The sequence below is a fragment of the Choloepus didactylus genome, chromosome 4, assembly GCF_015220235.1.
Source record: "Choloepus didactylus isolate mChoDid1 chromosome 4, mChoDid1.pri, whole genome shotgun sequence".
In the NCBI taxonomy this organism is placed as follows: Eukaryota; Metazoa; Chordata; class Mammalia; order Pilosa; family Megalonychidae; genus Choloepus; species Choloepus didactylus.
Genome location: NC_051310.1, coordinates 181,808,143 through 182,096,500, shown reverse-complemented (window position 1 = coordinate 182,096,500; position 288,358 = coordinate 181,808,143). Strand labels below are relative to the sequence as shown.

The 288,358-nt window shown below is 36.6% G+C and overlaps 4 protein-coding genes, 1 non-coding gene and 2 pseudogenes across 10 annotated transcripts; 3 read left to right on the top strand and 4 right to left on the bottom strand.

Annotated features, from left to right (window-relative positions):
• Positions 1-49,732: 49,732 nt before the first annotated feature.
• Positions 49,733-51,049, bottom strand: LOC119530800 (annotated as a pseudogene).
• An 18,227-nt stretch (positions 51,050-69,276) lies between these two features.
• On the top strand, positions 69,277-70,894 carry LOC119530799 (annotated as a pseudogene).
• Positions 70,895-94,585: 23,691 nt separating this feature from the next.
• MIS18BP1 (MIS18 binding protein 1) lies at positions 94,586-151,527 on the top strand. 2 transcript variants are annotated; one of them, XM_037834930.1, is made up of 17 exons: positions 94,586-95,029; positions 99,857-100,486; positions 103,960-104,115; positions 108,386-108,870; positions 113,754-113,827; positions 115,420-115,550; positions 118,593-118,680; positions 119,593-119,750; positions 122,154-122,305; positions 122,668-122,767; positions 124,632-125,487; positions 142,278-142,450; positions 143,265-143,425; positions 145,476-145,624; positions 147,945-148,032; positions 150,397-150,451; positions 150,608-151,527. In XM_037834930.1, the coding sequence occupies exons 2-17, from the start codon at positions 99,949-99,951 to the stop codon at positions 150,709-150,711; spliced, it is 3,468 nt and encodes a 1,155-aa protein (XP_037690858.1). In that variant the 5' UTR covers positions 94,586-95,029; positions 99,857-99,948; the 3' UTR covers positions 150,712-151,527. The 2 variants fall into 2 exon arrangements, with proteins under 2 accessions (XP_037690858.1, XP_037690859.1); XM_037834931.1 differs by lacking the exon at positions 94,586-95,029 and adding an exon at positions 95,853-95,965.
• A 210-nt stretch (positions 151,528-151,737) lies between these two features.
• FANCM (FA complementation group M) lies at positions 151,738-239,529 on the bottom strand. The gene is made up of 23 exons (XM_037834929.1): positions 238,786-239,529; positions 237,941-238,113; positions 234,902-234,979; positions 231,164-231,322; positions 219,636-219,767; positions 217,674-217,806; positions 217,205-217,330; positions 216,783-216,869; positions 214,181-214,365; positions 199,726-199,932; positions 197,486-197,699; positions 191,926-192,083; positions 190,717-190,872; positions 186,668-188,600; positions 169,437-169,522; positions 169,254-169,322; positions 166,802-166,927; positions 165,906-166,062; positions 163,589-163,695; positions 162,275-162,823; positions 156,251-156,626; positions 154,425-154,716; positions 151,738-153,794 (listed from the first exon to the last, which is right to left on the bottom strand). The coding sequence occupies exons 1-23, from the start codon at positions 239,300-239,302 to the stop codon at positions 153,656-153,658; spliced, it is 6,159 nt and encodes a 2,052-aa protein (XP_037690857.1). The 5' UTR covers positions 239,303-239,529; the 3' UTR covers positions 151,738-153,655.
• Positions 239,530-240,812: 1,283 nt separating this feature from the next.
• Positions 240,813-257,115, top strand: FKBP3 (FKBP prolyl isomerase 3). 2 transcript variants are annotated; one of them, XM_037834926.1, is made up of 7 exons: positions 240,813-240,966; positions 243,421-243,522; positions 244,286-244,393; positions 252,144-252,279; positions 252,794-252,861; positions 255,396-255,493; positions 256,767-257,115. In XM_037834926.1, exons 1-7 carry the CDS (start codon positions 240,859-240,861, stop codon positions 256,819-256,821), a joined length of 675 nt encoding a protein of 224 aa, XP_037690854.1. In that variant the 5' UTR covers positions 240,813-240,858; the 3' UTR covers positions 256,822-257,115. The 2 variants fall into 2 exon arrangements, with proteins under 2 accessions (XP_037690854.1, XP_037690856.1); XM_037834928.1 differs by lacking the exon at positions 240,813-240,966 and adding an exon at positions 240,986-242,541.
• Positions 257,116-257,445: 330 nt separating this feature from the next.
• On the bottom strand, positions 257,446-284,884 carry PRPF39 (pre-mRNA processing factor 39). Of its 4 annotated transcripts, none has more exons than XM_037834922.1 (14): positions 284,749-284,884; positions 274,021-274,371; positions 273,448-273,573; positions 272,681-272,799; positions 269,197-269,364; positions 264,920-265,085; positions 264,346-264,453; positions 263,404-263,568; positions 262,963-263,089; positions 262,372-262,640; positions 261,390-261,574; positions 258,821-258,895; positions 258,423-258,543; positions 257,446-258,165 (listed from the first exon to the last, which is right to left on the bottom strand). In XM_037834922.1, exons 2-14 carry the CDS (start codon positions 274,336-274,338, stop codon positions 258,109-258,111), a joined length of 2,004 nt encoding a protein of 667 aa, XP_037690850.1. In that variant the 5' UTR covers positions 274,339-274,371; positions 284,749-284,884; the 3' UTR covers positions 257,446-258,108. The 4 variants fall into 4 exon arrangements, with proteins under 4 accessions (XP_037690850.1, XP_037690853.1, XP_037690851.1 ...); XM_037834925.1 differs by lacking the exons at positions 274,021-274,371; positions 284,749-284,884 and adding exons at positions 272,928-273,090; positions 273,194-273,262 and having other exon boundaries at positions 273,448-273,575; XM_037834923.1 differs by lacking the exon at positions 284,749-284,884 and having other exon boundaries at positions 272,928-273,573; positions 274,021-274,044.
• LOC119533738 lies at positions 262,220-262,305 on the bottom strand. The gene has a single exon (XR_005216847.1). It is a non-coding gene; the product is annotated as a small nucleolar RNA SNORD127 (small nucleolar RNA).
• Positions 284,885-288,358: the final 3,474 nt, after the last annotated feature.

Genomic DNA, 288,358 nt, shown 5'->3' with positions numbered 1-288,358 from the left:
ATAACATCTTCAAAGGTCTTGTTTACAGTTGGGTTCATACCCATAGGACCAAGGTTGGTCTTTTATGGGGGATATGATTCAATCCCCAAAACGAATGTTGCACTTAAGACGACTATCTAGAGAGGTCTGCAGTACTATTCCTTTGCAACACAAATAATTCACTATAGAAGCTCTACAAAAAAGAGTTTAGAAACAAGCAATTTGAGATTAAAAACTTAATCTCAAAATTATCAACAGTTGATATCTAATTTTATTTTTAATAGTAATAATGATTGTTCATCATCACCAAATGTTTCCATTGTTCTGGGGGTGGGAGAAAACTAAAGTATAAAATTTCACAGATAGTTTGTCCATGAGAAGGGAATTTTGGAAAGAATTTTTTTCACAAGCATGTAATTTTCCCAGTTTCCCATCAAGTGACCCAGGGAACCCAGTGAAAACTCCCTTTCAGTTGTGAGGCAAGGCTCTAAAAAGGCCTAGTATGAGGCTAAATGAGAATAATATTTACCAAAAGTAGCTAAGAGAAACATGGCTGGGAAACATAATAACTACAGTTGAATGAAGCCAAGGTTAACATCAGGTAAATGGAACCAAATAATTGGATCTAAAACTATAAACTGACAACAGAAACGGGAAAACAAACAGAAAGGCAGATAGCTAATAGTTTAGGAAATAAGACAGACTCAAATTCAAGATGGGTCCAGGCAAAGAGATCTAAACTAAGACTTCCTTTCAAAGCGACCTTAGCTAAAATTGCTTCAAACATCCTTGATAGTCAAGTCAAGAGAAGTATTCAAAGCTTATCTCATTTGACTTCTCAGCAGCAATTGGCCCTGTGGGCTAAACAATAATTATTAAAATGATCTCTTCCTTTGGCTTCCATGTCATCTCCCAGTCCTGGTTTTTCTGTTCTCTGGTCTCATATGTTCATTCAATCTCCTTGGAACACACACACAGTATGGGCATAGGGGTTGTTTATGGCCACCTTCCTTTTTTATAGGATGAGCATCCATTCTTCCTGGTCATTGTCCATGCTGAACCAGTTGTTAAATATGTTCAATCTTTTCAGTATCACTACCCACTTATTTTTTGTTCTCAGGATTCTGCCTAGAACTCTTTCTTTATTTTTCAAACTGTATCTGGACAATATAATCCTTTACCATTGTTTTAAAAGTTATGTTTTGGTTCCTAAATCTAAATCTTCACCCAAATTTCTTTCCCCCACACTAGATATATTTCCTACTGATCACTCAGCTTCACTTGGAAGTCGTGCTATATAGTCTGTCTAGAACATATTCTTGCTAACTCTTCTTCATCCTTCACAGCTCAGCTTTAGTGCCACTTTCTCTAGGTTGTCTTCTCTGATACCAGCCTTCCAAGTCTAGGTCTAGTACTTTCCTCCACTTAATCTAGTGAGGCATTTATTACACTTTACTAATTACCTATAATTTGTTTCTATAACCTACTAAGTTATAAACTCCATCAGGATAGAGGCCATTTTTGTGTGTGTCCATCATGCATATAATATTAACCAATAAATATTTATTAAATAAAGTAATGAATGATTATCAAAATGAAAATGGTTTGGCCTTCCACACAAGCCGGAGCACTGACTAGGCTTCTGAATTTTCAAAATAGAAAGTTAATTGCATCACATCTTCTTATCTGTTTACATGCTATGTGGACCTGTCCTCAATCATTAATAGAAAGCACTAGCATTCTATGCCCTTGTCAAAAACTACAACCTCAAATTATCTGCTCTCCTATTTCTTTCAGAAACTTAGTCAAGAGAATTTCAGACAAATTGCCCTAGGAACAATCTTCCTTTTACTCCAAGTGTTCTGAACTATCCATTAGGTCTCAAAGGAAGACAGTTTCACATTACTATTAAAAAAAAAAAAAAAAAAAAAAAAAGATGAATCAAGCTGGACCACCAAAACTCTATATATTTAGACCATACTAGGTTAGCTCCTCAAGGAATCACTGCATTGCAAAATTCCGGGGGCACTACACATAGTATTCTGCATGAAAGATACACTCTGTAGCACTCCCCCTGCCCAACACACATGCACACTTTATAGTCTATCTGAATAACATCCTTTAGGTATGTAAAATGATGGTCCTGGGATCACCTCCATTGAGTTGCTCTTTGACTTAAACTTCTAACTTTTATAAAAAGCTAGAAACAGACATAAGAAATTTGTTTCAACATTTTCAGTAAAAATATTGTTAATGATATTGTCTGCTTCAATAACCAGAGCCCTCTAGATGATGTTCCAGTAGGAGACGTATTTTAGAATTCAGGATTAGCACAAATCTAATACTAAGTTTTTTTGGTTTTGTTTTTGTTTTTGTTTTTTTCTGCTTGTTTTTCAATGCAATTTTATTGAGATATATTTATATACCATACAATCATCCAAAGTGTACAATCAATTGTTCACAGTATCATCACATAGTTGTGCATTCATCATCACAATGAATGTTTTGAAGACTTTCATTACTCCAAAAAATAAAACTAATAAAAATTAAAATAAAAGTAAAAAAGAACACCCAAAACATCTCATATTCATTGCTCCCCTCTATTATTCATTTACTTTTTTTTCTTTTTTTTTTCATTTTTATTGAGATTGTTCAGATACCATACTCTTATCCAAAGATCCAAAGTGTACAATCACTTGCCCCTGAGTACCCTCATACAGTTGTGCATCCATCACCACACTTAATTTTTGTTCAATTTAGCAACTTTTCATTACTCCAGACAAGAAATAAAGTGAAAGATGAAGAAAGAAAAAACGAAAAGGAAACTCTAATCCTCCCCATCCCTAACCAACCCCCCTCAATTGTTGACTCGTAGTGTTGGTATAGTACATTTGTTACTGTTCATGAAAAAATGTTGAAATACTACTAACTGTAGTATATAGTTTGCAATAGGTATATATTTCTTCCCTATATGCCCCTCTATCATTAACTTCTAATTGTATTGCATACATTTGTTCTGGTTCGTGGAAGTGATTTCTAGTATTTGTACAGCTGATCATGGACATTGCCCACCATAGGATTCAGTTTTAAACATTCCCATCTTTTGACCTCCAACTTTCCTTCTGGTGACATATATGACTCTGATCCCCTTTCCACCTCATTCACACACCATTCAGTGCTGTTAGTTATTCTCACATCTTGCTACCGACACCCTTGTTCATTTCCAAACATTTAAGTTCATCCTAATTGAACATTCTGCTCATACTAAGCAACCACTCCCCATTTTTAAGCCTCGTCCTATATCTTGGTACCTTATATTTCATGTCTATGAGTTTACATATTATAATTAGTTCCTATCAGTGAGACCCTGCAATAATTGTCCTTATGTGTCTGGCTTATTTCGCTCAGTATATTGCCCTCAAGGTTTTGTCATCAACCCATTTTTTTTTTTTAATATGGTTTTGTTCACTCACCATACATTCCATCCCAAGTAAATAATCGATGGTTCTCTGCATGGTCATACATTTATGTGTTCACCACCTTCACTGCTATCTATACAAGGGCATCTACATTTCTTCCACAAGGCAGGAGGGAGAGTCAAAGAAGGTAGAGAGGCAAAAGAAAGAGGAAAAAAAAATGACAGCTAGGAAGCAGCAAAAGGAAAAATAACCTTAAATCAAAGTAGAATAAAGAATCAGACAATACCACCAATGTCAAGTGTCTAACATGCCTCCCCTATACCCCCCCATCTGCATTTACCTTGGTATATCACCTTTGTTACATTAAAGGAAGCATAATACAATGATTCTATTAGTTACAGTCTCTAGTTTATGCTGATTGCATCCCTCCCCCAATGCCTCCCCATTTTTAACACCTTGCAAGGTTGACATTTGCTTGTTCTCCCTCGTAAAAGAACATATTTGTACATTTTATCACAATTGTTGAATACTCTAGATTTCACCAAGTTACACAGTCCCAGTCTTTATCTTTCCTCCTTTTTTGTGGTGTCTCACATGCTCCCCACCTTCCTCTCTCACCATATTCATAGTTATCTTTGTTCAGTTTACTTACATTGTTGTGCTACCATCTCCCAAAATTGTTTTCCAAACCACACACTCCTGTCTTCTATCACCCTGTAGTGCTCCCTTTAGTATTTCCTGTAGGGCGGGTGTCTTGTTCACAAAGTCTCTCATTGTCTGTTTGTCAGAAAATATTTTGAGCTCTCCCTCATATTTGAAGGACAGCTTTGCTGGATATAGGACTCTTGGTTGGCAGTTTTTCTCTTTCAGTATCTTAAATATATCACACCACTTCCTTCTTGCCTCCATGGTTTCTGCTGAGAGATCCGCACATAGTCTTATTAAGCTTCCTTTGTATATAATGGATCGCTTTTCTCTTGCTGCTTTCAGGATTCTCTCTTTGTCTTTGACATTTGATAATCTGATTATTAAGTATCTTGGTGTAGGCCTATTCAGATCTCTTCTGTTTGGAGTACTCTGTGCTTCTTGGATCTGTAATTTTATGTCTTTCATAAGAGATGGGAAATTTTCATTAATTATTTCCTCTATTATTGCTTCTGCCCCCTTTCCCTTCTCTTCTCCTTCTGGGACACCAATGACATGTACATTATTGTACTTTGTTTCATCCTTGAGTTCCCGGAGACGTTGCTCATATTTTTTAATTCTTTTCTCCATCTGCTCCTTTGCATGTAGGCTTTCAGGTGTTTTGTTCTCCAGTTCCTGAGTGTTTTCTTCTGCCTCTTGAGATCTGCTGTTGCATGTTTCCATTGTGTCTTTCAACTCTTGTGTTGTGCCTTTCATTTCCATAGATTCTACTAGTTGTTTTTTTGAACTTTTGATTTCTGCCATATATATGCCCAGTGATTCCTTTACAGCCTCTATCTCTTTTGCAATATCTTCTCTAAACTTTTTGAATTGATTTAGTATTAGTTGTTTAAATTCCTGTATCTCAGTTGAAGTGTACGTTTGTTCCTTTGACTGGGCCATAACTTTGTTTTTCCTAGTGTAGGTTGTAATTTTCTGTTGTCTAGGCATGGTTTCCTTGGTTATCCAAATCAGGTTTTCCCAGACCAGAACAGGCTTAGGTCCCAGAGGGAAGAAATATTCAGTATCTGGTTTCCCTGCGGGTGTGTCTTAGAAAATTGCCCCAACCCGTGATGCCTCAGGTCACCATGCTTCTCTGCCCAGCAGGTGATACCTGTTAGCCTATAATTCTTGACTGGTGTGAGGAGGTGTGGCCGTGTTCCCCCAGGCTCTGGGGTCTGGTTCTGAATGGAAAGGGCCCCACCCCTTTCCTCCTAGAGAAGACAGACCCCCCAGAAGACAGACCATTAGCATTTCAATGGTCTCTCTCTCTCTGCTTGTGCTGTCTCCACCCTTCCCCGAGTCGAAGCCCTGAAAACTGAAAATGATTGGGGCTCTCTCCACTGAGCCAAAAAAGAAACAGATAGTCCCCTTCAGACCCAGTCCAAGGCGACCCTCCAGCTCTCCAAGGTCAGTCGTCACCCAAAGCCTCTGTCTGTTTTTTGGGGGATTCGTACCTGTAGTGAGCAGTTCACACTCGCTACTTAAAATCCCAGTTGGAGCTCAGCTGAGCTATATTTGCTTGCTGGGAGAAAGCTTCTCTCTGGCACCACGAGGCTTTGCAGCTCGGGCTATGGGGGAGGGAGTCTCGTGACTTGGATCACAGGTTTTACTTACAGATTTTATGCTGTGTTCTCGGGCATTCCTCCCAATTCAGGTTGGTGTATGATGAGTGGATGGTCTCGTTTGTCCCTCCACAGTTATTCTGGATTATTTACTAGTTGTTTCTGGTTTTTTGTAGTTGTTCCAGGGGAACTACTTAGCTTCCACTCCTCTCTATGCCACCATCTTGTCCCTCCTCCAATACTAAGTTTTTTGAAGAAAAGTAGTAAAATAAACAAACTACTATCAGGTCAAGAAGGAAGTTCTGAAGGCCCAACATCCCACCCTGTCCCTTCTCACTATGCCCCAAAGGAGGAAAAATCATGCTGTGGAGTCATCAAATTCCAAAATAATATTTAGGCTATAGTACTTGGTATCTTTTTGGAATGTCTGTCTTCCATGATGCTGGAGACTTAAGATATGGCCCAAGTATTTGACCTGCTTGGGGAGAGGTATACTTCCCAGCTAGATCTCATTGCTTCCTTCCCCCTTAGAAAGCCAAGTGGGCCTGTGGGGAAAGGAGAACTTTGCTCTGCTTATTCTAGGGAAGAGAAGTCCTCCAGAACTAACCAAACTCACCAGCACTAGGGTTCCCCACTGGGTTTGGAGTCAAAGCTGAAACAAGAAAACAAATTATATTTCTTTTAATGGTATTGTCTCTGTGGTTGTTAATTTTATGTGTCAATTTGGCTAGGCTATGGTGCCCAGTTGTATGGTCAAGCACTAATCTAAGTGTTGCTCTGAAGACATTTTGTTGATGTGATTAACATCTACAATCAGCTGACTTTAAAAATATTACCCTCAAGAAAGGAGACAGAGAAATTAGGTGAAAAATTGGAGAGTGAGCTCTCAGATTAACTAGGGGAAGAGAGATTTTTCAGAAATAAGGGAGTGTGATACTGGATCAACAGTGTCAGATGCTACTCATAAGTAAAGTAAAAATAAAAAGAACTGAAAAATGTCCATTGGACTCAGCAACAAGGGCATCAAGACCTTGACAGTAGTTTAGTGGAGTGAAAGAATGCTATATGGTAACAGATTGAGAAATGAATACAAATAAAGAAACAGCAACAGGGAGTATAGATGACATTTTCAAGTGGTTTAAATGTGAAGAGCAGAAAAATGTTAGGAGAAGTAGTAGTTAATAAAACCAGGGAAGTTTTATTGATTTTCTTATTTGTTTGTTTGTTTAGTATTTTGCTTGCCTATTTAAGATAGGAAGGAATTGAATATGTGTCAATGCTGATGGGAAGATGCAGTAGCCAGCCACCAAGATGGCTCCCAATGAACCCTACCTCCTGGTTTGCATGCCCTTGTGTAGTCCCCTCCCACACTTAATAGGGCTGCTGGGTGTAAACAGTAGCATTGGTTGGAAATGATGGTGCATAACTTCTGAGATGAGGTCATAAAATGTCATAAAATACTTTGTGATTTCTGTCTTGCTATCTTGGATCACTTGCTCTGAGGGACGCCAGCTATCATGTTGTGAAGACACATAAGCACCTCTCTGGAGAAGTCCATGTTCCATGTGGCAAGCAACTGAGGCTTCCTGCCTACAGCTCTGTGAGGCCACCTTACAAGCAGACCCTCTGACCCCAATCAGCTTTCATGACTGATGCCTCAGCTGACATCTTGACAGCAGCATCATGAGTGACTCTAAGCCACAATCACCCAGCCTATTCAGCTCCAGGATTTCTGACCCACAGAAACTGTGTGAGATAATAAATGTTCATTGTTTTAAGCTGGTAAATTGTTATGTAGCAATAGATAATAAATATAGAAAGTATAGTATATAAAAGGAGAGTTTAAAATACAAAAGAAAGAAGAGAGCATTGATATGCAAGGTATCTGAGGAGGTGGAAGAAGAAAGCCTTGCCTAAGTGAAATGATGAGCTTCAGATAGGAGAAAGGACACCTCTTTGATTCCATGGGAGGAAAATGAAAGGGTGGCTGTAGGTTGGGTCAAGTCATAGGTCAGTGGCAGGCAATGAGGAAGCATCTGTGTGATGTTCAAAGTTTTCTCTGATAAGAAAGCAGAATTATTTGTTAAGAGTGAAGAAAGGGGTGGAGAGGTTTAAACTTTGAAGAGGATAAAGAAATTTTAAGCAGCTGCTGTGGAGAGTAGGAAGGACATGACTTGGGAAATGAAGATTTCTCAATAGCATTGAGAGCCACTTGATGTTAGAGACCATGAATTTTTTATATGACCAATCTGTGAATTTTGTCCATAATAGAGGTGAGCTACAGGATTACCTGTTGGCAAGGCTCACAAAACAGCTTTGGACTATACTCAAATTAAGACAAGTTGCCTGTACTGTGGTCTAATCACAGCTTGACAATTAAAAATGGCAGGAATGATAAAAGAAAAGCACAGTGCTTTACATGAGAAAAAGATGGGAAACTGTGTGGCTAAGGAAATGCATACTAATCCCCCAGCCATTGCATATATAGCAATGGATCTTGTAACCAGCTTTTTTAAAAGAACTGTCAATCCAATAGTGTTGGAAATTGTGTGAAATAGTCCCTAGGTATTACTAATGGTTTATTATTTCATTCTTTTGCATCTAAATACCTTTTTCTTCTGTCTCTCCCATGTCTTTAAAAGGCAATTATTAATAGAGCCTAGTGGAACTCTCTCAAACATCTTAAGCATGGATGCAGGCTTATCTCTCTTCATACTTGTATTTAATAAACCTCATTCTTCAGAACTGGCCCATCAAATATGTTTTATTCATTGAACATAACATGTCCATAAACTTAATCTAGCAAATAACTGGGAAAATAATTGCTATGCTCTAACCCATAAAGTAAACTTTTCTCTCTAAAATAAATACTCATCACTGGAATTTTCAAAGGTAAAGCAGTATTTTACAAACTACCTTCAATATAACTTCTTCTAGTTCACCTCTTTTGATAATTTTTTTTCTGGATTCTTGTTTCCTTCATAATAATTTTTTAAGTTCAAATTTATGATCATTGTAGAAAAAATGGAAATAAATGTAAATAAAAGGAAAATACTAAAAATCAGTACCAAATGTTAAGTGCACACAGATACACACACACAAAAAAGTAATTTATTCAGACCAATTTTTAGGCAGGTTTGTCAGAAATCAAATCCAGCAAGAAAAAGATGATGTGTTTTGGAAATGCCAATTAATTGCTTTTTCCCTTTGGAAACCTTGGTACAATAGCTGGTGTGCTGTGAATGTGCACAATCCCTCTGGCTCATGCCGGCAGGGCATCACTGGTGTCTGGAAGTCAGGATGAATGACATAAGGGAGCAGGGGATGCTTGCCCATCTAAGGACCACAAAGATACTATTTTTTAAAATTCCTAGATAAACAAGGCTTAGAAAGATTTATACAATCCCACTCTTCATTAGCTGAACAATAGGCAATGATACCCTAAATATGAATGCTGTTCCCTTGTATTAACTATATTCAGAAACAGATAAAATATTTCATACAAATAAAAGTTTTTAGGCCCAAGATCTGAAATGCAATATTTTTCAGCCATGCCTATTTTTAAAGAGGCATATTTCTGAAAATACCTTGGGTTTTATTTCAGTAAACAATAACACACAATAATGCAAACAGATACACTGCCAAGTCATTATTCCCATCCTTATTAAGGCAAATAGTCAGCACCAGACTGACCTGAAGCACTATAAATAATGAGGGTGCTAAACTGAATCCAATGAATAATTCATGAAACTTAATTCTTTGAGCTTCTCTGGCTGTTCTCTCACAGCCAGTTGAAACAATGCAGAATGATTACAAAGATGTATCATCTACATTTCTAGGGTATATGCCTTATCTATTAAACTAACTCATTTATTTAAAAAATAATAACCATCTCAAGGTTACTTTGCATTCCAAACGTTTTCTTTTGTAGAATAGTGTTATGCAAATGTACCTAACCACAGTTTCAAAATGAGATAATATCCAGTGAAAGTCTGCTTCACTCTCAAGTCATGATTTAGGGGTGAACTAGAGCTCCAAGGATAAGATGGCATGTCCTGTGGCACTGTGTAGCATTCCTGGTACACTGCCTCACCAACATGAAGGAATCTAGTATTATAAAAAATGATCCTAAGGAGTTCAATGAGCTGAGACACTTGTTCTATTTCTGGATCTGCAACACTGACTTGATCTGACCTCAGCCAAGTAGCTAAACTTGTCTATATTTTTGCCTCTTACTCTATGACATGAATGTGTGGACTGGAATAACTATGAGGTTCTTTCTAATCTTCATGTTCTGTGATCTACATCACCCACAAATTGATCTCCTAGCTTCCAGCCACCTTCTACTATTGTAAGAACCACAGTCACAGAGATATTGTCTATTTTGCTCTCCAGTGTATCCTTAGTACCTGGCACAGTGCTTGACCCATAGGAGTACTGCAAAAAAAAATCTTTATTGAATAAATGAATGAACCTAGTACAATTGAAAAACACAGTATCAATCCCATGTGTTTCTTCCTTTGCATGATTTTTTCATAGAAGAAAAATTTGGAACAGTTAAAGCCCCAAAATACTGACAGCAGCTCAGAAGAGAATTCTCATAAGAGAGTTATTACATTCAGTAGCAAATATCATAGTAGACAGTTCCCACAAAATTATCAGTGCACCGTATCTTCCAAAGTATATTATGGAGCTTGAATTTGCATGTGCTTTTATATTACTCAGTGTAGCTAGGCATTTTAATTTCTTCATTGCCAAAGCATATACCATGCAATATGTCACCTTAAACAACAGCAATTCATTGGCTCATGGTTTTGAGGATAAGTCCAAACCAAGGCATCATCAAGGTGATGCTTTCTTCCCAAAGACCGGCATTCTGGGACTGGACACCAGCGATCCTTGGTTCACGGCCCTCTGCCACATAGCAATGAATATACATGGCAGCCTTTCCCTTCAGGGTTTCATTGACCTTCAGCTTCTTGCTTCCCTTGGCTTTCTCTCTCTCTCTCTCTGAATTTCATTCTGCTTATAAAGGTTTCCAGTAACAGGATTAAGACCCATCCTGATTGAGCTGGGCCACACCTTAACTAAAGTAATCTCATCAGAAGTCCTACTTACAAAGGATTCACACCCACAGGAATGGATTAAGTTTAAGAACATGCTGTTCTGGGATACATAGCTCCAAACCACCACACTAGATTTAGGACTAATATGCTGAATTATCAACTGGCTATCCTTTTTGATAGTAGTCCTATTGTAAAGCAACAAATTCTCTTCCTCTCCCAACACACACATATGAACACATATGCACACTTAAACCTATAGCTCTCCTCAAAACACTGATACAAAGAGTACACCCACTAAGAAGAGGTTCAAAGTAGCAAACAATGAAAGATTCTAGAAGAGAATATTCTATAGCTCCTACTGACCTCATGCTTACCACAGTCCATTTTGTATTCTATCCCCACTGTTTGATTCATTCTCTGTTCTGTGGAATTAGAGAATTGTGTCCAAGAATTGAGGGCTGACGCTTTGTTCCCTCCTTCAGGAATCCCTCCTGGCTTAGGCCAGCAATGATAGAGAAAAGCATTTCAAGCTTTGGATTTCAATATATCAGAAAATTATTCAAGCAGATTATTATAACCACTCCAACATATAAAAGTAAGACATTTTAAATCAAATAAATGCATCCATAAGAGATGCTTTATCCTATGTTGTGCTTTGTGCAAAAATGAAACATGAAAGATTATAATGCAAACACATAAGGTATAGCAGATATTCCCAGAACCATTTAATAAATTCATTGTGGTGGACCTTATAATAGAAGTCCCAATATTTATTCCACCACTGTCTCATTGAGTAGTAGAAATATAGTCTTCAGAAATTTATCTAAGCTTAAAATCACTTATTATTGGCTCAGGAATGAACATATAGAATATTTATAATCAATAAGATGTGAGAAGAATGCTAGAAGCTTCTGGAAATGTTCTTTTCTTCTAAGAACAGCAAAAATCTGGTATCTCTCTATAGCTGGATATGAACAAGAGCACATGTAGTCCAGATCACAGAGACAATTGCACACCACTAGCCCACTCTGAGCACATATTATACTGTGCAAATACTTCTATTTAATTTTTCAAGTTTTTCACTTGATTGTTGACATGCAATTTCTTTGAAAAACTTAAATATGAAAGGCATCCTAGGAATAAAACTTTAGGTGTCAGTCTAATACTGTGGAAAGAGCTTTATGGAAGTAAGAAATTGCAGCTCTCTTAAAATCACAAAGGGAGCCAGACTTAGCTAGAAGCCCAACACTATAGCTGTCATAATGGAAAAACAGAAAGAATCTCTATGATGACATTAATGAGTCACTAAATCATTCAAACCTGTAGCCTACTCTACTATTGGACTTTCTGTCATTTAAGATAATAAATGTCCTTATTGTTTAAGTCTAGTTGAGTCAGGTCTCCCGTTACTTCCAGCCCAAATGATCCTATATGATTTAGTCTGTCTATTTGTGGAGGCTATCTGCTACATAATTTTAAATATTCATATAATTAAGGTGATTTAAGATAATCAAAAAACAGAATTTAAAAGATAATAGCAGGAGGCTGGTTTGGGAAAGCTTCCCCTCTCCTTCTGCTGGAGTAAATAAACCCTATCTTCCTTCTCAGCCTGGTTTGGTGTGACTTCTATTGACTGCACCAAGTGACAAACCCAGATTTTGGAAGTGCCCCTTCTACAGTTTTGGTGCCCAATGTGTGGCACAACATCAGAACAACATCCTGCTCAGTGGATTCCAGGACCCCCAAGGTAAGACATTCATGAGTCTCAGCTCTACAGCTGACAGAGACACTTCTCTCTGAGAACTAGACAAGAGAGTTTTTTGCCCCGGGCATCCAGGACCCCAACTGTGGCTGGCTGCAGAGGAAAACAGGTTTATTAAGTGAGTGTGGATGTCTTGTGTGCTTGTATAAGCATTTGGTCTTGTTTCTCTGGTTCTTGGTCTTGTCTTCCTTTGTTCATGGGCCCTGTCTGTTTCTTCTTCAGTGACACATAAACTCCTACCAGAGCTGTAAACAGGAAGCCGCACTTGGTTTGGGCACTCAGTGACCATGAATTTATGCCAAAGCTCTTTTCTGGAGGGTGCAGCACCAGGGATGTAGGAATAGCTATTGAGACTTGGTTTGGAAGGAAGCAGGCCCTGGCATTCCAGGGAGGTCACTGAATTTGGTGTCTAGGTTTATTTGAGTGCTCAGTGGCACATAAATTTATGTCAAAGCTGTTTTCGGAGGGTGCAGACCCAGGCATAGGGGAATAGCCATTGAGACTTGGTTGCCTAGGACTTGGCTCTGATTCTTAGTCTTGTGTTCTTTTTGTGTGTGGACCCTATTTGGTTTCTTTTTCAGCGACACATAAACTCCATGGTAAGACTGCAGCCAAATATGATTCCAACACATTTAAACAGTGTCCACTTGGATGAAGAGAAAAGAGAACATTTTTGCCACCAATTAAAAGATTTTAAAATAAGGACTAATGACACCAGGAACTCAAGATTACAGATTTGTCCAGAATTTAAGGGTTATAAATTCAATGGTAGAAAATATATGTCTCACAATACCTAACCCTCACACTCTCATCAATATTTCTGACATATATACTTAGTTCAACTTTAAAGGATACCATTTATTGCATCCCAGTAAATAAAGACTTACAAAAACTCCTTGCATTTGAATGAGAAGAACATGTGTACATACGGAATTTTATTTCATTTGTTCATTTTCTTACAAAATAAATTCGGGTGCAAAATAACATTACATTCTATTGATCCCTCACTTGGCCACTTGTGGCCATCCTCTAATTCTTACTGAGGCCAAATTACTTTGCATAAATGTTTCATGCTTTTCTTTGTCATGGGCTCATGCCTGAATTGTTTCCAATGCTTAAGAATGTGATTTAAAGGTTTGCCCTTCTTAATTTCCTTACATTTCTCACTCGTGTTGTTACCCAAATTCCTTTCAGTGCTTAAGAATGCAATTTAAAGATTTATCCTTCTTAATTTTCTTAGATTTCTCACTTATGCTGTTTCCCATTTTTTAAAATACTTTTTAGGTAACTTGAGACCAAACAGGACAGAACAAAACACAAAACAAAAACTTAACCAAACCACAAACAAAAACAAGACCAAGAATTAAAGCCAAGTCCTAAGTGACCAAGTCTCAATGGCTATTCCTCTTTGCCTGGGGCTGTACCGTCCAAAAACAGCTTTGGCATAGATTTATCTGCCACTGAGTGCCCAAATAACCAAAACCTAGGCACCCAAAATCAGTGGCCTCCCTTAATGCCAGGGGCTGCTTCCTTCCAAACCAAGTCTCAGTGGCTATTTGCCACCAAGCACCCAAACCAAGTGTGGTCTCCTGCTTACAGCTTCAGCAGGAGTTTTCTCTGAGAATCAAGCCTCTCTCTCTCTCTCTCACCTGGCAAAATGAATTTACAAGTTCTAGGCCTAAAAACTGAATTGAAAGGTCCAGGCAAGATACAACTTCCTAATGAAGCAGAGCCATGAAATATCCTTGAGCTGAGCCAGAGGTGTATAAGAAGTCACAGTAAGATTGCAGTCGAACATGATTCCAACATGTTTAAACAATGTCCACTTAGGCAAAGAGAAGATAGAGCATTTTTGCCACCAATTAAAAGATTTTAGAATAAGGACTAATGACACCAGGAACTCAAGATTACAGATTTGTCCAGAATTTAAGAGTTATAAATCCAATAGTAGAAAATATATGTCCCACAGTACCTAATCCATATACTCTCCTCATCAATATTGCTGATGCATATACTTAGATTAACTTTAAAGGATGCCATTTATTGCATCCCAGTAAATAAAGACTAACAGAAACTCTTTGCATTCAAATCAGAAGAACTTAACATAGGAATAAAAGAGGAGTATAATTGGATTGTGTTAAAAAATGTAAGTCTTGTCCAGAAATCTTCAGGGAGTAAAGCTCCACAAGTGACTTTGTGCAGGCTAGACCCTTTGGCAATTGGCCATGCCAAAGGACAAAAAGGAACTCAGGATTCTTTGGTAAAGCAGGCTGTTGTCAACTGCCAATACCAAATTTTGGATTAATAGCCAAACTTTTGTATCTGGCCATAAAGAGAAATAAAAAAAATTTTAAAATAAAGAAACATTTAAAATGGACATCAGAATGTACAATTGCCTTTCAAATTTAAAAGGTAAATTGATATCAGCTCCAGCCTTGGGCCCCCTGATGCCATCAAAGAATTTGACCTATCTGTCCCTGAAAAGGAGAGCATGACTTTCAAGTACTTATATAAACTGTTTGATACTGTTCTCCAAGAAAAGCCCGCTTACCTGACCACAGTGGCAACCACTTGTGAACTCTTATGAGAAACAAAAAGTTTAAAATAAACTTAAAGCTCCCCACTTGTCCTTACTGTATTGGAGCAAAATAGGGACAATGGCTCACAATGGAGAAGCTAAGTCACTATCAGGCAGTGCCACTGAATAATCTTGAGTGTCATCCTACAGAAAGCAAGATATTCAGTAGCAAATCCTGCCTCTTCCACCTGCCTGGGAACATCAGCACAAAGGGTGGGATTAATGGCCCTCATAAGAGCCCTCCAGGCCTGCACAGACTATCATATGCTGTCTGTGCTAATTTGCACGCTCACAAAACAATTTGAAAAGAGCATGGTCAAATAACTGCAGCCAAAAAAGACATAAAGCATATAGATCTAATTTTTAAATCGCTAGATGTAGTAATGCATCCCAAGAAATTAGCCATCCAGAGCAAAAGATATCTCTCCATGGACAATAAAAGGCCAAGATGATGAAGAAAACTAACAAACAGATTTACAATCAAGCCCAAAGTCCTTGGAACCTCCAACTATTTGCTGGTGTTTATGGACACTTTAGTAGACAGTTAAAAACTTTTTCCTTCTTAAACTAAAAAGCACAACTTGTAAAACAGTTACTTCAAAAAAAATTCCTAAATTTGGACTTCTGTTTCCTGTTCAAAGCAATAGACCCATGTTCATAGCAAAAATTATTAAAGGTGTTTCAAGACTCTTTAACATTGACTGGTGCCTACTTTCTGCTTACAAGCCACAGTCTACAGGAAAAACAGAATGCAGAAATTGGACTTTAAAAGACAGCCTCACCAAAATCTGCTTGAGAACTCATTTAAAATAAAGTTCTACCTGTTGCCCTCCTGAGGATAAGAATAGCACCCCAAAGCTGGTTAAGTTTGAGCCTTTTAAAATGACATTTAGAAGGCCATTTCTAAAGGTTAAATAGGCAGGTAATATGCATCTCAGTACAGAATTAACTACAATTCAATATGTAAAATTCTCTAGTGCTACTTTAGCTAAAATTAATAATTATGCCCCTAATCACCTTAAATTCCCCACAGGTGTACCCCTTACACCATTACCAGCCTAGAGATCAAGTCTGGATCTGCACCTGAAAGGACCAGAATCCCCAGGTTCAGCTAAATCCTAAATGGGTTATGCCTTATTTAGTGTTACTTGTTACTCATTCTTAAGTTGCAGAGAATGAAGCCCTATAATTCACTACATAAGAGTCAAGCTGCAACTGTTCCAGGATGAAAACACACCTCGTGTTAGATGAGAAGCTGTGGTGACAGTAAATCCTCCTAATAATCCAAATCATCAGTGTACTTGTGAACCTCTAGATAGCCTAAAATATTAAAAAGTCTTGCTAGTTAGGGAGAGAGGCATGATGGCAGCATAGAGAGATGTGGAGTTTAGTTAGTTCCCTGGAGCAAATAATAAACAGCCAGGAACAACTAGTAAATAATCTAGAACAGCTGCCGGGGGACATCCGTGACTGTCCACACATTGTACATCAACCTGGATTGGGTGGAATGACTGAGGTCACAGCATAAAATCTGTAAGAAAAAACTGCAGAACTACGCTGGAAGCCCCCTCCCCCCATGGAAGGCTGAACTGTCAAACCTCACTGTAGGAGAAAGCAGCATTCCTGGAGCCAGCAAATATAGCTCAGCCCAGCTCCAACTGGGGTTTTCATTGACAAATGTGGACTGCTGAATACAAGCTACAAACACAGACAAACCTCTAACAAGCAACAAAGTACCCTGAAGTCACTCCCAGTGGAGAGGAGGCAGGGCCAATGGAGAGAAAAAAATTAATTAAAAAAAGAAAAGAGATACAGAGACTTTTAGAGACAGAGCTTAGAGAGCCAGAAGGCACCTGTGCCCCAGGAAAGGAAGCCCAGGAGACCAGTGGCTGTCTCTGACTGATGGGTGTAGCTGGGGGGCCATGGACTGGCTCTGAAAGGGGGCTTTATCTCCCTTTTACCCTCTCAACATGAGTGGCTCAGTGGAGAGAGCCTCAGCAATTTTTGGTTCATGGTGTTCTGACCCAGACATCGGTGGAGTTGTCAGAGTCAGAGAGACAAAGGAACTATTCAAAACAGAAAATAACTCTCTAGGGAGTGTATCTTCCCTAAGAGGAAGGAGCTGGAGCTCAGATATAGGGCTGGCCCTCCCTTCAGAATTCAGACCCCAGGGCCTGGGGGAAAACAATCAATCCAGAAACAACTTAACCTGAAAATTAAAGGAACCAGGCCTCTTTACAACAGTGGGGAGTGACAGGCTGGCAGGCACCACCTCCTGGGCAGGTGAGGAAAAGCATAATGGCTAGAGGCCTCATAGGAAAGTCTGTCAATCTTCAAAGACACACCCTCAGGGAAACCTGATACTAAATATTTCCCCATTCTGAGACCTGATCCTGTTTTGGTCTGGGAAAATGTGATTGCGGCAATCAAGAAAACCTGATGCCTAGAAAAGGGAAAACCACAATTCACACTAGAAAAAATGAAGATATGGCCCAGTCAAAGGAACAAACTTACACTTCAACTGAGATACAAGAATTGAAACAAATAATGCTAAATCAATTCAACAAGTTTAGGGAAGATATGGCAAAAGAGATGAGGGATTTAAAGAAAACATTGGGCGAAAATGAGGTAGAAATCGAAACTTTGAAAAAACAACTGCCAGAATCTATGAGAATGAAAGGCACAACACAAGAGATGAGAAACACAATAGAGACATACAACAGCAGATTTTGAGAGGCAGAAGAAAACATTCAGGAACTGGAGAACAAGACACCTGACATCCTACACACAAAACAACAGATAAGGAAAAGAATGGAAAAATATAAGCAATGTCTCAGGGAATTCAATGACAACATGAAATACATGAATGTACATGTCATAGGTGTCCCAGAAGGAGAAGAGAAGGGAAAAGGGGCAGAGGCAATAATAAAGGTAGTAATCAATGAAAATTTCCCATCTCTTATGAAAGACATAATATTACAGATCCAAGACACGCAGCATATCCCAAACAGAATAGATCTGAAAAGACCTATGCCAAGACACTTAATAATCAGGTTATCAAACATCAAAGACAAAGAGAGAATCCTGAAAGCAGCAAGAGAAAAGTGATCCAACACATACAAAGAAAGCTTGATAAAACTACTTGCAGCTTTCTCAGTAGAAACCATGGAGGCAAGAAGGAAGTGGAGTGATATATTTAAGATACTGAAAGAGAAATACTGCCAGCCAAGAATCCTGTATCAGGCAAAACTGCCCTTCAACTATAAGGGAGAGTTTAAAATATTCTCTGACAAACCGACAATGACAGAGTTTGTGAACAAGATACTAGTGCTACAGGAAATACTAAAGGGAACACCACAGACAAATAGGAATAGACAAGAGTGAGAGGTTTGGAACACAATTTTGGGTGGTGGTAGCATAGCAATGTAAGTACACTGAACAAAGATGACTGTGAGTATGATTGAAAGAGGAAGGTTAAGGGCATGTGGGACACCAGAAGGAGAGAAGAAAAATAAGGACTGGGACTGTATAACTCAGTGAAACCTAGAGTACTCAACAAGTGTGATAAAATATACAAATATGTTTTTACAAGGGGGAGAACAAATGAATATCAACCTTGCAAGGTGTTAAAAATGGGGTGGAAAAAAACAGGAAGAAAAAAAATGGGGTGGTATTGGGGAAAAAACACAATCAATGCAAACTAGAGACTATAGTTAACAGAAACATTGCTTTATGCTCCCTTTAATGTAACAAAGGCAATATACCAAAATTAAATGCATATAAGAGGGGGATATAAGGGAGGGGTATGGGACTCGGCATTGGTAATGTTATCTGACTCTTTTATTCTACTTTATTTTAATTCTGTCTTTCCTTTTGTTGCTTTTTAGCTGTCCTTTTTTTCTTTCTTTTTCTTTTTCTTTTGTTTCTCTACCTTCTTTGACTCTTCCTCCTTCTTTGTGGAAGAAATGAAAATGTCCTTATATAGATAGTGGTGAATGGTAGTGAATGCATACATATGTGATTATACAGGGAATCACTGATTTCTTACTTAGGAGGGAATATATGGTGTGTGAACAAAACTGTCAAAAAAAAAAAAAACAGGTTGATGAAGAAACCTTGAGAGCACTATATTGAATGAATGAAGTCAGACACAGAGGGACAAATATTGTAATGTCTCATTGATATGAACTAATTAAAATAGACGTGAAATATAGGTTACCAGGATATAGAATAAGGCTAAAGAATGGGGAGCCATCACTTATTATGAGCAGAAATTTTAACTAGGTTGAACTTAAGTGTTTGGAAATGGACAGAGGTGAAGGTAGCACATTATTGTGAGAATAACTAACAGTGCTGAATGGTGTGTGAATGTGGTGGGAAGGGGAAGCTTACAGTCACGTATGTCACCAGTAGGAAAGTTGGAGGTTAAAACATGGGAATGTATAAAACAGTGAACCTCGTGATGGACAATGTCCATGAAAACTGTACAAATACTAGAAATCTCTTTCATGAACTAGAATAAATGTATGACACTATAACTAGAAGTTAATAATAGAGGGGTATATATGGAAAAAATACACATATTACAAACTATGTACTACAGTTAGTAATATTTTAACATTCTTTCATCAACAGTAATAAATGTACTATACCAATACTACGAGTCAGTAATGGAGAGGGGGTGGTTAGGGGTATGGGAGGATTTGAGTTTTCTTTTTTGTTTTTATTTCTTTTCTGGAGTAATTAAAAAGTTCTAAAAATTAATTGTGATAAATTCACAGATGTCTGATGGTACTGTGGGCAACTAATTGTGCACTTTGGATGATTGTATGGTATGTGAACAATCTCAATAAAATTGAATTTGAAAAAACAGCTTTGGATAGGGGGGCTATCCACTCTGGTTATAAAATTGCATCAGTTCCCTGTCTTGTTTCATAACCTTCAGAGTCTTTCCGCTATCTTTAAGATGAACTCCAGCCCTATCCTTGCTTTCCTTTCCTTCTGGCTCAGAAGTCTGCAGTCATACCAGTTGCTTTTCCATTTGTGTCATGAAAAATAAGAATCAGTAAGATTCAAACTCCAACTCCAAGCAATTTGAAGGGGGCCTGGAGATGGTCTCTGGATGCAGATTTCACACTAGTCCTTCAACTTCAGTTGGTTCCTGGAATTTCCAAATGGAAGAAGCAGTGACTTTTTCCACTAGTGTGAGAAAAAACTGATTCTGCCCCCACATCAAATTCAATAAACTTGTGAAAGAGAAGTGCCTGAAGACAAGAAGCAGAGAAAACATGGGCTTTGAACTCACATGAACTGGGTTCTATATGGCAACTTCATTACTTCCCAGTTTGGGATCTTAGGCTGGTAGATTACCGGATTTTTCCACACTTCTGTTTTAAAATGGGGATGGTAATAAAACCTGTTGCCTATGAAAAAAAATCTTTCCAAGTCAAATTAGTTATGATGTTCTTTGTTATCTATTTTTCCTATAACCTTGATATACCTTTTAACAACTTCCCAAAGTAATCTCTCCTTACAAAGGTTCTATTCAAAGTCTACCAGTCTTAAACTGCTGGATTTGTATCCAGCTGCCTATTTCTAGTGTCTCTAGCTAGTCATGGTGGATATCCCCTTTTTACGAGACCAGACAAAATGGTTCTCAAGACATTAATAATTAAGATTAAAGAAAAATACAGTGAATTAGACACCAAAAATATCAGCGAGATGATCTTGTCACTGGCTAATCAATTTAACCCAGCCAGAACATTGTCTTGCTTCCTCTGTCAATATTACTAGTGAATGGTGCTATGTTATTCCTATCAGTTAAGTTTAAAAAGGGAAAAACTTTACTGAAAGAATAAAAATTGAACATGTTCAATTATAGAATAGAATAGTTCAGCTTACCCAGGATATAAGACACGGAGCCAGAGGCTCCTCTTTGGTAGGAACACAAAACCATTCTTGCTGCACCTCCCTTACTTGATAGGCAAAATGGGACAGTTACCCTCTGGAGACTGTAAACAAACCGTCACTTTATTAGCTAATAATTGGTACAAAACTAACAGGAATCTGAGACCTAAAGTATATTAAGTCACCCCTAATGGAACCCAACAAATCTAATAATCATGTAGCTGCAACAGTTGTCCCATCAATGCAAGTTAAAAATGTAATTGCCAGTGTTATATGCAGTAAATAATAGCTATCATAGTATAATCCTAGTAAATGCAAAAAAATAGCTTTAATGCACAAAGTAGTACTACAGAATAGAGTGGCTCTGGATAGTCTTGCTGCCTCACAAGAGGGGAGCATGTGCCATGGTCAAAACAGAATGCTGTACCTATATTCCCGATGAATCTGATACCAACTCTTTTAGAACACCTAAATGATCAAGTTCTAGCTGCGAGTACACCGGTCAATAATTCTAATTTTTCTGATCTATTCAGTTGGTTACCTTCAGGAATAGGGTCATGGTTACAGACTCTTCTTCAAACCGTGCTTATAGTCTTCCTGATCATTTTATCTACTCTTGCCCTAGTTAAATGCCTCTTGTCTCTATGTGCTTGAATAATAACTCAAATATGTACAAAACCCTTTCTTCATCCAGAACTTTGAATAGGAAGTGAGATCTGGTGGGTTTGTACAGATTAGTGTGAAATAGCAATACATCCCAAAGTAATTTGGGCAGAGAATAAAAATATATTTGCAGCCCCCCCCCCCCCCCCCGAGGAGCTGGGGGAAAAATGCAGAAATGTTGGACATCCCCACCTGGGTTATTGCTGATATTCTCACGAACATTGAGGACTGACAATTTGGTATGCTGGGCCCTCGATCTTGGGGCTTGCCTTATGAGGCTTGTTACTGCAGAGGAGAGGCTAAGCCTACTTATAATTGTGCCTAAGAGTCTCCCTCAGAGAACCTCTTTGTTACTCAGATGTGAACTCTCTCTCTAGCTAATTCAACTTGGGAGGTGAACTCACTGTCCTCCTCCCTACGTGGAACCTGACTCCCAGGTGTGTAAATCTCCTTGGCAACACAGGATATGACTCCTGGGGATTAGCCTGGACCCTGCATCATGGGATTGAGAAAATCTTGACCAAAATGGGGAAGTGAAATGAATCAAAATAAAGTTTCAGTGGCTGAGAGATTTCAAATGGAATCAAGAGGTCACTCTGGAGGGCATTCTTATGCACTATATAGATAACCCTTTTTAGTTTTTAGTGTATTGGAACAGCTAGAAGGAAATACCTGAAACTGTCAAACTTCAACCCAGTAGCCTTGATTCTTGAAGACGATTGTATAACTATGTAGCTTACACAATGTGATGGTGTGATTGTGAAAACCTGGTGGCTCACACTCCCTTTATCCAGTGTATGGATGGATGAGTAGAAAAATGGGGACAAAAACTAAATGAAAAATAGGGTGGGATGGGGGATGGAATGATTTGGGTGTTCTTTTTTACTTTTATTTTTTATTCTTATTTTTATTCATTTTGGTGTAAGGAAAATGTTCAAAAATTGACTGGGGTGAAGTCTCTATAGTTTTAACACTAGTACCAGAATTTCATTAATTAGAACCAAGAGAAAAATAAAGGCTAGCCTGAGAATCTCAAATCTTACAAAACAGAAAAAGAACAGAGCCAAATGAGATTATTAATAAGTGAAAATTAGGGCATATAATGTTTTGTATCCTCCACTGACAACTCAGTAACATTATAGTTAGAATAATAATAACTGGTCTCACAAAGAAGGCTCCATTATATGGGGAATTAGAATAATTTGCATGGATATTTTAAGTTTCAGAAGTTTGACTTTCCCCCAAATTCAAAGTTAATACACTAATTCTAAACATTTTCTTCATTAAAAAGTTGGTAAAAAATATATAATGTTCTTAAGTGAAATATAAATGCAGTTTTTAATTCCTTAAAGGAAATCTGCATTGTTTAAAAGGAATTTGAGAATTAGTATGCAATTCTTAGGATCAAGGCCCCTCTTAAAAGTATAAAATACTCAATTAACTATGCTGTAGAATTTTTAATTATGACATTGAAATGCTAAACAGAGCATTAACATCTATTATTCTTAATGAATTAAATATTTTCTAGGACTGCACACACTGTCAGTTCTATAATAGCACTTTAGAACACAATTTAAGGTTTTGGTTTCATTTCTAAACCAATGTTAAAAGGTAGTGTTTAATTCTGACTAAGCTACCTTTCATGTGATAAACCAATGAAGCATCATTTTCCAAACCAAGGAAAGATTATATTTGCTTAATAAATAAATAAAGTATATTAGAAAGTGTTTTCTAATATATTTAAACAACTTCTTACATAATTTCAAAATCAATAAGATTTTCCAAATTCCCAATGCTGTGCATTAAAGTATTAGTATCACAACGTACTTTCTGGCTTATTTCTTTCATTCACAAAAAAACCAACATGCCTTCCACCCCCACTTACAGGGAATGAGCCAGCTGTGGCACAAAGTGGAGGCAGCCTGGACAGTTGACATACCACCAAAGACTTAAACGAAAAGAGATAATACCAGATAGTGGTCAAGAGCCAGGATTGTGAAGTTAGACAGACCTGAGTCTAAATACAGCCACCACCAATTTACTAATTCTGTGACTTTGACTTATTACACTTAACCCCTTTAAGCCTCAGTTTCATCATCTGTAGAATGGGAATAACGATGGTGCCTATTTTACAGGCTGCTAGGAGAATTATGAGATAACACAGGTGTAACGTCGAGCTTAGAGCCTGGTCTACTGGGTTTACTCAGCAGATGTTATTATTTTTATTACATTAAAACTCTGATCAATCATCTGGACATTTCTAAGTTAATAGTAACTCAAGGATGATAAAATGGTTTGAACTTGTCTACAATTCAAAATAAATTGGTGGAAGCTACCTGGGGAAGAAGGAAAACAAGGCTGAGTGTGAGCTCAAGGGAAAAAAAAAGAGTTATCAATTAATGCTCCTACTATGGGAACCAAATGGGGTAGTAGCTATGTTTGCCATCCCAGGTATAGCTACATATTTGTTGTCATATAAGTAGTATATCCTATATGATTTTTTTTTTCTTTTTTTTTTTGCTTTTTTCTAAGTTCAGCCTTAGTGTGAATAGGAAAATTCACCCACAGGAGTGAAAGGGCAACTGTGAGCAAATCTACAGAAAACTACTAAATGGTCCAGGATACCCCAATTCAAACTGCCACTGCAATACTGCCAAGATTAAATGGACTAAAGATCATCACAATAAATGCTTACATTTTATAATATACACATTACATATAGACCTTAGGTCAAATAGCTTTGAAAAACAGGGTATAGAATCCTTTTTGAAATGTGTCAGAAGTGGAGATCACTTGTATTAAGGTAGTTTTTGAACAGTGGTGATGTTTCTTTCAAGAGACTCATTTAAAAGAGATAGCCACAAGCTCCACATCCTACCCACCCTGCTGCCGAGTTCCATAATTTAAAACTAGATCTGATTTTGGAAAAGTAAACAATATAGAAAAGAATATAATTTTTAAAACAATTCTACAAAGAAGGCTCATCTATTAAATTCATATTACATGAAGTCCATTAGATTTACAAAACACATTTTTTCAGCAGTTGAAATTGCATCCTAGTCAATATTTATCTTCTGCTACAGAAAATGTATCAAAATATGGATTTTGTTATCAATAAAGCAGCATAATTATAACATCTAATAAGACATGAAATATTAAGCCATGTTCCCCAAAATATCTACATAACCAAACACTCATAAAATTTGTTTAATTTATAAAATGTAAGTGATTCCTAATTCTACTGCCACATTCAGCATGGAGGGGGGTGGTTATTGCATAAAAACCCATAGTCTGGATAATATGCATTTTCTTTTTAATTCTATTTAGCTTGTAACACCTCTTTCTTGGTAGATGAGCAAAAATATTTCCACTGTTACCTACAAGTTTATATTTTCTTCATAAATGGCCCTGTGTTGTACCTATTATAGAGTAAATTGTCTAAGGAAGTTGTATTGTATGCAATGTCTTACATAAGACTATTATTTTGAAGGAAAGAAAACCCTATATATTAGTATTAGAATATGTTGCATCTAAGAATCATAGAATCTTAAGGATGGAAGACCACTTAAGAGTAGTGATTGCCAAGAACTTTACCACCAGAGATCCCTTTAATTTTATCTAACAGAACTCGTGTTTTGGATGGAAGGTTTCCTATATCCAAAAAACTGCATTTAGAAAAATAATGATAAATTTGCCCCTTCAATAAATATATCAAGACATAAATTCCCACAATTCTATGGGTTTTTTGAAATATTGGAAATAGCTCATACACTGCATGAGCACGCTGTGCTAATGGATGGTGTGATTTCTCAGCCAGGAGTCTGGGTTAAACAGCAGCTCCACCACTTACTAGTTGTGTGATTTGTGCATGTTTCCTCAACAGTTTAATGGGAATAATGAGAGTAACTACCTCATAAAAGTATATACCAATACATATAGAGCCCTTAGAACAATGCCTGGCAAATAGTAACTCCTCATTAAGTGTTCATTATTATATTAAAATCTTTGTTGTCCCTGAGGAAGAAACCTTCTTTGAAACTCATCTAGTCTCAGTGGTTATCCAGTTCAAGCATCCTTTTCTATAACAAACTCGGATGGCCATCCATCCCCTTCTAAAACATGACCAGCCAATATAGACTGTATCAGTTATCTGTTGCTACAATAATATTGCATAGCAAACAACCTCAATATACAGAGATTTAAAACCATAAGCATTTATTTAGCACATAATAAATAAACAGGTCAGCAATTTAGTATGGCCTTGCCTAGACAGTTCTAGTCTTAGTTATATTCAACTCACATGTCTGAGGATCAGCTGGCCCTCAAATGATTTAGGAAGGCCTCAACTGGGGTGATGAGGGTAACTTACTCTGCCCGATATGTTCTCATGCTGGCAATCATGTAAGAGAAAACAAGTCCCAGTTAACTAGATTTACAAAAAATATGTGCAATCCTCTGCTTGTGTCACATCTGCTAACAACCCATTGGCCAACCAAGTCACATGGGTAAGGTGTTCCAGTTTGCTAATGCTGCCAGAATGCAAAATACCAGAAATGGTTTGGCTTTTATAAAGGGGGTTTATTTGGTTACAAAGTTACAGTCTTAAGACCATAAAGTGTCCATCAACAAAGGGTACCTTCACTGGAGAAAGGCCACTGGCATCCGGAAAACCTCTGTTAGCTGGGAAGGCACGTGGCCAGCATCTGCCTGCTCCCAAGTTGGGTTTCAAAATGGCATTCTCCAAAATGTTGCTCTTAGGGTATTTTGTCCTCTCACAGGTGCAGCTCCTCTTCAAAATGTCACTTTCAGTTGTTCTTAGGTCCCTCTGTTTGTGAGTTCTTTTTATAGGACTCCAGTGAACTAATCAAGACCGACCCTGACTGTGTGGGGCCACATTTCCATGGAAACATTCAATTAAGAGGTCACTCCCTAATCAAAAGTGTCACTCACAGTTGGGTGGGTTACATCTCCATGGAAACACTCAATCAGAAGTTTCCAACCTAATCAACACAAATACATCTGCCCCCACAAGATTGCATTAAAGAATATGGCTTTTTCTGGGGGGCATAATATATACAAACCAGCACATAAAGGGCAAGGCAGATCAACCTGCCCACAGTGGGAAGCACTGCAAAGTTACATGGCACAGGACTTGGATACAGGGAGTGACAAAGGGTTGGGTCACCATTGCCATCAACCACAAGGAGTTTACTAGAACAAAAGGCATTCTTTTCCAAGTAGAAAAATATACTTGGGGCTGAGTCAAACTTCCCTTCCTTTAACTTCCCTGATTTGTTCTAGTTAATTCTCTAGAACTACAACTGTGTAAGTCTAATCATTCTTCTACATGACATTAAGTGCCATTAAAATATTTGATTAGGTTCCTCATAAATCATATCCTTTGCAAGCTAAAAAAACATTCAGTTCCTTCAATTGTATTTCATATAACTTGAGAAATGATCTTGCTTATACCATCAATATTCCTCTTAAAACATGGTACTTCATATATGTCAGATGTAGTCTGACATTATCTCAATTATTCTGAGTACTACACCTCTATTATTGCATTTAAAAAATAGCTTAGGCTTTTTTGCTGGCATATCACACAGTAAACTTACACTGAGTTTGCAGTCAAATAAAACCTCCAGGTGTTTTGCATGAGCTATTGATAGGGTAAGCTCTTCCTGCTATAAATTTCTCATACAATGACCCAGTAATAGACTTTCCTGAGCACCTACTTTAGTTCACAATAAATCAATATGGCATAATCCTGGATTTCTTGTTGCCAATTTGAGTTGGCCTGTTTATGAACTCACACTGATCAGTCTAGCCCATATCTTGGTCCCAAATCAATTGCCTCAATGACACATTTCAGCCCTGTAAGGCCAGACTTATTGGGACATCCTGATTTAAGCCTAAAAAGAGAATGGATTTGGGTTTACTGTGTTTCCATCAGAGGTTGTTTATGGAATCTTAGAAACTTGAGTTGCAAGGGCAATTTGAGATCATCTGGTCTACCTCCTATGCTGATGGTATTCAGTACCTCTGACAGCTGAATCAGGTCGGTATCACAAAAGTCAAATGCGAGTTTCCTAGATTGTAAGCTCTTATGGTACTCACATCTATTCCTGAGTTTTAACTGTTATTTCTAAATTCTGAGATGCTGAGTTCTTTGTGTATAACATGGTAATTCCCTGGAACTTTGGGTATCTGTATCACACCTGAGTTAGAGTCCTGCAGCTATGAAAGTCTACATTACTCCACACAGCACCTGCTAAAGAAGCTGAAAAAGAGATCAGACTTCAATTAGTGATATGAATGAAATGGACTTGGTTAGGACTAAGGTAAATCAGAACACAGGGAAATGGATGAAGTTTAAAACTTCCTCTTCTGTGTGAGGCCAAAGGAAGAAATGTTTATTTGGTACAAAATTTATATTTTCTGTAGTACACTATCTAATTTAACCTGTAGAGTCAGTTTATTTAAACAGCATAATTACATGGAACCTAGAAAAGAGAATGAGGTCTTGTTATTCTTTATAGGTTAGTGTAATACCCCAATACATCCCAGAATATTTTGGGGCTGAAAATAAAAAAGTATTTGCAAATCCTCTTGAGGGACTGGGGGGAAATGTGGAAATATTAAACTTCCCCACCTCCGGAATTCCTGATATTCCCACAAGCATTAGGGACTCCCAATTTAATAAATCAAGCCCTTGATCTTGGGGCTCGCCCTTATGAACCTTATTCCTGCAAAGGAGAAGCTAAGCCTACTTATAATTATGCCTAAGAGTCACGCCAGAGAACATTTTTTGTTGCTCAGGTGTGGCCTCTCTCTCAGTCAATTCTACAAATAAACTCACTACCCTCCCCGCTACGTGGAACATGACTCCCAGGGGTGTAAATCTCCCTGGCAAAGTGGGACATGACTCCCAAGGATGAGCCTGGCCTAGTCATCATGGGATTGAGAATGCCTTCTTAACCAAACGGGGGAAAAAGAAATGAAATAAAATAAAATTTCAGTGGCTAAGAGATTTCAAATAGAGTCGAGAGGTCATGCTGGAGATTATTCTTAAGCATTATATAGATAGTACTTTTTAGTTACTAGTGTATTAGAATAACTAGAAGGAAGTACCTGAAACTGTTGAACTGTAATCCAGTAGACTTGATTCTTGATGATGATTGTGTAACTATATAGTTTTTATCATGTTACCATGTGATTGTGAAAACCTTGTGACTGACACTCCCTTTATCCAGTTTACGGGCAGATGAGTAACAAAATAAAGACAAAAAACAAATAAATAATGGGGGAGTGTTAATGGGTATGAGATATTTTGAGTGTTCTTTTTTATTTTTATTTTTTTCTTGGAGTAATGAAAATGTTCTAAAATTGATTGTGGCGATGAATGTACAACTATATGATGAATCTGAGGGCCATTGAGTGTATACTTTGGATGGGTTGTTTGGAGTGTGAATATATCTCAGTAAAATTGCATTAAAACAGAAAAGCCAAATGCCCTCTTTGTGGGAATCCCCTTCATGATTACAAGGATATCAGGAAGAGTTCCGGGAAAAAAAAGAGGATGGGGGTCCTTGCCTAGTCCTTCATATGTGCAAAGCCTTTTTCAATTTAAAACAGCTTTCTTCTATTACTAGTTATACCACCTTTAGTCTACACACTCATTGATTTCCAAAATTGCTTTAATAGGGAACAAAGTCTTTCAATTAACAATTAGAAATGTTTTAAAATACTAACACCCCTGTGAGAGGAACCACACTGATTTATCTTAACATTAGGCTCTAAATTATCCATAGATTGTTCTAACCCAGCTCCTGGAGGGCTTTGGTTGGTGCAGTCCTAAGACCAAAGAACATGCCTGGGTTTATCAGGACTTATGAACAGGAGAAGATTCTTCCTGGTGGTGGTCAGCAGAGGAAAATGGAGTTAGTGCTCTGCAAGGGTGGGGGTATGAAAGGACAGCTTATAGGGTTTAGTACAAAGGCATTCCATACAGTGTGAGAACAGTTTGAGCAGGGTCTTGTGACACAGGGGTTTAGAGATTTGTTATCAACAGGGATTAGGGGAGGGGAGTTTCAATACTTTGTTTACAATACCATCTGTACATACTTTCTTCCCTGAGGAGTTCTGATGACCTTCAACTTCTGTCCAGGTCACACAGACTGCTACTTGGTGTGGGGCTTCATTCCCCGTTAGGGAGGGGGAGACTGGGCCCTCAGTCCCCACACAGATTCTTTCTCAGAACATATTCTTACAGAGTTGTATGGGGTTACCGGGACACTTGGGAAAGGAGAAATTAAGTTCCAAATAAACTTTACATTCTTCAAAGTCATGGCTGGGTGGGAAAGTAGTAACAGATCCAAAGAGTAAACATATTTATGTTGAGGAGCCTTGAATGCCCATTGAATAAAACAGTATAAGAGAAACAACCAAAAGAAAAAACCATAAGCAACAATCATATGGTAACATGGTAAACAACCAACTAATTGCCATTGGAATCAGAATTGCCAGCCTAAGCACTTTCCTTTGTTCATGATAATGGAAGAAAAAATAAAGTACACTCCAGAGCAAAGAACCAAATCTCTGGAGATTTAAATAATATTTTTAAAAATAAGTGTGCAACCACTAACTGCGGACAAACAGAAAGAAAATATTCAAACAAATTCAAACTTTATGTTATCTCAAATGAAATTTCTTACGTCCAGGCTGTGAAAATTCTCCCACAGAAAGGACTTATGGTAGAAGACCTCTGCTTGTTTCAGGTTTGCTTTGCTTATTCAGTTGGGTGAAGAATGAGAATGAGAAGGACTTTCAGAAATGTATAAAACTTAAAGTATGTAGAAAATCCCAAGAATGGAAAAATCATTTGCGCTTTTTTTTATTTAAACTATTAAGCTTTATTCTCATCCCTCCTCACATTTCCAAATCTTATTTAAAACACACACACACACACACACACACACCTTCCCAGAAAGAGGAGGAAAAAAATTTTTCTTTTTCTACTAGATTTTGCAATTCAATTGAGCCACTTTTCCTTTTCAAAGGATAATCTAGCTGGATATATACCAACAAAATTATGGTTCAAACAAACTTACTGCATACATTGCATGCCTCAAAGAACTTGTGCTGTTTTTCCAGACAAACTCTGTTTCAGTTCTCCAATTGACATTGGACTCCCTACCATCTACTACCAAGACATTTACTATATGCATTATGAATTATTTGTCTAAATATTTGCTTCCTCTACCAGAGTATGAGCTCCAGTGGGCAGTAATTACATCTTATTTATCATTACATCTCCAATGCCTGGCACAAGACCTCATATATGATAGGCGCATTATTGAATGAGTGAGTGAATGGAAGACATTTTATAGCAAGGTGCATCGTGCCCCTCCTTTTCACCATGCATGCTGATCCTTGGCAAAAATTGCATAGGAAAAATATGACTTGGTGTTCTCTCTTGAGATTGTTTCTCCTCCTGGCACTATTCCTCCCTGACTCCAAGGATACTTTATGTCACACTGTTGACTGTGCCTTGATCTCCTTTAAGATGTCCATTAACTACAACAAGAAAATAATAAACAGAATCCTTTCCACAAGATCCCTGCATGAAATTTTGAACTTAGTGATGGTGGGACTCCCTCCTGAAGAAACACATCCATTTTTAAAATAGCTCTTTAACCAACACCTCTAATATTCGTTCATTGCTTCTAAGTCTGCCTCTGAGGCTTCCCAGAATAAATATAATTCTTTTACAAGATAGTCTTTCAGCCATTTAAAGATAGAATCAAGTCCATCCAAGTTTCTCAACTCCATGTTATAAAGTTTCCATTCTCTTAACTATGCTACATATGATGTAGCTTCCACTCACCCTTCTCTGGATAGACTCCAGTTGGTCAAAGTCATTTTCATTTCATTTCTGTGATGCCCAGAACTAAAAACAATCTACTAGATGTATTCTACAGCAAAGAGAGGGTATCATTTTCTTTTTATAGGACCCATGATTTCATTAGCTAGTTGTTGTTTTTCTGTTTGTTTGTTTGTTTTGCACCTAAGTGCAGCACTTCACATTTATTGTTAGGAAATTTAATTTTCTTAGATTTGACCATCCATCTCCCATTCCAGCTAATCAGGATCACTTAGATTTTAATTCTGTCATCTGACATATTAGTTATGTCTCCCAGCTTCATCATTTGCCAGTTTAATGACTATGTCATTTTAATAAAATAATTTTTAAATATTGAATCCAACATTTCAAAAGATACATTCCTGAAGATATGCATTAGGTACTATTTGAGTACAGCCTTCAAAACAGCTAAAAATCCACTTTACAAATTTTTGAAGTACTTTGCCTTAAAAGTATGTTTGTATTTTAGTGTGAGACTCTGAAAAGACCAAAAATCTGAAAGGCCAATGGAAATTAATTTCTAAAGAAGAAAATTTAGAGTTGTGTGAGAAAGTTTTTAGCCAGGAGAATTCTTCTTATAATGTAGTCATATGTCTGCTCATAAGCCTATACTAGTTAATAACATCCTTACCTAGATTTTTAATTTCTTCTTTCCACATGGTGGTTGAATTGTGCTGAGAATTTATTAAAATTGTTGTGAAGAGACATGATTTGCTAGACTTCTTTTTTAACATAAACTCTAATACACATTATTTTTCATGCTAATATCTGTGGCGAAGAGCTCCACATACAGGGTCCCTCAGGGTTTCAGGTAATGATGAGGGCTGTAACAATAAAAATTAAAATGATTTCCCCATGTAAAATCTGGAAGAAATCAGAGCTTACAGATTTTAGGTTTGATCATTTGCATGCACAAGTTACTTTGATTATCTTCTAAATTCATTTTGAATTCAGCAATTTTATTTCCATTTTTACAATTCTCTTGTCACTAAATCTTCCCTGGAATCTGCAGCCCTGATTCAGTAAAAATGAGCTGAACCACAAGCTATACTTGTTTTATTTTTAGTGCATAGCACAATCTTGAGGGAGTTGCAGATGTTGAGAATAAAAAAAAAAAAAAAAAAAATCCTTTGAGGCCAAAATAACACTCCTTTGCACCATAAAGTATCTCCAGTTGCCTGAATCCTAATATACGTCAACCGAGAAGGGGCAGCTGTGAAAGTATGTACGACTCTCTGCACTTCTCTGATGCCTTTTTCAGTAAGACAAAAGACACAAAATGGCCAAGGAAGAACAGTACATTCATTAGCCAGGTTAGAAGTCTACCACACAAAGTCATTTCTATTTCCCACAGGCTGTGTGTGAGATGCATGGGGAAAAAAGGAAACCAGCAGTGACTCCTTTCTGGACAAAAAAAAAAAAAAAACCCTTTAACCAGAGATGAGAAAATTGTGCTAAAATTTTGCTAAATTACACTCATGTTAAAATATGGGTTCCAAACACAACTCTAAAACTATTTTTAAAGTGGTAATTACTCAAGTGACAAAATGTTTGCCAATTATTAATTCTACTTTTCTTGTTTTCTATTTGCTTTAGAAAGATTTATATTTAACCCAGATTGCTCTGAGAATTGAATGTAAGTTAAATGCAAGCAAAGCATTATTTGACTTAATAATAATACAGAGTACCACCAGATAAGGAGATAAAAACACATGATTAAAATGGGTTTTTTCTTCCAATTGAATTTTAAGTCTATGGAATCATATAACATCAGGCTTTATTTGGACAACACAATGAGTATTTATTGTTGGTACCACTGAGGCAACTATAACACAGTAAAAATACTAGTGTTTCTTTGCCTTGGGAAGGTAAATGACCTTATGTGGACCTTATTAGTGATCGGGGCTGACCCCAGCAAAGACAGCCCTAGCACCTGAGAGAAACATCATCTCAGGGAATGGTAAGATAAAAAAAAAAAAAAATGACTTACTCTGTAGAATTAGCGTTTTCAACCATCCATGTCTACCATTCCTTTAAAACAAACACAATACCCATAAAGGAATTGTCTCTTTTTCATTTAAATGGCATACTATATCAGTAGCATTTCCTGAGCTCTCTGATGGATTCATGGCCCATCTAAAAGATCTAGTCAAACAGAAAATTTTAAATTTTGTAAATATTTATTACATAATTATAGTAATAGGAAATTTGGGTATTTTTTTTTCACCTATATCATAGTACCTTGCTACTCAAAGTGTGATTTGAAGACCAGTAACATTGGCCCCACCTAGAAGTTTGTTGAAATGCAGAATCTCAGTCCCCTCCCCAGACCTCCTTGGTCAGAATCTGTGTTTTAACCAGACCCCCTGGTGATTCAAATGCACATTAAAGTTTGAGAATTACTGCCAATATAGCTTTTAAAAGATTCTTCTAGCTCTCATCTTCCATAGCCAGAACATTTTACCCCATTTAAATAACTAAAACACATTAATAATGGATGTATTATAGAACCCTGCATCCCTTTTAAATTAGCTGGACTAAAAAATTTGTATGACCTTGTCAAATAATGAAAAATAAGTGATTGTGGTAACAAGGATGAGGGTTACATGAAAATTGTAGTTGATCAGAGAAAACAAATCTGATGGATATGATATTACTGGTAGTAACACATCCTTTCAGTATGCTTCCTGCTTTTGAAGCTGCAAAAGATGCTACTAAATCAGAAAAAAATTAAGCAGTATTCAGAAATCAAAGAAACACATTCAAGACAAAGGCAAGAAGAAAATTGCAATGTCAAGAGCAAAGGTTCATTTGAGATAGGCAATATAATAGAATTGTGCAGAAGAACATATGGACATGACAGTGTTGTAGTCATGAGGCAGGCCCTTCCCTTTTATCTTTCTGTCCTATACTGCCTGCATGTGGTAGAGAGAGCCCTGTGCCCCATCTCTAGGGCAAAACCGCTCTTAAACAACCTCAAACAATTAACTGTTTCAGGATTTTATACAGACATGGTTTTTTTTTTAATAAATTCAAACTTACAGGAATAGTTGCAAAAACAATACAAAACCCATACACAGAACTCCAACATACCCCAATCCCCCTCCCCCGATACCCCAATCCACCAACTTCAACATCCTGTCACACCACCATTTCTTTCTTTCCCTCCCTCCCTCCCTCCCTCCCTAATATCCATCATCTATTGCTCTATCTTCTGAACATATGAGAGCAAGCTGCACACATCCTTGAACAAACAATATAACTCACATATACATTTCCCATGAACAAGAACATTCTTTTATGAAATCACATTAAGCACAGCTAAGAAGTTCAAGAAATTCAACATTGATACAAAGCTTACATTCTATATTTCCTGTGTTTTCTTATGTCCCATCTGTGTCCCTTTGAGCTTCCTCTCCTTCATCCTCAGATCCCATCCAGGATCATCCTTGCCATTTAATTGTCATTATCTATTTAGACTGGCTTTTTTTTTTTTTCAATTGTGGAAACATATTTACAGCCTAAATCTTCCCATTCTAACCCCTCCCTAGCATTCCATAGTGGGATTAATCACATTCAGAACATTGCAATGCCATCACCTTCCCACCATCTGTTACTAGAAATTTCCCTTCACCCGAAACGGAAACCCTACACTCATTTCTTTTTTTTTTATTCATTTTATTGAGATATATTCACATACCACGCAGTCATACAAAACAAATCGTACATTTGATTGTTCACAGTACCACTACGTAGTTGTACATTCATTACCAAAATCAATCCCCGACACCCTCATTACCACACGCACAAAAATAACCAGAATAATAATTAAAATGAAAAGGAGCAACTAAAGTAAAAAAGAACACTGGACGCCCTTGTCTGTTTGTTTCTTTGTTTGTTTCCTTCCCCCACCTTTCCACTCATCCATCCACAAACTAGACAAACGGGAGTGTGATCCCTATGGCCCCCCCAATCCCACTGTCCCCCCTCATAAGCCACATTTTTATACAATTGTCTTCAAGATTCTGGGTTGTAGTTTGATAGTTTCAGGTATCCACCACCAGCTACCCCAATTCATTAGAACTTAAAAAGGGTTGTCTATATTGTGCGTAAGAGTGCCCACCAGAGTGACCTCTCGGCTCCTTTTGGAATCTCTCTGCCACTGAAGCTTATTTCATTTCCTTTCACATCCCTCTTTTGGTCAAAAGATGTTCTCCATCCCAGGATGCTGGGTCTAGATTCCTCCCCGGGAGTCATATTCTACGTTGCCAGGGAGATTCACTCCCCTGGGTGTCTGATCCCACGTAGGGGGGAGGGCAGTGATTTCACCTTTCAAGTTGGCTTAGCTAGAGAGAGAGGGCCACATCTGAGCAACAAAGAGGCATTCGGGACGAGGCACTTAGGCACAACCATAGGGAGGCCTAGCCTCTCCTTTGCAGCAACAGTCTTCCCAAGGGCAAATTCCGTGGTAGAGGGCTTAATCCATCAAACCAGCAATCCCCTATGTCTGTGGGCATGTTAGCAACCATCGAGGTAGGGCAGGCCAATACCCCTGCATTCTCCACCAGCTCCTCAAGGGGGTTCTGCATATTTTTTTCCTTGCTATTTTTTTTTTTAAACTTTTTTTTTTCTAAATCAACTGTATGAAACATAAAAAAAATTTTTAAAAACATACAATAAAAGAACATTTCAAAGAAACCATAACAAGGGAGTAAGAAAAAGACAACTAACCTAAGATAACTACTTTACTTCCAGTGCTTTCTTACTCTACCCCAAGAAAGTAACCTAATATAGCAACATTTCTGTGAACTTGGTCCTACTATACCCATCAGAAATTAACAGACCATAGTCATTCCTGGGCATTCCCAGAACATTAAATTTACCCATGATAGCTTATCTGTTCTTCTTGGATTATAGTTCCCCCTTCCTTAATTGCTCTCTATCGCTAGTTCCCCTACATTCTACATTATAAACCATTTGTTTTACATTTTTCAAAGTTCACATTAGTGGTAGCATATAATATTTGTCTTTTTGTGCCTGGCTTATTTCGCTCAGCATTATAGCTTCAAGGTTCATCCATGTTGTCATATGTTTCACAACATTGTTCCTTCTTACTGCAGTGTAGTATTCCATCGTGTGCATATACCACATTTTATTTATCCACTCATCTGTTGAAGGACATTTGGGTTGTTTCCATCTCTTGGCAATTGTGAATAATGCTGCTATGAACATTGGCATACAGATATCTGTTCGTGTCACTGCTCTCCAATCTCCCGGGTATATACTGAGAAGTGCAATCGCTGGATCGAAGGGTATCTCTATATTTAGTTTTCTAAGGAACTGCCAGACTGACTTCCAGAGTGGCTGAACCATTATACAGTCCCACCAACAATGAATAAGAGTTCCAATTTCTCCACATCCCCTCCAGCATTTGTAGTTTCCTGTTTATTTAATGGCAGCCATTCTAATTGGTGTTAGATGGTATCCCATTGTGGTCTTAATTTGCATCTCTCTAATAGCTAGTGAAGCTGAACATTTTTTCATGTGTTTCTTGGCCATTTGTATTTCCTCTTCAGAGAACTGTCTTTTCATATCTTTTGCCCATTTTATAATTGGCCTCTCTGTACTATCGTCATTGAGTTGCAGGTTTTCTTTATATATACAAGATATCAGTCTTTTGTCAGATACATGGTTTCCAAAAATTTTTTCCTATTGAGTTGGCTGCCTCTTTACCTTTTTGAGAAATTCCTTTGAGGTACAGAAACTTCTAAGCTTGAGGAGTTCCCATTTATCTATTTTTTCTTTTGTTGCTTGTGCTTTGGGTGTAAAGTCTAGGAAGTGGCCACCTAATACAAGGTCTTGAAGATGTTTTCCTACATTATCTTCTAGAAGTTTTATGGTGCTTTCTTTCATATTGAGATCTTTGGTCCATTTTCAGTTAATTTTTGTGTAGGGTGTGTGGTAGGGGTTCTCTTTCCTTCTTTTGGATATGGATATCCAACTCTCCCAGCCCCATTTGTTGAAAAGAACTTTATGACCCAGTTCAGTGACATTGGGGGCCTTATCAAAGATCAGTCAGCCATAGATCTGGAGGTCTATCTCCGAATTCTCAATTCGATTCCATTGATCTATATGTCTATCTTTGTGCCAGTACCATGCTGTTTTGACAACTGTGGCTTTATAATAAGCTTCAAAGTCAGGAAGTGTAAGCCCTCCCACTTGGTTTTTCTTTTTTAGAGTGTCTTTAGCAATTCGAGGCATCTTCCCATTCCAAATAAATTTGATAACAAGCTTTTCCAAGTCTGCAAAGTAGGTTGATGGGATTTTGATTGGGATTGCATTGAATCTGTAGATGAGTTTGGGTAGAATTGACATCTTAATGACATTTAGCCTTCCTATCCATGAACATAGAATATTTTTCCATCTTTTAAGGTCCCCTTCTATTTCTTTTAATAGAATTATGTAGTTTTCTTTGTATAGGTTTTTTACAGCTTTGGTTAAGTTTATTCCTAGGTACTTGATTTTTTTAGTTGCTATTGAAAATAGTATCTTTTTCTTGAGTGTCTCTTCAGTTTGTTCATTTCTAGCATATAGAAACATTACTGACTTGTGTGCATTAATCTTGTATCCTGCTACTTTGCTAAATTTGTTTATTAGCTCTAGTAGCTGTATCATCGATTTCTCGGGGTTTTCCAGATATAAGATCATATCATCTGCAAACAGTGACAGTTTTACTTCTTCCTTTCCAATTTGGATGCCTTTTATTTCTTTGTCTTGACAGATTGCCCTGGCTAGCACTTCTAGCACAATGTTGAATAACAGTGGTGATAGCGGGCATCCTTATCTTGTTCCTGATCTTAGGGGGAAGGCTTTCAATCTCTCACCATTGAGTACTATGCTGGCTGTGGGTTTTTCACATATGCTCTTTATCATATCGAGGAAGTTTCCTTCAATTCCTACCTTTTGAAGTGTTTTTATCAAAAAGGGATGTTGGATTTTGTCAAATGCTTTTTCAGCATGTATTGAGATGATCATTTGATTTTTCCCTTTTGATTTGTTAATGTGTTGTAATACATTGATTTTCTTCTGTTGAATCATCCTTGCATGCCTGGCATGAACCCCACTTGGTCATAGTGTATGATTTTGTTAATGTGTCTTTGGATTCGATTTGCAAGTATTTTGTTGAGGATTTTTGCTTCTATATTCATTAGGGAGATTGGCCGGTAGTTTTCCTTTTTTGTAGCATCTTTGCCTGGTTTTGGTATTAGATTGATGTTAGCTTCATAAAATGAGTTAGGTAGTGTTCCATTTTCTTCAATGTTTTGAAAGAGTTTGAGTAAGATTGGTGTCAGTTCTTTCTGGAAAGTTTGGTAGAATTCTCCTGTGAAGCCATCTGGCCCTGGGCATTTATTTGTGGGAAGCTTTTTGATGACGGATTGGATCTCTTTGATTGTGATTGGTTGCTTGAGGTCTTCTGTTTCTTCTCTGGTCAGTCTAGGTTGTTCATATGTTTCCAGGAAATTGTCCATTTCCTCTACATTATCCAGTTTGTTGCCATACAGTTGTTCATAGTACCCTCTTATAATTTTTTTAATTTCCTCGGGATCTGCAGTAATGTCACCTTTCTCATTCATTATTTTGTTTATATGGGTCTTTTCTCTTTCTGATTTTGTCAGTCTAGCTAGGGGCTTGTCAATCTTGTTGATCTTCTCAAAGAACCAACTTTTGGTGTTATTTATCCTCTCTATTTTTTTTTCTGTTCTCTATGTCATTTATTTCTGCTTTAATCCTTGTTATTTCTTTTCTTCTACTTGGTTTACGATTGGTTTGCTGTTCATTTTCTAGCTTTTTCAGTTGATCCATTAGTTCTTTGATTTTGGCTCTTTCTTCCTTTTTAATATGTGCGTTTAGTGCTATAAATTTCCCCCTCAGTACCACTTTTGCTGCTTCCCATAGGTTTTGGTATGTTGTGTTCTCATTTTCATTTGTCTCTATATATTTAGCAATTTCTCTTGCTATTTCTTCTTTAACCCACTGATTGTTTAGGAGTGTGTTGTTTAACCTCCAGGTATTTGTGAATTTTCTAAGTCTCTGATGGTTATTGACTTCTAATTGTATTCCATTGTGGTCAGAGAATGTGCTTTGAATAATTTCAATCTTTTCAAATTTATTGAGCCTTGTTTTATGTCCCAGCATATGATCTATTCTGGAGAAAGTCCCGTAAACACTAGAGAAGTATGTGGATCCTGGTGATTTGGGATGTAATGTTCTATATATGTCTGTTAAATCCAATTCATTTATCAGATTGTTTAGGCTTTCAATTTCCTTATTGGTCTTCTGTCTGGTTGATCTATCTATAGGAGAGAGTGATGTGTTGAAGTCTCCCACAATTATTGTGGAAACATCAATTGCTTCCTTTAGTTTTGCCAGTGTTTCTCTCATGTATTTTGTGGCACCTTGATTGGGTGCATAAACATTTATGATAGCTATTTCTTCATGTTGAATTGCCCCTTTTATTAGTATGTAGTGGCCTTCTTTGTCTCTCAAAACATCCCTGCATTTAAAGTCTATTTTATCTGAGAGTAATATTGCTACACCTGCTTTCTTTTGGCTGTAGCTGGCATGAAATATTTTTTTCCATCCTTTCACTTTCAATTCCTTTGTGTCCCTGTGTCTAAGATGAGTCTCTTGTATGCAGCATATTGATGGTTCATTTTTTTTTATCCATTCTGCAAATCTATACCTTTTAATTGGTGAGTTTAATCCATTTACATTCAATGTTATAACCGTGAAGGCATTTCTTCAATCAGCCATCTTATCCTTTGGTTTATGTTTGTTGTATATATTTTTCCCTCTCTCTATTAATATCCTTTAAGGTACCCATACCAAATCTCTTTAGTACTGAACCTTTCTCCATGTCTCTCTTGCCTTTCCTTTTTTCTCTGTCTGTAGGGCTCCCTTTAGTATCTCCAGTAGGGCAGGTCTCTTGTTAGCAAATTCTCTCAGCATTTCTTTGTCTGTGAAAAATTTAAGCTCTCCCTCAAATTTGAAGGAGAGCTTTGCTGGATAAAGTATTCTTGGCTGGAAATTTTTCTCACTCAGAATTTTAAATATGTCATGCCACTGCCTTCTCACCTCCATTATGGCTGCTGAGTAATCACTACTTAGTCTTATGCTGTTTCCTTTGTATGTGGTGAATTGCTTTTCTCTTGCTGCTTTCAGAACTTGCTCCTTCTTTTCCGTATTTGACAGTGTGATCAGAATATGTCTCAGAGTGGATTTATTTGGATTTATTCTATTTGGAGTTCACTGGGCATTTATGATTTGTGTATTTATGGTGTTTAGAAGATTTGGGAAGTTTTCCCCAACAATTTCTTTGAATACTCTTCCTAGAACTTTACCCTTTTCTTCTCCTTCTGGAACACCAATGAGTCTTATATTTGGACGTTTTATATTATCTATCAAATCCCTGATGTCCATTTCGATTTTTTTTATTTTTTCCCCATTCTTTCTTTTGTGCTTTCATTTTCCATTCTGTCATCTTCCAGGTCACTGATTCGTTGTTCAACTTCCTCTAGTCTTGTACTATGAGTATCCAGAATCTTTTTAATTTGGTCAACAGTTTCTTTAATTTCCGTAAGATCATCTATTTTTTTATTTAGTTTTGCAATGTCTTCTTTATGCTCTTCTAGGGTCTTCTTGATGTCCTTTATATCCAGTTCCATGCTCTTCTTGATGTCCTTTATATCCCATGCCATGGTCTCATCGTTCACCTTTAGTTCTTTAATTAGTTGCTCTAAGTACTGTATTTCTTCTGATCTTTTGATTTGGGTGCTTGGGCTTGGGTTATCCATATCTTCTGGTTTTTTCATATGCTTTAAAATTTTCTGTTGTTTTTGGCCTCTTGGCATTTGCTTAACTTGATAGGGTTCTTTTAGGATTTGTAGACCAATTGAAATCCTTATCTCTAATTTGTCAGGTCTACAGCTTCGTGGAGTACACTTTCTGTGACTTACCAGCAGGTGGCGTCCGCGAGCCACCTGTTCCCCTCAAGCCAGTTCTCCCCCACTTTGCCTCTGTGGTGAGTGGGGGAGTAAGTCTTGTGGGGTCCAGTTGGTGTACCAAGCTTGCGTGTGTAGTTGGTGTTGCCCGCCCTGTATAAGGGGCGTGTGTCTGGGCAGTCAGGGAGGGGGCTGGCTCTAACAACCAAATCTCCCTGGTGTTCCTGGAGTTTTAAAGCTGCTGCAATAGTCTAAACCTTCAGTTCAGTCCTGCCACAGTTTGTCTCTGCCACTGACCCACAAGTCCTTGGTATTGATGTGTGGCCCCTGAGACTTGTGAATGGGACCCTCTTCCAGACCTTGCACCCCCTGGTCCTCTGTTGAGGGATGACTGTGCTATGTCACAGGTGAGTGCCATCCCCCAGGGTGGTTCTGGGCTGCCAGTCTGTGTAGGGAGGCTCCCAGTCTGCTGAAATTACGTCTGAATGGGGCTTCTTAATTCCCACTGCTCCACCTTCCCAACTCTGGGACAACCAGTTGAGGGTGCAGGGAAGGCTAATGTCCACGCCCAATTTTGTGGCGTACGCGTGCTATTTGAAGCACTTCTGTCACACTGGGTTGTCTGGGGCAGCTCTGGGCTATGGGGCTGGTGACGGGCAGGAGTGTTTCCTGTCCACCAGGATGATGGCTGTGAGAGGATGCCCCCCTTTTCTTGGGAAGTTGTGGTGTTTAGTGAATTTTCTCAGCCACTGGATTATTGCCTTTTGTCTCAGAGCTCTCAGTTCTGCTCTTGTCTTGACCTGCCCAAATTGCAAGTCTTTGAGGCTTTCTGTATTGGGCTTCTTAGAGTAATTGTTTTAGAAAATGAAAAAAAAAAAAGAGAAAAAAAAAAGAAAAAAAAAGGACCTTCCCGGCAGATCTAATGCATTACTGAAATGCTAAGAGACAAAGCAATTGGGGCTATTAAGGAAAGATCCAGGGGGCAGAGAGATCAGTTTTTCTTTGGGTTTTGCAAGTGAGCCTGCAGGGCCTGAGCTCTGCCCTTCCCCTTTCTATGTTCACCAGAACTCCAAAAAGCATCCGCTTTTATTTTTGAGTTTGTCTTGCTGTTTTTTTGCTGTGCCTGTCTCCTCTCTGCTGGGCTGGCTGCTTTCAGATTCTCCGGTGTCTAGTCTCAGTCTATCTATGATTGGAGTTTGGATCAGTAGAATGAGTTTCTGATAAGAGCTGCCACTGCAGTTCTTCCTTCTCCTTCCCGGCACTGACAGCCCCTCCTCCCACGGGACTGAGCCTGGCAGGGAGGGGCGCGGGTCCCCTGGCCGCAAAAACTTACAGATTTCGCTGATCTCAGCAGTTCCACGTTTTCATGAGTGTTGTATGAAGTATGCCCAAAGTCAGATTGCTCTGTGGTGTCCAGTCCACGCAGTTCCTGGCTTTCTACCTACTTCCCTGGAGGAGTAACTAAAACATACACCTCACCAATCCCCCATCTTTCCCCGCCTCCAGTGATTATCTACACTCATTTCTTAACTCCCCATGGCGCTTTCCCCCACTTCTCATAACCCATACTCTACTTTTCATCTCTATGGTTATATTCTCTGATACTTTCTTTGTGTTTTCTGTGGGGCTTAAATTTAACAGCTTAAATCTGTAACAATCTTGTTTTTCTTTGATACCAACTTAACTTCAATATAACACATAAACTACATTCCTATACTCTGTCATTCCCCCACTTTTATGTAGTTCTTGTCAAAAATTACTTATTTTACATTGAGTTCGCAACCACTATTTATCATTACACTTGATGTATTTTGGATCCTGTAGGAAGTAAACAGTGGAGCTACAAATCAAAAATACAGTAGCATTGGTATTTATATTTATCCTGTGATCTTTACTGGAAATCTTTATTTCCTCATGAGGTTTCAGTCAATTGTTTAGTGTCCCTTCCTTTCAGCCTGCTTAATTCTCTATAACATTTCTTATAGGACTGATCTACTGGTGATGAAGTCCCTCAGCTTTTGATTATCCAGGAATGTTTTCACACCCCCCTCATTTTTACCCTCCAGATATTTGTGAATTTTCTAAGTCTCTGATGGTTATTGAATTTTATTTGTATTCCACTGTGGTCAGAGAATGTGCTTTGAATAAATTCAATTTTTAAAAAAAAAAATTATTGAGGCTTGTTTTATGTCCCAGCATATGGTCTATTCTGGAGAAAGATCCATGATCACTAGAGAAGAATGTGTGTCCTGGTGATTTGGGATGTAAGGTTCTATATATGTCTGTTAAATTTCTCTATATCTCTCTCTCTTTTCTTTGTTTCTCTGTCAGTAGGGCTCCCCTGAGTATCTGAAGTAGGGCAGGTCTTTTATTAGCAAAATCTCTCAGCATTTGTTTGTCTGTGAAAAATTTAAGCTCTCCCTCAAATTCGAAGGAGAGTTTTGCTGGATAAAGTATTCTTGGTTGGAAATTTTTCTCTCTCAGAATTTTTAATATGTCATGCCACTGCCTTCTCGCCTCCATGGTGGCTGCTGAGTAGTCACTACTTAGTCTTATGTTGTTTCCTTTGTATGTGGTGAATTGCTTTTCTCTTGCTGCTTTCAGAACTTGCTCCTTCTCTTCAGTATTTGACAGTCTGATCAGAATATGTCTTGGAGTGGGTTTATTTGGATTTATTCTATTTGGAGTTCACTGGGCATTTATGCTTTGTGTATTTATATTGTGTAGAAGGTTTGGGAAGTTTTCCCCAAAAATTTCTTTGAATACTCTTTCTAGACCTTTACCCTTCTCTTCCCCTTCTGGGACACCAATGAGTCTTAAATTTGGACGTTTTATTTTATCTATCATATCCCTGAGATCCATTTTGATTTTTTTTATTTTTTCCCCATTCTTTCTTTTGTTCTTTCATTTTCTGCTCTGTGGTCCTCAAGGACACTGGGCCATTGTTCAGCTTCCTCTAGTCTTGTACTATGAGTATCCAGAATCTTTTAAATTTGGTCAATGGTTTCTTTTATTTCCATAAGATCATCTATTTTTTTTTATTTACTCTTGTAAGCTCTTCTTTATACTCTTCTAGGGTATTCTTCAAGTCCTTTGTATCCTGTGCCATGCTCTCATTGTTTGTCTTTAGTTCTTTGATTAATTGCTCCAAGTACTGTGTCTCCTCTGATCTTTTGATTTGGGTGTTTGGGTTTGGGTTCTCCATATCATCTGGTTTTATCATATGCTTTAAAATTTTCTGTTGTTTTTGGCCTCTTGGCATTTGCTTTACTTGATAGGGTTCTTTTAGGATATGAAAAATATTGATCTCTAATTTGTCAGATCTACAGCTTGGTGGCATACACTTTCCCTAACTAACCAGCAGATGGCATCCTTGAGTCACCTATTGCCCTCAAGTCAGTTCTCCTCAACTTTGTCTTTGTGGTGTGTAGGGATCTGATTCTTGTGGGGTTCAATTGGTGCACCAAGTTTGGGTGTGGTGTTGGTGCTGTCTGCCCTGAATGTGGGGCGTGTGTCTGAGTAGTTAGAGAGGCAGGGCAGCTTTAATATTCAAACCTCCCAGGTGTTCCCGGAGACTTAAGGCTGCTGTAAGAGTCTAAACCTTCATTTCAGTCTTGCCACAGGTGTCTCTGCTGCTGACCCACAAGTCTTTGGTATTGGCATAGGGTCCCTGGGATTTCCAAGCAGGTCCCCCTTCCCAGCTGTGCTCTTCCAGGACTTCTGTTGAGGGAAGGCTGTGCCACATCACAAGTGCATGCTGGCCCTCCAGGGAAACCCTGGGCCACCGGGCTGTGCAGGGGGTTTCCCAGCCTGCTGTAAAGATGGCTGAATGGGACATGTTAATTTCCCCCTTTCTGCACAGCTCAACCTTCCCAGCTCCAGGACAATTAGCTGTGGGTGCACTAAAGGCCACTGGCCACATCTGATATTGTGGCATGTGCCTGTGTTGTGGGAAACATGCCCCATCACACTGGGACCCTTGGCGTGGCTCTGGGCTGTGGCTCCGGCCCCAGGCAGGAGCATCCCCAGCCCATTGGGAAGATGTCTGCAAGGGGTGTGGTTTCTTTCTCCTTTTGGCTCCCCTCTGCCCTCCTGGTTCCAAGACAATTAGCAGTGGGTGCAGGAATGGCGATCTTCCATGCCAGATACTGAGGCGTTCACAAGGCCCGCTCCTGCCACACTCCACTGCCTGGTTCTCGCTGCTGCATCCACAGCCGCTCCCAGGTTTTTTGTTTTTTTTTTTTTAAAGAGCTAGTCTGTCTCCAAACACCAACCCATGGTTTCCCCACACCACAGCACAGCTGCCAGACTTTCAGCTGGCTCACTCACTTGTTTCAGAACACAGACTCCCAGTTTCACCAAATGCACAGTCCCTGTGGATTTAGCAGAACTTGTCCGGGTGGTGCATCGCTGGAACTGTACAAACGTTTTTAATCCCTCTATACTATTGCCATAGTGATTTTTCTGAAATACAAAAAGCAGTTGTTTCCCAGATCAGAATCTTTCAGTGCCTGTAGAATTAAGTCCAAAACCCCTTAGCAAGTACACAGATCCCTTCCTGAGCTGCTTATGACTTCCAGGTTCATATCTGCCACTTCCCCATACTCCACTACACAGCCATGCCAAACTGCCAACACGAACTGCTAAACCTTTGTACTTTCTGTTCCCCCTTCCTAGAATGGTTATTTCGGTCACTTTCCTCTTAACTTCTGAACATTCATCCTCTAAATCTCAAGTTTCAGTTGCCCTATGTAGAATTACTCTTTCCCCTGTTCTACCAATGTAGTCACACTTAAAACATTGTACTCTAATTTATTGACACCTCTATCTCTTCCACCAGGCTGAGTTTCTAGAGAACAGAAATCAGGCTTTATTCATCTTTGTAACCCCAGCACCTAGTAAGTACACTACTAGACACTTAATGCTACTCACTCTAAACATGTGTCCATTCCTGGGTTTGTTATTTTTTATTAACTTCTTGATTAGCTGGACTTCATTTGATGGGTGCTGCTGTTGTTTTTACTTTGTTTTGCTTTTTAAGAAGAAATTCTTAAATGTTGAATTACTAAATTCTTTATATTTGAATGGTTACTTGGGTGGATATAATATCTTGAGCCATTCTTCCTTTGCCTAAGAATGTAGTAACCATCTCTCTATTTTTTCTGGCATTAAATGTTTCTGTAAAAGTTCTGATGCCTGCATGAATTTTTCCCTTTTGTGAGTAACTTTCTTTTTCTGGTTAATGTCTAAAGAATCCTTTTTTAAATCCTTGAGGTTCAATAACAACCATGGTATATGTCAATATTCATAGTTCAGTATCAATTTTTCCTGTTAGATGGTATGTCCTTTGATATGCAAATTGAGATCTTCTTTATATTTATATTTATAAAGGAAATTTTCCCGTAATATATCTCTGAATACTTTTTCTCATCCTGTTATCTACTTCAGAGATAGCAATTGTCTTTGCCAAACAGCCGTATCTATCATCCTCTTCCTAATTACTTTCATCTCCTTCTTCCTTTGCATTCTCTGTGATCTTTCTTCTATTACATTAATTTGAGTTTTAACTATGTCTATTCTGTTCCCTATTCTTTTGATATATTTATCAGGTTTTAAATGTTTTACATTTCAGCTAGTTTCCTTGCCTTTTGATTTCTGTTGTTTTATATTCTTGTCTTTAGACTCTCATTTTATTGAATTTGTATTCATATAAAATTCTTCTATAGCAAGAAGCATTCACAGGGAAACAGTTTCTGTTACAAAAATTATGATTTTTTACAGATGGTCTTCTCTCGGTCTTTCACATGTATGTTTCTCTCGCTATATCTCTATGTCTCTCTTTCTTGGTAGTACATTTGCATGGTTTTATGCCATTTCTTTTCATCTTGTGAATGCTTAAGATAAGCAACATTGTCCAGACATTATTTGTTCCAATCTAGTGTGTTTCACAATCATTTTTATTTCTTTATACCCAGTCTTTCATAAAGATCATACCAGAAGATTTAACTTTGCTAATGTTTACAGCAGAGAAGAAAATAGAAACAAATTACTTTAAAATACTACTATGTGCCAAACAATGTGCTAAACACTTTAATTTACTATAATTTATGGGAGGCCCTAATATGTAATTAGGCAATTGGGCTCTGGATCAAACTGTCTGGGTTTAAATATTGTGTTATCTTGGGCTAATAAATTATTTAATCTCTCTAAGCCTCAGTTTCCCAGTCTCTAAAATGAGACTGATAATAATACCTAATATATTAGTTAGGGTTCTCTAGGGAAACAGAATCAACAGGAGATACCTGTAAATATGAGATTTTATAAAAGTGTCTCACACAACTGTGGGGATGCACAAGTCCAAATTCCCTAGGGCAGGCAGCTAGGCTGGCATCTCCAATGAAGGCTTCAATGAACTCCCTGGCAGGGGTTGACTGGCTGAAGAAGAAATGAAAGTTCTCTCTCTTCTCCTTTAAAAGTCTTCAACTGATTGGATTAAATTCAGCTGATTGAACTCTCATTGCAGAAGACACCCCCTTCATTGATGGAATCAGAAACACAGATGCAATCAATTGACTGATGAGTTAATGAACCAGTCTTTTGGTTTATTAACCAGCCGCAAACCATTAGTAATGGTTAGGCCAGTGTTTGCTTGATCAGACAGCTGGGTACCATCACCGGGCCAAGTTGACACATGAACCTGACCATCACACCTAATCTCATTCATGGGGGGAGTAAATGAAACAAAGCATGAAAAATACATATGAGGCATTTAGTGTTTGTCATATGAATGAACAAATATATACTCTCCAACTAAAATTTTTAAACAGCACAATATGTTTTCAGATTCAGTTTGAATTACTTGATTCTAATTTGGGCAGAATTTGTGAATAAGTACTTTTATCATTTCATAATACAAATGCAGCTCTCCTGTGCAAAGATGTAAGTTTGAAATAGCAACAATTTTTTTTAACTTGATGCTCCTGAGAAATTGAAAGAGGATGTTTGCCATCTAGTGGAAACCTGTTAAATTTCAGTGTCTCTTCAGTGTTCTGGGAAATTCTTAAATTCAATAAATTGTTCATTTTATACCTTTTGTGAGAACCACACATACCTTTTTTGTGTTCATATAGGGGAGAAATGCTTTGTGGAAGAGCAGAAATCACCATCATCATCACCATCATCAACCTCAAATTATCCCCCAATCATATCAGTGTCTGCTTTATAAAGGAACATATATGGCACAGTATTTTCAAGTCAGACTTGAAAGAAAATCTAAGAAAATAATTAACAATAGAATAAGACACATAATACATGCTTAAGGAGATGTCAGAATTTTTTCCACAATGCCCGTGTTCAAATCCCAAGAATATAAGTAGGATCACACTCCCAGGTAGCTATCTGATTTTAAGGCCTAGTTTTTTATTTCTTGCAGCCTTCTCTCTGCATTTACCTTTTAGTAGATAAAACTATGATCAAAAAGTTCCAGCCTATTTTTTCTTTCCAGAAACATTTCATTTGTCAAAAAAATCCTAAACAATTCCCTTTTTCCTTAACAGATTGTCATATTTAGTAAGCATTTCTTGATTTGAATTTTGTTTGTTTGTTTGTTTTGCCACTTTAAAAAAAAAAAAAAAAAAAGTCTAGCCGAAGCTTTATTATTGAATGTGGTGGGGGAAAACGAACACATCACAACATGTGGTCCTTTGCATAGATGCGCTGTTTTGATGAAGGGCAGAAGAATATAAAGTTTAAAAGCTTAGGCGATGGAGCTGACAAACTAGGATTGAACCCCAGCTCTGCCACTGAGTAAATTATGTAGAAAGTTTTTGCATCCATTAGATCAAGATCCATTAGATCCACCTCACTGAGCAGATGGGATGCACAGTGAGATACCAGGTACAGCACTTAGCATATGCCTTTAACTTATGTGATCTAAGCAAGCATTTTATATGATATGACACCCCATAAATGGTAGCAGATCAAAAATGTCAACACATATTTAATGAACTTTTTTGCCTAATGACTTTAGATAGCACCTTTTACTGTAAAATAAAGAGATCTGGGGGGAAAAAAGCATTCCATCTTGAAACCATTTTTTTTGTGTGTGAAATGGTTGTTAACAAGTCTATATAACGTTTGGATTCTGATTAAAAGAAGCATTTTCATTTGAAAGCCTTTGGTGCTCAGTTGTATATCACATAGTGGGGAGTAGCACTAAATTTGGCATAGGATTTAATAACCTTATTTACAGCTTCTAAGAAATCCTTCTCAGTAGCAATTTTTCTCCACAATCTAATCACAAACACACCAGCTTCTGTGCAGATGCTTCTAATTTCAGCATCAATGCTTTTTGGACGCAGTCGTGCTAACAATTCAAATCTCTCTTTCAACACTCATTGAACGAGCATGAATCTGAAAGACGTGAGTCCAACCCACTAGATCAGGCAAGCTAAATTCAATCTTTCTGTCCAATCTCCCTGGCCTCATCCGTGCTGGATCCAAAGTATTGGGTCTGTTCATGGCCATCAGCACTTTAATATTGCCTTGAGGATCAAAACCATCCAGCTGATTGATCAGCTCCAACATCGTTCTCTGCACTTTGTTGTCACCTCCAGCACTGTCATCAAAACGAGCCCCTCCAATATCATCAATATCATTGAAGAATATAAGGCAGGCTTTTTTGGCCCTGGCCATTTCAAAGAGTTCATGAACCATTTGCGCTCCCTCACTGATGTATTCCTGCACAAATTCAGATCCAATAACACAAATGAAGCAAGCGTCAGTCCTGTTAGCAATTGCCTGAGCACAGAGTGTCTTGCCTGTGCCTGGTGGACCAAAGAGCAGCACTTCCTTGGGAGGCTCAATGTCAAGGTTAACAAACCTCACTGGATGAAGTAATGGTGTTTCAACTACTTCTCACAGTTTCTTAATCTGTTCCTTACAGCCACCATCACTGTATGTGACATTAGGATTTTCCTCCACCTGCATCATGGTAACTGTTGGATCAATCTTAGGAGGCAGTAGAATGTGAATTTGATATTCATTTCTGTCCACACCAACTCTCATTCCTTTTTCAATGTCAGTAGGTGCCACCTGATCACTGAGATCCACCACAAACTTGGCAAACTGCTTTGCATTGATAATGTACTTTGGGTCCTCCAAATCAGCATTGATTATCTTTGTACGTCTTGCAACCTGTAAAGGTTGTTCACTCTGGAGCATTTGCTTATCTGCAGCTAAATCCCAGGGGGCTGGTGGGGCCAGACCAATGTCAGATTTTTTAATACCAGTAAGCTCATTAATTTTCTTGACAAGCTGTTGAATGTCATCTTCAACCTGTTTTATCTGCCTACAGTAAGTGCTCTGACCATAAGTTTTCAGCAAGGCAACATCCCCCTCATCTAGAGCTTGTTATCATTCTCATCCTCTGGTTTTCGCTGATTGGCACCAAGGTAATACGGCATTTTAGGAGATCCAAGTACTTCTCAATGATTACACAGCACCTTCTTGGTTTGAGTTTAATGTTATTCTTTTAATCACCAAAGAGATAAAACCTGAAGTAGCCAAGTCTAAAGAAACTATCCCCTACCCCAAGAAACATATTACAGGATCGTGAACTGCGTGGACAATATACAATTCTTGGGTCAAAAAGATAGCAAACCTACATGCTGAATTAGCTTCCTTCTCTCTAAAAACGAGGAAACTTGACAAAGTTATGGGTGATAATTCCTAAAAGAGGCAAGTAAGTGGATGCCATAAAATTATTTGAAAGGTTAGTGGTTTAAAATATGAGACAGGAGCTATGGTTAGGAGGGGGCAAAAATGCCAGTAAGAATAGAGAGAAATGCATTTGTGCAAGAATGTGGCAGACAGTGATTCCCAGGACCTACCTTTATTTTACAGCCACACATACTCAAGGACAGCTACTGCCCACCTCCTCCAGAAAGCCATTGAAGGGCTAACCCTTGGTTTTAATATTCATCCTGGAAGAAAGCACATATTACTGACTTTTGGCTTGCACACAAGTTTAGTTCAGAATCCAGGTTTCCTTTATGATAGCATTTCCTGTCTGCCCATTTATCCCTGCATTTTTCTAGATATTGAGAGAGTGTTTAGTATGCCCAAGATACACTCTTCATTCAAATCAAAGTTACTCTTCTGCAACTTAGCTTACAGATGCTTCTAATGAAGGTGGGTTGCCAGCATCTATTAACAATAATACTAAAACAAACATATACTATGTATGAGGAAATACTCTAAGGCTGTTCATATACATTAACTCATATGAACCTCACAGAAGCCCATGTAATGGTTACTATTTTTAACACCCTTGTTTTATAGATGATAAAACTGATGCCTGGAGAGGTTAAAAAACTTGTCCAAGGTCATATAGCAAGTATAGGTCAGAGACAGGATTTGAATCCAGGAGTGCAATGCAAAGGCCACACTTTTAACCTTTGCATGGTGCAGCCTTAGGAATGCAAGTGAGAGAATGAGCTTTGTTCCATTAGTATATATTAAAACACCCAAATAATCACACTACAATTCAACAGGCATATGCTTATTGTCTATCTCACTCCCAAAAATGTAAGCTCCATGCCTTCTTTGTTCATTGTAGTATCCCTAGAAGAATGCCTGGCACATGGTAGGCAGTCATAAATATTTGTTGGGTGAATGAATGAATTAATAAATTAACCAGAAAAAGTATTTTGTTTATGAATATTCTGAGTCCTGAAGGGAAAACACTCAAGTAGAACAATATTTCTAGCCATTTGTGATCCTCACACCATTTTCAGAATGCAATTTTCTACTAACTTTCTACTCTCCCTGATCTGAACAAAACTGACAACACCCAAAACTCACTTAACTATTCCATACTCCCCTTAGATTTCACTGTGCTAAAGATTAAACAGAAGCTAGTTCAGGAGATCATGGATTCGTGAGAGAAGGCACTAACTCAGTACACTGACAGTTTTAAGCATCTCATAATCATTAAACAATTAGATGTCACCTTTTTTAATTTTAATAAAGAGGAATAGTTCCCCAAAAAAGAATATAAATTGCTCAAATAAATTCCTGTATGTCACAGTTTTCCAGAAGCAGGTTCTGAGACAGAATTTGATGTTTATTTGGGATCAATATCAGTAAAAGGCAGTGTTCTAGTTTGCTAATGCTGCCAGAATGAAAAACACCAGAGATGGACTGGCTTTTCTAAAAGGGGGTTTATTTGGTTACACAGTTACAGTCTTAAGGCCATAAAGTGTCCAAGGTTGCACTTGGGGTATTTGTCCTCTCTCAGCTTCTCCGGAGCAAGAGTCTGCTTCCAACAACCGTAAACACATCGGCAATCGGGTACCTTCACTGGAGGATGGGCAATGGTGTATGGAAAACGTCTGTTAGCTGGAAAGGCACGTGGCTGGCATCTGCTCCAAAGTTCTGGTTTCAAAATGGCTATCTCCCAGGATGTTCCTCTCTAGGCTGCAGTTCCTCAAAAATGTCTGCAGCTCCTATGCTTTTCTCAAAGTGTCCCTCTTGGCTGTAGCTCCTCTTCAAAATGTCAGTCTCAGCTGCACTGAGTTCCTTCTGTTTGTCAGCCCATCCATATGGCTCCACTGATCAAGGCCCACCCTGAATAGGTGGGGCCATAACTCCATGGAAATTATCTCATCAGAGTCATGACCCACAGTTGGGTAGGGCGCATCTCCCTGGAAACACTCAACGAATTACAATCTAATCAACACCAATAGGTCTGCCCACAAAATATTACATCAAAGATAATGGCATTTGGGGGTCATAATACATTCAAACCAACAAAGGCACAGGAATAAATCAAGCTGCATTGCAAGCCCAGCAAACCCTCAGTCAATCAGGCAGGAAGTGATAAGTGGGAGCACATCTCCTTCTACCTTTTGGTTTCCAGTTCCATATGTTCTTCCTATTAGGGATACAGAGTCATCTAAGGTTTTGATTTAATACATATATTGCATCCTGGAGGATGATACCCCATCCAAATAGAGTATTACTCTGAGTTGGCACTTCAACAATGCCTTCAGCAGGTTGCTCCAACATTCTATCAGGGTGGCAGAATGTGGGTAGTTTGGAATATGATAAGACCAGTGGATCCCATATCTCCTCTGATATAAAGTGGGTCCCCTGGTCTGACACAACATTACACAAGATCCAAGGCCAGCAGATCAAACATTCCATAAGCCCTCAGGTAGTGGAACTGCCTGAGGTCCCATGGAAAAGAAAGACAAATCCATACTTGGAATATGTATCTATTCCTAATAGAAATAATCACCACCCCTTGTAGGGGTCCAACATAATCAACTTGCCACCAAGTTACCAGTTGGTCTCCTCTGGGAATAGTGCCATATTGGAGGTTCAACTAAGTCTTTATTGCTGGTGGGTTGGACATTTGGCAGCATTAGTAGTGAGATCAACCTTGATAAATGGGATCCCATGATTTGTGGATCATGGGTAGCCTCCATTTCTGCCATTGTGGCTACTTCTTTCATGTATCCTATTGCCAGCAATGGAATGACCAATGACAGAGGCTGGATGATCAGTTCCCTGGATCATTTGTCTACTTAGTTGTTTAGTGCCTCTTCCATGCTAGACACACTTTGGTGGGCATTGATACTTGATACAAAGATCTTCATATTTTATGCTGACTTCCATATATCTGTTCACATTCCTCTACTCTAAAATGCCTCATCTTCTATCTTCTAATCTTTTCTTTTTCAAGAACCTGACCACATATTGTCAAACCTCAGGCCACTTCTCTTTCTCTACAAAGTAAATGACCTGTTGTACCACCCAAAGCTCTGTCCATTGGAAGAATTTTCTCTTGTTACTGTCTTAAAACCACCCTTCAGTGAGGTTATTTTTTATTTGCACCTACATACTGAACTGACCCATGCATAATCTAAGATTGCATGAATTTTTTTCCTTATCCTTCAGGTGGTCATACAGAATCCTCCATAGAACCATATACATGTGCTGAAGAAAGGGCACTAATATAACTGTATTAGGTTCCATGGGGATCTGTGGTACCTTCTCATGAAGCTTGCTTGTGCCATTTGGTCCTGTCTATACTTGCTCTCAGATGTACAACTTCTATCTTACAGTGTATTATTACTGGAACTGCCTGACCTTACTATTTGGGAAGTCTGACTGGACCTAGCTCATGATGGGCTTTTCTATCTACATAGTAACTTAATGTTCCATGGGAGGTATCCTGTCTCCACCAGGGCCAAGGAGCACGTCAAAAGGCATGTAATTCTCCATTGAAAATGGTGTGACCCTTCTCTAGAGCCCAAGGGCCTTATATTATGATTTGTCCACTGGGGCTTGCCACAAACTCCACACAGCATCTTTTCTCACCACTGACACCTTTAGCATCATAAATTCTGCCAAATTGTATGACCTAAGTTATAGGGCTGCTTGCACCATAGCTTGGACCTGCTGCTGAGCTCTTACCTAAAGTATGTCCTAATCACAGTTAGTGGGCCAGAGTAGTATCCCTAGGTGTAGAATTATGCTGCCTCCAGAACTCATAGGCCCACTAGATCTTGTGCTTCCTTTTTAATGTAGGAGGTGCAAGGCATAATAATTTGCATTTCACTTTGGAGCTATCCAAGAACACCCCTGACCAAAGTTCCTCTAAAATGTTTATAGATGTGGCATGCATCTGAGCCTTCATAGGGTTTATCACCCATGCTCTACAGCATGTGTCTTAGCAAGGCCTTCAGTGTACCAGCCACCTCTTGAAAATCAATATAATGACATCAATGTAATTGACCAAAGCAATATTAGGCAGAATGTCAAGATAGTCCAGATCTTTTCAGACTATATCATGACAGAAGGCAGTCGAGTTAATAAAGCCCTAGGATAAACCTATAAATGAATATTATTTCCCATACCATATGAATATGAACTATTTCCTATTCTCTTTTCTTTTTCCCCCACTTTAACCACTTTCAAGTGTACAATTCAGTGGTATTAATTACATTCACAATATTGTGCCACCATCACCAACACCATCACCATCAAACTTTTTGCATGAGTTCAAACAGAAACTTTGCATCCATTAAACAATAATTCCTCATTCCCCTCACCCCCCAGTCCCTGGTAACCTGTCTCTATGAATTTACATATTCTAGGTATTTTATACAAACAAGATCATATATTTTTCTTTTTGTGCTTGGCTTATTTCACTCAAATGATGTCTTCAGGTGTCACCCATGTTGTAGCATGTATAAGTACTTCATTCCTTTTTGTGGCTGAATAATATTCTGTTGAGTGTTTATAACACATTTTGTGGTATTCATGCATTGATAGACACTTGGGTTGCTTCCATCTTTTGGTTATTGTGAATAATGCTGCAATAAACTTGGGTGTTCAGATATCTGTTTGAGTCCGTACTTTCAATTGTTTTGGGCATATATCAAGAAATGGGATTGCCAGGTCATATGATGTTCTATGTTCAACTCTCTGAATAACTATACCGAACTGATTTCCACAGTGGCTGCAATATTGTACAATCCCACCAATAATGTATAAGCATTCCAATCTCTCTGCATCCTCACCAACACTTGTTATTTCTGTGTCTTTAATAATAATCATCCTAGTGGGTTTGAAGTAGTATCTCATTGTGATTTTGGTTTGCCTTTTCCTGATGACCAAAGATGTAGAATATCCTTACATGTGCTTTAGACATTTATATATTTTGGGGGAAAATGTCAAGTCCTCTGCCCATTTTTTTTAGTGGAGTTGTCTTTTTGATATTGAGTTATAGCAGTTATTTGTATAGTCTGGATATTAAATCCTTACCAGATATAAAATTAGCAATTATTTTCTCCCAGTTTGTATTTTGTCTTTTCAGTTCCTTGATAAATGTCCTTTGACATACAAAAGTTTATAATTTTGATCAAGTCCATTTTATCTTTTTTTTCTTTTGTTGCTATGATTTTGGAATCATATCTAAGAAGAAATCACTGCCAAATACAAGGTTATGGAGGATTCCTCTATGTTTTCTTTCTTTTTTTTTAAGATATTGAAATATTTCATTTATTAGTGAAAGAGATAATGAGAGTCAAATTCAGACTAAAGCAGACTCTAGATCTGGAAAAGTAAAAGGGGCTTTCCCTCTTGTTCCACAGGAATAATTTTTTAAATGTGGCTCAACTTTATCTTTCATTCTTTTCATCAGATAAGCCCAAAGCATTTTAAAAATATTTTTGAATCAACACTCCATTGTATTTCTGGAAATATTTTTGGCAGTACAACAAAATAACACGTAGTAATTCATAGCACAAAGCAAACTGAGCTTCAGAACTGAAACTCAAAACTTGCCTGTCTAGATGAGCATGAAGAAACCAGTCATTGAGCAGGGAGTTTGCTTTTATTATACTGTACTTGACAAAGAGGTTGGTAATATCAGTGACAGAAAAAGGTAGAAACAAGTAAGGGTGAGAAGACAAGTTCTACACATAGAGATGCTCATGGGAGGATGGTTTTGGAAATGAGTGTCAGCAGATACAGCTCTCCAAGAAGACAGGTAACTCCTATGAGGAAAACTTATTTTCTAGATCCTTCTGTGGCCAATCTATCAGCTTCTTCATTGCCTCTGATGCTGGAATGACCAGGAACATACTTCCATTGAATATCCATTCCTTGGGAAGCTGGTTCAGTCTTCTCAAAATCTGCTCTGTTCACAACATCCCTTCTGGAGCCTGCTTTCTATCCATTTTCTTTCCATTATCAATCCATTCTGTCATGCCTTTGATGACAAACTTGCTATCAGTTTCAATAATGAGTTTATCCAGGTTTTGGCTCCTTGCTTGTTCAATTGCTGTGTGGGCTGCCTGCAGTTCAGCTCTCTGGCTTGTCGGCCATCCAGAAACCCTCTCACTTACATTTAGAGGATTGCCAGGTCCCCAGTAGGCTCCAAATCCTGCTCATGCACCATCTCTTCCATTATTTTTGCAGTTGCCATCTACATAAACAGTTGGAGTGTTGTCTTGGCCCTGGCCAGAAGTCTGTCCCCATCATCCCCAGGAGCTCATGTCATCCTTTTCCAATAGGATCGCTCAGCGTGGTCCCTGGTATCAGCTATGGGGTGTCTCCAGTCTCCAGCTCTCCCTGCCCAAGTGCAGCCTCTCTATGTTTTCTTTTAAGAGTTTTATGAGTTAGCTCTTACTTTTAGATCCTTGATCCATTTGGAGTTAATTTTTGTATCTGGTGTGAGATAGCAGTCTAACTTCATTCTTTTACATGTGGATATCCAATTATTCTAGCACCATTAATTGAAGAGACCATTCTTTCCCCCAGTGAATGTACTTGGCACTCTTATTCTCTTTTCTGATTAGCATATAAAATAATTCATTTTCCAAATTAATGGCCACATACCATGTATCTTAGGCCAAATTAATTTGCTCTAGCAAAGATACCCCCATTGGGTGCAGTTGATTGCAATCAAGACTTACACTATGATTTGTTCACTGGGGCTTGCCATAAACTCCACACAGCATCTTTTCTCATCATTGACATCTTTTTTTTTATCTTCATTTTATTGAGATATATTCACATACCATGCAGTCATACAAAACAAATCATACATTCGATTGTTCACAGTACCATTACATAGTTGTACATTCATCACCCAAATCAATCCCTGACACCTTCATTAGCACACACACAAAAATAATAAGAATAATAATTAAAGTGAAAAAGAGCAATTGAAGTAAAAAAGAACACTGGGTACCTTTGTCTGTTTGTTTGTTTGTTTCCTTCCCCTATTTTTCTACTCATCCATCCATAAACTAGACAAAGTGGAGTGTGGTCCTTATGGTTTTCCCAATCCCATTGTCACCCCTCATAAGCTACATTTTTATACAATTGTCTTCGAGATTCATGGGTTCTGGGTTGTAGTTTGATAGTTTCAGGTATCCACCACCAGCTACCCCAATTCTTTAGAACCTAAAAAGGGTTGTCTAAATTGTGCGTAAGAGTGCCCACCAGAGTGACCTCTCGGCTCCTTTTGGAATCTCTCTGCTACTGAAGCTTATTTCATTTCCTTTCACATCCCCCTTTTGGTCAAGAAGATGTTCTCCATCCCACAATGCCAGGTCTACATTCCTCCCCGGGAGTCATATTCCACGTTGCCAAGGAGATTCACTCCCCTGGGTGTCTGATCCCACGTAGGGGGGAGGGCAGTGATTTTACCTTTCAAGTTGGCTTAGCTAGAGAGAGAGGGCCACATCTGAGCAACAAAGAGGCATTCGGGAGGAGGCTCTTATGCACAATTATAGGGAGGCCTAGCCTCTCCTTTGCAGCAGCCATCATCATTGACATCTTTAATGTCATAAAACATCATAAGCTTGTGGTGGTCTATAGTCATTCTCCAAGATGCATCTGGATTCTGGAGGGACCAGGTAAATTAAATGGAAATATGATAGGTCCCACCACCCCAGCACTCTTTAGACCAGTAATCAGAAAACTTTTTCTGTAAAAGGCAAAATAGCAAATTTTTTTTAACTTTGTGGTCCATACAGTTTCTGTGGCAACTACTCAACTCTGCCACTGTAGCACAAAAGCAAGTATCAGGCCAGGTACTTAGTAATAGTCATCCAATCTTGTTATCTTTATATACCCACTCTTTCTCCCATTGGTCTCAAATGTTGAATATATTCCACCCACTAGTTCATTCTCTACCACTAGTATACCTTCCCAATTCACTAAAGTGAAAGCTTAACAATCACCTTTGCTAGGAGCAGTCTCTGCTCCATCTATCATTAGTGATGGAGTCCTCATTGTCTGCGAAGTGGTGATTGATCCAGCTCTAAAATCCCATCTTAACAACTGGTTTTTTTCATTTGTTTGTTTTTGTCTACTTCCATTACTAGCTGTCAACAGTTTGGGTTCTCTGGAAGCCAATAGGGCGACAGAGTTTGAGGTGCAAAATGTTTATTAGACATCAAACTTGTGAAAGGATAAGAGAGAAAGCAGAACTGGGCAGAGAAAGAAACTGAACTGTGATGTACATTTGACAAAGCCTCAGCCAACGTGGCAGGGAGTCTTGGAGCAAGTATTGCCCACCAAAGTTTCCTGAGTTGGAACCAAATGGCTGGACTTTTATACCTCTGCTTCACTCAGTTACCAGTTACAGGCTGCCCAGAAAGGGTGTGAACGTAGGTGAAATTGTTCCCTGCAGCTACAGTAGACACTGAAAAGTTTTTACAAGTGTGGTAGGCAGAATAATGGTCCATAAAGATAGCCACATTCTAATACCTGGAACCTGTGAACGTTACCTTATATGATAGAAGGTACTTTGCAGATGTGATTAAGTTAAGGATTTTGAGATGGGGAGATTATCCTGGATTGCCTGGGTGGGCCTGAAACAATCATGATGATCCTTGGAAGAGGGATACAGGATAGTCAGAAGAGAAGGCAATGTAATGATGAAAGAGATTGAAGTGATGTACTTTGAAGATGGAGGGAAGGACCATAAACTAAGGAATACAGGTGGCCACTAGAAGCTGAAAAACACAAGGAAACAGATTCTCCCCTTAAAGCCTCCAGAAGGAACTAGACTTTCCTAAACCTTGACCTTAGCCCAGTGAAACTGATTTGGTCTTCTGACCATAAGTACTGTAAAAGAATAAATTTGTATTTTTGTAAACCATTAAGCTTGTGGCAATTTGTTACAGCAGCCTCAGGAAACTAACACAACCAGAAATCTGGTTGGTGTTTATCCCTGTCCACCACACTGTGACAAAACCAAGAAGTCTCAATCTCTGTGTCTTATCAGACTTATATAACTTCCATTACAATACTTGCACCCCAGAAACCACTTAATTTAAACAAGAAATGGAGGCAATTAGGAAATATCATTACATGAGACTAAATATATTCTGTAAATCATGATGAGTCACAGTAATAGTCTTCCCTTTATGTACAGGAGGCACTAGTGATCACCTAGAGATAAAAGACAATGTTGGTCTTGAGCAGTAGTAACCAGACTTAAATGTCATGAACTCCAAGTACAACCAGCTTAGAGATGAGATTCTAAGATACTATAGAGAGATGAGAAACTGGTTGATATTCAAAAATATCATCTATTGATGAGATAATCTAAAGGTCCATGGATAATCTAAAGGTTTCATGGAACACCAAACCAGGAAATAGCTGTCAAAAACATCTATAAACACAAGTGTCAAGTACTTGATGAGCCTGCAATAGGACAAGTTCATCAACGGAGTTCCTCAAGACCCCTATTATACCATGGCCTATGTATTTAGGATATTGTGTTCCAAAAGGTAAACTTCAACCAAGAACCATAAATACTGGAGGTTGGTAACCAAGTTTAATGAGATCTCTGTAGGTTGAGATTAATTAGTATCAAAGTCAGTAAGTGTGAGACAGAACTAGAACTTGAGAAGAGCCAAAACTCCAGCCTCCAAGGTAACAAATGCTCATGCACTGGGCATTTATTTCTCCTAGATGCTCCTTTAGTAAGACCATGGTTTACTGTGCTGATTCTCAACTTTATCATCCTCAAGGGAATTAGAAAAATAACTTTGGCTCCCAGGAAGTCATCCTGACATAATAGACATGAGTAACTGCAAGAACACCAGGCTGTGACAAGTGTTTTAAGCTTTTTATTGTTCATCAACCAATTCATGCCTGTGGGAAAAAAATTCTCACTAGTCCCTCTCTCCTTATACTGTTTCATCAGAGGCAAAGGACTTATCTCTCACTGCATATTTTCTCCTAAGACAGAGGCAGAAATAGGAGAAAAAAATACTATTGGTTTAATAAATCAGTGCATTCATCTCTGGATTATGTTGTTAAGAATGAAGTCACCTTTATATTTGTAATACATTTTGAAACTAAATATAGTCACTATTTGAACCTCGAATTTAGTATGGACTTGGCTTCTATTTTCCAAGGGAAGGACAACTTCTGCAGAAGAAAATCCCAGAAGCCCAGCTGAAATAAATTTTATGTTTTTTCTATTCTCAACCCCCAAAGTTAGGTAACTATAAACAAACCTAAAGAAATACCCTTGTGATGGTTGAGTTCATGTGTCAACTTGGCTGGGTTATGGTGTCCAGTTTTTTTGATAAAGCAAACACTGGCCTGTTGTTACTGTGAGAATATTTCACGGATTTAAATCATTAGTCAGTTGATTGCCTCTATGGCTGATTACATCTACAATCAACAAAGGAAATTGCCAATGAGAAGAGTTTTATCCAATCAGTTGAAGGCCATAGAGGGAGAATTGATGATTTCAGGAGTAAGAAAGAAGAATTTCTATCTCTACTGCAGCCGGCCAGCTTCTCCTGAGAAATTCATCAAAACTTTCATCAGAGTTCCATACGTGCAGCCTGCCCTATAGAATTCAAACTTCCTAATCCCCATAGTCACATGAGCCAATTCCAATAATGTCCTATCAGTTTTGTTTCTCTGAAGAATGCTGAATAATAGAACCCCTATAAGAATCTCCTTTAAGATCACTCAGGTACAAAACAGCTTTTAAAAACCAGCAAAAAACAAGGTGTATTTAAATTTAAAACTACACAACAGTACTGAAACAGCTAAGTGGGACTGTGCACAATTGTTTGGGCACACACAGTATGACCTTAATTAATATTCTCAACCTCATCTAGTAAACAAAGATAAACCATTCCAAAAAGATGACATTTCTCTTATTTTTAAAGACTTTTCCAGAGGAAAAGACATGTATATTTCACATCATCTTACAGAAGCCTTCTTTTAAAATGAGAATGTCCACTTCTTCTGATAGTTGGGATGGGTTTGCTAACCTGCCTTATCCCATTCTCAGAATATGGGTTACAGCAGGAAAGAGAAGGCACATGCAGCTATGGTTTGAAGATGATTTAAAAAGAGACTATCTACAGATATGTGAATAGGGTTAAGAAAACCAACAAGGGACACTGAGCACTCCAAGACTAGTACCACCCTAAGCTTGAAGGAACAAGGCAAAAGAATGGTATACCTGGAGCTTATTAGGAGTTGAAGTGATGGAGGGGATGGAGGAATGGAAGACTGTAGTCACAGAGCTGAAAACACAAACGGATCACAGCACCAAGGCAGGAAGGGGGAGAAGAAATAAAGGATCTTTCCTCATACCCTCCAACCCTCAGTCCTCGTCTCCCATTGCTTGGGCTTACTGGAACCCAGAAGGCAAGGAAGCCTGAGTAATGTACTTTATTGGGATCCCACTCCAGCAGCAAAGAGTAGAGCAGAGAAGAGTGGAAAAGAAATCTGGGGAAAGGGAGTGAAAACAGAATATCAGAGAATAAACAGAGAATAACTACCTAGCATTCAAGTACCTAACCCAAATGTGACTAATAGTAGCAAGTGTAAAACAACCTGTCTTCTTCTCCTAAGAGCCTCCTTGCAGGTGTCATCTCTAATGCTCAATGGTGTTGACTAGAAAATTGATGCACATGTTTCAACACTGAGTCAATACCTCTCACCACAGCAAGTTAGGCATCTAGGAGAGCATTCTGATATATTATTTTTGTCAACTACCAGAATTGCCCGATCTACTGTTTCATTCAAGAGACAAGCCACAAACAACTTTTGTCTGAATTTCCCCATTACTTTGAATACTAGGTTATAGCCAGCTACTTCATTGCAAGTGATAAAATGTTATGATAAAATACTTCTAACAGCTTTTGCAAAGGCCAATTAAAATTTTAGAAAGGTAACTAAATCCAACACATGTGACAGTTTAACCAGAGATAAATACATATGGTGCTACAAGAATTATAGTATAAATTAAAAATGTAGTTAGTTTTTTAAAATCACTTTGACCAAATATAAATGTCTTATGTCATTTGAAACAAAAAAAACAAAGGAAAAGAAAAAGAGCTATTTCATAGGAAAATGAGTCAACCATAATTTAAGACACACACATTATATAAAATAACATATACAAAAGATGGCATAACATTCATTGCTATTTAAACTATGTCACATATTTGAATAATTTTACTCTTTATATCATAATTGCTGACACTGTGCATTCTGTAATACTATTATTGACACATTAACAATTCAATCATTAATTTTCCACATAAAAAGTATCTAATGCGCTTAGGTCCTATGACAGGGGCATCATTGGAGTTTGAATCCTGTCTCCTATAAAGACATGTTCAAGTCTCAATCTGAATTCCTGTGGTGTGAACCCAATTGTAAATAGTATCTTTGAATATGGTAAGGTGATTCAAGGTGTGGACTCATCTGTGAATAATATTTTCAAAGATCCTACTTAGGTGTAGCCAAACTGAATCTAGATGGGTCTTAATCCACCCAGAGGAGGTTTTCTAAAGAGAGTAAATTTTTTGGCAGGAAAGCCAAAAGACATAGAACCCAGAAGTCTGGGAAAGCCATAGGAGACCAAGAACATGGCCATGTGATGGGGGCAGAGGTGGAAGACAAGGAACCCCAAGGTTTGGAGTAAGTCAACACCAGAACACTACAGACTGTGAGAGAAAACATGGCCCTGCCAACACCACAACTTTGTACTTCAGGCGTCTAAAACCATTAGCAAATAAATTCTTGTTGTACGCCAGCCTATTGTGTGGTGCAGATCATGGCACTCCTGGAAAACTGAGACAGGCATTATACTATTAGTTACTCTCAGAATTTCTGTATAAGAGCCCTATTCCCAGAAAGTAGAGCATTGTAGTTAAGAGAGTGGACCTGGAGCTAGATGCCTAGTTCTGCTACTGGCTAGTTGTGTGTCCTTAGGCAAGTATGCTGACCTTCTCTGTGCCTCTGTTTCCCCAAATATAAAATGGGTAAATAATTTTCATAAGGAAAATTGTGAGGAGTAAATGAGTCAAGTCATGTAAAATGCTTTCAGCTGTGTCTGGAATAAATACACACTACATATCAACTATTATTATAATTATTCTCTCCCTGATGCCTATAACTACTCCTTAGAAGCAAGCTAACTGATTATGAGGGGATAGGATCCTTATATCCTCATTCTTTTATTCCTCTCAATATAATCATCAGTTTCAAAGGGCACAAATATGAATACACAAATACTCATGGTATCAGGAATTGCATTTGGGCTATTAAGTAAAAAAAGAATCAGAGGTAAGCATACAAGGGTTTATTTTCTCATGTAAGGATATAGACCTGGTATGGTGGTTCCACAAACACATAAGGGATCTTGTATCCTTCTATCTTCTCCACCAACATCAATAAGTGGCTTTCATCCTCATCACCCCATGGACCAGGATGACTGTTGAACTATAGCCATCATATTCACATTCCAGACTGTAAAAAGACAAAAGAGTCCTCTCCCAACCAAACTTAATTCCATTAAGAGCCTTCCCAGAAGTCCTGTATTTCCATTGAACTTAGTCCATCGATCACACATACCTGCAAAAAGGGTTGGAAAATGTAAAATTTTAGCTGAGTGTATAGTGGCTATGAAAAATGTTGGAGTTCTATTTCTTTGCTTCATGAATTAAGACTGTGAAATCCAGTTTCTCTAATTAGAGAGGCACATAGAGAGCAAGGATTAGTTCTCAGAAGAATATTGATGATGACTTTATAGATAATGAAGAGTTTACTATACCAGTGCTAAATAATCTATTTGCTTATTTGGTGTTGTATTAGTCAGGGCTCTCCAGAGAAACAGAACAAATGGATTTATAATAAGGAATTGGCTCACACAACCCTGGTGGCTGGCAAGTCTGAACTTAATAAGGTGGACTGCAAACTAGAAACTCTGATAAAAGTGATTCTGAAATCTGCCAAGTCCATATTCCCCAGGAAAAGCTAGTGGACTGAAGTTGAAGCATAAATTCTACTCTATGATCACTGAAATCTTCAGTTCTCACTTTTAATACCTCCAACTGATTGGACAAGAAGACTCCCTACATTGCTGAGGACAATCTCCTTTGTTGATTAGAGATGCAATCAGCTGTAGATGCAATCAGTTGCTTATAGATGCAAATCCCGTCTTGAAATACCCTAGCATCAATAAACAGGCCAGTGATTGACCAAAATATTGGACACCATAACTTAGCCTAGTTGACATATGAAATTAACCATCACAGTCCACCCCTTGTTATCTTAAAACCCATACATACCTTACACCAAAATTAGTCTTAAATAAAGACAATAACACAGTCATACTTTTGCCTAATATGATACAACTGTCCTGCATAAAACAGAAAATGCACTAACCCTTTCCCCAGAAGAGGATGCAAGTACTTGGGTGATATGCACTCTTATCCTTGATATCCTATAACTTATATACTATCATGTCAAGTTAATACAACTTATGTTATATAAAGAGATAAGAGAGGGAAGAAAACAAAGATATGTGTTTTATACACACACACACACACACACTCACACACATACACAATTTTCGTTTCCTAGGCTGCTTAAAGCAGATACCATGAAATGGGTTAGCTTTAAACAATGGGAATTCACTAGCTTACAGTTTGAGGCTATGAGAGTGTCCAAATCAAGGCATCATCAAGGCAATGCTTTCTTCCCAAAGACTGGCTGCTGGTGATACTTGGCTCCTCTGCCATTGGCAGCATCTTCTGGTCTCTGCTTTCTCTTCCAAGTTCTGTTGATTTCAGTTTCTTACTCCTATGGCTTCCTCTCTCTCTCTCTCTCTCTCTCTCTCTCTCTCTCTCTCTCTCTCTCCCTCTCCCTCTCCCTCTCCCTCTCCCTCTCCCTCTCCCTCTCCCTCTCCCTCTCCCTCTCCCTCTCCCTCTCCCCCCCCTCTCTCTCCCCCTCTCTCTCTGTATTTATCCTGTTTATAATGTACTCCAGTAAGAGGATTAAGTCCTGACCTGGGCTATGCCATAACTGAAGTAACCTCATCAAAAGGTCCTGCTTACAATAGGTTCATACCCACAGGAATGGATTAGCTTTAAGAACATGATTTTCTGGGGTACATAGAGTTCCCAATCACACACATGCACACAGAAAAACATACTCATAACAAAATTAGGAAGAAATACTCATAACAATTACAGTCCTTATTTCTGCAACTGGTCATGAGGTCACAGCTGGTATTTATAACTACCTTCTTCCATTGTCCATTCCATATTTTCTTTACCCTTATCAAGCACCTCAGCTGGTCACAGTTTTTTGCTTGGTGGGGTAACTCAAACCTTCATTCCTGAAGAGTTTGGTCCATTAGCAGTTCTGCTTGGATTAAGTCATTGTAGTTTTCCATTGACTTTAATCACAGGGCATAGTAGAACTAAGAGATGCCTAAGGGATCTCCTGTGTTCCAAATATACTTTTCCTTACCTGCACTGTGTAATAGCAGTCCATTTTCCTTTTGGTAATCAGGATCAATTACTCCAGCCAATACAGTAACTCCCTTATTTACCTATTGATTCAGAGGCATGAGAAGGCCCAAGTGGCCAGGTAGCAGTCTCAACTTCCAGTCCAGTGGAATCACTGTTGTGTCTCCTGGTGGAATCACTCCTTCCTTTAGAACTAAGACATCTAGGCCAGCAAAGTATAAGGTCATGGGGATGAGAAGCAACATTTTTCTTATGGATCAACATCTTTCTAAGTGGCATTTTCTAATGCCACTCCCATTTCTACCCTTGATTCCTGGACCCATGAATCATGGCTATGGGAGAAAGAGCATCATAGATTGGACAACTATTTAGCGCATATATAGCCTACTAGAGAACATTGCCCCCACCTGCATGGTATTGCCACCCAGTTGACACCATAGTGGAGTCTTCAAGGGCCATTCCACTGTTCTATCAATCCAGTTACTACAGGATGATAGGGAACATGGTAAGACCAGTGAATTCCATGAGCATAGGCCCACTGCTGCATTTCATTTGCTGTGAAATGATTTCATTAATCAGAAGCAGTGCTGTTTGGAATACCATGATGATGGATAAGGCATTCTCTAAGTCCACAGATGATAGCTTTGGCAGAAGCACTATGCAGGGAAGGCAAATGCATATCCAGAGTAAGTGTCTATTCAAGCAAAATCAAAACACTGCCTAGGTAAAAGTAACAACAACAACAGTAACAGCAATGTAAATATATATGTGTCAGGCTCTATACTAAAATTTTTTCATTATACTAGTTGAGAATATGTCTGACTGCCCCAGATGATAGCTTTGGCAGAAGCACTATATGCAAGGGAAGCAAATTCATATCCAGAGCAAGTGTCTATTCAAGCAAGAACATGTTGCTGAGCCTATGCATAACCTCCATCCCTACCACCATGGCCACTTTGTTTATGAACCCATTGGACAATGAAAAGAGTGTATGTGGAAAGGTCTCACCTCTGCCCCCATCACAAGGCCATGTTCTTGGTCTCCTATGGCTTTCCCAGACTTCTGGGTTCTATGTCTTTTGGCTTCCCTGCCAAAAAATTTACTCTCTTTAGAAAACCTCCTCTGGGTGGATTAAGACCCATCTAGATTCAGTTTGGCTACACCTAAATAGGATCCTTGAAAATATTATTCACAGATGAGTCCACACCTTGGATCACCTTACCATATTCAAAGATACTATTTACAATTGGGTTCACACCACAGGAATTCAGATTGAGACTTGAACATGTCTTTATAGGAGACAGGATTCAAACTCCAATGATGCCCCTGTCATAGGACCTAAGCGCATTAGATACTTTTTATGTGGAAAATTAATGATTGAATTGTTAATGTGTCAATAATAGTATTACAGAATGCACAGTGTCAGCAATTATGATATAAAGATCCTAATCTGTGTTCTCACTTTAACAGCAGATACCCTGCAAGGTTTGTGTGGTAGAATGAGTTATGTATCCCAGAAAAAAAGACATGTACTTAATCTTAACCCACGTATCTATAAGTACAAATCCATTGTAAATAGAACCAGTTATTTTTAGTTAAGGTGTGGCAAACTGAATCAGGACAGGTCTTAATCCTATTACTGGAGGCCTTATGGAGAGATAGTCAAGGGTAGGAACCAAAAGCCAGAAGTCAATTAAACCCAGCAGAGAAAGGAGAGGGCATTACCATGTTACAGGAAATCCAACCAACCAAGGATTGTCCACCAGCAAGAATGCTACCAATCCTGGGTGGAAGCAAGCCTTCTAGCCTCTGAAACTGTGAGACAACAAATTCCTGCTTTTAACCCAACCCATTGTGTGGTATTTGTCATAACAGCCTGGAAACTAAGATACTTGGTAATTTAATTCATGTTGTAATTCATCTACTTGTATTATGAGACTCTGCCTTTGTTTTTCACAAATCTCAATTCCACAGCCACAAAATTAAGAGTTTCTTTTAGGGCATACGTAGAGACTTTTGTGTCTTTCTTGCAGCACTTAAGCTGGGAATTTGAGCCCCGAGCTCACCCTTTTCTTTAGCAACTTTATCTAGCTTGTTTGGGAACAACCAACCAACCTCATTATACTTTTTACCTTGACAAAATATATACTGAGGTACCTGCCCTTTTTAAGTATTTGAGCAGAGTACCCATTGGTGATATTTTGTGTATCTCTATTGGCAAATCATACCCTGACCTACCAGTACTCTCTCAAACATTGGAAATAGAGTCATTAGTGCCTTTAAAGTCTCATGAAACTGTCGTTTAGCACAGGAGGCTATCTTCCTGCACAGGAGGCTGAAGCTGCTTGGGAACCACTGTCCACCTCTATATGAATTTCTGCTGGGTTTTTTTTTTATTATTTTTTTTATTTTTGGCAAAAATGGCAACCAACAATGTTGCTCTGAAGAGGCTGGAACAGAAGGGTGCAAAAGCAGCTCAAATTACTGAATATCTTAAGGAGCAAGCTGCTCTTCTTAAGAAGAAAGCAACTTTGCAGGCAACTCTAGAGAAAAGAAAATTTGTGTTGAAAATGCCAAACTAAGGAAAGAAATTGAAGAAATGAAACAAGAGCTAATTCAGTCAGAAATCTGAAATGGAGTGAACCACCCCCATTCCCACCGGATACTCCACTGCAAGCTAATTCTACACTTTCTGGAATATGATACAGTCTACATCAATACAATAAAATCTTTTGGTGCCAATGAACAGATATAAGGAGGTAAAGGAGGAGAAGAGAAAAATGTGAAAGAGAAAATTGAAAAGAGAGAAGAGAAGAAGGAGAAAGCAGCAATTAATAGCAGCAAGTGCTGTTCCTAAGCCAATAGATGTTTCCCGTCTGGATCTTAGAATTGGTTGTATCATCACTTCCAGAAAACACCCTGTGCTGGTTTGGATATATTATGTCCCAAAAAAACCCATGTTTTAATCCAATCTTGTGGGACATTTGGATTAGGTTGTTTCCATGGAGATGTGACTCACCCAACTGTAGGTGATACTTTTGATTAGATTGTTTCCATGGAAATGTTACCCTGTCCATTCAGTGTGGGTCTTAATTAAGTCACTGGAGTCCTATAAGAGCTCACAGACAGAAGGAGCTCAGTACTACCGCTGAGAGAGACTTCTGGGAGTTGATGCTTTGAGATGCTAGCCCAGAGTTTGCTCCAGAGAAGCTAAAAGAGGACAAAATGCCCCAAAGCATCTGGGAGAGGCATTTAGGAGATGGCTGTTGAAAGCAGACTTTTGCTGAAGCTTTGGAGATAGATGCTAGCCCAGAGTTTCTCCAGGGAAGATAAGAGAGACAAGTCCACAGACATCTTGGAGAAAAACATTTTGAAAACAGAACCCCAGAGCAGATGCCAGCCAGCTAATAAAGGTTTTCTAGATGTCATCAGCCATTCTTAAGTAAAGGTGTCTTCTTGTTGATGCCTTAATTTGGACATTTTTATAGCCTTAGAACTGTAAATTTGTAACCTAACAAATTCCCTTTAGAAAAGCCAACCCATTTCTGGTATTTTGCATAATGGAAGCATTAGCAAATTGGAACATACCCCAAATCAGATTCATTGCTTGTAGAAATCAACGTTGGCAAAACAGCCCCAAGAATAGTTGTTAGTGGCTTGGTGAATCATGTTCCTCTTAAACAGATGCAAAATCAGAAGGTGATTTACTCAGCGACCTCAAACCTGCAAAGATGAAGGAAGTACTACCTCAAGCAATAGTGATGTGTGCTAGTTCACCAGAGAGAGTCAAAATCTTGGTTCCTCCTAATGGGTCTCTTCCTGGAGACAGAATTACTTTTGATGCTTTCCCTGGAGCTCCTGACAAGGTGCTAAATCCTAAGAATACATGGGAGCAGATACAGCCTGATCTTTACACTGATGATGAGTGTGTGGCTACATACATAGGAGCTCCCTTTGAGGTGATAGGGAAGGAAGTGTGCAGGGCTTACTATGGCCAACAGTGGAATTAAATAAAATAAAATGCTTTGGGTATTGGAATTCATTGTAGAAAACTTTAATAATAATAAAAATGAATATATTTGTCACGTAAAAAAAAATCTACTCTGATTAGAGAATGAATTATAAAAACCTCAGAATCATTTTTTAAAAAATCATCCTTTAAATTCTGTTTCTCAAGAACTACTCTTGGTACCAAAATCGGTATTAGTCAGGCCTAGTTCTCCAGAGAAAGAGAAATGACAGGATGTACATATATATATATACATATTTAGAGAAAGAAAGAGATTTTTTATAATAAGAAATTACCTCACATGACCATGGAGTCTGGCAAGTCCAAACTCTGTAGGGCAGGCTGCAAGCTGGAAACTCTGATAAAGATGATTCTAAAGTCTTATAAGTCTGTATTTGCCAGGGAAATCTGGCAGAGAGAATCTGAGGAAGAAATTCTTCTTTATGATCTCTGAGATCCTCAGTTCTGGCTTTTAAGACCTCTGACTGATTGGATGAGGAGACGCCTCACATTGCTGAGGGCAATCTCCTTTGTTGATTGTACATGAAACCAACTGATTAAATATGCAAATCTATCTATGAAATACCTTCATAGTAACAATAATTCCAGTGATTTCTTGTCCAAAAATCTGAACACCATAGCCTAACCAAGCTGACACATAAAATTAACCATCACAGGTGTTTAGACATGTAACAAAGATGAAAAATGAGAGTAGAATACAAAGTTAAAAACAAGTACATTTTAATTTTAATTTCATGTATATTTTAGGCAAAGGAGATTTTTATGGTTTGAATTATCCAGATAACTGAGATAAATTCTCTTTTTTATGGTGCATTAATAAAATAAATCTAAAAAACAGATCTGCATGTTTGAAAACCATAGACTCACAGAGTTGAAAAGGGTCTTGAGGTTATTTGGTTCACACATCCTTTTGGTATTTTAACCCCTACAACAATATCATCTCCATGTGATTACCTGGCTTCTAGTTGAAGCTATGTGAGAAATTAGTACTTCTTGAGGGAGTGCATTCCATTCTTATAAAATTCTGACTTTGAAAATTCTATCTTATGTTTAGCTAACATCTCTCTATAGCTTCCATCTGCTAGTTGTAGTTCTAACCCATGGGGCCATACATAGCCTTGGGGTTATACAAATACTTTTCTACAAGATAGCCAGTAAATATTTAAAAAGAGATATCATGTCTCTCAGAATCTTCTATAGACTTCAATAATAAGTTTTTACCCTTTATCTTTTCATTTCAGAACTGGAATAACTGTTTTGTTCAATAAAAATGTATATATGCTCACAGTTAAAAAATTCAAAAAATATAGATGCATATAAAATATTTTAAAAAGCCCTCCTTCCTAATCTCACCTTCTTGAAATAACCACAGTTAACATTTTGACTGTGTACAATAGACATAACTGAATGCCTGAGCAGTTCACGATTATTACCTCAGTGGCCATGTCTATGCTACTCCCTCTTGTGGAAGCAATCCATTCCTCTGACAACAGACTGGCCAATCATAGAATCTCACCCTCTTGACAACAATGATTGGTCAAACATGTAGGAATAGGACATAAAGCTAATCAGAATCCTACCCTGAGATTTAAACTGGGAAACCTACCCTAAGATTCCCACTCTGGAAACCATAGGAATATACAACACAAACAGTGAATCAGATACTATAGTCAATAGTATAATCATAATAATATTTTTTCATAATTGTAATAAATGTAGTCCACTAATGCAAAGTGTAATTAAAGGGAAAACTATGTGTGTGAGGGGGTGTATTGGGAACTCTTTATTTGGGGCCTGGTTTTTCTATAAACCAACTTCTCTAATTAAAAAAAAAAAAATCAGGCAAAACTAATCTATGGTAACAGAAGTGAGACTAGCAGTTGACTTCAGGGTTTAGTATTGATTTAGGAGGGAGGAAAAGGGGTCATCTGGAAAGTAGAAAATCATTTTTACATATTGATCTGGGTGGTATTACCCTGTACCACTTAAGATTTAAGAACTTCACTGTATATAAAGTTTTACCTCACTTAAAAATGAAAAGAAAAACAAAGAAAATATATTTAAAAGAAGGGCAATGAAAAAGAACTCAGAGAAAATGACTCCAGTGAAATAGTTACTAAAAGAAACAGCAGAATTTTAAAAACAAAAGCAAAATCTGACATATCCTAACTAAGATTGGAGAGGCTATTCCTTTGATGAAAATATGAGCAGGAGTAATCTAAGGACAAGAAATAGATTGTCAAGATTTACAATATTATTGACCAAACAGAAAAACTTCTTTGTTGTTAAGAGTAGAAAGGGTAATGCCAAAAACATCAGATCAGTGTCTTTAAAGATCAACTTAAGTACTTTCTCTAGATCTCAGAGCAACAATCACAAAATTAGAAATATAATTATAAGATAAAGAACATGAGGAAAGAAGTTTAGATCCAGGAAAGCTAATGTTTATCTAGCAGTTGCTCCAAAAGAAAAAAAAAAAAGACTGGCATAGGGAGCAACATCAAAGGAATAAGAGGTGGAGATTTTTTTATCCTGAGCTGAAGAATGTAAAGAAATATAAACTTAGATATGTACTTGTCTAATTTCTAAATTCCATGGAAATAGAGAAAAGTCTGTAGACAGCAAAAGAGGAAAAAAACATAAACACCTATAATTATTTGAAAATCATCTATAGGCAGAAAATTCATGTTGATAGTGAACAATTAGAATTCATAAGGTCGATTCTCCAGTCCAAGATCTCCTTATCCCATTTACAACACAGGCCAATCACAGGATCCAGTTCATTAAATTATATTATTTGACTAGACCAAGGTGGTGGACTAGGGAGATTATTTAACATGCAATTTTTTTTTAATTGATAAATGTTAATTATTTTTATTATCATTTTTATCATCATTATTTGTAGTAGTTCCTTATACAAGGGGATTCTGACATCTGTTATTATCATCTAGGGCTAATATTCTATGATTATATAGCTCGTCTCATATACATGGAGATTAAAACATTTGCAGTACCAACAAACAGAAAAAAGAGGAGAAAAAATAATTTTAGTTAACATTTTTTGACTAATTCCCATGCATCAGGTATATATTCTAAGCAATTCTCTTGCATTATCTCCTCTAAGATTCCCAACAACCCTGGTCATAAAATCAGGTTTTAAACAGAACTGATCTTTCCATCATAAATCACACCGAACCACTCTAATGTGATTAACATGCAATTTTAAAGTCAAGGTGGCCCAACATAATGTGGAATTTTCAAAGGAAGATAGAAGCATTAGTTACCATTCTACCATATTTGTCGACAGAAGTATAGCTTGGCTGTCAAATACTGTAGTGGAATATCATGTAAATGGTTGAAAGGCAGAACAAGGCTGGCTGAGACTAACAAGTGGCAGACAGGATAAAGCCTGCTGTATGGAACTCAAATTGTAACATCTATAATAACTATAGAGGAAACAGCTAAGAACTACTCCAAAGGAGTTGTCTAATCACAAGCCTGTAGCTGAGTTGAACTTCATTGGGTAGCCAGAATTTATTGTAAGAGTTTCTTACTGCTGCCCTCTCACCAGTAAGACTGTTGTGGCTGAGATTTATAGTCCCAGGTCAAGAATAGAAAAGTCAATTTATATGTAAATAGAAGCCAAAAATACCATATCAAGGAGTCAGCCAGAAGTAATACTGGTGAAAGACAGACGATAGTAGATGTGATACATTCTAGACATGATTGCATAAGAAAGATTCATCCTTTAAGAATCCATAAGGACATTTCAAGAAACCATAAATCTCCTCAAAATTATTTAAAAAAAAAATTTGCTTGAAACTCTATATGCATTTTTCAGGGCAGAAGATCCATTTTCATTAAATTAGCCAAGAGCCATCACATAGGAAAAGTTAAAAACCACAGAAGCTTCCAGTTACACATGCTTTACTGAACATTCATATTAATCCCTCTTTACTCCATTCTTGCTGTCATAAGGTGCTCATTCAGGCCACAAGGATAAAAAACACAAAAGGAGATGACAGCTCACAACATATGCCAACAAAATTATGGAAGCCAAAAAAACATATGGATCAGTGGAAACCAACCTGGTAAAGGAGAGGTATCAGAGACCAAAACCTGCAGGGGTGAGGAAGCCAAGGAGAAGTAGGCTGATTTGCATTGGAAATCCCCAAAAGTCTCAGGAATTAGAGGTTTAGGGCACTTCTGAGGGCAAAAGTGTAGCGCTGGGAGGCGGGGCAAGATGGCAGACTGGTGAGCTGTATGTTTTAGTTACTCCTCCAGGAAAGTAGGTAAAAAGCCAGGAACTGCGTGGACTGGACACCACAGAGCAATCTGTCTTTGGGCATACTTCATACAACACTCATGAAAATGTCGAACTGCTGAGATCAGCGAAATCTGTAAGTTTTTGCGGCCAGGGGACCCACGCCCCTCCCTGCCAGGCTCAGTCCCGTGGGAGGAGGGGCTGCCAGCTCCGGGAAGGAGAAGGGAGAACTGCAGTGGTAGCCCTTCTCGGAAACTCATTCTATTGATCCATACTCCAACCATAGATAGACTGAGACCAGAAACCAGAGAATCTGAGAGCTGCCAGCCCAGCAGAGAGGAGACAGGCATAGAAAAAAAAAAATAACACGAAAAACTCCAAAATAAAAGCAGAGGATTTTTGGAGTTCTGGTGAACAAAGAAAGGGGAAGGGCGGAGCTCAGGCCTTGAGGCGCATATGCAAATCCCGAAGCAAAGCTGATCTCTCTGCCCTGTGGACCTTTCCTTAATGGCCCTGGTTGCTTTGTCTATTAGCATTTCAATAACCCATTAGATCTCTGAGGAGGGCCCTTTTTTTTTTTTTTTTTTTTTTTTTTAATCCTTTTTTCTTTTTCTAAAACAATTACTCTAAGAAGCTCAAAACAGAAAGCTTCAAAGAATTGCAATTTGGGCACGTCAAGTCAAGAGCAGAACTAAGGGAGCTCTGAGACAAAAGGCAATAATCCAGTGGCTGAGAAAATTCACTAAACACCACAACTTCCCAAGAAAAGGGGGGTGTCCGCTCACAGCCACCATCCTGGTGGACAGGAAACACTCCTGCCCATCGCCAGCCCCAGAGCCCAGAGCTGCCCCAGACAACCCAGTGTGACGGAAGTGCTTCAAATAACAGGCACACACCACAAAACTGGGCGTGGACATTAGCCTTCCCTGCAACCTCAGCTGATTGTCCCAGAGTTGGGAAGGTGGAGCAGTGTGAATTAACAAAGCCCCATTCAGCCATCATTTGAGCAGACTGGGAGCCTCCCTACACAGCCCAGCAGCCCAGAACTGCCCTGGGGGGACGGCACTCACCTGTGACATAGCACAGTCATCCCTCAACAGAGGACCCGGGGTGCACAGCCTGGAAGAGGGGCCCACTTGCAAGTCTCAGGAGCCATACGCCAATACCAAAGACTTGTGGGTCAGTGGCAGAGACAAACTGTGGCAGGACTGAACTGAAGGATTAGACTATTGCAGCAGCTTTAAAACTCTAGGATCATCAGGGAGATTTGATTGTTAGGGCCACCCCCGCTCCCCGACTGCCCAGAAACACGCCCCACATACAGGGCAGGCAACACCAACTACACACGCAAGCTTGGTACACCAATTGGGCCCCACAAGACTCACTCCCCCACTCACCAAAAAGGCTAAGCAGGGGAGAACTGGCTTGTGGAGAACAGGTGGCTCGTGGACGCCACCTGCTGCTTAGTTAGAGAAAGTGTACTCCACGAAGCTGTAGATCTGATAAATTAGACATAAGGACTTCAATAGGTCTACAAACCCTAAAAGAACCCTATCAAGTTCAGCAAATGCCACGAGGCCAAAAACAACAGAAAATTATAAAGCATATGAAAAAACCAGACGATATGGATAACCCAAGCCCAAGCACCCAAATCAAAAGACCAGAAGAGACACAGCACCTAGAGCAGCTACTCAAAGAACTAAAGATGAACAATGAGACCATAGTACGGGATATGAAGGAAATCAAGAAGACTCTAGAAGAGCATAAAGAAGACATTGCAAGACTAAATAAAAAAAAATGGATGATCTTATGGAAATTAAAGAAACTGTTGACCAAATTAAAAAGATTCTGGACACTCATAGTACAAGACTAGAGGAAGTTGAACAACGAATCAGTGACCTGGAAGATGACAGAATGGAAAATGAAAGCATAAAAGAAAGAATGGGGAAAAAAATTGAAAAAATCAAAATGGACCTCAGGGATATGATAGATAATATGAAACGTCCAAATATAAGACTCATTGGTGTCCCAGAAGGGGAAGAAAAGGGTAAAGGTCTAGGAAGAGTATTCAAAGAAATTGTTGGGGAAAACTTCCCAAATCTTCTAAACAACATAAATACACAAATCATAAATGCTCAGCGAACTCCAAATAGAATAAATCCAAATAAACCCACTCCGAGACATATACTGATCACACTGTCAAACACAGAAGAGAAGGAGCAAGTTCTGAAAGCAGCAAGAGAAAAGCAATTCACCACATACAAAGGAAACAGCATAAGACTAAGTAGTGACTACTCAGCAGCCACCATGGAGGCGAGAAGGCAGTGGCACGATATATTTAAAATTCTGAGTGAGAAAAATTTCCAGCCAAGAATACTTTATCCAGCAAAGCTCTCCTTCAAATTTGAGGGAGAGCTTAAATTTTTCACAGACAAACAAATGCTGAGAGAATTTGCTAACAAGAGACCTGCCCTACTGGAGATACTAAAGGGAGCCCTACAGACAGAGAAACAAAGACAGGACAGAGAGACTTGGAGAAAGGTTCAGTACTAAAGAGATTCGGTATGGGTACAATAAAGGATATTAATAGAGAGAGGGAAAAATATGGCAAACATAAACCAAAGGATAAGATGGCCGATTCAAGAAATGCCTTCACGGTTTTAACGTTGAATGTAAATGGACTAAACTCCCCAATTAAAAGATATAGATTCGCAGAATGGATCAGAAAAAATGAACCATCAATATGTTGCATACAAGAGACTCATCTTAGACACAGGGACACAAAGAAACTGAAAGTGAAAGGATGGAAAAAAATATTTCATGCAAGCTACAGCCAAAAGAAAGCAGGTGTAGCAATATTAATCTCAGATAAAATAGACTTCAAATGCAGGGATGTTTTGAGAGACAAAGAAGGCCACTACATACTAATAAAAGGGGCAATTCAGCAAGAAGAAATAACAATCGTAAATGTCTATGCACCCAGTCAAGGTGCCACAAAATACATGAGAGAAACACTGGCAAAACTAAAGGAAGCAATTGATGTTTCCACAATAATTGTGGGAGACTTCAACACATCACTCTCTCCTATAGATAGATCAACCAGACAGAAGACCAATAAGGAAACTGAAAACCTAAACAAGCTGATAAATGAATTAGATTTAACAGACATATACAGGACATTACATCCCAAATCACCAGGATACACATACTTTTCTAGTGCTCATGGAACTTTCTCCAGAATAGATCATATGCTGGGACATAAAACAAGCCTCAATAAATTTAAAAAGATTGAAATTATTCAAAGCACATTCTCTGACCACAATGGAATACAATTAGAAGTCAATAACCATCAGAGACTTAGAAAATTCACAAATACCTGGAGGTTAAACAACACACTCCTAAACAATCAGTGGGTTAAAGAAGAAATAGCAAGAGAAATTGCTAAATATATAGAGACGAATGAAAATGAGAACACAACATACCAAAACCTATGGGATGCAGCAAAAGCAGTGCTAAGGGGGAAATTTATAGCACTAAACGCATATATTAAAAAGGAAGAAAGAGCCAAAATCAAAGAACTAATGGATCAACTGAAGAAGCTAGAAAATGAACAGCAAACCAATCCTAAACCAAGTACAAGAAAAGAAATAACAAGGATTAAAGCAGAAATAAATGACATAGAGAACAAAAAAACAATAGACAGGATAAATATCACCAAAAGTTGGTTCTTTGAGAAGATCAACAAGATTGACAAGCCCCTAGCTAGACTGACAAAATCAAAAAGAGAGAAGACCCATATAAACAAAATAATGAATGAAAAAGGTGACATAACTGCAGATCCTGAAGAAATTAAAAAAATTATAAGAGGATATTATGAACAACTGTATGGCAACAAACTGGATAATGTAGAAGAAATGGACAATTTCCTGGAAACATATGAACAACCTACACTGACCAGAGAAGAAATAGAAGACCTCAACCAACCCATCACAAGCAAAGAGATCCAATCAGTCATCAAAAATCTTCCCACAAATAAATGCCCAGGGCCAGATGGCTTCACAGGGGAATTCTACCAAGCTTTCCAGAAAGAACTGACACCAATATTACTCAAACTCTTTCAAAACATTGAAAAAAATGGAATACTACCTAACTCATTTTATGAAGCTAACATCAATCTAATACCAAAACCAGGCAAAGATGCTACAAAAAAGGAAAACTACCGGCCAATCTCCCTAATGAATATAGATGCAAAAATCCTCAACAAAATACTTGCAAATCGAATCCAAAGACACATTAAAAAAATCATACACCATGACCAAGTGGGGTTCATTCCAGACACACAAGCATGGTTCAACATAAGAAAAACAATCAATGTATTACAACACATTAAAAACTCGAAAGAGAAAAATCAATTGATCATCTCAATAGATGCTGAAAAAGCATTTGACAAAATCCAACATCCCTTTTTGATAAAAACACTTCAAAAGGTAGGAATTGAAGGAAACTTCCTCAACATGATAAAGAGCATATATGAAAAACCCACAGCCAGCATAGTACTCAATGGTGAGAGACTGAAAGCCTTCCCTCTAAGATCAGGAACAAGACAAGGATGCCCGCTGTCACCACTGTTATTCAACATTGTGCTGGAAGTGCTAGCCAGGGCAATCCGGCAAGACAAAGAAATAAAAGGCATCCAAATTGGAAAAGAAAAAGTAAAACTGTCATTGTTTGCAGATGATATGATCTTATATCTAGAAAACCCTGAGAAATCAACGATACACCTACTAGAGCTAATAAACAAATTTAGCAAAGTAGCGGGATACAAGATTAATGCACATAAGTCAGTAATGTTTCTATATGCTAGAAATGAACAAACTAAAGAGACACTCAAGAAAAAGATACCATTTTCAATAGCAACTAAAAAAATCAAGTACCTAGGAATAAACTTAACCAAAGATGTAAAAGACCTATACAAAGAAAACTACATAACTCTACTAAAAGAAATAGAAGGGGACCTTAAAAGATGGAAAAATATTCCATGTTCATGGATAGGAAGGCTAAATGTCATTAAGATGTCAATTCTACCCAAACTCATCTACAGATTCAATGCAATCCCAATCAAAATTCCAACAACCTACTTTGCAGACTTGGAAAAGCTAGTTATCAAATTTATTTGGAAAGGGAAGATGCCTCGAATTGCTAAGGACATTCTAAAAAAGAAAAACGAAGTGGGAGGACTTACACTCCCTGACTCTGAAGCTTATTATAAAGCCACAGTTGCCAAAACAGCATGGTACTGGCACAAAGATAGACATATAGATCAATGGAATCGAATTGAGAATTCAGAGATAGACCCTCAGATCTATGGCCGACTGATCTTTGATAAGGCCCCCAAAGTCACTGAACTGAGCCATAATGGTCTTTTCAACAAATGGGGCTGGGAAAGTTGGATATCCATATCCAAAAGAATGAAAGAGGACCCCTACCTCACCCCCTACACAAAAATTAACTCAAAATGGACCAAAGATCTTAATATAAAAGAAAGTACCATAAAACTCCTAGAAGATAATGTAGGAAAACATCTTCAAGACCTTGTATTAGGCGGCCACTTCCTAGACTTTACACCCAAAGCACAAGCAACAAAAGAGAAAATTGATAAATGGGAACTCCTCAAGCTTAGAAGTTTCTGCACCTCAAAGGAATTTCTCAAAAAGGTAAAGAGGCAGCCAATTCAATGGGAAAAAATTTTTGGAAACCATGTATCTGACAAAAGACTGATATCTTGCATATACAAAGAAATCCTACAACTCAATGACAATAGTACAGACAGCCCAATTATAAAATGGGCAAAAGATATGAAAAGACAGTTCTCTGAAGAGGAAATACAAATGGCCAAGAAACACATGAAAAAATGTTCAGCTTCACTAGCTATTAGAGAGATGCAAATTAAGACCACAATGAGATACCATCTAACACCGGTTAGAATGGCTGCCATTAAACAAACAGGAAACTACAAATGCTGGAGGGGATGTGGAGAAATTGGAACGCTTATTCATTGTTGGTGGGACTGTATAATGGTTCAGCCACTCTGGAAGTCAGTCTGGCAGTTCCTTAGAAAACTAGATATAGAGCTACCATTCGATCCAGCGATTGCACTTCTCGGTATATACCCAGAAGATTGGAAAGCAGTGACACGAACAGATATCTGCACGCCAATGTTCATAGCAGCATTATTCACAATTGCCAAGAGATGGAAACAACCCAAATGTCCTTCAACAGATGAGTGGATAAATAAAATGTGGTATATACACACGATGGAATACTACGCGGCAGCAAGAAGGAACGATCTGGTGAAACATATGACAACATGGATGAACCTTGAAGACATAATGCTGAGCGAAATAAGCCAGGCACAAAAAGAGAAATATTATATGCTACCACTAATGTGAACTTTGAAAAATGTAAAACAAGTGGTTTATAATGTAGAATGTAGGGGAACTAGCAGTAGAGAGCAATTAAGGAAGGGGGAACAATAATCCAAGAAGAACAGATAAGCTATTTAACGTTCTGGGGATGCCCAGAAATGACTATGGTCTGTTAATTTCTGATGGATATAGTAGGAACAAGTTCACAGAAATGTTGCTATATTATGTAACTTTCTTGGGGTAAAGTAGGAACATGTTGGAAGTTAAGCAGTTATCTTAGGTTAGTTGTCTTTTCCTTACTCCCTTGTTATGGTCTCTTTGAAATGTTCTTTTATTGTATGTTTGTTTTCTTTTTAACTTTTTTTTTCATACAGTTGATTTAAAAAAGAAGGGAAAGTTAAAAAAAAAAAAAAAAAAATAAAAACAAGGAAAAAAAAAAAAAAGATGTAGTGCCCCCTTGAGGAGCCTGTGGAGAATGCAGGGGTATTTGCCTACCCCACCTCCATGGTTGCTAACATGACCACAGACATAGGGGACTGGTGGTTTGATGGGTTGAGCCCTCTACCATAAGTTTTACCCTTGGGAAGATGGTTGCTGCAAAGGAGAGGCTAGCCCTCCCTATATTTGTGCCTAAGAGTCTCCTCCTGAATGCCTCTTTGTTACTCAGATGTGGCCCTCTCTCTCTGGCTAAGCCAACTTGAAAGGTGAAATCACTGCCCTCCCCTCTACGTGGGATCAGACACCCAGGGGAGTGAATCTCCCTGGCAACGTGGAATATGACTCCCGGGGAGGAATGTAGACCCGGCATCGTGGGACGGAGAACATCTTCTTGACCAAAAGGGGGATGTGAAAGGAAATGAAATAAGCTTCAGTGGCAGAGAGATTCCAAAAGGAGCCGAGAGATCACTCTGGTGGGCACTCTTACGCACACTTTAGACAACCCTTTTTAGGTTCTAAAGAATTGGGGTAGCTGGTGGTGGATACCTGAAACTATCAAACTACAACCCAGAACCCATGAATCTCGAAGACAGTTGTATAAAAATGTAGCTTATGTGGGGTGACAATGGGATTGGGAAAGCCATAAGGACCAAACTCCACTTTGTCTAGTTTATGGATGGATGTGTAGAAAAGTAGGGGAAGGAAACAAACAGACAAAGGTACCCAGTGTTCTTTTTCACTTCAATTGCTCTTTTTCACTCTAATTATTATTCTTGTTATTTTTGTGTGTGTGCTAATGAAGGTGTCAGGGATTGATTTAGGTGATGAATGTACAACTATGTAATGGTACTGTAAACAATCGAAAGTACAATTTGTTTTGTATGACTGCGTGGTATGTGAATATATCTCAATAAAATGATGATTTAAAAAAAAAAAAAAGTGTAGCGCTGAGCTGAAACAAGAGATAGGGTTGAAAGTTTGTAAAAACTAAAAAAAAAAATTTTCCTAGCCCTTCTCCCTGAGCCCAGGACTGCAGAACACCTGTCACAGCTGAGGGATGAAAAATAGTGATTAATTGAAAGTATTCATACTGACAGGTGACACCCTTAATACTCTTCCTCTGCTCAGCTCACAGAACACCAGCAGACAGGTTTATACTCTGTGCTGACTGTTCTCTGCCTCTCCAGATCCATTCTCCACCTTTCTCTGCCTTGCTCTGTCTTCTTGGGAGGATGACTTCTGTGAACAATATCATCCAGACTCCCTTTGCCTCTGGCTTCCACTTTGGATCAACCAATGGAAGGCACCAGAAGAAGATCAGAGAATGAAAGGAGAGAAAGTTGGGGGTATTTATTCTGTTTCCTCTCTGCTTCCTGACATTTGTGCCAGTGGCTGTATTTCTCTACCTTCAGACATAGCAACTGTTAGGTATACTCTCACACATAATTACAGGTCTCTTTAGGCCTAGGGAAGGTAAGGGCTTCCAGCTATTTTTAGTCTTGGCTATTTCATCATCCCTTGGTGGTTCCTGATTATAAACAGCCCTCTCATTAAATTCTTTTCAATTACCCCTTTAGTGATCCCTCTGTTTCATACAGATACAGACAGGTACATACCCCTCTGGAAGTTTTGAAGGATAACTCTATTGGACCTGAACAAGCCCAAGAGAAAGCCCTACAGGTAATTGTTCCTAAACAAAAGGGAGCTGCAGGAACAATTGCCCAGAGGCATGAAATAGCTAATTGTGCTCCAGGAACTATAAGTATTAGGAAGTATACACATGTGACGTGAGATGTGACTGGAGAAGAGTGCCAGAAGCAGAGGAATGTCCATAACAGGTTACCTTGTAAAGCACATCACAGAGCTTGAATGTTACCCTGTAGGCTCTGCAGAGACAGCAAAGAATTTTCAGTTTCAGAGCAATCATTCTGGAGGTAATATAAAGAAAAACCTTGAAATAAGCAAGGATGAAAGATAGGAGCCTGATAGAGACAAACAATGGCAGTCTTCCTGGTAAAGGAAACTGCAGTCTTCTTTGTGAAAGAAACAACTGTAAATATGAGATTTTATAAAAGTGTCTCACGCAACCATGGGGGATGCATGAGTCCAAATTCCATAGAGCAGGCAGCAAGCTGGCAACTCTGATGAAGGACTTCGATGAACTCCCCAGGTGAGGCTCCTCACTGAAGAAGAAATGAAGGTTCTCTCTTTTCTCCCTTAAAAGTCTCCAACTGATTGGACTAAATCCAGCTGACTGGATTCTCTCATTGTGGAAGACATGCCCTTCATTGACGTAATCAAATCACAGATGCAGTCAATTGACTCATAATTTAATAAACGAGCCACAAATGTCCTTGCACTAATGGTTAGGCCAGTGCATACTTTGACCAGACACCTGAGCACCATCACCTGGCCAAGTTTACACATGAACCATCACAGTCCACCCCTTATCAACTTGGCAGCTGAACACATCACCTTAAACCACACTTAATCTCTAAATAGAACACAATAACAGACATATTTTGCCTAACAATACTCAGCTGTCCTGCATACAACCAGAAACACTAAATCTCTCCAGAATAGGGTACAATTCCTTGGGTAACATTGACTCTTAACTTGATTTCCTATTACTATGAAACGAACATATGACAAAGTGATAAGATAGAGAGGAAAACAAAGCTATTTGCTTTACAGATAAATACAAACATACTCATAACAAAACAAGGAGGAAATATTCATGCCATCATAGTCCTCATTTCTGTAACTGGTCACATGGTCACAGTTTATATTTATCACTACCTTCTTCCACTATCCATTCCATCTTCCCTTTACCCTCAGCAAGCACTTCAGCTGTTCATGGTTCTTTGCCTGGTGGGGTGACCTAAACCTTCATTCAGAAGTTTCTGGGCCATTGATAGTCCTGCCTGGATTGGGTTGTTGCAGTTTTCCATTGGCTTTAATCATAGGGCATGGTAGTACTAAGAGATGCCCTAGGGGATCTCCTATATTCCAGGACAACTCTTCTTTGCCTCCTTTGTGTGGTTGCAGTCTTATTTCTCCTTGATAGGATCAATCACCTCAGCCAATACAGTAATCCTCGCCTGTTCCTTGCCTGTTGATTCAGAGGGATGAGAAGCCCAAAGTGGCCAGGTGGCAGTCTTAACTTCCAGTTCAATGGAATTATTGTTGTGTGTCATGGTGGGAGCACTCCTCCTGTTGGAACTAAGACTTGTAGACCAGCAGAGCTTAAGGTTTCAGGGACAGGAAGCAAAAATTTTCCTAGTGGATCACTAGGATTGATAGTGAGTGCTGCCACTCCAATTCCCACTCCTTGATTCCTGAACCTGTGAATCCTGGCTATCAGAGAAACAGCACCATACAGTGGATGCTGATTCAGAATATACACAGACTCTGGCAGAACACTGCTGCAGTCCTGCAAGGTACTGCCACCTAGTTGGCTCTGTAATTGAGTCTTCAAAAGGCCATTCCACCCTTCTATCAACCCAGACCAGAGAATTCCATGAGCATGTGCCCATTCTTTCAATTCATTTACTGTGAAGTGGGTTCCTTGATCAGAAGCAATACTGTGTGGAATACCATGACAGTTGATAAGGCATTCTGTAAGTCCATGGATGGTAGTTTTAGCAGAAGCATTGTGTGCAGGGAAGGCAAACCCATATCTGGAGTATGTATCTATTCCAGTTAGAAAAAATCAAGGCCCCTTTCATGATGGAAGTGGTCCAATGTAATCAACCTGCCACCAGAAGCAGGCTGATCACCTCAGAGAATGGTGCCATATCGAGGATTGGGTGTGGGTCTCTGCCGCTGGCAGATTGGGCATTCAGCAGTGGCTGTGGACAGGTCAGCCTTGGTGAATGGAAGTCCATGTTGCTGAGGCCATGCATAATCTCCATCCTTACCACCATGACCACTTTGTTCATGAGCCCATTGGACAATGACAGGAGTGGCTGGGGAAAGAAGCTGGCTGGTATCCACTGGACAGGTCACCTTATCCACTTGATTATTAAACTCTTACTCTGCTGAAGTCATTCTCTGGTCAGCATTCACATGGAATACAAACATCTTCATGTTTTTTATCCATCCAGAAAGGTATATCCACACCTCTCTTCCCCAGACTTCATTGTCACCAATTTTCCAATCATGTTCCTTCTGAGTCCCTGACCATCCAGCCAAACCATTAGCAACAGTCCATGAATCAGGATACAAATGCACCTCTGGCCATCTCTCCTTCCAAGCAAAATGAACAAACAGGTGCTCTGCTTGAAGTTCCACTCACTGTGAGGACTTCACCTCATCACTGTCCTTCAGGGACATCCCAGAAAGGGGCTGCAGTGCTGCAGCAGTCCACTTTTGGTTGGTATGTACATATCATGCAGAAGTAAAACCAGGCCAAAATTTTCTCTTCCTCAGTCAACTGTAAGGAACTCCCCAACAGATCATAGCTGTGGGCTGGGAAAGAGAAGGTAATATGGCAGGAGTGGGGGCCATGGGTATTTGGACCACTTCCTCACGTAACTTACTTGTGCCTTCAGGACCTGCTTGAGTCCTATCGTGTATATACCTTGTTCCAGTTTGCTAATGCTGTATTTGCAAAACACCAGAAATGGATTGGCTTTTATAAAGGGAGTTTATTTGGTTACACATTTACAGTCTTAAGGCCATTAAATGTCCAAGATAAGGCATCAACAATCGGGTACCTTCACTAGAGGATGGCCAATGGTGTCCAGAAAACCTGTTAGCTCGGAAGGCACGTGGCTGGCATCAGCTTGCTCCCAGGTTGTGTTTCAAAATGATATTCTCCAAAATGTTGCTCTTGAGGTGTTTTGTCCTCTCTTAGCTGCAGCTCCTCTTCAAAATGTCACTCTCAGTTGCTCTGAGGTCCCTCTGTTTGTGAGTTCTTTTTATAGGACTCCAGTGAACTAATCAAGACCCACCCTGAATGGGAGGGTCACATTTCCATGGAAACATTCAATCAAGAGATCACTCCCTAATCAGAGGTGTCACTCACAGTTGGCTGGGTCACATCTCCATGGAAACACTCAATCAGAAGGTTCCAACCCAATCAACACAAATACATCTGCCCCCACAAGATTGCATTAGAGAATATGGCTTTTTCTGGGGGACATAATATACAAACCATCACATATTTCATTTTATGACGGAGTGCTGCTGTGCATGCCCAACTTTATGGCTTGGTGGGTCAGACAACACCCAGCTCATGATAGGTAACTCAAGTCACATGGTAACTTGGTGGCCCATGGTTAAGTATTCTGTCTCTACTAAGGCCCAATAGCAGGCCAAAGGCTGTTTCTCCAAGGGAAAGTAGTTATCTGCAGAGGATGGTAAACCTTTACTCCAAAATCCTAAGGGCCTGCATTGTGATTCTCCTATAAGAGCCTGCCAAAGGCTCCAAACAGCATTTCTATTTGCCACGGACACTTCCAGCCCCATTGGATCAGCTAGATCATATGGCCCAAGTGGCAGAGCAGCTTGTACAACAGCCTGGACCTGTTGCAGAGCCTCCTCTTGTTCCAGCCCCCACTCAAAACTAGAAGCTTTTCTGGTCACTCGGTAAATGGGTCAGAGTAGCACACACAAATGAAGAATATGTTGTCTCCAAAATCCAAAGAGGCCAAGTATGCATCATGCCTCTTCTTTGGTCATAGGAGGGGCCAGATACAACAGCTTATCCTTCACATTAGAAGGAATATGTTGACATGCTCCACACCACTGGAGACCTAGAAATTCTACTGAGGTGGAAGTCCCCTGTATTTTTGTTGGATTTATCTCCCATCCTCTTACATGCAAATGCCTTACCAATAAATCTAGAGTAATTGCTACTTCTTGCTCACTAGGTCCAATCAACATATCATCATTATAATGGACCAGGGTGATGTCTTGTGGGATGGAGAAATGATCAAGGTCCCTGCAGACAATATTATGACATAGGGCTGGGAAGTTGATATACTTCTGAGGTAGGACAGTGAGAGTATACTGCTGGTCTTGCCAGCTGAATGCAAACTGTTTCTGTGGTCTGTACTAAAAGCTACTGAGAACAAAGCATTTACCAGATCAACAAGCTGCATACCAGGCACCAGGGTAAGTGTTGATTTGCTCAAGCAATTATACCACATCTGGAATAGCAGCTGCAATTGGAGTCACCACCTGGTTAAGCTTATGATAACCACTGTCGTCCTCAAAGACCCATCTGTTTTCTGCACAGGCCAAATAGGAGAGTTGAATGGGGATGTGGTGGGAATCAACACCCCTGCATCCTTCAAGTCCTTAAGAGTGGCATTAGTCTCTGCAATCCCTCCAGGAATCTGTTATTGCTTCTGGTTTACTATTTTGCTAGGTAGGGGCAGTTCTAGTGGCTTCCACTTGGCCTTTCCTACCATAATAGCCCTCACTCCATGAATCAGGGAACCAATATGGGGATTCTTCCAGTTGCTGAGTATGTCTATTCCAATTATGCATTCTGGAACCAGGGAAATAATCACAGAGTGGGTCCACAGACCAACTGGACCCACTGTGAGACAAACCTGAGCTAACTCCATCGATCTCTTGACCTCCATAAGCCCCTACTCTGACTGGTGGACAAGAGTGATGTTTTGGGTCTCCTGGAATTAATGTCACTTCTGGGCCTGTGTAATAATCCCCAAAATATCTGATCATTTCCTTTTCCCCAATGCACAGTTACTCTGATAAAAGGCCATAGGCCCCTTGGGGAAGGCTGGGAGGAACATTAATAGCATAAATTTGTGGCAGTGTAACAGGGTCATTCCTCAAGGGTACCTGGCCTTCCCCTCATTCAAGGGGCTCTGGGTCTGTAAACTGTCTCAATTCTGGAAATTGATTATGGGGCCATGACCCCATAATCAACTTAGATTTTTGTAATTCAAGTTAGATTTTTGTTCACTTGACCTAGAATTCTTCCGCTTATACAAATCAAACAAGAATTCAGTAGACTGCCCATCTATTTTACTGCTAGGTACTCTGTGATCTACTAACCAAAACAATAAGTCTCTGTGAGTCAGATTATTTTGACTGCTGCTTTGATCCTGCTGTCTATTATGGTAGCCATGCCCACCTTGTCTTTGGCTGCCACATGGCTTCTGCCAACTTGGGATCCGATTATCCCCATTGTGTTTAAGGATTCCAGCTGCATGACAGCAGTTCCCATAGTAATATTTGATCTACAGAAACTATAGAGCTCTTCAAGAATGATGAGCTAGTCTGACAAATTTATTCCTCACATTCCTCGTAAAAGTTGCATCCTCTGGACATTCCTGGGGTGTGTGAGCAGGTATTCCATGATAAACCCACTCTAACATTTCAATCTCTCTATGCCTTTGGATCCCCTCCTCTACATTACACCAGGGCAGTTCTGGCACTTCGAGCTTAGGTAATGTCAGCCACCTTTTGATCCATGTTGCAACCAACCATTCAAACTGTTAATGCCCTAACCCCTCAAGCTACAGCAATGAATGCAGAATCTCTGCTTAGTGGGCCTGTATTAATAAATTCAGCCTGATCCCACTTTATATTTCTTCTACCATTATCCTACACCCTTAATATCCAGTCCCACACATATTCCCCTGATTTCTATCTATATAAATTGGAAAACTCATGCAGTCTTTTTGGAGTATAGCCTGCTTCCTCATGGGTCACACTTTGTACCTCACCCTTTAGGGCCTATTGGGACTTATATCCCGTTATAGGTCTTGAAGAAAAGAGTGGTGGTGCAGGTGGGTCATGAAAAGAATTAGAAGTATCCTTCAAGCCAATTACCTCAGGACATTCCATTGTAGTTCCATCTGGTGAAACAGAATTAATCTCTCCAGACAGAGGAATGAGGGTTCCTTCCTCATGGGAGGTGATTACAGGTTTAGCAGGCAATGTAGGGTTAATCTCTTTAGGTGGAGGTTGGATGGCAGCCTCTTTAGGGCAGACTGGAGGTCGGGAAGCTGTTTCCCCAAGGCAGGCTAAAGGTTGGGTCGCTGTCTCCTCAGGGCAGACCATTATAGATATATCTAGCAAAAACTCAGCAAAATTCCAGGATCCAATGTCCCCACTGCCATTGCTATCAACCCAGATGTCACCACCCCAATTTTCAGGATCCCATTCTTTTCCAATCAATGCCTTTAACAGCAGACACCCTGAGATGTTGAGGTTTTAGCTTACATTGTAAATCTGCTATTCATACAATGAGACTCTGGGTCTGGTTTTCAGGGATCTCAAGTCTGTGGCCATAGAAAATAAGATTTTCTTTCGGGGCACAAGTAGAAAACTTTACATCTGTTACACAGTGTTTAAGTTTCAAATGTGAAGACTTCAGCTTGTCCCTTTTTCTTGTAACTTTATCCAGTGTATCTAAGAACAACCAGCCAACATAATTATACCTCTTAACTCCACAAAACTCTATCAAGGTGTCAAAAACATTGTCACCCAGAGCCTTGCCTCATACAAGATTATGATTATGAGAATCAAATGGTGGTACTTTGCATATCTCCATTGCCAACTCACACCATGGACTGTCAGTGCCATGTTGATGATTGGAAATGGAGTCATTAGTGCCTTTGAATCTAATCAGAGTAGAAAACCAACTGTAAAAGCCCATTTTAAGATTCTGTTCGTCAAGAACCACTCATGGTACCAAGCTGTATTAGTCAGGATTGTCTAGGGAAACAGAACCAACAGGAGATATCTGTAAATATGAGATTTTATAAAAGTGTCTCATGCAACTGTGGGGATGCATAAGTCCAAATTCCACAGGGCAGTGTGCACGAGTCCATATTCCATAGGGTAGGCAGCAAGCTGACAACTCCAATGAAGGTCTTCAATGAACTCCCAGGAGAGGCTGGCTGACTGAAGAAGGTTCTGCCTCCTCTCCCTTAAAAGTCTTCAACTGATTGGATTAAATCCAGCTGATTGTATTCTCTCATTGCAGAAGATATGGCTTTCATTGATGTAATCAGTCACAGCTGCAGTCAACTGATGATTTAATAAATCAGCCTTCTGGTTTATTAATCTGCCACAAATGTTCTTGCAGTAATGGTTAGGCCAGTGCTTGCTTGACCAGACACTTGTGCACCATCACCTGGCCAAGTTTACGCATGAACCCAACCATCACAAAGGCCATAACTCAGACACTGGTGGAGGAATGGAGAAAATGCACAGGAAATTGGCAGCTATTGGGTTTGGAGAGCACAAAAGGAGAATGAAAGAAGGAGATGACCCTTAAAGCCTCTGACTTAGCAGTTGGATAAAAAGCCTTTCACTGAGATGGAAGGAGAAGTAAGTTTGAGAATGGGAATGGGGGGGGGGGTGCAGAATGATGGAGAATCCTATTCTGAACATATAGTTTTTTAAGTGACTAAAGGACATCAGGGTGAAACTGTCCCTGAGACACAGGGAAAGAGCTTCCCTTGAACCCACTGAACCTGGTGTGTGAAGAACATTGAACTGCAAGTTTTCTTCTTTTGTCATTGGAGTAAACCTTGTCCAAATCCAGAGGGAAAAAAAGGCAGCACTAAGATGGACAGCAGGTAACAGGCAAGACCAGAATAAAAGGCCACCTGTGCCAGCAACCCACTTACCCACAAGATGGCATCAGAGAGTCAAGTATGGGGGAGCCCTAGACAGAATTTCCTTCAGTGCTGCAAAGGCATCACCTACAGTGTTATGGGTTTTGTTTATTAACAAAGGAAGGGCTTCTCACTCAAGCATAGGACTGAAAACAGATTATTGGAACATTCTAAAACAAAGAATACAAGCTCCATTGGTCTAGGACTGGGAAGATGGTGTGTGATGATCAGAAAACCAAAGGGACAAGAGTCATGCAGGTTTCTGTTCAAATTGGACATCAGGGGCTGAAGGATAGGGGTGAGCTTTCAATATGAACCACAAGATATGAAAGGTGATCCAGAAGTTAGGTCAATTCACATAATAGTCAGAAAGAAGGACAAAGATACTAATATGTCAATGTATTGCCAGGCAGAACTCTAGAAGTCACTACAGTTGATTCTTGAAGACACCCAGGTACCCCCAGGCCAAATACAAGATTAGATCTGGGCATCCTGCCCTCTTGGCCCTTAATAAATACCACTGCAAACACTGCAGTGCAGTTTCTCATGTTAGAACTAGATGAGTTAGCAAGAAAAAAATTAAATCAATATTAGCATTTTGTTCCTCCATTCCTAATGTTATATTTCCTAGAAATGAAATCATCTCAGCATGGAAAGGAGTTGAAAATACTGTTGAGTGGGAGGAGATTGGAGGCAGCAGGACTAGAGTAAGATTTAGAGTATTTCCCATAAGATTGGGATGGGACTGGGGTCTTGGGGCATTGGTATTGGGGCTGGGGTATTGAGTGGCAGGGATTTGCAGGCAGCAAAATTGGGCCAAGATGTTTTTATCAGTACTTAAAGAGAGAGAGAGATTTCACATACCACAGTTAAAAACAGAGATTGGAAAAAGCAAACCATTTGCTATTTACATCCTACTAACTTGAAATTCTTTACTTCTTTGTTGTGGGGGCTTTCCTGTGCATTGTAGAATGTTTAGCAACATCCCTGGCCTCCCCCACTAGATACCAGTTGTGACGATCATAAATGTTTCCAAGCATTGTCAAATGTCCTTTGTAGGGCATACTCGCTTCTGTTTGAGAACAGCCAAACTGAAGAAAGAGCATCTTTTTCTAATTCATCCAGAAGTGCCATACAACCAAGTAGAAACTCTTCTAGAATTCATGGTGGTTCTTGGAATACTTCAGATCAAGCAGTTCCAGATCCCTTGGCAGCTAATTCCACACAGTGTGAGACTTTCAGTCCCTTCCTTTTACATCTGTCCTCTGGACCCTAGACGGATCTGCATGTGTTCCCATAAGTCATAGACCTAGGAAAGGACAAAGTATCCTGGGTGACTGACAGTGGAAATAGGACACATTCTTCCTTCCAAACAGACAGAAAGTTAGAGGACGGCCTACTCAGGGCTGTATGTTGGCCTCCCAATGAACAGAATATTGTCTCTTGGTCTTTATTCCTTCTCAATACACTGTTATTCACAAATTGTTTATCCTAATATTACTTGGAAAATCATTAGCCATCCTTACATTAAGTCCTGTTACTATTTATCCTGGAAAACATTACATCTAGTTATTTCTCACATAAAAAGTGGCTAACTCAAAAACTTTACATTGAAAAAAGTAAATTTTAAACTTAATTTTAAATTAATGTAATGACTTAATTTTAAATTAATTCAATTTTAATTAAGAAAAAAAGTTTGTAATTTTGAATGTTTGTCCTTAAATTTCATCTGAATGTGTTAAACATGGCTACTTCCAATAGCAAGCATAGAAACTTTTCATACCTTAAATTCAGATGCTCTGGAGAAGGAATACCTATCTCTTCAAATACCCTATTTCACAAGGGCTATTTCCTGTGTGCCGCACCGTATTTTAAATCAGGCCTGCTGTACAAATTCGGTGCAAATCCATGTCCAGCCGTTTCCTCATTATGCTGAACATGCAGAAACTTTATCCTTGCAGATTTGCTTCCACCGTCCACCACAGGTTTCTTTCCCTTACTTGCGCTCATTTGCATGTTTCAGTTTTGCATTTTGGATTCTGAATGTTCGGTGTGCACAGAAATTAGTGGATACAGGATTTAGAAGACGGAATTGCAAAATGTCACTCAAAAATTAATCCATTACGACCTTTTCTGTCGATTAGGTTAACAATTCTAACGGGAAATATGATATATGATGACTCGGTAAATTGAGTAATATTCTTAGATGAGGCATAATTTAAAGAGGCTCTAGTGTGCCAAAGACTGATTTAGGAGAATTCTTGGAGTGAAAAGCAGGATTGGGGCTGGATAAGTTTAAGGGCTGAAATTACCACTTGCTACTGCCCTGGCTTCTGGTTCTTCATTCCCATGACTGAAACAAGGTGCCCTATACAGCGCTTCCAGCCAGCTACAGAGTCTTGCTGGGGCACTTAGGAGGATTCAAACTATCCTCCACGAAGTACACTGGGTGCAGCCTAAGGCGGGACTCAACCTAAGAGCTACTGTTGCAAACTGCATTGCAACCCAGAGTGCCGAAATCAACTCTTTTAGAATCCGAGATGAATGATCAATTTCAAAACTATCGCCATTCCTGCGAGAATAGCTCAAACTAAACATCCCATTGCGAGTTTAACTTCACATTTAGTCCATTATACCCTAAAGAACAAAACGTTCTTCCTCGGCCTCAAATATCTGGAGGGCAGCAACAACAAACACTTCTTCAAAGGAATTCAGCAAGTTGTTTCCTCAGAGGTGGAAGGAACCTAAGCCAAAAATTCATAACCGAACACACGTGTTAAATACGAAAGCGCTGAGGAGTCCCTCCCCAAATACTTTGAAACAAAGAGGATGGTATCTTATAAGGGCCAAACTTAATAATTGCCGTTATGCGGAAGAGCGCCGGCGACGGACGTCGGACTTCCTGCCGCAGAGCATGACGGGATGCGCGGCTGTCTCGCGGGCCTGTCTGTCTCGCGCGGCGAGCTTGGCGCTCTTGGCGCACTTGGCGCACTTCTGGAAATTAAAGAAACGCCAGCGACAACTGGAGTGGCACGCTCTCGACCCTTGACCGCTTGAGGTCGTCCACTTTTTGTAGAAATAGCATTAATCACGCGGCTTGGGGACAGTCCGGGATTTTGTGGAGCCAATAAGACACTGTGGGTGACGCAATTCCTGAGCGCGCCAATCCCTGGCTGGTTGGAGGGCGGGCTCTTCGAATTTGAATTCATAAACTGTTGTCGGTGTCAGGGAGCCCCACGGGTAGTGATCGTAGCGTGGGATCGGGCCGCGGAGGTCTAAGGCCAATGCAGGCCTGAGGCGTGAGCCCTGAGGCACCCGGCCCCCCTCCGCGAGGGAGTGAAGCCGAGACTCCCGACATCCTGCCCTGCTAGGTCCTTTCCCAAGGTACGGTCTTCCAGCCCGCTCTTCTCGTCTCCTGTCCTGGGTTCCTACCCGCCCTGCGGTTTGCAGTCGCTCAGTTCTCTTGGCCCACGCGGGTATTGGTAGACACTGGCTTTGACATTAATTTCACATTTATTCGGTATGTATTTGTTGTAAGTCTACTGCAGTTGTCAGATTGTTGCCCTTAGGTTCATTTCGGTAGTGCGATCTAGGACACTAAAATCCCCGGGGTGGGGTGAGGGGTGGGGGTGAGGACAATTTTATCTAGAATGATTACCAAGGAGGAAATTTTCTTGCGTCGCTGCCAGACTTCGCATTGGGACCCAGTAACTACGGGGCTATAGAAACAATGATCCATCCAACATACGTGTTTTTCTGGTTTAATTATTTGTTAGTTTGTAAACGTTTTCAGATGTTAATAGAATTATTTAGAAAGTGGAAGTCTCCTTACTCTTACTCTTCAACGATAAGCAGTCTTAAGAATTTGGTGTACTAGTTGCTAGATTTTTTTTTCCTGTGCTTATGCTCATGTGTGTTTTTTATTTTCACAGAAATGGGATTGAAAGACCTGTGCTTTTTAATTTATGTTATTTATTTGATATTTCTTGGATACTTGCAATTTAGTGTATATATTTCAGGGTTCTCCAGAGTTGTATTAGCCCGCGTTTTCCGAAACGACAGAATATGTATAAATATATGTAAATATATAAATATTATGAGATTTATTATAGGAATTGGCTCACCATTTGGAGAGGGTTGGCAAGTCCATATTTCATAGGGCAGGCTGCAAGTTGGGAACTCTAATGAAAGTTTCAATGAATTCCCCAGGAAAAGCTGGCTGGTTAAAGTAGAGATGGAAATTCTTTGTTACTACTGAAATCATCAGTTCTCCCTTGAAAGTCTTCAGCTGATTAGATGAGCCTTCTCGCATTGCTGAAGGTAATCTCCTTTGTTGATTGAAAGTGTAATCAGTCAGAGATGCAGTCAACTAATGATTTAAATGTACAGAATACTCTTACAGTTAAAATCAAACCAATACTTGTTTAGCCAAACTATAACTAAGTGTGACCTTGGACGGATCATTTAACCACCCTAAGCCTTAGTTTCCTCATATTCAAAACAGGGAATAATAACAGTATGTTATTTAGAGTCACTATATGATTGCATAGTATCTGTCATGTGAATGTTCAATACGTAATGGCTGTTACCACATATTTGTATTCCCATGTGGCTGTTTCTGTAGGAAGAAATCCCAAGTGAAATTTCTGCATCAAAGATATGCAAATCTATATTTTAAAATTAATCTTTACCAATCTGATAAGCAAAAGAAATCAGATTTTAATTTCTGATGATTTTGCATCTCTTCATTTATTAGTAAAATTGGGTACCATTTGATTCATTTATTGACCTTTTGTATTTCTTTTAATTCCTGATCATTTTCTTTGGACAGTTTTCTTCTTGCTCATCATCTCTTTTTAAAAAAATGATTCATTAGCTCTCTTTGAATGTTAGGTATGTTAGCCTTTTGTCATATTTGTGCTGCCCTTTTTTTTTTCCTTCAATTGTATCATTTACCTTTTAAATTATAATTTCCCCAACATTATCTCCCAGTTTTGGTTAGTATGCACTGGGATTTTTTACTTACTGCAGTATAATTATTATTATCACAACCACTATCACTGCTACAATTACAGTAAATTCCTAGGAGAACATTTCATGTATTTTGGGGAGGAGAAATAAATTACGTTCAATATCATATCCACGATAACAAAATTTAGCCTTAGTGCTAGACTATGAAAGCCCATAGCCAACTTTTTCATACATGGTTTTCCCATTCCTGAGTCTTTTATTTTGAATAAATAGTTACTTTTTCCTGATACATCAGCATTTGTCAGTTTTCAGAATAAGTCCTAGGGATCAGATTTACCAAACAGCCTAAACAGTCTAATGAAAGCACAGACATACCATTTTAGAATTCACTCTCCAGTCCAAGAAAAACTTATTGTACACCTCCATCTATTAGGTCAAGTATGCTTTGCCCTCAGGCCATACTCTATTTCCTCAACTTGAGGGTCATCAGTTATCTGTATACTGAATCTTCACCATCTGACCGTTAATCAGAGTTGAGCACTAATAATTTGTTTTCTTTATTCTGCTCTTCTATTAACTAAAAAGAAATTGGAGCCTAAGGACTTAATTTGGGGGGTGGGGGCTATACCTGGTGAGTTTTTTGTTTTTCTTCTCTATTCTACAAAGCCTCTATGGTCAGGAAGTATCCTAGGTGAGTTTTTTCTCTACACATTACTGTTTTCAGTCAACAACACTGAAATCATTGGCAAATACAGTTCTTTTGGCTTCTGTTGAGTTGCTATTTGTCATATACTGGGAGAGAATTTCTCCTTAGAACTTTTTATGTCTTTTGGGGAGGGAAGTGGCATTTGAGGATTTTCAGAATCTTGGTTACTAACCTCTATCCTGCTTACTTGAATTGGGGTGGAGGGTGGTAGTGGGAAACATGAAAGGGAGGAGCTTTGTGTGAGTGCTTGGAGCCTTTCATTGTGACCATGATTATCTGCTTTTAGATGAAAACAGTTCTGTATGTCTAGTAAAGATTGGGCCTGTTTTCAGTGCTGCTAGCATATTTGCAGTTTTTACTTCTCATTAGAATCTCAGAAATGGGATTGTGTAAACCTGCGCATACTTTGCCATTTTTCCTAGTAATTGTCCACTTGAAGAAAAAAAAAGGCATATTTATTTTTTGAAAGACAGTACAACTTTATTGTTATAGTTTAAACTGAAAGAATACAGAGTATTGTACTCCCAGCACAATTCCTAGTATCTAGCAGCACACTGCTTAACACATGAATATATGCACTAGTACATATCTGCTGAATCGACGTCCTTCTATGGAAAAATTGCAGTGGTGTTTTGTGTCACAGGGCCAGACTCCCAAGATAACCTTCTTTGTCAGTTCTTATTGGGAAATTTTTTTCCTTTATTTTTTTTCTCTTACTTTATAGCATAAATTACTGGATAAAATAAGTTCATGTATAAATTTTTAACTTTGATGTTTTTATCACAAGTTACTATAGATATAGATACTTGATATCCTTTGGTCTGACTGCATTGGTATTTTCTGTTACAGACTTTTTATGCTTATGTAATGCCAAAATTTTATTGGAAAAATTATAAGTTCAGTGATAAGAGATGCTATAGATCCAAATCAGTAAGTTCCAAGCTTGTACTAAAATTATTTATTTTACCAGGTATTACTGAATACAACTGTATTCTCATCTAGAATCTTAATTTCTAGACTTAGGGAATAAAATTTAGACAAGTTAAAACAAGTCTAAGACCATGTGTGATCAACTACTTGACTTCCTCTAAAAATTCCAAATAGCATTAAAAATTTTTATTTTAAATTAAGATGATTGTAATTTGCCTTTTTTTTACAGCTTTTTGTATTTATTTTTTAACTTTGACTACAGAAATAAATTTTTCACTTTATAAACCTTTTGCAACTTTTGTATTCATTCCAGCTTTATCCTACATTCTTAAACAATTATTTAGAGCAAAGCTACTTTCTCTTTCCCTCTAATTAGAACAACATTCTTTATACTTTTTATACAACATGCTGTTACCATTAAAATCAAACTTGCTAGAATAATGCCAAACATTTAAAACACTTTAGTTAATCCATTCTGAAACAGTAATAAACAATCTTTTGGCAGGGATTAATGGAATGTATAGGTGTTACATTGTTCCGTAACAGGATGCCGAGAATTGTTAGGAATAGGAATTTGTTTTTTGTGTTGCTTGTCCTGCAAAGGCAGAGGAGGCAGAGGTGGCCAATTTTCCTCCTTTTTAATTACATCTTTTTTTCAGACTCCTCAGGGAGAGCCCTGGGCTGAACGAGAACGATTGAAGGGGACATAGGGCAGTACAAACTAGCCCCCAGGTTATTAAGGTTGAGACCAATATTTTGCTTTCTAATTTATGTTTCTTCTTAAGGATATAGTTGACTAGTTTTCAACATTTTAAATTTAAAGTGCCTTTTTGAATAGAAGATAGCTGGAGGTTTTTGTTCCCGGTACAGGTGGGGATGCAGGAGGAGGTGGCGGAGGAAGCTCCTTAAATTGAGGTGGGGGAGTGGAGGGTGATGGAGAGTGTGGCTTAAGGGGGAGAGAATCTTTACCCTCTGGGTCTGCCAGATTATCATTATTTTTCTCCTCCTCATCCTCAGTTTATATATATATATATATATATATATATATATTTTATGTAATTTGCTTTTGATTTCAGGGATTTGCAACAAAAACCTCATAATTAAAATATTCTGGAACATCAGAAAGTCAGAACTGACAATTATTTAAGTAATTGAATGGATAGATCATTGTTACTGCTGCCTTAAAATTTATATGCCTAGGAAAAATTATATCTGTAAAACTTAATTTTTTATGATAGATAATGTCAAATGCAGATATCATTTAATGCTTTAATGCACATATTTAGGACTTGAGGTTCATGTAAATTTAAAAAAACAGATATATTCAAAATTCAGATTTTAGAGCTATTATACAGATGATTTGGTAAAAGCAGCTTTTTTATAGAGAAGTAAATTTAAAGACCAAACTGCTCATCTATTGAAACATAATAAAAATGAGACTTTAACAAACAGCAAAATCTTAGTCTGATTTGTGAGCTATAAATTATCCAGTTTTGTTATAAGCCAATTAAGACTTGTAATTAGTATAATGTTGTTATGGAAAGGAAATGTAAACTTTTTCTGCATCATGGCATGATAAAGGTTGATTTCACATTGAACTACAGGTTCCTCCGCATCCCTGCTGAAGTTCTACCCTGAAAATTGTGCCTAAGTGATTTTTCTGTTAGAGGAACTTTGTTGCTACAGTTTTATCAAGATGATTACAACACCCTTGAAACATCCAGGAGCTCACTTGACTTCAGAGACATCTTTGCAAAGAAGAAATATGCCCATGCATGCAATCTTTTTTGACAGCATTCCTTCAGGCACACTTACTCCTGTAAAAGATTTGGCAAAATATCAGAACTCCTTTTTAAAATTACATGACCATAAAAGGAATCAGTTCCTAGAAATGACAGCTTTTAAGAATAAAAATATATTTCAATCTACCATGCTAGCAGAGGCCACCACATCTAACAGTTCTCTTGATATTAGTGTTATTAAGCCGAGCAAGGATGGGTTCAAAGAAAAAGCAACCTATGAATCGCCAGTAAAAATATTTCAAAGAATGAAAGAAAAAGTACTGCGTGACAAACAAGAACAAGCAGCAAGAAACAGTAGTTTGTTGGAACCACCGAAAAGTGAAAGTAATAAAATCTTAACTCCTAATGGAGCTGAGAAAAGACTATTGCAACATACCTACCTCTGTGAAGAAAAGGAAAACAAATCATTCCAATCAGATAATTCACTAAGAGGTTAGTTTTATTATGTGTTGGCTAAATAGCTATAATATCTTAAGTGTTTAATGTCAGCCACTGTTTTAAGTGGTTGGGATACAGCAGTGAACAAAATGGAAAAAAATCTGGAGAGAGAGATAATTAACATATTAAGTAAGTAATTTTTATGGTACAGTAGAAAAGAGTTACAAAAAGGAAAAAAGGCAGAAGAAGTGATAGGTAGACTTAGAGGGAGTTGTAATTTTCAGTGAGATGGTCAGGGTGAACATCAAAGAGAAAGTAGCTTTTGAGCAAAAAAAATTGAAGGAGGTGGTATATGCAGAGAGAATTGGGATGATCCAGACAGAGAACTGCTGATACAGATGGCCTGAGATAGAAGCAAATCTGACAAGTTTAAAGATAAATTATAAGGTTAGTGTGTACGTTATGGAGTGAGTGGACAGAGCTGGAAGGAGGAGATAAGTAAGAGTGAGTCAGATAATGTAGGGACTTATGGGTGAACATGAAGGTTTTTGCTTTTACTGTGAGCGAAGTGGTCATTGGAGGGTTTTGAGCAGACGAATGACAAGATCTGACTTACGTTTTTAGAGTATCGCTGACTGTTGGTTTGAAATGGGAGAGTTATTACTGAGAGTTGATGTTGGCTTCATCCAGATGTTAGCAGTGAGGATAATAACAAGTGGTTGGGTTCTGTATGTATCTTGAAAGTAGGACCCATAGGATCTGCTCACAGATTGGGTATGGAAAGTAAGAGAAAGAGATATAAAGAATGACTCCTAGATAGTTTTTTTGTTTCTCTTTTTGCCTGAGCAACTGGAAGGATGGAGTGATTTATTGAAATGGGGAAGACTGAGGGAGGAGTGGGTAGAGAATGTTTCAGTTACGTTTTTTGTCATGTTAATTTCTATCTATGTATTAAAAATTTCAAGTGTAGATGTCAAGGAGGCTGTTGGAAAACAAGTCGTTGGAATTTAGGGAAGAGGTCCAGGCAAAAGAAATGTATTGGGGAATCATTAGCACATAGATGGCCTTTCAGGTTAGGAGATTAGATGAGATCATCAAGGAATATGTGTGCACTCCAACATTTAGAAATTAGAATAGAGAGTAGAAACTAGAGAAGGTGACTGAAAACCTGGTAAGGAAGAAGGAAAGCCAGGAGAGTGATACTTTGGAAGCCGAGAGAAGAAAGGGTTTTAAGGAGAAGGGAGTCATCAGTTGTGTCTACTGCTGCTAATAGGTCAAGTAAGATGAAGGCAGAGATATGACTGTTGGATTTAGCATTGTTGTGGGGCTTTGGTGACTTAGATGAGGGCAGTTTTGATGGAGTGGTAGGAGCAAAAACTTGATTTAATAGAACTTAACACAAAGTGAGAAAAGAAATTGGCAATGGTGAACACAAACAATTCTTTTCATTAGTTTTGTCATAAAGGGGAGAAATTTTTAATGATTGGTGAAGTAACAGCAAGTGGGTGATTATAGTGATTTAAATTTAAGCTGGTTAGACAGGGAAAAGAGGACATAAAGGAGGTGAAGGAGTGTGAAGAGAAGTGTAGATCTTGTTGGGATAGTCAGTGTCAAATTCATTGGAATTAACTGGAAAGATAGGAAGTGGTCAGAAATTGGGATAATGGAATTGAGATTTTGATGAGTTGTGGTAATTGATAATGGCAAGATGTTTTACATACATTATCTCATTTTGTTCTCTCAGCAAACACAAAGAGTAGAAGCTTATTTCATAGTCTAGTAAGTAGGCTTGTAAGAACATAAGTCTGCTCCATGTCTCACAGGTAATAAGGGACATACTGAGAATTGAATACAGGTATCTGCACGCCAATGCTGTTAACCATTTCACAGTAGATTATGAATATATGGTTACATTTCAAGGGCAATGACCCACTCGGATACAGAAGAAAGAGTTTTCTAAGGGAGTTTGGTGGTAGGGGTACACAAAATAATCTATTTCTCATGGTCTGGGAGAAAAAGGAAAAGCAAATGAAATAATGCATATTAAAGCACATTTTATATGTAAGGTGGTAGTATTCAGCGAGGAAGAAATATCTGACTGCTTTGAGAATCTGATGATAACTATTAACCCTTTCCCCCCAAAAACTGATATAAATACAAATACAAATTTTGTATGTAATTCAGAGACCTTTTAAAGAGCCTCTGCATGGACCTTGGACTCCTGAATAAATAACCTGGCACATATGACATTATATTTGATTGAATTACCTCCTTTACTGCATTGCCCATCGGTTTTCAGTAGATTGAGCTAAAGAAGAAAGAGAAACATCACTTTTTTGTTTGATTCATGTTTTTATAATAAAATCTATATTAAAATTTCTTAGGCCAAAGTGGCATACTTATTAAAGCCTAATCACTACCACATTTTTTCATTTATAGCATTTGAAATTAAACATTTACGAGAATTCTGTTCTTCCTTGCACAGGTTTTAAGTCTACTATCTTACCCTATTTTGTGGAAAAAACCCATTTCTCTATTCAAGAAAAATAAAATTTTAAAGATCTCAGATATAAAACAGAAAAAAATAAAACCATTAGTCCCTATTTGTCTAGTTCATAAACCTGCCTACCGTGTTGTGCCTTTGAAGACCTGCTGAAGAGGTGTAAATTATGGTTTAGTAAACTATTGAATTTTTTTTTTAAATCTTCATTTTATTGAGATATATTCACATACCACGCAGTCATACAAAACAAATCGTACTTTCGATTGTTCACACTACCATTACATAGTTGTACATTCATCACCTAAATCAATCCCTGACACCTTCATTAGCACACACACAAAAATAACAAGAATAATAATTAGAGTGAAAAAGAGCAATTGAAGTAAAAAAGAACACTGGGTACCTTTGTCTGTTTGTTTCCTTCCCCTATTTTTCTACTCATCCATCCATAAACTAGACAAAGTGGAGTGTGGTCCTTATGGCTTTCCCAGTCCCATTGTCACCCCTCATAAGCTACATTTTTATACAACTGTCTTCGAGATTCATGGGTTCTGTGAATTTTAACATTTGATTTTTAAAGTATGTAACAACTCTTCACCTGTTCTTTCATAGTTTAGATATTTACAGCAACCAGAAGCAGAATCAGAAAAAGACTGGGTGGCTCTTCATATATAATCATAACTAAAGCCATTCATTTTACAAATTAAAAAACAGGCCCAGAGAAGTAATTTTGTTTGTTCTGGGTTGAATGCCCAGTTTGTGGCAGGACCAGATTCTAGATCTCTAAGCTACAAAGTCTAGTCACTTTTGTCTAGAGCTGGCAAGTTGTAACATGGAGAACTTTTAAAAAAATTATTCCACAGATTAATGTAGGTAGGTATACATAATGGGGTGAAGGCATGAGATGATAGTAAAGGGGAAAAGTTATGTGTTTCATGTTGCAAAAATACACTATGCTGGTCTGATCAATACTGAATTGTATTTGTTTCAAGATATTTGAAAGGCTTTTTTTTTTCCTTTTTAGTGACTAACAGAATTCAGCTTCCTGTCTCTTTAAAAAAATTCTTAACTTCAGTCCAAGAAGTTCCTCTAGAATCATCAAATAATATTTCCCTTCCAATGAAACAAAAGATTGGATGTCAGCAAGAAAAGAAATCACCCCTCTATAATTTAACCTATGGTAAAGTGCTTTTTGTTTTGTTTTTTAATTTGCAACTTAAATGTATTATTAGGTATTCTAGATAATTATTTTCCCTGTTTGGGCAATATGCATTGACTGTGGGTAAATTTATGCTTGAATCTTAAAAGCTAAGGGCATTCAGAGAAACTCTGGACAGGTGGGTGGAACACCTTTTTTAATTGGGTTTTATTGGTATGTATTCACATACCCTACAATCATCCACAGTGTACAATCAGTTGTTCACAGTACATCATATAGTTGTGCATTATCACTAAAATCAATTTTTGAACATTTTTATTACTCAAAATAAATAAATAAAAATATAAGTAAAGAAGAATACCCAAAATATGCCATCCTCTCTTCCCCCCATTATTCATTTAATTTTTGTTCCTGTTTTTCTACCGATCTGTCCATACACTAAATAAAGGGAGTGTGAGCCACAAGGTTTTCATAATCACACAGTCACACCATGTAAACTACGTAGTTATACAATCATCTTCAAAAATCAAGGCTACTGGTTGCATTTGGGTGGAACACTCTTATCCTGAAATTTTTTTTTATTTTTTTAATTCAATTTTATTGAGATTGTTCACATGCTGTACAATCATCCAAAGTGCACAATCAATTGCAGTTGCCCACGGTACCATCATACAGCTGTGCATCCATTACCACAGTTAACTTTTTTTTTTTCAATTTTTAGGACATTTTCATTACTCCAGAAAAGAAAGAAAAACAAAAAAAGAAAACTCAAATCCTCTGATATCCCTAATCACCCCCCCTCCATTATTGACTCATGGTATTGATACATACTGTTGATGAAAGAATGTTAAAATACTACTAACTATAGTACATAGTTTGCAATAGGTATATTTTTTCCCTATATACCCCTCTGTTATTAACTTCTAGTTATAGTGTCATACATTTGTTCTAGTTCATGAAAGAGATTTCTAATATTGGTACAGTTAATCACGGACATTGTCCACCACAAGATTCACTGTTTTATACATTCCCATATTTTAGCCTCCAACTTTCCTTCTGACGACATATGTGACTCGAAGCTTCCCCTTTCCACCACATTCACGCACCATTCAGCACTGTTAGTTATTCTCAAAATAATGTGGTACCGTCACCTCTGTCCATTTCCAAACACTTAAGTTCAACCTAGTTAAATATTCTGCTCATAATAAGCAACAACTCCCCATTATTAAGCCTTGTTCTGTATCCTGGTAACTTATATTTCATGTCTATGAGTTTACATATTATAATTAGTTCCTATCAGTGAGACCATACAATATTTGTCTTTATGTTTCTGACTTATTTCACGCAATTTAGTGCCCTCAGGGTTTCTTCATCAACCTGTTTTTTTTCTTAAAGATGGTTTTGTTCACCCCCCGTACATTCCGTCCTAAGTAAATGATCAGTGTTTCCCTATATGATCACATATTTATGCATTCACCACCATTACCACTATCTATATAAGGTCATCTCCATTTCTTCCACCAAAAAGAAGGAAGAGTCAAAGAAGGTAGAGAAACAAAAGAAAAAGAAAAAAAAAAAATGACAGCTAAAAATTGACAAAAAGAAAGAGAATTAAACCAAAGTAGAATAAAAGAGTCAGACAACATCACCAATGCCAAGAGTCCCATACCCCTTCTTTATGTCCCTCTGTTATGGGCATTTAGCTTTGGTATATTGCCTTTGTTACATCAATGGAAGCTTAATACAATGTTTCTGTTAACTATAGTCTCTAGTTTGCATTGATTGTATTTTTTTTCCCCAGTACCACCCCATTTTTAACACCTTGCAAGGTTGACATTCATTTGTTCTCCCTCATGTAAAAACATATTGGTACATTTTATCACAATTGTTGAGCACTCTAGTTTTCACTGAGTTATACACTCCCAGTCTTTATCTTTCCTCTTTCCTTCTGGTGTCCCACATGCTCCTAGGCTTCCTCTTTCAACCATAGTCAAGTTATCTTTGTTCAGTGTACTTACATTGTTGTGCTGCTACCATCAACCAAAATTGTGTTCCAAACCTCTCACTCTTGTCTATTCCTATCTGTCTGTAGTGCTCCCTTTAGTATTTCCTGTAGTGCTAGTATCTTGTTCACAAACTCTGTCATTGTCTGTTGTCAGAGAATATTTTAAACTCTCCCTCATATTTGAAGGACAGTTTTGCTGGATATAGGATTCTTGGCTGGCGGTTTTTCTCTTTCAGTATCTTAAATATATCATCCCACTTCCTTCTTGCCTCCATGGTTTCTACTGAGAAATATGCACATAGTCTTATCAAGCTTCCTTTGTATGTGATGGATTGCTTTTCTCTTGCTGCTTTCAGAATTCTCTCTTTGTCTTTGATGTTTGATAATCTGACTATTAAGTGTCTTGGCGTAAGTCTATTCAGATCTATTGTGTTTGGGGTACGCTGCACCTACTGGATCTGTCATTTTATGTCTTTCATAAGAGATGGGAAATTTTCATTGATTATTTCCTCTATTACTGCTTTTGCGCCTTTTCTATTCTCTTCTCCTGGGACACCCATGACACGTACATTCATGTGCTTCATGTTGTCATTCAGTTCCCTGAGACGTTGCTCATATTTTTCCATTCTTTTCCCTAACTGTTCTTTTGTGTATAGGATTTCCGGTGTCTTGTTCTCCAGTTACTGAATGTTTTCTTCTGGCTCTTGAGATCTGCTGTTGTATGTCTCCACTGTGTCTTTCGTCTCTTGTGTTGTGCCTTTCATAACCATAGATTCTGCCAGTTGTTTTTTCAAACTTTTGATTTCTACCTTATGTTCACTCAGTGTTTTCTTTATATCCTTCATCTCTTTTGCTATATCTTCCCTGAACTCGTTGACTTGGTTTTTTAATTGATTTAGCATATTTCTTTGAAAATCTTTAATTGGTTGTTTCATTAAAGTGAAACAATATCTCAACTGTATCTTAAGTGTAAGTTTGTTCCTTTGACTGGGCCATATCTTCATTTTTCCTAGTGTAATTGGTAGTTTTCTGTTACCTAGGCATCTGGTTTCCTTGGTTACCCCAATCAGATTTTCCCAGCCCAGAACAGGCTCAGGTCTCAGAATGGGGCTATATTCAGTTTCAGGTTTCTCTGAGGATGTATCTTAGAAGATTGACAGACTTTCCTATGAGGCCTCTAGCCGTTGTGCTTTTCCTAACCTGCCCAGCAGATAGCCTGTCAGCCTGTCGCTCCCGACTGGTATAAACAGATGTGGCCCCTTTACTTCTCAGTTTAAGTTGTTTCTGTTTTGACTGTTTTCCCCCAGGTTCTGGGTTCTGAGTTCTGAAGGGAAAGCAGGCACTAGAGCTGGGCCCCACCTCCTTCCTCTTAGGGAAGATAGACCCCCTAAGGAGTTATATTCTGCATTTGAATCGCTCATTTGTCTCTCTGACTCTGTTATCTCCACCCTTGTCTGGGTCAGAGTGCTGTGAACTGAAAATGGCCGAGGCTCTCTTTACTGAGCCACTCAGGTTGAAAGAGAGAAAAATGGGAAAAAAGCCCCCTTTCCGAGCCAGTCCATGACTCTCCAGTTTTGCCTATCAGTCAAGAGATAACACACTTGGTCTTCTGGGCTCCCTTTCCCAGGGCACAGGTGTTTTCTGGCTCTTTAAGGTCAGTTGTCTCTAAAAGCCTCTATGTTTTTCCTTCTTTTTTTTAATTAAAGGAACTTTTTTTTTTTTTTTTTTTCTGTTAGCCCCACTTCTCCACAGGGAGCAACCTCAGGGTACTTCACTGGAATTGATCTCAGGGTACTTTGCTGCTTGTTAGGGGTTTGTCTATGTTTGTAGCTTGTATTCTGCAGTCCACATTTGTTAATTAAAACCCCAGTTGGAGCTGGGCTGAGCTATATTTGCTTGTTCTCGGACTGCTGCTTTGTCCTACAGTAAGATCTTGCAGCTCAGCCTGTCATGGGGGGAGGGGGCTCCCAGCACACTTCTGCAGTTTTTACTTACAGGTTTTATGCTGCAATCTCAGCCATTCCACCCAATGTAGATTGGTGTACCGTGTGTGGACAGTCGCAGTTGTCCCCCAGCAGTTGTTCCACATTATTTACTAGTTGTTCCTAGTTGTTTATAGTTGCTCCAGGGGACTAAGAAAATCTACCCCTCTCTGTGCCACCATCTTGACCTGCCTCATGATGATTTATTTTTAATTTACATACTTTTAAATTGACTATTTTATTTCTCTCTTTTAATGTTACATAACCTTTCCTTTTTTTTTTTTTTTTTTTGTATTTCTTACAGAGTGTCCAACTCTGAATCAAGAACATGAAAATGTTTCATCTGTAGAAGTCTCTAATAAGACATTAGTTAGTGTTCAGTTGGCTAAACAAATTCTTCACTCAAAGACAGATACAATTGCAACCACTAAATCCAATAAGGAAACATTTGTTTTAGAAGGTGTTGATTCTGTCTATGAAAAATCTCAAAATACTACTGTTAAGGCTGTAAGTATTAACTGTGTTCCTGCTAATGTTAGCAGTAAATTAATGGTTTCTGATAGTGAGGTGACACCAGACAGGACTTTAAAACAGAACATTAAGGAAGAAAATGAAAAAACAATACCCAGAGAGACTAGTCTTCCAGGATCCATGAATAATACATGTAAAATTGTGCTCGCTACTCCAAGACTTCATTTAACAATACCTCGGCGATCCAAAAGAAATGTTTCAAAGCTTTCTCCTCCGGTTATCCCTCAAACTATTACAAATGGAGTAAAAAAGTACAAGGTAGGAAAACCTTTTTTTAATGCAGATATTTATTTCTATTTTTTAACCCCATTCTTCAAGCTTGAACTCTTATACTCTCTCAGTAATAATAGCTTTATTTTAATTTTTTATTACTATTTAATGTATATGCAATGTAGGCTATTGTGAAGAGCATTGGGCGTAAAGTAAGAAAACCTGGATGTTAATTCTTACTTTGATTTTACTAGTTGTTTAGTCTTCAGCAACTCACTTACTCCCTTTGGGGATGAACACTAAGTTCCTTCGTGCTCTTAATTTTTTTTTTCCTGATTCTTGGGATACTATTAACAGAGCAGTTAGGAGAGAAAGAAATTATAGCATCTGAAGATTTGAGAATTTTCTCAATGCAGTTTGTGCCCACCCAGCTTTTTGGTTAATTTCTGAGAGAGAGATGTTCATAAAACAAAATATTGAACAACCTTAATGCAGTTCCCTCCATAGTCTCAGCATAGTTTCAGACTGCAGATAGTGACCTTTGGATGGATTATGAAATGAGTTTAGTGGGTCATGATTACCATTTAAAAAAAATAAAATAGAATATAGTGGAAAATACCAGAACAGAATGCAGTGATTAGGATAAGTATTGTTTGTGAAAATTTTATTTCAGTTATGTGAGTATAGATCCTTTGTTCTATTGACTTTGGAAGAGGATTTGCATAGAACTCCTCTGTTCCAGGTTAAGCTTTCCCTTCCCATCCTTACTGCCCCCTGACACTGCTTAAGTCACCATAAAAACAAAGGACAGTATAAATAAAATTGATCATTTGCTTCTTCCCTCTAAGACAGTGGACTTCAAACTGGGGTATTGCTTTCCTTCATGAGTACTTAGATGTTCCAGGGAATACAGTTGGTACATAGAGTTTTAAGGGAATTTCTGGATCCTCAATTTCAATATATACACTTTCCTAAAAACATACCTGCCATTAAGGCCTTTCCTCTCATAATCTGCTCCTCTATTTTACAAAAGAAAGGCATACCTTTCACCCATTCAAAATTATTCTGGTGCATTGCTCTGAAGTATTGCTTGTTTCTGTAAATAAAGTTTTATTGGAACACAGCCACCTGGGTATTTACTTATATACTATCTGTGGCTGTTTACACGCCATAACAGTTCTGATAATAGGTGTGACAGAGACTTATGGCCCTCAAAGCCTAAAATATTTACTGTCTGACCCTTTCCAAAAAAATAGTTTGCTGACTACCCTATTGTATAAAAACCTGAGAGGCATCAAACTTGGGGGAAATTTGAAATACTGCTTTATTGAAAAAATGAATTACTCAGTGACTTGTTTGAAAGGAGATTGTTTCCAATTCTTTGCTTTTGGAAAAATTGAAGGAGGATCTAATAATTCATGGTAGTAGATCTCTGATATTCTTGGTATATAACTTGGAAGGAGTTCAAATAATTGAGTAACTCTGCAATAATAAAAAAAAAAAAATTCCAGTCCCATCTGCTTATTGTGTTTTCAATGTTTAAATCTATAACATGAAACAAAATTAATGTTGAAACTATCCATATTTGTTAATAAGTAAAATTTATTCACAAATGCATGCACTAATTGAAAAAATGCCATTCATTTCATTAAGAAATGCATTTCCAATAAAGTTTTTACTTTTTATGTTTAAAAACATTATCAACATTTATAAATGTTCATAACATTTATCAACATTTATAAGTAAAATATTAATATTTGATAAGTTACATATTAATATATATCTCCCCCTACTAAAAATAAAATATTATATTATGTTAATATAATATTTCCCCCAACTCCTATTTCTGGTTTCGTCTTTGATGACATTAGCATCCATATAGATGATCCAAATAATACCCTTGATTTTTTATCTTTTTTTGACTTATCCCCTACCTTGACCCTTTACCCTATTCATACCCCATACCTTGTCATTGTCAGTATGTTCACCAAATTCTTAGTACCACCCCTTGTCTTTCCAGGTCATTCCCTCTAGTACTCTTCCCTTACCCCTCGCCAATAATACCCTGACTTCACTAACACAACCTCCAATCTGCTATCCCTCTCATGTCCTCAATTCCTTCTTTACCCCATAGATTCCATGGTCCAACATTTATAACCATTCCTTGACTAAATTCTTAACTCTATTTTATTTCCCTCTGTCTTTCCCTGGAAAAATGCTAATTGGGTAAATTTAATTCTTCATCCTAGACACCTGCACCTGAGAAGCTGGAGATGGCTAGAGCAAAACACAACCATGCAGATGGATCACATGTTAAATATGACAAACCTCAAGTGGGCTCTCAGTATTGCCCATCAGTCCTGCTAGATTTCACCTGTCAATTCACTCTCTGACTTCCCTAAAAGAGTACTGCACAATTTTCTGTCTTAATACCTCCAAATTTGCTCCCTCTTCCTCATTCTTAATTCACCAAGAACTTCACATTCCCAAGACTAAATCTACCAACCTACCTGCTGCTGTAGCCACATACTCTGCTTTCTCTTCCATTAAAATGGATGAATAATTTGTACTTCTTTTCACTCCTTACCACTTAAGGACTCTTCCTTTACACTTATCTCACTTTTTTCCTCCTTTCTAAATCATTTCCATTAGCATATAAACATGTTGAATTATGGCTTATGTAAATATATATAACATAGATTATATTATACCAAAGAAACACCTTCCCTTTACCCCATACCTCCCTGCAGCTACCATCCCATCTTTTTCTTTTCCTTTACAGCAAAACATCTTGAAAAGAGGTATATATTGTATATATGGTCTTTGATTTCTTCTCCTCTCAATCTCTCTTGAACATGTTTCACTTTGGACCTTCATATCTGCTACTCCCTGAAAACTGTTCTTTTCAAGTTCACCAGTGACTTTCATATCACCAAATCCAGTTGATTGATTCTTACTCCTTTCTGTTCTCAGTCTCAGGATGGTTTAACAGAGTGAATTATTCCTTCCTTCTCAAAATATTTGTATTTCCTCTTGGATTCCAGGAAATCTCTCTTTTGTAAGAGAAATTGGCCATCCCTTTTCTGTCCCCTTTGCTGCCTCCTCTTCCTCTCCCCAGCCTATAAATGTTGGGATTCCTTAGGAACTAGTCTTAGAAATATTTCTCTACCAACACTCACTTTCCTAGACTATATCATCCAGTACCATAGCTTTAAATTCCATGTCTAGGTTGATAGCTCCTAAATATCTCTAGCCCAGAAAATTCTAAACATCACACCCACATATGCAGTTGTTTATCATGGTTTATATGACTACATAATTCAATCCCTGGAGATCTTCAGCCTCACATCTTATCACTCCCACTTTCTTATACTCAGGGCCTTTGCACTTGTTCCCTCTGCCAGAAAGAATCTACTCCCAGATACCCGCATACCTCATACCTCATTTCATTTTAGTTCTCTCTTCACAGATCCTCCCTAACTATCCTGTATTTAAAAGCAGCCCCAGTTGTTGAGTGCCATATGTTTATTTATTATAGTAATTATAACTGCTGGCATTTTATTATATATTTGTCTGTTTGGATGCCAGCCCCTGCTTGCTGCTCCTCCCTAGGAGGAGACTAGACCACAGCTTAGAAAGTTCCCTCTAGGAGACAGCAGTTTTGTTTTGTTTCTTGTTGGGTCCCCACTACCTACAACAGTACCTAGCACATAGTAGAGCCCAACAAATGTTTGCTGAATGAATAATAAATGGATATTTTGATATGTTACATAAGCATTATGAAACAGTCTTTAAGCCGGAATACCCAGCTTTGTAGTCCTTCTGTGCCACTAATTTGCTGTATGTGACATAGGCAAATTATTTAACTAGACTCCTAGTGTTATGAGGATAACATTAGTCAGTGTATCTAAGATGCTTGAAACATTCTTTTAGGGTTTTCTTTTATTTTTATCATCTCCATCTGACTGATTCTTTGATTTATCTCAGGTAGTCCCAAATGTGGGAGTGGAAAAACAAGTGTTAATTTGTGTTATTTATTACCCCCTCCCCAAAAGCGACCTATAATTTTTTAAATGAACATAATTAAGAAGTTAAATAACAGAGTGCCCTCCCATGTTAGCATCTTTTTCTGACCGAGCAAAACTACTGCTGGAGAACCTGTCTTTATACATTTATAATTTTATGTATAAAGTACTACTTGGTTTAGTTGTTCTATGAATTTTGGCTTTATTTCTTATGAGAAATAGTTCAGTGATAAATTGTTGTGAAATAGAATCATTTCTTTACACAGATATTTTTAAAGTTTTTTCCATTGTAAGGGAATTTTATGTGTATAAAATAAAGAATTCAATGGGCTATTCAGATGTTTTCTTTGAAATTGAATTTTGTTAAAGGTAGATTACATCTGATTAATTACTATTAATTAAATTTTTAGTAATTTAAGTTAATAAAATTTGAAATGAAACTGCAAATCAACTTTTGATACTAAAGTAGAAATAAATGCTCTGATTTTTTTAAGGACAAGAGGGATTGGTAAAATGTATACACCATAGTCAACTTTTTTTTTTCCTCTCCAAGATATTGGGTCTTTTGGGGGACTTTGTATTTTAATGGATACTTTGGATTTTTCCCCCCTCGGAGGTTGAGATATTTGTTACAAGGGTATGTGAAGTATAATAGCTTCTGATTGTAGAACAAACTATGCTGTATATCCTCAGTTCAGTCTCTCCCTTCATCTTTTCTGTTTCATTATATACATGAGTTTTACTTTATTGCTATTTAAAATAAAATGTGATTCTAATATAATGGGCACATAGGAATCATTTGGGTTACTTACAGAAAACATGAGTTATTCTTTAAGGTAAATGAATTTGTAATGCTTATTCTCCAAGAAGTACAGGAAATATGTCCTTTGTTTTATACTTGAATAGGTAGTCCAACTACAAGAATGGATGATTAAAGTCATCAATGATAACACTGCTATATGTGTAGAAGGAAAATTGATGTAAGTATAACATTTCAATATTCTTTCATAAAACTTAAAACAACTGTGTGTTAAGTTAAAAGAAGAGGTATGGAAAATAACAAATAGCATCTTCCTATAAAACAAATATTTTCTAAAGAGATAAACTGAAGGCAAACAAAATGGCTTTGCACGTCCTGGCCATGTTGATTGTTACCAGCTTTCTTGCTTTTGCCTGTTTAAGTTATTTTTTAAATAGTGACTGCTCAAATTTATATAATGCATTACTCTTTTCAGATGTGCTAGTAAGTGAACTAGTAGTATCTGCTTAATTATATATGATCAATTAATATTTACTACATGCATTTCAGTCTAGATTCTCACATCTAAATAGGGCAACTAGATACAAATTAATGATTCAGAAAAGGAATCAAAATTATTTAAAACTTAGCCGTAGAGCTACGTATTAAATAATCATTGGCACTATCTGGTTCTCCCTGAAGTGAGAGCATCATTAGGTAAGTGGGTTTTACCTAATTCTTCTACTCCTACTCTATTAGCACCGTTTCCTATTTTTCAAAACCAGTGTTTTAGTGGTAAAAAAAAAAAAATTGTAATAAAAGGTTGTAATAGAATCTATAGGATATCACTGTTCAAGATACTTACTTGACAGTTTATAAATAGAATATATAAAATCTATGACACCCACTCTATTTCTGTCTGCCTTGTGCCCATTTCCTTAATGTTCAAGAGGCAGTGTAGGTTGCCATGATTTGAATCCCATTCCTGCCACTTATTAGCTTTATGATGTGGGCAAGTCACTTATTTTCTTTCAGCCTTAGTGGCCTCATTTATAAAATGGTGATAATAATATTACCAGCCTCTGGAGTTGTTTTGAAGGTTAAATAAGTCAATATGTAAGACTTGAGAACACTGCTTTTAGATTGCTGTTTAAATGTTTGTTAAGTAAAATAAAGCAATAATAACAGAAAAAGAGAAGTAATATTAAAGTATAATGTATGAGTTTAGTGTCTGAACTTTTAATGTATGAGTTTAATTCCATTTATTTTTAAAATTTCATTTAAAGAAATATGAAGAACAGATTTATGGGTCAGTGATTTGATACTGCAGTTTTTTCTTCCCCCCACCCAGAACTTCTTTTTAATGCTTTCTAAAATGGAAGATAAAACATTTGGCTGTATGGTGAGGGTAAAAAACACAAGATGAGATGGCTCTTAACTACATAATTCTGTGAAAACTGACACAAAATAGCTGCTGAAAAGAGGAACAGGAAAATAATTCTTTGGAAGCCATAGCATCAGTTAATCTGGACTTGCATTTCAGCATCAGATATTTAGAGGAAGCCCTTGCTTCCTTGCTGATGATGTATTTTATAATAGGGGCCTGGTTTGGCTACAGTACATTTTCTTGGTACATATTCCAAGGATCATATTAGTCAGACATTTCAGTTCTACTGCGATATTTGGCCCTCAGATGTTTTGTAATTATTTTAATTACGTTAGTTTAGCTAGAGTATAAATTTCTGATTTTATATTATAAACTTATATATTTATATGTGACAGATACAAAATGTGAATATTTTGGCCTTATCTAAGCTATTTTTTTCCTCCTAGAGATATTACTAACATATATTGGCACAGTAATGTAATTGTAGAACGCATGAAGCACAACAGACTTAGGACCTTATCGGGCAACATCTATGTATTAAAAGGAATGATAGATCGTGTTTCCATGAAAGAAGCAGGTAACAACTGTCATTATTAATTGATAATTTATAATCCAGAATTTCATTAAGTGAAGCAATTAATGTTAACAGTAGTGTACATGCATTTTTTGATTAGATGTTTTAAAATTATGAATCAATCAAAAATTAAAACTGACCACATTGTGTATAAAACTAGTATATAAGAATTGATCAGATTTCTGTGATTCAATCACTGTTATTGACGGTTTAGATAACTTGTGTGATTTAAAAAAATTCAAGTGAAATAGTCCTTATTTATGAGGAATTGCTTCATAAGAATATATCTTAATTTCTTAGTTTGTCTCTTTGTTGAGCCTGACTGGCACAACTACAGTCCTGGTATAATGTTAATTTTCTGCCTATGCCTTGTACACAACAGAATATGGCTGAAGAAAAATAGACCCCAGTAAGTCTACTTTAAATTTATGGTCATCAACAAAAGTAAAAGCCCTTTAGTGGTCCGTCAGTTCTGCTTGGCAGGCCTACCACATTTCCCTAATCCATTCACTCTTCCAGAGATGAGATCTCTTTCATCTTTTTACAAATCTCTAAAACCTACTCCTTTACTCTCTCTTCATGTAGAGTGGAGAGTAGAGAGCACCTGAGCATTAGAAGCAATTAGAAGAGAATTCCCTTCCACCACTTCTACTCATTTGTTTGCATCTGTGCCTGCTTTTATTGTAAATGAACTATCCGTGCTGCCATTGATGCCAACCTCCCCATTTGTAGACTAGCTCCCATTTTTACTCTTTTACTGAAGGGCATCACCCCAGCAATTCTTCCTTCTCCCTTCTGTTTCAAAAAACTCTCTTTTTAACTACACGTGTCCTTCCACCTTCTTCTGTACTTATTTACAGAAAAACGTCTTAGATTTGTTTATACTTTCTTCATCTAATTTCTCTTGTATTCTCTCCCATTTCCTCTTGCACTCTTCTTAATCATGCTTTAACCCCTAATTCTTCACTGAAACAGACATTATCAAAGTCACTAATGACCTCCATGTTGCTAAATCCACTGCATACTTGACACAGTTAAATATGCCTAACTCCTTGAAACACTTTCTTTTCTTGGCTTCTGGAATACCATATTCCTGATTAGCCTGCTACCTCCTTGTCTGTTCCTTCATTGTTTCCTTCATTTCTTTCTTCTTTGCCTTTAAATAACGAGGTAGCCTGGGACTCTTTCCATACTCAGTGCTGTGCTAATTTCTTTTTAGGCTTTAAATATTTGTATGATGACAACTGCCAAATTAGTCAAGACCTCTCCCCTGAACATCAGACTCATTTTTTTTTTTAATCTTCATTTTACTGAGATATATTCACATACCACGCAGTCATACATAACAAATCATACATTCGATTGTTCACAGTACCATTACATAGTTGTACATTCATCACCTAAATCAATCCCTGACACCTTCATTAGCACACACACAAAAATAACAAGAATAATAATTAGAGTGAAAAAGAGCAATTGAAGTAAAAAAGAACACTGGGTACCTTTGTCTGTTTGTTTGTTTCCTTCCCCTATTTTTCTACTCATCCATCCATAAACTAGACAAAGTGGAGTGTGGTCCTTATGGCTTTCCCAATCCCATTGTCACCCCTCATAAGCTACATTTTTATACAATTGTCTTCGAGATTCATGGGTTCTGGGTTGTAGTTTGATAGTTTCAGGTATCCACCACCAGCTACCCCAATTCTTTAGAACCTAGAAAGGGTTGTCTAAATTGTACGTAAGAGTGCCCACCAGAGTGACCTCTTGGCTCCTTTTGGAATCTCTCTGCCACTGAAGCTTATTTCATTGCCTTTCACATCCCCCTTTTGGTCAAGAAGATGTTCTCCGTCCCACGATGCCGGGTCTACATTCCTCCCCGGGAGTCATATTCCACGTTGCCAGGGAGATTCACTCCTCTGGGTGTCTGATCCCACGTAGGGGGGAGGGCAGTGACAGACTCATTTTTTAAATGCCTTTTTGACATCTCTACCATGATGTTCATAGGGATTTCAAATTTGATCTCTGAAACCTGATCTTCTCCCTTAAATCTTCTGAGCTCACAGTCGTCCCCTTCTTTCCATGTTTCCAAGTGGCTCAGCCAATATCCTTTGAGTCATCCTTGAATCCTCAATTTCTCTCACACCCACATCTCGTCTACCAGTACATGTTGTTGACATAATCTGCAAAATATATCCAGAATCTATAACTGCTGTACCACTCTGATCCAAACCTTCATCATCTTTTGTCTTTATCATTGGAGTAGCCTCTTAACTGGTTTCTCCTTGTACTTCCACAGAATTTTCTCAAAAAGGAGGCCACTACAGTCCTGTTAAAATGTAAGTCAGATCCTGTGGCTCCTCTACTCAGAATCTTTCCTTGGCTTCCCCCCTTGCTTAAAGGAAAAAGCAAAGTTCATATAATGACTCCAGACCATATGTAATTCCCCACTGCCTCCATTGCCTATTTGAGTAGCATCCCACTGCTAGCCCCTTTTGCTCTACTTATATTAATCCTGTTCCACAAACAGTCCAGGCACACTCTTGCCTCATAGCCTTTCATTTGCTGTTGCCCCTGATTTCAGTATTCCAATCCCAGATTGCCATGTGACTCAATCCCTCATATCCTTTATGGCTTTGCCCAAATGGTTCTATTTCAGTGAGCACTTCCTGACTTTATTTATGTATTTATTTATTATTTTCATTTATTTATAATTTCTACCCTCCCTACTACCCTAGCGTGAGCATACTGATATCCCCTACACCCCTTCCCTGCATAACTTTTCTCCATAGCAGTGATGTCCTTCTAACAGACAAGATACTGGTTTACTTTCTGTTTCACACTATAAGGCAAATTCCAGTAGGGTAGGAATTTTTGTCTTGTCTTATTAACTGACTGATATTGCTGAATCCTCAGTATCTATGAGAGTGCCTAGCACATAGTAAGTGATAAGTACATATTTCTTGAAAGATTTAATGAATTAATTATCTCTCTTTAAAATTATAGGCTTTTAGATCTTTTTTTGTTTGTTTGTTCATTGTTAAATAGGATATCCATATTATCTCATAAGGAAGTTTATGTTTGGATTTCCAGAAAATTGGAAAGAGCACATTGATAATTTTCTAGAACAATTAAGGTAAAGTATCTTTTAACTTTTTTAAAAATCAACCTTATTAAGGTATAATTTACAGTCAATGAAATTCACCTATTTTTAGGTTTACAATTTGATAAGTTTTAGAATTATACTCATGTAATCAATGTAAAGTTTTGATTTTTGTTTCAGAAATGCTAATTTTTAAGCTCTCTTTGACCTGAAAAGATTTTCAGAAGGCAGTAGTAACACTTGATTCGAATTTATCATATGGAATAAATCTAAAAGGAAAATAAAACCTGTGACATATTTCAGGGGTCATCACTCACCCTTCAAAAGGCATGTAGCTTTTAAACTAGTCTGAAGTTCTTGGGACATTTTTTTTCTTTCATTTGTTCCCTCAGTAATTATTCAGTGTCAGCTACTTGGCAGACATTGTAGTTGGCACTGGGGAAATGACTTATAACATGGGTTGACAAATATTTTCTGTAAATGTCCAGATAGTAAATATTTGGGGTCATACTGCCTCTGTCACTACTAGTCCTATGCCTTTGTAGTGTGAAAGCAGCCATAAACAATATGTAAACAAATGGGTGTGGCTGTGTTCCAATAAACTTCATTTACAAAAACATGCAGTTGGCGTAATATATCCTGTTGTTTGCTGACCCCTGAATTATATCAGTTTAAATAGGAATTATAAGTGCATAGAGTATGAAGCACTTAAGAGGGTATATTTGGTTCTTTGGCTTAAGATGATGTACTTGCATCATTTGGCAGAGAGGGAAAAGAGGAACATAGCCATGAAGGATTAAATAACTTAACATTAGAGGTAATCTTTGCTGAAAAAGAAAAAGCTTTATCTTAGGGGGGTTTATGTGTTTATCAGTGGTTTTAGTGTTTTGGTTTTAGTTTTTTTGAGAATGAACATTAGAGAAAAAATACTATAATTGTTTTTAGGGCTGATGAAAAGAAAAGAGGAAAGGCCAGACAAAAACAGAAAACTAGAAGATTTGTCCCTGACATAAGCAAATCAGTGAAAAATGATGCAGAAGAAAACTGGACAGATGTCCTTCAGAGAGCAAGCACTACTTACGATCTTGATCATTATAACTTGGGTATGTTTCCCATTTTTGTCTGTTGGTGTAGTAGTAAATTCTTACATGAGCCTTACATTGTTACTTGTTTATAATGTATACAGTTTTATATTCTTTGACTTATAATTGGCCTTAAATTCCTGCTTTTTCACTACTAAAAAAGGAGAAAATGCAATGCAGTATGCTCATGTTCAGCATTCAGCTTGCTTCATAAATATCTCTTTTTGATTAGTCAGAATTCCAAAGAACACTGATAAACCTGTCAATGAAAGGATATTCTCATAGTTTCCTAGATTCAAGGTATTTAGGCTGCTAACCTAGCCCAAATCAACTATATTAAAGACATTTTGCATTTTTATACTAAATTTCATTCTTGCTAATAGACAAAACCAGTTTCCTTTTATGGAAGACCTATAACAAATGGCGTATTGCTTTTGCATGACCATTGCTATAAAGGTAGCTGGCAGAACTGTTTTCTATGCCAACTGGTAGCAGCTGTCACACTATAATCTGCCTCACATCCTATTCCCACCACACACACACAAAAAGTACAAACAGTAAATTACAGCTGTTTCTGGATAATAAGAACAAGTAGAAGTTACTGGGATCTGTTGTATACATTTCTCCTGATTTTATCTTGACCTTGTAACTAGGAGCTCTACAGAACTTCAAGAATTCAGGATTGCATCTGCCAAAACATGGTACCATGCTGAAAGTAAATGTACCTGTATCTCACTATAACACCCCTTTCCAACATTCCCCGACCCTGTAAACTTTGCTTATCCTTTCCAGTTCTGAGATAGGAATAATTAAATATGTAGATGATTGCCTGCCCAGAGCTAGTAAAAATTCACTCAGTACCATTGCTTCAGTTTCTTTTCATCCCTTCCTCATTTTATCAAAAGTCATCCTATTTCCCGTAAATTAATCGTATTGGTTGTTGTCATTGCTGGACCATCTTGAGTATTCTGGAGTTCTGGAACTACAGCACTTGCTGTGAGCTTTTTTAGTAATAAATAAAAAAATCCCTAAAAATATATCTCACTTTGAATCATTTTTTAATCTTCTTTAGTCTTAGATCTTAATGGTCTCTTTTTTTCCCTCTCTTAGAACAGCACTGTTAAAGAATTTGAGCTAAATTGTGAACATTATTGATCAAGTATTTGAGGAAACAGATAACAAACAGTGCAAAATACAAATTTAAGTGGCCAAAGTTTGGTATACTATTTTACATGCCATCTGTGTCCATAGGAAAATCATTCAGATATCTTTAAAGCACCTTCTATTGACCTATGTTAGAATTTAGGAACTTAAAGATGAATAAGAAATAATGCCTCCTCTAGGGAAACTCAGTTTACTGCAGATATTACTGTATTCTGTTATGGTTCTATCATTTTTCTGGTTTGATTTATTAGATCTTTGTTTTGTGAAACTTAAGACACTGAGTATTTCCATATGTTATTTTGAGTAGTGATGGTTGGTGCTTTTATTATTGTTATCATTGTCATTATACTTTCCATGAGAAAACAACTAAAATAAAACAAAGCCACATCTAACATTAAACTACTTAAAGTTATACAGAGGCAACTTAAGATGATGTGATTGTGTGTGTGTATTCTAATGATTTATATAACGTGATTTTTGCATATTTAGTGTTATCTGTATATCATAGCATTATCCTAAAGTACTTTATTTATCTTTTTGTCATTACATTTAGCAGAGTATATTATAAATGATTTATTATAATATCAGCCTCTTCAACTATACTGTAATATTCTCAGGAGCAGGGACCATACATTACGCATCTTCAAGTTCTAAAAGAATAGCAAAAATGTTTTTATAGTTATTATGAGTCCTTTTTTAAACTTAAATGGAGTTTCAGTTTAATAACCATTTGTTAAGCGTATACAGTATTATATACTATATAATTTTGTTCATAATTTTAATTAGCATGGATTTACTTATACACTGAGATACACAAATTAATTGAAACATAAGAATTCCATATACATGAAGAAATATCAGGGAAATAAAGTTTCTAAGTTTCTATTTAGATGGTATACAGTTAGGATGAACAGAAATTTGGAATTTGTGTTTAAAAAGTGGGTTAACCTTACTACTCTGTCTTTGGATCTGACAAAGAAGATCCAAGTCAGATAGTTATGAATAATATGGCTGTGTAGTTTTTCCTTGGTTTTTCGTTTTTTGTTTTTTTTTTTTTGGAAGAAAATAAAAGTGATTTAACAAAATATGGCTCTGTGTGGAGTGATTCTGCCCAAATAAAATTTTTATCATATTCAATTTATAACAAATATTAGTGACATTGAATTAGACAGATTTCTTTCAAAGACTGTTCTTTAATGCAGAAAAGTAGCTTACTTTTTATTTTATCACTTATTGAAGTCTCCATCTTTGTACTCATAGAACTGAAGAATGGTAAGTGTAGTAAGTTGCCAGGAGCTACAGGATTAAATGTGTGCCATAATAATCACCAAAATAAACCACTGTTAAGGCTCCCAGATGACCAGAAAAACAATTCTATTCAAAATGGAGGAGGACCTGCCTTATCTAACCGGGTAAGTCTTAACTGTACATTGTTTGCAATATTTAGAGGGGTGGTGTGGTACTACTGATTCTGGACCAAAGTGCAGCAACACAACAATTAGCTCTTAGAGTAGGGCTCAAGTTAAATTAGATGTATATAAAAGCACTTGAAAAACTACAAAATGTGAGATCAATAAAGGAAATAGGAGTGATGGATACCTGGGTGGTACTTCCAAAGCTCAAACTGGCAAATCAGTTTCTGAGTGCCTTCACTAATGGAATTTTAGAATCATAAGTACCTAGATATATGTATACTTGATGTATATGTGAAAATGCTTGAGGTCATGTTTTGATAGTTATTAAAACAAAAACAAGATATCTTTTTGTTTTGAAGGAGTTAATTGGAGAAAACAAATGTAAAAAGTTGTCTTCGAAAAAACTTGGGAATTGTGAAAGAAGAACAAATAAAAGGAAAATTAAAAGTCAGACACAAGGTAATATTTCTTAAATAGTTTTGTAATGATAAATAGATATTATTTAAAATATTTAAAATACCAGATTTACTTAATAGGTTTGCCTACCTTTAACCTAGTTCCTAAATAATTTTGTTTAAATCACAAATTATATCTTTTCAAACATTTTTATAGGAATGTTTAAAAGATTCTGAATCCTTTTGTGAAATTAATACCATAATTTGATTTTGTATAAAGGTGGATTTTCATGGAGTGAATTAATTGAAATCCTGCATACCAGAATTTAAAGAGCTTTTCTCTAAACATCAGCAGGTTTTCATGTTGAGTTAGATTTATCAGTTTAATGGCATTTTTAAAATTTTATTTCTTATAAGTAAAAAGTGATTAATGTCCTAAGAAGTAGAGAGAAAAGCAACATTATTTATTTACACTACCAACTTCATAATGACTTGGGTTAAAGGATCCAGAATAGGCTGAATCTTCACTGAAATTATTTAGTAAAATGAATAAAACATTCTGAATAGAAAAGCTTTGTTCAAAATAGAAGGTTCACATTTTCAAATTCCAAGTTGAATATTTGAATCAGATTTATATAAGTAATTAAAAGAAAACACTTTTCTCATAATCTGAAGCTATTTGATGTCAGCAAAAAAGTCTTGTATAAACATTCTAGGTTATTGTTGACTGGCACTACTCCATGAATTTTAATTTAGGCGCTTCTTTACTCTCTAGCGTTTGGTGTTGTCCATCAGTCTCTCATTTTGTCATTCATATTCTTAAATGACACATAATATGTGTAAGTTGTTGCCATATTTCAGTATGATGATTGGTGTGATGATTTAAAATTTATATATATATTTATAATTACAATTGGGTATTTAAAATTAGTTTCTCTTAGTTTGGCTTCTGATGCCCTAAGTTAAAATTGGAGAGTTTTGCTCAGTTTAATTTGGTTTCTTTAGTTGCACAGTATAATAAAGTTTCCTAAGTTATTCTATTTTGTTCTTTTCCCATGATATTTCACAGAGATTCAGCAAAGGTGTTTCTGTGGCTTCCGTGGTGAATGAGGGTGGAGCCATGCAAATGGGTTCCATCTTCTCCTAACTCCCTCCCTAACTACAACAGCTTCTTTTTTAAAAGTCTACTTAATATATTACATATCTAGTAAGGTTTTAGCGACCCTAGTGATTTTCTTATGTCTCCAATATAGTTGACCCCCCAAAGAGTTGGTTTAACAAATATTTAATGTTTACTGTATATGTATACTAACTCTAACACAACAATACAAAAATGAAGGCAATGTTTTTGCCATTAATGACTTTTTCCATCTAGAAATATGAGAAGTGTGCAAGTATAATGCAGGGTGTGTCAAATGTGGGGTTCTTTAAAAGTATTTTGTAAACTTAAGGAAGGAGAGCTTATATTCAATTAAGGGGATCAGGACAAAGTTAGGTACAATAGAGAATAGACTGAGCAGGTAGTAATTTGATTTGGAAATTAGTGAAGGAAATTTTCCAGGTAGAGTGAATGACACTAATAAAAATTGAGTATCAGGAAAATCTGAGAAGCAGCAAGTGGTTCAGATTTGAATTATATCGAGAGACTGGAACTATATCAAATGCCAGGCTGAGGAGCTTATATGTATACCAGTTGATAGTGTGAAGTCATTGACAGGTTTGTATAAAAATAGTAAATGTTTATAATTGAAGGGGCAGTGATCTGAGTTGACTTAATACTTCGGGATTATTAATGTTAATATGACAGTAGTATGTATAATGAAGTTTGTGAAAAATAGTATATTTTATTTTTGAAAGTTTTTTCTGTACTAAAATTTGTTTAGCTAATTTGAGATTTCGGTCTTTGGTTTTATTTTATGAAATTAAAGAAACAACTGAAGAACTGAATGTATCCATTGATATACTGACTTCAAGGGAACAGTTTTTCTCAGATGAAGAAAGAAAATGCCTGGCTATCAGTCAGAAGGAAGCTTATATTTTAGTAACACCACTAAAATCTAAAAAAGTGATAGAGCAAAAATGCATGAAATATAATCTCTCCTCTGGTACCATTAAAGCAGTAACAGATTTTGCAGTGTCAGAGCATCAAAAAGAAAGAGAATTGGACTTAAATGAAACCACAAGTCCCATCAGTAAGCCCACAGCAACTTTAGAAAATGCATTTGAGTATAGTGTCAGCAGGGAGGATTGCAGTGAACGTGATTTACTCACTGTCAACCGGAAAATAATAATACCTACTCCTAAAAAGGAACAGAGTGCTTCTTCTAGCTTTAAGAAAAATACAAGACTGTTACCAGAATTTAACAAAACCAGAATTCGAATGGATAGGTCATTATATAAGCATCAGTCCTCATCAGATTTGTCTAGTGAAGAGAGCGAAACAGAAAAGAAAATTAGAAGGAAAGATGGGGTTGTTAGGAAAACCAGAGCAAGAAATACCAAGGAAACATTGATTCATCTGAGGAAAAACACAAAAAACAGCACAAAGAATATCGCTGTGATTTCTGATTCTGAAACTGAAGAAAGTGAAAATGAATTTCATATCAAACAAAAGAAATCTAGATCTTCTGCTAAAGAAACTGTTCAGAAATCTAGTATTAGGAATGAGTTTCCAAATATTGAGACAGTGGGATCTGAGAAGATGAACAGGAATCCTTCAGAATATTTACCTGGATTAATTCAGGATGAGGATTGGAATGAGAAGGAATTACAGAAACTTCATTGGTAAGTAGTTATATTTAACTCTAAAATATGTATAGAGTGGCCACAAAACACTTGAAGACATAATCAGGGATTGCTTTAATTACTTCTAACCATTAACATGGAAGATGTCATCCAAAAGAATATGGGGAAAAATTACAATTTGTACAGAGATTGGAGGGAGCATATAGACAATTTCTTAATTAGGTACTTTGTACCCATCTCTAAAGCTTACATATGAGGAAATTCCCATTTACTATTTCAAGACTGCCAAATGCTACTCTCTCTTTTAGCTTCATAATTTTAAGAAATATTTCAAAACTAAATTATTTAAAATTTTAAAGGTGAATTGAAATTTACAGTTTATTTAATATAATCATCCCCCCACTTCTAATTTATAGGAAATAGTTTCAGACATTAAGTGATTTAGTTAAGGTTTCAATTAGTACAGAAATCGAAGTCAATCTCAATTAAGAACCCATTCTTTCACTCATTCAGCATTTATAGATTGAGTGCCCTCTATGCCAGTGAGTTTGCAGTGTGCAGGGATACAGCAATAAGCAAAATACACAAGGTTCTTTCCCTCAGGAGCTTATAGTCTAGAAGGGAAGACAGATAACATAAAAGTAAATCAATAAATAAAAATAACTACAGTTGTGATACATTCAATGAAGGAAGCAAAAATGAGATTGAGATGGAGAACTATAGGTAGCATGGTCAGAAAAGCTCTCTTAGTTGATGTGTCAGCCATATGAAGAATTGGAGAACATTCCAGGAACAGGGAACAACTTAAACACCTATGACTAGAAAAAGTTTGATGTGTGAAGAACTAAAATAAGGTCCTACTGTTATTAAAAGCATAATGAGTTGTAGGGGACTGGTTTGCTATGAGAACAGAGAGACTGTGAACATGCAATGTCCAACCTAGATCATGATTAGTTTAATGTTTTGTTTTGTTTTGTTTTGTTTATGCATTAAGACATTTAAGGGTGACGTGATATATTTTTAGAAGATTTCCTTGGGGAGATGGACAAGATACTAATTGGAGATTTGTTGCAGTAATCCATTGTATTTTTCACTAGTATGGAGGCTGTAAAGACAGAGAAAGTGGGTTAAATCTAGCCATATTTGGACCATATCAAATCCTTAAGCAAATGCTATCAACTGTATGGCATTTGACCTAAATAACTGGGTGGATAGTGGTGTGAAAAATATTGGAGGAGGGAATAGGCTGGGGTTGGGAATCAACTTTCTTCTTAGATGTGCTATATTTGGATTGTCTTTTAAGAGGCAGATAGAAAGACAGGTCTTTTGCTCAGGAGAGATGTGGGTTAAGATATAATAACGTGGGTAAGCATCAAAATGGCATTTAAATATGATGGATTTAAAAGATAACACTTTAGGAGAGTGTGTAAGAAAAATAAGGGCATGAGACTGACCTCTGAGTAAAGTATGTAAAGGGAAAGGAGTGGATTTACTTTTCTTTATCTAATTTTTCAACATGAAATTAATTTATTTGAGATCTTCCTTTTTTAATTCAGGCTTTTGCAGCTATAAATTTTCCTGTGAAAATGTTTGCTGTATCCCAAAAATTTTGGTATGTTATGCTTTTGATTTCATTATTCTCTGAGAATCTTCTTTTTTCCTCTCTGATTTCTCCTTTGATCCATTGGTTGTTTAAGAATGTTATTTAATTTCCACATACTTCCCAGTTTTCCTTCTGTTACTGATTTCTAATAATTTCATTATGATCAGAGAAGATACTTTGTATGATTTCAGACTTTTTTAATTTATTGAGACTTGTTTTGTGACCTAACATATTGTGTATCTTTTAGAATAACCCATGTTCACTGGAGAAGAATAAATATTTTGCTGTTGTTAGGTGGAGTGTCTGTATAGATCTGTTTTGTCTAGTTGGTTGATAGTATTAAGTCCTCTGTTTCCCTATTGATTTTCTGTCTAGATGTAATATCCATTATTGCAAGTAGTGTATTGAAGTCTCTAACTATAATTATAGAATTGTCTACTTCTCCCTTCAATTCTGTCAGTGTTTGCTTCATGTATTTTGGAGCTCTGTTATTAGGTGCATAAACATGTATAATATTGTTGTATCTTCTTGATGTATTGACCCTTTTATCAACACATAGTGTTGTTCTTTGTCTTTTGTAACAGTTTTTGACTTTAAATCTATTTTGTCTTATATTAGTGTAGCTACTCCAGCTTTCTTTTGGTTACTATTTGGATAGAATATTTTTCTATCCTTTCACTTTAAACCTCTTTGTCTTTTGGTCTAAGGTGAGTCTCTTCTAAAAAGTATATAGTTGGATCATACTTTTGTTATCCATTCTGCCAATCTCTGCCTTTGGTTAGAGAATTTAATCCATTTACATTTAAAGTAATTACTGATAAGACTGGACTTTTGTCAGGCATTTTGCTTTGTGTGCCCAACAGCAGTGAATTATTATTTTTATGCAATTAATTGTATTTTAGATCATTTAATAAATAAAAACTACAGTTATATATCAAGAATACAACATTACTGACTTTTATATTTACCTATGCAGTTACCTTTATGATGAATCTTCATCTCTTCAGATGCCTTCAAGTTATTGTCTAGTGTCCTTCTCTTTCATCCTGAAGAACTTCCTTTGCATTTCTTGTGGGACCTGTCTAGTGGTAACAAACCTCCCTCAGGTTTTGTTTGTCTGGGAGTATCTTGAGTTCTGTTTTTGAAGGTTCTAGAATTTTGAAGGATATAGGTTTTTTGACATTTTTTTTCCCCAGCATTTTAAACATGTCATCCCACTGCTTTCTGACCTTCATGGTATATGAGAAATTATTCATCTTACTGAGAATCCCTTGTATGTGACAAGTGCTTTTCTCTTGATGCTTATAGAATTGTCTCTTTATCTGTGGCCATTAACAGTTTGACTATAAAGTGTCTTGGTGTGAATCTCTTTGAGTTTATCCTATTCGGAATTGAGCTTCATCAACCTGTATATTCATCCCTTTCATCAAATTTGGGATGTTTTCAGCTATGATTTTTTATAATATTCTTTCTACCCCCTTTCTCTTTTTCTTCTCTTTGTGGGATTCCCATAATGTTATGTTGGTGCACTTCATGGTATCCCATGGCTTTCTTATGCTTTGGTCACTTTTTTTTTTTAATTCTTTTTCTTTCTGCTAAGTCTGAATAATTTCAGTTGTCCTGTCTTAAGTTTTCTGATTCTTCTTCCTGTTCAAATCTGCTTTTGAATTCCTGTTTTGAATTTTTAATTTCACTTGTTATATTCTTCTTCTATAGAATTTGTTTCCTTTTTTAAATTTCTAATTCCTTATTTTGTTCATGTGTTATTTTCTTGATTTCCTTTCTTTCTTTCTCCATGTTTTCCTATAGCTCACTGAACTTATTTAGGAAGGTTGACTTAAAGTCTCTGATTAGTAATTCCAGTGCTGAGATTCCTCAGGGATAGTTTCTGTCACTTAATTTTATTTCTTTGAATGTACCATCTTATCCTGTTTTTCTTTTCCTTTATTTTTTTTTTTTTGATATGCCTTGTGACCTTTTTTGTTGAAGTTTAAACATTTAATTATTTTGATGTGCTAACTTTGAAAGTCAGATTTTTCCCCCTCCCCAGGATTTACTGGATTTTTTGTTTTTTATTTATTGAAGACTATAGTATAGATTGGCTCTGTGTTGAGGCTCTCCTTCAGTGCTTAGTCCAGTTTATGTTGAGCTCATTGATCAGTCCACAGCAAACATATAGGTTCTTCTCTGGTCTTTCTGAGCACATGTCTGTCATGGGCATGTGCAGTAGCTTTCAAAAATTCCCTGGTGTAAGTGAATTCTCTTGGGGGTACTACTTTCTGCTCTAAAAGATTAAAACCTCTCTTCCCAACCCTCAGGCAGTGAATTTTATGTCTCAATCACAATGTTTCTTCCCCAACAGCTGTGGTTTGTTCTCTTCCAGGGCACTTTTCTGCACCACTTCTCTGCCCTGTGTAATTTCTGGGTTAGGCGAAACAAATTATCGCCTTGGATCCATCTTTCAGTGAGCTGGTTTGGGCAGACATACAAACACACTAATGGGATCCACACTAGGAGTGTGGACACCAGTACACATTGGGGGGTGGGGTGAGGGGCAGTGGAAGTGAAAACATCCAACAGTTTCCTACTGTTTTTAGGTTTTCTTTTTCTAGCTCCATGTTTGATAGGCTGCTTTTTACCTTTGAGAGCCTTCTGGAGTTCTTGAAAAGTTGGTTCTCACCCCTTCAGCTTGTTTTTTCATTGTTTCATCTTACTACCATCTTGGACATCATCTGTGACCTCTTTTTTTCTTGACACTACTCTTTTCAGACCTTTGATGTCTTTATACTGAACTGTGGAAGTAGCCTCATATTTATACTTTTGTTCTTGTCTGTGTAATGTTTGTGTACATCTCCAGATTAGTCTTAATGTATAATTTGTGGTTCTCACAGGTCAAAAGCCTTTGTTATGTTCCTAGTAATCTTCAAATTAGATAAAGATTTTGCTGCCTTACATTGAGCATATACCATATTATCACCTTAATTATCCTTTCCAGTTGTATTTCCCATCATTTCCTTCTAGGAAAGGGTCTCAGCTTAACTAAATATTAAAATCATCTAAGGGTAATTGAAAATACCTGTATTTCAGAAGTTTCAGTTACCAGTAAGATGGAGTAAGCACACTTCATTCTGTTTTTCCCGCTAAATGTATGGAACAGCTATTTGATGTCTCAGGAAAGTAAACAGTAGCAGGTGGATTGAGGTAGGTTAGAATTTTTAGTACTACCAAACTGACAGTGAATTTCCAGTTTTTCCTCTGCTCTCCTTGCAAGCTAGATTCAAGGCTGCCTGAAATATGGAAGTGGGCATCGATGCACAACAATAATTCCAAGAGTAGCCTTCTACTTCTGGCTTCAGGAGCTGTAAGGGAGACTCCTAAAGTAAGAAAGACTAGAGAAAATGCCCCAATTTTTTCTTCTCTCTTTTCTTATACCCACCCCAGTTTTTAGGCAATCCTGTAGGAGTGATAATTGCAATAGCAGTGGGGGCCTATAGGTTCTTAAAACTCTGAAAGCAGGGACCCCATTGCTTTTTTTCCTTTTATGTCCTCTTCTGCTTTACTTTGGACAAAGATGCAGTTGTATTAAGTGTGCAGTAAAGCAGGATAACTAAAGCCCCAGCTTTCAGGCCAGAAGCCCAAAAAAGAAAACCTACACTGTGGTACCAAAAAGTACCAAAGAGATTGCAAAAAAGAAAGAGCTAGGGAAAGCAACTTCATAGATTTGGTTATGAACTCCTGGGCTTTCTCCCTAGCTGCCTATGTATGAATCTGGTCCTAAACCTAGGACTTTGAGAATTCCCAGGCTGGCTACTTGGTGGGCCACATGCAGGACAGATCCTAGTATCATCAAAAGCCTTTGAAAATGGAACTGACATTGAAATTATAACCACAGAAAGCTAATTGGAACTTTTAGTTCAGTCTTTGATCAAGTTGATTCCTGCTAGCCAGAAACAAAAGCATTCTCCATAGGATTTAAATAAGAGCCATGATCTCATAATATCAAGATGTTTAGAAAATAATTAGAGTTACTCAGCCTACAAAGAAGCAGGAAAATTTCAACTCACTTGGATATAAGCAATCAATAGATGCCAGTCCTGAGATGACACAGATGTTAGAGTTATCTGACAAGACTTTAAAGCAGATATTATAAAAAGTGCTCCAAGAAGTAAAAGCAGACTTCTGGGATGATGGCAGAGTGGGTGAGTTGGAATGGGCTTCTCCTCCATCAAAGTGGCTAGAAAGGGGCCAGAGGAAACCAGAACTACAGTTCCGAGGTGTGACCAGCCATAGAGGGTTCCCCATAGAACGTGGAGGGGACACTGACAAAAACTGAGGGGAAATGGCGGCTGGAGGGATGCAGTGAGTGAATTCGCCATCTGGACCGCCTCCCCCAAACCCCAGGCCAGCAACAGCAAAACCACCGCCAGGCAAGGGAGTGAGCAGCAGCTTTTCATTCCCATCCACCTACCTTGACAGATTGCTGGGGAGTGATCCTCAACAGCCAGACAGTGAGGAGCTCCTGTGAGGGAACCCAGTGGGTGGCGATTGCTCTTCCCCCACGGAAGTCTGGTGGGTGCAACAGTGAGAGGAGGGAAGGAAGAGTCGCCATTGCAGCAATAAGGAGCCCCTCCCACATCTCAGAGAATCACGGGCAGAAGGCAGGCAGAGACTGGCAGGCAAGGCCCACGTCCCACATGCGGACTGCCCTTGATCAGGCTCCCTGCCCACCTGCTTGGGGCCTTATGCCCAGGACTGGGATTCCCCAAGCACAAGGAGACCCAATGCACTGATTGGTTTCCTATCTGGTTTGGTCTCTGCCCACCACACAGGAGAAGTTTAGGGAAGACCTACTTGAGAGTTCCACTTGCTGGTAGGTTACGGAAACTGTACTCTAGCAAGCTATGCCTCAAGAGCACCACCTGCTGGTAGGATTGGGAAACTGCACTCCAACAAGCCAAATTATACATAAATGCTCAATTAGTTCTACACTTCCCAAAATAACTATATCAAGAGAAGCAAATGTCCCGAAGCCAGCAGAAAATTACAAAGCACTTAAAGATATAGCTATGGACAAGTCAAATGCACAAATTAAAAAGATGCAGGAGACACAAAATTTGAAGCAATTAATCAAAATGGTACGCACAAATATCAATTTTATGGCTCAGGATATAAAGAACGTGAAGACCCTAGAAGAGCATAAATAAGAATTTGCAAGAGTAAATAGAAAAATAGTGAATCTTATGGAAATAAAAAAATACTGTTGATTAAATTAAAAATATTCTTAATACACAACACCAGATTTCAAGAAGTAGAGGAACTAATTAGTGACCTTGATGATGGGGTGACGGAAAGAAGCACAAAAGAATGAATGTTGAAAAAAATTTAAAAATTTGAAATGGATCTCAGGGAAATGATGGGCAACATGAAGATCACAAATATAAGAATCATTGGTGTTCCAGAAGGGGAAGAGAAGAGTAAAGGGCTGGGAAGAGTATTAAAAAGAATTGTTGGGGAAAATTTCCCAGCCCTTCTAAACGACACAAATGTGCAAATTAAAGATGCCCAACTAACTCTGCATACAATAAATTCAAATAAGCCCCCTGTGAGACATATACTGATTAGATTGTCAAACACTGAAGAGAAGGAAAAACTTCTGAAAGCAGCAAGATAGAAGCGATTAACCACATACAAGAGAAACAACATAAGACTAAGTAGTGACTACTCAGCAGGCATGTTGGAGGCAAGAAGACAGTGGTATGACATATTTCATATTCTGAAAGAGAAAAATTGCATAGATCTAACATTTAAAAACCAAAGAATAAGATGTCTGGTTCAAAAACTCTCTTCACAGTAATAACTTTGAGTGTGAATGGATTAAACTCCCCAATTAAAAGATACAGACTGGTAGAATGGATTAAAAAATATGACCCAAGAGACTCATCTTAGACCCTGAGACACAAAGAGACTGAAAGTGAAAGGATGGAAAAAAATACTCCACACAAACTACAATCAAAAGAAAGCTGGGGTAGCCATACTAATATCAAATAAAATAGACTTTAAATGCAAAGATGTCATAAGAGATAAAGAAGGACACTATATATTCATAAAAGGGATAATTCACCAAGAAGAAATAACAATTTTAAATATTTATGCACCCAATCAAGGAGCTTCAAAATACATGAGACAAACATTGGCTAAACTAAAGGGAGCAATAGAAATGTCTACAATAATAGAGGGAGACTTCAATACACCAATCTCTTCTATAGGTAGAACAACTAGACAAGAAGACCAATAAGGAAATTGAGAACCGAAACAATATGATAGATGAATTAGACAACATTCTCCTAAACAATCAGTTGATTGAAGAAGAAATTGCAAGATAAACTGGTAAATATCTAGAGATAAATGAAAATGAGAACCCAACATATCAAAACCTGTGGGATGCAGCAAAGGCAGTGCTGAGAGGGAAATTTATAGCTTTAAATGCATATATCAAAAAGCAAGTAAGAGCTAAAACTAAAGACCTAACTGAACAACTGAAGAAGCTAGAGAATGATCAGCAAACTAACCCTAAAGCAACTACGGAAAAAGAAATAACAAAGATTAAAACAGAAATAAATGAGCTAGAGAACCAAAAAGAAAAAGAAAAAAAAAGAAAACCAATAGAATAAATAAAACCAAAAGTTGGTTCTTTGAGAATATCAACAAGATTGACGGACACTTAGCTAGACTGACAAAGTCAAAAAGAGAGAAGATTGAAATAAACAGAATCAAAAACGAGAAGGGGATAATTTCTGCAGATTCTGAAGAAATTAAAAAAAAAATCATAAGAGGATACTGTGAATAACTCTATGCAACAAGCTAGATAATTTAGAGGAAGTGGATCATTTTCTAGAAACACATGAACAACCTAGACTGATCCAAGAAGAAATAGAAGACCTCCACAAACTAATCAGAAGCAAAGAGATCCAATCAGTCATCAAAAATACACCTACAAATAAAAGTCTAGGGCCGGATGGCTTCACCTAGGGAATTTTACCAAATGTTCCAAAAAGAATTGACACCATTCCTGCTGAAACTTTTTCAAAAAATTGAAGAAAAAGGAGCAGTACCTAACTAATTTTATGAAGCTAATATCATTCTGATACCCAAACCAGGTAAAGACACTACAAAAAAGGAAAACTATAGGTCAATCTCCCTAATGAATATAGATGGAAAAATCCTAAACAAAATACTTGAAATCGAATCCAAAGGCACATTAAAAAGATTAATACATCACGGCAAAGTGGGGTTCATTTCTGGAATGCAAGGGTGGTTCAACATAAGAAAATCAATTAATGTAATTCAACACATTCACAAATCAAAATGGAAAAATCCATCGATCATCTCAATAGATGCCAAAAGAGCATTTGACAAAATTCAACATCCCTTTTTGATAAAAATACTTCAAAAGTTAGGAATTGAGAGAACCTTCCTTAGTATGATAAAGGAATCTTTCTCAGTATGATAAAGGGCATATATGAAAAACACACAGCCAACATAGTACTCAATGGTGAGATGCTGAAAGCCTACCCCCTAAGATCTGAAATGAGACAAGGATGCCCACTGTCACCTCTATCATTCAACATTGCACTAGAAATTCTAGCCAGAGCAATTTGCCAAGGCAGAGATATAAAAGATATCCAAATTGGAAAGGAGGAAGTAAAACTCAGTATCTGCAGTTGATATGAGCATATATTTGAAAAAAATTGAGAATTCAACCACAAAGCTACTCAAGCTGATAAACAAATTCAGCAGAGTGGCAGGATGTAAGATTAATGCACATAAGTCCGTAATGTTCCTATACACTAGTAATGACCTAACTGAAGAGGCAATTAAAAAAAAAAAAAAATTGCATTCACAATAGCAACTAAAAAAATCAAGTACCTAGGAATAAACTTAACTAAGAATGTAAAAGACCTCTACATAGAAAATTACCAAATTTTACTAAAAGAAATTAAAAAAAGACCTAAATAGGTGGGAAAATATTCCATGCTCATGTGTAGGAAGACTAAGTATTTTTAAGATGCCAGTCTACCCAAACTGATCTACAGATTCAACACAATCCCAATCCAGTTTCCAACAACTACTTTGCAGACTTGGAAAAGCTAGTTATCAAATTTATTTGGAAGGGAAAGGGGCCTTGAATTGCCTAAAAAAGAAGAACAAAGTGGGAGGACTTACATTTCCAGACTTTGAAGCCTACTGTAAAGCTACAGTGGTCAAAACAGCATGGTATTGGCATAAAGATAGACATATTGATCAATGGAATCAAATTGGGAGTTCAGAAATAGACCCCCAGATATACAGTTGACTGGTTTTTGATAAGGCCCCCAAATCCACTGAACTGAGACAGAACAGTTTTTTCAACAAATGGGGCTGGAAGAACTGGATAGCCATAACAGAAAGAACAAAAGAGGACCCCTACCTCACACTCTATACAAAAATTAACTCAGAGTGGATCAAAGACCTCAATATAAGAGACAGTACCATAAAACTCCTGGAAGATACTATAGAGGAACATCTTCAAGATTTAGTATTAGGACACTTCTTAGACCTTACACGCAAAGCACAAGCAACAAAAGAAAAAATAGATAAATAGGAAATCCTCAAAATCAAAAGCTTCTGTACCTCAAAGGAATATGCCAAAAAGGTGAAGAGGCAGCCAGCGCAATGGGAGAAAATATTTGGAAATCATGTATCTGATAAGAGACGGATATCTTGCATACATAAACATATTCTACAACTCAGCAACAGTAGAACAAACAGACCAATTATAAAATGGGCAAAAGATATGAAAAGACATTTCTATGAAGAGGAAATACAAATGGCTAAATAACACGTGAAAAAATGTTCATCTTCACTAGCTTTTAGGGAGATGCAAATCAAGACCACAATGAGACATCATCTCACACCAATAGGAATGGCTGCCATCAAACAAAAAGTAAACTACAAATACTGGAGAGGATGTTGAGAAATTGGAACTCTTATTCATTGCTGGTGGGATTGTATAATGGCACAGCCACTCTGGAAGACAGTTTGGCAGTTTCTCAGAAAACTAGATATTTAATTACCCTGTGATCTGGAAATTTTACTTCTTGGCATATACCCAGAAGATTTGAAAGCAGTGACATGAACAGACATTTGTACACCAATGTTCATAGCAGCATTGTTCACAATTGCCAAGAGATGGAAAGAATCCTGTTGAAGTGTCCAACAGATGAGTATATAAACAAAATGTGGTATATACATACAATGGAATACTATGCAGCAGTAAGAAGCAACAAGGTCCTGAAACATGGCAACATGGATGAACTTTGAAGATATAATTCTGAGTGAAACAACTCAGACACAAAAGGAGAGATATTGTATGTTACCATTCATATGAACTATCTAAACAATGTAAAATCAACATCTTATAAGAAAATTGGGGACCTAGTGATACACAGTACTAATGAAGGAGAATGATAATATAATATGTTCAGATATGTTAATGATGGTGAATTCAGAGGGTGATAATGGATAGGGGTGACAACTGTTAATGGGATTGTAAGTTATCAGAGCTGTATTGAAGGTGAATAGGAATGAAAGGGGTTAAGGTGTGTTTCCCACAGAACAGTACCACAAATATAGATAGGTGCTTGCATGATATACTTCTAAGGTATGACACTAGCACAGAGAAGTAGCACAGAGAGTTGACAACAGAAGGATATATGGGAAAACTCGACATATTGCATACTAGGAACTATAATTAATAGGAATACCATACTAGTATTACTCAAATACTAAGGATAAATAAGTAACGGCTGATGAGATATGAGATGTTTTGTGTCATGAGAATTGTTTAAAATGGAGAATTAAGAGGATTATACAATGAAGTGATGTTAATGTGAGATATGGATGAATTATCGTGGATATACCGTATGCTATGTGAATTTAGGAACCTCCTACTTTATAAGTCAAGCCATCAATATTGAGGCTTGCTTGGGTGAAACTTATGGCTGTAGGGAGGAGGCTAAGCTCACCTGTAATTATGCCTAGGAGTCACTCCAGAAAATTTCTTTTGTTGCTCAAATGTGAACTTTCTGTCTCTAAGCCTAACTCTGTAGATAAGTTCATCACCCCCCCCCCACCCGACATGGGACAGGACCCCCAAGATGAATGAGCCTTCCTGGCGATGGTGGGACATGGATTCCAGGAATGATCTTGACCCTGGCATAGAGAGATTGGGAATGCTTTTTGACCAAAAAGGGGAGGAAAGGGGCAGCAAAATAAGGTTTTACTGGCTAATAGAGTTCAAATAGATTTGAGAGGTTGTCCTGGAGGTTACTCCTATGCAAACCTCACCTAGATATGCAGGATGACCACAGAATGATAAGCCCAGGTCAACAGTAGTCCCAAAAACCTTAAAGAATACCTGGATCCCTATCTGGGACTCTATAAAACTTTCACTCACTGACTTTATTTGCCTGAGGCTTAAGTCCTGCTTCTATGCTGGCTAAGTCCCAGAATCCAGAGCCAATAGCCTCTTCAAGAACATCAACTATATGTGTCCCCTTTTCCCACAATGTCGACACCCCTTTTCAACATGAACACGTTAGGGTGGTCACTACCTAGACATCCCTGAAGATCAGAAAAGTGATTAAACTGGAGGAAGGGGTAGCAATAGACACGATGGAATTTGGCAAAGGATTATGAATACTGAATATTTATATAATTTTCCTTTTCTTAGTTGCTAGGGCATTAGAATAGTTAGAAGGAAAGAATTGAAATGGTGAAACAGTAACCCATAGCATCCTTTGAAAGTTGTTCTGTAGCTACTTGTTAAATTTTAATTTGAAAGCTCTACCTTTTTGTATATATGTTATATTTCACAGTAAGGAAATAACTGAAACTATGGTACTATTAACTCATAATAATTTTGGAAATTTCCTGTATATCTGCTTGTTAAATTGTACTTTGAAAGATACTACCTTTTTGTACATATGTTATATTTCATAATAAGGAAATGACTGAAACTGTGGATTTGTAACCTATGATATTCTTTGAAATTTGCTCTCTGACTACTTGTTAAATTGCACTTCGAAACATATCACTTTTATTATATATATATGTTATATTCTACAATTTAAAAAATATTAAAAAAAAAAGAAGTAAATGGAAACACTCTTGAAAGGAGTGGAAATTTAGAAAGTCTCAGCAAGAAGATCTAGAGAAGAACCAAAAGGAAAACTTGGAACTGAAAAATACAGTAACAAAAATTAAAAACTTATCATATAGGATCAATAGCAGAATGGAAATGACTGAGGAAAGAGGCATTCATTATCCAGAATGAAGGAAGAGCAATAGAATTGGTAAACATCTGGATAAATATAATAGACTGTTTTTCTTTTGAGTTCTTTTAAATATTTAATGGTTGAAAATGAATATTATACAGCAGTTTTAAATATATTTAATACATAAGACAACTAAAATGGAAAGGAGGGTAGATTAAATAGATTTGTATGATGGTAAGATTTTTACCTTTCACTCAAAGCAGTAATGTATTGCTTGTAAGTAGACTATTGTAGTTGTATATGTATATTGTAACCCCTCAAGCAACCACTAAAAAACTATACAAAGAGTTATATTCAAGCATATAAATCATAAATTAAAATACTAAAACTCTTTGATCACAAGGAGGTCAAAAAATGGAAGAACATCTTTTAAATTTTATTTTAAAATTACTTTATCAAATAAAGAAATATTTCCAAACAAAACAAAGCAGAGCAATGGGAAAAACAAATATCCTGAAATAACTTCATTCCTGCCAGTATACGCCTACCATACCAAAAGGAAATTAATAAACCATAGTCACACCTGAGCATTCCCATATCATTAAAGTAACACTCAAAATATCTTGGTGATATTGGAAGAACATAAAAGAGGTAAAAGACAGAAAACAATAAAACAGTTGACCTGAACCCAAACATAATTACATTAAATGTAAATGGCCTAAATGTACCAATTAAAAAATAGACACTGTCAGAATGAATGAAAAAACATGACGCAACTATGCTGTGTGGAAGAAACTTTTCCTCAAATATAATGAAATAGGTAGGTTAAAAGTAAAAGAATGGAAAAATGCCATGCAAGCATACATAAGAAGAAAGCTGGAGCAACTATATTAATATCAAAGATTTCAGTGCAAAGAAAATTATCAAAGATAAAGAAAGACATTACAAAATAATAAAAGGGTCAGTCACCAGGAAGACGTAACAATCCTAAATGTTTGTGTACCTAACAACAAAGCTTTAAAATATGTGAATGAAAAACTGACAGAACTGACAGGAAAAAAAAGACAAATCCACAATTATAGTTGTAAACTTAAGTGCTCCTCTCTCAGTAATTGATAATGCTAGTAAACAGAAAATTGAGCAATGCAATCAACCAACTGCATCTAATTAACCTTTATAGAACAGTCCACTCAACAATAGAAAACGAAAGTACATTCTTCCCAAGGATACTTGAAATTTTCGCCAAAACAGACCAAAGACCAGGTCTTAAAACTGATCTTAAATTTAAAAGAACTGAAATATATTAAGGGTGTTCTCTGACCATAATTGAATTATATAAATCAGTAACAGAAAACAGTAAAATCTCTATAAACATTTGGAAGTCAAACAACACTTATAAATAATCCATGGGTGAAAGAGGAAGTCTCAGTGGAAATTAGAAAGTTTCTTGAACTGAAATGAAAATATATCTAAATTTGTGGGATGAGGCCAGGAGTTCATAAACAACTTTACAGGTTATGCAAATCTATATGTCTATTAAAATTCATAGAACTGTATACTCCACAAGTCAATTTTATTGTTTGTTAATTTTTTTAAAATGTAAAACAAAACCTGGATGCCATACTATTAAAATATTCAGATCTGGCAGACCTGGGTTTGGGCTAGCTTTTCTAGTATTTCCAAAGCTCCTAACTGCAGCCATTCCTATTAAATATACAGTATATTGTGAATATGAACTGTCTGCCATTCCCTAACCATATGTCATGCTTTCCTCATCATCATTTCATTGTGTTATTGCCTCTTATTTACTTGTTGTATTCCTACCCATCCTTCAAGTTTTATTTCACATGTCATTTCCTTGAAACCTTTCCTTGTCTTTAACTATTTCTATTACCCACTCAATCAGATGTCTTACCTCTTTCTTATGAACAACATAAAGCAATCCCGATCAGACTGCACAGTAAAATAATCACCTGGGGAGCTTTGAAAATGCAAACTGCTGTGACCACACCCCTACTGGATTGTAATCTTCAGAGATAAGAGTCTGAATCTGTTTGCTTATTTTGCTTACTTACATTTTTGCTTTAAGCTCAAGTGATTCTAACTTGTAGCCCACCACTTTGTACCTGTCATCAGACTTAGAGCCTAGTGGAGTAGAGAGATTTTTATCAAATACAGTCACTGAGAAGTTTAGGAGAATTGGTATATGTATATTATCAGGGCAATCTGATTTAGCTTAGACAAATACTTGAACTAAGATCTGAAGGATAAGTAAAAATTTAAGCCAAAAGTTCAAGAAAAGGGCATTTTAGATAGAATAGTATTTATAAAAGTAAAAAGAAAGAAAGCATATTCAGAAATACTGAAAAAAGGCCAAAATGGCTACAGAAAGTTAGGGAAGAACAGTACAAAATGAGACTACAGAGGCAAAGAACAATGTAGGTCATGATAAGGATTTTGGGTTTTATGCTAAAAATAATGAAATGAGTTTAAGTAGGACTGGGGTGACATGATTAAATTTGCCTTTTAAAATTATCTGAGAAAACCTAACAGAGATGTGTTAATTGCAGACTAATTTCTTATTACATGCTTTATTTAAGTATTTTTATTATGACAAAGTCCTTTCTGGTGGTCCTAGTCTTGAAAATTAGCTATGCATACAACTAATTAATTATGCAAAAGCATTTTTTTAAACAAGTGTTTAATTGCCCATAAGTATTTTTTCTCCTTTTATGCATGCATCAGTGGTATGCTGCAGTCAGCTTGTATAGGTAGGTTTCACAATATGTGATTGTAAAATTTTCAGGAATTTCACAAAGCTGTTAATAAACAGAGGCCACGAGTACGCAAAGCTCATCACTTCCTAATTATTTTACTACATTTTACTATTTCTTCACAGTTTCTAATCTATTATATCTGCACAATGGGAATACTATATAATCATTTGCTATCACGTATTTCTTTCAAACTGCATTTGGCGATGTCAGACTGATAGCTTGAAATCAGCCACAATGAGAATATTTACACTATGGAAATTAGAAAAAACTACAAATGTGGACTTTTTAATTCCAGATCTGGTTGTTAAACACTTACCAGCATACACTGCATTTAGCCCATGTATACCAACTGGATTTCAACTTGAAATAACACAGTACCATTTTTAGGTTAATAGAATGAGTTAAATAGATGTTTTCTGGCTGAACCATCAGCCTAAGGGCAATATATAATATCTGTTTTTATTGGTGGGTAGGGGGAAGGATAGGGATAGTAATGTGTGTTCTATGCTTTAAATAATCATTTGTAAGTGAACTTTTAGAACATAGCTCAACTTGTTAAATTGAGGACCATCTTACCTTTTTTTTTTGAGCACCATTTTATCTTGATTTGTAGTCTTTTTTTCTATTTTAATTTTTATTTCTCTCAATTAGGAAAATATTTTCCCTAAAATGCTGAGTTCTTTAAATCAGAGTAGAATGAAAGCAAGCATAACACTTTTGAACAAAGAGTTTATAATCTGGAGTATATAGGAACCAAGCTTATTTTCCAGTCTATTCAGCATGAATAAGTTTTGAGCAACAATATAGAAAAATTAGTTATGTTAGAGTTCCCCAAAAGACTAAATCATTAGTTGTAGTTAAGAAAAAATATTGAAAGACTGGGGATGATTTTTTCAGGTTAAATAGAATACAGCAAAATAGAAGACAACTATTAGAAATGTAAAACCACATCTTCCTATTTTAAGTACTAAAGTGAGTGGAGGGAATAGTATCTTCCCTCAAAAGGTTATCTAGAGGGATTTTGGTAAAATTTCTTCAGCTCAGCCAATCTCATTAATTCAGTGGTATGCATTTAAAAGGTTTTTTAAATTGATTTGAATTTCTTGTTCTTTAACTGCTTTTGGTCTTCCACAGTGCCTTTGCATCTCTTCCAAAGCACAAACCTGGTTTCTGGTCAGATGTAGCTATGGCTATAGGTTCTCGATCTGCTGAGGAATGCCAGAGGAAATATATGGAAGATCCTCGAGGAAAAGGATCCCAGAAACATGTCACTAAGAAAAGGCCAGTCAAACCCAAAGGCCAAAATGGTAACCCTTGAAGTAAATAGTTTTTGGTTTTTTTTTCTTAGTTCTCAGTATAGATTTCTAATCACTGATGATGTATTTTATATTTCTCTGTGAGTCCTATCATAGGTAAACATTTTAAGGCTAGAAAGAATTTTTAAGCTGGAAAGAACGTTAAAGATCATCCCTTTCATTTTTTTGTCTTACGGAAGTAGCCACTTCAATTAATAGTAACCTCAGCAGACTTGTACTTCATGTTTGTTCTAGGAAATTTGCAGTTGGATCCAGAAATTTCAATATCTGGTTTATTGTTCCAAGGGTCTAATTTCAGGCCTCTTGGTTAGAACCCCCTAGTAATTCATAATAGAACCCAGAATAAATTTAATTTTCATAGACCCAGGAAAATGGGGTCATGACCCTAAGGTTGTTAGTAAAAGTTAGTATAAAAGTTATATGTCATAGAAACCCTATACTAAACTTTAGGAGTACTCAATATCCATGCCATAATTTAGTAAGGTGTATATTTTAGCACAAACAATAAATTAGGCATTCAGCAAGGGATGGGGTGGGGTAGCCTTTCTCACAGAATAAAGACCTTTTTAACCTCCTTACCTCCTCACCCTGCCTAGTCTTAGGTAGTTTCTTCTTGAGGATATTGCTTTCTACTTATATTGCACACCAATCCCAGTGTATAAAGAATCGTTTGCTACATAGAATTGTGAGACAGCAGAGGCTGAGTTTACTTAATATGAGTTTAGGTTTTGCAAAAGCTGTTAACTTCATAGAGCAGTTAGTATAAATGACCAAATCCTTATGAAAATGTTTTGCTGACTCCTAGGCAAAACAGGTGATGCTGATAAGAAGCAAACTACTAAGATAACCGCAAAAGTGGGAACTCTTAAAAGGAAGCAACAGATGAGGGATTTTCTGGAACAGTTGCCAAAGGATGACCATGATGATTTTTTCAGTACAACACCCTTGCAGAATCGAAGAGTACTGGTAAGGGTCTTAAATGCATAAAATAATTTTTTTCTTGATATTGATTTTTACAATTTCCATTTTTATATGTGGTTACTGTTCACCACTAATATTTAGGTGAAGGATTGATAGCTGCTACAGACATGACCACAGTATAGGATGCAGTCTGCCAGTACATGTCATTTCTCATCAGTTTCCAATGTCTGCCCTTCAGTGGGGTTCAAATGTAATGTTTATAAAACCAAATAATTTAACTCAGAAGTAGGTCAAATAATATATAGACTTAAAATCTAAATATAAAATGAGGCAAATTTTTAAAAAGTAAGGTGATAAGAAAAGATTATTTCCTACTATATAGTGAATTGGGGGGAGGGAGGTATTAAAGTGAGATTAACACAAGATTTTGACATTTGAATTTATAAAAGTTAATTTTTATAGAATGAAAAGCATAACTAAACTTCAGTGATTTAAGGCAAAATATTTGCAACAAATAAAACAAAGCCAATAATATCTATAGTAACATTCAAATGTTGGAATAATAAATATCAAGATCATAGGGAAAAAAATGGACAAAAATTCAAAAAACACAACAAACTTTGGGGAAGTGGTAATTTTAGCTAATAATCAAAGGACAGCAAAGTAAATTATATGTATATCATCTAAATTATAGAATCTTTTTTTTAATAAGTTAAAATATCCACTGCTAATAAAAGCCATAGGGAACATCAATGGATATATAAATTAGATCTTATCCTTTGGAAAGCATTATTGGAATATATTACTAGAGCCATAAAGATTAATTTCACTCTTGCAAGTTTATCCTTAGAAATTCAAGGTAGCTTAAAATATTCCCAAAGGTACTAATTGCAGGCTTGTCTTTACAGAAGATAAACTGGAACAATCTATATATCCAATAAGGATGTTTTTCATAAACAGAATGAAATATAGTGAAAATACTAAGTATACTTTTGAGATTTTCTAGAGTTTAAATATAAATGTTAAGAATATTAAGATTGAGTTAATATAAAAGTGTGTGGATATAGACTACTGGACTGTTAAGTGAAAATTGAAAGAGCTAGTGAGCTAGACTTAATGTAATTTTTTCATTTTTTTAAGCTAGACTTAGAGCAGTTTTTTTAATCTGATGGTTTCTTAATGTTCTTGAGTCATCTTCAATTTAAAAAGGCTACACAATGTTTTTAGAGCTTAGTAACATTATCTGAATGCTCTTTTTGCCTGTACTGGTTATAGAGGGAGATATTTTAAGAGTGCCATCAGAGGCCCTTACAGTGTTCTCATCACAAACACCAGACTCCTTTAGGAGTTGTACACTATCCCACCATATTTTAGGCTCCTTATATGTTTCGGCCTAAATACAATAGTAACAGCATTAAAAAGAAAGATAAAGCAGAAATGAAAAGCAGTGAATCAGATCATTTTCCGTGACAAAAACCCACTTTCTCTAATGTTTTAATATAAAGGTTAGTAAAATCCTAATTAAGGATTGAATTGTTATTTATTGGAAATGTAGACCCAAAACAAAGTTTAAAACTGCTTGAGTTCATACTAAGTATCAAGAATAATAGTAAATGAATTGTAGTTCTGTTTTATTCCATCTACACCAAAGGTTGGGAAACTTTGGGCTATATGTGGGGCTGAATCCAGCTTTCCACCTGTTTTTATACATAAAAGTTCATTGGAACATAGCCAAGTCCACTTGTTTGCATATTGTTTATGGCTGCTTTCACTCTACAAAGGCATTGTTGAATAGTTGGAACAGAGACTGTATGACCCAAAAATATTTGGCGCAAATATTTACAGCTGGCTCTTTACAAGAAATGTTTGCTGACCTCTGGTCTTCATAATCTTTAGAAGTAGGTGTCAATATCTCCTTTTTACAGAGGAGAAACTGGGGTTTTTAGAGGCTCAGTCTCTGTTCACACCTTTCTAATCTTTTTGATAATTTCAGGAGGAAATTTATAAGGAGGAATGCAACTTAGCTCCTCGAAACACATTTTGTTATTATAAGAAATTCCATGATGGCTGCTGGTAATAAATATTTGCTTTCTAGTTGCCAAGTTTCCAGGACAGTCAAGAAGAAGATGATATTCTGCCAAATATGGACAGAAATCCAACAACTCCATCATCTGTTATCTTTCCATTGGCAAAAACTCCTCAGTGTCAGCATGTCAGTCCCGGCATGCTAGCCTCTATAAATAGGTAAATATTTAAGCATGTGATACTAATCTTCATCAGCATTTGGGGGAACATTTAAATATTTCATGAGTAGATGTCAGTAATGGAAAGAGTCATCATTATAAAAATATCAAGAAAGAATAGTTTCTAGAAGTCAAAAATGGAAAGTTTCATGTAGTAGAAGTGTAGTCAATATAGTATTGGGATATAGCTTACACACATCAGGATAAATGCCAAATTGATCATGTTTTACATGTTAAAAGTTAAATTATAAAAAAAAAATACTTAAACCTTGGAGATCTATTTTATAATCTCAGATTGGTGAAGGTTTTTCTGTTACACTATACATCATTTTTTTTATTTGATTATATATCTCTGAAAGGATACATAAAAAACTGACAATTTTGGTGATCTCTAGGGAGAGGAGCTAAGATAGCTGGAGATAAATGGGAGGGACTTTTGAATCTTGAACCATGTGCATATAGGAACTATTTGAAATATAAATTTAAAATATTAAGAAAAAAGTAGGGATGACCAGCATTCAAATGTTGCAGAGAAAAGATGAAAAGTGATGAGAATGAGGACTAAAAATAGGTGTTTCATATAGCAGTTAAGATCAATGCTGATCATAGCAAGAGAAATTTCCACATTGTGAGAGGCAGAAGTCAGATGTTAATGATTGAGAAGTATTTAGTACTCAGAAGAGGTTTGGTGAAATTTTAATTTGCAGTTATTGGGCAAAAATGTAATTCCTAGCAATCCACAATTTTTTTTGTAATTAAAGCTGGTGAGAGCATATTGAGAGTATAATTTGGTGCAAAGGTTTTAGTTAAGCCCTTTTGCCAAATTTCATCAAAAGCCTTAAAATACTCATCCCTTTGACCCTTGAATCTTATTAGTCAGTTCTAAGGAAATAGATGGGCAAGTATGTTTATATATTTTTATGAGCAAAGATGTTCATCACAAAACATCACATAATACTGAAAATTTGGAAATGACCCAAATGTCCAACAGTAAAGAAATAATTATGAAGTTAAGGTTTGTCCATATAATGGAATAATTGAAACAATTAAAAATTATGTAACTTCAAGAATTCTTAATGGCATGAAATAGTTTTCAGTGGATAATAATTTTAAGACCTAAGAAATATAACTATATACAGCATGAATTCTACATAACATGTATTCGTAAGAGAAAGGATGGACCACCAGCCATTATCTCTAGGTTTCAGAATTACAGTTGATGTGGGGGTTTCTTTCTCTGGGGGTGATGGGGGTGGTTATCAGTTTATATTACTTTTACAATTAAGGAAATGTAGTTGGTCGTTTGTTTTGCCTTATAGAGCACATGATGAACTTGTTTATATCATGAATCTGAGCCACAATCAAATTTGAGAGACCATTCTTTATATTCCTAAAACTTTCCTTATCTTAATAAATTAGTTTCCTAGCCTCTTTTACTATCTCTTGACTTCAACTCTAGTAGTTGGCTTACTTTTTATAATGAAAGTTTTTTGTTTTTTTTACCTTCAGAAGTATCACTTTGTACAGGACAATAAAGACTCATGAGGTGCTGATCCTGAACAACTGGCTAGGCTTATTCACTTGCTAAGCAGCAAACCATCCTTTCATTGTTAATGATTCAAATTAATATCTTAATAAAATTACACAGTTACAGATTTCTACATTGCTCCCAAATAGTCATAAAGGATAATTTGTCAAATAAAATTTTGGAACCATGGGGAGAGGATGGGAATTGGTACTGAGCTTGGATTTGCTGTCATAAAAAGGACTAGGGTTTGTAAGGACTAGGTGGTTGACATTCAATTTTGCTCCATAAATTATGAGTCAAGCTTATTTGTTAAGAATGAAGGGGAAGAGATAACGTAAGAGAGATGGAAAAAAGCCTTCATGGTTGGTATGGAGAATACATGAAGGATGTAAATGTATGAACAAAAGGCTGAACTCAATTAAAGACCCAACACAGTTGGCAGCTATAAATTAATTGAGGGTTTTCATCACCAGGAATATCCTTAGGGTAGGAAACTAGATCCAATCAGGAAAAATAAGTGAACAGAAGGAAGTGAAAGGTGTAGCAAAAGGGGGTCCTTGGACAAATGGTCTCAGTGAGAGTTTTGGAAAAATGGCAGCAAGGTGGAGATTGGAGAGAGCACAGATGGGAAAATGAACAATAAATCATTGGCTACAGTTTCCTAGAATATTTTTATTCAGTGTTTCATATAAAATATTTGATTAAAGCATTTTGTCCTCTCTGTGGGCACACTGTTGTCTTTTTAAACGTAGGAAAGAAAATGTTGACTTAAAATTATCTTGTATCCACACAGGGATGAATGTGATAAATATGTTTTTCGTATGCAAAAAAATCATAAAAGTAATGGCGGTACTGTCTGGGGCAACGTCAAGAAAAAAACAGTAGGTATTTTTATTCTTAATTCATTTGTTCAACACTTATCTATCTAAAATAAATAATAAACTGTGGGAGTTATAAGTTACATAACAGTCCCTGTCCTCAAGGTGCTTACAACCTAATACAAATAAATCATAATGTGATGCAATTAATGAATTGAGTACATAAGTACTGTAGCACTAGAACAGGAGGAACAAAGTTCTCATGGCAATTTACAAAAAGCAGCAGTTGAGCAGTGTGAGGAATGGGTAAAATTTTCATTTGATGATACAGTGGGAAAATACATACAGGTCAAGAGAGGACATTTCAGGCAAGATACAAAAGCATAGTATCTCTTCATTGATGAGGGAATTATCCAAAGTAATTGAATCATAGTTTTCATACTATAAGAAATTTCATCAAATGCCATGCAGAATTAAAATGGTTTGAAATGTTTTTCAAGTTCAGCAATCTTTTTTACATTCCAATCTTTAAAATCCAATTAGAAACTTATTTAACTCATGGTTGTCTTAAAGTGATCCACAATATCCCTTTGAGATTAGGAGAATCCTTTATCCCCTTGAATTAATTTTTAAATTTATAATTTATTTTAATTTGAATAGCTAATATGCAGGTAAATGTGCTAGAATTCTAGAAAAGTTAATTCTTCTCAAAGAAATGGCTCATCTTAGAAAATAATTCTTTGTGGGTGGGTGACTACCTTATGCCCTTGCTAGATGGTACTCCTTCAGACTAGGTTGTAGCCATCTCTTCCTCTCTCATCCACTCTGAAATATTTATACTGCAAATTGGCCACAGTATAATACCTCTCAGAGTCTCTAAACCAAAAACTTGGATTACTTGAACACATCCAATCTTTATGGGCTTCACTTTTCCACAGGAAATGGTAAATACCTCTGGAGAACTTAGTTTACAATCAGTCTGGTGACTAAATTCTTCAAAAGAAATCCATACTAATAATTGAAGATGCAGACACCCTCTGTATTTCTTAAAATTCCCTTTTTCCATTCCCACATTCCTTATGAGAATGAAATTTTGATTTGTTGCAGGGGACCTGGAATCATCGTAACTTAGTGAGAAAGCCTTGGAGTGGGGGTCCCAAAACTTGGGTTCTAGTCCCTGTTCTGTCAGTAAGAAGATGGGTTGCCTTGACAAGTCCCCCAATCCAGTGCTTCTCAAACTGTACATAGAAGTCACTGGGGATCTTGTTAAAATCCAGATTTTGATCCAGTAGATCTGAGATTCTGCATTTTTAACAAATTCCAGATGATACACTGCTGATCCATGGACCACACTGAGTAGCAATACCCTAATCCTCTGAGTCTCTTCTCTCTGCAAAAGGAGAAGTTGATATGGATATAAGGGCTGTTCCTTTTAAACACTAATTTTTCTAAATTTCTGGGATGACTTTAACTACTTGTTTTTTTTAGTGTCTTATAATTTGAGCATTTGTACCAAACTATATCTTTGTGATTTAGTCCATTTTTTTCATAGTTTAATATTTTAGAGCCAGTGTATTGTGATAGAAATAGTAAAGGGTTTAGTGTTGAAAGTTCTGATTTCATGATCTGGCTCCCCATACTAGCTTTCTGACACTGGGCAAACTACTTGAGCTTTCTAATCTCATTTTATTCATTTGTGATATGGCAATAGAGATCATGATGTTAGTGTCTTAGCTCATTGAATGATTCTGAGTGTTATTGATGTAATATAGTGTTTTGACTCATTTCACAGGAAAGAAAAACATTTTACATCACAACCTAGGAACACACACATGTATCTCAAGCAGATTTTTGCAACAGTAATTACTGTCATATTTTCTTTTTTATTCCATTCCTTATTTTAAAGGACCGCTTGCTATGACTAGTAATTTGTAAAGCTCTGAGGTAATGTATATGAGCATGCATTATACACTAAAAACTTGTCATACATGTTACCATTTTAGCCCAAAGTTTCAAACTATAAAGAAATAAATATTTGCTGGTATAATGTTTTTCAAACACAGATTTTTACCTACAACCAGTTATGGTAATAATCATGATAAATTATGAGTTAAAATACTTAGTACATTTTGGCAACTTTCAGAGGCCCATTGGCTATCCTTAAAACACTGGACCATTAGTTCATAATTTTTTTATTAAATATGTCTGCCAGCAGTGGGAAACAACATTAAATCATGGTTTTTGCCATGGATTAACTTAACCTAAAACAGAATTAGACATTTCACAGATAATTGATGTGATTAGATGTTGTTTTAGGCATATGTTCAGAGTACTCTGGGGGAAAAGCATGCTTAATTTTGCTATGACTGAGACAAGCTTCACAGGAGATACCATTTAGCTATTAATATGAATATGTACTCTCTTTAGGTTGAAACGGATTTTTCAACTCCACCATCAAGAAGAAAAATTCCACTTAGAAAAGGTAATAATACTTATATTTTTCTTTTGTACTTCAATTCTGTTATACAACTGTGTACTAAAAGTACTCTCAAGGGACAGACCTCATAGTTGTTTTCAGTTTCATTGAAATTACGTTTAGAAAATACATTAATCCTTTTTATAAAACTTCTCTTTACAGATTTAGGAGACAGTTCTGGTATTGGAAAACTTTTCACTAATGCTGTGGAATCTTTAGATGAAGAGGAGAACGATTATTATTTTTCAAATTCTGATTCTGCATAGTAAAAATGAGAAAATATTATTTCCAGGATTTTTATCATAAAGCAAATAACATTTGTAATTTCATTTGGAGTGCAGGTATTTTATTCGTAGTGTAGCTTCATAAGAAAATGTGGACCTTTTAAGCGTTTGTAGTCAACATAAAATTTCCTTCTCTGGTACAATGCTCATTGCTACAGTTCACTAAAAATGTAAGGAAAATGTTTGCCTGTGTAGATATTTGTAAATTGCTGTTTTTGTGATTATATATTGAATATATATGGGGGGGGGAAGTCCCATATAAACACTAGGCCTGTTTACTCTAAGACTATTATGTTCTAGATTCAAAAAAAAAGCTTTTCTACTCTTAAGTAAGGACAAATGAGAGTTTTTACCGGTAACTACTGAATTCATGAAAATTTTTAAGTTAGCATTTATCATGATTTGAAATACAAGTCCAGTGTTGATAAAATGTTTAATTTACACATTGTTCAAACTATTTGACATCCTTTTCTCCCTTTTATTAAACTTCACTTTACAGATTTAGGAGACAACTCCGATATTGGAAAAGTTGTGATTGGCATCTCTATAAATCCTGTATAAACTTACTACTTTTTCAGTACTTTTTTAGGTAGAACCAGAGAACAGATTTTGTTGGATTCTTAAGGCTTATGTACGTACACAGACATAGCTTAACAAGTTATATCATAGTAAACATTCTTTCCTTTCACTGGCAGCTACTTCAGAAATAAATTTCTTTTAGCTTATTCTCCAATTATGTTTTAAAATTTGACATAGAATATTTTTCCTCTGGTTACAGTACACATTCACCTATCCCTTCTCTCCATTTAGACTTTATTCAAATAAAGTTAGTTTTTATAATATCTGGGTTTTGGTGTGTGTGTGTTTTGGGGTGTTTTTTTAAACTATTAGATCATAGAAAGAAAAGAAATATGCATTTTCTCCCTGTTCTATTTTAAGTTTCCTCAAAAACACCTGACATTTTAGTAGAAAATAATGTGTTATTGTTTCTTAAGAATTTAGTCAGTAATAATCAGCAACTAAATAACTACAGGTTTTATTGAAACAAAAATTAAAAAAAAACAAAAAAACAGTGCAATTGGACCAAAATCATTCTCCTTTAAAGTACCATGATTATCTTTACCACAGAGATTTTGGGTAGATATAGGGTAGAACAGATGAAAGGATGATTTCAGAGTGGCTCTATTAAATAGTGTTGTAGAACTTCAGTTGCCAATATTTGGTTTAATACTGTATGTGCTTGAAGTTAGTGGACATGTTTTAGAAGTTAAGAAAGCAGTGAAATTCCATATCCGAAAACAAAAAGATAATTTTGAAACAGCATGAACTTGACCAACCCAAAAGTCTGCGTCTCCCTTCCATAATTCTCTGTGTCCTAACTGAACTTAAAGATTTTTCCTAGTCTGTATCGTGCATCCTACCTGCCAGGTACCTAGTTTATTCAAAAGGACATAAGTTAATCAGGTTTAAAGAAGCCTCCAAAGATTTAAAAGTGGAAAAGAAAGACTTAAAGGGCTCAAGAACTGAAACGATAAGATGGACTGATAGTCAATAGTGTTTATAATTAAGGGTTTCAATGAGGAAAGAGACTATTACTGGCAGGCTTACATATGGAGAGAAAGTTCTCCACACAGCAAGAATAAATAAATCCTCTAAGTAAGTTATGTCCCTCACACCATTTTAATTTATGTAGTATTTTATCTGGTGGGTAAGTACATAAAAAGAGTTGGGGCACGTGGTATCTGCAGGTATGGAGGGGAGGTGCTACAACGTGTGCTGCCCAGACCAGTGTGGAGCTAAATTCCACAATCAGAGTAACTTTTTTTGCCCTCTTTATCAATGCAATAAAATGAAAAGAGAACTGAATCTATTCCTGGGTTCTGGTTCTAGATTTGCCAGTCCAAGTCAAATAAGTCACCTGTTTCTGGGCCTCACTTTTATTGTCTGTTAAAGAAAAAGGAAAAACAAAGAAGCATTTTGAATGACAAGAGTTCTGAAGTCCCTGTCAGGTATCAGTTGAGGAAAGCCCTCTGCTGGTGAGCTTTGTTCGACTACCCAGTACTATAATAGAAGGCAACAATAGGTAAAGGACTCGAAATGGAAAATAAAATCTTCATAATTAAAGACTGCTTTAGCACTAGACTAACTAAAGGGCCTCAGATATTTCAGATATAAATATGGAAACATCTTACAATATTAATAGCATCACAATTTAATCTGCATTCAATAGCTCATCTATACTAAAAAGATTTTCCAAGGTCAAGCCAATATACCATTTTGAATATGATATTTCAACAATAAAAAAGTTAAAGTATCTTGAAGTTCGTATCAGTAGGATCTAACTGTACTTTAACTGGATGGAACCTTTGGGAAGATAAAGATATTCAGTTAAATTTTCTACTTTCCTACTTACTAGGGCATTTATCTCACAAGACAACCACACCTTATCCAATCTGTATTTGGATTCAGTACATTTAAAATATTCTAGATAATATTATAGTTTATATTTTTATACAAAGGAAAATTGTTTATGACCATTACGTTGGCAGCAGTCATAGTCATATCAATCTATTATGCTAACAACAACAGTACTTTAATTTTTGGAAAAATTTCAAAATACATCTCAAACTCTAGCTTTAACTTTCTCAAACTACCCTCAGTAGCATCTTTAATAAACCTTTGTTTATTCAATAAAAAGTTATTTCATAATCCAGTTAGTCAAAATGATTATTGAACATCAGTGGTTCTCTTTTTAAATAATTTATAATCTACATAAATAAAAATGTACAATACAGAAAATAATATCTTTAAGAGATTAGAAAATGTTCTTATTTACATATTTTAAACTAATAAACCACAGCAATGATTGTTAAAGTGCATTTAGTATTGTGAGAGTTCTTTGGTAACTGCATTTTGAGCAGTCCAATCATGCATCAGATTTCAGTCTACCAAGATTAAGACTGTTTGGTAACATTTGTATGTCAAATTCATAGTGAAGATATCTATAGATCTCCTCTGCCTTTTGATGTGTTATTTGTGCATACGTGGAGATTTCTTGAGGTGAGCTGAAAAATTAGACAAAAAAACATTACAGAAGAACTTCTGACTTTTATAAAATTTAATATGCTTATCTTGCTTAAGAACACCAAACACAAGAGTCTTTAAAAGAAAATCTTCTCTTCCGAAGCATTTTATATCTAGTTGCTGTATCTTTAGCAATAAACTTATTTGCTTCCTTTATTTAAAATCATATGTAATAATTTCAACATCCATGTGGGCATTTTGTTTAATTAAAACAAACCAATTTCTTAAAATCCTTCCTTTTCAAGCAATATAATATTCAAAAATTAGTGAAATTCTTAAAAATTTTCTAGTTACAGAATTGAACCACCCAGAAAAGTAATAAAATTGTAAAGTCAAATGTATATGCCTTTTACTGTTTTATCTCCCTCAAAGTTCCTAAGTTCCTCAAAGCAATGCCTATCTTTTCTTTCTTTTTTTCCCTCCATTAATGTCCTAATCTTCATGCAGGGACTGATACATGTTGGCAGGGAAAAACACGTTTACTGAATGAAATAATTTAACTGACACTATCCTGCTTGATTTTTTGAAAATACTAAAATTCCCATGAAATGCATCTAAGAATCATTTAGAAGTAACAATCTTTAAAATATTCATTAGTAAAACAGACTTACCTGTTGGCCATCTTTTTCACAGATGAAAACTGCTGACACAGATTTAATGCAGTTATATAACTTATATTGGGAATACTTAGATAAAACTGAAGTGCTTCATATTTATTACTGTTCACCACTGTTGAAACATGAATACCAACATTCTTTCTTTGTTCCACTAAAGACAGTTCCTTTAGCAAATCCGCGGTTTCTTCTTGGCAGGAACTGAAAAGAATTCGGATTCCAGCACCAATTAAGGCAGTCAGCAGGCTGTCATAGGTCTTTGTTCTCCTAAAAATCCTTGATGTGTCCCCTGAATATTTAATATTAAGGAAAATACAAACCTTAGTTACTAATATTAAGTAGAATTATTAACCATTACGCAAACTAGTGTCACATTATATTAATATGAAAAACCATACAACTAGATTTTTAAAGTGATTCTCAAGTATCAGAGATAAGAGAGAGAAATGTCTTTATGAGTGTCTTGAAGTGGAATCAGCATGAGAAGGAAAGTAGGCAGGAGTGAATTTAAATTCCTGATATTTAATTCCTGACGGACAAGACCATATTTTCACTATAACTTCTCGTAATGCTAAGCAGTGATGAAGGGGCTCTTTAAATGTGGGTAAAAGTATTTAATGTATTTATTCCAAAAATCAACTCAACAATACACTGCACATCCCATTTTAATATGCCTGTATTATCTCTGACTTTCACTTATCAGTTTATTTCCCTACCCTTTCCATTCACTTTCTTTTCCAGATTCTATCTATGTCCTTTGCCGTGCATCCTCATTCTGCAAAAAAAAAAAAAAAAAAAAAAAATTTCCATAATTTTTGCCATGTTACTTTCCTTCTCCAAATCTATTTCCTTTATAAAGGCTATGCTGGTAAAGAGGAAATTGTAGAATTTTAGCTCTGAGAGACCCCAAGATATCAGCTATTCTAAAGCCCCCACTTTCCAAATTCAAAAATAAACAAAACAAAAACCTAAACAAAAAACCGAGTTACTAAAAGATCATGAGTGATGTTTTCAAGGCCACTGGTTCACCAGTGACATCATGGGGATAAAAGGGTAAGTTACCCAATTCCCAAACCAATGCTTTACACAGACTATTTCCTTTTCCTTTTATATAACAGCTGTATACTTCTTGAATTTTTCCATGATGGCTTTCACCTGCAAGATTGCACTGAACCCTTATAACAACAGCATCAGATGAGTAGGACAAATTAACACCTCAGACGGCGTGATTTGTCAATGCAAGGTCACATAGCTATGGAGATACCAGAACACAGCTACAGAGATACCATATCCCTTGTTCTTTTCACTATATTAGGGGCTCCTCATACAATCCTGCATTTCCAAATGCACTCTACACACCCATTACTGTGAACCACTGAGAACTCATGTTCAAAACTGAATTCCCCTCTGCCTTTCAAAGTACCACTGACTAGTAGGCCAAGTAACAAGAAGTTGATCACTTCAGAGTAATTCTTGTATCTTCCCACCATCTCCTGCTAATCCTGCTTCCTAAACATCTGAATCCTCTTGCCCCACCCCACTGCTGCCTTATTTAAGAGCTTCACCCTCTTTGCAGTGCCTGAAAAAGTCTTCTGATTGGTTCACTTGCCTTCAATTTCTTACCCTCCAATTCAACTCTCAAAAGCAGCATTTAACACATCAACTAATGAAAAACATTATGCCCTTAATATAAATATAAAATGACATTCACAAGTCAGGTATTTATATTTTAAGAACTTCCCACATCCTTTAGATTTTTAAAATGAACTAAATAATATTCAAGATCCTTTACAGCCTTATAAAAGGAAAATTTAAATACAAACCTGTTTTTTCCCTGTCCTTTTCCACAATCATACATATTCTTTCAAACATGCTCTGCAGGTGTTGAATCTGGTCGATGAGCTTGTTCTTATTGGTACTATTTAATATCTCAGATTGAGACCTCCTTTCCACCACCATGCGGTTACTCACAATGTAATCACAACCATTAAGAGGACAAACCTCTACTTCTAATCCATGAATTGCTCTTAGAGAAGAAATTATTTCTGAACCTGAAGTGATTTCACGACTATCTACAAGAATATAGGTTCTTTTTCCTTCTTGTGGAAGTCTAAGAGAAGTGTATGCCTCAGCCAAATGTGGTCTTGAATTGGAACCATATGCCACTGAGGAACTAGAATCCTCCTGAGTACTACCAACCTGAAAAAAGTGGAAATCATGATTACAATCAGGTTAAATACATATTAACACCTTAACTTTTTACACCTGAAGTTGATTTTCCTTACCGAGAGATAATGCTCTTTTTTCTTCCTTCAGCATGACCAAAGTGACTATGTAGATGGAGGGAAAAGGCCACTACTCTGATGACTTGAAAAATATTTTCAAGTTATAATTGACAATAACTAAGACTAAAAGGATGTGAAATAATGGCAGAAAGTCTAAAAATAAACAGAGAAAATGTGCTAAAAAAGGAAAATTATGAGTTATAATTTTTAGCCTAGAATAAAACAAATGAAAGCCGATAAAAACAAACAGCAGATTAGAGTTCATCTCAAAGAACAAAGAGAATAGGAAAGATAATATTGGAAAAGTATATGCAGAATTTTTAGCTAGGTTGAACACACGTTTGGAAATGGAAATGGATAGATGTGACAGTAGCATTGTTGTGAATATAATTGATAGTGTTGAATTTTGTGTGAATGTGGTTGAAAGAGAGAGGTAGTTTAGAATCATGTATGTCACCAGAAGGAAAGCTAGAGGTTAAAATATGGGGATGTATAACACAGTGAATCTTGTGATGGATGATGACTGTGACTAACACTACAAATACAAATAAGTTATTTCATGAATCAGAACAAATATATGACACTAGTAAAAGGAGTTAATAATAGTGTTATATGGGAAAAAATGTACCTACTGCAAATTATGGACCATAGTTAACAGTAATATCTTAATATGTTTTCATCAACAGTAACAAATGTACCACACCAATAGTAGGGGTCAACAATAAGGGGATATAAGAGGTATGAGATGTTTTGTGTTTTCTTTTATATTTATATTTTTTATTTTTATTTTTGGAGTAATGAAAACATTCTTAACTAGATTGTACTGATGAATGCACAACTATGTGATGATACTGTGAACCAAGTGTTGTAGATGGATTGTATGGTGTGTGACTATATCTCAATAAAACTGCATTTTCAAAAAAAGATAATATTGGAAAAGAATTGGGAGACTAGAAAAGAATAAGGAGAGTAGAAAATAATTAAAACCCCTGAATAATATGTTTATTAAGAAATGTCTTAAAATTCATAACTAGGCTGACAAGAAAGTAAGGAATCTACAGAGGTCAAAAGCAAAGTGAGCACACCGATATTCATAGCAGCATCATTCCACAATTGCCAAAGATGGCAGCAACCCAAGTGTCCATCAACCAATGAATGGATAAACAAAATATGGTATATATATACAATGTAATATTATTCTGCAATAAAAAGGAATGGGGAAAAAACGGGAATGAAGTTCTGGGTCATGCAACAACATGGATGAGCCTTGAAGACATTATACTGAGTGAAATAAGCCAGACAAACAAAAGGACAAATATTGCATGATCTCACTGATACGAAATAATTAGAATAAGCAAACTCATAGAATTAGAATCTAGAATACAGGTTATCAGGGGCTGGGATGGGGGTAGGGAATGGGGAGTTAATGCTTAATTTGTATAGAATTTCTGTTTGAGTTGATTGTAAAGTTTTGAATATGGATGGTGGTGATGGTAGCACAACATTGTGAAGTATAATTAATAGCACTGAATTACGTATGTGAATGTTTAGGTTAAAAGGGGAAACTTTAGGTCATATGTATGTTACTAGAGTAAAAATTAAAAGGTAAAACATAGGACTGTACAACACAGTGAATCCTACTGTAAATGATGGACTACAGTTAATAGTACAATTTTTAAAATGTTCTTTCATGAATTATAACAAGTATATAACACCACACTAATGGAAGGTGTTAACAATAGGATGGTATACTGGGGAAAAAATACACCCTCATGTGAACTACGGACCATAGTTAATACTAAAATTATAATACTCTTTCAGCAGTTGTAACAAAGGTACCACACTCATGCAAAGTGTTAATAATAGGGGGAAGGTATATGAGAACGCTGTATTTTTTACATGAGTTTTCTGTAATATCTACAATTGCTCTAATTAAAATATTAAAAAAGTAAAGTGAAAGTGAGAATCCTGAAAGTTAAGCCAGCACAAACCCAGGTTTCCTTTACAAAGTAGCTGCCAAATCCTGTTGACCACAAGATCCTCTTTTGACAGACGCACTGGGCATGGGAAATATGCATAGCACTGCACCTCCCAACCCCTATGATAAAAGGTTAAGCATTTACTGTAAAGGCAGGTAAGAAGTAAATCTGTTCCATAAAAGCACAATGCAAAAAAACACTCCTCAACCTTGACACCTGGGTAAAGGGGGAAAAATCCTTTTGGAATTTGTATCTACAAACTGGCATTCCAGCCCTCGATATGAGTTTGCAGCCAGAATACACAATACCTGTATGGTCCACAAAACCTCAAACAAATGACTGAAATTGCTCTCAGAAAAGAAATGCAAATGGCTCTAACAATATGAATAGATTTTTCTCACTATATAGATTGGCAATATTTTCTGTTAATGAGGCTCTGGGAGAATTTGGCATTCACATACATTCCTGGTGGGAATTAAAAGATAGTACAACTCCTATGGGGGGGAAGTTGGCAATATCTGGCAACATTTCATATACATTTATCCTTTTATCAAGTAACCCCATTCCAAGGAATCCATCCTAAAGTTACAGTGGCAAAATATGAAAAAACGTATCCATGGATATTTGTTTTAGGACTAAAGAACACAAGACTAGAAACAATCCAAATATCCACCATCTACAAATATCTACTGAATAAATTGTGATAAGTGAAAGACTATGCAACTGTAAAAAGTAGTGCGGAATATATATATCTATATACAATTAAGGAGTGGTACCCATGATATATTTTTTAAGGGAAAAAAGTAAGGTGGAGTAAAGTATATTGTATATTACTGTTTATCTATGGGAAAATTAAAAATATATGTATATAATTACATATTTCAAAAAATTGAAAAACAAACTTTTTTTAAGTTATTAATGTCCAGAATTAAGCGCCATTATGGCCAATTGATTTACAGCCAATTACAATCTAATTAATTGAGGTCTAAGCTAAATAGCTTGAATATCACCTTTATATATAATAGCGTTTCAGAAGTAGATGACAGAGTTATTGGAGGAAGACACAATATTACAAGAGATAATGCCTGAAAATTTTCCAGAATATTTAAAAGCCAGTATTCCTCAGATTCAGTATGCCCAGCCAACCTCAAGCAAATTAAACCAACATAGACACATAATGGTAACAAAGAAAAAGAGTTCTTGAAATGAGAAGGAAAAGACAGAATATCTTTGAAGAAACAACAAAGGGGAAAATATAAAGTTAGAAGAAAAAAAAAGGTCAATCAACTCAGAATAAGTTTTGAAAAAATAGAAAGCACAAAATAAAATAGTAGGAATAAATCCAAATATTTCATTAATACAATAAATAAAAATGAACTAGTTTCTCCAGTTAAAAGATAAATTCTACCAGCCTAGATTTTTTAAAAAGTGAGTAAACTGCTGTGTTTTAGGTAATAACTGTTTGAAACATATTTTTGTATCGTTTATTTTTCAACTTTTCTGTGTCATTTTGCTATTTAAAAGAAATGCATAAAACATTTAAATACAAAAAAGTTGAAAGCAAAAAGATGGGAAGAGACATCATCCTAAATGCTATGTCTATTTTTCCTTTGTGGAAGTCTTATCTCATCTCCAAATATTCCTTAAAAATACATATTTTTATTTTCCTGTCTTTAATTTTGGAAAGAGTATCATTCTATATGTAATCTAAGATTGAGTTTTGTCAAATTACATTTATTTTAGAAATTCATCCATATTGTTGAGTATTGCTATAGTATAACTACAGCATAACATTCCATTATGTTAATACACCAAGTTTATTCCATTCTCCTGCCTATGGGTATTTTGGTTGTTCCTAAGTTTTTGCTATTATTTACATTCCTGTATATGCCTCCTGGTGACATTTTGAAGAATTTGTTGAGTATGCATGGAGTATGCATTTGTTGAGTATCTAAGCATGAAATTGCTAGGATATCCATCATATGAATATACGATTTTATAAGATAATGTCAAACTGCTTTTTCGAAGTGCTTGTTACAGTTTACACTAGATTAAAGAAATCCACTGGATCCCCACACTGACAACACCTGCAACTGACAAATTTAAAATTTTATGTCGATCTGGTAAGTGTAAGACAGTATCTTATTTTTTTTCAATAGCAGCATTGCTTAAAACAGTCCAAAAGGTAAATAATTCAGATGTTAATTTGTAATAAAATAGTAAAATTGTAACATTATTAAAATCTAATACTGTACAGCAGTATAAATGAGGGAACTACAGTTTCGTAGCAGTACAAAGAATCTCAAAAATACAACGTTGAGTGCAAAAAAGCAAGTTAGAGAATAAATACATTATGATTCCATTTATATAAAATATTAAAGTATGTAAAACTAAAATATTAGGAACAAAGATCAGAAATAATCTTTAATTTCTCCTTTATTTTTTAAAGATATTTTTGCTGAGTATAGAATTTAGGGTTGGCATTTATTTTTTCTTTCAGGACATTAAAGATGTCACATTCCTCTGTCTCTGGCTTAATGTCTGATAAGATATAATTCTTATCTTTATTCTGTAAGTAATTTGTCTTTTTATTCTGGTTGCCTTCAAGATCTTCTCTTTCTCTTTGGTTTTCAATAGTCAGCTGTTTGAAAAAGTGTCTTTGGTATCTTTCATTAATTTTGCAAACTCTCAGCCATTATCGATTAGAATATTTCTTCTAACCTGTTCTCTATTTTCCTTGATTCCAGTTACATATATATTAAGACTTTTGGATAACTTCTCACAGCTCTTGGGATGATGGGTTCTGTTTTTTCATCTTTGTTTTCTCTCCTCCTTTCCTACTTTTCTTCCTTCTTTCCTTTCTCCCTTTCTTCCCACCTTCCTTCATTCCATCCTTTCCTCCCTTCTCTCTTCTTCCCTCTCTCCCTCCCTCTCTCCTTGCCTATCCTTCCTTCCTTTGGATCACACTCCTAAATGAGAATAAAGGAAAGGAATCAATATATACAGTTAGGGGATTCCTATTACTATGACTTTAACCTCTATTTTACTGAAATTACTGCAACTATAAACACTTAAAACCATAGCAGTGTTTTATTGATTCTTTCAGCAATAGCAAGGTAGGGAGCAATTGGAAATGAGAACTTAGCCATTCTGGAAGGAAAAACTTAAAGAAAAGAAACCAGTTGGCACCCCCAGACCCCAATTCCTAATAAAGGGATAAACAAGTTACATACCTGAAACCTTCAGAGCAGAAAAATTAATCTGGGAACTACTTATGAGCACATATTTCTGTTAATTTTACCTTGTAAGAAGCTCAATTTTCCTATATCCTTTTCATAAAATTAGCAAGTTTCCTTAGAGTTTTATTAAGAAAACTATTTATACATTTTCAGAAATTAAAACCTAAGCATTCTATGAATGATCCATATAATTTAGTGTGCTATTTGCTTGTTTGAAGAATTTTATCACTCAGTAATTTTTCTTCGACCTAGTTATTTAAAACAAAACATAAAACCAGAAGATAGAAAATCAAAAAAACCTTTTGGTAAACATGTTAAGGCTTTTTCTTTCATTTGATCCTTACCTTCAATGGAATTGGAAATTGTCTACAGTCTTCCTGTGAATCAACAGGAGTGAAAGATGATGAAGATACAACTTTGTTATGGCTCTGAGGTTCAGAAGTTGATTCCTTTAGATTAAGTGGTATCTGTTGTCCCTGCTTTGGTGACTGATTAATAATTAGATTAGCATGGACTTTGCACTGCAATGAATACCCAGACTGCACAAAATTCAGACAATAATCTTGTTGGTCATTCTTGTTAACAGTGCTTGGGTTAACCACAATACTGGATGCTCCTTCATCTTTTATATTATCTTCTTCCTCACTTGAATCATCTGGTAAAATGATTCTGGATAATTTCTTTTTTGGAGGTGTACAACTTTGGGCCATCTGCATTTGTTTTAACATTACTGCACGTCGGGTTTTATATGTTTTACTTCCGTTTGAAAAGCAATCTTCAGTTATTAAGTTAAAATCAACGCATACTTCTTCATCACTTGATTGGATTTTGCAAGACTCCTCCTCATCAACACAAAAACTGTCCTCTAAATAGGTTTCATCTTGCTCAGGGATCTACAGGAAAAATTTTATAGGCATGTTAAATTTTTTCTCATATAATCAACAAGTATTTAACACATACTTTCAAGTGCATAACATCTTCACTAATATTTATTTCCTTTATCAATTCAGACCCTCATTCAACTAATAATGTATACTGAATACCTTGTTTATGGAAGAAAATGGGGAGTTTGGGGATAAACTAAAAAAAAATAGAATGATCTACCCTCTAGCAATTAACATTCTAGTGCAGGCAGCCAAAAAAAGGAAACAATAATTAATAAATGATGTGGTAAGTGCTATAAAAAGACAATGGAAGTACGGACATATGAATGACCATATTACCAAGCTGAACATGGCAATTAATAAACAAATAAGACTAATATAAAAATTATCCATAAATGAAACAACCAATAATTTTAGAATATAACATTTTTATGAAAAAAATTAAATTTGCAAGAGAAATGTGACAAGATGTAAGAATTAAAAATTTAACCAGTAGATGATGAAACTATTCACTTCCTTTAAATAGTCTCCTAATTAGAAAAAAATTTAAAAGTATATTCTAGTTAGCTCAAATTAAAGAAAAGTTAATTTGATCAAATTAGGACTAAAAAGGATCTTGAAAATTCATTTAGTCTGCCTTCTTGACTCTTGGCAGAAATATCCCAAATAGCTCTTATTAGTCCAGTTTTAGAAACAAAATAGAAACTTCACTAACAGGAACATGATTCAACATCACCACTGGGGAATTCTCCATTATATTTACATAATTCACACCTGTGAGAAAATGTTCATATTGCGATGTTTCTTATGGACCATTCTGTAACGACTGCTCATCAACGGACTGCGCAAAGATTTCAGGTAAATAGCCCTCATATCAGAATCTGTGTGAAGATAATAAGAATTTAAGATAGAGTAAAATATCAAAATCATTTACATAGAAACTGGAAAACTTTAACTTTGACCTATTCCATGATTTACATGATTCAAGCCTTTTGAAATTATTTTACTCCAAAGGCATTAAAGTTATTTAAAGATGTCTAAAATCAGTTATTAAAATACACAAAGTTAGTATAATAGTTTTGCCTTTTTTAAAAAACCAAACCATCTAGGTAGATGCTCATGGGCAATTTATTTAAGCTCTCTTTGCTTCAATTTTCTCATCTAAAAACAGGGATTAAAATGGGGAAAAAAATAGGGATTAGGATGATGCCTTTTCATTAAAAATAAAATGTGTATTAAGCATATGAAACACATAGAACTGTACAAGTTTATAGAAAGCATTTAATATAATACAAGAAATCCAAGCAAAAAACACATGCTGAAATATTAAAAGCAGCAGCCAAATAATGAGTAGGTTTAGGTTTCATAATTTTCAGTCAAGAAAAAATCAGGATGCACACAGGTTTTTAAAAATGATTATGAATTTTTAAAGTTATAATATAGCAAAGGTTACTGAAGAAATGATTTTATTTAAACAAATCAATGTGAATTCCAAGGCAATTATTTTAGAAGCTTTCTAAGCCTATATGTTTCAAACATACTGTGTATAAAATGGAATTTCATATCTACCTCTTCTATCCAAACTGCTAGACCTGCAGCTTTCCCAGTATCAGATTAACAGCAACTGCATCTTCCTATTTCTCAAGCCCAATGACTTTTTTTCTCTCTAATCCTTCCATTCTGTTACTCAAACCCACCGACTCCTCTTTTTTGTTTTTTTTTTTTTTTTTCATTCTAATCCCTCAGAAAATCCTGTTGACTTTTCATTCCTAAATGTATCCACAATCCAGTCTCTCTCACTATATCACTGCTACCATCTTGGTAGAAACTACTATCATTCTATGGATTACTGCACTATCCTACTAATTGGTATCTCTTCTTCCATCTTTGTTCTCCTATAGATTCTCAACACAGAAGCTAGAATGATTTTGCTAAAATATATCACATGTTCTGCATACCCATTACCTCTCTGATCTCATTTCTTACTACTTCCCTTCTCCCTCATTCACTGCCGGTCACACTGGAATATTCCCATTCCTTGAACATGCCACGTACTCTCCTGCCTCAGGACCTTTGCAGTAGGTATTGTTTTCCACCAGATTATACTGTAACCTGAAAAGGCCACTTCTGTTAATGAATATTGAGGGCAATATACTAGGAAACCTTATTTGGCAACTCATAAGTATCAAGAGCACAGTACTGAGAATCTACTCTTTAAAACCTTTTTTCTTTCAAATCAAAGATTACAGACCTTGAGAACCTTTGCTGTTTTAAATCGTATCAGGATTGCAAAAGCAGAATAAATAGCAAGATCTGTGAAAGATCCAAACAAAGAGCCGCCAGAATATTTTCTCACATCTGTTATAGTTAATCTGAATCATCTGCTCTTAATGTATGGTATGTAAGATCTGCTCAAGCATTGTCTAAACGACTTGACACTGTCTAAATGACTTGACAAATTTAGCTTTGTGTTTCAGTTGGTTTTAATAATCGATATCATTAACCCCCTTACTCCTAGTCTTTGATCAAATGTCACCTTGTCAATGAGGACTACCCCAATCACATTATTTTAAATTGCAACCTGTTCACTGTTAGACCTTCAACCCTGGCTACTCCAAATCCTCCTGTTCTTGTTCAATTTTCTTTTTTTTTCTGTGAAATTTTCTCCTTATAATACACAAAATAATTTAGTTATTTGTATCATCTGTCTCCTTCAACTGGAATGTAAGCTTTAAAAGGGCAGGGATTTTCATCCATTTTTTTCACTGATACAGATGTCTCTCTAACATATTATATAGTACCAGGTACATAATAAGCACAAAATACTTTTTGAATGAACATTCGACACAGAGCCAGCCAGGCTGTGCTGGAGTGAAATATTCAAATTTGCAGAAGCCTATAAACAACAGAGTCTATAAAGCAAGTATTACAGCATTTGAATGAAAATGACCAAATAAAAGTTTTCACACATACCAAATTTAATGCCCTTCAAAGTCTAGTTTCTTGGAAAACTGAATAAAATACTTAAATATAACCATATAAAAAGCATTGAAAATTTTAAAAATAATAGAAGTATCATAATAATATTTACCATTTACAGCCTGTGAAAGTTGACTCTCATCATTAAAGAAGCCAAATAGTGAGGCATCTTGTTCATTTTCTGACTCATCATTTTCATCTGATGAAACACATTCCACATCCTCTTGGGAAAGTTCTGCTTCATCATCTAAAAACTGCCTAGCTACGTGCTGAGACAAATTAGAAAACATGATACCCTTGAAAAAATAATTTATTTTAATTTAAAAAATTGGAAACAGTTCTGGTAAATGGATTTCTTCTCAATGCTTTTGAGAACAAAAGTAATAAAAATAGAAAACTGCAAGAGTAAATTATAAAGTAGCATGTCTATTTAAAACTTCTCCTGGTAATTCTGTTATAAATAAAACAAAGTATAAGTCCTCATGTCAGCTTGCTGCATGTTTCTTAACAAGTATGGAGTCTGTTAAGTCTTCACACTAATTAATTTTTGCCAGGAAAAATATTATATCACAAAAGCACTGACAAGAAGAAAAGGTAGTAAGAATTCTTTTCCAAGGCTTTGAATATTGGACAAGGACTAGAAAAACAATATTAATAACTGTAAAAATAAAACATTTGAAACCTAAGATTTCTATTTTCTTCAATTTGACCTATAAAGTCTCAATGCAAATACATTTCTTCATTCAGTCATTCAGTACAATGCAACATTACAAGATTAGGTTTTAAAACACAAAGAAGAAAGAAAAAATAGCACATCTTGAGATTTTAAAACTAGTGAAAAAACAAAATTAGCATCAAAGTACTTTAACTATTTGGGGTTTTTTTCCATAAAGCAAATGCATAATGCTCAGAAGTAGAGAAAACTATTTCCGTACATATAATGGATTATGTATTATATAATATAATTAACAAAATACATATATCATTAAGAAACTGGAAAAAGTTTACCTTTAGGTGGCTGTGTCTCTTTTGGACTTTGACGCCTCTTTTGGGATTCCTATTATGACCCCTGAAGTCTTCTAATTGTGGATGTTTGTGAAAATTCTCACTCTCATCACTAGATGATAATTCTAACTATAATAATTCAACAAAATTCTTGCATAAGAAAAAATAATTGGATTGTTGCATCTTAGTGTATTTCCCAACATTTTCTTCTGAGAAAAATAAAATTGCTCTTATAAACTCAGAGCCCTATTTCAAATACATAATCCTTAAGAAATTACAAACCAATAAATTAGTAATACTAAATACTAAAATACTAAATTAGGCAATACAGGTAATATTAGTATAACTATTCATTTAATTTAGTATTACCTCAAACATATAAACATATTCATATACCTCAAATAGCTATATATAGATATTGTATTTTTGGTTTAACAGTGTTGCCTTTAGAAGCTCCTCAAAGACTTCAAAAAATAATTAAGTCTCTAAATTTGTCATCAGTAATAGCCCAAAACATAGTCTTTTCAAGCCAAGAAACCAAACATAACTAGAAAATTGTGACCTTGAGACCTGCCACTGTATCTATCAGAATCATATTAAACAAATCAAAATAATCAAAAACTTAACAAAATAATTTCAATTAACAGGAATAATTTTTCTCTTAAAATAGATAGTTCTGTAACATTATCAATACTTTAATTCACTTCAGATAAGACCATCAGACATTCTAGCTAGGTAGCAAGCTAAAGCAATTTTTCTAGTGAAGCTGTATATGAGTATGCAAGGTAAATATAGACTGAGTACATTTTTAATTAGTTTTGCACAAATTATCCTAGGTTGTATACAAGCATATAAGATTTCCTAGTCTGAAAATGTAACTATCAGCTATGAGCTGATGACAAACAAATGAAGATCAGTCTTAAGACCCAGCCCCTGAAACTTCAGATTCAGTCAAATGACTGCCAGACACTATAACTGTACTATCCCACAAAAATACTCATACCCAAACCTCAAACTCAAATTTAAGCTGAACTTATCATCCCTTTCTTTTCTTCTCTAAATTAGTAATATACTTGCCAAAGAGCCAGAGCCAAAAAACAAAATTATCCTGGAAACTTCTTCCTTTCCTTTTTCCAAACACATCCAGTCATCCAATGAAAGAATAAGGCTCTCCAAAACTGATCCAGAAATTTTCTCCAGCTTTATTTCCTGCCACTCTGGGTCTTTACATCCCAATAATATAGACAAACTGGTTCCCATATTTGTGTGTTCTGTAAGCTGTTCACTCTGTTGAAATGCCTTCTTTTTTTTTTGTTTTTTTTTTTTTGTTTGTTTTGTTTTTTTGTCTAAGCACCACAAACACTTTAAAATTTAACTAACATATTATCTTCAAGAAGGCTGCCAGAACCCAAGGTCTAGGTTAAGGGCTTATCTTTTCTTAACATGTAATTAAAAATGTATACTGAAATTATCTGTTTACTTATCTGTCTTACCTATTAGATAGTAGGTGACTTAAGAGCACCAAGGCATACTCTTTATAGTATCGCCAGCATCTGGCATAGTAGATTTATGGTAAGTAATTAATGAATGTTCGCTGAAAGGCTGAAATATACTGATACAGATAATTTCTGAAGAGGGTATAAAATTTTTTGAAATATTTGTATTTATTGAACTTAGAAAAGTTTTTTTGTGAAAATATCTTTGAAAACAAAAGAAATTAGAAACACAAAACAGATTATAATTTACTCTCTGTGCTGGTTTGAGGTTGTTATGTACCCCCAGAAAAGGCTGTATTCTTTTGATCCATTCTTGTGGGTGCAGCTCTATTGTGGGTGGGACCTTTTGATTGGGTAGTATCAACTGACATGTGACCCAACCAATTCAAGGTGGGTCTTGATCCTTTACTGGAGTCCATTATGAGAGGATAAAAGGTAGAGAGCTCAAAGAGAGAAACACCCAGACAGAGTTCACAGAGCGAAAAACACCAAGAGACAGAGCTTAGAGAGAAACACCTGGAGAGACAGCTCACAGAGGGAGAAAAGCCCCAGAGCTGCTAAGAGAGTCTCCACAGATGCTCAGAGAAAAAGTCATTGGAATCAGAAGCTGAAAGCAACAAAATCTGGGAGCAAAGGACCAGCAGAAGCCAGCCATGTGCCTTGTTATCTGACAGCATAACCCCAGATGACAGCAGCATTTCTTTGAGATATCTTACTCCTGATGCTTTAATTTGGACATTTGCATGGCCTTAGAACTGTAAATTTGTAATAAACCACCACTGTTAAAAGTCAGTCCATTTCTGTTATACTACATTTCAGCAGCTTTAGCAAACCGTAACACTCTATTTTTCCTAACTATGCAGGTCTTAAGATCAAATAAATATGCTTATTTACATACATATCTTCCTTATAATATATATTCCTAAGGATTTTGGATTACTATACTATTTGTTACTTACTCTGTTTGGAGGAATCCTGCGCTTTTTGACAGCATGAAGTGGAGAATCAACTTCACTACTTTTCTGATCCTACATAAAGTATACATATAGATCAATAAAAGACAGCAACAGTCTTCAAGAAAAAAAAAAAAAAACAGCCTTTTACATGAATGATCACATTACAATTATTACCAAGTGACTCACCTCAGGGGATTTTAAAACACTTATTTTTTTACATCTTCTTTGGAAAATCTCATCTTCACTTTCAGTACTTGTTAATAATTGTTCACCTACAATTATTTTAAAATGATGAATCTAGTCAGTTGATTTAAGTTTATCCAACAACAACAATCTATTTTATTGATGGCTACGAAGACAATTGCTTTTGACAATACTATTACTAATTCACTCTCAAAAAACACAGTCTTAAGAAGTTTGATTAAAAATATAGCATGGGAAGACAGAAAATCTAAACAATGCCAGTGAATAAAATAAGAGAATAAATTTTGCTAATAAATACATATTCGAAATAGGCTAAATTTTAGAAAGTAACCAAAAAGAGGCCAGAAGAGTACAAAATATAATCTTATTTGTCAGTGGTTCTAGAATTTGTCTCTAAAATTTACTATAGTTTTTCTGTCCACTGTGTCTTATCCTTTTTCTAGTTAAAGAAGTTAAAAAACGGAAATTAAGACAGTAGGATGATATATTTAAAGTGCTGAAAAAATTGTCAGCCAAGAATTCTATACCCAGTAAAACAGTCTTTCAAAAATGAGGGCTAGTTTAAGATATTCGCAGATAAACAAAAGCTGAGGAAGCTCATCACCACTAGACATGCCCTATAAGAAATATTAAAGGGAGCTCTTCATGATGAAAGGGAAAGATACTGGGCAACAGCTCAAAGCCATGTAAAGAAATGAAGAGCTACAGTAAGGGTAACTACATGGTTAAATATAAATGTCAGCACTATTCTATTTTTGGACTGTAACTCTACTTTTTATATCTTACATGTACATCTTACATGACGTAACATAAAAACACATAAAAAGTAATTATAAAACTGTGGTATTGGGCACACTGTATAAAGATGTGAATAGCTACAAGAACACATAAAAGGGAGAACAGAGGGGCATAGGAACATGGTTTATATGCTATTGATTTTAAGTTGATATATAAAAAAAATGTGATTCTCTGTGTAAGACCAAGGGAAGAGATGTTTATTTGGTGCAGGATCTATATTTTCTGCAGTGCACTTAATAATTTAACTTAACACGGCCAGTTTATTCAAACACCATAATTACATGGAACTTTGAATAGAAAGTGAGACATGATAGGTTTGTACAGCTTAGTGTGAAATCCCAATACATCCCAAAGTAATTTCAGCAGAGAATAAAAATATATTTGCAGGCCCCCCCTGAGGAACTGGGGGAAAATGCAGAAATGCTGGAATTCCCCACCTGGGTTATTACTGATATTCTCACAAACTTTGAGGACTAATAATTTAATAGGATGAGCCCTCAGTCTTGGGGCTTGCCCTTATGAAGGTTGTGACTGCAAAGGAGAGTCTAAGCCTACTTATAATTGTGCCTGAGAGTCTCCCCCAGAAAACCTCTCAGATGTGGCCTCTCTTTCTCTAACCCCACATGGCAGGTGAACTCACTGCCCTCCCCACTATGTGGGACCTGACTCCCAGGGGTGTAAATCTCCCTGGCAACATGGGATGTGACTCCAGGGGATGAGCCTGGACCTGGCACTGGAGACTGAGAAAACTTCTTGACCAAAAGTGGGAAGCTAAATGAAACAAAATAAAGTTTCAGAGGCTGAGAGATTTCAAATGCAGTCGAGAGATCATTCTGGAGGGCATTCTTACGCACTATATAGATATCCTTCTTTAGTTTTTTTTTCTGTTGTTTTTTTTAATCCATTTTATTGAGGTATATTCATATACCATGCAGTCATACAAAACAAAGCATACGTTCGATTGTTCACAGTACCATTACATAGCTATGCATTCATCACCAAAATCAATCCGACACCTTCATTACCACACACAAAAAAATAACAAGAATAATAATTAAAGTGAAAAAGAGCAATTAAAGTGAAAAAGAGCAATTAAAGTGAAAAAGAGCAATTAAAGTAAAAAAGAACACTGGGTGCCTTTGTTTGTTTGTTTGTTTGTTTGTTTGTTTCCTTCCCCCATTTTTCTACTCATCCATCCATAAACTAGACAAAGGGGAGTGTGGTCCATATGGCTTTCCCAATCCCATTGTCACCCCTCATAAGCTACATTTTTATACAATTGTCTTCAAGATTCATGAGTTCTGGGCTGTAGTTTGATAGTTTCAGGTATTTACTGCTAGCTACTCCAATTCACTAGAACCTAAAAAGGGTCGTCTATATTGTACGTAAGAGTGCCCACCAGAGTGACCTCTCGGCTCCTTTTGGACTCTCTCACCACTGTAGCTTATTTCATTTCTTTTCACATCCCCCTTTTGGTCAAGAAGATGTTCTCCATCCCACGATGCCGGGTCTACATTCCTCCCCAGGAGTCATATTCCACGTTGCCAGGGAGATTCACTCCCCTGGGTGTCTGATCCCACATAGGGAAGAGGGCAGTGATTTCACCTGCCAAGTTGGCCCTCTTAAGTTTTTAATGTATTGGAATAGCTAGAAAGAAATACCTGAAACTATCAAACTACAACCCAGTAGCCTTGATTCTTGAAGGAGATTGCATAACTATGTAGCTTAGACGGTATGACTGTGTGAATGTGAAAACCTGTTGGCTCACACTCCCTATAGCCAGTGTATGGACAGATGAGTAGAAAACTTGGGACAAAAGCTAAATGAAATATAGGGTAGGATGGGGGGGAATGGAATGTTTTAGGTGTTCTTTTTTACCATTTTTTTAATTCTTTTGGAATAAGGAAGATGTTCAAAAATTGATTCTGTTGATGAATGCACAACTATATGATGGTACTGTGAATAACTGATTATACATTATGGATGACTGTAGGGTATGTGAACATACCTCAATAAAACTGTATTAAAAAAAAAAAAAAGATAGCATAGATGATTAAGTGGTCAGCCATGGCTCTGAACCACTTTCTCGGAGGTTATGCTATCCAGGTTTTTAAAAAAATCTGCTGTAAAATAAAGAAATAGAATTTTTTTTTTAAATGAGATTGTCATTAATTTAGGATGTTAAATTTAAGCTCCACAGTAATCACAAAGGAAATATTTTATTATATATTATATGTATATGTTTATACATTTTACATATAATATATAATTATATAATATATATTTTATACATTTATATATATAAAAGGAAATGAGAAGGGATTCTAAATGGTTCACTAACAAAAGATCAACCAAACATAAAATTAGGTAATAAATAGAGAAATTAAGGACAAAAAAAAAGTAACAGATTTAGAAAAACCAAATATGAGAATGGCAGAAGTAAGTATTGTATTATCAGTAATTTCTTTAGATGCAAATGGATTGAACTACTCAATCAAAAGTCAGACATTAGAATGGATAAAAAAAAAGATGATCCAAACATACAATGTTTACAAGAGACTCACCTTATTTTCAAAGACACAAATAGATTGAAAGTGAAAGGATATAAAATAATATTCCTTGCAAACAGTAACCAAAAGAGAGCTGAGATGGCTATACTAATATCAGATTAAAGACACTTTAAGTCAAAAACTACTACAAGTGATGGAGGATTCAAGACTGCGGATTAGGAGAGACAGAGCAAAATACTTCTCCATGAAAAACACTAGAAAAAAAGACAGAAAGTGCTCCAGAATACCAGTTCCAGGGTTGTACCAGCTGGAGAAGATCCACTACATCCACAGTGACTGTGCACTTGGTGAAACCGAGAGCCTGCGTTTGGAAACGAGTGAGTGAGACTGCTGGGGAAATGACAGCCAAGCCATGGTGGGGAGAAACTTGGGGTCGGCATTTGGAGATGGATTAGTTTAAAAACCCCAAAAGCAGCTGCAGATCCGGCAGCGAGAGCCGTACAGTCGAGCACGGTGGTGAATGCCTACCATGTCCCAGGCACCTGCCTCAGTATTTGGCGTGGACAATAGCCTTTCGCACACCCACAGCTAACTGTCCCAGAGTGAGGAAGGCAGAAGTCTGCAGAAGTGGGAAAATACCACACCCCATACAGCCATCTTCTCAGCAGGCTGGGAACGCCCATGCATGGTGCTGCATGACTGTGAGCTTCCCTTGGGGATTTTGCTCATCTGTGACTTTGAGCAGTCTTCCTCTGCGGAGGCTCGCAGAGTGCACAGTGTGGAGGTGGGGTTCCACACAGAAGTCCCAAGGACCCTACACCAATCCCAAGGATTTGTGGGCCTGTGGCAGAGAGAGACTATGGGGAATCTGAGCCGAAGGGTTGGACTTGTGCAAAAGCTTTAAGTCTCCAGGAATGGCTGGGAGATCTGAGTCTTAAAGCCACCTTCCCTCCCTAACTGCACAGGGCACACTCCCAACTTTCAGGGCTGGCTGCACCACTGCATATGGAAATTTGGTGCACTGATTGGACCCCCACAAGATTTGGGCCCCCACTCGCCACACAGACAAAGCTGGGGAGAACTGGCTTGAGGGTAAGAGGTGGCTTGGGGGCCCCATGGGTTGGTAAGTTAGGAAAAGTGCACTCCACCAAGCTGTAGCTCTGAAAAATTACAGATAATTGTTCAAATAAGCCTGCATATCCTAAAAGAATTCCTGTCAAGATAAGAAAATGCCAAGAGGCCAAAAACAACAGAAAATTTTAAAGCATATGAAGAAACCAGAAGATATGAATAACCCAAACACAAAAACCCAAATCAAAAAATCACAAGAGACACAGTACTTGGAGCAATTAATCAAAGAAGCACTAACAACAAGATTATGGCACAGGATATAAAGGACAAGAAGAAGACCCTACAAGAGCGTAAAGAAGAATTTGCAAGACTACATAAAAAAATAGACTATCTTACGGAAATAAAAGAAACTGTTGATCAACTTAAAAAGATTCTGGATACACACAATACCAGATTAGAAGAAACTGAGGAAAGAATAAGCAAACTGGAAGAGTGCAGGCTTGAAAGTGAAAGTACGAAAGAAAGAATGGAGGAAAAAAATCAAAAAATTTGAAATGTATCTCAGGGGTATGATGGACAACATAAAGAACACAAATATAAGAAACATCGATATTCCAGAAGGGGAAGAAAAGGGTAAAGATCTAGGAAGAGTATTCAAAGACATTGTTGGGGAAAAATCCCAGCCCTTCTAAACAACATAAATACACAAATCATAGGTGCCCAATGAACTACAAACAGAATCAATCCAAATAAACCCACTCCAAGACATATTCTGATCACATTGTAAAATGCTGAAGAGAAGGAGCAAGTTCTGAAAGCAGAAAGAAAGAAGCAATTCACCACATAGAAGGGAAACAACATAAAACTAAGTAGTGACTACTCAGCAGCCACTATGGAAGCAAGAAGGCAGTGGTATGACATATTTAAAATTCTGAAAGAGAAAAATTGCCACCCAAGAATTCTTTATCCAGCAAAGCTATCCTTCAAATTTGGGCAAGAGCTTAAAGCCTTCACAAACAAATGCTGAGAGAATTTGCTAACAAGAGACCTACCCTACAAGAGACAACAAAGGGAGCCCAACCAGCAGAGAAACAAAGAAAGGAGAGAAAGGTATGGAGAAGGGTTCAGAACTAGAGATTTAGTAAGGGTACTTTAAAGGAAATAAAGAGAGAGGGGAAAAATATATCTGACAAACAAAAACCAAAGGATGGGACAGCTGATTCAAGAAATGCCTTCACAGTAATAATATGGCATGTGAATGGATTAACTCCCCAATTAAAAGATAAGGATTGGCAGAATGGATTAAAAAATATGAACCATCAATATGTTGCTTACAAGAGACTCATCTTAGACACAGAGACACAAAGAAATTGAAAGTGAAAAGATGGAAAAAAATATTCCATGCAAGCTACAGCCAAAAGAAAGCAGGAGCAGCAATATTTATCTCAGATAAAATAGGCTTTAAACACAAGGATGTTATAAAAGACAAAGAAGGTCACCATATACTAACAAAAGGGACAATTCAACAAGAAGAAATATCATAAATGTCTATGCACCCAATCAAGGTGCCCTAAAATACATGAGACAAATATTGGCAAAAGTGAAGGAAGCAATAAATGTTTCCACAATAATTGTGGAAGACTTCAATAGATCACTCTCTCCTACAGAAAGATCAACCAGACAGAGGAACAATAAGGAAATCGAAAACCTAAAGAGTCTCATAAATGAATCTGAATTAACAGACATATACAGAACATTAAATCCCAAATAACCAGGATACACATTCTTTTCTAGTGCTCACAGAACTTTCTCCAGAATAGATCATATGCTGGCCATAAAACAAACGTCAATAAATTTAAAAATATTGAAATTATTCAAAGTACATTCTCTGATCACAATGGAATACAATTAGAAGTCAATAACCATCAGAGACTTAGAAAACTCACAAATATCTGTAGGTTAAGCAACACACTCCTAAACAATCAGTGGGTTAAAGAAAAAAATAGCAAGAGAAATTGTAAATATGTAAACATGAATGAAAATAAGAACACAGCACATCAAAACTTATGGGATGCAGCAAAGGCAGTATTGAGGGGGAAATTTCTACCTGTAAATGCATACATTAAAAAGAAAGAAAGAGCTAAAGTGAAAGAATGAATGAAACAACTAAAGAAGCTAGAAAAGGATCAGCAAACTAATCCTAAACCAAGTAGAAGACAAGAAATAACAAGATTTAAGGCAGAAATAAATGACATAGAGAACAAAAAAAAAGAAAAGAAAAAAAAATAGAATCAATAACACCAAAAGTTAGTCCTTTGAGAAGATCAACAAGATTGACAAGCCCCTAGCTAGACTGACAAAAAAGAGAAAAAGACCCAAATAAACAAAATAATAAATGAGAGAGGTGACATTACTGTGGATCCCAAAGAAATTTTAAAAATTATAAGAGGATACTGTGAAGAACTGTGTGCCAAAAACCTAGATAATGCAGAGGAAACGGACAGCTTGCTGGAAACCCATGAACAACCTAGACTGCCCAGAGAAGAAGACTGACCAGAGAAGAAATAGAAGACCTCAACAAACCAATCACAAGCAAAGACATCCAATCAGTCATCAAAAAGCTTTCCACAAATAAATGCCCAGGGCCAGATGGCTTCACAGGTGGATTCCAGCAAACTTTCCAAAAAGAACTGACACCAATCTTACTTAAACTCTTGAAACACTGAAGAAAATGGAACACTACCTAACTCACTTTATGAAGCTAACATCAATCTAATACCAAAACCAGGCAAAGATGCTACAAAAAAGGAAAACTTACAGGCCAATCTCCCTCATGAATAGAGATGTAAAAATTCTCAACAAAATACCTGCAAATCGAATCCAAAGACATTTTAAAAAATCATACACCATGACCAAGTGGGGTTCATTCCAGGCATGCAAAGATGGTTTAACATAAGAAAATCAATGTAATATAATACATTAACAAATCAAAAGGGAAAAATCAAATAATCATCTCATTAGATGCTGAAAAAGCATTCAACAAAATCCAGCATCCTTTTTTGATAAAAACATTTCAAAAGGCAGGAATTGAAGGAAACTTCTTCAATATGATAAAAAGGCATATATGAAAAACCCACAGCCAGCATAGTACTCAATGGTGAGAGACTGAAAGCCTTCCCTCTAAGATCAGGAACGAGACAAGGATGCCCGCTGTCACCACTGGTATTCAACATTGTGCTAGAAGTGCTAGGCAGAGCAATCCAGCAAGACAAAGAAATAAAAGGCATCCAAATTGGAAAGGAAGAAGTAAAACCGTCATTATTTGCAGAGGATATGACCTCATATTTGGAAAACCCTGAGAAATCAACGATACAGCTACTTCAGCTAATAAGCAAATCTAGCAAAGTAGCAGGATACAAGTTTAATGCACATAAGTCAGCAATGTTCCTACACACTAGAAATGACCTAACTGAAGAGACACTCAAAAAAAGATACCATTCTCGATAGCAACTAAAAAAATCAAGTACTTAGGAAGAAACTTAACCAAGGATGTAAAAGACCTAAACATAGAAAACTACATAGCTTTACTAAAAGAAACAGAAGGGAACCTAAACAGATGGAAAAATCGTCCTTGTTCATGGATAGGAAGGCTAAATGTCATTAACATGTCAGCTCTACCCAAACTCACCTACAGATTCAATGCAATTCCTATCAAAATTCCAACAACCTACTGTACAGACTTGGAAAAGCTAGTTACCAACTTTATTTGGAAGGGGAAGATGCCTCGTATTGCTAAAAACATTCTGAAAAGAAAAATGAAACGTGAGGACTTACACTCCCTGATGCTGAAGCTTATTATAAAGCCACAGTAGTCAAAACAGCCTGGTACTGGCACAAAGATAGACATATTGATCAATGGAATCGAACTGAGAATTTGGAGATATACCCCCAGATCTGTGGTCGACTGATCTTTGATAAGGACCCCAAAACCACTGAACTGGGACAGAACAGTCTATTCAACAAACGGGGCTGGGAGAGCTGGATATCCATATCCAGAAGAATGAAAGAGGACCCCTACCTCACACCAACACTAAAATTAACTCAAAATGGATTCAAGATCTCAATATAAGAGACAGTACCATAAAACTCCTAGAAGATAATGTAGGGAAACATCTTCAAGACCTTGTATTAGGAAGGTCACTTCCGAAACCTTATACCCAAAGCGCAAGCAACAAAAGAAAAAATAGATACATGGGAACTCCTCAAACTTAAAAGCTTCTGTACCTCAAAGGAATTTGTCAAAAAAGGTGAAGAGGCAGCTAACTCAATGGGAAAAAATATTTGGTAACCATGTATCTGGCAACAGACTGATATCTTGCATATATAAAGAAATCCTACAATTTAATGACAATAGTACAGATAGCCCAATTATAAAATGTGCAAAAGATATGAAAAGACGTTTCTCTGAAGAAGAAATACAAATGGCCAAAAACACATGAAACAAATGTTCAGCTTCATTAGCTATTAGGGAGATGAAATTTAGGACACAATGAGATATCATCTCACACCAATTAGACTCGCTGCCTTTAAACAAACAGGAAACTACAAATGCTGGAGAGGATGTGGAGAAACTGGAACTGTTATTCATTGTTGGTGGGACTGTATAATGGTACAGCCACTCTGGAAGACAGTCTGTCAGTTTCTTAGAAAATTAGATATAGAGTTACCCTTCGATCCAGCAATTGCACTTCTCAATATATACCCAGAAGATCTGAAAGCAGTGACATGAACAGATATCTGCACGCCAATGTTCATAGCAGCAATATTCATAATTGCCAAGAGATGGAAACAACCCAAATATCCTTCAACACATGAGTGGATAAACAAAATGTGGTATATACACACAATGGAATACTATACAGCAGTAAGAAGGAACGATGTTGTGAAACATAGGACAACAGGGATGAACCTTGAAGATATAATGCTGAGTGAAATCAGCCAGGCACAAAAAGAGAAATATTGTACATTACCACTAATGGGTACACTATGAAAAATGTAAAATAAATGGTTTATATTGTAGAATGTAGGGGACCTAGCGATAGACAGCAAATAGTGAAGGGGGAACAATAATCTAATAAGAACAGATAAGTTATGGAGAGTAAACTTAATGTTCTGGGAATGCTCAGGAACAACTATGGTTTGTTAATTTCTGGGGGGTATGGTAGGAACAAGTTCACAGAAATGTAGTTATTTTAGGTCATTTGTTTTTCTTATTCCTTTGTTGGGTTATAGTCTGTTTATTTTCTTGGGGTAGGGTAGGAACATGTTGGAAACAATGTAGTTATTCTAGGTTATCTGTTGTTTCTTACTCCTTTGTTTTGGTTTGTTTGAAATGTGTTTATTTTTTGTTTTTTAATTTTTTGATAAAGTTAAACAATGAACAAGTGTGAAAAAAAGTAAATGAACAATGGGGGGAGGAGGGAAATGGAATGTTTTGGATGTTCTTTTTTATCTTAATTTTTATTTTATTTTTTGGAGTAATGAAAATGTTCAAAGATTGATTGCAGTGATCAATGCACAGCTATATGAGGATGCTATGAACAACTGATTGTACACTTTGAAGGACTGTGTGTTATGTGAATATATCTCAATTAAAAAAAAAACTACTACAAGGACAAAAAGGACACTATATATTCATAAAGGGTTAATTAACAAGAAGATATAACAATTACAAACACATATGTACTATGGTGGTTTGGAGCTGTACAAACACCAGAAAAACATGTTCCTAAATTTAAGCCATTCCTGTGGATGTGGATTCATTGTAAATAGGTCCTTCTGATGAGGCTACTTCAGTCAAGGGGTGACCTACCTCAATCAGAAAGGGTGTTAATCCTCTTACTTTTGTCCTTTATAAACAGAATGAGAGAGAGAGAGAGACAGAGAGAGAGAGAGACAGAGAGAAAGGAGAGCACAAAGGAAGCAAGAAGCTGAAAGGAACAAAACACAGACGAGAAGAAAGAGACAAGCAAATGATGCCATGTGCCTTGCCATGGAGCAGAGAAGCCAAGGATCGCCAGCAGCCAGTCTTTGGAAAGAAAGCGTCACTCTGATGATGACTTGATTTGGACATTTTTCCCAGACTCTAACCATGAACAAATAAATTTCCATTCTTCAGCCAAACAATTTCATTATATTGGCTTTCAGCAGCCCAGGAAACTAAAACAGATTTTGGTACCAAGAGTGGAGGGGTACTATTGCAAATACTAAAAATGTGGAAATGGTTTTTGAATTGGGTAATGGATAGAGGCTGGAAGAATCATGTCTTTTTGGTAGAAAAGGCTTAGATTGCTTTGAAGAGATTATTGGTAGAAACATGTATGCCAAAGTTACTTCCAATGAGGCCTTTGATGGAAATGATGATTGTATTATTGGAAACTGGAAGAACTGTTTTAAAGTGGCAGAGAAATTAGATAAATTGAGTTCCAATGTTGGATGGAAGGCAGAATTTGAAAGCGATGAGTTTGGATATTTAGCTGAGGAGATTCCCAAGCAAAGTGTGGAGAGTGAAGCCTGGTTCTTCCTTGCAGCTTACAGTAAAATACAAGAGGAAAGGGATAAGCTGAGAACTAAACTCCTGGGTATAAAGAAACCAGAAATTGATGGTTTAGAAAATTCTGAACTTCTGGTAAACAAGTCCCTAGAGACTAGTGTTCCATGTAAGGGTTTAATTGAACATGGAACCAGTCAGCAATTTCAGTGCAAGTCAAGACTGGAAATGCAGCTATCCAGGAAGGATCTGTGGAGCCTGTCTAATGGTTTGGACCCTTCTGTGCTATATGCAAAACTGATAAGTTTTTTGTGAGGTCTGTAGGAATGGAACCAATGCCAGCCTGCACTATAAGAGACAGAAAAGGGACAGATTGAAGGAAAAATCACTTCAAGGGCAGAATCATGGAACCTGAGTTCTGGACCAAAGACATTTTCTTGGACCAAGAGAGAGCCCACTCAAGTGTGTAGAAAGGGTAAGTCTGCCCAGAACTTGGAGAGAGCAAGCTTTCTACCCCATTGTTCAAGAAGAGTGCTATCACTCCTGTGTTCTCAGAAGTTAGAACCTGTGCTCCTGGGGACTGTGGAGAATCTGGCTGTCACCCCAATGTTTTGACAAGATACAACCTGTGCCCTGACATTCTGGAGCGCCTGGCTGACATCCTGAATCTTGAAGAGGGTGAAGTTTTCACCCCAGGGTTTGAGGAAAGCATGTCTGCAGCAAAAGCACTTGGAGGGGTTGAGGCTGCTTCTCCATAAGGCCCAAAGACCCAAACATCATTCCATAGATGACTCTCAGACCCTGAAACCTAATGGAGTATGCCCTCCAGGATTTCAGAATTGTTTGGTACCTGTGACTCCTGTTTCCCTTACAATTTTTGTCTTATGCCTGTCACTCCTTTGTATATTGGAAGCAGATATCTTGTTCTCTAGGTTTCACAGGGCCACAGACAGAGGGGAACCATGCCCTAGGACAGATCACACCTATAATTGATTTTGATGAGAATTTGTACTTAGTATTGTTACTAAAATGACTTAAGCCTTCTGGGATATTGTAATGGAATTAATCTATTTTGCATGTAGAAAGAACGTTTTTGGGGAGCCTAGAAGGTGGAGTATGGTGGTTTGGAGACGTATGTATCCCCAAAAGAACATGTTCTTAAATTTAATATATTCCTGTGCAGGTGAACCCATTTTAAGTTGGACCTTTTGATGGGGCTACTTCAGTTAAGGTGTAACACATGTCAGTCAGAATGGGTCTTAATCCTCTGTTGTCCTTTAGAAATGGAAAGAATACATATATAGAGAGAGAAAGCCACAGAAGCAAGAAGCTGGAAGTAAAAAACACAGACACTGGCCACCAGTCTTCAAGAAGAAAGCATCAGCTTGATGATGACTTGATTTGGACACTTTTGCAGACTCTAACCATGAGCGAATAAATTCCCATTATTTAAGCTAAACCACTCCATGACATTTACTTTCAGCAGCCCAGGAAACTAAACTAAAACAAATAGATTGAAAGTGAAAGGCTATAAAATAATATTCCATGCAAACAGTAACCAAAAGAGAGCTGAGGTGGCTATACTAATATCAGATAAAAGACACTTTAAATAAGTAACTATTACAAGGAACAAGGACACTATATGTTCATAAAAGAGCCAAGTAACAAAAAGATGTAACAATTATAAAGATATATACCCAATTATAGAGCCCAAAACATATGGAAAAAAAACACTGACAGAATTAAAGGGTATCATAGATGGTGCTACATTAACAGGAGGAAATGTCAATATTCCACTTGCAGTAATAGAAAGAACATCTAGTCAGAAGATCCATAAGGAAGTAGAAGACTTGAAAAATACTATAAAATAACTAGACCTAACAGACATATCTGTAACACTCCACCCAACAACAGCAGAATACACATTCTTCTCAAGAGCACATGCATAATTTTCTAGGATAGACATATGTTTGGTCATAAATCAAGTCTGAATAAATCTTAAAAGACTGAAACCATACAAAGTATCTTCTCTGATCACAATGGAATGAAGCTAGAAATAAATAACAGAAGGAAAAGTGGAAAATTAACAATTGTGTCAAAATTAAACACTCTTAAATAACCAGTGGGTCAAAAAACAAATCAAAACAGAAATCAGTATATATCTTGAGATGAACAAAACAAAAACATAAAATACTAAAACAGCAGTGTTCAGAGGGAAATTACAACTATAAATCCCATATTAAAAAAGAAGAAATATCTCAAATCAGTAACCTGACTTCACTCCTGTAGGAATTAGAAGAAAGAAGAGCAAACCCAAAGAGCAGAAGGAAAGAAATGTGGCCAATATTCCATATAAATGTAGATGTAAAAATTCTCCATGAAATACTAGCAAACCGAATTCAATAGCACATTATAAGGATTATACACCATGACCAAGTGGGATTTATTGCAAGAATGCCCAGCCAGTTCAAAATACGAAAATCAATCAACATAAAACACCACATTAATAGAATGAAGGGAGAAAAAAATCATATGATCAGTCTCAGTTAACACAGAAAAGGCATTTGACAAAATCTAGGATCAATTCTTGATAAAAATATACAGAAAAGTAGAAATAGAAGGAGGCTTCCTCAACATGACAATGGACATATATGAAAAACTCACAGGCAACATCATACTCAATAGTGAAAGACTGAAAGTTTTCCACCTAAGATCCAGAACAACACAAGAATGTCCACTTTCACCACTGCTATTCAACAATGTACTAGAAGTTCTAGCCAGAGCAATTAGACAAGAAAAAGAAATAAAAGATCAAATTGGAAAGGAAGAATTTGAACTATTTCTGTTTGCAGATAACATGATCCTATATATAGAAAATCCCTAAGAATCCACAAGAAAACCACTAGAGCTAATAAATTAATTCAGCAAAGTTGCAGGGTGCAATTCGGTTGTGAGGAAGTGAGCCTGGCGGCCACGGGCAAACACTAAAAAAACAGAGGAAACAATCATGTCTCACTACATGAGGACCCCAGCACCTCCCTGTTCATCAGGAATGTCGCAATGCCACCAGGTGAGCAGCAACAGCTGCAGGTTGGTGACACGGGGGAAGGGCGGGGTAATGGCCATGCAGTCAAGCTTGGGCCAAGCCCAGCAGCCCTACGGATGCCTCCCCCATGGAGGTGTCCTTCCCAGGAAGGTATAAGTCCTCAGGCAACTCCAGGGCCTGGGCGGGACTCCCGCTTCTGCCCTCCCTACCAGTGTTCAACCCCAGCATGATGCAGACCCGAGTCAAGCCCTGTAGTGCTTTACACTCCCTAAGCACCGCAAACAGTGAGCCCATGCCCATCCTCTCCTGACAAGTCGCTGGAACACAGGGTGCAACTATCCAGGTCCTAGCCAACGCAAAAGGCAAGAAAAAGAAATCAAAGATACGAATATTGAAACAGTAGAAGTAAATCTCTGTCTGTTCTTAGTCAACATGTTTATTTACATAGAAAATACTATGGAATTAACAACTGAAAAACACACTAAAATAAGTTAAGGAAATTATCAGGATACAAGATAAATTTACAAAAACTATATTTCTATACATTAACAAAAAATGTAAAAAAAACCTTTGTACTGAAAACTACAAAACACTGCCAAGAGAAATTAAAGAAGACCTAAGTCAACTGATATACCATGTTTATGAATTGGAAGATGGAATGTTGTGAAGTTGTCAGTTCTCTCCCAAAATGATCCATAAATTCAAGACAATCCCAATCAAAGTCATTTTCTTCTTTAAATAGAAATTGACAAGTTAATTCTAAAATTTACATAGACATGCAGAGGTTCTAGGACAGCCAAAATAATCTTGAAAAAGCATAATAAAGCAGGAGGACTTACACTATCTGACTTCAAGACTTAAAAAGATACAGTAGGGATTGTGGGAAGATGGTGGAGTAGGAAGCTCCAGGAATCAATCAGTCCCTCCATCAGAACAACTATTAAACAGGCAGGAAATGTCTCAATCAACTATTTTGAAACTCCAAAGTCCTGTACAACACTGTATAGCATCCAGGGAAAAATGGAAGGAAGAGGCTGGTAAATTACAGTAAATCCCAGTAAACTGCTGTCTCTGCATGGCACTTACTGTCACCCTTCTGCATTCTCATCATAGGCAGCAGTGGGGTCCAAGCCCTCGTTAGGTAGTTGGTGCCAGAAAGGGACATAAAAATCCAGTTCCCCAAGATCTGGGGGTAGCATGGGCCAGTCACTGATCAATGCTTTTGATTAGTTACTTTGAATAGTTGGGAACCCAGCTCTAAGTGTGGCCATTATTCAACCCTCCCCAGACAAAGGTGGCAGAAGAAACTTAAAGATAGTATGCTTCCTCAGAGGTCTGGTGGAAAGTTGAAAGGCTGCATTTGCTAGACAAGGGTCAAGTCAAGAAAACACAGCTTTGGGGAGTGTGGAAGAAGCTCCTGGCATCCTTCCAGGCCCCTCCTCCAGGCAGTTTGGAGCCAGCCAGCCAGAGCTCCCTTTGTGGGTTTCTGCCCTTGTTCTCACTGGGAAAGACTGACTTGGGAAACTCCTTTTCCATGTGTCCCCACTCCCAGGATTTGCCTTCCAGGCAAATGCAGCTTGAAACAATGAAAACATTGTAATAAATAGTTAAGGCAGATGGGCTGGAACAAAGACCACACTCCCCTTTGTCCAGTGTATGGATGGATGAATAGAAAAATGGGGGCATTCTTTTTTACTTTAATTGATCTTTTTCACTTTAATTATTATTCTTATTATTTGTGTGTGTGTGATAATGAAAATGTTCAAAAATTAATTTTGGTGATGAATGCACAACTATATAATGGTACTGCGAACAACTGAATGTACGCTTTGAATGACTACATGGTATGTGAATATATCTCAATAAAATTGAATTAAAAAAACAACAATGTAATGTTATCAGGCATAATTTCAATTATTCTTTAAAATGTTACATGCCACAAAAATGTACATTATTTTATACTAAACTCTCATTAAATCTTTCACTTTTATAAAACAAAAAAATAAAAAAAGAAATGCTGTCCAGGCAGAGATTAAATCCAGAAGACTACCAGGAAAAAATGTCTTAACAATGAAGGTGGGGGTGTATTTGTAAATACTTTGTGAAGAACTCAGAAAAATCAAAGATGGTACCTTAGAATACCACTAAGACACACAAAAGGCCCTCTAAATATCTTATGGGTGATCCTCACAGATCCTCTCAAACCATAGACCTAAAGAACTTAAGGACATTGTTTCTAGATATCTCAGCAGAAGTCCAAGGTAGAGTAGAACTTATCTCCAAAAGATTTGTGGGCATGTCTAGTGTCTAATGGAATGAACCCAACCAGATTCTCAGAACACCCACAAAAACCAACTACACTAAAAGGGATAGAGTGACAGTACAAAATAAAAAGAGGCATTTAGATACCCAAATTTCTACAGATAGGAGGGTAAGAAAACTCCACAAGTACTACCGGTTATAAGAAAGAAATGATTACTACTTCATACTCACTGGGACAACTATTATTAAAAAAAAATGGAGCTTGCTACAGCCAAGAGGGACACTTTGAAGAATGCTCAGTAGCTGAGAGAGGAGCTGCAGCTTATGAGACATTTTGGTCAGGAATTTGACCTACCAATTCCCGTGTTATTTTGGTTCAGTATTTCTCATGAGATAGCTGTATAGATTTTGGCTGGGGCTGCAGTCATGTGAAGGCTTCAAACTATCCCACCCCAAATTTTAACACTTTTCTTCTTTCTCTTTGTTTCCGCCTTTTATAATATCCAATTCTCTATTATTTTCAACACATCCAACACTCATGAATGAAATGAAAATCTATGTTCTATATGAAGTTTTTTCAATCTAGTCCAATCTGAAATTTCTTCATCTTCTGAACCTCCAAAGCATCCATTATCTTACCATTCATTTGATAGTCATTCCCACATTATTTTTTCATGTGAATATGTCATGCATTTGTTCATGGTTCCAAGGCCAAGTCTCACACCTCTTTGTATATTTCACAGTGCCTAGCATACCTTTCCTACGGCATGCATACAGTAAATGTATGTAGAGAAAATAAATCTTGTATCAGTGAACATCAACAGAAATACATCAATTATCTAATACAGTATACACACAGACATACACACATATATAGCACCATACACCAAGAAGTTACATTTTGGGAAATTACACAAGTTCTTCTGGAGTAATTATTCTCAAAACATGTATTTATTTTATAACAATGGAATCTTACCTTCTTCCACAGAATAATGACAGGACTGATGAAGTCTGTTTTTTTCACTGCTTTTAGCCTTTTGTAGAGAAAGTCCTGAATCATCAAAAGTTGAATTCAATGCTTCTTTGTCAAGACTTTGTAGATTTAATTTTTCTTTATTAGAAACTGGTGTTTTGGACATTTCTTCTCTTATCTTAGAAAATGAGTTCAGTGTGCTTGATTCAGAAAGTGGTGTACTCATAACTTTTTCTCCTACCAGCAAAGGAAACTGAGAATAATCAGGAGATATAAATTCTTTATTTTTTGCTGCACTCAGTGGCAAAAGTGCAAAATTTGGACTCTGCTTATCTTCACTTGATGAGACAGTAATGTTTCTTCTCATAAAACTTTCAACATGATCTCTTGGTATTACTGCTTGATTTGAAACATAATTTTCATCACTTATCTCCTTAATATCTAAATACCTTCCAGATAGATCATTTAGAAGCCTATTCTTATTTGTCTCTGATACATTTTCTAATATTTCATCATCAGACTCTGTACTACAAAATCCTAAATCAAAGGTAACAGAGAATAAATCCTTAGAGTAATCAACCACATATTCTTTGTTCTTCACTTTTTCCTCATTTACACCTCTCAAATCTGTATGAAATTTCCAACTATTATCACAGATGATCTGCCTTTGAGCTTCAGGATTATTGTCTAACAAAAGTTCATCAGAAATTAAGAACTGAGAGACCACTGCCATTTCACTTACAGCAGTTTTGTCTAACACACACAAAGGTTTGCATTTACTCAAGGGAGAAAAGGTTACACTATTAAACTCTGTATTATCATCTTCAAATAATAGTAAACTCTCATTCTGATCATTGAACAATGTTGAGAGGCCATTATTATAAACATCAGGATTCTTTTCTTTACCGGAATACTGTGAATGGCCTATGTTTATTTGAGCATGATTGTCAGGTACTAAATTTTCATTTTGAATATCTTTATGTAGTTCACCATCATGGTCACAGCAGATTAGCACATCAGAAATCTTACCATTACTAGCACCATGAAGGCCATTTATTTCAGAAGAATGATTAACAGTAGAAGAGGTTAAGTTTAGTAAATTGAATTCTAAATTTTGTTGGGACTTCACAGCTGAAGTTGACATCAAACAGGTAGATTTATCATTTTGTGAATACTCTCTGTAGGATGGGAAAAGCAAATTTTTAAGTGCAGAATCCTTTGTGATTTCATATTCCAAAGCTGAGAGCCCATTAAGAGGTGGAGGAGAATGAGATAAAAATCTCTCTACATTAGCTAGTATCTCTTCTGTCAATGATTGACAACTATAAAATTGATCATCTCTTCTAACTAAAAGCTCTTCTTCAAATGGAAGAAACAAGCTTGATGGAAAAGACTTCTCATCACTAAAACTGTTATAACCAGAATCTAAAAAATTTCCAGCAAATGAACTGGTGGATTTATTTGTAAACTGACACTCTGTTAGTAAGACATATGGCTCGTTAATAACATTTTCATGGATAGTACATGGGGCAGCAACTTCATCTGTATCTGATGCCATTTTATCACTTGATATGGCTATATGAAAAGCATTTTCAACAACAGAATTTTCTTCAGTATCCAAAGAATTCATAATACTATAATTATTTTCTTTTTTAGGCAGATCTTTTTTCATTTCTTTAGAAGCTTTGTTCTTCAGAGAAACAATTTTAGTGGGTTTGATATGAGTTTGTTTCAAAATTTCAGCACATTCTTCATCAGATTCTGCCATTGAGAATGAAATATTTTGCTTTATATTCTTTGTAAGTAAAGCTCTCTTCTTAGCAGTAAGGCTGCTGTCAGTAAGAGGATTATATTTATTCCTGAGAGCACTAAATTTTGAGCTAACATCTTCCATTTGTAAATAAGATTTCATTTCCAATTCATAGCTGCATTCTTCCTATAAAGAAAAATGAAAGAGTTATGGGAAAACAAAACCAAAAATAAAGCCAATTCTCAGAGATGAATTTCACTGTATGTTAAAATATTTTCTAAGCAATATACATTGTTCAAATGATTTTAAAGTGTTCAAGTTTTTATAACTTGAAAAATTATTCTGACAAGCCAAATTATAAATGACACTACTGTGAGATTATCCTAATATTACAGAAGATATGTAATAACTATTAGTAGAAAGAACAAATGTAATGAATACATAAAATAAGGATATCAATCCTAAGTGCTTTCTCTTCTAAAATTTAATTGGACAATTATTCTGCTAATTTCCTAAAATAGTAGTGCCATTAGCTATTTAGGAAATTAATATATATTAATGAAAGACACAAATACATGTTAAATTTATTCCCTTGATTGCAGTAAGGTAAGAAGAGTTTTTAGAACCTGTGAAATAATAGTACTTATATACAGAATAGGCTGTAGCCTGAAATATACTTCTATTTTTAACAAAGTCCCCAAGTAGTACATTAAGAACTCTTAAAGTGAATTTCTAAGCCTTACTTAACTCCTAATTGGCAGCTAAAACTCTATTACACATTCCCTCCTCTCCTTCTCTCCCCTTCCCCCAGCCCATGAATGCCACTAGAGTGAAATTCCTCTACCACTCAGAGACTTAAACAGTTAATTCATCTCAATTTGCAAATGTATTGATTTAGTAACACAAACAAATCAGCCTAAAATGTCTAATCTCTTAGCACTGAATCCTGGTCCACGGAACTCTGTATCCTAGTGGCCTTGCTGTTAGCATCTTTATGAATCATGAAATGCTGCTAAAGGGTTAGTCTTTCAGAATTTCTATTTCAGAAGGAAGCAGAAAGCTGGATGATCTTTTCAGGAATAACTAGGAATGCAGGGCATGAGGGGAGCACAACTAAACTGAGAAGGTACCACTGCTTATTTAAATTTAAAGGAAGTAATTCCCATTTAATCAATTTTTAAAACTACCTCCAAAGAAATGTTTTGCCCCAACACTTCCTTCAGATCTCAGTCAAATATTCAGTTAGGATACATAATTGGTCAGGAAAAGCAAGGTCCACAGTTGAAGTAAAAACTGTTGAGAACTGAAGAGTGTGTGTCTAAAATTACTTTAAATCAAGAAAAATTAGCTAATACACAAAGACCTCTGAACCTACTGCCGGAGCTGCAAAAACCCTTTGATCACTTGAATAATGAACACAATAAATACTAAGTGAGCAATGTCTAGTACATATGCTACACATAGACTGAACATTTTATCTGGTTTGTTCACCAATGTAGCTCCAGGGCTTGGAACAGAAGCTGGCACATAGCAGGTCTTCAATAAATATTTTAATTTGATGGCACAGGTTTTGCTGGAATCCACAACCAATTACTTTATTCACATATACTCATGAAAATTAGCTAACAATAAAAATAGCAGCTTTAACTTAGAAGTCTTACTATGTAACACTTACTGTTTTAAGTGCTTTAAATGTTGTTAAGTCATTTAATCCTCACAACCCTATGAAATAGGTACTATTATTATTATCCCATTTTACAGATGAAACTGAGGCATAAAGATATTACATAATTTATACACACACAACCAGTAAAAGGGAGAGCTTGGATTCTAACCCAGGTATTTTGGATTTCATGCTCAAAGCAGGTCCCCTATTCTGACTCTCTCAAGGAAGAGCAATCATGAAACTATTCAATGAGTCAAATAATTCTGTAAACTACCACTAGGATACAGGAGACACCAAATGAACTATGTGATAAAAAATATTTCAATACATCCCAGTGTAGCAAGAATCATAAATTAGCTTTACAAACTAATTAAGTATATTAAAATTCTATTCCAGCCACCAATATTTACAGATGATATTCTTCTACTAATTAAGTCTACTTTTGCTCCTAAGCAGGAAACTGGTTCCTTTTTAAGATCACAAGGAACTATATAGATAAAGAAAATATTTCTAGCTATAATTATTGATAATAAGTAGTTTTAATACTTTTAATGACTTCAAATTAAGAAGAATAAACATTAAGTATTCTATTTGTCATCATCATTCCAACAATGGAAAGTTACAACAAAACTCTACCTCTTCATGTCTCATTCCTTCTATCATTTGCATAATGCTTATAAAGTGGTGGCATCGATCTGAATGGTCAACTTGATGAGTAGGAAAAGGATGATCCTGCCACACTCTCCATTCAGAAAGAGAGAGTTGATGAATTCCAATGGTTTGTTCCTGTGTCTTGATTAAAGATTTTACAAATAATAACGACAAAAACACATATACATACAAACTGAGATTTCACAAACAGATAAGGGAAAAAAACAAGTATATAAAGATAAACAGGCTAACATATCTAAATAATTTACTTTCATTTAGGTACTTTCACCTAAAACATCAGGAGAATAAAAGGAAAATAATTTCACAAAGTGTTAAGATAACCTTTTAAATATATTTTAAAAGTAACTTTTACATGAGTCACTATTTGAGCATATTCCTGTTTATATAGCTCCATATTATGAGCAAATATGTAAGAAAATATGTTTGGCTTCAAATCTACTATGTTGCTATTTGGTCTATCCTACAGTCTGATAAGGAGGCATGGATAACCTCTCAGTGAAACTTATTCCCAACTCATCATACATGCTGCCATTCCTCAATCTCCTTGTTTGGGAATAAAATACAAATGCTTATAACTATATATTTAAAGCTCTATAAATCTTCTAAAAGAAATCTTTCCTGAGGTTGTTCTTCTAGCTCTCTAGGCACATATTCAACACCTGTTCAACTCTCTTGACTTTCATTCCCATTCATCAACAATTGGTTCATAACAAATAAATATTAACAACTAATTTAAAGTTCTAACTATAATTTCAAAAAGAAAAAGAAAAATCAGTTTTTACAAAGATTCATATGGTAGCATTATTTACATTAAATATTAAAATATTGAAAAGAATCTCAAAATACAACAGGAAAATAGCCAAGGAAACTGGTATATTACAGAGTAAAGTGTCAACCATGTAGATGATGCCAATATATACAAATGTTTATATGGTAGAAAGTAATGAATAAAGGCAGAACTTACGTAAACATATCACAAAAATGTAAAAAATATATATGCAATACATAATTAATATAAGAAAATTTGGAGTGTTATAAACATAGAGAATATTTTTAAAGCTTATATTCTTAATTTTTAAAATAAATTGACATTCTGATGAAGAACATCTCTCTTTACTTGCAAATATATTGCATAATCATTCAAAGGACATCTAAAGAACATATTCAACTTACTAGGCTGTTTTTCTCATTCTGTAAAGACAGAAATTGACCTTGAGGCAATGTTATTTCCTTAATTTCATCACTGTCCCTTAATCTATAAAGTGTATTCCATAATTTATATTCTTCTTCCAATAAGGACCAACCTTTTTTTGAGTTATTTTGCCTGACTCCTATAAATTGAAAAAGTAATTGAAAAATGTTATTAAAAAAAAAGCTACAAGGCAAACACAAAATATATAACATCAACTAAAACACTGTAATAAACTCTGCTAAATCACTGATTTTGTTCAATCAAACTAACTATTCTTCACATAAAACCACTCTATTACTTCTGCTTCTACAAATTTCCTAAACTTCACTCACCTCTTTGAAAATAATATGCCCTTCTCTCTAGCAGCTAACCCCTCGTCAGTCATGGCTTCTTCTGCATTCCCTCTACTTTGCTGCCTAAGACCTTTCAGGAAACAAAGTCAGATAATTTACAAATGAAAACTGGTATTATGATTCCATCATAACAGTACTGGAAAGATTATCTGAGGCTTGAGAAAAAAAATTGCCAAGACAAACAAGAGTTTTGTAGCTGAAGTCTTAAACAAATAGGGGTAAAAAGGGTGAAGCTTTTAAAAATTGTATAGAGTAAACTTCCAGGGAAGATAGTAGAGTAGGGAGCTCCAGGACTTAGTCCTTCCACAAAAATAGCTATTAAACAGGCAAAAACTGTCTGAAACAATTATTCTGGAGCTCTGAAGGCAAGAACACTGTATAGGGGTAGAGGCTAATAAACTACAGTCAAGTACAGTGTGTTGTTCTCTCCACACAGCGGCTACTGGCACCCATCCCCCACTACTGTGGTGGGCCCCCTTGGGGTCTAGTCCCTGGCTAGCTCCTTAGGAACAGAAAAGGACATAAAAACCCAATTCTGTACTGAATGGCTGTTAAGAAGGAATGAAGTCATGAGGCATGCAACTATGTTAACGGACCCTGATGACACTATGTTGAGTGAAATAAGCCAGAAAAGAAAGGACAAACATTATAAGACATCACTAATATAAACTAACTATAATGAGCAAATGCTGAGAATTGAATTTGAGAGCAGAGGTTATCAAGCGATAGAACAAAGATAGAGATTGAGCAATCGACAATGGAGTGAGGAGTGCTCAATGAGTCTTGTAAAGTTTTGTAGACTGTAAGCTCTGATAGCAGTAACATCTATTCCTGAATTTTAACTGTTAGTTAAGAGATGTTTATTTGGTACAAAATTTATATGCTCTGTAGCACACTTTCTGATATAACCTGTAAGGTCAGTTTCTTTAAACAACATGATTTCAAGGAATCTAGAATGGGATCTTGTTATTCTGAACAGGTAAATGTAATACCCCAATGCACCCCAGAGTACTCAGAGCAGAAAATAAAAAAGTATTTGCAAAGTTCCCTTGAGGGACTGGGGATAAATGTAGAACTATTAAACTTCCCCACCTTGGGAATTACTGATATTACCACAAACATTAGGACATCATAATTTAATAACTCAAGCCCTCAATCTTGGGGCTTGCCCTTATGAAACTTATTCCTGCAAAGGAGAAGCTAAACCTACTTATAATTATGCCTAGGAGTCACACCCTGAGAACCTCTTTTGCTGCTCATATGTGGCCTGTATCTCTAAGCCATCTCTGCAAATAAACTCACTATCCTTCCCCCTACATGGGACATGACTCCCAGAGGTGAAAGACTCGCTGGAAACGAGGGACAGGACTCCTAGAAATAAGCCTGATCCTGGCATCGTGGGATTGAGAATGCCTTCTTGACCAAAAGGGAGAAAAGAAATGAAAAATAAAAATAGAGTTTCAGTGGCTAAAGAGATCTCAGAGACAAGAGATCAATCTGGAGGTTATTCTTAGGCATTATATAGATATTCCTTTTTAGTTTCTAGTGTATTAGAATAGCTAGAAGGAAATATCTGAATCTGTTGAACAGTAATCCAATAGACTTGATTCTTGATGATAAGTGTATAAAATACATAGCTGTTACCATGTGACCATGTGACAGTGAAAACCTGGTGACTGACAATCCCTTTACACAGTGTTTGGGCAGATGAGTAATAAAATAATAACAAAAAAAATGTATTACTAATGGGGGGGTAAGGGGTATGGGTGGTTTGAGTGTTCATTTTTAATTTTTCTTTATTTTGGAGTAATGAAAATGTTCTAAAATTGATTGTGGTGATGAATGCACAACTATATGATGATATTGTGAGCCACTGATTGCATACTTTGGATGGACCTTCAGAGTAAGCTCATCAAGATAATTAGATGCCTACACATCAGCAAAAAAATTACAAGCCATACTAAAAAACAGGAAGATAATTGCCTAGTCAAGGGAACAAATTAAAACCTCAGAGGAGACAAGAATTTGGAATAACTAATCAAAGATATTCAAACAAATCTCCTAAGTCAATTCAAGAGATGAAAGAATATATGCATAAAGAGATAAAGGTTATTAAAAAGACACTGTGTGAGCAAAAGAAGAATTTGAAATGAAAAGGAACATAAATAGAAATTATGGGAATAAAAGGCCCAATAGAAGAGATAAAAACATTCTAGAGGCATATAACAGCAGATTTGAACAGGCAGAAGAAAGAACAGCAAACAAGATAGGACAATCAAAATCTTACAAATAGAAGAACAGATAGAGAGAAGAATGGAAAATATTGAGCAGTGTCTCAGAGATTTGAATGACAGCAGAAAGCACACAAGCATACACATCATGGGTGTCCCAGAAGAAGAAAAGAGAAAAGGGGCCAAAAGAATATTTGAGAAAATTGTTGGAAAATTCCACTACAAACGCAGGCTTTCACAAATGGCAGATTAGACAAGCCTTTTGTGTTAAACTTTCTGGTGGCCAGAATAACATACTGCAGCCACTTCATTATGCCCCAAACCCCTCTTCCCCTGCTATTTACAGTCCAATCCTTAAAAGGCGAAAAAAAACAAAAAACCAAAAACCCACTACTCACTTGCCCATTGGTTCCATGCCATGCCTTCTCAATTCCCACCTTGGCAGACCCCTGGGCCCAATCACCACTTGGCCCATCAGCTAAACTTCTGTCCTTCCTTACCAACTGACCACCTCCATAAGAAAAGCATAAATACAGCTCTCCCTTTGTCTCAGGCAGGCTGAAGTTTTACTTCAGACCCCCATCATGCTGACGTGCAAATAAAACTTTTCTGCCTGAAGTCGATTAGTCTCCGTGCCCTCTGTGACTACGCAGTGAAATTTCTAACAGAAATAATGGCCGAAAATCTTCCAACTCTTATGAGACATAAGTATACATATACAAGAAGCACAAGGTACTCTAAACAGAATAAACCCTAACAGATCTACTCTGAGACACATACTAATCAGAATGTCAAAATGTCAAAGATAAAGAGAGAATCCTAAAAGCAGCAAGAAAAAAGCAATTCATAAGATACATGGGATCTGCAGTAAGACTACGTGCTGATTTCCAGAAAACTGATGAGGAGGGAATACTACCGAAGTCATTCTATGAAGTGCTGAGAAGGTGGCAGTATGATATATTTAAGGTACTGAAAGAGAAAAACTGCCAGTAAATAATTCTTTATCTGGCAAAACCATCCCTCAAAAAGGAGGGAAGAGTAGAAAATATTCACAGATAAACAGAAACTGAGAGAGTTCATTAACAAGACAACTGCCCTGCAAGAAATACTAAAGGGAGTCTGTATGCTGAGAGGAAAAGACAAGAGATAGCGCCTTGGAGTAGTGTGAAGAAATGAAGATTATCAGTAAGAGTAACTAAAGGGTAAAAAAAGAAACAAACAAACACACAAAGATATGACATTCAAAAACTAAAGGATAAAATGGCTGAAGTAATTATTGCCTTTACAGTAATAACAATGAATGTTAATGAATTAAACTCCCCAATCAAAAGACAGATTGGTAGAATGTATAAGAAAGCATGATTTAACTATATGTTGTTTACAAGAGACTTTCTTTAGACTCAAAGACACAAACATATTGAAAGTGAAAGGACAGAAAAAGATATTCCATGCAAGTAGTAACAAAAAGAGCTGAGGTAGCTATACTAATATAGGACAAAATAGACTTTAAATGCAAAACTGTTATAAGAGACAAAGAAGGACACTATATATTAATAAAAGGGGCAATCCACCAAGAATAAATAACAATCACAAATATTTATGCACCTAATCATGGTGCCCCAAAATACACGAAGCAAAAATGGCAAAACTGTAGGAAGAAATAGACAATAATACTAGGAGAATTCAATTCACCATTCTCATCAACAGATAGAACATCTAGACAGAGGATCGATAAGTAAACAGAGATCTTCAATAATATGATATATGAACTAGACCTAACATATACAGAACATTTTATATATTTTCTTCCCAAGTGCACATGGATCATTCTCCAGGATATATATTCTTCCCAAGATAAATATTCTTCCCAAGTGGAGAAATAGAAACACTCATTCATTGCATTTAACAAGAATGTTGCAAAAAGCATTACTACCCTGATAGGTAATTGTACCAGATGACCACCAAAGTTCTTTCCAAATCTCAAAATATAATTATGATTTTATGATTCTTTAAAGCTCTCCTTAAAGATAAAGGAAAATTAAAAAAAAAAAAAAACTTTTTTCTTTTTCATGTAATGTTAATAATTCAAGATATTTTCTTGATACCACCAAAGTCTCTGTAGTTCTTAAAGGGGAAAGAGATCTTTCACCTTCCCTTTTTTCAAGCATTTGTCCAGAGGACACCAAATATTTGTAAATCATTCCTTTAATCCTTTGTAAATATTTATAAAGGATAAGCAAGACTCTAGTCAGCTTTACAACCCAGAAATGTTTTATTTAGGGTCTTGGAAACATCTCTTTGAAATGTGAACATCAAGGAAGATTGCATCCCTATCTCCCAATGATCACAGCAGTTTAGCCTAGGCACCTATATCAAAACTGTAACCATTTGCTTTTCATAGAAATAACAAGTTTCTTTATTCCTTACAATAAAGGCAATTAGCCAACACAAATGGTTACCTCAATTACCAGATGAATATGCGGTGAAAGAATGTATAGTAGCAAATGGTTCTGTCCTCTCATATGAGGACAAGTTATTGTTAATCTTAGGAATACATATATAAAGGATTGTAATTGCTTGGGGGTATAAATAGGGTAGAATTTCTCTCTTTGTAATATCTTAGTGGATTACGTTCAATGCACATTGTATTCTGTTTAATGCTTCTTCAATAATAAAACTTTTTTCTTTCTTTTCTGCATTTTGTGGGGAGGACTCTGGATTGCTAGAATATTTCTGATTTTAATTTTCTCCAACACTGTACCACCATTGTTTCCTTCCCTTTGCCACATGAACAATCTCTTGTCCTTTGCAAAGAGAACACCCATAACATCCTAGAATGTACCTTGAGTTTTTCAAAGAAGAAATGTTATATCAAGATTCAGCTTTCTACTAACCAAAAATGGGGGGGGGGGGGGGCAGGGAGGCAGTATGCCACAACAATAAAAATTTTTATTTACCATTCCTATAAGAAAAGAGAGACGACTTCCTCTGCACATTCCGAGAAGGCTTCTCTGGTTCACAGATACCATGTGTGATGAACATTTTGTGTAATTCTGGATTGATTCCATCAGGAACCATTCGTGGACTTCCTTGGTAAAAATGAAGGACTTGCCTGTTGCCTGAAATAGCTTTATAAATATTTCTTTTGTTGCACTGACTTTGATTATAAGTCTGCAAAAACAAATGTAAAATTGTCAAATTACATAATTTCTATAATAATCATTTAGCCGTAATAGGCAATTATGTTAGTTTGGGTTTATTCTAAACATAAAGTTAAACTAACCCACTTAAATACTTAGAGAATGAAATTTATGCTGACGGGAATTCTAAAACATATCAGTAAAACCATTTGATAAAGTATTGGTGAAAAATATTTCATAATCTATTATTAAAAAGCCTACCTTAGTAACCAGATTGCACAAAGGTAATCTTTTTTTTTATGTAGTATTTGCTGTTTTTGAATAAGATTGATATTTACCTATGTGCAATTTGGTTTTTTTGAAAAATTACCTAATTTTAGTTTGTTACTTCATCTCTCTACACTTGAGTTTTTTATCTGTATAAAACAAGAAAAGCTTTACTTACCGTATAAGGTTTTTGACAGGATTATAATAGTGCATATAAAACACTTAAAACATTGTATAGCATAGAACAAATGATTATTAAATGTGGTCATAATTACTATTTTACAGATAAGAAAACTAAAACCTGAAAAGAGAGATTAAGTGAGTTGCCTGAGTTAGCACAATTAGTAGGAACCCAGTTCCACTCACTGATAATGCATGCTCTTTGGCAAGCTGCCATATATTTCACTTATTGAGATCATTTTATGGATAAAGTAGATGTTACATAAGAATATGCTATAATAAAATGAAAAGTATTAAAGAAAAATAATTCATTTTTGTTAGGTCCGGAGCCGTTCAACAATCCACACAATGCAGCGAGTCATGGTTTAAGTAGAGAGTTTAAGGTTTATTAGAGGAAGAAAGCAGAAGAAAGCAGGTGGGAGCCAGCAGAAAAGAAAGAAAGGAAAAATGGCTCCAGCTCTCTATCTGAGAGGAGCATTTTTTAAAGGAAAAACCCACATGGGGAGGGTAGGGTGTTAGGGGAGAAGGGTGCCTGTTGAGTGCGTCCTGTGCCTCAATTGGGCGAGTGCCTATCAATTTCTGAACTGACTGGTTACTAGGGTTCTAACACACTACTCTTCTTTGATGTGCACTGTATTATCTATGTGGAGGAAGCAGGCCTTTTGGCTTGTTTGTGGTCATTCATCTTATGGACATATCTGACCTTGCCTTACCCGCCTTTGAGGCGCCACTGTGGCTAGGACAGCCTTGAACAGCCTTCACTCTTTAGTTTTTGGGGCACCTATTTTCTGTGAGATAAGCAGCAGGACCCCTGGATCAGACATTCCATCTATATGTTAGACTCTTTTTTTGGGGATCTGACAATTTTTACAGGATGATTTCAAAGACAATATAAAATATTTAAACAAGTTTTTAAATTTTAAATTGAAAATTAATCTTTTTTTTAAATTTCATAGCTAATGAGAAGGTCTTTAATGTGAGACTCTATATTTGGCTATTGAACCAGTCCCACTGAGTTAAAAAATTAGTTAACACTTTAAAGTGGAACAAACACAAAATAATATGCATATCATATTTAGGAAGGCTTATTACCCAAGATTGTAGAAAAGTATGAATACAATTTAAGTTCCCTATCACTTTAGGGTAGGCATCAGAAACCTTTTCTGTAAAGGGCCAGAAAGTAAATATTTTAGGCTTTGCAGGCTATTATTGTCACTGGTGCATATTCTTCTTTGTTTTGTTTGATGTTTGCAACTCTTGAAAATGCCACAAGCATTATTAGCTTACTGGAATTCAAAACCAAAAAGAACAAACAAACGGGCCTTAGAAGCACCAGGAAAGAGTAAAACAAAGTAATAAATATTGATTCTTTATACTTAGGTGTCTTTGAATTAACATTGAAGTGTCAAAACGTGTTTCTTTATCTGGACAACAATTATAAAACTGAATACAAGCAAAAATTCTCTTAATTACAAGAAAAGATTAGTCAAAATCCAATACAAAGGGAAAAAAAAATTTTTGGACTTTGAATGCTACAAAGTTGATCTTAGTCTTCAGGCTATATTTCTCAAATTTCAAGCGTCAAATCATGTTTCTACAAGTTTACTTACGCGTTCTTCCCGTCCTTCAGCAAGGATAACAACAATCCTGCCTTGACGTTTGCGGCCAGTTCTACCCATTCGTTGTACAAGACGAATCGGACTCTTCTGGGCATCAAAACATATTATAAGATCAACTTCCCCTATATCCAACCCTTCTTCACCAACACAGGTAGAAACCAATGTGTTGTAACCACCATCACGAAACTGCTTCACTACCTAAAATGAAAATAATTTAAAAAATACATAGATGAAATTATAAAAGAATTGTGGATCACGTATTTTTTCTGTTCCCTCCCAAAAAACATTGAAATCAGATTAAAAATCAGCATTGAGGATACCTAAATAGGGAAAGAAATCTCAAAATGGCAATATAAGCCATAAAACATTATGGGAAAATGGAAAAGGCAGTACAAATAACTTTGTTTTAATAATGGTGGTGATGCCAAAGGGGTTTGCTAACAATTTACATATGAATAAGAAATCCCATTTTTTTATTTTTAGCATCTGCTGAAAGGTGCATAGGGCTGGTAAACAGCCTAGGGCAATTAGTCCTATTTATCATATCCTAACCTAAATGCATAGTTAGGTGTATCCAAAATAAGAATGTTTTATTATTCCTAGAATTCATATCTTACCTTTTATACAGCCATTCCAGGATTTCTCTCTGTTCAGTTTCACTGGTTTCATTCTGATGTAGTTTCATTAAGAAACCACAGTGACATGAGAATAAGTTAAACAAAAAGTCAATGAAGCCCCACCCTAAGATGGCAGAGTGAGATGCTTCAGGGCTTTGTATGTCCACAGAAATCTTGAACAACAAGCAAGAACTGGCAGAAACATCTTTCTCAAAGCTCCAGAAAACAGTAAAAGAACTGTAGTAACAAAGCAAGTGCCATATCAAGGAAAAAGCTACCTAAAAAGAATAGGATCTCGTATGGTGCCCTGGCTAGCCCCTCCTCAACCCCTCACTGACTTGGCAAAGAGCTGGCCCGTGTCCCCTGTGCAGATCCCTGGTGCCCAGTTCCAGAGGGAGCAGAGTAATCATCATACACATACTGGGAGCATATATGTCTAGCACAATGTCTGGTAGTGGCCTGAAGAAGTCATAGTCCCAGAATTTGCCTTCATGCAGAAGGCAGCTTAGAGAACTCTCCTACAGAATGTTTCAAGTCCTGCTGCCTAGGGCAAGGGACTGTTGGTTGTAGGACATACACTGCAGTGTACAGGAACATGAAGAAACTATTTGCTAGATGTGGAGACCCAGGGCCCAGGCTTCCCCTACATACAGACAGTAAGTTGCTGCACCTAGCTGCCTAAGTGACTGGGAAGAAATTAAAGGTCATCTGACCCCCTTAATGAAGAAAGAATATACAGATGGTATCGTAAACCACTTACCTTGTAAAGCATTAAAACTCCTCTCCCCTGATGTATATGTTGATAACAAATCTCCAAACCCCTGTGTGATGAGACCCTGCTGAAACTCTGTTCTCATACCCTATGGAATGTCTTTGCCCGAAACCCTTATAAGCTGTCCCTTATACTCTCCTCTGTGGAGCATGACTTTGATTTTCTGGAAGGCTGCCACCAGAGACTCTCCTGTTCATAAGTCCTAATAAAAATCATGTCTGACTCTGTACCTGGCATGTTCTTTGGTCTTGCAGCTGCCCTGACCCAAGCCTTCCAAGAGCTGGGTTGGAACACTAGGGAAGACAGGACATTTGGAAACACATGAACAGGAGAATTCCTAGGGCCACAAGTATGCATGCCCAATCAAGACACATATGCAGCAAGAATCAGGGAGGCCCCTACCTTTGGTCTGGAGCTATTCTCTAAACTCACTGATGGATAAGCCCTGAAGGAAAGCACTCACACAAGTCAATCTGCAAAGACTGGAAAAGGTTTTTTTTTCCATTTTTCTTTCTTTCTTTTTCTTTTCTTTTTTTTTTTTTTTTTGTTAGCTCAGCTGGATGCAATCTTAAGGAACAGATGCCTCAGAGTCTAAGTTCCAGCGAGAACACACTAAAATATCAAGATGTCTAGGTTTCAACAAAAGATTGCAAAACATACAAAGAAACAAGTGGAGACCCAAGCAAAGAAGAATATTAAAGCATTAGGAACCATCAATGAGGAGGAGCAGACCTGGGACATACCAAAAAGATTTGAAAACCTGGTCCTAAATATGCTCAGAGACCTAAAGGAAAATATGGACAAAGAACTAAAGGAAATCAGGAAAACAACAGATCAACACAAAAAGAATATAAATAGAGAGATGGAAATTATGAAAAGGAACCAAACAGAGCTGAAGAACACAGTTAACAGAAATTAAAAATTTCCTAGAGGGATTCAACAGCAGATTGGAGCTGGCAGAAAAAAAGAATCAGAGAACTTGAAAATAAAACAATTGAAATCATCCAGACTGAGAAAGAAAGAAGAAAGAAGGAAGAAAACTGAACACAGCCTAAGAGGGCCCTGTGAGACACCATAAAGCTTACCAGTATATGCACTGTGGGATCCCGGAAGGAGAAGAAAGATAAAAGGGGGCAGATAGAGTATTTAACGAAATAATGACTGAAAACTTCCCAGTCTAGTGAAGGAATAAATATATCTAAGACCCTCAACAAACTCCAAACAGGATAAATCCAAATAGACCCATACCACAGTATATTATAACCAAACTTCAAATGCCAAAGATAAAGAGAATTCTGAAAGCCACAAGAGAGAAACAATGTGTCATGTACAAGAGAGCCTCGATAAGATTAAGTGCCAATTTCTCATCAGAAACAACGGAAGCAAGAAGGCAGTGGCAGGACATAAAGTGCTGAAAGCAAAAAATTGCCAACTAAGAATTCTATATCTAGCAGAACTGTCTTTCAAAAATGAGGAGAGATTAAGACATTCCCAAATAAACAAAAACTGAGAGAGTTCATAACCACTAAGCCAGCCCTACAAAATGTTAAAAAAGTTGTGTAGGTTGAATAGAAAGGACAATAGAAAGCAGATCAAAGCTGCATGAAGAAATAAAGATCTCTGGTTAGGATAATGACATGGGTAAATATAAAAGCCAATACTACTGCATTTTTAGTTTGTGACTCCACTTTTCACTTATACAGAATGTAAAAGGCAAATACATAAACAAAGCAATGATAAATCAGTGATAAAATCCTCATTTTCTAGCAACAACGCTACCAGCCATGATAGCTAATTTTCTAATCAATTATTTTCCATAATGCCAGATTTTACCAGATTTTATAGCCATTACCCTGAATGCTTAAGTGAAAGGAGGGAAAAGGGGAAAAGGAAAGAAGGAAAAAAAAAGAAAAAGGGACTGATAGAATACCAGTCACCAAGATAAATGAATTAGAGAAACAAATAGTAGATATAATTGCCTATCTGATGTCTCCTCTCAAACTCAAAATATCCAGTATTCAACCAATCTTCAATTATTACTACCAAACTTGTATTGCTCGGGTGTTTCCCATCTGAGAAGGGCACCACTATCATTCTGGTTTGACAGGTTGAAAAACCCTAGAAGTCATCCTTTATACCTCCTTCTTCACCTCTCATATCTAATCCATTACCAAGTCTTATTAAACCTCTCTCAAACCCATCTTCTTTTAACCATTTTCACACCAAGCACCTTACAGATTTACCTTAAACTACTCTGAGAGCCTCCCTATGAAATTACAATCTAAAACCAAGCTTTTAGTTAGAGACCTAGAACTCTGGGTAATCCTGGCAACACCCTTAATCCCTACTCCCAATACACACAGGCCTCATCAGTACCATCTACCTTGAGAACAGCAAGACTTATTCTATTATATCTTATCTTTAGTTATATCAGTTACAAGCAGCCAGAACTCCAGATCACACCTTATCCCTCAGACTCTAAACCACATACAGCTCTATGTATCTTCATTATCAACCTCATTTCCCACTTTCCCTAGAAGAATATTTTCATCTTCTTGCTCTAAGTGAAACTTGGCCTCCCTCCTTCCATTTCCTTCCTTGCAGAGCTCCCAAGTAGTGGCTTTTTCTTTCTTAACTCATACCACTAGGCCTGAGGTAAGGTAGGTGTCCTCCCTGCTTCTCTGGTCACTTTCAGACAATTCTCCCTAACTCCTAATGCATGCCCCACACCCACCTGCAACTTAGACCTCATATCAGACTATATCACTCACTACTCCTACTGTTGTAGTCATCTATTGAGCCCACAGGCCACTCTCCTTAGTTCCTATAATAGTTTAGCTCCTAACTTGCTTTCACTCTTTCCAACTCTCATTGTGTCATAATTTTTCCTGATTTCAGTATCTACATACATAACACTTCCTGGTCTTACTTTCCCCATATCTCAGCTCCTACAATAGGGTAGCACTTATTTCCTAATCACTCCCAGAGTCATATCCTAGGCCTTATTATTAATAACTGCAATTCCTCCATAACCTTAATTTCAAGTATTCAAATCTCCTACAATCACCTGTTGCTTTTAGCACTCATACCTTCTAGTTCCTTATTTCTGACAATTTTTTTATCCCCTCCAGAACTTTTAATCCACTGATCTTACCATGTTTTTATTGCTTATCCTGTACCCTAGCTTTAAAATCCACTCCCTAGCATATAACTTCAATTCCCTTGCCCCTCCCTCATTTTTTTTTTTTTTTTTTTTTTTTTTAATCATCATTTTATTGAGATATATTCACATACCACGCAGTCATACAAAACAAATTGTACTTTCGATTGTTTACAGTACCATTACATAGTTGTACATTCATCACCTAAATCAATCCCTGACACCTTCATTAGCACACACACAAAAATAACAAGAATAATAATTAGAGTGAAAAAGAGCAATTGAAGTAAAAAAGAACACTGGGTACCTTTGTCTGTTTGTTTGCTTCCCCTACTTTTCTACACATCGATCCATAAACTAGACAAAGTGGAGTTTGGTCCTTATGGCATTCCCAATCCCACTGTCACCCCTCATAAGCTACATTTTTATACAACTGTCTTCGAGATTCATGGGTTCTGGGTTGTAGTTTAATAGTTTCAGGTATCCACCACCAGCTACCCCAATTCTTTAGAACCTAAAAAAGGTTGTCTAAAGTGTGCGTAAGAGTGCCCACCAGAGTGATCTCTCGGCTCGTTTTGGAATCTCTCTGCCACTGAAGCTTATTTCATTTCCTTTCACATCCCCCTTTTGGTCAAGAAGATGTTCTCCATCCCACGATGCCGGGTCTACATTCCTCCCCGGGAGTCATATTCCACGTTGCCAGGGAGATTCAATTCCCTGGGTGTCTGATCCCACGTAGGGGGGAGGGCAGTGATTTCACCTTTCAAGTTGGCTTAGCCAGAGAGAGAGGGCCACATCTGAGCAACAAAGAGGCATTCAGGAGGAGACTCTTAGGCACAAATACAGGGAGGCCTAGCCTCTCCTTTGCAGCAACCGTCTTCCCAAGGGTAAAACTTATGGTAGAGGGCTCAAGCCATCAAACCACCAGTCCCCTATGTCTGTGGTCATGTTAGCAACCATGGAGGTGGGGTAGGCGAATACCCCTGCATTCTCCACAGGCTCCTCAAGGGGGCACTACATCGTTTTTTTTTTTTTTTTACTTTTTTTTATTTTTTATTTTTTTTTTTTTTTTCTTAACTTTCCCTTCTTTTTTCAAATCAACTGTATGAAAAAAAAAAGTTAAAAGGAAAACAAACATACAATAAAAGAACATTTCAAAGAGACCATAGCAAGGGAGTAAGAAAAAGACAACTAACCTAAGATAACTGCTTAACTTCCAACATGTTCCTACTTTACCCCAAGAAAGTTACATACTATAGCAACATTTCAGTGAACTTGTTCCTACTACATCCATCAGAAATTAACAGACCATAGTCATTTCTGGGCATCCCCAGAACGTTAAATAGCTTATCTGTTCTTCTTGGATTATTGTTCCCCCTTCCTTAATTGCTCTCTACTGCTAGTTCCCCTACATTCTACATTATAAACCATTTGTTTTACATTTTTCAAAGTTCACATTAGTGGTAGCATATAATATTTCTCTTTTTGTGCCTGGCTTATTTCGCTCAGCATTATGTCTTCAAGGTTCATCCATGTTGTCATATGTTTCACGAGATCGTTCCTTCTTACTGCCGCGTAGTATTCCATCGTGTGTATATACCACATTTTATTTATCCACTCATCTGTTGAAGGACATTTGGGTTGTTTCCATCTCTTGGCAATTGTGAATAATGCTGCTATGAACATTGGCGTGCAGATATCTGTTCGTGTCACTGCTTTCCGATCTTCCGGGTATATCCCGAGAAGTGCAATCGCTGGATCGAATGGTAGCTCTATCTCTAGTTTTCTAAGGAACTGCCAGACTGACTTCCAGAGTGGCTGAACCATTATACAGTCCCACCAACAATGAATAAGAGTTCCAATTTCTCCACATCCCCTCCAGCATTTGTAGTTTCGTGTTTGTTTAATGGCAGCCATTCTAACCGGTGTTAGATGGTATCTCATTGTGGTCTTAATTTGCATCTCTCTAATAGCTAGTGAAGCTGAACATTTTTTCATGTGTTTCTTGGCCATTTGTATTTCCTCTTCAGAGAACTGTCTTTTCATATCTTTTGCCCATTTTATAATTGGGCTGTCTGTACTATTGTCATTGAGTTGTAGGATTTCTTTGTATATGCAAGATATCAGTCTTTTGTCAGATACATGGTTTCCAAAAATTTTTTCCCATTGAGTTGGCTGCCTCTTTACCTTTTTGAGAAATTCCTTTGAGGTGCAGAAACTTCTAAGCTTGAGGAGTTCCCATTTATCTATTTTCTCTTTTGTTGCTTGTGCTTTGGGTGTAAAGTCTAGGAAGTGGCCTCCTAATACAAGGTCTTGAAGATGTTTTCCTACATTATCTTCTAGGAGTTTTATGGTACTTTCTTTTATATTGAGATCTTTGGTCCATTTTGAGTTAATTTTTGTGTAGGGGGTGAGGTAGGGGTCCTCTTTCATTCTTTTGGATATGGATATCCAACTCTCCCAGCCCCATTTGTTGAAAAGACCCTTATGGCTGAGTTCGGTGACTTTGGGGGCCTTATCAAAGATCAGTCGGCCATAGATCTGAGGGTCTATCTCTGAATTCTCAATTCGATTCCATTGATCTATATGTCTATCTTTGTGCCAGTACCATGCTGTTTTGGCAACTGTGGCTTTATAATAAGCTTCAAAGTCAGGGAGTGTAAGTCCTCCCACTTCGTTTTTCTTTTTTAAAGTGTCTTTAGCAATTCGAGGCATCTTCCCTTTCCAAATAAATTTGATAACTAGCTTTTCCAAGTCTGCAAAGTAGCTTGTTGGAATTTTGATTGGGATTGCATTGAATCTGTAGATGAGTTTGGGTAGAATTGACATCTTAATGACATTTAGCCTTCCTATCCATGAACATGGAATATTTTTCCATCTTTTAAGGTCCCCTTCTATTTCTTTTAGTAGAGTTATGTAGTTTTCTTTGTATAGGTCTTTTACATCTTTGGTTAAGTTTATTCCTAGGTACTTGATTTTTTTAGTTGCTATTGAAAATGGTATCTTTTTCTTGAGTGTCTCTTCAGTTTGTTCATTTCTAGCATATAGAAACATTACTGACTTATGTGCATTAATCTTGTATCCCGCTACTTTGCTAAATTTGTTTATTAGCTCTAGTAGGTGTATCGTTGATTTCTCAGGGTTTTCTAGATATAAGATCATATCATCTGCAAACAATGACAGTTTTACTTCTTCTTTTCCAATTTGGATGCCTTTTATTTCTTTGTCTTGCCGGATTGCCCTGGCTAGCACTTCCAGCACAATGTTGAATAACAGTGGTGACAGCGGGCATCCTTGTCTTGTTCCTGATCTTAGAGGGAAGGCTTTCAGTCTCTCACCATTGAGTACTATGCTGGCTGTGGGTTTTTCATATATGCTCTTTATCATGTTGAGGAAGTTTCCTTCAATTCCTACCTTTTGAAGTGTTTTTATCAAAAACGGATGTTGGATTTTGTCAAATGCTTTTTCAGCATCTATTGAGATGATCAATTGATTTTTCCCTTTCGAGTTTTTAATGTGTTGTAATACATTGATTGATTTTCTTATGTTGAACCATCCTTGCATGCCTGGAATGAACCCCACTTGGTCATGGTGTATGATTTTTTTAATGTGTCTTTGGATTCGATTTGCAAGTATTTTGTTGAGGATTTTTGCATCTATATTCATTAGGGAGATTGGCCGGTAGTTTTCCTTTTTTGTAGCATCTTTGCCTGGTTTTGGTATTAGATTGATGTTAGCTTCATAAAATGAATTAGGTAGTGTTCCATTTTTTTCAATGTTTTGATAGAGTTTGAGTAAGATTGGTGTCAGTTCTTTCTGGAAAGTTTGGTAGAATTCCCCTGTGAAGCCATCTGGCCCTGGGCATTTATTTGTGGGAAGATTTTTGATGACTGATTGGATCTCTTTGCTTGTGATGGGTTGGTTGAGGTCTTCTATTTCTTCTCTGGTCAGTCTAGGTTGTTCATATGTTTCCAGGAAATTGTCCATTTCTTCTACATTATCCAGTTTGTTGCCATACAGTTGTTCATAATATCCTCGTATAATTTTTTTAATTTCTTCAGGATCTGCAGTTATGTCACCTTTTTCATTCATTATTTTGTTTATATGGGTCTTCTCTCTTTTTGATTTTGTCAGTCTAGCTAGGGGCTTGTCAATCTTGTTGATCTTCTCAAAGAACCAACTTTTGGTGATATTTATCCTTTCTATTGTTTTTTTGTTCTCTATGTCATTTATTTCTGCTTTAATCCTTGTTATTTCTTTTCTTGTACTTGGTTTAGGATTGGTTTGCTGTTCATTTTCTAGCTTCTTCAGTTGATCCATTAGTTCTTTGATTTTGGCTCTTTCTTCCTTTTTAATATATGCGTTTAGTGCTATATATTTCCCCCTTAGCACTGCTTTTGCTGCATCCCATAGGTTTTGGTATGTTGTGTTCTCATTTTCATTCGTCTCTATATATTTAGCAATTTCTCTTGCTATTTCTTCTTTAACCCACTGATTGTTTAGGAGTGTGTTGTTTAACCTCCAGGTATTTGTGAATTTTCTAAGTCTCTGATGGTTATTGACTTCTAATTGTATTCCATTGTGGTCAGAGAATGTGCTTTGAATAATTTCAATCTTTTTAAATTTATTGAGGCTTGTTTTATGTCCCAGCATATGATCTATTCTGGAGAAAGTTCCGTGAGCACTAGAAAAGTATGTGTATCCTGGTGATTTGGGATGTAATGTCCTGTAGATGTCTGTTAAATCTAATTCATTTATCAGATTGTTTAGGTTTTCAATTTCCTTATTGGTCTTCTGTCTGGTTGATCTATCTATAGGAGAGAGTGATGTGTTGAAGTCTCCCACAATTATTGTGGAAACATCAATTGCTTCCTTTAGTTTTGCCAATGTTTCTCTCATGTATTTTGTGGCACCTTGATTGGGTGCATAGACATTTACGATTGTTATTTCTTCTTGCTGAATTGCCCCTTTTATTAGTATGTAGTGGCCTTCTTTGTCTCTCAAAACATCCCTGCATTTGAAGTCTATTTTATCTGAGATTAATATTGCTACACCTGCTTTCTTTTGGCTGTAGCTTGCATGAAATATTTTTTTCCATCCTTTCACTTTCAGTTTCTTTGTGTCCCTGTGTCTAAGATGAGTCTCTTGTATGCAACATATTGATGGTTCATTTTTTTTGATCCATTCTGCGAATCTATATCTTTTAATTGGGGAGTTTAATCCATTTACATTCAACGTTAAAACCGTGAAGGCATTTCTTGAATCGGCCATCTTATCCTTTGGATTATGTTTGCCATATTTTTCCCTCTCTCTATTAATATCCTTTATTGTACCTATACCGAATCTCTTTAGTACTGAACCTTTCTCCAAGTCTCTCTGTCCTGTCTTTGTTTCTCTGTCTGTAGGGCTCCCTTTAGTATCTCCAGTAGGGCAGGTCTCTTGTTAGCAAATTCTCTCAGCATTTCTTTGTCTGTGAAAAATTTAAGCTCTCCCTCAAATTTGAAGGAGAGCTTTGCTGGATAAAGTATTCTTGGCTGGAAATTCCTCTCACTCAGAATTTTAAATATATCGTGCCACTGCCTTCTCGCCTCCATGGTGGCTGCTGAGTAGTCACTACTTAGTCTTATGCTGTTTCCTTTGTATGTGGTGAATTGCTTTTCTCTTGCTGCTTTCAGAACTTGCTCCTTCTCTTCTATGTTTGACAGTGTGATCAGTATATGTCTCGGAGTGGGTTTTTTTGGATTTATTCTATTTGGAGTTCGCTGAGCATTTATGATTTGTGTATTTATGTTGTTTAGAAGATTTGGGAAGTTTTCCCCAACAATTTCTTTGAATACTCTTCCTAGACCTTTACCCTTTTCTTCCCCTTCTGGGACACCAATGAGTCTTATATTCGGACGTTTCATATTATCTATCATATCCCTGAGGTCCATTTCGAGTTTTTCAATTTTTTTCCCCATTCTTTCTTTTATGTTTTCATTTTCCATTCTGTCATCTTCCAGGTCACTGATTCGTTGTTCAACTTCCTCTAGTCTTGTACTATGAGTGTCCAGAATCTTTTTAATTTGGTCAACAGTTTCTTTAATTTCCATAAGATCATCCATTTTTTTATTTAGTCTTGCAATGTCTTCTTTATGCTCTTCTAGGGTCTTCTTGATTTCCTTCATATCCCGTACTAGGGTCTCATTGTTCATCTTTAGTTCTTTGAGTAGCTGCTCTAGGTGTGTCTCTTCTGGTCTTTTGATTTGGGTGCTTGGGCTTGGGTTATCCATATCGTCTGGTTTTTTCATATGCTTTATAATTTTCTGTTGTTTTTGGCCTCGTGGCATTTGCTGACCTTGATAGGGTTCTTTTAGGGTTTGTAGACCAGTTGAAGTCCTTATGTCTAATTTATCAGATCTACAGCTTCGTGGAGTACACTTTCTCTAACTAACCAGCAGGTGGCGTCCACGAGCCACCTGTTCTCCACAAGCCAGATCTCCCCTGCTTAGCCTTTTTGGTGAGTGGGGGAGTGAGTCTTGTGGGGCCCAATTGGTGTCCCAAGCTTGCGTGTGTAGTTGGTGTTGCCTGCCCTGTATGTGGGGCGTGTTTTCTGGGCAGTCGGGGAGGGGGGGTGGCCCTAACAATCAAATCTCCCTGATGATCCTAGAGTTTTAAAGCTACTGCAATAGTCTAATCCTTCAGTTCAGTCCTGCCACAGTTTGTCTCTGCCACTGACCCACAAGTCTTTGGTATTGGCGTATGGCTCCTGAGACTTGCAAGTGGGCCCCTCTTCCAGGCTGTGCACCCCGGGTCCTCTGTTGAGGGATGACTGTGCTATGTCGCAGGTGAGTGCCGTCCCCCCAGGGCAGTTCTGGGCTGCTGGGCTGTGTTGGGAGGCTCCCAGTCTGCTCAAATGATGGCTGAATGGGGCTCTGTTAATTCACACTGCTCCCCCTTCCCAGCTCTGGGACATTCAGCTGAGGTTGCAGGGAAGGCTAATGTCCACGCCCAGTTTTGTGGTGTGTGCCTGTTATTTGAAGCACTTCCGTCACACTGGGTTGTCTGGGGCAGCTCTGGGCTATGGGGCTGGCGATGGGCAGGAGTGTTTCCTGTCCACCAGGATGGTGGCTGTGAGCGGACACCCCCCTTTTCTTGGGAAGTTGTGTTGTTTAATGAATTTTCTCAGCCACTGGATTATTGCCTTTTGTCTCAGAGCTCTCTTAGTTCTGCTCTTGACTTGACGTGCCCAAATTTCAATTCTTTGAAGCTTTCTGTATTGAGCTTCTTAGAGTAATTGTTTTAGAAAAAGCAAAAAGGATTTAAAAAAAACAAACAAACAAACAAAAAAAAAACGGCCCTCCTCAGAGATCTAATGGGTTATTGAAATGCTAATAGACAAAGCAACCAGGGCCATTAAGGAAAAGTGCCCAGGGCAGAGAGATCAGCCTTGCTTCGGGATTTGCATATGCGCCTCAAGGCCTGATCTCCGCCCTTCCCCTTTCTGTGTTCACCAGAACTCCAAAAATCCTCTGCTTTTATTTTGGAGTTTTTCGTGTTGTTTTTTTTCTATGCCTGTCTCCTCTCTGCTGGGCTGGCTGCTCTCAGAGTCTCTGGTGTCTGGCCTCAGTCTATCTATGGTTGGAGTTTGAATCAGTAGAATGAGTTTCCAGTAAGAGCAGCCACTGCAATTCTCCCTTCTCCTTCCTGGAGCTGACAGCCCCTCCTCCCCCGGGACTGAGCCTGGCAGGGAGGGGCGCGGGTCCCCTGGCCGCAAAAACTTACAGATTTCGCTGATCTCAGCAGTTCCACGTTTTCATGAGTGTTGTATGAAGTATGCCCAAAGACAGATTGCTCTGTGGTGTCCAGTCCACGCAGTTCCTGGCTTTTTACCTACTTTCCTGGAGGAGTAACTAAAACATACAGCTCACCAGTCTGCCATCTTGCCCCGCCTCCTCCCCTCCCTCATTTTATACCCCACGGGCTAAACTCCAATACTGGTTATATCCCACTTTCCACCTAGTCTGTGCCTGAACACCCACACAGTTGAATGTGGCCAGAGGAAAACAACAACCATGCTGACTGGTCTCACCTTAAATTCATGATCTCTCACTTTGTATGGGCCCATAGTGCTGTCTAAAAATCATTTCATATTTCCTTATTCACTCTCCCCATTCTCCAGGATAATTGTTTCTAATCTCTCCTTGCTCATCAAACTTCCAACATTACCTCCCCATCCTCACTCTCATCTGGTGAACTTGCTGATAACACTGCAAAAACTGAGCAACATAAAAAGAACTTCCACAAGGTACCATTACCACACATACCTAATCACTTGTATCAGGGCCTATATATCCTGCATACTCAACCTGACCTCCTATTGTTTTGGATAAACTATCTGTGTCCTTAACTGATGTCAACCCTAGAGTTTTGCACTATCTCCCATCCCTTTCTCTCATCTACTTAAAGATCATTCCACCAATATTCTCCTCTCTGCTCCATCATCAATTTTTCATTCTCAACTGATTATTTCTATTAGGATACAGGCACACTGTTATATCTCTTAACAGAAAACAAACAAAAAACACACCTCCATCTCTGCTTTCCTTTACAAAATTTGAAAAACTCAACAATAGAAAGACAAACCACCGAATTAAAAAATAGACAAAGGACCTGAAAGAACATTTCTCCAAAGAATATACACAAATGGCCAGTAAATATATGAAAAGATTCTCAATGTCATTAGTCATTAAGGAAATGCAAATCAAAATCACAAGGAGATATTACTTCATACCAATAAAGATGGCTATAAATATATATATATATATATACACACACACACACACACACACACACACACACACATATCACAAGTTGTGTGGTTTGGATGTATTATGTTCCCTAGAAGAAACCATATTGTTTAATGCAATCTTGTGGGGGCAGATTCATTAATCTTTCTGATTAGGATGTGACCTTGGAGTGTTTCCATGGAGATGTGACTCAATCAACTGTGGGCAGACCTTTGATTAAATTATCTCCATGGAGATATGGGCCCCGCCCATTCAGGGTGGGTCTTAATTAAATTACTGGAGTCCTATAAGAGAGGGACATTTTGGAGAGGGCTGTTGAAAGCTCATGCTTAGAGATGCAGACAGAAGGACATTTGGAAATGCTAAGCAAAGAGATGTGAGCCCAGAGCTTGTTCCAGAGAAACTAAGAGAGGACCCCCAAATGGTTAGATGCACAGGAGCTGAAGAAGCTAAGAGAGACAAGCCCAGAGACATTTTGGAGAATGTCATTTTGAAACACAACCTGGGAACAGCAGATGCTAGCCATGTGCCTTCCCAGTTGACAGAGGTGTTCTGGATGCCACTGGGTATTCTTCAGTGAAGCTATCTTCTTGTTTATGCCTTAGTTTGGACACTTTTATGGCCTTAGGACTCTAATTTTACAACCAAGTAAACTCCCTTTATAAAAGCCAATCAATTTTTGGTATTTTGCATAATGGCAGCATTAGCAAATGAGAACACAAATGAAGTGTCGGCAAAGATGAAGAGAAATCGGAAACCTCAGACATTGCAGGCTCATTCATTAAATGCTCACAACAACCCTATCAAGATGTTTATAGATAAGGAAAACTGAGGTAGGGGAAGTAAACTTGTATATGGTAGAGCTGAGATTCCAACCTAGGGAATATTATTTCAGAGCCTTTCTGCATAACCATTACACTTTACACTTCACTTTATATTACTTAAAAAAAGTTCACAACCACAAAGAGCACCTTTTTGGCCTATTAAAGTATGCTTTGTCTTTATTTAAATGTTTACTATAAAATTTTCTTTAAGAAGCAGCCAATTAATCAATGAGTTAAAACAAAATAGGCAAACATGCAAAGCTAATCAATTTTATTTTCATTACCTCCAGTTGCTCCTTCTGGGTAAAACCCTTCATGCTTTTCCCTGAAGCATGACCAACAAAAGTCATGACTCTAATAATTGGCCGATGATAAAAAAGCATTTCTGCAATTTCTTGGACACTATCTCGAAATGATGAGAAGATCATAACTCTGGTCTCGTCACATTTCTTTTCAGAGGTGCTTTGAGCTGTATAACAAAAACATATTTTAATTACAACTTTTTAAGAAGTATATGGACAAGAACTAGTTCAAAAGACAAACTAAAAACTCTATACTATACCAATCAAGTATAATTCTCTCAAAAAAATAATTTAAGACACCTTGAACTTTTCCAGGTTTTTCTCTCTACATTTTCTAGTAATTTTGATAATCTTGGTTCCCTATCTATCACTGTATGCCATAAAATAATATCCTAAGCAAATCAAATAATTACCAGAATCACTTTGACCAGTTCTTGTTCAATTCAAACATGATATCTATGTTATACCCTTTACCTTCTAAGACAGAAGCACAGAAATGTACAAGTCCCACTAATTTCAAAAATTTTCCCTTTCCCTTCTATTCCCTAAAAATGCTACATTAATCCAGACCATCACATTCTGTACAGAATCTATTATACTTTCAAATTCTTCAAAAATTAGTGCAGAATTTACTCTCCAGTCTGTCAGAAAGCTGGCCCAATGTCTCCATGCTTAGAAGCAGTAGAGTGCACTAATAAAATGATCTTCAAGGCTAGGCTGGGAGACTGATGCACAACCATGGTAAAGTTGTTTAACCTCTTTAAGCTTTAGTTTCTTCATATCTAAAATGGAATAATATTGTTTATCTTTCACAATGATGTGATGATTAAATGAAATAGCAAATGTGAAGTATGCATGTATTGCATATGGCAATTTTCTTACACTGTATGTCACACATGGCAATTGGTTAATAATTACAAGTTGTGAGGTGTTTCTTTGGTGGCGTTTATTTTGTTTTTTGTTTGTCTGGTTTGGTTTTCTTTTGTTCTTAAGCTTGGTTGGGCTGTGACACTCCTTCTTTCTTTTATATTATTTATGATAATTATTATATGTGCTCCAGGAACTACTCTAAGCTATTTAGTAACTACTCTAACTACTCTTCTATTTTATATATTAACTCATTTAATCTTCACAACCCTAAGAATTAAATGACAACACATATAAAGTTAATTCACAAGACATAAGCAAAAATATAGCACTTAAACAGCTATTGCAAGTAAAGTTATTCTAGATAAACCTCTTCTAAATCACCACAGCACCAAACCTCTCTGATGCTCCTAATTGCCACCTTCATTTCTACCTCCTTCAACCTGCCCAGCCAGCCTTTCTACCTTCATTCCATATCAAGTTCCTTCTACCAAATTCATCAATAACTTCCATATTACCAAATTCAGTAGATGCTTCTTAGTTCATTTTACACACATCTGAGTATTCAACACAGTCCATTCCTTCCTACTGAAAGAGTCTCTTCCCCTATCTTCTCTGATAGTTCACTTGTCTGATTTCCCTCTCAATCTCCTTTATGGCTCTTCTTCCTCTAAACTCTAATGTTAGTTTTCTACAGGGCTCCATTTTGGACCCTCTCTCTATACACTGTCTTCTGAGGTGATCACATCCATTCCTGAAACTTTAAATATTTCCTTTTTGCTCATGACTCTATGTTATTCATAATTTTCCCTTTGCTCATATAATAATCTGCAACACACACTTATACACACATATACACATACATCATATGATTCCTTAGACCCAATATTCAATCCATCAACAAATTTTGTTGGCTCCAACTTCAAAATATATCTAAAATGTTACCAATTCTCATCACTTCCATCACTACTGCCTTGGTACAAGTCACCATCATCTGTGATTGTACTAGATTGTGCAATAGCCTCCTAACTGGTCAACGTCTACTCACCACAAAACTTCCAGAGTAATTCTTTAAAAATTTAAGTCAGATCAGGTCACACCACTGCTCTAAACACTTCCATAATGGTTTCACAAAGCACAAACAATAATGGAATAAAACCAAAGCCCTGATCTTAGCCTATAAGCCCTGAGAGATATGGGCCCTGATTACTTCTCCAACATCTGCCTATGCCACTCTTACCCTCAATCACACTGCTTTAGCTACATTGTTCTGTTTATTCAGCGCCTTTGCATCTGCTGTTCTCTCTGCCTGGAATGCTCCTACAAGACTTGCTTCCTCACTTCAGTCAGGTATCAGCTCAAACATCATCCTACAGACATGCCCTCTCTAACCACCTTTGTATAAAACAGCACTCCTCTATGACTAGCTCCTTCTTACTGCTTTACTTTTCCCTACTATCATATTATATATTGTCTTATCTGTTTCCTCTATATTGCCCCAGACCAAGTTTTCTTTTTCATATAATACCTTATTCTTACCATTCCCACCACTCCCTTTCACCTACCCTCCCAAAATTCCTTAGAGTTTTTTAACATTCTTTATCCTGGGTAATGAAAAGCCCACATTCTCCATGAGAAGTGCCAAAACAAGGTAACAAGTGGGAGTTTTTAGCTCTTTTAATAACTGTCTTGCCTTGATGCTACTGATAAGACCTACCAGTCCATGACTTGAAATGTTCAACCACAACTTCTTCTAATTTCTTTAACTTTGGATGACTATAGAAAAATCGTTTATCTTTACCTCCTGAAAAAAAAAAAAATTTTTTTTATATTTTCAGAAACAAAGTAAAAGGGCAAATAAATACATTTAGTTAAGCTCTAGTTGGTTTTCAGTAGTTCTGAAAATTTCTACTACCAATAACACCTTTTAACATTGATTATATATTTATTGTTTATAACCACTTGCATATATAATCTCATTTAATCCTAATTTAAAGAATAAAGTCTTTAAGAATTTAGCAGGTCTGTTGCTACAGAAATCTAGGTAATTACAGATAGGCAGGTATATCAATGGAGTAAAATATCAAAATTAATCTTGATGACAAGAAATAATAGAAAATTTAAAAACAGAAACCAGACCTTTGCAGATAGCAGAAATACCAGCTGCTGAAGTATGGCGTGTACTTGCAAACAAACATTCTAGGTGATTATAGAGTTTCATGAAGTCCTTATTTCGGCTGAGTTCATTTTTTGCCCGAGTCATTCCTTTAGAAATTAAAGTTACCAAATAAGTAAACTTAATGGCTAAACTAACCAAATTTACTATTCATTAAGAAGAAATTAAATTTTAATGATTAATACAGTGTTTCAAATTTAAATATGAAAACCAGCAACTTTTTCCAGTTCTACATTCACATATATAATAATGAATGGCTTTCTTTCTTCCCCACAACTTATCAAAAACAAACAAATAAACATGGCCATTTGGCACATAACTGTTTCATTGCTTTTTAAAAATAATAAAGCATTTTTAATAATCCAAAATTTCAATATATGTCTTTACCCAAAATGATGTCATTATTTCTTTAAATAATTTGATATAATTTACCTTTAGTTCCATCCATAATTCCACAAAGGAAGAAATATAATGATCTCATTCCCATTTGCTGCAATAATTCATAACCATGATATAAGCTAATACAAATAGCAAACTCTCCCTCAATTATGCCTTGTTGTATTCCCTAGAAAAACAAACAAATACCAAATTTGATCAGAGATAGAAATGAATATACATGCTCCATGCCCAAATAGCCAGGCCAACAGTAAGTGTAACATATACAATATTTGAAATAATCATAATTATTCTCGATTGGTTATATTTAATCCATGTTATAGGATGTTGCTGTGCTAGTATATTTTCCACATAAAATATGTCCTTTTTCTTTTCTTTAATCCAACAGGAAACTTAAATTTTAAATAGAATAAGTGAAAGGGAGAAATATTTATCATATTTTGTTTCTTTTTATAGCTATATTATTACTAGTATATAGAAGCAAAATTTTCAAAATATTTAATAAGCATCTACTCTATGTAAGACACTAAACTAGATATTTGGGATACAATAGCAAATAAGTCAGATACAGGCCTGTTCTCAAAAATATTCTGCCAGTCAGGAAAAATACATAATACCAACACTTAACACCAAGTGTACATACCATAGTAATGTCTAACACTGAGCACTAGATATTGTTCTAAGCATATTACTTGTACAAACTCTTTTAATCTTAACAAGGTCCCTAGGAAGTAGATACTTTTTATGCCCGTTGTGCAGATGAGGATGCTCACCCAGCTACTAAACAGCAGAAATCAGTATTCAAGCCCAGAAATTTGGCCTAGAATCTTTTGCTTCTAATCTCTATTCTACATACAGCTTCTTATAGAAAAGTGAAGTACACAATCCTTTTATGGGAACACATAGCATGTGTATCTAAAGATATGACGGTTTTAAAAGAAGACCATGAGAATTTTATTTTGCTTTTTTTTATTTGAGATGAAAACTACTGTTCTTTACCTCACATTTTTAGTAGCATTTAATCTACATGTATAACAGGCATTTGTTCAGTGATAGTCATTTTAAATGTTTCCAGAAGAATGATAAATGCTCCCAAATGATACCATAATTACCTGAAAGGGTAAAAGCACATCCCTGCAAAATATAAACTCTTACCAGTAAGATCAAGTTCAGTAGGTTTGCATTTATTATTTAAAATGTTAATGAACCTTTAACTCCTAGCAGAAATTAAAACAAACTTTATTAAAGTTTAATATAATACACTGCCACTTCACAAAAAAGGCTCCCTTGGTGGTTCCCGAAATATTACAGAATAAAACACACATTTCTCAGTCTAACATTTAAAGCTCACCCCCATGTCATCACAACCTAGATTTACACTCATATATGATTTCCTTAATCCTCTAGCCCAGCCATATTGGCTTGCTCACTGTCTCCTTCATGCTTTCACTTGCTTGCCTCTCGTTCTTTGCTCATGCATTCCCCTCCCACTTCAAAGAATGACTGAGAGCATCTTTTTCTGCTTTGGAACTAATTTGGTGAATATGTTACTGTTCATCTATTTGTTTTTTTCCTATTAAGATTAGAAATAAGGAGCTTACTCGCTCCTTATAAATAAGGATGCTTCTCCAACCTTTGGTATTAAGACTAAATGTACCCGGGTCTATAGTTAGTTAAAAATTTACCCTCACTGACGCTGTGATTTTGCAATCTAGAAATGGCCTACAAGAACAATCTTTATTAAAAGCTAAAGATAAAAGTATCTTAAATCATTAAACTGCATTTTTGCCAGTGTTTTAAACCTATAAAAATCATTACTGAATTCTTGAGTTTCTAAAATCTATATAAATCATTACTGAATTCTTAAGCTAATGTTCCATGACAAAATTCAACAAATACCAAAAAAAAAAAAAAAAAAAAAAAAAAAAAAAATTACATTTCATTTTGGTTCAAAGTAAAAATTTAACCTATTATCAAAATTTATTTAATAATACCTACCACAGTATTTGGAGATGGGTTTTTCCTAAATTGATCTCTTGCCAGAATTATCTGGTATTTTGTAAGGTTGGGAATATCCCTTCCCATTAAAATATTCCTCTGAATCAAAGGACTGGCAAATGTTTCCAAAATCTGCAAATTTTAAAGAAATTTCATTTCAGCTTTTTTTAAAGTACATTTTCAAATACAATAATTTCCTCACATATTAAAAGAGGAATTAAATATTAAAGTTGGTCTTAAAATGAATTTTATTAGAGAAGTTGTAGATTTACAGAAAAATCATGCATAAAATGCAGAGTTCCCACATACCACCGTATTATTAGCATGTTGCATTAGTGCTGTGCATTTGTTACAATTGATGAAAGAACATTTTTATAATTGTACTACTAACTATAATCTATGGTTTACATCAGGATTCGCTGTTTAAAATTAATTTTTTAAGTAGAGACAGCAAGATAAAATTTTAAAATACTTCACGTTTATCTTCAGATAACATCCATGTAACAGCACAATTATTAGATCCAATAATTTAAGAACACATTTGTTTATCTGTCTATTTCTTAACTCTCCCCAGCCCTTATCTACCACAGTATAATCTAAGAACCATGAAAGGAGGATCTCTGATGTCTTCATTGTTGCATCCTCAGTGCCTAAAACAGTGTCTGAAGCACAGGTCTTCAGTAAATATCTGTAGACTATTTAATGCTAGGGATATTAGGTTAAGACAAATGAAGTCCCTGCTTTCATAGTGCTTACATTCCAATGGAAGAAAGCAAAGAATAAAGCAAACAATAATTTTGATTATGACAAATGCACTAAACATAAAACACGGTAACGCTGATAGAGTCATCTGAGGAAGAGAGGTCATTATTAAATGAGGTAAACAAAGATACTCTCTTTGAGAAAGTAATATTTGAGCTGACATATGAACGATAAGGTTTATATACCATGTGAGGTTCTGGTGACAGAGCATTCCTGGCAGAAGAAACAGCAAATAAAGAGGTCTAGATGCAGGAATGAGCTTGGTAGCACAGAGAAGGAAAAAAAGAACCTCCAAATGAAGACCTACTCCAGCAATACGTAATCAGCTTTAAAATTTTTTGTCTAATTTTTATTTCCTAAAATAGGGCTATTTTAGCCCATTTTAATTCTTTCTGTCCTTCCAACTTTTGCTGATCACACTGCCTAAAGAAGCACTCAAAAAGTCAGTAAAATTTAATTATTATATATGACCTACACAATCATAATTTATAGACTGTTATAACGGGAATGATTTTTCCCCCATTTGCTGATAGATTTTGCCCCTAGGGCCTATTTTGGACGTGAAGTTAAAGTTTAGGGAAGATACTGTTATTCTCCAACAGTATCTTTACTTGGGCAGTGGTTGCCATGTTTCCCTCACACCTGAAGCCCAAGGGTTCCCACTCTGCAGAAGGTGTGGACCACATACTCACTGGAAATCTGGCTGCAGTGTTCACCATTGCCTGCTTTGGCTCAGACTAGAGAAGCTGGCACAACTGAACTAAGTTACCTTCACCAGTGATGGACGGCCCGGCTCAACACCAAGCAGACTTCATGGCAGCTCCAGACCAGGCATTTCAAAGATACATATTTTCCCTTTTCCTCCCTCCTTGATCTAACTCCAGCCTCCCACAGCTACCCAGAGAGAAGTTTCAGCAGCTTTCCATTGCCTCAAGAATCTTCAGGGTCCCTCCTTGACAATAAACCCCAGCATGAAGCCTCTCTGCAGGCTGAATGAAAAGGGTGTTGGGTTCCTGACTTGGCTAGAGGAGCCATACAGAGAGGTCTCAGATATCAACTTGGGCCTGGAGGCCAAACACAAAGTTCCAATCTTGAGGGGCAGAGTCTAAGAAAACACAGAAGGGTAGCCCAAACACACCACTGAAAATTCAAGGTATGAAACCCTAAGGTCTGAGCAGGCTGAGGGTCAAGAGTTAAATTCATCTCCCTCCTTTATCAGAAGAGCAGTTCACTCAAATTTAGAGATCAGAAAATGGAAGGATGTACTGGCCAACCCTTCTCCGACAAAAAACTTTTTAGTTTCCCATTAGCCTGAGAGAAGTCTAGATTTTATCAGTACTGGCTTGCCTTTTGGAGAAAACAGGGAGGAAACATCTTTGCGAACTATCCCTGGTGGGATCCCTGGTGGGGAGAGCGCATCCACCAGGGTACGTGGACCAGGGCTTACAGGAGCTTACTGCAAGGGGCGCTCCCCAAATGATCTAAAAGAAAAGACGGTAGTTCCCTTCTCTCGTACTTTGTCTCATCATGCTGGAATCTTCCTTTTATCCCAAGAAGTCCGGTGTGCAACAAGGTATGGGCAGCCAATTCAGCACCCGGCAGTCGGCCTAGTGGCACAGTCCCTGGGCCTTCAGTACGTCGTGGTGACCGTTCCGCAAGGCGGAGCATCGAGTGGCGCCTATGACTCCTGCCTGGAGGGAGTTTGTTTCTTGCTGCTGTTTCTTATATGTTTCTTATGCTGTTTCTTATATGTTTCTCATATTCATGCTGCCTCTTTTTCTCATTTGGGCTCTGTGGTGGTGGAATGCTCCCACACCTAGCTACATTAATAAGCCAGCGGCTTACCCTGCATTAGCTTCAGCGTAAGTGAAAATGCCTGCTCCTTTCTTAGAAGACAATAGGTCACCCTTTCTGCTCACTCCCACTGGCCATCTGTCAACTAGGCGGAAATCCCCCTTCCCAAGCTTTGAAAGAGTTAGCTAGAAGAAATAAATAGCTTTGAAAGAGTTAGCTAGAAGAAACAAAAAGGTAATGATTAACAGATTCAAAAACATGAACACAAAAAGTAGTTATAGATTGCTTGGTACTAAATAATAGGAACTGTTATGCCTGTGCCCAAACACTGTGTCTTGCTACGCTTCAGGGAGTCTGTCCCTGCTAGCCCATTGATCATTGTGTAAGAATAAATAAATGTCTGAAATTTAGCCAAACTATTCTAGTATTGCATGCCTAAATGCTAGTGTGTATGTTACAGAAAATTATAAAAATAAAGCTCTTATGCTCTGCTTGGTCGGAGATTCCATCTTCGTACCCAGACACGACAAGGTGTCTGTCTCCTTCTTTCGCCGACTCCAGCTCCCCTATCAGGACCCTGACCGTTGCTGAGGTTGGCCCTCGGCAACAAGGGCCAGGTGTGAAAGAGATTCCAAAGACTCCCAGAACTCCAGGTAGAGACAGATGGGAACACCATACAGCTTCAGAGGGCTAAATGGTTCTTGCCTTATCTCCATTTCACAGTCATGCAGGAGTGGCTTTCGAAAGCTACAAACTTTCGAAACTACATACACTGCCTGCAGTTAGGATTTGAGACCTTAATCTCCATATTGTGGTGTTGTGCCACCGTTGGGCTTTTTTTTAGTTCTATCCTTGAAATCAGCCTCTTTCAAGCAAGTCCTCTAGGTCCTCTAGGCGGGGCATGGGTGAACTCAATGAGTATAGTCTTGACCTTTTTAGAATCTCACATGTCTTTTTGTCCCACCTGCAGAGAAACTAGCAGCCACATTTTTTGCTTCCTGGAAAACTCCAGGAGTGGGTGCATGGCTCTTGGTAGCAAATGTGGGTAGATTTAGTCACCTCAACACTCACTACTTCTCAGCTCCTTTTGATCCCAATGGCCAGTAGTGATGTCCTGGGTCAGCCTGAGCTCTGGAGACACCTAGTGATGAGGGACATGTACTAGAACCAGCCACCCATTTGATCCTGTCCAGGAGGGACTCCAAAAGGGTCCCGACTCCAAAGAAAGGTGGTGAATCCTCTCCTGTTGGAGCAGGTGCTGGACAGAAATAGACCAAAGGGAAGGAAAGAAATCCTCTGAGATTTCCAGATCTAAATGACCATGAAGTCGACCTCCGTTGTGAACCAAGTCCTCCTGTGGCTGATAAAGGTGAGCTGAATTCCAGGCTCCAGTCTTGCAAAGTACACAAAGCAGACTACCTTGGCCTGTCCACCAGAGAGTATGCAATCCCCAGTATTCTATGATGAAGAGCACTTGCACTTCCCTTTCCAGTAGCTCTGTGGATTCCAAGGATGCAACTGCCCTTACTTGAATAAAGGATCCCGTGTGAAGGAAATAGGAAAATCACTACAGTTGGAAAACAAACTCTTGGTGCCACCTTCACAACCACTCTATAAAGGAAATTATTTTATTCATTTTATTCACAAAATGAATTGTTATTAAGGATATGGAAAGACTGTCATATTTGAAATGAATAATGTTCAAAATTGTGTTTTAAGTAATTTAAAAACAAACCAAACCATGTTCCTAGGAAACTTCTCTTAAGAAAGACTTATTATACCTTAAATGATAGAAGAATGTTTTGGTTATCTGTTCCTGCATAACACACGACCTCAAAATATAGTGGATTAAACACCACCATTTTTTTGCTCAGGATTCCAATTCTGTGGGTAAGAATTCAAGCAGGTCATGGAGAGGACCAATAATAGTGACACCACAGTAACAACAAGCACACCTACCTAGCACACAGATCTTGGTTTCTAAATATTATTCTTCAATAAAAGGAACAAGAACTCCTTGGAGAAAAGGTGGATTCCAGGAAGAGATGGAAGAAGATGGTGGAAGTTAGTTAGTCCCCCTGGAGCAACTAATAAACAACCAGGAACAACTAGTAAATGATCTGGAATAACTGCTGGGGGACAACCGTGACTGTCCACACAACATGTACCAACCTGGATTGGGAGGACTGCCTGAGATTGCAGCATGGAATCTGGGAGTAGTAAGTGCAGACCCGAGCCGGGAGCCCCCTCCCTCCATGGAAGCCAGAACTGCAAAGTCTCTGATAAGAGAGCAGCACTCTCTGAACAAGTGAATATACCTCAGTCTAGCACCAACTGGGGTTTTAATTGGCAAATGTGGGCTGCTCAATGCAACCTACAAATCCCCAACAAGCAGACAGAAGCTTTTATAACAACTGACCTTGAAGAGCCAGGGGACTTCGCTGTCCCAGGAGAGGGAGCCTAGAGGACCAAGTGCTATCTCTGGTCCATGGGTGAAACTGGGGGCCATAGACTGGCCCTGAAAGACGGCTTTCTGTCCCTTTTTCTCTCCCTCAACCTAAGCAGCTCAGTGGAGAAAGCCCCAGCCATTTTCAGTTCACAGAGTTCTGAGTCAGACAAGGGTGGAGGTAGCAGAGTCAGAGAGACAAAGAACCTATTTAAATGCAGATGGTAACTTCCTAGAGGGCGTATCTTCTGTAAGAGGAAGGATGTGGTGCCCAGGTCTACTACCTGCCTTCCATTCAGAACCAGACCCCAGAGTCTGGGGGAAAACAGCCAAAACAGAAACTAAGCAGGACACACTTCCTTACACCAGTCAGGAGCTACAGGCTGACAGGCACCATCTGCTGTGCAGGTTAGGAAAAGCACAGCAGCTTGAGACCTCACAGGGTGTGTCAATGTTCTAAGACATACCCTCAGGGAAACCTGATACTGAATATTGCCCCCTTCTGAGACCTGAGCCCATACTGGTCTGAGAAAACCTGATTGGAGTAACTAAGGAAACCAGATGCCTAGACAACAGAAAATTACAACCTACACTAAGAAAAACAAAGTTATGGCCCAGTCAAAGGAACAAACTTACACTTCAACTGAGATACAGGAGTTTAAACAATTAATCCTAAATGATTCAAAAAGTTTAGGGAAGACATGACAAAAAAGCTTGAAGCGAATAATGAAAACACTGGGCATACAGAAGGTAGAAACTGAAAGTTCAAAACAAAAACAACTGGCAGAATCTATGGAAATGAAAGGCACAAAACAAGAGATGAAAGACAATGGAGACATACAACAGCAGATCTCAAGAGGCAGAAGAAAACACTCAGGAACTGGAGAATAAGATACCTAAAATTCTACACACAAAAGTACAGATAGGAAAAAGAATGGAAAAATAGGAGCAACATCTCCGGGAATTGAATGACAACATGAAATGCATGAATGTACATGTCATGGGTGTCCCAGAAGAAAAAGAAAAGGGAAAAGGGGCAGAAGCAATAATAGAGGAAAATTCTTATAGCAGACAAAAAGTTGAGATGACATGACCTTTTAGAGTAGATGGTTTCTTTACTGTCAGGTTGAACCCTTTCTGGGAATATCTGTGATGAGTGAGCTCTCTGACCTTAGTGCAGAGTGGGTAAATGCTATCCTTCCTGAACATTCAACTCATTCCCTTTTATGTCTGCAGAAGGAAATAAATCATTTATGTTACTTTGGGTAATTGAAGGGGCTTTTCCTTTCCAATTTACCCTAGTGTGTGTGACTAATTTGAGTTGACAATCATTACTACCCAAGAACAACTTTTCAAGGGATAGATTGTGATTTGGAAAACATTGCATGTCTATAAAGATTGATGTAATGGGCCTTGAACTTAAGCTTTCTAATCTGAACGTAAAACCTGAGAGTCAACATTGTGTAATGTTTCCAATAATGAATGTATCCTTTTCCTTTCAGGCTTCCTTCAGGATTTTAATCATCCTTACAGCCTCTTTGAGAATGATTGAACTTCCAAATTTCCTCAAGTTAAAATTTTAAATTCTATTGAACATTTTTGTAGAGTATGTCCTTACTTTTACATCATGACTTGTGCAGTAATTTGAGACTATAAGGGTTGAAAACGCTCTTTAAATAAAGAGGTTTTTGTTGGTTAAAAAATAATTTAACTTTTGAATCACCTTTTCTTAGCTAGTCCCACGATCTTAATATTCTTCCCTTTGAACATTAAAGTGGCATTAATATAGAATGTTCAAGTACCTGATGTAAATTTATATACAGCATAAGGATTGTGTCAGTCATTGCTATTTTCTCATCAGTGTTACCAGACAATAAATAAATAAATACTGTAATTATAAAAAAAAACTAATAATAATAATAGAGGAAATAACCAATGAACATTTCCTATCTCTTATGAAAGACATAAAATTACAGATCCAAGAAGTGCAGCGTACCCCAAACAGAATAGATCTGAATAGGCCTAGGCCAAGATACTTAATAATCAGATTATCAAACATCAAAGACAAAGAGAGAATCCTGAAAGCAGCAAGAGAAAAGAAACCCAACTCATAAACAGGAAGCTTGATAAGACTATGTGCGGATTTCTCAATAGAAACCATGGAGGCAAGAAGGAAATGGTGTGATATATTTAAGATACTGAAAGAGAAAAACCACAAACTAAGAATCCTATATCCAGCAAAACTGCCCTTCAAATATGAGGAAGAGTTTAAAATATTCTCTGACAAGCAGACAACAACAGAGTTTGTGAAAAAGATACCTCCTCTACAGGAAATACTAAAGGGAACACTATAGACAGATAGGAAAAGACAGGAGTGAGAGGTTTGGAATGAAAATTTGGGTGACGGTAGCACAGCAATGTAAGTAAACTCAACAAAGATGACTGTGAGTATGGTTGAAAGAGGAAGGTTAGGAGCATGTGGGCCACAAGAAGGAAAGATAAAGACTGAGACTATATAACTCAGTGAAACCTAGAGTGCTCAAAAATTGTGATAAAATGTACAAATATGTTTTTTCATGAGGGCGAACAAATGAATGTCAACCTTGCAAGGTATTAAAACTAGTGAGTTATTGGGGGGAAAATACAATCAATGCAAACTAGAGACTATAATTAACAGAAACATTGTATAATGCTTCCTTTAATGTAACAAAGGCAATACACCAAAGCTAAATGCATACAAGAGGTGGACATAAGGGAGGGGTAAGGGAGTCTTGGCATTGGTGATGTTGTCTGACTATTCTATTTTAGTTTAATGCTATCTTTCCTTTTGTTGCTTCCTAGCTGTCATGTTTTTTTTTCTTTCTTTCTTGTTTTTTTTTTTTTCTCTTTCTTTTTTCTTTTTCTTTTGTCTCTCTACCTTATTTGACTCTTCCTCCTTCTTTGTGGAAGAAATGGAGATGTCCTTATATAGATAATGGTGATGGTGGTGAATACATAAATACGTGACTATACCAGGAACCATCAATGTTTACTTAGGACGGAATTGTATGGTGTGTGAACAAAACAGTCTTACAAAAAAAAAAAAAAAAATGCATTAATGAAGAAAGCTTGAGGGCACTATATTGAGTGAAATAAGATAGACACATAAGGACAGATATTGCAGGGTATCACTGATATGAAATAATTGTAATATATAAACTCACAGACATGAAATATAAGTTACCAGGATATAAAACAAAGCAAAAGAATGGGGAGCAGCTGCTAATTATGAGAAGAATGTTCAACTAGGTTGAACTTAAATGTTTGGAAATAGACAGAGATGACAGTAGCACATTGTGAGAATAATTAACAGTGCTGAATGGTGTGTGAATGTAGTGAAAAGGGGAAGCTCAGAGTCATGTATGCCACCAGAAGGAAAGTTGGAGGTTAAAAGATGGGAATGTATAAAACAGTGAATCTTGTGGTGGGCAATGTTCAAGATTGACTTTACAAACATTAGAAATCTCTTTCATGAACCAGAACAAATGTATGACACTATAACTAGAAGTTAATAATAGAGGGGCATATAGGGAAAAAATATACATATTGCAAACTATATACTACAGTTAGTATTTTAACGTTCTTTCATCAACAGTAACAAATGTACTATACCAATACTATGAGTTCAATAATGGAGGGGGGCTGTTTTGGGGTATGGGAGGATTTGAGTTTCCTTTTTTTTGCCTTTATTTCTTTTCTGGAGTAATGAAAATGTTCTAAAAATTTGAAAAAAAAAATCGTGATGATGGATGCACAGCTGTATGATGGCACCGTGGGCAACTGATTGTGCACTTTGGATCTTTGGATAATTGTTTGTGAACAATCTCATTTAAAAAAAAAAAAAAACGCTTGGCAAAAAAAAAAAAGAAGAACATGAAGAAGAAAGAAAAAAGAAAAAGAAAAGGTGGATTCCAGGGCTGGGACAAGAAAAAAACAAGATGAGCATAAAATATCTTCTGATGCCAGACAGTAAAGAAATGCTCAAAAACGAAAAAAAAAAAAAAGGGAGGAGGGGAATGTCCAAAGGACGCAAGAGCTCCAATTGGCCAAAGTTGGGACAATCTGAGCAATAAAATTAATGGTAGCATTGGGTTATAGATCATAGAATAAAATAAACATCCACTAGTCCACAATGATATAAATAAATTAATAAATTAACAGTGGCAAAGAGACAGCTCTTCATTACAAAAGAATTCTAACTAAAAAATGTTAAAAGAAATGAGGGAAATAGGAAACAATGATTAGGCAAACACCAAAGAAATAACTGTTGCATGCAAGAACCATGTCTGGATGCCAAAACTAGTAAGCAAATTATGATGAGAAACAGGACATTTACATAGTTTCAAAGTATCTCCCCCACAAGATCCTTATTAATTACAAAAGGAAAATTGGTAATCCATAGTGGAGAAACATGGTAGACATGACCTTAACCAATGTCAATCAAGATTAACGTCATTGATAATAAGACACATCAACATCATGTAACCCCTGGTATGATGTTCTGAGAAAGTCATAGCGTCACTTCTGGGATATTCTTGCCATAAATGCAAAACTTTACTCCACTCATGAAAAAAACATCAAACAAACCCAAATTGAGGGACAATGTACAAAATAACTGGACACTACTTGTGACTGTTGGGTTCATGTGTCACCTTGGCCCAGTAATGTTGCCCAGTTGTCTGGTCAAGCAAACACTGCCCTAACCGTTACTGAAAAGGACATTTGTGGCTGGTTAATAAACCAAAAGGCTGGTTTATTAATTCATCAGTCAACTGATTGCATCTGTGGCTGATTACATCTATGGTCAACTAACGGAGTATCCACCACAATGAGAATACAATCAGTTGGATTTAATTCAAACAGTAGAAGACTTTTAAGGGAGAACAGAGAGCTTTCACTTCTTCAGTCAGCCAGCCTCTCCTGGGGAGTTCATTAAAGACCATCGGAGTTGCCAGCTCACGGCCTGCCCTACAGAATTTGGAATCATGCATCTCCACAGTTGCATGAGACTTTTTATAAATCTCATATTTACAGATATCTCCTGTTGGTTCTGTTTCCCTAGAGAACCCTGACTAACACTACTCTTCAAAAGCATCAAGGTCATGAAAGACAGGGAAAGGCTGAGGAATTGTTATAGATTGGAAGGGACTAAGGAGACATGACAACTAAATACAATGGGGAATCCTCGACTGGATCATGGAGTAGAAAAGGATATTGGAGGAAAACCAGCAAAATTCAAATAAGGTATGCAGATCAATGTTAATTTTCTGGTATTGGTAACTGTACTATGATTATATAATATGTTAACATTAGGAAAAGTTGGATGATGGGTATACTGAAACTCTCTACATTATTTTTGCAAATTTTTGAAAACCCAAATTTATTTCCAAATATAAAAACTAAAAATCTAAAAGAATTCTGTTGAGGCACTGCAGAGACAGCTTATCTTAGCTCCATGGTAAGTCACAGCTCATCTAGGGCAGCTCAAATGGCTGGGAGCTAACTGAAAAAGCTTGACTGGGGCCATATGTCTGGGCCCTCAGTTTCTTCTCAACATGGCTAATTTGTGCTTCATCACATTCTAGTGGTCAAAGTCAGTTATCGGGCCAGCCCAGATTCAAGGAAAGGGAAAATACACCCCACATTTCAAGAGAAGTGGCAAAGAATTTGTAGCCATCTTTAATCTACCACAATGAAGATGTGAAAACAAAACGCATGTTAGAAAGCATGGTCTCCTACCATGACACTCTACTTATGAACTATAGAAAAACAGTTTGTTACCACAAATTTCTCCCACTGAAAATGTTAACTATATAAGCAGGTTTCTCAACAGCTGCAATGTTGACATTTCTGGGACAGATAACTTTTTGTTGTGGGGGGCGATGTCCTGTACATTTTAAGATATTAGCAACATTCATTCCTGCCCCCACATACTAGATGTCAGTGGCAACTCCCCCACCCCACAGTTGTGACAACCAAAAATGTGTCCAGACATTGCCAAATATCCCCATGGGGGAAAAAAATCACCCCCAGTTGAGAACCACAGCTGCACAAGGGAGCAGGAAGCAAAATACTGAAAACATATTTCATTACAAAGAAACTTTTAGTCAAATCTGGATATGTGCTATGAATGTATTTATTTCATAAAAATTCATTGAGCTATACATTTATGTTTTGTGCACTCTGCTATTTATATATATATGTTATACTGCAATAAAAAGGTTTATACACAAAAAGATACAACCATATAAGACTATTATTGGCTTTAGAAATGATCATTTTGTATTTCCCCTTTAAATAATATTTTGCTAACTAATATAAAACATGGCATTGATTCCAAAAATATTAATTTCAAATAATTTTGAACACTGTATTAATTATATAATATGGGATAACTGTATATTCTCACAGCCAGATTCTCTTAAGTAAAATAACTGCATCATTAGTTCATTTATTAAAACCCTGAATTGTGATAAAAATGGCTTACCTGGATATATGCCTTTTGGATTCCTGCAAGTTCCTCACCAAGGGGAACAACAAGCTTTTCAACACGTCTTTCATGAGAGTATGGTAGAATGTCTGGAGAATCTTCAGAACGAAGCTCTATCTGCCCAATTAGTAGGTTAGTAATGACCTGTTGCACTGCCTATGCAAAATCAATTAAATATGGCTATAAATTATATTACATGTTAAAGTTTTTAGCATAAGTGACTACTAGTGAAATTTTGAAAGAAGCATTAGAAATTAGTATAATCAAATATTAAAATAACAGACCAAAATATAAAGAAAGTACATCAGAATGGCACTATAGGGGGGAAAGGCTTTTGAAGCATCATTTTCCCATGCAGCCCTTCAAACAAGCATCCAAGAAATAAGAATATCAGTAAATGTCCAGCAAGTTCCTCAAATATATTTTATACTTTCCAATAGCAGTGATAAATCCCATCAATATTTTATAAAGACTCAGACAAAACAGAAGTTTTAGATTAGCAAACTAAATCCCCTAAAAGTTTTATAACACAATCAATGTTAGAGCCAGAACTAGAGCCCAAGTTTCCTGATTCCCTGGCAAATTCTTTTTCCCACTGATTTTTTGTGGCAAAATCATAGAGAAGGCATTTACTATTAAAAAACACAATTATATCTTAGGAATTCTTTACAAATTGGCTTCTTAAAGAGATTGAGGGAACAGGACTTATACTAAATTAATTACTGATAAATTAATAGGATATTTTCCATTAAATCAACATATATAATGTAAATATGTCTGTGGCTAAATGCCATTCACCCAAAGCTTGTAAAGGAATGTAACTGTAAAATTCGGGAACTGGGGGAAATCATATAACCTATTAGCATAAACAACTACTACACCAGAAGACTACAGCACTAACAGTGTGATTAACAAATTAAAGGGAAACAAAGAAAAGGGGATTCTGAGTGTATCTAAAAATTAAGGACCTTTTGAATTTAAACTAGAAAAGCCTCATGGGTTCAGTTTCAGACAAAAAAAAGCCCTAAGGACAAGAATCATATCTTACTCATCTTTGTATCCCCAGTAGCTGACATGGTGCCTCATACTGTACACTATAGTTACTGGAAGACCATATACATTTAAAATCTAGAATATTTGTATGATCATTTTAAAAATTGTGGAAGACTTTAATATTTTTAATCATGCATTCATTCAAATATTTGAGTAACTACCACATGCCAGGTATTGATTGGTGATATAGCTATGAACAAGAGAAATAATCCCTACATTCACATAGTTGCTATTCTATTGGGCCAGAAAATCAAAAAATAGCTGAACCAGAAGAATTATTGATTATGATAAATGTTAAGAAGAAAGTAACAAGGTAGGGATAGTTGACTTTAGAGAGTAGTTAGTGGATCTTTCTGAAGGGCTGATGCTTAAGCTCAGGCCTAAAAGATGACTGAAAAATGATTAAGCAGGTTTAAACAAGGGGAAGCTATGAAGAAAGAACAGTCTTACAGCTTTGCAGACTTGAAAGCTATTGAAGAAAGTATCCAATAGAAATCCTACCCAATACATAAGACCATTCAGAACTACTAATTCAAAATATCAAGAGACAGGGCTCAAAATTTCCCTTTTTACCATTCTCCAGTAAAAGAAACTAAAGCTTCCTGGAAATAATTGATTTATTAATCAGGAAATTGAGGGGAAAATACAGACAAAATATAAGATGAACATAAAATGTCTCGTGATGCCAGAAAGTAAAGAAGTGCTCAAATATGGAGAAAGAAAAAAAAGGGGTACATGTCTAAAGGACACAGGACTCCTGTGTCAAAGTTGGAACAATCTGAGCAATAAAATTAATGGTAGCATTGGGTTATAAATCATAGAATAAAATAAATATCCACTAGTCCATACTGATATAAATAAAGTAAATTAATAAATTAACAGTGGCAAAGAGACAGCTCTTCATTACAAAAGAATTCTAATTAAAAAATGTTAAAGAAATGAGGGAAATAGGAAACAATGATTAGGCAAACACCAAAGAAATAACTGTTGCATGCAAGAACCATCTCTGGATGCCAAAACTAGTGAGCAAATTATGATGAGAAACAGGACATTTACATAGTTTCAAAGTATCCCCCCACAAGATACTTATTGATTACAAAAGGAAAATTGGTAATCTATAGTGGAGAAACATGGTAGACATGACCTTGACCAATGTTAATCAAGAGTAACACCACTAGTAATAAGACACATCAACATCATGTACCTCCTGGTATGATGTTCTGAGAAAGTCATAGCATCACTTCTGGAATATTCTTGCCATAAATGCAAAACCATACTCTAATCATGAGGAAACATCAGACAAACCCAAATTGAGGGACAATGTACAAAATAACTGGACACTACCCTTCAAAAGCATCAAGTTCATGAAAGAAAAGTAAAGGCTGAGGAATTGTTACAGATTGGAAGGGACTAAGGAGACATGACAACTAAATAAAAGGTGGGCTCCCTGATGGATCCTAGAGCAGAAAAGGACATTGGGGAGGAAAACCGGCAAAATTCAAATAAGGAATGCAGATTGGCCACTAGCATTCTATCAATGTTAATTTTCTAGTTCCAGTAATCATATTATGGTTACACAACGTGTTAATATTAGGCGAAGCTCCCTGAGTACCTCTTTGTTGCTCAGATGTGGCCCTCTCTCTCTCTAACTGAGCCATCTCGACAGGTGAACTGCTGCCCTCCCCTCTACATGGGACCCGACTCCCAGGGGTGTAAATCTCCCTGGCAATGCAGGATATGACTCCCGGGGATGAAATGTGGACCCAGCATCGTGGGACTGAGAGTATCTTCTTGACCAAAAAGGGGATGCAAAATGAGACGAAATAGTTTCAGTGGCTGGGAGATTTCAAATGGAGTCGAGAGGTCACTCTGGTGGACATTCTTATGCACTATATAGATAACACCTCTTAGGTTTTAATGTATTGGAATAGCTAGAAGTAAATACCTGAAACTACCAAACTCGAACCCAGCAGTCTGGACTCCTGAAGACAATTATATAATAATGTAGATTACAAGGGGTGACAGTGTGATTGTGAAGACCTTGTGGATCACACCCCCTTTGTCTAGTATATGGATGAGTAGAAAAATGAGGTTAAAAACTAAAGGACAAATGGGGTGGGATGGGGGGATGATTTGGGTGTTCTTTTTTCACTTTTATTTTTTATTCTTGTGCTGGTTCTTTCTGATGTAAGGAAAATGTTCAGAGATAGATTGTGGTGATAAACGCATAACTATGTTATCATACTGTGGACAGTGGATTGTATACCATGGATGATTGTATGGTGTGTGAATGTATTTCAATGAAACTGAATTTAATTAAAAAAAAAAATTAGGGGAAGCTAAGTGAAGAGAATGTAGAGACTTTACAACTTTTGCAAATTTTCTGGAAAACTAAAGTTATTTCAAGATAAAATTGAAAATAAACTAGAAATAATTTTTCAAAATTACTATTAAATTATATTTTTTTAACAAATAGCTTTAGGTGACTCTTACACACACTGAAGTCTAAAAACTACTCATTTAGAGAAACTCCTGTTACCATAGAAGAAAAGTTAGAAATATAGGAAATGTTGCAATTCTAAAGTCAAACTAGATAAATACTAGTATAGAAAACTGATTTGGCCCCATACAGCCAATATTATCTTCTTAAAATTTTAATAAATGGAAGAACATTTTACTTACCTTTATATCACTACCTGGTGTGGCACTGAGAGCCAAGATTCTAAAGTGATTTGTATATTTGACTAGTTCCCTTACAACCTTAAAAAAAAAAAAAAAAAAAATCTTTAATTTCATCTGTCCAATGCAAAAATAACAATGGATCTGTTAATCAAGCTTATTATATATGGCTGAGTATTATTATTTCCTTATTCAGAGTATTGATGGTTTGGTAAGTTGTATTATCTGAAGAGCAAATGATTTAACTTTATTCTCTGCACCAACAAAAAACATGTTAGGGCTTCATCTATAAAGCTATAACGTCAACACCTAATACAGAGGCAAATCAATGCTCAAAGTACCATGGCAAGGGCAAATGGAAGAGGAAGAGAGTTCACACTCCATTGCCTGGGCCACAGTGTATTGTTACAGCTATATCCATATGTACACTTGACAGATTAAGATAAACTATAACAAAAAAATTCAATAACAAGATGTAATTAGATTTAAAGCAAAAAAAATTTGCTTTTAAAAAGATTTTAAAGAAGTTACATTTTATGTGGAAGACTCACAATTTTTAAATTAAGTTGATTGATAAAAGAATAAGACTAATTTTAGGTAATTTAAAAATCTAACTTTCCTTTTAAATCCTAAAACATTCTCAGTGGAACCAAAGCAGCATTCTAGGCTTTGCAGTTTTGAACTCAAAATCCACTCCGTTAAGATTAAAACTGGGTAACTTACCAGATACCCACATGTTCCTTCACATGGCTCCAGTACAAAGGAAAAAGGACCCCTAAGTAAAATGAGTCACAGGAACAGCTCTCAGTATTCTATAGCTCCCATATTGCTATGGAAATTAAATAGTACACTCAGATTATCCAAAGTCACTCTAATCTCAACCCATGACCCATGTAAACGATGAGTTCGATGAGATTCTAAATCTTGATTAAAATTCAAAAAATAGTATTTATGGACAGTTTTTTTTTTAATGTGACACAATGCATATGAGGACTGAATATTATACTATTATATTTAATGGAGACTTAAGTAGAATTATTCCAATTAAAAACTGAAGCAAGACAAAAATTTCCTAATGTCAATTCCCATTTTAGTTTAGTGACACAAGTGATGCCCTTAGATATCATACAAAGGGTGGGGGTGAGGGGAGTCATGGATACAGCAAGGAAGACATAAAAAGATCAATTACTGATTTTCAAAAACTCTTTTTGAATAATAGCCATAATTCAAAGTATTCTTTCAAATTATGAGGCAGAGATGGTTATCCTTGTTTTGACAGTTCTAAGCAAGATCATGTTATTGTTACAAGCCCCATTTACCAACCTTTCTATCAGAATGGTTACACATGAAAAGTGAACCAAATACATTACTTCTTTTGAAGAGGGATTCTCAAGCATTTTGTAGAAGAGGAAATGATGTTGTGTTTGTAATCCTGTAAGCTACATGATGCTGCATGCCTACTGAAACCTCTATCTGGAATACTCAATATAGTTTAAACCCTCAGTGCCATCTGGTTTTAATGAAGTCAATGCATGTCTCATTATACACAATAAAAGTATAAGCTTCGTATTAAAAAAAAATCACTTAATACCTAGAAATTTTTTAAGAATAAAATGAGTTAATAATGAGTTACTCTGGTGCCACTAAAAAAATGCATTAAATGAGTGAGATCATTTTATTGTTATAATGTTATGTAAAATATATTGTTATATACTATATTAAGGTTGCTAAAATTAAGCTTCATCCATAAAATGAATTCCATGTAGTTAGAACACAATTTTAAAACACCCCCCAAAAGTAGAAACTTCAGCATATTGGATATTAATTTAACTTGAAAAGATACAAATAAGTGGAAAATATATCCATTTTCTGGTTGAGAAGACCAAGTATAAGAAAGATGGCAGTTCTTCCAAAGACAATACAAAGGCATAATACAATGACACTTAAAAGTCCCCAAGGAAGCTATTTTACAAATTCACAAACTGGCAGTGAAAAATTAATCTCTCTGCACTAACAAACCAACTTTCCCTTTCTCTTTTCCTCTATTTTACTCTAAACTCACTAACTGATTTCATGATTTACTATGATTTTAACTACCACCTATATGCTGGTGATTTCAAATCTGTACCTCCAGCTTAGAACTCTCCATTGAGAGCCATACTTCTATCAAATACTACTGGATATCTACAGCTAGCTGTCTTATAGACACTTCAAATTCAACACATCTAAAACTGCATTCTTTCCATGTGTCCCCCATCCCCAACTGCTCTGCCTCCAGAATTCTCCATCCTGACTAGCAGTACCAATATCCTCCCAGTCTTCCTGGGGGTCATACTAAATTTCTCCTACCCATCACTGAACACCGTGCCTTTAGCTTTCTCTCTTCTATTCTCTTTCAGCATGGCCCCAGTTAAAAATTTTCCAATGAATCTCCACTGCCTATATCCCCTATTGCCAACAAAGTGCATTCAAACTGCCAAGCAGAAACTTCACATCCCTCATGACCTAATCATCAAGTACCACTCCAGCCACATACCAACACTTCCCCTCCACACTTCATATTCCTACTGGAAGACACTGTGTTACGTATGTTATGTACATATGTCATTTAACCCTTATAACAACCCTGGAAGTTAAGTATTATTATATTATTATTATGCCCAGCTGCCAAGGTATAAAAATTGCATATCCACCACCAATCTTTAGATTACATTAGTTCTTAAACTCCACACACACCCTATTCCCTATTCTTGATCACTGCCCCAACCATGACCAGACTCTCATAATCTACATATGACACTAAAGGTCTTGAAAGGTTTTGTTTGTTTGTTTGTTTGTTTTTTTTAAAAAAAAAAAGGACACATTGATTTGAATGGGCGAATGAAAGTATGTCCCATCATCATCATCGTCTATTTTGACATAATACACACAAGGCTTTTCACAATAATAATACCATCAATAACTTCCACCACTAACAATTATTCCTCCAAATACTCCAACAAAATGTTTACATCCAAAAATACTTTTTAACAAAATTATTACCTGACAATAAGCAAAGTTCCCAAGTGCTTTATGAGCTTCATCAATAACTAGACACTTTATTTCAGCTGCCGGACAAGCTCCTCTAGAAAGGTCATTTACCATGACTTGAGGTGTAAGAAAAAGGACTCTCTTACTGGTCCATATTTCCTTCCTGGTGAAAGCTTGAGTAGATCCTGTAAATAAAATTAACATGCAACATTCTAAACTCTAGACTGTTAACCTATAAAATATAAATAATCTGTTCTGTTTTCACAATGTATTCCTGCTTTGGTAATCTGCTTTCAAGATGAACAATCTGACAATTCATCAGAATGCTACATTTTAAAGCTCTGGTGTGATCCAAATGTCAAAGCTTGTTCTTATCTAAGATCACAACCTGATTGTCCTTAAAGGAGATAAAATTGCATAATATTTAAAGAGAAGTAAATTATTCAACTGGGAAATCCTTCCTGGGAAGAAAATCAGGAACTCGAATGTTTACTTACTGGTTCCAAAATGCTCTAATTGACAACGTAAAGGAATTCTCTGGAGACTGAATAAGGCAACCTTATTCATTAAGGCTGGACTATAGGACAAGTAGATGATGTTTTAAGGAAGGGGACATATTGTAATCTGGGTCAAGAATAACAACCCTGGAAGTTAAATGTTATTATACTCAGCTGCCAAGGAATGACACTGCATAACCACTACCAATCTTTGGCTTATCATGTTAGTTCCTAAGTAAACTCCGCCCACACCTTATTCTTGATCACAAACCCAAACCAGCTCTATTTTCACCAGAACACGTGCTCTCCCCTTAGGCACCCAGAAATGAACTCCAAATTAGCGCAATCTTTCTAAGATACCTGTCATTTCGGCCATGTGGGACTGCGGGATCCCCATCACCCGGTAGCAAGCCTCGATCTGCTGTGCCACCAAGGGTTTCGTGGGAGCCATGAAAACCACCTTGCCGGAAGGATACCAGCGGTAGAAATTGTACATGACTACGGCGGCAATAAAGGTCTTGCCCAGTCCAGTGGGCAGACACACCAAAGTATTACAGAACAAAGCAGTCCGGGCGATGTGCAGCTGGTAGTCCCGCACTGGACAGTTGGTAGGGTAAATCCACAAGGCGCCTGCTGAGGTACAGAACCCGCCGTCCTCTAGATTCAGCTTCCTCTCATCCTCGTACACCGCGACCAGCAACACGTCATCTTCTGTCTCCGGCTGAGCCTCTGCAGCCTCAGTCTGTGCACGGTTACGCGCTCTGGAGCTGCCAGGGATCTGAGGCCTCTCAGTTCCGGAACCGCCACCAGGAGCCCAGGCGGACCGGGAGACGCTTGACCCCCACGTCTGGAAAAGCGTTTTTTGTCGCCCGGTCATTACGCCTACGGCCACCAAAGGCTTCGCTCAAACACCGGCAGCAGCAGCAGCTTAACCGCCACCGTTCGGATCCCCATCAGTTTCTTTCGCGCAAAGCAGTAGAACGCGAGGGCGGGACTGTGGCCAGTGCATCCACTTGAAAATGCCGCCACTGAGTTTGCATTGGAAACATGATTGGCTGGCTTCCCGGAAACTTTCGGGGTCTTCCCGGAAATGCGTGCGCGCTGTTGAGGTGTTACTCTAATATTGGTCCCCTGTTCAGTACTTTCACAGACTCTGAGTTTGAGTTCCATTTCCAAATACGGGTGTCCCACATCTTTAAAGTGATATGGCTTAAAATGCTAAAATAAATGACCTTGAGATCCCGGGGATAATGGATGAGACCCATAATTTTTTTTTAACTTAATGCTATTGACCGTCTAAGGTGTTTTATTCCTTGTTGATTGTATTTTTAAATCTAAAGGTGAGGTGAAAAGCAAAAGTTTATATTTAGAATTAAATCTTTACTCAGTATGAGAAAACAAAATGCCAGGTCTCTTTCTCGAGGCATTAAGAGTGGAAATCCATTATTTTAGTATTTTATTGCTAAAGTGGAAGTGAATGTGGTCTGTTCCTGTTGTTCGTTTGAAAATCCGTAAAAAGAAAAACAAAAACAAAAAACCAAGGCGTCCTGATGTTGAACCATCACATCTTCATTACCGATGAAGAGAAGTAATTGTCAGTGTGGTATTCCACTTTAGCGATACCTCCGTACCTGACAGATTTGGCTACAATTCACGACTTCTCCACTTTAAACCTGGTGACTTTGAGAAACACCAGTAAAATTGTTTCTTCGCGTTCTGAGGAAAACTACACATACCTCGTGGCATTTTTAAGGTATTAATATCCTTATCACTATCACCAGCAAGGGGCATTCTTCACTTACCAAAAGTAGAGGCGGCAGCCTGGTAGTCGCTCTACAGTTTTCTATTTGCTCAAATTTCTGAACTTGGGTTTAAAACTGTTTCTTGTTTGATTTGGGGAGTGGGGTCAGGTTGCATTTTAGTTTCATTAGTGCGAGCTTTGAAAGGAACATAGTGGGATATTGGTTTTCTTAATAACCTGATGGACAAGGACTGATCCAATTCAGTCGTGAATATTTAGGATAGAACTAGATAAAACGTTAGGAGTCTGAATGATGTTTTCTTTAAACAGGATATAGACCGGACCTTTAAAGAGAGAGCAACCGCAACCGTCCGTAATAAAACAAGTATGGGTAATGACTGGTAAATATCAATACCATAAGAGGTCGCCTCACAAGGGAACCAATTAGAAGTAGAAGTAGGTGACAAATTGCCGTCCTGGCTTAATCAGGCGCCGTGGCCACCTCGGCTGGTTTTATTGCGACCCAATAAAGAAGCCCTCATAGCACAGTCTTGACGTCACTCAAGGATAGGTCCCAATCCCGCCTCGTAGCCCAGTGATCCCGCCCCCTCGGGCTCCACGCGAAGTCCACGCCCCGCCTCTGGGGCGTACTGAGGCGGGCTAGCTCAGTAGAGCCGAGGCAGCGGGGGAAGATGGCGGCTGCTGTTCCACAGCGGGCGTGGACCGTGGAGCAGCTGCGCAGCGATCAGCTCCCCAAGAAGGACATTATCAAGTTTCTGCAGGACCATGGTTCAGATTCGGTACCAGAGGCAGTGGGGCAACCGGGCTGGTGCGGCTAAGGGACGCCTCACCCCCCCGGACATGCCCGTACTTTCCGTCTTCCTTGGTGCCCACGCCCTCGTCCTCGGGCGGCCTGTGGTCGGGAAGGCCCGAGCTTACCCGCGTGCCCTCCGGCTGCTCCCACATAGGCGGGGGAAGCAGCTATACCTCCTGGGTCGCTCAGGCTGTAGTCTGGATTGTTAGGACCTAATTGGGACCCCCGAGAAGGGTGGAGGCCATGATAAAAGGAACCGGGGAAATATTTAGGGGCTGAGGTTGGGGATAGGAGACGGAGGACAGAGGACTTGGATAAGACTCCTGGAGCGGAGGCGGACAATTAGGAAAGTGGGAAAGGATGTGAAAATTTTTGTGGGAACTGCGTGCGATTTGTTTTTCTCCAATTTACTAAATACTGAGCACTTAATGTGTTTTTAAAAATCCGTAGGTTGCGGTTTAAGTTTTTTTTATGTCGACCCTTTAACCTTTCACCTTTATACTTAGGGAATTACGTGCATTTTTCTTGTGCAGTGGTCTCCCGTTGTTACAAACAAATTTATTTGGCATTTTTTTATACTGTATGGCCTGCATTTTTCAGCAGTCTCCATCTTAACTACTCTTCTTTAGTCACAAGATATTTTTGTCAGACCTAACTTTTTTCCTTCGGAAATTAAAATCATACATATTTCTTTTGAATTGCTGAACTTGTGTACATTTTGTTTCAAGGTACTCAACAGCGGCGTCCTTCACTCACCGGATATAAACGCAGCAGCCTGCATGTGGTTTCTCTAAAATTTATTTACGTTTCTGAACTTGCATTTAGAAAAATTGTTTCTGGGTTCTTTTGGGGGAATTGTGTTTTATTTTCATCTGTGAGGGTCTTAAGCAGGAGATATAAGAGCTCCCTAACTTAATCGTGAATAATTATCCTGAATAATTCATCTTAAATGAATTCAGCAAATACACATTTACTATGGCAAGAACTATGCACAGTATTTAGGGATAGAAAGATGAGACTGCCTCCAGAATCTTAGGCAACTTAATGGAATTATTTGCCCTTAAGCCAATTCCTGTGTCAGCTGGAACAATACAATAGAGTAGGCATATCATTTCTTTACTAACATTTAACACCTTAATACTGTACTTCAAATTCTTATAAAACAAATTATCCCTAAGTGGCATCTAAGATAAAGTTGGACGATGTGGGACAATTTCAAGAGACTTACATTATCAAAATATTTTTAAAACATAATCTTTTAAAAGCATATTCAGTGTTCAGTTACTTGAATATATATTTGACAAACATTTTATTGATGATGAGCTGTTAAAGGGTTGTTTATATTTTGGATATTTTTCTGGAACCTTGCTAAGGAAATCACAAGAAAGCTAAAGCAACTGATTACTTCTGTTTAATCAACTTTATCTCCTTTCTCAGCCTTTATTATTTAAAACACTTCTCTTAGTGAGTGAAAAAACAGAGGGAAAAAATGTAAAGTGATAGTGTTAGAAAAAAAGCTTTATCAGAAGCTTAGAAGATGCCGAAGGACAAGTTTGAGAAGGTAACAAAATAAAGAATCAAGCAAGGGAAAAACAGACAAGGAAGCAGAGTAAGAGGGAAACGAAGAGGTTATTAAAGAAAATCCACGGGTTGCATGATTTTGAGATGAAGCAATACGACTTTATTTAAGTGTTAGTTTGGTGTCCGTCTGCCAACTTAGTCATATTTGAGAGAAATGAAATGTTACTCTTACTTCAAGTAATTAATACATTATTCAAACTAGCTGATATTCAGCTCTAATTATGTGGCAAATTGTATACTAAATACATTAAATGGATTATTGCATTTTATCCTTAAAACAACCCTTTGAAGTAAATGCTGCTATTAATCTTCCATTGTAGGGATGGAAACTTCAGTTTTTAGGAAAGCTAAGTGCCTTGCCTAGAGCCATATGGCTAGATTCTAACCTAGGTGGTCTGACTTCACAGCCCTTACACTTAACCACTGTAATACAATTTTCTGTAAGGGTGCTTCCCAATCGGCAAAGAAGGGGTTAGAAATGTATTGAGAAGCTATGCCCAGCTTGGCTGGAGGCTCCCAGGGCCAGGGCCAAGTAGCCTCCTGCCTGAGCCCTTTCCTCCGGTGTGCTCCCAATACAAATGTTCTTTTCTGTGATGGAAAAAGTGTTTGGATGCACCAGTGTGACACCTATGTAATAACACAGTTCTAGTATTGTAATTGTTGTAAGTACCCAATATGTGTCTTTAAGCTTCCTTAAGTCTTTTTTTTTTATAATGGAGTATAAAATACAGTGTTTATTCCATTTCTTCTTCAATAATAGTACTACTGAAAAATAACTGCTAGCATAAAAAAGATCATTTTCTAATTTTAGACCCTTCTTGAGGGAAATTATTTTGCCTAACCAATTTTTTTTCTTTAGTTTCTTGCAGAACATAAATTATTAGGAAACATTAAAAATGTGGCCAAAACTGCTAACAAGGACCATTTGGTTACAGCCTATAACCACCTTTTTGAAAGTAAGGTGAGTATTGTTATATTCTGTTACCAGAACATCATTTTACATATTTTATTTTCAAAAAGAAATTTTAAAGCTTTTATTTGCTGCCTATGTTAGAGTTTTTCACACCTGCAGTTTTTCTTAACTGTACTTATAAGTGAACTAGCTGTCAGATCTAGCAAGACTAATCTGCAGCATGGCATTCTGTTTTAATATTTTGAAAGGGAGCAGATTTTTAAAAATAATTCCCTTGTAGCTTAAACTGAACAAATTCTTAAAGTCACTGAAAAGTTATAAATCCTTTATGTCAATTGTTATCACCATATTATGGGAGCATTTAAACTGTATATTAAATGTTATGTGGTAAAATAATTTAAAATCTGGTTTATATTTAAATTGAGCCTTTAGAAAAACAAATTTTAGGAAATTCCCTGATATTTGTTCTCTGAATTGACCATCTTCCACAGAAAAGTATCTTTATTGAGGAGTTGTTTGGTAGTATTCTTATCTGTGAGTCTGAGTTGGCCTTTCTAAAGGTCATGATTCTCATTTCAGAATTTATATTGTTAGATAAAATGAGGGTTGTAATTTATTGATTAAAATGCTTAGTATAAAATTCTAGTTTTGTTCTTAGGCAATTTCCTTAGGCCACTTATTTACATTTGAGTTTTGTAGCCTATATTCATGGTACAGGTGTTCATTTAATTGACAAGCTGAAAATCGAGATGCCCCCCCTGGTTATCAGCTTGTCCTGAATATGATAAATGTTAAAACATTTTCCTTACAGCGTTTCAAAGGTACTGAAAGTATAAGTAAAGTGTCAGAGCAGGTGAAAAATGTGAAGCTTAATGAAGACAAACCCAAAGAAACGAAGTCTGAAGAGACCCTGGATGAGGTTTGTGTATATTTTCTTATTTTAATTATCTTGTGAATATATGAAATAGTGTTTGTGTAATAGTACTGATTTCTCATGGTGAGGGGTAGTTGAGTGTGGCCACTTTCACATTGAACCACATACTTATTTGGAGTGTGTCATCTCCCTTAGGTGCACTGGAAGGAAAAGAAAAAAGCCTAAGAATCAGTGCTTTACAATTAGTAGCCTATCCTGTGAAATGGCTCAGACTGTGTATTTAATATTGCCTTCAAGTTTGGGCCAGACTCATCTGAGCTTTCAAAGCTATTTTAAGGGTCTGATTCTATAGCCAAGTTGGACCAAGTGAAGGAACCTCCTTTTTGATTATTTTTAGCTTTTTCTAATGTACGTTGTGTCCCTGGCAATAGAAATAGTCCAGGCCTGGCTTTGTGGTGCAGGTCCACCTGTCTCATGTTTCCTAACCTGGGTTTTATATTTTGATATAAAGGTTTTAAGAACAAGATATTGTGAGGCATGCTACTAGGGGAATGAATCTTGAGGACGTTATGTTAAGTGTAATCCAAAAATGAAGGGACCAATTTTGTAAGGCCTCACTAATATAACTAACTATAATGAACAACCACTGAGAATTGAATTTGAGAACATAGGTTATCTGGGGATAGAACAGGGGCAGAGATTGGGCAATCGATGATTGAGGAGTACAGAATGTTCAGTAAGGCTTATTCTGTAAAGTTTCCTAGATTGTAAGCTCTCACAGCAGTCACATCTATTCTTGAGTTATAACTGTTATTTCTAAATCTAAGCTGCAGAGGTCTTTGTGTTTAACCTAGTAGTTTCCTGGAAATTTGGGTATCTGTGTGACACCTGATACTCAGAGTTCTGGAGCTCTGAAAATCAGCATTGCAGCAACTGTTAAAGAAATTGAAAAAGAGTTCGGACTACAGTTAGAGACATGATAAAATGGACTTGGTTAGGACGAAGGTAAATTAGAATACAGGGAAAGGATGATATTGACTGTATTTTAAGACTCCAATTTCTGTGTAGACCAAAGAAAGACAAGTTTATTTGGTGCAAAATTTTTTTATTTTCTGTAGCACACTATTTAATTTAACCTGTTTGGTCAGTTTATTTAAACAGTGTAATTACATGGAACCTAGAATGGGGAATGAGGTCTTGTTATTCTGTACAGGTTATTGTAATACCCCAATACATCCCAGAATATTTTGGGCAGAAAATAAAAAAGTGTTTGCAAAGTCCCCTTGAGGGACTGGGGAAAATGTGGAACTATTAAACTTCCCCATGTGGGGAATTCCTGTTATTCTTTTAAGTAATAGGGGCACCCAGTTGAATAAGCCAAGCCCTCAATCTAGAGGCTTGCCCCTATGAAACTTATCTCTCCAGTGATGGTGCTGAGCCTACTTATATCTATGCCTATGAGTCACCCCCAGAGAACCTCTTTTGTTGCTCAGATTTGGCCTGTATCTCTGAGCCAACTCTGCAAATTAACTCACTACCCTCCCCCCTATGTGGGCCATGACTCTCAGAGGTGTAAGTCTCCCTGCCAAGGTGGGACATGACCCCCAGGGATGAGCCTGGCCCTGGCATCGTGGGTTCAGATTGCCTTTTTTACCAAAAGAGAAAAGACATGAAGCAAAATAGAGTTTCAGTGGCTAAGAGATTTCAGATAGAATCGAGAGGTCATTCTGGAGGTTATTCTTGTGCATTATATAGATACTCCTTTAAGTTTCTAATGTACTAGAATAGCTAGAAGGAAATACCTGAAACTGTTGAGCTATAGTAGCCTTGATTCTTGATGATGATTGTATAACTATATAGCTTTTATTATGTGACCATGTGATTGTGAAAACCTTGTGACTGATACTGCCTGGATCCAGTGTATAAAATAAAGACAAATAAATGAATAATAATAAATAATAAACACAAAGACCTCTGCAGCTTAGAATTTAGAAATGAAAAATGTGGTAAAGGGGAAAAAAAAGATAAAATCGTTTCTGTAAATAATGAAGACGGCCTTAGAACAAATTGATTATGATCTTAGCACTAATAATATATCTTGCCAGCCAAGCTCACTCATTCCTAGTGTTCTTAATCTCAGTGTTAATAATCTATCTTTAGTTCTTGTAAATAGGTATAGCCTAATGAGGAAGGTATAGCATTTGGGTATTTGTGGGAAGTCTGTAAGTTCAGGTACAGAATTATAGATGTGTTATATGATTAAAGCTGGTTAATTTGCATAATCTTTTCCTATTGGTTAAAAAGCACAAATTGATGGTTCTAAGTATATACAGTCACAAAGCAATTTTGAGGTTTATCACAACTACTATAAAGATAAATGTTTTAGAATCAGCAAATATTGAGCAGCTATTAAGGTAGAATTGTGGTAATAACTAACAAAAGCAGTTGGCAACATGGTTTACCTTCCAAAAATGATAATGCGGGAGGTAAAAGAAGGAAGAATAGTATTTCATAAGGGCTTTAAAAAAGGACCGTAACAAATAAAAGTAAAAGACAGGTTCATAAGAGTTGGTGACAATCTAGGGAGATCCTCAGCTGTATCCTGTTTTGTAAGACCTTTACATTTCACTTCTTTTAACTATCCAGTGTAATCCCAATTGTGTGTTTTGTCAGTCTTCCCAGCACCTTGGCCTCTTGGCCAATCCCTTGCTGATTCCTGCTGTCTGCTTTCTCTGGTCACGCTTCCAGACTGCAGAGCACGAATTGTAGAGAAAAATTAATCATAAAACTGGTTCCTGGGCGTGGTATAAATTCATGCTTAATATCAGCCAAGCGTCTTTTCTAGTTTCTCTGCTAGTCAGCAGTATCTATACTATTCTCACTTTATTCCCTATTATATAAACTAGTTGAGACATTTTCCCACAGATTCTCAGTCCTGTCTTGCTCCTTTTTTAGTACATGCTCCTGTATTCTATTTTACCAAAAGGTGAATACCTATAGCCATAACTATTCCCTTTTTCCCAGCGTAGAAAGTTTTTGAAACTTTGGCTCTCCTTTCCCTTTTCAAGTCTCCCTCGGGACTAATGCTCTCAGATATCTTCCCTCTCTTTCAAATCTTAGTCCATTCCTTTTCCATTCTCAAGCATTCCAAGGCATCTAAACTGGAGTATTGGAAAATCACTAATCTCCTGCCTCCATTCTTTTTCTTTATCCTTTAAGCCTCAAAATGGCTGTTCTAATAAGCATTCTAAAATAATACTTTGCAAACCACATCCTGCTAAAAAATCTCCAGTAGTTTTATACTGTCTAGAACTGCGCTGTCCAATATGGTAGTCACTAGTTATGTGGCTACTGTGTACTTTGTGGCTAGTCCAAATTGAAATGTATTTTAAGTGTAAAATACTCATTCAACTTTAAAAGCTTAGTATAATTTTTAAAAAAAGGTAAAACATCCTTGTATTTTTTAATATTGATTACATGTTGAAAATATTTTTGGATGTATTGGTTGAAATCAAATATATTCAAATTAACTTTCCCTTTTTCTTTTTACATTTTGTAATGTGACTACTAAGGAACTTAAAATTACATTTGTGACTCTGATTGTATTTCTGTTGGGCATTGCTGGTCTAGGATATACATTCAAATTTCTTATTCTTGGCATTCAGAGCCTTCAAATATCTGGCTCCTGCCTAGCTCCCTTGTATTATAGCCCCCTTCTGTAGAAATATTCATATTCAGCTACAAACATCTGTTCATTGTGTATTAACCATGCCATTTCCCAGCTCCATACCTTTATTTCTTGCCTAGCATGCCTTTCCTCTTCACTTCTCTATTTGTTACTTCTAACCTCCATTTAAGACCCAGCTCATGAGCTCATCTCTTCCTCTGAAAGTTTTTACCATCCCAAACTTTGTTGTTTTCTTAATTACATACATTCCTGTAGTATATGGCATCTATATTATGCATCTCTGCCTTATTTGTTTTAATGTAAAGAAGCTTGTTAATAGCTTTTACTGGACTTCAGTTGAATCAGTCATAATCAGCATATTTATTGTCTAGTATATATTAAGTAGCACTGGTGTTAAGGAAAGTTTTCAAATATAAGTGAAAATTAGACATGAGAGAAAGTGTAAGTTGGGCAGGAATTCACACTCAGGAGTCAGAAATGATTATAAAAGAACTCAGGCCCAAAATTTGAGATTCATCTTTGATAACTCCTTCGCTTCTAATCATCAGCAAATTCTGTTGGTTCAGCCTCCCAAAATACCTCAAAGCCATTCATCTTTTAATGTTCTCATAGTTAGCACCCTAGTGTAGACCAGGATGACTATAATAACCTTCTTCCTAACAAGTTTCCCCACTTCCACTTTTGTCTTCCAAATCCATTCTTCACACTGCTATCACCAGTGATCTACTTAAAACACAAATCTGAATCTATAACTTGTCTCTTTTAAACTCTTAACTGGCTGCTCAATGACCTGAAGATAAAAATCCAAATTTTTAACATGGGCTACCTGGCCCTGCCCATCTCTCCAGCTTCATATGATGCCATTCTCCCCTTCATTCCTCCCTAACATACCGTAGTAATACTATTTCCATGCTCTTTCCAAACGGTAGCCTGTACTGGGTTGGGACTGTGTTGTTCCCATCTTAGCACCCTCTACTTCCTCTGTACATCTGATACCACATGCACTTACAAATACATATGTATTCCCTGCTAGAGTGAGGGTAGGGACCATGTCTGCTGCTAACTCCCTATGTATCTCCATGTTCTAGGACATGGAACATGCACAAATATTTCTTGTATTAATATTAGAAATAATTATGTGATATAGTCTTTGGTTTTTAGAAGTTATAGTCTGATCCAGTTAGTTGCAGTTGTTATAATTATTACCCCCAGGCAAAGCTTTATCTCTGCTTCTAGAAGTATCTAATTAGACCCAATCTTGGGAATCTAGTTCTAATTTGGCCTCTATAGTCACTCTGGACTTGGTGATTAATGAAGCCAGGAAATTACTAAAAACCCAGTTCCACTCAAGCACATACCTACAGACTGTCCTTGGGACTGATCTTATCTCTTACTATGAATGAACCAGGTTCATGCAATGAAACCCAAAATCAGATTAAATAACTAGAGCAGCACTTTTGAAAGTGTGGTATGGGCCCCACAACCCACATGGTCCAGGTTGCTTTCTGGGGGTCATCAAAACCTGCACCTTGTGTCTCCTATTTGAAGATTCACACATACTAGCTTATGATAGCTCTGAGAAGTCATGCACCACAGGACTTAATTTTGTTTAACCTAGTATTTCCCAAACATTTGAGCATTAAACCCCTTTTCTTCTCATAGCATTAGCAATGCCAAGGAATAAGTAATCCATGAAAAGGCATTTCGTGAAATACTGAAATAGGGCATTTTTGGATAGATTGGGGACTTCACTTTGGGTTCTTTTTCAGTAACTCCAGGTGTGAGGTTAGGTTACTGACTTGGAGATCTTCTTTTTTAATTTAAAGCATTTACAGCTATAAATTTCCCTTGCAGCACTACCTTTGCTACATCCCATACGTTTTGGTATGTTGTGTTTTTGTTTTCATTTGTCTCAAGATATTTGTTACCCTTGTTATTCCTTCTCTGACCCATTCGTTGCTTAAGAGTGTATTGTTTAATTTGTACGTGTTACGAATTTTCCTGTTATCTTTGTCATTGGTTTCTAGTTTCATTCATTATGGCTGGAAAAGATACTTTGTATGGTTTCAATCTTTTTTAATTTATTGAAACTTGTTTTGTGATATACATGGTCTATCCTAGAGAATGATCTGTGTGCACTTCAGAAGAATGTTTAGTCTGCTGTAATTGGATGAATTGTACTATATATGTCTGTTAGGTCTTGTTGGTTTATGGTGTTGTTTGTCTCTTCTGTTTGCTTATTCTTCTGTCTAAATGTTCTATGCATTGAAAGTGGTATATTGAAATCTATTAATGTAAAATCATCTTTCTCCCTTCAGATTTGTTAATGTTAGCTTCATATGTTTGAGGGTTCTGTTCTGCTGTTAGGTGCATATGTGTTTATAATTGTTTTATCTTCATGATGAATTGACCCTTTTATCAGTATATTGTGTCCTTTTTCGTACCTCATAGCAGGTTTTGACTTAAGCCTGTTTATCTGATAAAGGCCATTGCACCTCTCTTTTGGTTTCTGATTGCGTAGAAGTTGTTTTTTTTTTTTTTTCCATTCTTTGGCTTTAAGCCTGTTTGTGGCTTTGAATATAAGGGGATTCTCTTTTACACATCATGTAATTGGGTCATGCTTTTATTTTATCCTTCTGCCAACCTCTGCCTTTTGACTAGAGAGTTTAAACTATTTACATTTAAGGTAATTACTAATAATACATAACTTTCTTCTGCTATTTGGTTTTTGAAGGTCCTTTTTTTTTGTCCCTTGGTTCCTTGTAGTGGGAAGCTGATCTGTGTATTTTAGGAGGTTCAGCAGCATCTGTGGCCTCTACGCTCTAGATGCCAGGAGCACCAACCACCCTCCCCTTCCTAGCTGTGACAATCAAAAATGTCTCCAGACAGTACTAAAATATTCCCAGGAAGCAAAATGCTCCTGGCTGAGAATCACAGTTGTAGACCTTGGAATTAAGAAATTGCAACAGAAGTAACATGTTCTAAAAGAGGTTTGTAGGAGGTACAGCAAAGGCACAAAAAAGAACAGTGGCCAACTCTGCAGAGGAGGTCATGGAAGAAACTAAATTTGATGGAGGAAAGAATTCCATGCAAAAATGAGGATCCTGAAAAGCATAGGCCTTTGGGCATAAAACTATAAGCAATAATTATCAAGCTCACTCTAGAAGTAGAATAGAGGACTGATTGAAGGGATTTGCGGGGAGAGCAAATTGTTTTCAAGCCTTGGTAAGAAAGAGGTGAAATCCCAAACTAAGGGAGTGAAAGTGAATAAAGGTTGCTTGACTTAATGACCAGGTAGAAATAGATGTGGGAGGAGTATGGAAAATACCCCATCCCTTGCTTTCCAAATTCTGCTACTTGTTTTCTGAAATTTAGTAACCAAATGCAGATCCCTTGCTGTCTTAAACCCAGATACCAAATAGATTTAATTAAGGAAGAATACTTTTACATTTGCTCCAACTTTTTTTTCCCCTTTAATTTTCTCACCAGATCATCCTTCTGTTCACATGCTTTCCTAACATATATGAGTATCCATTAATTAGATTAGCATTTAGTTGTTGTTGTTTTATGCCTTGATAATTCTGTCGTGTTCTAAGAGATACGTCTCTATGGTAAATTCTGTGGATTATTTCATTCATTGTGTGAGCTTATTTCCAGGTTTAGGGCGAGAGGCAACATCACTGTATTCTTTCTAATTGGATACAATAAGAATATCTAGTAATAAAGTTCTTCGTGTTAAATCAAATCTTTGGAGGGAAAGTCACAATGCTTTATGTAACACCATGGGATTTTATAGTGATTAAATAGTAATGGTATTTCTAATCTTGGGAAATGACTGAAATTATTTTATGCTTTGTGAAATAACAGAATCTTCTCAAAAGGACTTTGGTCTCCAAAGAAGCTGGAGTTATTTGATGTTAAATTGAAAATGTTGAAGTTACTAGTATTCTTATCCTTGACTTGAAATGAGATAGTGTGTTGAACTCAGAGATGAACTAGAAACAACGGTTTGTTACCAAATCCATCAGCTCTCTGATCTGATTTAGGTCACAATTGGCTATATAGGTATTCTCTTTGCCATGGTTAACTGTTTTTTTTTGTTTTTAGGGTCCACCTAAATACACAAAATCTGTTCTTAAAAAGGGAGATAAAACCAACTTTCCCAAAAAGGGAGATGTTGTTCACTGCTGGTACACAGGAACACTACAGGATGGGACTGTTTTTGATACTAATATTCAAGCGAGTAAGTCTGAAAGTAATCTGACCTTTTTGGCTTATAGACATTGCAGGAGATACATGAGGTTGACAAGAAGAGGTTGGCAATACCTTTTTCTTGGCTGTCATCTACTTTCTTCAGGAAGTCTCTGGCACATATGATTCATTTGGAAGGGGTCTTCAGTTCATTGGTTATTGGCTGGTTAACTAAAGACCTTTAAGTTTATTGGAAGTTTAGTCTGAACTTGGCTGGTGCCCCAAAGTGAGGCCTCAATATTTTAATATAAAAGACAGCATAATGTGCTATTCAGATGGTATAAGTATAGTCCTTCCCCTCTCTCCTTGTTTAGACCATATTTATTTTTACATTCAGAATTTTCTTGGCAAATTATCTGTCTTCTTAAATGTTTGTTTTCATATAATACACAGTACTGTAAATTTTGAAGTCAATGTAAATACTTAAATACTGTATTTTTCTGTTAAAACTTAATTTCTTAGTAAAAATTAGAGCACATTAATTATAAAGAAAATCTGTTTTGCAGGTTCAAAGAAGAAGAAAAATGCCAAGCCCTTAAGTTTTAAGGTTGGAGTAGGCAAAGTTATCAGAGGAGTAAGTAAAGAATGGCAGTGAATTTGGTATGGTACTGTAAAGATAGGATTGGGGATATAATGAAAATTTGAAATCAATCTTCAGACAATTCAGATATCATTTGCTAGTTATATCATGTGGTACAAGTTACATTTTCTGGCCTCAGTTTCCCTATATAAAATAAGGACAATACTGCCTACATTTCAGCTTTCTTAAAAGATTAAATAAGCATAATTTAAAGCACCTAATAAAGTAGGGATTCAAATATTATAAATATTTGAATATTTATAATATATAAGTATTTCCTTCTATGCCTGTCACTTTTTCTTCATAAAATAATTCTTTGTCAGAATGTTTGGCTTTCTAAATGTGTCTTTAAGATTCTGCTTAAAATGTTAAGCAGCTGCTGTACCACTTCTAGATAATAAGATAAAGCAAAATAATCTTGTCCACTGAAGTTTTGATAGAGGCCGGAGTTCGTTCTGTGGCATTCTCACATCCCACAACATAGGCTCAAACACCAAAAAATGTTTGAAACATAAGCATGTTTTTCCCCACCCATGTGGGAAATGTCAGAAGGAAACTTGGAGGAAAGGGGAAGTTACGCTTGAGCTGTACTATTCATTATAGTGTACAAAAGGAGATAAAAGAGAAAGGCTGATAGCTCGCTTAATCAGGTTTCATGCTTCAGTCCATTATTTGTTGAAAATCTGAATTACTCAGAACATCAGACACTGACAATTCAAACACCTATTTAAATGCATTTTTAAGAACCTTAAGTGTTATTCTTTGTACTATAATGTAGTTCAAGCAATCATATCCAGAGCCCAAAGTGGAATATAAAACATTGTGAAACTAAAGGTTTAGTTAGTTGAGCATAACCATAACTGCTACCTGCTTATACCAAGTTGATAGTAACTGTGTAGCAAGTTGGACTATTTGTCTATTTTTATAACTGATTTGCATACTGGCAAATCTCTTCTGGTCCACTATATTTTTTTTTAATTTTCTTAATTAAAGAAGTTGTAGGTTTACAGAAAAATCATGCAGAAAATACATAGTTCCTATATACTTCCCCCCCCATTATTAACACTTTGCATTATATCCAATAGGTGACAGATCTGCCTCTGCATAATCTTCTCATTATGCTCAAGCTTTATTGTGACTGCTGTATTCCAACAGGGTCTATATTAGGAATATACCGTGTATCCTTGCATCATATTGACTTAACTGTTCTTGGTAAATGGCTTTAAGATGCAAATAGAAAATATGGATAGGCAAATGGCTTCTGCAAAAAACTTAATGCTCGAAAATTTAGTTAATCTTACTACCATCATGATCCCACTGTTAGATATAAGTTTAGTAATCTTGAGGCAGTTTTTTTGTTTTGTTTTGTTTTGAAGTTTTATTCACACACCATACAGTCCATCCTAAATATACAATCGGTGGCTCCTGGTATAATCACATAGTTATGCATTCACCACTAAAATCTATATGAGATCATTCTAATGTCTTCCAAAAAGAAAAAAAAAAATCCCAAATCCCTCATATCTCCGTATTATTGACGTTTAGTTTTGGTATGGTGCCTTTGTTATATTACAGTGTTACTGTTAACTACAGACCTTAGTTTGCATTAATTGTATTTTTCCCATATACCATCCCATTTTTAACACCTTGTAATAGTGACATACATCTGTCCTAGTTCATGTAAAATTTTTTTATATTTTACAGTTAGCCACCATCATTGTCCATTTTAGGTTTCACTAAGATATACAGTCCCAGTTATTATCCTCTGGCTTTCCTTCTGGTAACATACAGGACCTTACCCTTTCTCTTTCAACCTTATTCACACTGAGCTTTGTTCATTATACTTACAATATTGTGCTGCCAACACACAGTATTGTGCTATCCATTTCTGAACCTAAGACAGTTTTTGAGTGAGTACTTGCATCCTGTAAAAGTGTAGTGAATTTTTGTTATGGTGCTAATGACAAACTGGTTTCCATAATTTATGACATAATGTTTAAAAAGTACTTTCACATTACATCATTTGAGAAGTTCAGGTATTATTTTGAAGAAGTATTGCTTAATACATCCTTATTTTTCCATTGAGGAAATTGAGGCCAAAGCTTTATAGACTCACCTGACAAGGACATAACGTTAGGATGTAATGGAGCCAGTACAGAATGCTTTTTTTCTATATAATCTTGACTGTCTTTTGGTATTGTATTTTTTTACAAAGTATCATTAACTTTTTTGTTATTAAAATTACCTAGCTCAGTTCATTAGATAACACTTTAAAAGGGAATAAGATTTTTTTTAATTAGGGTGTAGGTTTACAGAAAAATCACTCAGAAAATTCAGTTCCCGTATACCCCTCCCCCCTGATTAACACCTTGCACTAACTAGTGTGGTACCTTTATTACAATTTGTCGACAAAAGAGTATTTTTGCAATTCTTCTGTTAACTGTAGTCCATAGTTTACTTTAGGCCTTGCTGTATTATACAGTCCCATGGGTTTTTTTTGTTGTTATTTTTTATGTTCTTGCCTTTAGTGGGATGAAGCACTCTTGACTATGAGTAAAGGAGAAAAGGCTCGACTGGAGATTGAACCAGAATGGGCTTATGGAAAGAAAGGACAGCCTGATGCCAAGTATCTTTTTTTCCTTCATAATTAAGGGAAAACATGTTAACAAATAATGGCTAAAAGTATGAAATATGCTCACTAGGCTAACCTCTAGATTAGGAACACTCTCCAAACTAGTCTTCCCAACATTTTAGTGCTTTTGTGCCAAAGCCTCCAATATAGACAATAGTTAATATTTTCTTTTAGTACCAAGTATTGGAATCTTCTTCCTTTTATCTCTTATTCAAGCATTTTTAATTTTGAAACCTAAACTGTGAAGTTTAAGCTTCCATCTTTGAAAGGCAGTTCTTACTGTTTGAAGTGTTAATTTTATACTAGAGTGTAATTTAAGGATGGATAGAGACAAAGTTCTTAGAAATGGAATAATGTTAGGGATTACCTTTGTGAAATGAAGACAACCATGGGACCAATATAATGTTAGTAAAATTGTGATTACTACTAATGACAATGTTTCTCTGATAGGCCCAAGGTTTGTGAACATTGGAGGGGGGGAAGGTCATGCTTTTTGCTATAGGAATCTTAAAATTCCTTCAATAAAATGTGAGATGATACTCAGTATGTAAAACTATAAGCACCTTTTCTGTTCCTAAATTGAGATTTGAAGACTAAGTCATATAGATCATTTAAACTAGACCAATCTAATGGGTTAACTGGGAAGGTAGTTTACAACTGTTGTTGATTCCATTTCCATTGAACTAGTTGAGCCAGTTAAAATAAGCTTAAAAAAAAAAAAAAAAAAAAAATTGGAGGGCCTCTCCATAGTTTTTCATAAGGTTCTTTGGGGATATAAAGAAGCCCTCTTCTTCTGTCAGTCAGATGGCCAACTGCAGCTCCCTCTTCCATGACCAATCTGTCTGGTCAGGACGTAAATCACAACCTTCTATGAACTTAGCATCTTAAAATTCATAGTAAATAACATATACCACCTCATAGGAATTTTTATTTAATGTACCCAGCTAGACCAAAATGACCTCTTTTTTTCCAGAATACCGAGTAGCAGTTTTCATTAATGCTAATTTGGGAGCATTAGTGAGGCATCCAGGTAAGGAGGATTTTCCTAATCCAAACTCAGCTTATCTAGTCAGCCTCCATTTTACCACTAAAGGAAATGCCGAGATACTTTTGGGAACCTCTAAGTACTTAGCCTCTGATCAACTACAATACTCTTCCCTTCAGGGTTAATTATGAAAGCCAATATATATATGCAATACTAATTTTAGACTAAGGTTATGGGAGGAGGGAGCATATTTTATCAAATTTACCTTGACTACTTCAACAGAATTCCACCAAATGCAAAACTCATTTTTGAAGTGGAATTAGTGGATATTGATTGAAATATCAGTGCTTCAAATCTAAAGACATCAGCAACAATAAAATTTCACCATGAAGAAATTTATGTAACTAATTTAGAGCTGGTTGCTATTGTGTGTAAGGGAAGAGTCAACTGGAAAACTCAAGGAGTTAAGTTAAACTTGTTTACTTGGTCCCCAACTTTGGAGGAATGTATTCCCTTATGAATCCCTAAAGTCTAAAATATTTTACTATACTGTATAAAATACCGGTTTAAGAGAACTGATTTTCCTTTTACCTCATATTGTAAATTAAAAGGCTCAATACAGATAATCCAATGTCTTGATTTGACTGATTTCTTTGTTAATGTAGTAATATTCTGATTAGGTTAACCAGGACAAAGTACCTCATCAGAACAAGGAGTAACTCACAATAAAACTGTCTGAGATAGGAACTGCTTTGTCATGGAGACTCATCTTGAAATCTCTAAAATGAATATTTCTGTATAGAGCTTGAGAAGAAATACAAAGTTAAAATGTCCACGTCTTGACAACAAGCCAGTAATAGCCAAATTTTTAAAAGGTGCACTTCAAAACCAATGAACCACTAATAATGGTGAATATAAAGTTAATATTAGATGATTACCCCCCAGATAAATTCATAAACAATTATTGGATGAGTCTTAAGTTTTATTACAAAAATGAAGATGATCAGTTTGATCAAAATGAAAGCTTGCTCACAAGTTTTACATGAATATTCTAAATACAAAGTCCTGAAACAATGTACTTTCAATATGATTTTCATTTTTAAAAGGGATGCAAACATTCCATTTTTATTTATAATCACTATTTCAAGGCATAGTATTTAATAGTGTACCTTTTCTGCACTTAGATCCAAATTCACAACAAGATAATTAAATTACACAGACAAACCCTTGTAAGCAAAGGTTAAAAATCAGTTTTACAAAGGTAAATCCTTAATAACCAGCCCTTATGAGTTTTTCAAAATCTTGTACTATACTGACATGATTTGCAGTCAGGTTTTTTTCCTACCCTTAAGGCTACAAAACTGTTGCAAATGCATTGCAAAAGAAGTCTAGACCACTTAATGCAAAAATCAAAAAAATATTTCTCCAATAAAAAGTAAATTTTATAAATGGTAGGAAACAGTATCTGTGGTAAGCTAAGTGACATTTTCCCTATTACTAAACAAATCATGTTACACAGAAACAAAGACAAGTTATCAAATATGACAAGCTTATACTATGTTTACATCCCTCAAAAATAACTTCATACATTCCACACATTCCATCTGGAATTTACATCTTCTCATCAGGTTGGAGGAGGAGGGTAATACTGTCCATAATTCCAGGGATTCTGATAATTGTACTGAAAGGAAGAAATAAACATGTTAGCGCACCAAACTATGGCTGAGCTCGATATATATATAATTAAAGCAGGTCTATTTTTTAAAATTAGCATGTGTTCACTGCTGAAATTCCAAGTCTGTATTGCAAAGACAAAAGACCTAGAGGGCATTCTACAATCTGGAACAAAACCAAATACTCTTTTTTCTAAGTAAGACTATACTAATTTTTGCTTCTAATGTCACCTATGAACAAAATAACTCAATTACATAGACTCACTTGATACCAGGCACTATAATTGTATGCAGCTTGATTTGCCTGTAAATCTCCATCAATCATCTGTGTAGATGATGAAGTTGTATCTTCTGTATGTGCTTTCTTTTCCTCTGGTTCTTCTGATCTATAAATAAAGTCAAAATGTGAACTTTCAAAACTCCCACAGATACATACTTTTAACAGATGGATGAAAATCATTTGTATACATTTGTTTTGCTGAAGTTCTTAACCACTCTTAAATTAGTTTTATTTTAAAAAGCTATTATCCTCATTAAAATCATGAAAAAAGTATCTAAATTACCACAACTTTAACATTTAAAAACATCTATCTTTAGAGGCATTTTCTTAATGAAATGTCTTCTTTTAAACATCCCTTCCTGATTCATCAAGAAATTACATACCCGTTTTCTGCTTTCCTTTTTAAAGAATCCTGTTCTTTCAGGAGTGTCTGATGTTCATCATAAGCATTCAGAAGCCTGACAAAAATAAGAAAAAAATCCTCTAGAATATACAAATACCACACTGTTAAATATTTAAGCTGTTATTTCCAGCTAGGGAAGCAAAATGAATATTTCGGTGAACATCCGTTGTTTTTTAATCAGTCTAGGAAACAAACCTGCTCCAACCACCTTTTCTCATTTATTTCCTTTGGGAAACCAACCTCCCATTCTCTGTCCATGTGGTTCAAGTGGGGATCCAGGATTACAGGTCTGGCCATTATAGTTCTGCATACCCCTGGTCAATGATTAGTTCAGAGATGAGCATATGACTAAAAACCAGGATGTTAAGTGAGTCCCAGGATTTTTTACTACGTGATTGGGAAAGAGGCGTTTCTCTGTATCCTGATAGCTAAAGCTAGTGGGATGTTAGTCAGGAGCCAACTAGGTTTATTATTTCTACAAGTGGGGAGGCTGCCTAAGAACAAAGCTATCACACAACTAAAATAATGACCTTGATGGTGTGTGTTTGCCCAGTGCAACCATAAGTCATGACAGAGATCAACAAAGTGTTATTTTTGAGATCTAATTTAGTAAAGACTATTTGAAGACACCTGCCACCAGTTAGAATAACAAAGCATTAAAACTTGGGCCATTTGCAAACTGAATTAGAACATAAAACTACAATATAATTTGTTTTCACTGCTTAAAAAGATAATTTCTAATAACTATAAAAATTCTGATTTGCCATATGTATTGTATGAAAGTCTCACCTGGAACTTGGGACTTCAAAAACAACTGTCACCTGAAGCCAAAATGTGAATTTAAAGTAGTGATGATTTTGTTTTCCTCTTTTATAAAAACAAAGGAGGGTTTATTTTTTAAAGCAATCATAAACCTGGACACTGATAATTAACATTTCTGTAGAAATGAGGCTGATACTTTACAGACATGTACAACTTATTTCTCTGGGCAGTCTGCATATATAGATATTTAATAGTAATAACCCAAAACATTCCTCCCCAAAAGTACAAAGGACTATAAAATTGTTTTATACCTGAATCTCTGGTTGAGTGCTATGCATTAAGCACTTTTCATGGACTAATCTCATTTAACCCTTAGAACAACTTTGTGAGCCCAGTCTTTATAATTTGAAAACTTCACTTGCCCAAGTGAAGAATACACAAATAGTAAGTGACAGAGGTAGGACATAAGCCTATATTTGTAGCTCCAAAGTTAATTCTTAATTCATTATACTGCCTACCTAAATTTCTAAGTGTCTCATTTAATTTATCTTCCGTATCTTGGCCTTTTTAAATTTCACCTACAACAATCTTAGTCCTTATATTCAGGTCCTCTATATCTACAGCTTCAGGTACCTAAATGGCATCTTTGTGTTGATCCTCCAATTTAATCTGCAAATTACTGGCAAGCTAAAATGATTATGTCATTTTAATCTCACTGATTAAAACTCCAATAGCTCCCTACTGTCCACTGCCTACTACATGAGCTCTAAACTTGGTCTGGCTTTCAAGGCACAGCAGAATCAACAGACATCACCCTTTCTCTAATTCAGAAAACCCTCCAATCAAGCAGATGTTATTTTTATAGGAACTTAAATCATTGTGTCCTCTCCTCAGCTTATCAGCATCCAGTAGTAACTAAATGAAACCCTGCCTTCTCTATGAAACATGACAAAGCTGTTCTGATCCACAGATATAACAGCCTTCCTAACAGTTAAATGCTACCTCATACATTTAGTTATCCATTTCCTCTGATTATCATACATTCCAACCAGACTAAAAGCTAGAATCACTTACCTCATTTCTTTTGAACACCTTCAGTGCTAAATGTACAGGACATATAGTAAAGAGCATAGAGGTTGATGTATGTTTAAGCTCCACCCCACAATGTTATAGCTAAGTGACCTTGGAAAAAACGCCTCATCTCTCATCTTCTCTTTCCTCATCTGGAATTTTACTCTATTTTAACAAATTTTAATTTTAATTTTAAACTTGTACTTTTCCCAAGTCCCCTGGCAAACCCTTCTACTTGTACAGTCTCAATTCTCAGCCTTTTAGAATGCAGAAAAATGAGGCCATTAGGCATCATCTGTGGAATCATATCCATTGTTTTCTCCAATTTTATATATAACATAGCATTCCTATTCCACATTATCCCCATGCACCTTTCTTGGCCTACCTACTAAATGTTTGTTTCAGGATTCAATACTTAACCCATTTCCCTTTGCACTGGATTGCTGCTTCCTGCCTTCTCTCATCCACTCATCATTTAAATTACCATGCTAAAATTTTGAAAACAGTTTTGAAGGAAACAGAAACCACATCTTTCTCTTAAGCACAAAGACATTTACAAAACTGAATTTACCTCCAACATATACCTGAGGAATAATTAACCCAAGCAAACATTTTTTAGTTTCACAATGTATTCTTCGTACTAGTCAAATTCCAAACCAAAAATATCAATGCTCAGTCAGTCATCATTCAAACAGATAATATAATTAAGATCTTACTTGTTAACATCTGAACCAAAATCTTCAAGAAACTCCACTTTTCTCTGAGAAAATGTAATTCTCATCTTAATAGGCAATGAACCATGTATAGCTTTGTCAAAACAATTTAGGATGTTTTCTTCATTTTGTTTGAGGTCACCGCTATATTCCATTTCAAGTAAATTGAGGTATAACTTTGTGTTCTCCTGTGAAAAGGAGTATCAATTAATATTTCCAAAATATTTTGATTAGAGCATAGATATTTAAATACCTTAATTCTTTATGTCTCGATTTGAAAAACTCATTACTGACAACTGTATTATTTTAAAACACAATTTGTTAATATTTTCAGTAGTAAAAACTCTTTATCACATTGTATCCTATCTTGGGTTTAATAATGACCTACCATGACAATTAAAAATAAAACATAAAAAGATAACCTCTATTGTTCCCAATAATTCAAACTTTCAACTATAAACATTTTAAATTACAGCTGAAGCAAACTGTTATTAAATTTGTGTCTTAAACAGACCTGGCAATAGCTGAAAACGTAAGATATGAGAAGTTTCTAGTATACTGTCTTTTATCAATTGATACATAAAAGGAAATACTTTGGAAATGGAGAAAAATCTCACTGCTACATTTGCTACAATGCTAGCAACTTCCATGATTTTGCTTATAACTGTTCTCCCAGGTCCTCTGTTCTATTTAATAATTAGTAAATTTGCTGCAAGATTTCTAAAGGTGGTGGAAATAGAAAGTATCACAACCTCTGCAACACCTTATATATAACAATCTTAATTTTCTCAATTTTTTAATACATAATAATTTGAAGGGAAAAAAGAAGAAAATGGCAACATCAGTTTAGAGGGACTGTTGTCTTCATTTAGTAACAAAATATATTACATAAAGACCAAATTTGTCATCACAGTTGCCAAAGCAAAAACAAATTTTAAGAATGATTTTGTCATGGAATATGTTCTTAAAATATATAAATACATACTTTGTCTCTTTCAATTGCTTCCAAAAGCACCTTTCTTGATTTTGGAAGGTTTTTCTGTATTTTGAAAAGATGTCGAGCTAGTTTGATAGCATAAAATGAAGACTCATTATTTGATTTAGCATTCTTAATGGCATCCTGAAGCAACTGTTCAGCTTCTTCCATATTTCCATGCCGCCGTTCTAAACTTACTCTTCGCAAACGAACCATTGCCAGTCCTAGAACACATTCTTCAAATGTTCTCAAAATATTCCTGGCTTCATTAATATTACCTAGGAGAAGTAATTAAATATATATATTTTTAAACTTCTGAAATATCCTTTACACCAGGTTTTGGCAAACAACATTCCAGGGCTAAATTCAGCCTTATGCCTATTTTTGTTAAAAACTGGAACACAGTCATGCTCATTTGTTTATGTACTGTCTGTGGCTGCTTTTGCATGTCAATGGCAGAGTGATGTAGTTAAAAGACCGTATAGCCAGCAAAGTCTAAAAAACACCCCTTACACCATCCCTCTTGAACTCAATTCCTATATACTTATCCTGAAATAACTTAAAACCCCCAAAATACCAACTGAATTTCCTTATTCTTACCCTGCTGTTCCTCAAAAGCTGCCCAAAGCATATGCACCATGGGTTTCTTTGGCAGATGAATAGTGCAAGCTCTGCTGAAGACATGCCTCACTCCTTCAATACTGTGGTTTTCCATATACTTGGCATACTACATATAGAAACAGAGAAAATACTGAATAATTTACAGTTGAGCAAGCCATTAAATATGTGACAGAACGATAAAATTCTATTTTTAAACCCATTCAGCACCTTTATTGAACCACTAGACTAGTTTCTGTAAGGAAGGACGAAGAGAGGCAACGAGGTTGGCATATGCAGCAGTCAAATCTGGTTGCAAGCAGACCATCTCCTAATGCAACAGATATAGTTATATGAACAACATTCAACAGAAGTACAAAAAAGGTTAGTCACTAGATCAATGTTTATAATATACTCAAGTTTAAGAGCAAATAATTTTCTTACCTTAATCCAAAACTCCTCATAGAGAGCACATGATATCACACATCTTTCAAAGAGAACCACAACTCGTTCATGAGTCCCGTTTTCAATTTCAAATTCTAAGTATTCTTTCCAGTTCTTCAGCTGTGCCTTTTCCAATGGCTTCACATGAAAATAAGGTCTCTTAATCTGTAATAAAAACATGACATGGCAATGAAAGTAAACCAATACCAACAACAAAATATGCATGAGTAATGTCATTTAAAATTTTAATGTAACTAAAAATAATCAAATTTTAAAGAGCACAATATTTCATAATCCTTTTAATTAAAATACCTGAAATTCCTTAGACTTTATGAAGCACTGAAATGGAATTTGTTTTCCATTTTTTCAGTCATTTAACTATTCTGCAGAACTTTTTTATGTTCAACCAATTTTATTTCTTGTTGAATACTTAAAAACTGAAATACTACAATGACAGAAAACAGAAGTTTCCTTGGGACCAGGGGTAGGATTAAGAGTTACTGACTGGAATGAGCAAAGGGAACTTTTTGGAGTGACTGAAATGGTCTGTACCTTGATTGTGGTGGTGATTCCAGTGTATACACATTTGTCAACACTCATTTTACTGTACTCATTTTACTGGATGCTTAAAATGAGTGCATTTTATTGAATGTAAAGTATAACAACAAAGTTGATAAAAAATGTAAATAATTATAATAAAGTAGTTGCACTCAAGCAGATATTTTGCAATTCAAATTAGATTAGTCTCAATTCAACAAGATTCTAAAATAGGACATGGAAAACTGATAGTGGTAGCAATAAACAGAAAAAACACCTTAAGCAAAAATAGAAATAACAAGAGACATTACTATCAAAACTGCAAGAGAAAAAAGAAAAACCGCAAGACAAATATATTATTCCTATCTTTATATTTTGAAGACTGTTCAAAACAAAAACACTTACACCTTCTTCAAATGTCCATCTTTTGCTAACTTCATGCTCATTATAATTAAACATTTCTTGATGAATTTCAATGATTCTATGTCTCATGTTTTCTATTTCAGTAATTAGCTTGGGAGGAAAAGAAAAATATTAAAGTTAGAAGTTATATACAGAAAATTCTCAGTATTACCTTGTACTTAACCATTTAAGTATTATCCACGCATTCTTTTATCTTAGAGGTTTTCAAAATGTTAATTATATTTAAAGTACAATTAACAGCACTAAGATTTATAAGAAAATTTCCAGATAAACCACTTTCTTTTCTGTTATTTTAAACAGGACTAGTAGTTCACAACCTAGGCTAAATTATTTCCAGATGTCTACAAGTAAAACAGATCCTCTACCTTAAATTTATATTTCAACCATAGCAACTAAAGAGTCCCCCTTGCCTGAATCAGAAATTAACCTTAAATGACATATAGGTCACTGTGTGAAAAGGCCAGCTCTATAATTCACCAATATACTACACATGCAGTAAAGGGATATAAGGTCTAGTTTCTTGTGCACTGAAGGACTTTTGGATCAGTCTGCTTACCTTTGCTGGATCAGTTATATCTTCAATTCCTGATGGTAAATCATCACCAGGAGGACCATCATCACCACTGTGTCCATTTACAGAAGCTAATTCCCTTCGTAGCTGAATAAAATGCTCACCAGTTAAAAGATCTCTAGGTAAATTATTCTGTACATGTTCTTTAAATCTAAAGGAAAACAATAAAAATACTTCAAAATACTGAAGTATAATTTTATATCCCTACTACATATTACTCTTTCAAAGGAACTCTGATTTTAAAAAGAAACAAACACCACACCCTTTTTCCTTCCTTTCTACATAGTAAAAACCTACCACTTAGAACAGTCTTTACATCTTTATTTCCTTCCTGCCTTTGTAGTGGAGTGGAGAAGGCAAGAACAGACATGTGACTTAAAGCAAGGTTTTCCCTTCTCTAAATCTTAATTACTTCATCTGTAAAAATGGGGACAATAAAACCTCCCTTGCAAAGTTACTATAAAATTCAACTTGTTAATTTTTGCCAAGTTCCTGGCAGTTGTACATGATCAACAAATATTTTCTCTTCCTTCCCCACCTCCAAATTACTCCTTAATCCATGTGTCTGTGCCCACTACACTCCACTGACACTGCCCTAATTAAGGTCACTAATTACAAAATTATATGCAAAATTAAATGGACACTTGTTTCTTAGCATAGCGTCTATCCTAACCATGTTTTCAATACTTAAGGTTATTAACCACATTTTATTTTTAGAACCTTCTTCCTCTCTTGGCTTTTGAGTTACCATTGTATTTGGTTGTTGTCCAAGCCTCTACACGTTTTTCCATCTCCTTTTAGGGTTTCCCCTTCCTACCTGTCCCAAAATGCTAGTAGTCCCAAAGATTCCACTCTCCATTCTAGTCTATTTTTATACACTTTCTGATCAGTCTCATCAATACTTACAACTTGAAATAATACCTATACTATGATGACTCCCAAAACTGTAACTCAAGCCCAAGCCTTCCTCCTAAATTCTGGATTAGTATATCCAATTGCCAAAACTCTGCACAAAGAAATACATGTTAGTTTAAAGCAAAAGGTTTGAAAAAATATACTATTTTAGCCACATGTTAATTTAGATATACTCAAGTTTTAATCAAAATACCATCTCAATTTGGATGTACCACAGGAACCTTACATAACATCTCTCAAATCAAGTATATGATCGTCATCTACCAATTAACACACTCAGTATTTCTAATTCTGATTAATGTTACTATTGACTACTAAGCTTCCCAGTCATTTCCACTTAGTTTATCCCTTACAATCCATTGGGTAACAGGTTCTATTGATTCTACCTCCCAAATACATCTTCATGCCCTCCTCACTTCTCACTCGAATAAACATAAAATGGTCTCCCAGCCTATAGTCTCAACTCCCAACCCCACCTAATACTGCTATCATAAATGTTATTAAAAAGTAAACATAAAAACAAAAAAGTTAGCATGATGATTTCCCTTTCCCAGCAAAATTACTATGAATGCTTTTATCCTGTATTCAGGCTAAAATCCAATCTCCCTAGATGAAGTCTTCTATATTATGTACCACACCTACCTCTTCAACCTAATTATTAGACATGGTCCCACATGTACCAACCTTATGGAATTTTTTCCAAGTTTCTTAACATTGATTTAGGCTACTGATTCTTCTAAGAAATCTCTTCTCATTTACAAATGGATTAAGACTCACAAATCTTATAACTAACTTTGGAAATTGATTTTTCAAAGACAATAGATACAAAAGCTAACAACCCATTTCATCAGTAGGAAAAAATTAATATAGCCTGGCTTCTTTTAAAAACAAAAATGAGGAGGCAACTCCCAAACGTATTTTAAGAAAAGGAACTGATTTAAGAGTAAACGAATATTAACTCAAAATTGTCATCAGGATATAGATAAGAAACTTGAAATAAGATAAAACTGAAACATTACAACTACTTAAGAGTAGTTATAACTACTTAACAGTATACATGTTTAAATTGACTTAATTGCTACACTACAGAAACTTCTTTAAAAGAGTGATAAAATGTGCATAACAGCCAAGCAGCAATTTTTCATGAATTTATTTCACTGCAAAACGTTTATTCAATAAAGACTGGCCTATTGTCTAATAGGTGCTGAGGCCTATTTCTAGATATCAGTGATACAAAAGATAAAGCCTCAGAAACTGAAAGAGGATACAGGAGACAAATTTAAAGTAGTGTTATTAGTACTAAGACAAATGTAAATAAATGTAGGTACAGTGGTAACACATTGAAAGAATGGATAACTATTTAGGTAACCTAGATAAAGTTTCACAGAAAAGACACTAAACTGGATGTCTAGGGGAATATGAGTTCACCAGAAGAGCAGGAAGTAAAAAGGTGTTAGTCAGAAGTATGAAATAACATGGTCATTTGGGAAATTATCAGCACTGGGATATATCTAGAGCTTAGGAAACAGGAGGAGCTAAACCTGAAAAGTCAGACCAGATCACAATGTCCTCATGCTAACCTATTATCTTGGAGATACTATTCAGTGTATATTTAATATAAAAGCCTACACAATAGAAATATTTCTATTATCACACTCAGAGTACTTTCTTTTTTTAACATGTGCCTTCTCTCTACACTTTTGAACTTGTAGGTAAAACCATTCACATATAGCTTCTTTGGGTCTTTATCCCCTCAACCTAAATGATGTATCAACCAGACCACTGCAAGTGTAAAATAAATTATTTTAATTAGGGAGAGTATGTTGGGCAAAAGAAAACATTTCCATGGTTCTCAAAGCAGTTAGAAATACTAAGACTTATTTATACAAAAACTACTTGTGAGTTTGGTATACACTGTTAAGGGAAGTGGGTCTTAATACATTAAGTGGGAAAAAAAAGCAGATTATAGGGCAATATGTGTAATGCAATCCCACTTATTCTATAATATACCTATATGTTATTTTAAAATTCCAGTGGATACACATAAAAAGGAAAAAGATACGGAGAATATACCAAGAACTTTGGGGCTACACTGTCTAGCTTCCAATCTCAGCTTCCAATCACTTACTAACTCTATGATGTTGTAAAGATTTCTGTGCCTCACAGTTCCCACTTCCATAAAATAGGATAATAGTACTTACACCTCATTGGGTTATTGTGAGGCTTAAATGAAGTATAAAGCAATCAGAACATAGTAGCAAACATTAAGTATCTGCTAGCCATATATTTTTTCCTCGCCAACAGTAAGTTCTTGTAGTCACAGAATTTTAAGAATTGGTTCATAAAAAGGCACACTTTGACCCATAAAGCTTTTAAATACCTCTGTATTCATTTTTCAACAAATACTCATCAAACATCTCTATATGCCAAGCCTTGTGCTAATGGCTTTCAGCAAGTGTTTTCCTGGGTCATCATACACCCTGGAAACCTTCCTACCTCGTCTATTTCACCAAAACCAGAGACAGTATCTTCACAACTTTTATCTCTTGACAAATTGATCCAGTATACTTTACCAATGCTTTGCAAAATCCTCTACTATTTATAGTAAAGAAAAATTTAGACAACACTTACTTTAAAAAGTACCTTAGTTTCCAGGATTTAACACAATATTACTTATAAAAATTATGAAAAATGTATAGAAAATATGGCAGTTAATAAAAGGAAGGACTTATCAATACAGTCCCCATAATTTCTTGTTTAAAAAGACTTCTTGAGTCCATGTGAATGGGATACTTTGAGTACAAGCAGACAATAGAGCACAGAAATCACAGTACCCAGAATTAGGTGCTTTAACATTATTCATTAAAATGAAATGATACTGGATTGTCTGAATATAGGACAATCTTTACTGTTCCGGATAATAATGTGTTATATGAATCAAGAATGTAAATTTAATGAACCATTAAGTTCTAAATATGAATCTACTATGTACCAGGCACTGTGTTAATTTAGCACCATACAGATATAATTAAACTTAGATTCTATCTTCTCATTCCTTTGCTACTCTGAAATACCTTACATAAAAGAAGTTTCCTGTGTTTCCTCATCTATACAATGACTAAGTCAAGCCAGCATTTAAAACAGTAAAATTCTCAGTTGATAGAATATACAGAACAATGCCATATTTTAAAATAAATTGTGACTGTCAAGCAAGAATCACTTCTTGTGATTCTTGTGGCCATTTAACAGAATCTTATATAACATTCCAAGAGATATATACTCCTCAATAATAGGAATTCATTATCTGAGAAAATAAAGATATTTTAAAGACTGATTTTTCTACCTACCTCTGAAAATGATGACTATACAACTGCGTTGGAATACCAAGAATACGATCATATATAGCTGTAACTTCTCTCAGGTTTCCCTGTTCATTTTCCCAGTTTATGTACATTTCCCAAAGTCTGTCAGATCGGAAATCTGTTCCTGCAGCTAGAACGGCATGCTCAAAAGTTCTGAAAAATTAAATTACTCTTAAGTTACCTTTCCAAGATAAAATTACTTTTAAAATGGTATTTCTAAATTTTAGAAGATAATGCTAAATTCAAAATTACACTGAACTGCCCCATGCAAATAGGGATTAAAAGGTAGAAAAAATAATAAAAAGTATGAAAAAAAAAGTGGGTGAAAAAAGAAAGGAATAAAAGATAAATGCATAATGTACTTTTTATCTAATTTTATATTACATAAGTTACAATTGAAAATGTACATCTGGCAAAGATATAGGAATGAAACAGTGACTCTTAAGTATTTGTTAACTTGAAATGTTTGTTGAATAGATTTATTTAAAGCAAAACACAGAACTAAAATAATTAAGAATTTATAGAAAGGCAAATTTTATCTCAGTTTAAGGAATACCTTTCTAGCAATAAAAACTCTCCAATAAAAGATCCCATTGCCTTGTAATGTGAATTATACTTATTTTTAAGAACCCTTAAAAGCGCCTCCTGATTCTAAAATTCCCTAATTAAAGTTTATTACAAAAACATGTATTTCAAAATATCTAGCTCATTTCATGAGATTTCTGTAATTTTAATCACTGGATTTGATATGCCAATAGGATAATGATATAAAACTTTTAGAATTATGTTTTCAAAATAATTATCTTAGAAACAAGAGAGATTCAAGCAGTATAAAAGCTCTAATGAATTTTGTGTAAAACAGGAAAAATATATTCTAGTATTAGTCTGGCAAAAAATGCAAATAATATTTTTGTAAAGAGACAATGCAGCAGGCATGTGCTTGCAAGATATCAAAAGAAATTAGGAAGCTATCGTAATTAAAAGTGCGGCACTGGTTTGGTAACAGAAAATCTGATCAACGGAACAGTGTCAAAGAAAACAAATCAGACCAATGTATACATGAGAATTTAGTATATGATAAAGGAAGCATTTAAATCAGGGCCAAAGAGCTGGACTCTTCAATCAATAGAAAAATAAAAGCTAGCTCTCTATCTCATAATACACTGAAATTAAATGCCAGCTGGATGAATGTCTAAAAAAAGCTATTAAAAACTTTAAAAATACAGGATGTATATATTCTTGTGAGATAGGCATTTCTAAGGTATAAAACCCTAAAGTCGATAAAAAATTGAAAATTGAACCACATTAAGAAAAAAAAAAACCCCAAGCAAAGCTAGAAGACATGCCAAAACCAGAGTAAATGTTTAATACAGAGAGAAAAAGGATACAGAGCGAGCATGTATACATGTGCATACAAGTATGTGTGTCTGAGGTTTTCAAGAGAGTAGAACAGACATTACTGCCCCTGGAGAACCCAAAATGACAAGGAAATTAATGCAATAGCAACACCAAAAGCTAGAAGAAAATGGAGAGATGCCTTGAAAGCACTTAAGGAAAAATAATTTTCAACCCAAAATTCTATAACCAGTCAGACCATCACTTGGCAGAGTTTCAGACATAAAAAGTCAATTTTCTTTTCAACCAAGTATCCTTATCACTTACGATGCACTCCTCTAAAAGGTAGGCATGAACCAAGAAAGAAGTGGGATCTAATAAACCCTCATACACAGAGCATGAAACCCAGGAGAGACGTAAAGACATCTCCTGGAATCATGAGAAAGAGAAATTCCAAGACAGCTTCTGTATAACAGAACAAGAAGAGAGCAACCAGTACAGATTATAACTAAGAGGGTTCCAGGAGGGATATCTCCAAGAGGAAGGTGGGAAAAAAGAAATTTACAAATTATTGACAGCTCTCATTGTGTGGAAAGCTATACTTAAAACCTTTACAAAGCTGTTGAAGAATGCAAAGAGACTTAAATGTTCAAAGACTAAGTATATCATGGAGGGGTAGGGAGCATTAAATGCCTTTTAAAAGAAAAGGGCAGTGATACAGGAATAACGGCGCATGCCAACTCAGCAAATGAATTCATTAACCTCCCCCCATGAGGGACATGACTCTGAGGGGAATGAATCTCCCTGGTGATGTGGGACATGATTCCCAGGAATGAGCCTACCCCTGGCAGCAAGGGACTGAAAATGCCTACTTGACCAACGGGGGCAAAAAAAGTAACAAGCTGAGGTCACAGTGGCTAAGAGATCCCAAATAGAGTTGGGAGGCTATCCTGGAGATTTCCCTTATGCAGGCTCCAGCTAGACATCCCAAATGGCCAAAGTATGCCATGCCCTTACCAAAAGTAGTCCCTGTATACCTAGGTCCCTATCTGAGATTCTATAAAAGATGCACTCACTAAGTTTTATCTTTCAGAAACTCAAATCCACCAGAGTGTTCCTATATCTGACAAGTCCTAAAAACCAGAGGCAACAGCCTCTTTAAGATCAACTATCAGATGCACCCCCCTTCCCATACTTTTGACACCCCTTTTTAATATGAACAAGTTAGGGTGCTCACTACCTAGACACTCCTGAAGATGGAGAAAGATTAAGTGAGAGGAAGGGGTAGCAACCAACAAGATAAGAATGAACAAAGGTCTATGAATACTGAAATTTTATATAATTATATATATATGTATATTTTGGATGCTGAGGTGTCAGATTGGCTGGAAGGACATAAATGACATGGTGGAACTGTAGCTTATAACATCCTTTGGTATTTGCTCTATAGCTGGCTCATTGAATTGTGCCTTGAAGGTCTTCACCTTTCTGTATATACCTTGTATTGCATAATAAGGAAAGAACTGCTGTGGAATTGTAACCCATAACAATTTTTGAAATTACCTATATGATTGCTTGTTGAGCTGTACATCAAGAGATGACACCATTCTGTATGTATGTTATATTTCTACAATAATGGAAATGGCTGAAGTTGTGGAATTGTGACCCATGACATTCTTTGAGGTTTACTCTCTAACTACTTGTGAAATCACACTTTGAAAGTTACCACTGTTATATATGTACGTTAAAAGTTCACAATAAAAAAAAAAGGAGTCAATAAAAAAAAATAATAAATAATGGTGAATGACCCAGCTCAGCTGTAGAAAATATTTATGGATTCAAAATGATTAAAAAGAACAACTCTATGTATATGTGAATGCAGAGCAGTTCTGAAAAGACACATGGAGCCATTAAACATGAGGGGAGTGGGACAGGGTCATAAGGAAAGGGGATGTAGAATGGAGGACTTTATTTTCTTCATCCTTGCTAATCATGCATATGTTTATTAAGTGTCATTTTAAAAATAAACACTGAAAAAGAAAATTTATATTCTTTTGGATAAATCTATTGTCAATACCAGAATAATTAATTAATTACATCTTCAAATACATTTGAATAGCTATGTTTCACCTACCCTCGTATTGTACTGTTTGTCTCAGGATCACCAGGTTCCAGTGTTTCTTTTAAGAAGTTTATATAATGTATCCAAAGGTCAACACTAAGAGGTATTGCCTGAAGCCCCCTCCGATAAACCTAAGAAGAAAACAACAAACTGTACTCCAAATATTTAATTATTTCTTAACAGAGAGGCAACACTGTGTTATCCGGTGAACCTTAGAAATACTAATTACTGGAATTTTGTTTAAATAATCTACCATTACCATTTGGGTGGAGGTTGGATAGAACATGGCAATGTTCTGATCCCCACGTGCAGAGTCTTGATCTTCAAAGCGCAGCAGTCCCTGCATTCTGACCGGGTTGTGTGGGCAGGCTTTGGGTTACAGACCATAGGGCACAGACCCATTAGAGCATCAATGACAGCGTCTGACCAAAAATGCAATAAGACGTAGCAAATGTGACTAGCAAACCAACTATATTGTTTGGAAAATGAGAAATAAATGTAAGTGAGAGAAAAGCCCTGCCCTACTTGTTAAGCTGCAGTGTAATACAGAGGCTTGCACTGCAAAGCTTGACAAACTGTAGAGGTTTAACGCACCTGCCAACAAAGAGAGAAAATATTAGCTACAAATGCCACAAGTGTGACAAATGCAAATAAAATACCCTATAAAATTGTTTCACCATAAATGGTAGGTACTGCCAGCCAAAAAAAAAAGTCTTTGTTTTGTTACTATTTGGCGTACAGTACCTAATGAAGGTAACTTTATTCAGTGATGTACGCACCTCATCTGATTGTTTAATGTTGTCATGCCGCTTTTCAAGGTCTGCATACTTTTTCCAGTAACCATAGCAATATGGATAGTGTATGAAAAATTTGTCAAATGCTTTCCTGGCAGCCATCAAGTGATTCTGATGAAAATAAAACAAGATGTTTAAATATCTTGTAAGGTTTTGCCATAAAAATATTCATTATTCCTTACAGATATATCATCTCAAATAAAATAAATGGCAGCCATAAAAAACACACATGCAGCAGCTCTTTTTCCTAAACACAATCTCAATCTTTGAAAGAGAAGAAACTAATTCTATCAAATAGCAAGATAACTTTTTTTAAATAATTTTATACACACATGCACCCCAATTATTGTAAAACATTAGGCTTTGACTATCTACTCATTCTGATTTTCCACAATGTACATATGCTATAAAAGTTACTTTTCAAAGCTAAAAAATGTGCTATTCACCTTAATCTGAAAGTTATAAAAGAGGTCACTTTAAAAACTCAAATAAACTAAAAAAATCAAACTGGTATTATTTTATTTCTCTCCTTCTAATCCCATGTAAATAATTACTAACCTCCTGTTCTACATACTGAAGCAAATATACCCAGGCTGTAAAATCCTGAGGATTATTGTCTACAGTTTTCCAAAATTTTTCATATTCTGGAGGGAAATTTGCTTCAGTTTCTGTAACTGGAAGGTCCACAGCATTTGCCATTTCATTTTCTTCCGCAGTTGCATTCACACTGGGAGAGCCATCAGGTGACTGTTCCATTTCTGTAACATTCATAATCTCAGTACCAAAATCAGCAGGCTGTTCTGTAGCTACCTCTGAACTGTTGCCTGTGCTGCCATTACTAGAATTTCTGTACTCATCCATGTGGGAATTTTGCATAGTTGTTGATTTTGTCTTCAGTTAAACAATTATCTACAGAAACACAAAATAAAGATAAACATCTTTTAAATGCTAATAAAATTATCTGGCATCATTAATACCTTTCAAAACCCTAGTTAGCTACTAAAAATACACTAATTTAAGTCTTATCACTCAAATCAAAATCAGACAATTTATTAGTTTCTATATTATAAATGAAATTCTGGAAGGTACAAATACTTTTTTAAAATGTCATTTCGTTGCTGGGGTTCAAGTAAAAACTAAATAACCTTGGATTAAGTTCCTTCATCTATAAAACAAGTGAGTATCATGCCTACTCCCTAAAGAAACAACTACACTCAAGATTTCTTAGCTAGCTACAAAACCTAAATTCACTGACTGAATGCTAGCTTGCCTATCAATCACTGGAAAACAGCAATATCTTTCATATCTGTATGAGGCTAAAAGTAAAACTAACAAAAATTATAGTCATGAGTATTTCAGAAAGAAGTTCATCCACTTAGCTCAGAATAAAGAAAATTTTAGTAACAGAGGGTTATATTGTTGCAATACACTTATATTTTTATATTTTAAATCCTGGCATCTGGGTTACAATCTTATCATAGAAGACAGAAATTACAGTCTTAAAAAAATTAAAGAATGATTTCTAAAGTAAAAAAAAAAGTTATTAAAAACATATTTAAGAAATGTACACCAGTAAAGCATAAAATATTTAACATTAAATATTAAATCATCAGATTGACAACAATTAAAAGGATATCTTTCTGAAGAGCAGTCAAGCAAAATGTAACAAATGGAAATTATGCATATTTTATTGTGCATTTTTTATTATGGAAATAATCAGATAAAGATATATTTATTTAAAAGCATTTGCTGCAACACTGTATTATAGTAAAAATGGAGGTGGGGCAATTAAGAGAAGGGCTACTTTAAGTAAATGGCATAATTACAATAGAATAATAATCATTAAAAAGGAAATAAATATGTATCTGTGTTGATATAAAAAGATGATATACACACACATTATATATACATACACATACATATCTGTAAGGATTTACACCAAATAAAATTAAATAAAATACAGTAAAAATGTTGGCTGGTATTAACAGCTGTTCTCCCTATACAGGTAGAATGAGTGCTTTTTTCTTTTGGCTTATCTGCAGTTATTTAACTGAACTGAAGACACAGGTGGTTGGTATTTTTTTTTTCCTTAAGAAAAGTCAGCTGTGCCGATGCCAATGGTTGCTGGCTACAATTTGCTTTGCAATTTTATGCCTACTTTTAAAATGTGGGTTTCACTATAGTCTAAATTCTCAAACCTACCTCCACACAAAGGTTACCTTGTAAGCTGGCTGAAGAAATACAGCTTCCTTGGCCCCAACTCCAATGATTCTGAGGTCTATCCTCAGGACCATAAAGTTGTACTTCTACCAAATTTTCTAAATAATTCCGAAATACAGAAATGTATTCATGGGTAAAGTCTATACACTGGAACTGCTGGATCAAAGAATAAATGTATATTAAATTTGGGAAGATGTTGACAATTTATCTCCAGAAAAGTTGCACTAGCCATCTGGCAGTCACTTTTAGGTGCTATCCAACATCCCCTCTCACCATCTTCCTTGCTAATAAATCACTGATTTTGTTCAGGGCAGCAATATACCTATTCCCAGATAAGGTATCATGAACTTGAAAAGGCTATCTCCTGAGGGACTCTGGGAATGTTTTGCTTTTGTCATAAAAAGGAACAGTCATAATTAGTGCAATCTCCCTTCTACCATTCTTCCTATCTTGAAGGTAAACACGATATCTGAAATAATTTATCAATAAAGGATCAGCCAGGAAAATTTTTAAATACCAGCCCTGGCATCATTAAGCTACTGACATAATGTCAGCTTTCTGTTGCATGAGAAAACAAATTTCTATTTGTTTAAGCTACTGTCAAGAGACACGTTTTCTATTACTTGCAGCCAAATGCACTCCTAATTGATTTACCTACCAACAGTGCATGGCAGGGTCCATTAGTCCACTTCCTCTTGCCAACACTAGGTATTATCATGATAATTTTTGCTCATCTGATTAAAAAAAAAGGTACTGTCTTAGTTTGCCAGGGCTGATTCGACAAATACCACACTGACTGGCTTAAACAATTTGGAGATTAGAAGCCCAGCATCCATGTATCAACAGAACATGCCTTCTCCTGGAGTCTACAGTGTTCTGGTGCTGGCCTGCCAGCAATCCTTGGGGGGGGAGACAAGAAAAGATTACTGGTTGATACATTCTGACTCATTTACTACCTATTCTATTCTACTTGCACATTTAAGTTGGAAATAAGTTTCTTCTGGATTCAGCAAATTTACCACACCCCAGCATCTTCAGACTGCCAATTACTCCACACCCTGCATTTACAGTGTTGTAAAGAAAAAAAATCAGTAGTATTGTACTGGTTTGATATATCATGTCCCCCAAAGAGCCATGTTCTTTAATGCAGTCTGTTGATTAGGATGGAACCTCTGACTGAATTATTTCCATGAGGGGTGGCCCCGCCCATTGAGGGTGGGTCTTCATTAGCTCACTGGAGTAACTAAGAGCCAACACAAACCCAGATGCCCTCAGTAAAGAGGGCAGTATAGCTGAATTTGCTTAAATATCCCTTAATTTGGTTTGAATTCTTTCTAAGATTTAGCCTTACTAAATATGCCAAGGTTACCTTCTTCATATAAATGTTTATTTTTAAAAGTTATTTCCTTTAGGTTATATTCTCAAAATTAATTATACCAACATGTAGCATAAACATTAAAATTAAGCATAGCTTTGACCTAACAATAATACTTGTGAAAATTTATCTTAAATAATGATGAATCTACAGGAAAATTATGCAAGTATTAGAGTAACAAAGCAGCTGGATAAGAGTAACATATAAAAAGTAAGGTGCATTTCTATGATTAGAAATTCTCTTTAAAGTCCATTTGAAAAAATTAATCATGAAATGTTCATTGTGGCATTTTTCTAAGAAAAGCATTTGTTGTTATACTATGCAGCCCAGCTCACATCACTCCAATGAAAGTACTCATTTCTCATAATGACCTATTTGTCATATTCAAGGTCAGTCTTCATCCTACTAGATCTCTTATTAATCCTCTATTGCCCTGTTAAAATTCTTTATACCTCCAAGGAGTAAATCTATTGTATCACAGTCTTCTAATTCCCTCACCTCGTTTACAATCTTTCCTCTTTTTTGCTCTTTTGTTTTGTACCTCTACTATAGCACTTCTATAGTAAATGAAACATAACCATTATTTGTGTTTGCATCTATTCTCAAACTTTGAGACCACAAACAATGACGTGTGATGTCATTCTTCCCATTACCAAATCTCCCAATCTAAACACACCTGTAAACCATCCCCTCATCCTTCCCTTGGTCAAAATGAATAATGTACCTTCAAACCCAGACCTCATGACTTGGAACACCTTCTTAGAGTCTCATAAGTATTAGCAGTACTCAATTTTTTGTCACCAGCCCTCTCCTTTCCTTTAGCAACACTCTCCCTGGGCTCATCATGTCCTCCTCTTGTATAGACTTTCTTCACTGGGCTTCAAAGTCACACAATTTTCAGTGTCTTTCCTACCATACTATCATGCCTTCTTCTTAAGGTGGACTGCAGTCTCCTCTTACATGATCTTGTAATGTCAAAGTGCCCAAAGACTCAGTCCTTTGTTCTCATCCCTTCTTTTATCTCCATTAACTCCTAATATCACATGGCCTTAAATGCCAATTATATGCCAACTCCCAAATTTCTATCCACTTTTTTCCCAAACTCCAGATTCATATATTCAACTACCTAGTTCACATCTCCACCTGTATGTGTAACATTCACCACAAACTTTAAAATGTTCCTAACTGAATTTTTCTGATCTTCCCACCCCCAAAAAAGAAAACCTGCTCTACCTAGAGTCTTCTCCATCTCCACTGATGGAAACTCCATCCTTCTAGTTGCCTAGGCCAAAAATTTTAGAGCCACCCTTGACACTCTCTTTCTCTTATATCCAAGGATTACAGAATCCTTCCAATATGTTCAAAATCCCACTTCTCATCTTCCTGGTACAAACTACTCATCTCTCAGTTGGAACTGTTTAGTCTTATACAGCCTTTTATAGGCCTCCTGCTTCTTCCCTTCCTCCACTCCACCCCCACTTACCTGCCCTAATCAGAGCAGCTAGTGAACTTTTTAAAAATAGAAGTCAAACCATATCACTACTGCCCAAAGCTCTCCATCTCACAGAAAAAAAGTCACTGTCTAGACAAGAGCTAAAACCATAAAACTCCTAAAAAAAAAAAAAAACATGGGGGGGCCTTCATAACCTTGTATTTGGTAGTGATTTCTTAGATATGACACAAAAAGCCAGGGCAACAAAAGAAGATAGATGAAATGGACTTTGTCAAAATTTAAAACTTCTGTACATCAAAGGACACTATCACAAAAGTGAAAAGAAACCTTCAGAATGGGAGAAAATAATTGCAAACCATATAGCTGATAAGGGTTTAAAATCCAAAATACATAAAGAACTCAAAAAACTCAACAACAAAAAGACAAATAACCCAATTTAAAAATAGGCAAAGTTCTCTGTAGAAATGGAAAATCCAATCATCAAATTTATATGGAAGGGCAAGGGGCCCCAGAGAGCCAGAACCGTTGGAATGGGGAGCAAAGTTGGAGGACCATGCTTCTTTGGTTTTAAGACTCATTACAAAGCTGCAGTAATCAAATAGCATGATACTGGCACTAGGACAGACATATAAACCAACAGAATCAAACTGAAAGTTCAAAAATAAACCCTCACATCTATGAACAACTGATTTTTGACAAGGGTCCCAAATCCACTAAATGGGGAGGGAATAGTCTCTTCAACAAATGGTGCCGGGAGGACTGTATTTTCAAACGCAGGCGAATGAAAGTGGACCCCTACCTCACACCATATACAGACTGACTCAAGGTGGATCAAAAACCAATATAGGAACAAAGACTACAGAGCTCCTGAAAGGAAACATGGGCAAGTATCTTCAGGATGTGTTAGGCAATGGTTTCTCAGACCTCACATCAAAAGCATAAGCAATAGAAGAAAAAACAAGATGAATGAATGGGATTTCATTAGAATTGAAAACTTTTGGGGATCAAAGAACTTTGTCCTGAAGGTGAGGGACCAACTTACAGAACAGGAGAAAATATTTGGAAACCACATATCTGATAAAGGTTTAATACCCAGATTATATAAATAAATCCCACAACTCAACAACCAGAGGAGAAACAACCCAATTAAAAAATGGGCAAAAGACTTGAATGGACATTTCTCCAAAGAAGACACACAATTGGCCAAAAAGCAAAAGACAAGATGCTCAACATCATTATCCATTAGGGAAATGCAAATCAAGACAATGAGATAACAACTTGCACCTATAAGAATGGCTATTTTTAAAAAATGGAAAATAAGTGTTAGAGAAGATGTGGAGAAATAGGAACACTCATTCCTTATTGGTGTGAATACAAAATAGTGCAGCTGCTGTGAAAAACAGTTGGGTGTTTCCTCAGAAAATTAAATATAGAATTATCATATGACCCAGCAATCCCACTTCTTGGTGTATACTCAAAAGAATTGAAAGCAGGACTCGAGCACATATTTGCACACCAACCTTTATGATGGCATTATTCACAGTTGCCAAAGGATGTAAGCATCCCAGGTGCCCATCAACAGATAAGTGGGTAAAGAAAATGTGCTATACATACACACACACACAATGGAATATTATTCAGCCATAAAAAGGAATGAAGTTCTGATGCATGCCACAACATGGAGAAATATTGAAGACATCAGGTTGAGTGAAATAAGCCAGATCCAAAGAACAAATATGTTATGATCTCACTGATATGAACCAATTAGAATAAGCATATTCATAGAGTCAGATACCAGAATACAGGGGTCGGGGTGGGGATACGGAATGGGGAGTTTATGCTTCATGGATACAGTTTCTGTTTGGGGTGATGACAAAGTTGGGATAACGGATATCAGTGCTAGTAGCACAATATTGTAAAGATACTACTACTGAATTGTATACTTGAATGTGGTTAAAATGGGAAAATTTGAGTTGTATATGTTACTACAATTAAAAGATTAAAAAAATTTTTTAAAAAGTCAATATCCTTCCAATGGCCCACCATGACCCACAGCCCCTCTCCCACCATTTACCTTTTTTGATCTCATCTTCTACTATTCTCACTCTCACTCAGCTCCAGTCACACTTACATCTTGTTGTCTCTCAAACAGACCACACTCTTCAGCCTTAGAGCCTTTGCACTGGCTTTTCCCTCTGCCTGGAATGATCTCTCATATACACATGGCTACCTTCCTCACCTCCTTTAGATCTTTGTTGAAATGTCACCTCCTCAAGACCTACCTGGGCTACCCTATTAAAAATCCCAAGCCTGATCCCCTCTACCATCTTCTACTTTTTTCTTTAATCCATACAATTTATCATATTCTACCACAGTGAATAATTCACTTATTAAGTATACTCTGCTATATGGATTAACACCTTATTTTTACTCATACTACTGTTGTTATAGTTTAAGTAATCATTATATCCCTCCTAGTTCAGTGTTTTTCAAACTGCAGTTGCCTTAAACCAGCTGCTTCTTTTTTCAAATGGCAAATAGGAAAAAAAAAATCAGTGCTTTGCACATAATAAAGGTATAGTTTTGTGACATTTTGATGCAATTAAACACACATATGAAATTCAACTATTATATATTGAGTAACCAAGCACACAGAAGACCCTCAGTATTTTTCAAAGAATGAATGAAGTGGTATCATCATGTACAGCTATGACTTCAATTACTATTTATCAGTGATAATAGTAAGAGATGTTATTTATTGAACAAATATTTTGTTAAATGCTACTTGCCCATTTTGAAGGATGGGGAAATTAAAGTTTATTAGGTTAAATAGCTTGTCCAAGGTTACACAGGTAGTAAGGAATAGAGACAGGACTCAATTCCATCCTAACTCCAAAACTCTTAACTCATCTCTGCTAACTTCTACAGTACAGACATTCTATCTCTGTTGAGTTTTTGTTTTTTCAAATTCAGTTCTTTCCTGGTTCAGAGCCTTACTGAATGCTATTTCTTCTACCTGGAATGCTTTCCCTTCTCTCTACCCCATATTCCCACTTAGTCCCTTCAACTTAAATAAAGTCTACTCATTCTTCTGGGCAAAGTTTAAAAGCATTTCCTAAAAAGTATTCCCATAACCCCCAAATTGGTTAGGCTGCCCCCATTAACACTGCCAAAGTACTCGTCTTTCTCACCTTGGCACACATCACATTTGTGGTACTTGTTCAATGTCTATCTTACCTACTAGATTAACAAATTTCTTGAGCACAGATAAGGACTAAATCTACCAACACCTAAGAATATATTACACCTGGAGGTAGAACACACTCAAGTGCACTGAATATTACATAAATAGCATCAAAGTCCTCAGTCACCCCAGACTAAAACCTGGTATATAATTCATAACCAAATGGGAAGTGGTACAGTAAAGATATAGCCAGACTACTTATTAGGGAACTTTGGGCATTACCTAATCTCTCTAAACCTCATCCACAAAACAATCAAACATACCTTGCTATAAAGACTTATCTCTTTCTTTTCATTCACACTACTATCATTACACAGTAATTCTTCTCTCTCTACTAGATCAAGGTTTGAGACTTCTTCAAACTAGCTTCTGATTTGTTTTTTTTAAGTGGGAAAATATCAGAATATATGCACACAGTAAGGGCATATTGTTGAAACACACAATCAACCATGTATATTGGGCTGCGACATAACATGCACTACACCCTACTGTGGTTGTGGTCAAAAAATTTTGACAAAATTGCTAGATTATTGTTACAGATAAATTAATATTACTAGAATATTAAATTCAGTGTGAACAGGGGACTTGTTGGTTTTATTCACTGCTGTGTCCCTAGTATCTAAAACTCAGTCAGTACAAAAGACCACTCAATAAATATCTGTTGAATAAATGAATAATATATCCAGTCCCAGCTTACTTTCCAAATGTACTAATCTTACAAAATTCCTCCTCATGTCCATTTCCAGAGCCCATTACATTCTTCATGCCTGAGCCTTGGCTCATGCTCTTCCTTCAGATTAACAAAACTTTCCTTTCTCAACTCACCATACCAATGTCCTACTACATTATAATTTCTTATAAAATCATGATAGGCATAAAATGTCCACAAGCATAAAAGGAAACCTGATGAATTACAAAGTAAACAGGCAGTACCTGAAAAAACACAGTTCTTCTGTAATATACATTTACTTTTTAGTATAGTTATGACATACATTAAACATTTGGTTAACAATTCAGCATGTCATCTTAAAGTTTAAAACATATTCAGCATGCCATCTTAAAGTTTAAAACGTATTTTGGAAGACGATTTAAATGACCCACACAAATAAAAATGGGGAGTTTGATCTAATACCTTCTGTTTTATTCTCTAAATACCTCTTACGCATGTAGAGGTAATCAAAACCATATTATTAATTATTCTTTTCATAAACAGAGCAATATATAAAAATCTAAAATTATCAGTAAGGACTGAAAATTAGGAGTTTACAAATGATCTAGCTTTACAATCCACAACAAGTCATTTTGTCTCATCCACAGAAAGGCCAAATTGCAGACTAAAAAGGCTACTTACTAGGGAAATTGGGGCAAGTTACTTAAACTCTCTAAGCCTCATCCACAAAACAATCACACGTACCTTGTGTTAAGAAGAGGCTATAAGCAGAAAAGGGGCTGCCATAACCAATGACTTTGGTGACTATTTTTAGAGGCTAAGTAGAATGTTCGCAGTCTGACTTTTGCTTTTTTTACATAAATGTCAAGCATCATCTTCAGGACTTTGAAAAAAATCACCAGTTGGCTGGAACTATTACTACTTTCTTCCTCCTTTAGCTATTTTTCCAAATAAAAATAATCTTATGTTTATTTGTTAACAAACCACAAATAATATTTGTTAATATAATATTTGTTAACATACCACAAAAGGTTCTGTTCTTTCTCTTGGGGGAAAAAAAAAACACAATTCACAATTTTTAACATTTGATTTATACAATCCTTTTTCTTATTCAACTATAAGCCAGCAAGTAAAAACATTACAAAGTATTCTAAGTCTAAAAACTATTCTGCTTTTCCACTATCACTTCAAATATCTCATACTACTTCCTAATTAGCCATCTTGGGTCAATCCCTAATTATTTCAGGGCTCACAATCTAGCCTTCTTTAATAGAACACCTCTCAGCCACTTTATCCCTACCACAGGGTGAACAGTGGAGAGTTCAAACTTTCCCAACTGTAGAAAGAAATTATAAATCTGGAAACAATAACAACAACAAAGATGTCAGTAGTTGCTGTTTTTTTTTTTTAATCCACTTAAGCTCTTACAGAGCTCAAAACACTTAAGTTCCAACATGTGCTTCATACTTCCCTGTATGAAACTCACTCTCTTAAGCTTCAACATTTCCAGCTGTAGAAAAGTATTTCTGAACAGACTGATCAGCTGTCAAATAACTTAAAGTCAACAAGAAAGCAATATGAATATTAAACTTAATGGTAGCATTTCAATCGACATAAAATTATACTATATTATAGTACCATCAAAAATACATTAAGTAGCACCATTTATTAACTTAAAAGATCTGATTTCAGAGTGTAAGATCGACAAAAACTAGTGTTGGTCTCTGGCTACAAAACGTAAAAATTATTCTTAGATTTCTTTAGAAGATCCAACTAGGATATTTCAGATATGGTTTTTCTGTTCCTGTCCTATCTGGCCAAATGCTTTGGAAAATCTTTGGGATGCTGTGACTCGAGGTCCTAAAGGAGGTGCTTATGTAGTCAGAACGCCTACGAAGTACCTAAATGCTTGATTAATAGAATTTATATTATATTTTCCCAATGCTCTGGCGGCTGCTAAAAGACTCCTTCCATTTCCAGTTGTTTCACCCATACCAGTTTCCACTTCTTGGGGAAGCAAAGGCTTCAGTCTTTCCCCCAAATCTCTTTCAAAATCCAGGTGAAGAAGGCGCCCACACGTCCCCGCCCGACGTAAGGCATCGGTCCAGAGAAACATTTAGTCTAAGAAAAGAAACCTCGCACTGCTCCACCCAACAGGTGGGAAGGAGAAGGGAATGGACAGCTGAACGCCGAGTCCAAGCCAGGCCTCAAACAGGGCGGGAGAGGGAGGCCACGGCCCTAGTGCGGCCTGAGAACAGACAGGCCCCTTCCTGCACCAAGTATCACCCCCACAAGTCATTTCCAAGGCGCCCGCCCCAGCTGACCTTACGATGGATGCCACTCAATGCCATGAGCCGAAGCGTGGGCCAAACCTAGCCAAAGACAGCACTTCCACCGCCTCAGTCCACACAGCCCCACAGCAGCACCACCAGCGCCACGACCGCCTCCTCGAGAGCCCGCCGCGCATGCGTGGGTGCCCCAAGAGGTGGAGTCACGTGGTTCCACAGCGCGCAGGCCTAGCCTACCTCCCGACCCAGGCGGCTGTGGCTGCGGCTGCGGCTGCGACTCAGACTTCGAGTCTTACTCAGCCTTCCTCCGCCTCTAGGAGGCTCCGTCCGCGACTGCGCTCCAGCTCCGCCGCCACGAAGAAGGGGCTTCTTTTCCTACGCGGGTTTCCCTCTGTGGGACTTTCCGAATACGAAAAGTTGTGCGTAGTGCCTTTAACACCCCAGATCTTAGACACACAAGTGCCCCCGCCCCTTCCCAAAGAAAAAGTTCGTTATTCTTTGGGAGTAAACCTTCGATTTACCGAAAAATCGCCCAGGTTTTACGTTTCTACCCAAAAATGGGCAGAAATTCAACCTTAAACCCCTAAATCTCAAGATGGTATGGACTCTGGACCCACTTCTGTCTCTTGAAAATGAAACAAGCCTGTATGTACGGTTTTGGGGGAACTGATTATTATAGGTATAGGTAAAATTAACCTCTGGACAAGTGGACTCGGAATCGTGTTACCGTCTTAGCTGTCCTCTTAAATTGTACCCATCCCCACCTTTTAAAGGTTTTTTTTTCTTCTTCTTCCAAATCTGGCCTCTCTCCCTCTGATATTTTTGTGCAACTGTGCTTGTATTTACCCATCATTAGCCATGCAATCTCTTGTTCAAGGCTTAGTGGTATCATAACTGACCTGCAACTTCCTCCTCTGGAATCTTTCTGCTTCCAGAAATGTTTCTCTGCCAGTTGATATTCCTTGTCCACATCCTTTCATTTTCCTCATACTGCACCTAATTTCCCCTTTCTCTTTCCGTTGCCCCTGATACCCAATGATGCTGGATCCTCTGGCAGTGCTGCCATGCTCTTTAAAGGTTGAATCAGCAGCTTTTAAATGTTTACTATGAGAGGGAGCAGTCAAGGGAATGATATATTGGAGAGGCAGGCCAGAGTTTCCTGAAGCTACTGCCTGCCACACGGTGATTTGGGGTACCCATAGCCTTTACCACCCCCTTTTCTGGTTCTTGGAGACTTGGAGGGGTAATAATATAGTATTTAAAGTCAGGAGATGTCAGAAACAAAGAATGAAGAGATCAGAACAATGGGGAGAAGGTGTTATTTATTAATGTGATGGATTTCTTCCATCTGTCTCTTCATGTGAACTCTTCACCCTTCTTCATCCTGTTCCTTGCTCCAGAGATTGGCCCTTCCGGACTACAAAAATGGGTTCCCTTGCTCCCTAACTTCTGGTTGGGTTCAGCTAACAGAGAGTCCTAGTAGGATGGGGGAGTAATGAAAGGTAGGTGGGAATACACAGGAAGGGCCGTCTTCCCTAAATTAAAAGACAAAACTGCACTAGAGAAACCCCTATGCTCTTACTCTCTCCTACTTTTTTCTTTCTGAAGCATGATCATGATGTTTAGAGAGGATGCTACCATCTTACAACCATGCAATTCTCTTGGCATGAGGAGAAGGCCAAGAGAATTGCAGAGAAACCAACTCAGGCTGCAGACCTAACGCTTAGTAGCTGCATACTTCCAAATTTCTCGTGACACTAATCCATACCGGTTTGTTTAAGCTATTGCTAATTAAGCTTTCTATCAATTTCAGTTGAAAGAATTTCAACTGATAGAACTACATCAGTAGGTATAGTGAGACCTAGAGGATCTTAGAGTTACCTTGCTTATCAGATATTTCTTACCAAAATATTAACCAAAGGATAACACAATTCCTTGAGAGAATCATAGAGTTGAGTACCTCAAAGCCTTGAATATTCAAGGGTTTGCCAACCTATGGAATTCCCATTTAGCCCACCTACTTTTCTGGCCCAAAAAAATGGACTTGGAGAAATGATAATGGATTATAACTGTAATCAGGTGTGATTCCAATTTGCAATTGATATTCCAGACACACAATCCTTGTAGGAGAAAATGAGTAAAACTACTATAGCAAAGGCTATTTTTTCTAATAAGAAATAAATAGAAAACAATAAAAGCAACTTGTTTTCACCTGTTTCAGGGGTGCACCAACTTTACAACTCTGGGCTACAGTTTATTCTTCTGGGACCATTAGAGTCATTACAGCATTAACCATCATCGTAAGACATCCTACTTACTTATTATCTTCTGCCTTGATGACATCATGCTATTAGGACCTTAAGGGTAACAAGTTGTAGGTACTCTAAACCCTTTGATAAGATACATGCATGCCAGAGGTTGGGAGATAAATCTTTCAAAATTATATATCAAACTGCCCTTTAGTGAATTAGAATGGGGGTGGGCACTGGTCAGAGGTATGTCAGAATATCACCTCCAAAGTGAAAGACAAGTTGCTGCACCTTTTACTCCCTACCATTAAAACAGAGGCACAATGTTTAATGGGCCTCTTTGCATTTTAGAGGCAACATACACTTCTGGTTGTGTCGCCTCCGTTCATTTACTAGGTATCCCAAATTTTGCCAATTTTGAATGGGGCTAGAGTAAGATAATTGGTGAAAACTTCTCTGCCACTTGACTTTAATTACACAATTCAAGATAGTGATGCAAGCCCTGATAGAAGAATTTCAGTGAAAATTTTTAGAGTTTGATGGCAAATCTCTTAATTCCTGCTCTAAAGCAATTAAGAAACAGTTTGCTACAAACTTGTAGCAAAAGGCTATGGGAAAAACCAACAGCATAACCATGGTCACCACAAGGCTTGAGTGACCCATGTTGACCTGAAAATTATCTGATTCTAGCTAAAGATGCCAGATTTAGCAAATAAAAATACAAGATACCCAGTTATCTTTGAATTTCAGATAACAATAAATATTTTTTATAACTATATACCAAGTAATACACGATATTTTAATTTTTATCCAAGGATAAATATTGCATGGGACACACGTATTAAAAATTGTTTCTCTGAAATTCAAATTTAATTAGGCACCTTATATTTTACCTGGTGACCTTCTCTGATTCAACAGATCACAGGACTGGTATGCTGTTGCTTATGTTGAATTATTTTGACCAAAGTAGATTCAAAAGGTGGAAAAATATACTCCACATCTAAATGGGAATAGCCCCTCCCCTGTTCTGGCACAGCAACTGCTCCTGAAAGTATGCTCTCTGCATGCTGTCCCGGTTTGCTAGAGCTACCAAAATGCAAAATACCACAAATGGATTGGCTTCTTCAATGGAAATTTATTAGGTTACAAATTTACAGTTCTACTGCCATAAAAAATGTCCAAATTAAGGCATCCAGAGAGATACCTTGCCTCTGAAGAAAGTCTGCTGACATCCAGGGTTCCTCTGTCACATGGGAAGGCACATGGTGTTATCTGCTAGCCCTTCTCTCCAAAATGTCTCTGGACTTCTGTGTTGCCTTCCTTGTTCCTCCTGGGGCATTTCTGTCTGTGAGCTCTCTCCAAAATGTCTCTGCCTTTTATCCTCTCATAAAGGACTC

What these genes read in the sequence shown, in the direction of transcription:
- MIS18BP1 (XM_037834930.1), top strand. Translation starts at nt 99,949, where the DNA reads ATGATTACAACACCCTTGAAACATCCAGGAGCTCACTTGACTTCAGAG. An exon ending in TGTTTCCATGAAAGAAGCAG is followed by an intron (nt 115,551 to 118,592) that starts GTAACAACTGTC and finishes ATTGTTAAATAG; the next exon opens with GATATCCATATTATCTCATA. An exon ending in ATGCTAGCCTCTATAAATAG is followed by an intron (nt 145,625 to 147,944) that starts GTAAATATTTAA and finishes GTATCCACACAG; the next exon opens with GGATGAATGTGATAAATATG.
- FANCM (XM_037834929.1), bottom strand. Translation starts at nt 239,302, where the DNA reads ATGACCGGGCGACAAAAAACGCTTTTCCAGACGTGGGGGTCAAGCGTC. An exon ending in TCATTATTCTGTGGAAGAAG is followed by an intron (nt 169,523 to 186,667) that starts GTAAGATTCCAT and finishes AAATAATTGTAG; the next exon opens with GTGAACAATTATTAACAAGT. An exon ending in GTGTTTTAAAATCCCCTGAG is followed by an intron (nt 169,323 to 169,436) that starts GTGAGTCACTTG and finishes TACTTTATGTAG; the next exon opens with GATCAGAAAAGTAGTGAAGT.
- FKBP3 (XM_037834926.1), top strand. Translation starts at nt 240,859, where the DNA reads ATGGCGGCTGCTGTTCCACAGCGGGCGTGGACCGTGGAGCAGCTGCGC. An exon ending in AGGACCATGGTTCAGATTCG is followed by an intron (nt 240,967 to 243,420) that starts GTACCAGAGGCA and finishes TTTTTTCTTTAG; the next exon opens with TTTCTTGCAGAACATAAATT. An exon ending in CTGAAGAGACCCTGGATGAG is followed by an intron (nt 244,394 to 252,143) that starts GTTTGTGTATAT and finishes TTTTGTTTTTAG; the next exon opens with GGTCCACCTAAATACACAAA.
- PRPF39 (XM_037834922.1), bottom strand. Translation starts at nt 274,338, where the DNA reads ATGCAAAATTCCCACATGGATGAGTACAGAAATTCTAGTAATGGCAGC. An exon ending in ACATTAAACAATCAGATGAG is followed by an intron (nt 272,800 to 273,447) that starts GTGCGTACATCA and finishes TTTTCTTCTTAG; the next exon opens with GTTTATCGGAGGGGGCTTCA. An exon ending in AGCTTTTGAGGAACAGCAGG is followed by an intron (nt 262,641 to 262,962) that starts GTAAGAATAAGG and finishes TACTTCTCCTAG; the next exon opens with GTAATATTAATGAAGCCAGG.